The sequence below is a fragment of the Xenopus tropicalis genome, chromosome 5, assembly GCF_000004195.4.
Source record: "Xenopus tropicalis strain Nigerian chromosome 5, UCB_Xtro_10.0, whole genome shotgun sequence".
NCBI classification, from domain to species: Eukaryota; Metazoa; Chordata; class Amphibia; order Anura; family Pipidae; genus Xenopus; species Xenopus tropicalis.
In genome coordinates this window covers 86,238,190-86,526,547 of record NC_030681.2, presented here as the reverse complement: position 1 = coordinate 86,526,547, position 288,358 = coordinate 86,238,190, and the positions used below count along the sequence as shown (strand labels likewise).

At 37.5% G+C, this 288,358-nt stretch overlaps 3 protein-coding genes across 3 annotated transcripts; 1 reads left to right on the top strand and 2 right to left on the bottom strand.

The window, feature by feature from the left end:
* Positions 1-89,142: 89,142 nt before the first annotated feature.
* rngtt (RNA guanylyltransferase and 5'-phosphatase) lies at positions 89,143-237,700 on the bottom strand. Its single transcript, NM_001001222.1, is given in 16 exon segments — positions 89,143-90,732; positions 92,626-92,749; positions 107,846-107,912; positions 136,283-136,383; positions 156,504-156,572; positions 173,421-173,585; positions 179,262-179,333; positions 180,645-180,780; positions 205,912-206,013; positions 213,420-213,529; positions 223,781-224,024; positions 227,385-227,460; positions 229,259-229,347; positions 231,301-231,404; positions 235,772-235,881; positions 237,548-237,700. Coding segments are annotated over 16 exon segments (1,788 nt in total). The 5' UTR covers positions 237,612-237,700; the 3' UTR covers positions 89,143-90,577.
* A 3,452-nt stretch (positions 237,701-241,152) lies between these two features.
* On the bottom strand, positions 241,153-254,126 carry srsf12 (serine/arginine-rich splicing factor 12). The gene is made up of 5 exons (NM_001007945.2): positions 253,922-254,126; positions 251,132-251,236; positions 245,060-245,163; positions 244,660-244,801; positions 241,153-242,384 (listed from the first exon to the last, which is right to left on the bottom strand). Exons 1-5 carry the CDS (start codon positions 253,984-253,986, stop codon positions 242,039-242,041), a joined length of 762 nt encoding a protein of 253 aa, NP_001007946.1. The 5' UTR covers positions 253,987-254,126; the 3' UTR covers positions 241,153-242,038.
* Positions 254,127-268,167: 14,041 nt separating this feature from the next.
* Positions 268,168-285,497, top strand: pm20d2 (peptidase M20 domain containing 2). The gene is made up of 7 exons (NM_001032311.1): positions 268,168-268,672; positions 272,245-272,393; positions 277,077-277,219; positions 279,901-280,055; positions 280,923-281,058; positions 283,344-283,451; positions 284,366-285,497. The coding sequence occupies exons 1-7, from the start codon at positions 268,232-268,234 to the stop codon at positions 284,563-284,565; spliced, it is 1,332 nt and encodes a 443-aa protein (NP_001027482.1). The 5' UTR covers positions 268,168-268,231; the 3' UTR covers positions 284,566-285,497.
* The last annotated feature ends 2,861 nt before the right edge of the window (positions 285,498-288,358 follow it).

The window sequence follows — 288,358 nt, the reverse complement described above, 5'->3', positions numbered from 1 at the left end:
ATATCGTATTTGATTCTAACTAAGATATAATTAGTCCTTATTGGAGGTAACACAATCCTATTGGGTGTATTTAATGTTTAAATGATTTATAGTTGACTTAAAGTATGGTGTTCCAAATTACAGAAAGATTGTTGTCTGGAAAACCCCTGTCCATGAACATTCTGGATAACAGGTCCCATACCTGTCCCATATATATTAGTTATACAATAAACAGAATTGTGTCGAAGCCTTCTTAATTGGGAAACATTTAAGCATTATAAAGGATAACAGACCTTGCAACTTAAAGCAGTGTTAGTCAGTGTCAACTTCAAGAACTCTCTAGTATTAAAAAGGCCTTTGACTTAAGGGATTAATATAGAATTTTGTATTTTTAGAGATCTCTTGTAAGCCCTAACCTAAAGTATGCAGTGCAGTTTTTGGTGGCAGTCCATAGGAACATGAAGAAGAGGTATTTGGGAGGGGACATGATCACTCTACAAAATATGTTATAAGGGCATTGTCAACAATGCCCACAACAACAACAAATAAAGCACCAGAAGCCACCATTTTGCACTGGAGGAACAAAGTTTTCCCATGAAGCAACATGACAATAGTTCTTGACCATGAATGCCTTTAATAGGTGCTTGGATGTCTTAATGGAGGTACAAGATATCCATAGCTACAGTTAGTTTTGTGTATGTAGGTCACATTGTAGTGACACACTTTTTGGTCCCAAATCCATTATTACTTTTAACATATATATGTTTTTATAGCTGCTCTTGATTTACAATAAATTTATATTTGAACAAAGATGAATTTAATATCAGCTTGAGCCATGCAACAGTACTTTAACAGAAACAGTCAGTTTTCTCCAAAGTAAGATGCAGAGTGAAAACTTCATCCTGGCTAAGCACTAATTACAAAGTGAAATTGATGTTCTAAATGCATGACACCCAGCAATAGGCACTAATAGCAGCATGAATTTGATTCCACTGGTATACTGTTACTTTCTAATATCTCTCACATTTTGTGACATTTTCTTACTGTTTCTCATCTAGATTGTAGAGTACTGATAGGGCACTGCATGGCCTCATTAAATCTTGACACCTAAGAGAACATTTATTGGAACAGAAAAAATGGATATCATGTATATTACATTTAAATATTGAAAAAATTGATATAATGCAGTAGTTGAGGAAAAGAGTGATGAAGCTTTTGTAAAGCCCAGGCAATGTGTAGTAGATTTTTTTTTTATTATAAATGTTTATATATAGAGATAGACAGTGGAATGGTTACTACCTGCAGACCTGTTCCTAAAGTTCTGTAATATGTGAATTCTATTTTAAATATTATCCTGTTAAAAAAAACTGTTCTTATATGGGTACCTTTAAGTTACATTTTAGTATATTATATACTTTTGGAAACATTTCCATTATTTTCTTTCCTATGCTGCCTCTCTCCTTGCAAAACTTGCAACTGTTGTTGTGAGCCAAAAAACTGTTACTACAATTTAATGGCTATGAATTGTCTCCTGTTTATCTCCCAGTCTCTCATTCAAACCATTGTTTGGTTGCTAGAGTAAACTGAAGGCCAGCTTGAAAATTATCTCAAAATATTATATTACCAGAATATCTACATTACACTAAGGGGCACATTTACTAAGACACGAATCTGAACCGAATTGGAAAAATTCCGATTTGAAAACGAACATTTTGCGACTTTTTCGTTTTTTTTGCGATTTTTTCGGCGTCTTTACGACTTTTCGGAAATTGTCGCGACTTTTTCGTTACCAATACGATTTGCGCGAAAAAACGCGAGTTTTTCGTAGCCATTCCGAAAGTTGCGCAAAATCTGGCGATTTTTTCGTAGCGTTAAAACTTGCGCGAAAAGTTGCGCCCTTTTCGTAGCGTTAAAACTTAAAAGGTGCGACGTTTCACGCAAGTTTTAACACTACGAAAAAATCGCAACTTTTTGCGCAAGTTTTAACGCTACGAAAAATAGCCAGATTTTGCGCAACTTTCGGAATGGCTGCGAAAAACTTGCGTTTTTTCGCACAAATCGTATTAGTAACGAAAAAGTTGCGACAATTTTCCGAAAAAATCGCAAAATCGATCGATCATTACGAAAAAAACGCAATCGGACGCATTCGGCCTGTTCGTGGGTTAGTAAATGTGCCCCTAAAAGTTGAAAGTTCTGAAGTAAGTAAGAGTGGCTCCAAGCATGGGCATCTATGTATATATATATATACTGTATATATATATATATATATGGCCATCTATGGCCTAGCACTGGGGGGGGGTTAAACTATTGTTTCCTCTATTAACCGGCACCTCTGGGGTGATAGGTGCACTTTTAGAAAAAAATGTGTTCACTGCAGACAATTTTTCCTCTGGTCAAACAATTTTCCATTGCAATAATGTAACATAAGTTTTGTGAACCCTTAGCGCCTCATCTGCCAATAGAAAAAATAATGTGTTTTATAGTGTGTGCCAGTGTGCAATGTAGACAATAAAACATATTACTGAAAAACAGACGTGCTGGTTTTTTGGTGTATAAATACCAGTCTATAACAGAAAATATAACACAGCAAAATGTTAGTTTTTGTTCTTAATTTTGTGAAATTTCAGCCCCCTAGAAAATCTCCTATATCAAAAATAGGGGGTTAATATATTATATATCAGAACTGTGGAATCCAAAATGATTGTCAGTAGTTCACTCTATTTTTAAGACTCATGACAAAAAATGTTAACAGATTGACACATTTATCAAAGCTGATACCTGTGTCAATTTGGCAGAATATGTATGACTGTGTGCTTTGAGCAGCTGATTGCCATTCTGCTCAGCAGGATGGTAGTACAGCAGCAGTGCTGAGCAGTATCTGAATCTTTGCTTCCCCATGTATCGCATACAGAAAGAAAGGACTCAGATAATTATTTTGCATGCCTAAACAAATAGCTCCAACATGGAAAATAAATGGTTAAATAAATTGTTAAAATCATCATTATATTTTCTTTTTTTACAGGCAGCATGGATCAGTACACAACACAACAGTTTAGCAGTAAAACACACAAAAACATAAAATAACTAGAGATAATTACAAAAATTGGTCTCTTGCCTTTTACGCCTCCTAATAAAGTCTGGTTTATTATATTATATACACTTGATGCAATGCTATGATTTGGCCCTGTACACTGTAGACAATATAATTGAAAGGTATATAAGGAAAATGACTTGCTAATGCCACACTTCCTCTGATACAGTGTCCAATGGCACTAAATGCATAAGGATGGTGGAGCATGGGGATCATGTGGCACTGGGATGCCCCTTTAGTAGAGTATTTTTTTTAATTTGTAATTATCCGTCCCCTTTTATCAAAATGTGAGTTTAGAGCTTAATACATAAAAACTCACCCACATTCTATTCATTCCTATGGGATTTTTAGTAGCATATTAATCAAATGGTGAACTCTAACATTTACCCACTGATAAATATGCTTCTAAAAATCCCATTGAAATACATAGAATGTGGGTAAGTTTTTATATATTAAGGGCTCTGGCACACGGGGGAGATTAGTCGCCCGCGATTAACTCCCTGTTCGCGGGCGACTAATCTCCCCGAGTTGCCTACCCCTGCCATCCCACCGGCGAACATGTAAGTCGCCGGCAGGATGGCAGACGCGGCGGCACGATTTCGCGCAAATCGCCGAAAAAGACTCGCGAGCCATGCATTAGATGGCTTTTCCCTCTATAATTAAATTGTTTATAACATGGGTCAGTACCCCTAGTAAAAAATATTGATGATTAATAAATCTGTCCCTGTGTAATTATGAGCACAGCCATAAACACACATACACTCAACATCGCTGTATGTAATATCAAGGTATCTTTACAATGGCACTATGGTTTGCTTAACTCATCTACAGTATCTATCAACCCATCAATCATTCATATTAACTAGCCTCGGTTATATTTTGATTAGCATCAAGAATTTACTGATAAAAAGGAAATATCCCTCTCATAATGTTTACTGCTTTGATCTAGATTGAAGCAGATTAGCAGGGGGCTACATTTAAAGACACATGCAGAGGACGCGACAGCTGCTGTCAGTGATGGGTACAGTGATATTCACACAGGCAATTTGTCCTAGCTCTGTAACCCATAGCAACCAATCAGCAGATTTAGCTGGTTTTGAGCAATTAGAAATTATTTGATTTATTGATTGGCTTCAGTGGGCAAGAAGACTAAGGGGATTTTTCTTTTGTCTGTGTAACCTCTTTCAGCTATACACTATAACTGTTTCTATCTGGAGAACTGCTCAAGGACAGCCAGTATTTTATCTCATTACATCTGTTTAGATAAAGCTTTGCAAATGGTTATATGAATTCAAAAATAATCATAAAATTATTCCTTCCAAAGTAACACATTACCTATATCAACAAGCGGAAACCAGGGGTATATAAGGGTCTATTATATCACAGTTGGTCTTTAAAATGAGTGCTCTAAGATGAGCTTCTGCTTATCCGTGTAAAAGAATTCATAGTGATATTCAATAGCCTGCCTATAGGTTGTGGCCTGCTTTGTGTAAGAAGGAGGAATGCTAGACCCATGCAGTGAACTTCCGCTGTATACAAGTAACAGCATTGTCTTTGAAAAGTGTTTTATAATGCCTAAATAAGCTTGTCACAAAATCTCTTCTATACAATCACAAGGAGATAAGGATACTGGAGTATCAGCTACGTGGATGTCCAAGTACATTCCCTCAAGGAACATTTATGACAAAATAATTATGTTGTCTATAAAGGACTGAAGTTCTGCCCACCACACAACTCGATCACATACTGATTTAGAAATGCCCTTCAGATTGCTCTGCCTGAAGGAACTAATTACACTGAACATTCTAGGATGGAAAAATGATGGTGATAACACAGAGGGAAAAAGATAAATATGATCAGTCTTTGAGAAAATGGCCTTTAAAGGACTAATACACTAGGAAAAAAAACATCATAAACCACAAGAGTGAGACGAGCCAGAGATAATGAGTTCTGGAACCAACAAAAAGTAGACATCAGATTAGTAGTATTTCTCCTAAATAACCAAAATATTTCATCCTCTAACTGGCTAAAAAAATGTATAGGTAAACTTCTTTTGTATTCTATAAAACAAAAATGCAAGCAAATCAAGGACATGAAATAAATGAGACTATCCAGGTCACGTTTTACAGCAATCCTAAATGAAAGGAAATGCATACAGTGTAGGAAAGATAGGAAAGATACCTTTGGTCCTCGAGCCAAAGAGACTCCATGCTTCCATTATACTTACATTTCAGAGGGAGTAGACTCAGTAAGGTCAAGGAATTGTGGCAGTTCAAGCAACTGAGGTATAAACCACTAAGGGACCATTTACTAACTGTCATATTTTTTTCCGATTTGGATTTTTTTAATTCTAAAAGTCGCCAAAAAAAGTTGCAACTTTTCCAGATTTACTATCATCAAAATGGCTGAAAATCCAAATTCGACAAATTGCCAGCTAAAACTTGCCAAAATCATGTAGAAGTCAATGGCAGATGTCCCTTTTCTTCCCTCATCCTTGTTTGGCTTCAAAACTTTAGAGGTTTCAGATTTTTGCCACTGTTTTTTAATCAAGTAAAGTGGCAAGGGAAACTACTAAAAGTCAAGTTGTTTGCCAGGAAGTCAACCACTGTCAATATTCTCTCTAATTTCTTAATGGCTGTGTTTGCAAAAAGTTTAGTGTTTTAACACAAAATTCTTTGTGCCCAGCACAATTTATTGTGTGCGCTGGTCTCAAAGTTTTTGTGTATTCGCATGAGCGCCCAACTTAGATGGAACAGCGCTGTTGTCCGAATCTTACAATTCTGGGACAGGACCAGACTATGAGGAAAAAGTTTGTTGGAGCCATTCCCCATCTCTGCCGAGTATCCTAAGGCACCCATGCCATCTGATATAGCCTGATAGGCTCATTACATTTCATTCTCCAAATGGGTAGCATTTAAATTCCAGGTTAGAGTGATGCAAAGTAGAAAGAAAAAGTAAAGGAAAAATTAATGTGCAAAATGTTTAGCATTATATTTTTTCTCATTTTATCTAGTTGCTATGACCAGTGAAACCAAACAACCGCAAAGCAGATTTGTTCCAATGCCAATCTTCCAGTCTTTCTATTCAGTCCCTCTCCTGTTCGGCTTCTAGTATGTGAATCAAGCTGCTCTCTGGCTTCTATGGTAAATGGGACCTTCCCTGTAAGGCAGTTGCCCTAAAACTGAAGTTCTAACTTCCCAGGTTGGGGAATTAAGACCTCAGTATTAAGAACAATCTGGTTTAAGTTCTTGCATTAACACTTTTATCTATTTTGGATATCTCTAGAACAACAGGAGAGTGACAGCAGCAGGGCTGCTGTACTAGAAGTGGTGTGTTCATCTTAGGTGCATTTAAATATCAGTCCTTAAAAACCACCTACGCTGCTTCAAGTGAAAGTTCCATTCCTCTAATCTAAAGGGGTGGCCTCTGGTGCGCTGATTGTTTTTATGGGAAAAAAAGAACATTCCCTGTCTCCCCAATGTACTTGTACAGAGTAATCAAGTCCCCTCGCAAACACCTTTTTTCCAGTGTAAACAACCCCAACCTTGACAGTCTCACCTCATAACTTAAATCTTCCATTCCCTTTACCAGTTTAGTTGCACGTCTCTGCACTCTCTCCAGCTCATTAATATCCTTAAAGAGATACCGACACCAGAAATGAAACCTTTTTTACATCTGTCATAACATTGTCTTTGCATGCTATTTATAATTTTGCCATAAAAGTATTTGTCCAAGCTTTTACATTCCCTATCTGATCCCCCATGTTCCTCTGTAAGGGGGCTGCCATATTTGTCCAGCAGGGGGCCGTTAGCATTAGAAGCTATAACTGACAGGCTGAGAAGGGACAGTCAGGTTGGCAAAACAGTCAGGTTTTGGTATTTCAAGTAACAATTACTTACAAAAGCAGCCCTATCAGCAAAAAATGATCAACACGACCTATAGGCAACTTTTTATGTAGATTCATATTTTAAAAAGTTGTTTTTTCGTGTCAGTATCACTTTAAGGACTGGAGCCCAAAACTGCACTGCATACTCAAGGTGAGGCCTTACCAGGGACCTATAAAGAGGCCAAATTATGTTTCAATTCCTTGAGTCAATGCCCTTTTTTATACAAGACAGCACTTTATTTGCTTTAGTAGCCACAGAATGACACTGCCTGGAATTAGACAACTTGTTATCTACAAAAACACCTAGATCCTTTTCCATTAAAGACCCCCACCACCCTACCATTTAGTGTAAAACTCATGTTTATATTATTTCTACCAAAATGCATAACTTTGCACTTTTCAACATTGAACCTCATTTTCCAGTTTGCTGCCCAGTTTTCCAATTTTTTCAAATCACTCTGCAAAGCGGCAGCATCCTGCATGGAACTTATAGTTTTGCACAATTTTGTGTCATCAGCAAAAATAGAAACAGTACTCTCTATGCCCACCTCCAGGTCATTAATAAACAAGTTAAAAAGCAAAGGACCAAGGACTGACCCCTGCGGTACTCCACTAACAACACTGGTCCAATTAGAAAGTGTTCCATATACAGGTATAGGACCCATTATCCAGAATGCTCGGGACCGAGGGTATTCCGGATAAGGGGTCTTTCCGTAATTTGGATCTCCATACCTTAAGTCTAATAAAAAATCAATAAAACATTAATTAAACCCGATAGGATTGTTTTGCATCCAATAAGGATAATTTATATCTTAGTTGGGCTTAATTACAAGATGCTGTTTTATCATTACAGAGAAAAAGGAAATCCATTTTAAAATTCTGAATCATTTCATTAAAATGGAGTCTATGGGAGACAGGCTTTCCGTAATTCGGAGCTTTCTGGATAACGGGTTTCTGGATAAGGGATCCCATACCTGTACCCCCACTCTTTGTAATCTATCCTTCAGCCAGTTCTCTATCCAATTACAAATATTATGTTCTGGGACAATATCCCTTAATTTTATCATAGCAAAGTCCAAGTAGATAACATCCACTGCCATCCCATCCATTTCCTTCTCTGTTTATATGATGGGGGTGCTTTACAAGTGCACCCCCTGTGAATGTGTACAGTAAAAAGTTATACAAGAACCTGGGTGTTTCTGGATAAGGGTTTTTTTTTTGCATGAGTTGTATCACCATAGCCTACTAATAAAAAAACATTTAAAAACCCCAATAGAATTGTTTTGTAACCAATGTACTCTGTTATGATCAAGTACAGGGTATTGTTTTACTATGACAGATAAAATTAGATAATTTCTAACATTATGAATTATTTGCTTAAAATGGAGATGGTTATATTCAGCAAAATTCATTTGCTTTAACATTCCATCTTATTCTAAACAAATGAGATTGTCTTGTTTTAGAAGGTGTGAAATGTGAATGATCTACTGCAGATCTGAATAATTCACTGACCTCTAGTGATAGGCTGCTGATATTACAAGGTCTGTGTGTGTTGTTTCTTTTTCAAAGATAAAGTAAAAATAGCATTATATATGTTTGAATAGAATTAAACCTCAAGATGTATTTCTAACATATATCCTGCCCCAACTAAAAAATAGTGTATAAAAATATATAGAGACTTAAATGAATCTGAAGGATTTGCAAATTCATGGATGATTAATAAAGTTCTTAATGTACATGCAAATATTTTTTTACATATTTATTTGCAAGCTAAGATGTTGATGTGGAGTCTGCTGCTAGCCACTGCTAATCTTTGGGCTCTCAGAAGAAATAAGAAGATTTTATTATACCACAGATTTAGGCTGATGCCACATGTGGCGTTTTTCCGCTGCATATTTTCTAATTCTCTCGGCGGCTGAAAAACGCCCGATATCATCATCCATAGAAACAGCTTGAAAAGACTTGAAGCAAACCACACAATGCGGAAATACGCTAGAAAACGCCTTAGCACGGATTTTTCAAGCATAGGCCGAAATACGCCAGTATTTGCAAAACAAGCTATTCCTATGTATACGCAAAGGCAGCTGGCAGACCTAGCGGAAATATGCGGCGTTTTTTGCTATTTTGCACTATTAGCACCATGGAAACGGGATTTGCTTATGTCATCAGTACTATGCTGAAAAACCCCATGTGTGGCTTGTGCGCTGTTTTTAGGCCGAGAAAAAACGCAGCGTAAAAACGCCACGTGTGGCATCAGCCTTAGTTTAAGTTAATTTGCTGTGCTACATAATTCAAATATAAGGCTGATGCCAACGTGGTGTTTTTCCGCTGCGTTTTTTCTCGGCCTAAAAACGCTGCACAAGCCACACAGTCCCTGACTATGGCGTTTTTCAGCCTAGTACTGGTGACATAAGCAAATCCCGTTTCCATGGTGCTAACAGTACGAAATAGCAAAAAACAACCCGTATTTCTGCTAGGTCTGGCAGCTGCCTTTGCGTATACATGGGAATAGCTTGCTTTGCAAATACTGGCGTATTTCGGCCTATGCTTGAAAAATCCGTGCTAAGGCGTTTTCTAGCGTATTTCCGCATTGTGTGGTATGCTTCGCGTCTTTTCAAGTTATTTCTATGGATGATGATATCAGGTGTTTTTCAGCCGCCGAGAGAATTAGAAAATATGCAGCGGAAAAACGCCACGTTTGGCATCAGCCTTACATTTGATTTGGGTGTAAGCTGTAGTGATGTGCGGGTCAGCCCGATACCCACGGTGCATTGCAAATGTCTCTGCCAGAGGGATCTTTTACTTTTAGGGAGCAAGCAGTTTTTTGTTTTTTTTTTAAATGTATGAATGCTCTAAAGAACAGTTTGATCAGTGATGGAGAGACATGTGTCCCTGTGTTTATCTGTGAACAAAGCACCTAAGAAATGACTGTTTAAACCAAAACAGCAATATTCAGCAAACTAGATTACTCTGTGCTATATGTCACCAGGTCCTACTTGCAACAGAGCCCATGAATGTTTTTTCAGGACAGTGTGCAAAGTTAAGCCGCTACAGTTTTTGTACTTTGCACCCTGTCCTGCTGTCAGTGCCTAAGACTGATTGGAGCACAAGAACCTTTGTTTTCCAAATTAATACAGCACTGCCGACTTTCAACAGCAATGTATTTATGAGGACCCTACCTTGCACTTTATTCAGACTCATTGGAGAGTTTGAGAGCACAAATAGACACAGGGTGCAAAGAAATCCTGTCCTTATTGTTTAATTTATGGCAGGCTGCTTATTGAATGGTCACTAAAAGGGCACAATAATGTGTCTTGCATCCAATGCCTTTATTAATGAGGTGCAATGGGTATTTGCAGGTCCATTTTTTACAGAAGAGTAGCATCAGCTTAGGGTTAAAAATCCATTGAGTGTATTAAATTGACTTGGTGCCCCATTAAATTCCAAGTGAAGTGAACTATATATATTTTGTTTAAACTCTCACCTTTAGTGAAATTAAATTCCTTAACTCTATGTCAACCTACTTTCCTATTTTTAAACCAAAGCAGGCTTGCATAATAATGCATTCTTTCGCCCACTAAAGATGACCATACTTAACGAACGAAATAAAATGTTGTTATTATTACCATTATCGTGCACAGTTTCAACATTGCCAATGTTAAAGACTTTGCTGCAGCCATTTTCATCTCCCTACGTCACTTCCCCCCCAGGGTTTCTTTCCTACTGTGAATGCGCTTCATCCTGACCCTGTTTAATTAAAGGTTTTATGTTTCTAAAATGAATGTTATACTAGTATAGACTTCAGGCAGACAGACCGGAACCCTGCTTAGATTTTTGTGTAAACTGCTTCTTCACTCGCTGATACACTGCAGCAATCAAAGAAGCTTTAAAGTTTCACTTCTCTCCAGACAACATAACAGCATAAATCTTGTATGTATGTACTGTATGTATATCTTTATTTATTATTGGCTCACAAGATAAGGCAGGATGGGCCGAGAGATCAGCCTTATCTTGTGTGCCAATAAGATTTATGCTGTCCTGTTGCTATTGAGACAACCTGGAGATGAATTTCTGCACATGCCCAGGGCTCCTGGGAGATTAAATGCACATGTGTGTGCCCTAAATCAGCTCATTTCTGGTACAGAAGAAAGATGAACTTTTCACAGCATCTTTTAACTTGTTTTAAAAGCAAATGATCATAGAATCATGAATAACTCAGAAAATCCTAAAAGAAATCCTTCATAGTAAGTAGATCTACATGCCATGGCCAATAATTAGAGTTTATTTATTTTTAACCTTGTATTGTTCTTTAAGAGTTAAAGCTACATTGCAGAATAGCTTGTTGTTTTTATAGAACATAAGTAACCATCAGATTATTACCAGTGAAACCACAAACTTATGCATATAAGAAATGTTTAAATGAGCACACTGCAGAATTTATTAACGCAGTTACTCGGTAAATGTAATAAATAGGCATTACTAGAATTTGCTGAACCGAAATGCTTAATTTGTGAGTAACATAAATGATAAGACTTTAACAGGAAATGAGCAGATAATACATTTGCCAATATGCTTGGACAAAAAGCAAACACGGATATTCATGGGAAAGTTAGCTAAGCTTCTAATCTTGTTTGATTTGGAAATGCAATGGCAAATAATGTTATTTCTAACAATAGCACATGTATAAAACCCTTGCTTCTCAAAATGTATTCATTGAATGAGGCTAAAGTGCAACTGCCTATCTAGTTGTAACAAAGACTCAATACATATATCCCTTTGGTAAGTATAACATTACACAAAAAACAGCAAAATAAAGAAAACCAAAACATGAAGTGGAATTTCTCAACTATATTCATTTATGGTATAACTGTAAATATTCATCATTGTTTTTTATAATTACTGGAGTCTATGTAGAGATAAGATGCAACATTTTATTACATTTCCTTCATGCCCATAATTTAAGGGAGCTGGACTCCACATGTTTACTCTGAGCAGCTGTCAGATAGTTTGGACTAAAATGAGTTATGATAGTAACAAATAGCATTATAAAGCACATGAGCTTAGGCTCCCTATAGCATTGAACAATGGCCTGTTTTACTCATTTATTTATAAGTACTGTCTGATATATTTTGCATCACAACTGTAGTTTTTTTACATTTTTGTGTTAAACCATTTGTTCTTGAGTTTGTGTAGTCATAGAAATCATTGCAGCAGAGGCTTTATGTGTTACAGTTACTTTATACTTGCATCTCTCTCTCATCCTGTTATAGCTCTACATACAGCTCTAGGGTATGCAACTTTCCACACAAATTTATTCTTTTTTTCTTCCCCGGTAATAACTTTGGCATCAAGCTTGATTTTCTAAAGCAACTGCGACCAATTGTGACACAACCAAGCCCAATTTGACGTGTGACGGGTGAAATTTTTTCCGAGCGGCGTATTTTTCCACAGCGAATTTTTGTGGAAGTTTCACAAAACAATTCACCAATGGCGGAATGTGGACATTCGCTGCGAATCCATGCCTGGCGAAAAAATTCGCTCATCACTACTTATAAGCCAAGTCAACAGCTTTTGAGAAGAGGGTTCCAGATCATATAGGTGGATACAGGTAAAGCCAGACAGGCACAGCAGCCCAGTGGTGATTATTAGATTGATGCTTCTATGTGTTCATGGGCACACTATTTTAAAGTTAGAAAATGCTGTCCTGTTGTGTCTGTGCTTCATATATATGGAAAGGTTTAATAACTGGTGGGTAAATCCAGCAACAAAATAAAGTGAGGATCCTTTGGGAATCTTACCTAAATTTTTGAGACTGGTAAAATTTACCAAAAGGGAATTTGTGGTCCTCAACTGCAACAACATTTTTATATTTTCTAAACAATTAAATAATTTAAAATATTTAAAATAAATGATTTCAAGTGTGGTTCTGCTAACAGTCCATACAAACTCTATATAAGGAGAAGTAGGTTTGCTGTGGTGAGTTGCAGTTCATGTGTCCTGCTTTACATTAGGGGAGTTACATATATAACCTAAGTTATGTATGCCAAGTCTATCTCTTTAACTATTAGAATCAGTCTAAACAGAAAAAGATAGACAAAAAGATAGATAGATAATATTGAATTGTTCTAATGAATGCAGAAGCCTGCTGTATGAGGTGAAGACAATGTCAGCCATTAGTCTGAGGTTATAACTGCCGCAACTTGAGGGATCTAATACAGATGGGTGAGTGAAAAAAAATGAGCCCCAACATACTAATCTGGCCCTTTTCTAGGCAAAATCCAAAAGGCCTTCTGTAATTGTTATTTTTAGGAGCTGTGCATGTGTGATTTCTACCCTGTTCCATACATTGTGCTAATATGCAGTCTGATTATCCCATAGTGACTGTGATGAAGTGCCACACTCACAGCTGCCAAGCTTTTCCGCCTTCTCACTGTTTGACTTCATTTTCCAACAGTAATCTAATTAATTTTGTTTTCATTCACAACCAATAGGGAAAAATGTTTGAAAATTATTTTTATTCTCCCAAGCTCCCAAAACTGGCATAAGCTTGTGTTGCCATGGTTTTTACGAACATTAAAAATATTTTGGACACTTCGTTTTTCCCCCATAGGACATAACCTCTTCTTCTGTAAATAATGGCTTATATTTATGTGTTTCATTGCCGAATGAAATGGTTATTTGAAAGTGATGACATTTTCTCTTGTGTTTTAAAGTGATATGCTGTGTATAATGTTGGAGAGTCAAAATAAATTCAGTTATTTATTTTATAGGTCAGTTGATTATATAAGTGTCTCCTATTTGTAATTGCTTTTTGTCCTGGCTGTAAGAAAAAACTTGAATGTTTTGTGGTGTCAGTTGAAACAAATGAAGTCCTGCATTTGAAGGGACTTTAGAGTACATGCCATTTTATGTTCTGCAGGTTATTCCTTTATCTTCTTTCTTTGGCATGTTCTTTATAATACAAGTGGGCACAGAAAATAGCATTCTGATTACTTGCAGGTTTTTTGCTATATATAATTCCTAGTGTATTTTACCCTATACTGAAAGCATTGTTTTTATTCCCATGTAGGAGGCTTAGCTATAGTCTAGCATGGCAATTTAGAAATTTTTTACTCATGAAAGACACAGAAGGGCTAATTTATTGACAATGGGGCTAAACTGCATAAATACAGTTGCAAGAAACAACCAAACCAAAAGCTCTAACCCTTTTGCTTTCTGAGCACTCCTTCTCTTTCCAACTATAAGGGTCTCAATGAGGTGCCTGTTGGGCATGCTCACTGCCTCTGCTCCAATTAAAATCAATGAGGCATGCACAGTAGGCACCTCTTTGAGATCTTCATAGTCAGTGAGAGAGAAAGAGTGCTCAGAAAGCAAAAGGGGTGGAGCTTCACACTAGACAAGAAAGTAACTAAATGAACTGCTGTTCATCTGCTTGTAATAGGGAAACAGAATAAATCTGCATGCAGGAAGAAAGATATGTTATCTGGGGGCTGTACAGTGTAATTTTAATTTTTTTTTAAATTACTTGATCTTTAATCACCGATTGGTTACAACTGGCAACTGTGCTTGTGCAACAGTGTGGATAAAAAAAATGATCATTTGCACCCAACATTAAATGATAGACACTGCACATTTGGTTGTAACTGACCACTTGTGCTTCTGCTGAGATTCTCTTCATGTACTAATTGTGCAGTTTGTTTTGAAACAGTTCTGGACTCCTAACAAAATAACATGCAGTACAGCTTAAAAAATTCAAACCAATTCTGGATAACCTACAGAGAAACAAGCACCCGACTACATTGGCAAGCATGCCAGGAATCCCAGAGGTATTGGAAAAGCAAAAACACACACACTAGTAGTCCAGACGTAGCATTGTTCAGCATACTACCAAACTAGCAAAAGACAGAGTGTTACTTTACTAAGTATTATCTACAAACCCAAACCAAGTATTTTCTACACATCATTAGAAATAGAAAAACCTGAACATATCAACCAAATACTATCTGCACTTTTTAAAATAATGACTTTGGAACCAGTTTTTCTAAATTTCTCCCTATCTTTATTGACCTAAATAAATACCAACCTTATTATACACGACTTACCACTGGAGTGCAAAAAACTCCCCTTTCTACCTCTAAACAAAATTGGAAAAATATTTATAAAACAGAGCATATAATAAAAACTGAATGTATGTCTGTTCATGCAGTCTAAAAGACTGACAGTTTCACTTTCAAACCAAATTGCTGCACCTTGTCTTATTATACAGGAATACGCTGGTTATGCTGTCACAAGGTGATGAATAAGTTCTTCTGTTTAATAATGGACACTGAGATCCTCCTGAAGTCAAAGGGCGAAACAGAGTAAGTGCGTAAAACTGTGAAGTGACTGTTGAATGTGACATTTTTACTGACATTACAGGGTATCTCATATCAGCTTGTTAGAGATGTACCTGATGTCAAAACCATTTAATACTTCATCTGTGGGTAGTTCATTTGAAAAAAGTTCTGCCATAAATGTATGCATGTAAGACACAAACTAGCAGATATATTATTTGTCAGCATTGTGTTTACAAAAAAACAATCATGAAAAAAGAAATCACAGCTAAACTCAATCAAATTTTTGAAATTGCAGTTTTTCACTCAGTTGCTTCTCATGTCATATTTATTAAAACTTATGGATAAGTTAGTTGTGATCAAGTAAAGTTGCAGCAAAAACACTTGATCACAATCCAAATTAACATTTTGTTAATTTGTTTACAATGAGGCTGTCAGCATCTTCCTTAAAAATCCCAGATAAAAAAAACTTGCTTGCATGCTAAAGATACACTTCCCACTGACTTGTATAGCATCTCATCTGGTTTTAGGTGGCAGTGTTTTTCATTTGTGTCAAAAGTTAGAAGTGAATCTGAAGTGACAAGTCCTGTAAAATAGATGTTTTTCTCCTCACATCAAGTTCAACCCCTCTAAATAAACCCCAGGGCACATATGTACACACATACCGACCTCAGGAGCGCTGTTACCATGAGGCGAGGGGAGAAACTTTCCTCAGGCAGCAGTGCCGCCAAAAGTTACCAGGGGCGGCAAATAGCCACTCTCAGCAGATATCAGAGGAGCATTCAATATTAAGAAATCCAAGTCCTACTTGGGACTCCTCTAGTTACATGGGAGTAGAAGAAACAATAGGTTGCACTGGCTCCTTCTGAAAGCTCAGACTCAATGCACTGAGATGGCTGCCTACACACCAATATTACAGATAAAAATAATACATTTGTTGGTTTAAGAATAACATTTTAAATGCTAGAGTAAATTATTTGCTATGTAAACAGTGTAATTTAGAAATAAAAAGTATACCATAAAAATAATGACAGTATCCCTTTAAGATAATTTTATGCAGAACTACTACACAATCACTGTAATTATTAAACTCTTGTTTTTGCTGTATGCTTATATTCGATGTAATGTCTTCTCTGATGTATGAATAATTAGACATTGTGTAAAGCAGAGATTCTGGAAACCATTTGTGCTAATAATGTGTTAATAAGAATAGTGTTGGAACTTGCAATGGAATCAAAAACAAATAGTCTGATTGAATAGCAGCTCTAGTATGGCTGAAGTACATTCTTTTGTAGAGGAATATTGTTTGCCTCCATTTAACATAGATAGTGCATTGCTATTTCTAGCTTTTCTGCTCAGAAACTCTTTAAAGGTTAATGTATTGTTGGATAACGCAAAACATATAATAGCGGCCTTGGAAAGAATTGTGAAGATTCATAGCAGAGAACAGCTATATACCGCTTCCAAGAATTTCTGCATGTTTCAGTTATTTAAGATTACAGAAATAAACTCAGAATAAACTGACATATTTGAAAGTCAAAGCAACAAACTGAAAAAGTTTCCCAAGGGGGAATGTATATACAATATATACATAAAGGTCATGGAATACCTAGGGGACATCCTATAGATTTCTGTTTTTTATCAGGGGGGAAGCTATCTCTTATAATGCACAAGTTTTACTGAGTCATGTGGAACAAGTGGGATCACCATCACCTCTACTGTCACTACTTCTGTCGTTATGGTTATTGTTATTTGCATGCCTGTATTCTGTGTTCTTGTTGTGGAACCACTTGATTGATCTCAACTCACCAATCTTAAAGGGGAATTCCCTTTTAAATCTTGGAAGGAGAGTCTTCCATTTTACAGCAATGCCTAAAATATAGGTATTATAGTATAGACGCAGCCAGTAAGTTTTCACAGTTTGTCTCACCATGTACTGACACAATTTTTGAGTGTTAAATCCTGCCTCTAGATGGTGCTAGAGTGCAAAGACTTGCCAGCAAAACACAATCAAAAATTCCATACACCATGCCCCACCTGGTGGCAAATTTTGGAAAAGCTGGAAGAGACATAACGCAACAAGACAAGGTAAAGGAACTTGGCTGCGTCTGTATAATTGGTTCAGGATTCACAGCCCTCTTGGTAGCAAGATTTGAAACCTGATTTAAGGGATAGTTCACCATCACACTTTTTAAGTTCAATTGTTTTCAAATAAATCACCATAAATAATGCATTTTTCAATTGCTTTCTATTTTTTTTAACCATTTTTCTATTTTAAAAATTAATTTGCTGATATTTCTTCTTACTTTCCTAGTAGCAGGTCAGTGACCCAGGGCATTCTAATCTGTTTTAGATTGCTACTGTATATCAGATACATTTCTCAGCAGCATCAGATGAATGTCAGCAAATAATGCATCAGCTTTTTCAGCGGACTTTAGAAAAGCTCAGGAGACATGCCCAGATGGGGCTGAAGCTGCTCACAACACCCCCCAGCCTTTACTGATCTGCTCCTGGGAAACATGAGAGGGTGAGGGATTAAAGTTTACTTGAAAAAACATTGAAAAAGTAAAAAACAACTAAAACATATTATTTCTGGTGTAGTATTTGAAAACAATAAAACTTATTTTCGTATGTATGTATTTATAGCCTAGAACACTGCTGTGGTAAAAGTGACTGATGTGGCCCCAAATTATTTTCTCAGTAAGTGTGGCTCAAACCCAGTTATACACAGATTATGAGCTATAATTGAAAGCAAGTTGATTAACTAAATATGATCACTCCTATAAACAGGACACTTCTAAAAAATGAACAGATTTAATTACTTGACAGGCGCATAGTTGGGACTTGCTCCGCCTCTTGGCAACCTACCACACCACCCCTCCTATCCCTCCAATCCCAGAAGAATTACACGGACACCAGATTTGGATGAAAAGGGCGGCAGAACATTTATTAACAACTGAAGTTTAATTTAAAACATACCATAAACAAATAGTATAATACGAACATATGATAAACATATCAAACATAACATGAAAATAAAATAAACATATCATGAACATATGATAACTTAAACGTTTGTATAACAAACAACCGTAACAATCCAATAACTGTACAACGCCACTAGCGCTGCCAGCTGCCGTCCTAGCCCGGGACCACCTACTCCTCAACAAACTCACTTCCTGATACACCTCCTTACCCCTGAGGTGCCAGGCGTGCCAACCTCCAATAACCATACAACCATTGGTTCCCGGACTAAACCACCCCGCCAGCCAAACTATACTACCTGTTTGGGGAGGGAGGGTGGGCGTTTTCCTGTACTGCCTAAAATGGAACTGGAAGCGGGAAAGCACAGAGCCACCTTTTATACCCCTGACTCGCAGCCATTTAAACCCACCAATCCCAAACTAGCTGGGAGTAGCTTACAACCCCTACGGCGCTGTCATGCCCCTGCCTCCCTATGCCCTGCTACGGGTCACTTTCTTGCAACATCAGCAGTGAGCAATGAAGAGGTCCTGTACCAAATGCCTGAACTACATAGTTTTCGTCTCATCTTATTTTGTTTCTGTCAGTGAGCCCTAAATACTGAATTTAAAAACTGACCATGAAAGACTGATCGGCTAAAACTTTGCAAATTAAGGCAACATGAATTGCTTAGTTAGAATAAAATGACATTTTCCTACGTAAAAATCACTTAAGGATTTCTTGAAAACCCCTATTGATTGGTGAAATCTTGTTGAAAGCCTACTGCTATAATGTCAATACAGAACTGTTTTTGTTAAAAGTTTAGTTAACATGCAAGCTAAAGTACATTTCCAGTGTACAATTTCATTGCTTGGCTTCTCTTATTTGTTTATGTAGAATATGACTTACCATTCTTCTATACATATCTGATTCAGCAGAAACAGTCTGTCACAGACCTCTGAAAAATAGCCATGGATAATAATGGAAAACTGCTCTATACAAACACAACACATAAGTATATTTCTGGATCTAAGCAGTCTTCTTTGTGCTTTTATTTGTAAGACCAATTGTTATTAAAAAAAATCAGTAAATAATGAAGAATATTCTGAGTCGTCTAAATAGAATGCCCTCACTCTGTCTTCAGTACATAATATTAATAACTACCAGCTTTACTGTATTTATGACATTAATGGTTATTGCACTATTTAATTTAGTACAGGTCAAACTAGGCTTTGACAAAGTAAAGCTATTGTATAATTTTGTTGTTTCTGAAAATCCTTTTGGTGAACCAAACTCTTTTTTATAATTCTTGGTTGTTCAACCTCCAGTCGATCTTCTATCTTCTATCCTTATTTTGCCTCCCCACTCACTCTCAATCACTCCCATTCTCCCTTTAAACCAGTCTCCTCGACAACTTTTTGTCTGCTTTGGCTGCCAGTGTCACAGCCCCTGTCCCCTTTATGTCATAATCCTGCCCCCTTTGCACTACTGATCAACTCCCTCTTGTTCCTGCACCAAAGTCATCATCCACTAAGGGCCCAACCAAAAAGGTGCCAACCCTACCTCTATACTATAACTGGCTAGTTATCAACTATATTAGCCTTTGAACCCCACCCCCATTTGCTAAAAACTTAAGTGGGTGCTGCCATGTTTGTTTTATGCAGGACTAATAAAAGACTTTTAAATGGAGTGTGCATCTTTCTATGATATACACAACTTTGGTGCAGCATCCGGAAGTAAATATACACAATTCTTGTGAAGGTGTGGGCCATTTATTATTATTAAAATTTATTTATAAAGCGCCAACATATTCCGCAGCGCTGTACAATAAGTGGGTTTCATACATTGGACATACAGTGTAACATATAAAGCAATCAATAACTGATACAAGAGGTGAAGAGAGCCCTGCCCAAAAGAGCATTTGAAAACTATATATATATATATATATATACGTGTATATATATATGTGTGTGTGTGTGTGTGTGTGTGTGTGTGTGTGTGTATGTGTGTATATCAATATATATGTTTTTATAATAGATGTAAACCTCTGAAATGTTGTCCAGTATGATATTAAAAGTTTAAATCAGATTAGTAAAGGATCCAACAATATGTACAACATGATATCATATCAATTATCTAAACTGAAAAGGAAAACCAGTTGGTATAGAAAATGTTCTAGTGATACAAACATATAGTAGCATTAATCCTTCTGAACAGGAGGAATATCATTGCGTTCTACTAAAATGTATGATTTCCTGCTACTAAAATAAATATTTTCTAAGAAGTGGATGAGTTATTATACATACAGGTATGGAGGTGTTAGTACAATGTGTATTTACAAATGAAAAGAGATAAAAGGCAATTTCATTTTCTTAAGTGTTCAGATAAGGGATAATTTATTAAAATTGTATAAGAAGGTGGAAATGATATGAGCCATTCTTGATTGAGATGAATCCCACTGGATTCTATACAGCAAATACACAATACTTTTTTCCAGACACATATCTATATCCAATATTTGTTCATAAGAATCTCACAGTCCTCTAAAAAGAAAACTGAATAAATTAAAAGCACATTGTTTAGCCACCGGGAATTGTTTATTCTTATTATGTGTTTTATTGTGATGTTCCATGATCCAACTTTAAGGGAGTATGTTTCTCTATAAAATTGCTTTTGGCAAGTCATTAAATAGATATGATTGTGAGGAAAAAGAAAAAATAATGAATTTTACATTTGCTGCTAGAACAACTGCTTGCAGACTCTCTCTCTATTGGCAGTAGTTGTATCACTAAACAGCAGGGACATTATCAGGTCAAACAAGGTATGTTTTTTGAAAACAGCCGAGAATAAGCATGCAGCACCTGCCTGGGGAGATCTGAGCATTCATTTATTAAAGAGATGCTAGGTTTTACTCTTTGCAGACAGGCCATGTTGGCAAATGTACTCAGATCTACAGACTTGTACTGTTCTGTGAGCAGCATTTTGAACAAATACAGGCTTTCCCTTCTTTGTCTTTAGAGACCGCTGCTCAGCAGGAGTTTAGTAAAACAGTTAATTTGGCCAATCACTTTTGATTAAGTAACCTGATTCCAGCAAAGATACTCTGAGCTCATAAATGTATCACAGTGACAAAATGTGTGTGACTTGCACCAGACTCTATTTTTAAAAACAAGCATCTGATTGCTTGCTACGGGTTAGAAATATTTGCCCTTATTACATTACACAATAAGTCTGTTAGACCCAGAACACATTTTGCTGCTTTTTTGCAATATTGTAAGAGTTACACTACAAGAAGTGTGGGTTTCTAAGGTGTGCCTTTTAAAGTATACTTGGCTTGTTATTTTTGCTGCAGCCCAGTATGTGCACCCATATGGCTCAGTAAATGTCCTTTGAAACCCCTGTAAGGAAATCAACACTATAATGCTTACTTTAAAAGTTATGTTATTTACTCCATATTCTTTTTGCCTTCATATATACTGCATTCTGGTTATAGGCATTTCTTGGGTTGTCTAACCTTTCTTTTATCAGCATCCATGATTCAAGTATCATCTCCAGTATGGCAGGTGATACAATCTTTAGAATAACCCCTCATTTATTCAGTAGCAGTCATCTGACCACAAGTTCCCCTCACAGATTCAGAAAATTGAGATGGGATTCTAAGCCTTTTGTCATTTGTTGAGCTGGAAAACAATCCGGTGACAAAATGCCCTGATTCACCCTGTATGCCATTCTCACTATGGTAGAGAGTGAAATTTCAAACATTGTAAATTATCCCTAAAAACTAGGCTATTACAGTTGGTGAAACTGCAAAAGCTTTAAACTTTCACTTTTCCCTTTAGTATAATGTCTTCTGCTGTAAATCTTTCATATTGAGTGTATTTTGTAATATTACCTAATCAAAAAATAATTGGACTTAATTACAGATTCTAGAATATATTTTTCTTTTGAAATAAAAATGAGACATTTATGCTGTTTGTGAGTGTCTGTATAAATAGACATTGGCACCTGTATTTCAGCAGGAAATTATAATAAGCTGACAGTTAGTAAGCCTTGTTAATTGATCAGTTAGTGGGAAGCTGGCAGCAATCTAAAAAGTCTGGCGAACTGAAGGTTTTAGCTTACATAGGTTAAGACTAATGTTTTTTGTTTTTATTCTTCGTGAAATATATATTAATATCTATAATATCTATCTGTATAATAGTGCATGTATGTCACAGAATATACACAGGTATCACTCCATAATAACATTCAAATATAACAACAACATAACAACCATTGCAACAAAAGGTGTAAAAATTAGATATTGTTGTCTTTGGTTTCGGTGGTATCATTATTAATTATGTAAGGAAGGCCTATTAAACTTGTCTTAAGTCTCTGTTATGGGGTCAGTTACACATGCTCAAGATGCACAACTTTTTAGTGCAGTTGTTGCAACAATGACCAACTGATCATACAAAGGTGAACTAAACTGTTTTATTTACAGGTATCGGACCCCTTATTCGGAAACCCATTATCCAGAAAGCTCCGAATTACGGAATGCCCGTCTCCCATAGACTCCATTTTAATCAAATAATTCAGAATTTTAAAACTGATTTCCTTTTTCTATGTAGAAATAAAACAGAACCTTGTAATTGATCCCAACTAAGATATAAATAATCCTTATTGGATGCAAAACAATCCTATTGGGTTTAATCAATGTTTTATTGATTTTTTAGTAGACTTAAGGTATTGAGATCCAAATTACGGAAAGACCCCTTATCCGGAATACCCTTGGTCCCGAGCATTCTGGATAATGGGTCCTATACCTGTACTACAAAAAGTGTTTTAGGCTCACCCTTGGCCTTCTGTCGTGTCTGTCAGGGTGAGCTTAACTTGCTGTTAGATTTACCATTGAATAATGGGTTCATTAATTATTATTGATTATCATTGATAACTCCATTGCAGGACAGTTGGCTTCTTGCATGTGATTCAGACAGGTTGGTTCAGACCGACAGAAATGGGTCTACAAAGGAGAAAGGGAAGCCAAAACCATTGTCTTGCATTGTGTCATTGACAGAACATTTTGTACTTAACACTGCCTTGAGCAGGTAATAAAGGGCTACCCATGCACCTTGCCCACACGGCACTCTAGTGCACCAGTAGGTGTCTTAAATCGTGGCCACAAATTTAACAGCTTCGCTTTCAGGCAAATATACCCAGAGTGCAGAGAGCAATAATTTATATGTTAACAAAGTGGTAACAAAAACATTTTATACCCTTTTGGAAATCAGCCTATTTCTCTAACTAATTTCTTCCTGGGTACAGAACAACATAAATAAGACATTCTGTATTAACATCCATCGCACACCACATATTTTGCAAGGGAATGTCTACTTTGGTTACACTTGTTGCGCTGTTTAAGGTACAGACATTTGTCTTCATTAAAGACATTATTTGCCAAGGTTCATATTCTATAGAGCATATACATTGTTGTCCATAAAGCAGCAAATCTACCTGTATATGACTCCAATGAGCAAATCAGAACTGCCAACCTTATGGATAAAATGCCCCAAGCCTATAAAAATGTCAAAGATACTTGTAATGAGTTATACTTCCATCTTCACTTATTACAGTAGGTTTTACACTTCTAATAAACTTCTTCTAACTTCCTGGAGCAGATGTAAAAAATGTAAAAGAGTTGCTAAGAACTGCCCAGTTTATTTTGGTGACATCCCAAGTAATGTTCAACACTCACAAATATAATAATCATAGTCAATGCAGACCATTTTTATGTAAGGGTATAATACACATGTGGCAGATATTCCAGTAATAAAGCATTTTCATGTTTCATATGAAACCAGAAAATTTCTCAAGAAATGTAACTTAAAGATCAAGTCCTTTTGCTTGGGCGAATGATAGAAAATATGCCTGCAGTACACGTCTGATGGGTTTTTAAATCTTCCTGACAGATATCTGGAAGGCGTTCTGCCACATATCAGTCAGTCAGGTCAGTGGAAGGCCATTGGAAGGTCAGATTTCTATATGTTTAACTGCTATAGGAGCAACAGGCAGTTCTCTGAAATGTTGGATTAGTTGTTGGGTTAGTGCTAATAGAAGAGCCACCAGTGCAAGGTCCCCGTTTTTTAACATAAGGGGTAGAAATAATCCCCCTTAAAATTAAGGCCAGTTGTAAGGTTGCTACGAATAAGCCATTCGGTAATTAAGTAAACTTAACTCGAAGGCAAACTTTCTCAAAAAATCTGCTACTAGTTGTTGAAGAACAGGAGACACCCAATGTACACTGTTCTATTACAGTAAATTAAACCTGTTGCAGTTAAAAAAAAAAAATACAGTTTGGGAATGTTCAAGCACTAAATATGCCTATGTTGTAAACTTGGGGGGGTCAAATCCTTACTGCTCAGAAATACGGACATAAAGGTGATGAGCAGCACACCTACAGGAATATGCTTTATTTGTCCATATTATGTAGTAAAATGACAATGACCTGTTGCACCCTGTTTTCAAGGCATTTCTGTGCAATGCATATTTCCCATATTTGGCTTAGTGTTGCAAGGGAAAACTCATTTCAGCTGTACTTTGAATTCTTTGACTGAATTAGATTACAATCTAAAATTGTAAGAACAGATTCAGGCTGCCCTAGCATTGACTAAATCCAACGTTAATTCAAACGTTCACATTTCTCAGCTCATGATCTCAAGCCCAATTTAGACAAATGCAATCTGAGTTAAACTAAGCCACTGATTGGCTAATATTTTATGCATGAAGTACAACAGCTTATCCATACAAAATTAGCTAATCACTTTGCTTATGATTAGTTTTGAAATCAGCTTAGCATAAGCAGGACCCAAGACAGTTCCTATAAGCCTCTGTTGGTCTGGTCTTTATAATTCTTCTAATTTTATATTGCTTTCTTCTAGTAGTTTATACTACCACTTTTTCTTTTCAAAATGTCTTTATTTTTAAGAACAGTAATATTGGGGGCAACCATTTGGGGGTTCTAACATTGAAAGCAAGTAAGTTGCAGGTAAAACCTAGCCCCTTTGTTAAATGCATACTGAAGCAGTAGAATTCTTAATGAATCGAATAAGTAAGTGTAGGACTGGCCAGAAGGGATGACTTTGACGTAATTGGCCAGCATAAAGTACAGTATATTGCAATACATGGACAAGCAATCCTTGTTTTGCTTAAAGGGGAGGGTATTTCTTGGTAGCTGAATGCACAGAATGTCTTAATGTCCTATATATATATATATCTCACAACATGGTGTGGTAACCCTGACGAAAGTCCCTGTGTGGGACTGAAACGTTGGTGAAAATAAACCTCTAATGATTTTTTCTACATTATCTCCTTAACTGTGTGTGAAAATCCTGTGCGTGCCGTCACTCCATGCCTTTTGTAGTATCTTTTGCACAGGCTCCCAGGTACCATCACTTCTTATGGTGTGCAGCTTCTACATACTTCGTTTTCTATATGTGTGTGTGTGTGTATATATATGTGTGTGTGTGTGTGTGTATATATATATATATATATATATATATACCGTCCAACTGAGCCGCACTCCCCAATTGTAAAACGTAGCTTTTATTAAAGCATGGTTAAAAAATGCCAGCAATGTTCACAAATACAATAAAAGTCAATACTTATCAGTCCCATGAGCCACATAAACGCGAAGTTTCGGGGGCATCCCACCCCCTTTCTCAAGCGTACCTCGTGGCAATCACAAACAGTGATACGCATACATCTCAGTTCCTTGTATAACCTAGAAGCGGAAGTGACGCGGCGGGTAACTATGGAGATGGTGTACACAATCGGTGTACACCATATTCACGGAAGCCGACACGCCAATGCCGCTAACAATATTTGTATCAGCAGAATCAAAGATTTCTATTTATACAGTGGTTTCAAAACATACTTCTTAGTGAAACAGTATCTAGCAGAGTAATATTTAGCGAAACAGCATTGAAAAAACTAGAGCCAAACAAAACACAAAAACGAAGGAATCAAATTATGACAAACCAAAACCAAAAATAAAAATAAAAATAAAACATTGAGAACAAGATTACAAATACAAATAAGAGTATAAACAACAACGCCAAGCTAGATGTTAAATATCAGTACCTATGTATTTATGGACCCCATACCAATTATGTGCTACATATACTACAGGAATAAATGTAGATCAAAATCCCTATTAAGACCATTAGGGGCTAAAGTGTTTAAACGATGAATCCATTCTACTTCAGTTCTTTTAAGTATTTTAACACGATCACCGCCCCTCTTTGGGGGAGGGACGTGCTGTATAACACGATACCTTAAATCATCCGCTGTGTGCCCAACTTTCAAGCAGTGTCTGGACACAGGAAGAGTGTTATTACCTGTATTCACTGTAGATCTATGTTGTGAAAACCTATCCCTCACTTTTTGGGTAGTTTCTCCAATATATATCAGGTTACATGGACACAACAGCATGTACACCACAAAATTGGTATCACATGTGTTGTGTCTGTGAATCTTATACCTTCTGCCAGTCTGAGTATCAGTAAATTGGGGTCCCACTAACACAAAACGACATTGGGAACAACCCTTACATTTATACATCCCCTCCCTTGGCGGTCCCAGGAAGGTGAGTCTCTTAGGTGCAGAAGATATCTCTGCTTTCACCAGTCTGCCCCCTATAGTATTACCTCTACGATAAGCCATCATAGGCGATTGTTGAAAAACTGTAATAGAGGGATATGACTCCTTAAGTAGGTGCCAATGTTTATATAGGATAGATTTTAATCTACTACTGTGTGCATGATATTGTGAAACAAAGGTCATTCGTGTATCACCTTTTCGTTTATAACGTACCTTAGTATCACTCTGGTTCTTGGCCTTCAATAAGCCCTCCTGAAGTGTGCTGTTAGGATAACCCCTATCCATGAGCTTCTTTTTCATTTTATTGAGGTCCTCCCTAACTATATCTGGATCATTCGCTATTCTACAAACACGTGAAAATTGACTGGTAGGGATAGATTTTTTGACTGATGTAGGATGAAAGCTGTCAAACTTTAACAGCTGATTGCGATCCGTTGGCTTCGTATATATACGTGTGACAAAGCTATGCTCACTTTTGTTGACATCAACATCTAGGAATACTATCCTGTGAGTGTCCGCTGTCATAGTAAATTGAATATCCAAATGGGCCCTATTTATCTCATCGCGGAAGGCGGACAAGGACTCCAGGTCGCCCCACCATAAGAGGAACACGTCATCGATGTACCTCCACCATGCACAACAATGCGTGGCAAAAAGCACATTTGGATACACGTATTCCTCTTCAAACCAACTCATAAATGAATTGGCATAGGCTGGAGCGACCTTGGAGCCCATGGCCGTCCCCCGTATCTGCAGATAAAACCTGTCCCGAAACTTGAAAAAATTCTTATGTAGAATAAAACTGAGAACCTCCACAAAAAAGTTAATTTCCATGTCACTATATTGACCACATTGTATCAAAAGCCTTTTCACTGCCATAATTCCTTCATTATGAGGTATCGATGTGTACAGGCTAGCAACATCCAACGTTGCCAGCCATATTTCATCACCCAATTCACTTACACCAGACAATTTTTGCAAGAAATCTTGAGTATCACGTATATATGAACGAGTTTTTTGCACCAGGGGACTAAGTATTTTATCCAGGACCTCTGCAGCATTGCTAGTAAGTGAGCCCACTCCAGCCACTATAGGTCGACCTGGTGGATTTAAAGGGTCTTTATGTATTTTAGGGAGTACATATATCACAGGTATTATAGGAAATTCAATTTGCATATATCGAGAGGTGGACAAGGTGATAACATTGGATTGTATAGCAAGCTTCAACAGAAGGTCTAATTCTCGTTTAAAAGATTCTGTCGGGTCACCTCTCAACAAAATATAAACACCTGTATCTCCCAATTGCCGTTCAATCTCGGCAATATATTTATCGGTGTCCATGACAACTATCGCACCCCCCTTATCGGAGGACTTGATAGTTATATTGGGCATAGATTTAAGCTCATTTAATGTCTCAACTTCAACTTTAGTCATATTATATGGACCCTTAGGAACACAATATTGTATTTCAGATTCAATATCAGAGCGGACTTTTTGAATATATGTCTCTACCGCTGGATAGGTAGTAGGAGGAGTAAAATGACTACGGGATTTTAAACCTATGCTCCCAATATCAAAACCACACTCAATATTATTCCCATTATTAAATGTCACATTGTGTGAGAAATGTACTTTAAGTCTCAAAGATCGAAAAAAAACGATATAAGTCAACCTGTAATTGAAAAGAGTCAAACTGTGAGGTGGGACAAAAGTTTAAGCCGTATTCTAGTACTCGTAGTTGTAATGGCGTCAATTCAAGCGAAGAAAGATTAAATACTATTTGTTGCGAACCCTCCGTTGTGGTTGCTGCCTCCGATCTTTCCGCCTCGACTCTCCGGTTTCCCTTGGAGCGCTTCCTGCCACCTCTCCTTGGCCGTTTTCTTTGTCACTATTGCTGTATCCAGAAGCATCACGTGAGCGGTAAGGGCTCTATCTATTTCGTTCACGTCCGCGGTTCAAATATGTTCATAATCAAGTGCATCTCTGTCAAACTTCTGTTTTTTCCGTGAAGAAACATCACCTTTAAACAATTCAATGTTTTTAACCATCTTTTGCTGAAACTGCACCAATTCATCAGTTTGCATCACAGAAGACATGTATTTTGTAAAGTATCCAATTGTGTTTCGATGTTTTTAAGTTCCAATTCAATAAACTCAATATATATATATATACAGAGAGAGAGAGAGAAATGAATCTCCTGTATATTATATCTTTATAAACAATGTTTAGTGATGTCATTGTGCTTTTATATGGTCAAGGAAGTCCTCGGTGACTTTCAATATCCCTGTGACATACTCAGCAGTGCTAGCTTCCAAAGGAATAAGTCCTGGCAGCAGCAGAAGTAAATATATGCAATGACCCTCAAATGCAAATCCCTAACAGTCTGGTTTTGATGAATTTGATGAGACAGTTTTTACAAAGGGGTTCTGCAGTCATATTTAACCCATTGTGTGCCACAATAAAACATGTATAGCTTTTTTTCCTTTCCACATTCAGTGCATTCTGGTGTATTGCAGCTAAGTGCTTTATTAGCTCCTTAACGCTAAAGGGCGTGTACAAATTTATGAAAATGCAGACTGACCTGATATTTGCACTAAAAGTATATGCACACTGAAATAAAGTTGTGCTTTGATAGGGACAGTACAGTATATAGATGCAGAGTTGGCAAGTGGTGGGAAACAGTCAAAAGGTATTTATAGCACGGGTGGCACATGTAGCTTCCAGCAATAAGCAATAATCATCCATCAGATAAGCTTATTTCCTTGGCTCTCCCTGCCACAGTTTGTGCAATAATGTTCGTTTCCATATTTAGCACAATGACCATCATTGTTTTGAAACATCAGGGACAAACATATACACATTCAAAAAAGAAATATCTACCATAAACCATGAGCTAGCACATGATAACGAAGAAAATTTGACAGCTGCATATAACAAATCTAATCTAGTCATTATATGCAATCCCCAAAGCAGCACATAGTAATGGAGGTATTACGCAATATTTGTTACCCACCAGATAGTTCAGTTCTGGGACAGATTATTCAGAGACCTGCTATACAGAAAGAACAACAATATACTAATGGCATTTTAGGGCTCTGGCAGACGGGGAGATTAGTCGCTCGCGACAAATCTCCCGTGACTCGGGCGACTAATCTCCTCAAAATGCCATCCCACTGGCGAAAATGTAAATCACCGGTGGGATGGTATACGCGGCGGCGCGATTTCGCTGAACTCGCGCAAGTTTCCTCTCGAGGCAACTTGCGCGATTTCACTGAAATTGCGCCGCCGCGTATGCCATCCCACCGGCGATTTACATTTTCGCTAGTGGGATGGCAATCCGGGGAGATTAGTCGCCCGCGAACAGAGCCCTTATACTGTTGTCATATTTTTTTTACTATATGTTCTTTCAATGTATTTAAAGCACCCTGTACTTGATGTTAACTGCACTAGCATAAATCCATAATCATGGCCAACAATCCTATTTTTTTTTTAATGTTTACATATTTTTTGCAGCATCTCCAGAAAGCCCCAGGTCCCAAGTATTCTATAGCACTGGGTATTATCTCTAACCCCTAACCAGTCTGTAGGACACTGAAACGGTCAAATTATGAAGGGTCACAATCAAGGCTAAGGGCTGCAAAATCTCATAGCACAACACCTTTGATCCTAACCTTCCAGTGCTGCTCTCTGCTCTCTGTGCCTTGAGTCAGATTAAAAAACTAGCCCAAAGTAGAGAACTGACAGGAATAAGAGAGCACTATATTTATTATTAAAGTACATAGTGTTCCAAATAATACATCAGGTAGTTAGTGGTGTGCCAGGCAGCCCTGCATACAAACAAAGGTTCTCTTTCTGCAACATTTTGGGAGTGCATAGAGATGTGTTTCTGGCTGGGTACTGCACAAATTTGAAAAATACATGTCCCTTTGTATCTATTTTTTGTAATTTGCACCTTGTCCCTTTTTTCAACTGAGGTATTGAATATACAGTTCCTACCAAGCATATAGCATAGAAGATTGTTCAGAAATAGGAGTTTATTTTTCATTGATCACATGAAGAGGTACATTATCCTCACTCTACCATTCTACCACTCTACCAAAAGGGAAATCCACGAAACGTGTTTGTTGCATGACTTTGTCGCCCACATCTTTCTTACATGACCACACCTTTTTTTTATGCGACTGCAACTTTTTTTACGCATGACAAATTTTTCCGCTGCGAATTTTCAATGAAGTTTCACTAAATAATTCACCAATGCTGAAATGCGGAAATTCGCTGCAAATCCATGCCTGGTGAAAAAATTCACTCATCACTACTACCAACAGCTTGGTAAATGTCCTTAGCGATGTGAAAAGCCTGAAAGGAAGGAACTGAAACAAAAGATGCTGTTCTTGCCAGGCGAATCTGAAATACTGATGTTTTCTGCAACAGCCACATGAAGATACACATCATTTAAATCAAGAGATGCTAGGCAATCCTCCAAATGAGCTTCTGACTTTATGATGTTCAAACATTCCATCATGAACTTTTGAGGTCTAATGAAATCTAGAATGGACTGTACCAAAGAGAGGAAGAATAAAATCTTCAACTTCTTTGATCTGGAGGAACCAGCTTGACCGCAGCCTTGGCAAGAAAATGGGAGATATATACCTGTAGTACTGAAATACAATTTTGTGATGATAAAATTATCTCTTTTTTGAACTCCAAATACTATTTGTTTCTGAGAATCAAAAACATGCTTGGTTTGGGGTAAAAAGGTACTTTTGCCACATGAAAATTCAGAAATAATATTGTCAAGATCCTTTCCAAACAAACACTTTGACTGCTATAGGGCTTGCCAGGCAGCAACAGAGTACATGGCAGTACAAGGCAAAAGCTTGGATAAATTAAAAGTCGTTAGACAAAACTCTACAGCCTTCTTGAGGTCTAATAAAGCCTTAGATTTTTCTCTCTTGGTGAATCTTTAAGAACTGCCTGTTCTATATTATCTACCAAAATAGAAATCAACTTTGCAACAGAAAATATCAAGAATGTTGGCTTATAAGCTGCTTCAGCTGTCATAAATGACTTCTTAGCTCAGTCTCCATATCCATAGGATTTCTTAAACAAGTGAGCCACCGGAGCATCAACAGTAGGAGAATTCTCCCTCATCTCCAAATAATCTCAGTCTGCATTCTTCTAGTGCAGTTTTCTTAGACAAATGAGCCACCAAAGCATCAACGGTAGAAACATTTCTCACACATGTCCAAATCTTTTGAAGAAAAAGGATATAGCTGAGCAAAATTAGCTTCCACCGAGCACCTCTTAGGACCTGTAGCCCATTATCTTCTTAATCCCAAGATTAATGTATAGGAAAAATAGGCATTTTCCTTTTAGAAAAGAGAGAAAAAGAGAAAAGACTCAGGGGCATCTCAAGATTCAGGATCTTTCTAACCGCTTTAATCAAAGTATTAGCTTCATCTCAAAACATTGAGCATCATCTTCCCCATTCTCTTTGGAAAGTGAACACTCCGCTTCATTTATCAGAAGGAATATGATTTTTACCACTAAGAGGAGGTTTGGGACTCTCCGAGACTACTTCACTGACTCGTATCCTTATAGTAGTCTGATCTACTGGCATAATAGATAAGGTCTATGCAAGTAACTGTCACAAGGAATGGCACAGAGATTCTTACTTAAATCTCTAGCAGCATAATCTCTAGGCACACCTGACACAGCCACTAATCTAAGGATCTAATATTCAGCTTTTCATCCATGCCATGATGTTTGTCTCTTTTAGAGGCAGGCTCTTCCACAGAGACAGAATCATTGGGTAAAACAAGTATACATTTAGTAAAAAGGCTGCTATTTTCATAGTTAAGGGAAGTAAGCACAGAGAGACTCAGCCTGAAGCTCTAGAAGCGGAACATTAAGGGGCAGCCAGATACAAAACACAAGCAAAGCAAAACTTCTACTAAGGGCAAGGATACCGGAACAGCACACACAGCTACAGCTGATAACAACTAGGGCTTCTGGCAAGACTGCCAAAAACACTGTACCTGTCATCAGATCCACAGAGGGATCGGTGAGTGCAACCCACTTCTTGATCAGCAGACTGAAGAAAACAAAGACAAGGAAGCTGCTTTTGGGCAGGTATTAATGCTGATGATCGAGGGCATGGATGTTTTCTTCTTCTTACAGCTGGCAGGGATAGCTTAACTGTGTGTTTTTAATATGCTGCCTGGGGATGGCCAGGATATACATTGAATATTATATGTAAACCCCAGGCAGATACAGAAAGAAAATTAAACTTTTACTGTAAACCCTTGCCACCTCTGGGATTCCACAGTCAGCATGTTGTACAAGAGACGGCATGAAAGTTATCTGTAAATTCTGACCTGCAGAAAGAAGATGGACCAGTACACTTGGCATATAATAATTTCCCACAACACATCATGAATCACTAGTGTCAGGCTTTAAGTTTACATGAATTCCACAGAGATGCTGTACAAACCAACACATTGTATTAAACAAACCTACATTTTTCCCTGCTTTAGAGAGAAATAATTCAGTGGTATCTAATCAAAAATGTAATTTGAAAACCCTCTGACAATGTATAGTGAATTGTAGCAAATCTCAAGCTTGCCAATAAAAATATTCTACAATTACAGATTCAGTAAAAGCTAGGGGTTAGAAAAATTGTATTACAGTAGCTAAATCATTTTATATTAGGTCCTGCCAGCCAAGACACTGCAAGGCCCTTTACAATATCAGGAAAATAGCATGATCCACATATTATTTCAGAAAATGGCTCCGTGGTGTATAATAAATGGAAAAAGATACACGCATTCAACAATTAATACTAAAACAGTAAATGCAAAAAATACTGCACTAGCCTCCTTTCAGTTACACATGGAAGCTGTTTTAAGCTCAAAAACCATCTGCCCTTTACAAAAATTGATGTGAAAGAAATAGAAAAAAGGAGCAATGGACTGTAGCAAAGTTATAAGCTAAAAAAAACCTAAAAAGTGACTGATTTATCTGCCACAAAGAAAAGTTCATGATGTTACATTTGCAAACAAAGAAATAAAATAAAGTATGGGATCCCTTGTATGGAAATCCATTATCTAGAAAGCTGGAAATTACGGGAAACCCATCTTCCCATTTAGAATCCATTTTAAGCAAACAATTCTTTTTTTTTTTTTTTTTTTTACAAATGATTCCCACTTTCTCTGTAATACTGAAACAGTACCTTGTACTTGATCCCAACTAAGATATAATTAATCCTTATTGGGGGCAAGACAACCCTATTGGGTTTATTTAATTTTTAAATTATTTTTTGTAGACATAAGGTATGAAGACTTAGATAAAGTAAAGACCCCTTATCTGAAAAGCCTCAGATCCCAAGCATTCTGGGTAATAAATCCTATAGTGGTACATAACAAGATATATATTAAGAACAAGCTGTTGCCTTTTCATAGACTAATGCATGGAATATATGCTGTCTAGTCTGTATGATAATTTTACTATGTACTTATTATGACCCATAGTCTAAGACTGTTTTAAGTGTTGTGACTGACAACTTAGACTGGACAGACTTGCTAAGCAGAAAGAGTAGTTTATTTCTACAAAAGTGGTTGGTGGGCACAGACCACCCAGTAAAGGCCATTTTGATGATTATACAAAAAAAACGCAACTACCTAGACAAAAGGCTAATTTGCCATTGCCACAAGCAACCATGCTAGGGCACTAAGGGTTGAAAACATGTTGAACGGAGTATAGTTTATGTTTACCAATAAATCATAAATGCGACTCTTATTCACTGGGAACATGCCCTCGAATTCTGTTGGTGGGTATCACAGAAGTACAACCCTCAGGTTGATAAACTAGTAGTTCTTAAAACAAAGGCTAATTCTTTATTTACAGGAACATAGAACAGGTCTTGTGGAATAGACACAGAAGGTACAGTACAGTGTTTCACATATACTCACAAATACAAATTGAAGTCAGTGCTTTACCTATCAGGGGTCATAACTAAACAGTGAATTTAGTCAACTGGGTAGTGTCCATTCCTGGTATCAGACCCTCCAAGTGGAATGCTGATCTAAGTCCCTAAGTCTGTACACTTGTGTCCCTATCTGGAGGGTGGTACACCTGGTATTCCTGCTAATCTCCTCGGTGGAGCTTCAGGTTGCTCACTAGCTTACTTGATTCTATCTCTCACTCGTGGAGTGAACTATTACAGGACTATCCTGATGCTATCTTCACTTACTCAGACCCTATTCTGCACCTAACTTCTAAGAGGGTAGAATACAAATAAAGAGGCAGAACACACATGCTTCCCTTTTTATACTGCTGCCAGGAGAGTACCTTCAAATAAGAAAACAGCTTAGGTGTCCAAAACTCTAGGGAACTACTTAAAGATGATGTAACTACTTTAGGTCCCCTATATATGGTAAAAAAAAAAAAAAGTTCTATGCGTTTTTTCCTTTACAGTCTTTTTTCCAGAAACATAAACCTTACTGAATATGCTAGTCTTGACATGGAGACATAAATTCATGAGGATGACAATAACATTCTAAGGTTAGTCTGGTGATGTCAGCTCAACAACTTAGGTCAGAAACTACTACTACTTATACAAAGAGCATATCAAATGTGTTAAAATGTTGTAGAATGGATTGTGGATTGCAGAGATTTCTATGCCTTGTCTTTTTGTTGTGTAAAAAATAATGAAATCCATAACCTAAAGGTCTTAATTGATCCACCCTAAGTAAATTGTTTTGGGGAAAATTGAGTTCTCTAGGTTCCAGGAAATGCCTGTAATCGTGTGAAGGATCACTTTAAAACTCCTTTTTATCAATATTGTAGGAGATCAGAGTACTCTTCCTCTAGTTCTGTGTGCATTCCTTTTTAGGCCAATCAACTCCAACCTGCCTATGTCTGTAACATAATTACAGGCAGAGGACATCTAGGGTACATCTGGGATAGACAGCGGGCCTTAAGAAAGCCTGGTTCTGGCGCCCAAGCAACAGGGTGGGCCACCACTGGCTATAGAAGTCGATCTTGAAACCACTCAGGCTGAGGTCACCTCTTTTTTTATGGCTGCAACCATGACATTGTAGCTGATAGCAATGCAACTAATTAAATGCTGAGTTAAACAAAACTAGTTTGGACAGGGACTTAGTTTCATTTTGTAGATTCAAGCTCATCATGCAGAATAAGAAACAAAACAAAACCCTACATAATGTGTGTATAACCTTTGGTTGAAATAATCACAGAGAATACAATATTGTTTATTTTTCTTGCTCTCTAAAGTTCAATAGTGCCTTTGGGCATTGATGCGGAATGATGGATGGGTAATTGCTACAATATAATTAAATGGCAAACCTGAATTCTGTTTAGGTTTTGTCAAACAAACCATGTATCATGTTGTTATTACAGATAGACCATTACCTGCTTCTCTGTAATAGAATGTTCAACCTTTGCTGTATGTTTAAAGATAATGATGAGGATCTCTATCTTTACATGTGCTGATATTAAATCGCTGAGGGCCAAGGCAATGCAACATCTTTGTGTGGGTGGATTTCATTGTTAACGGATGGCTGATGGAAAGCTCAGAGACACATCTGCCATAGCTTCCCTCACACCCCCAGATATTGTGTCTGACTATATGAGGCAGAATATACAAGGGTGACACAAGAGGTGTTAGTGAATCTGACTAGATTGTGGATGAAAGTCATCCGAAAACAGCCCTTTTGATAATTATCCCATTGAGAAACATGGATAGCTGTAAATTAAAGAGTGAACACATAACGGGTGCAATTATGAATCTGTCAGCCACAACGTAACCTCTAGTTCAGTCTGTTTTATCCAGACAAATAAGGGCAGACTACTGCAGAAAGCAACCTTTGTGCAGTGGCCACATAGCTATTAATACATTTCACACACCAGTCAAAAACTAAACCTTAAATATCCTATAGATCAAATATTAAGTGTAGTTTTACAGCAGGAATGTGTGCACGAGCCGTTACTACTATTTAATAAATTGCTTGATTTAAGAGAGAATTAGCATTTTCTTTGTTATACCATACAGTATAATTACAAAATACTTGCTAAAACAGAATTTAGTTGAATAATCCTTCTATAACAAATATGGAAACTATTGGCTGTATCACGAACACAAAAAATAGGTGTACTATTAATTTCCTAAAAGCGTGCATGTCATTTTTGTAATACAGGTGCCGTGCCCTGATAAGCACGCTACAAGCATTATGTATAATGGACCAGATACTCATACATCCCTTTTGAATTAAAGATATTTATTATTTGTTTTGGTGCAGAAGTTACGCATTTTTCTCAGAAAGCCATCCGTCTGTAATGTGAGTAATGTTCATAATCGGAGACTATAAATTATACAAGGCAGGATGTTGGAAAATTGTATCTCAAACAAAATACTTGGGTTTATATCTATCCATTTATGCATGTGTCTGTCTGTCAATCTATCTTTCATCTGTTTGTCTGTCTGTCTATCGTATATATGACATTACCTTTAAGAGTACTTTATTAGTCCCAAGCTCTTTTCAATCATATAGTGCAAACAAAAACATCAAGGCATTTTGGCATTTTCTTTGGAATCATCATCAGGGCTAACCCCAGTGGATGAAAGATGTTTGTGTTTACAGATGCTTAAATAGAGCTTGGGACTAATATGTATTTTTCCTGTAAGTTATTTTATCACTTAAGTAAGTGGTAAGTAATGGCGTTTGGAATTGTGCATATATATATATATATATATAATATGCAGCAGAAGCCAGCACTCACGTGTAAAGTTGATAAGTGTGCCTGGGTGCAGTCCCAACAAAATGTTTGCAGATGCTTGGAGAAAGGTACCGCTCACGCAGGTCTTAGGATCAATTTTGAAATTTTATTGTAGAGGCAAGGGAACTGACGTTTCGGCTGCAACACCAGCCTTTGTCAAAGTTATATATATATATATATATATACAGTCCAGACCAGGGGTGTCGAACTCAATCAGAGAAGGGGCCAAAATCTAAAATCCAGCCTAAATCGCGGGCCGAAAGGTTTACTGAACAGTCATAAACTGACAACGTTAACCAGAAATGTGAATTTAAAATGAGTGAGTACCCCTCCATAGACAGTAGCCCCCACACACAGTGCCCCCAATTGCCCCCATAGAAAGTACCCCCAATTGCCCCCATAGAAAGTACCCCCAATTGCCCCCATAAACAGTGCCCCCAATTGCCCCCATAAACAGTACCCTCCATAGACAGTAGCCCCCACACAAAGTGCCCCCAATTGCCTCATACACAGTACCCCCCATAGACAGTAGCCCCCACACAAAGTGCCCCCAATTGCCTCATACACAGTACCCCCCATAGACAGTAGCCCCCACACAAAGTGCCCCCAATTGCCTCATACACAGTACCCCCATAGACAGTAGACCCCACACACAGTGCCCACATAGAAAGTACCCCCAATTGCCCCCATAAACAGTGCCCCCAATTGCCCCCATAAACAGTACCCTCCATAGACAGTAGCCCCCACACAAAGTGCCCCCAATTGCCTCATACACAGTACCCCCCATAGACAGTAGCCCCCACACAAAGTGCCCCCAATTGCCTCATACACAGTACCCCCCATAGACAGTAGCCCCCACACAAAGTGCCCCCAATTGCCTCATACACAGTACCCCCCATAGACAGTAGCCCCCACACAAAGTGCCCCCAATTGCCTCATACACAGTACCCCCCATAGACAGTAGCCCCCACACAAAGTGCCCCCAATTGCCTCATACACAGTACCCCCCATAGACAGTAGCCAGCCCGCACACACAGAGCCCCCACAGAAAGTACCCCCAACAGACCTGTGATGTCGGCGGCTCCTTCTGTCTTATGCTGCGGCAACAGGCACTACTATAAGGTTGCGCCTCGTCGCTGACGTGTGACGTCATACGCACGGGCGCAACCTTATAAAAGGGCCTGTTGCCGCAGCATAAGACAGAAGGAGCCACTGGCGAAGACTTAGGGAGCGGCGGTACTGCGCATGCGTAATAGATTGGCGCAAGATCACAAGCCTCCTATGACAGCGCAGTGCGGGCCACATTGCAAGGCCTGGCGGGCCGGATTTGGCCCGCGGGCCTTGTGTTTGACATGAGTGGTCCAGACAAAAGGTAGCACACCACTTACATAAGGTTGAATGCCTGGGTGCTATTGCAAATAGTCAATACAAAAATTGCAAAAAAAGGCCAGCACTCACAGGGCTTTTAGCCAACCAAACAAGAAAATAAAGGTTTTAAAGCAAATATTAAAGCATGGTTTTTTATTTGTCCGACGTTTCAGTTCCAAACAGGAACTTTCAACATACATACCACATACTGTATATCTGCTGCTTAAAAAGGCTTGGAATCAGGTAAATCTCAAACTGAATTCAAAATTTGTCAGAGATTCAGTATTTAGTAGTGATGAGCAAATATGTCATAAATTCGCAAATCAGCGTCAAATTTGTGAAAAGTGGATACCGCACAACTTTTTTTATTTTATGCAACCATGATTTATTTGATGCAACTGCAACTTTTTTCTTCAGGGATTGTTTTTCACTGGGAATTTTTGCTCCTGTTTCACGAAAAAATTTTGTAAGGGGGGACCCTTACAACTGTATGGGCAAAATATGTGTTGTTAAATATGGGAAAATTGACATTTAAATATTCCCAACACAGTAAATATTCCCAACATATGGTCTACGCATAATAAACTACTCACCACATTTCTCTGTGAGTAATATTTCAAAAAGGTGCTTCAGATCTGATAACTCATAGCAACCAATCAGCAGGTAGAATTTACTGTTAAGTTACTATACCTGGGCAAACTTTGCACCTTTAATTACATCACTCTTATGGTCTCGCCACATGAATTTTAGCTCTTTTATTTGTGTGTATTTATTTAGAATCACTGAACATTGTTTCATATTCTCTACTCCTGTTGTACAGCGATAAAGATAAGCTACTGCTTTATAAATATTTGATAATAACTAAAGACAATGTTATTGAAAACAGACAAATTAGGGCATAATATCTAGATGTTAATAAGCCATTTTTTTCATAATTTACAGATAAAATATTAGAAGCACATGGGGGACTACGCTTAGAGCCCACACGTGTACATTCAAGTGCTGCATGCAATGGTGTTCATTCATTGTTTACTGAAATACTGCCTTGCATAACTCCTGGAAATAGAAGAGAATATTTATGGGTACAGCGACAGGAATCAGGTCTCTTATGTAAGAGATCAACATAGCTATTTTCTTGATATTTTCCAGGTGGATGATTTCATTGGGATCTCTTTAATAAGTTTTTTATTTGCTACCCAGAGGGAAATTTCAGCTGTCTCTTTCTTTTGAAAATAGCACAGCCCTGATAGAATTGCTCTAAATCATAGTTGTGGTGGGTTTAGTAGAGTAATTGTGCTTGAAATGAATATTAAACTAATAACGGAATGATCTGATAAACTGTATTGGTGCTTGAAATACCTGAAATTGGGCAGTTCAGCATTTGGGTGTAAACTAATGCAATCAAGGTCTGGGTGCTGCATATATATACTGTATATATATATATATACATGTATTCTGGCAGATGTAGTATATATACCACCAATCCAGAGTTCAGAGAGAAGGGATAGAGCTATTCACCTTTATCAGGCAATTTGCCTATAAGCAAGTGACAAAGAACTAAAGGGCTTGTTTATGAACACGTTTATGAAGTGCAAAGTACTAGCATGGATACAAAATGTATTGCACATTCACGCTAGCCACAATGGTACTTGAGCCCCTACATGCAGCTTAAATCTTTCCCTTTTTGGGTAGAGTCATGAAACAGGTCTGGGGTACTGGCTGGAGATGCACAGGACTCTACTTTAGAACACCACCTTAGTTATACTGAAATGCATTTAAAAATGTTTAGGCTCTGCTTTGTATATAATGCACACATTCTTGAATATTCTATAACTTTTGATTACAATAATAAGAGAACATGGAGCACAGCAATGCACTTCCACATTTCATTTAAAAATCAGTGCTTCTACTATAGTACAGGTATAGGACCTGTTATCCAGAAAGCTCAGGACCTGGAGTTTTCCGCATAAGGGATCTTTACGTAATTTGAATCTCTATAACTTGGGTCTGCTAAAAATTATTTAAATATTGAATAAACCCAATAGGCTTGTTTTACCTCCAATAAGGATTCATTATATCTTAGTTGGGATCAAGTACAAGGTCCTGTTTTATTATTAGAGAGAAAAAGGACATTTTTAAAAATTAGAATTATTTGCTTATAATAGAGTCTATGGGAGATGGCCTTTTCATAATTCAGAACTTTCTGGATAATGGGTTTCTGGATAAGGGATATTGTCAAGAAGGTAAAATATTGCCATGTGTTTATACAGGAACATATTTATTGCATACATGTAAGATTATGCAAACTGATCATATTCATTGATAACAGATATTAAGTAACTCAAGAAACTGTGAGTTGTTTGCCTAAAAAGGCTGCATGCCTCATTGGATTCTTGATAGACTGCGTCCCCAGGTGATTTTTAAAATTGTGTTATATAACCTTTCTCTTTGCAGAGTTTACAGATGAATAATTAAAGCCCTTTGTATTCAGGGCTGTGATGTCTGTGCAAAAATACAGCACAACATGCAAAAGTGTAGCAGCTATTGTATTGCATTGTAAATACAGCATCTCCACAATGTCAGCTCTAAGGCTTTGTTTCTATGAAACCTGCTAATTGTTGTGACACAGTTTGTGGCTCATTTAGTTGTTAGGATACAAGAATAGCTATTACCTAATTGACCTCTGCTTGCTATGTGATTCCCATCAATTACAGTAAATGATACAGATGTAACAACATCTGTTTATATCATGTCTGCACGAGCTGTAGCACTAATTGTTTAATTGATCTACTTACTGGGTCATTTTTTCCGGGTGAATAGTTGGTGTCTTACATTATCTGTTTGTTATTCGTTAAGTAAACGTGAAATAAGGGAAACCATATTTTTAAAATAACTATATATAGTCATAATCCAATGGAGTTCCTCTTTAACAACAATTTGCGGGGATAAATAATCTTTAAAGAGAAAATATAGCCCCCTTTTGACATGAGCTCACTCATTTAGGATGTAGAAAAAGTACATAAACGCTGTCTGAACTTTCAGAAATAAATTTAGATGTTTTTTTGTTTTACACAAATGTACCTAATTCTGCAGATTGAAAGACACCAACCAACTCCAATGAGCAGTTTCACAAGATCCATTATGAGTGCACCCCACTCCTTTACTTTGTTCCAGAAAAGTGATGAATTCTGGGATGTGAAGTCTCTGGAAAGCAAAAGGATGTTAAGTCCCAGAATCCATCACTTCAAAATGGAACAAGATATAAGTGGGTTGTATTACAGCGAGACTCTAGGGTTGGTGAGGAATTAGCAAACACACTGACAGACTTTTATGTTTTCCTTAAATCTGTGGATTCAGGTATATCTGTGTAAAATGAAAATACAATTTTTTTTATACATGGCAGTTCAGATGGTGTTTACATAAGACCAAATGAATGAACAAAATGAATGAATGAACACAGGTCCATGAAGAAACTACTGGGGGAGTAGCAGGTGCGACCTCCAAGCCGGAGTCAGGGGGCTACAGTTCAGGTGCAGTTCCTTTTTTTTTTTGCAATATTTACACCATTGCATATGTCAAAGAGGGGGGTTTATTTTCTTTTAAATGGACTTGCTAAACTATACTCCTGATATTTATTTTTCTGTTAACATTACCCCCCATAGTGTTTGGTCATGTAATGAAATGTATTTAAAAGCAATGTGTTATTTCACAAGTGATGTTATGACATCATTATCCTTATTGATATAGCAACCTTTCTGGCATTTCAGTCAGTGTTTTACTCAATGAGTCACTCCATGGTGATATGGGGAGAGAGGGGGTATCTGGTACTTGATACTGCAGTGCCTGTACCTATTGGGATCCAGAAATGCACCTACAGGTAGCCCCATTAGGAACAATAACACAGACACAGCCTTCAATAAACTTAACTCTTCATGTAAAATTAAATAATTGTCTTACTAAAATGTCTCACTAAGGGGCACATTTACTAATCCACGAATCCCAAATGGGAAAAAATCGGATTGGAAACGAACATTTTGCGACTTTTTTGTATTTTTTGCGATTTTTTCGTTGCCAGTACAACTTTTTCGCGAATTGTCGCAACTTTTTCATATTGAGCGCTCGTAAACGGCGGGCAAACCTTTCCGACTTTACATGATTTTGGAAGCCTTCCATAGGAGTCAATGGCACTCTGCAGCGCCAACCTGGCCCAAGGAAAGTCATGATACTGAAGCTTGAATAAATCCGAAACTTTCGCACTCGGCACGACAGTACGTTTTTTTCGCGACTAAAAATTCGCAACAATTCGCGAAAAAGTCGTGACGGCAACGAAAAAGTTGCGACAATTCGCAAAAAAGTCGCGACGGCGACGAAAAAATCGCAAAAATATCGATCATTATGAAAAAAATTCATTCGGACGCTTTTCGGACGTTCGTGGATTAGATGTGCCTCTAAGTGTATAGTCATCTAAATCAGTCAAGAAATACTGTCTCTGTAAATCTTCTAGCGCCCCTTTAATACACTGTCACTTTAAGAGTTAATACCCACTCCAAAGTAGGATTGCCACCTGGTTGGTATTTATTGGCCCAGCCCGTAAAATACAAGCCAAAGCCAGGGCCGGTTTTACAAATTTACTGGCAAAATACTGTATAAAATACTTATGTGACTAAAACAGGAAGGAGCTTTAGCAGAATGAAAAAAAGGAAAAAAGTAAAGCAATCTGCAGAGTTTCCATGGGAGAATGCTCTGAATAATTCAGTTCTTTCCGCAATGTACACACCCCTGCTGTGTGGGAAGATCTGTACAAAATCAGTATCTATGAATTACTTATTTTAACTGGTCCTTTCATACCTGCCTTTACTAAAAGCAACCTACTGATAATACCAAGACACATGTCAAAGGAACTGACACAGGAACTGAACAAAATATCTGCCAGTCTCACCAACACCAACTTTCTTAGTTCCTTGGGAAATGTTTTGTCAAGACCTTTCCTTAGAAACTTGTCATTACTTTTGTTTAGACGTGTCACTTAACAACCGAACAAATATGCAAAGAGTTTTCATCTTGGAGATCATATTTGAAAACTAAACATGCTCAGTTTAGTGACTGCTTTGTACTGTGTACATATGAACGTTTATTTATTTTATGTATAAAACAATCACAACATATGGTTATAATGTGGGCTGTCATAATATTGTTTTTCAGAGTGAATATAAAACTATTCCCAGATTTTGGGAAACAATAATATTGCTTGTATGCTTTTGTACACAAGTATAATTGATTCTAGATTCTAATGGCCAATGCACATTAAAGGAGAAGGAAAGGCTAAGTCACTTTGGGGTGCCAAAATGTTAGGCACCCCCAAGTGACTTAAATCGCTTACCTTGTACCCCGGGCTGGTGCCCCTGTTAGGAGAGAACAGCACCAGCCCGGGGTAGCTGCGAGCAAACGCTTCCTGCTTCGTTTTCCGGGACCTGACAACTGGCGCATGCGCAGTAGAGTGAAAAGCCAACTTCTCTGTTAAAGTTCGACTTTTCACTCTACTGCGCATGCGCGCGTGAGCGATACAGGAAGGAGGAAGCGCTGCAGGTACCCCGGGCTGGTGCTGTTCTCTCCGTACAGGGGCACCAGCCCGGGGTAAAAGGTATGCGATTCAAGTCACTTGGGGGTGCCTAACATTTTGGCACCCCCAAGTGACTTTGCCTTTCCTTCTCCTTTAAGCATAAGTTTACAATACAAGTCTAAAAAAAAATATATTAGTATATTTACATGCTGTTAGTTTTTCAGGACAGTACTATATAATATTATATTTGATCAGTTATGCTATATACATAGAATAATATGGGTATAATATTTCCATATCAACCCCAACCTGCCTTCCTACCATGAATTACCTACTTGGAGTAGGCGTTACTCCAAAAACATTGCGGTTCGTGAGCATTTGTGAAGACAAGATGGAGTTTGCAGTCGTATTTTTGTTGGATTGTGAAGAAGAGGATTAAGTATGTGATCGTCCTAGAGTGATGTATCCTACAGTTTTCAGGGAAAGATCAACTCTAGAGGGATTATCAGAGGAGGAAATAGTGAGGTGCTATAGGTTAAATAGAGCAGCAATCTATGGCCTGTATGAGGTACTGGAGCCTTATCTGCAGCCACTAGCATACAGAAGCCATGCTGTTCCTGGCATAGTCAAACATCTGTGCTCCCTTCATTTTTTGGGAATGGAAGTTTTCAGAAAGTTGGAGGGGTATATGGTGGAGTATCACAGCCCGCATTTTCACGTTGACTTGGTTACGTGCGTAATAGCATGCGCTAATAATCGCGTGCTACAAAATTACGCATAAATATATTGCATGCTAAAATCGCTTCTTAATTCAGACAAGTGTCCTTTTTGTGAATCGATCGTTAATTCGGGAAATATAAGAAGTGATAATATTTTTAACGCATGCTATAAATAACACTTCTTTTTTCGGCCTTTAGTGAATCGGCCCATAAGATGCTTTAAGAGAATTAGTATGTTAGCTCGATCAGGTTGACTTTATTTGAACAACCACTTTAGAATCCTTAGGTGGAATATTCCTTTTACCTCAAGCAGGGGTGCTTCCCATTGGAATATTTATACCTTAATGTGTTTGGGCTTCCAAAACTGTGAACTGTAGAACAGTGAATTGAGTAGAGAGCTGTCGATTTGTGATTGCCAGGTCACCCGTCTCATTTCTTTCACCCTGTTTACTACATTGGTAGTTCTGAAGAATTATGGGACCTCTTGGAGCCCAGCTGTATCCATAACTTTCTATGGGGGTGGGCTGATACTGTAGCCTACACTATCCAATGCCCTGAGTATTGTGTACCAATCGATGTGCTACTATAACGTATTGAAAAAAGGAAAGCCAAGGTAACCCTCATAGTTGTCAGGCAACATTTAGTAAATGGTGAGAACAGAGATGAAATCCTAATGGCATTTATTGAGTGAGTTAAGTGTATTGTTACTTTAGGAAGGAGAAGCTTAAACTATGTAATGTACACTGCCAAGGCTGCTATCTTAACAAATACAATTCATTATTCATCTAAACTGCTTTCCAAAGTGGCAGGTAAAATTTAAGTTAAAGAAATCCCTTAGGCCACCCCTGATTTTCATTCCTAGGAACATCATTTCAAAGTATTCTATGCACTTTATATGTTCTTGCAACAATAAATATAAAGCGATCTTCTAATACATGTTTGCTAAAACTTAGTGACTAAATGGAGCATCCTGAATTACCCTTGAATTATTTCTTAACCTGAAAATAGGAAACTACTGAGTGGAACAAGCCTATTTCACATCATTTTACATCTAGCTTTCATTTTCTCCTTATTCATTAAGCCACTAATAGCTAGATGGTTCTAAATCATATATTTTGTAATACTGGCACTTCTCTCTCCATCCCAAAGCAAACAAACCTTATACTTCACATTGCAATTTCATTTTAGTTTATCAGGATTTTCGCAGCATAGTCAGCATTCATTTGTTACAGGGCTACAGAGCAAAAAACTGGTTTTGTTCTCAGAGAAGCACTAATTAATACCAAAATCTGCATTGTCCAGTCAGGCGAGTCTCAGCAGGTTGCACCCGCTTGCTGCTCTCAGCAGTCGGTTACCTTTATCGTACTTGGAACTGTGTAAAGTCTACTTTAGCTAAAACAAAATACATGTTTGACTGTAACAAAGTAGGTGCATCAGTTAATGTCTGATTCATTTATAAGTTAGGGGGCCAATTACTAATGGGTTTAATTTTACAATTTGGATTTATTAGCTTCAAAATTCGACGTCGAAACAATTCGAAAAAGTAGAGGTTTTGGTGCGACAATTCGAAAAAGTTGGAGTTTTGCAGCTTATCTGCGACCTTTTCCCGCACAGTTTTGTGCAGACTTTTTAAACAAGTTTATTTTAATGTTAAAATTAAAAAATAAGAGAAACGTTAGCACCTTAGTGTGAGCTTCCATGTATGTCAGTGTCATTACAGTAAATTACAGTATTAGATGACAAGATCAATACATGCACTTTGTATTTTATTAAAAGATGCTCAATAAATGCTATAATCTGATGTAGTCCTTAAGCAGGTAAGAAGTAATACACAACCCTGATTCCAACTTTCCTTTAAATAAATAGGAGTCAATACTATTAAAGTAACAGTTCAGTGTAAAAATAAAATTGAGTATAATGGATAAAGTTAGTTAGGCAAAAATGGAATCTATAAAGGCTGGAGTGGGCAGATGCCTAACATAATTGCCAGAACACTACTTCCTGCTTTCTGCTCTCCAACCTCTAAGTTAGTCAGTGACTTCAGGGGGGGGGGGCATTTGGGACATAACTGTTCAGTTAGTTTGTGAGCATGCAGGTCAGATTCAAATGCAAACTACCTGCAGTTATGTCCCATATGCCCCCCCCCCCCAAGTCACTGAATGGCTACCGACTGCTAACAGCTTAGAGAGCTGTAAAGGAGGAAGTATTGTTCTGGCTATTATGTTAGACATCTGCTCACTCCAGTCTTAATAGATTATATTTTCACCTAACTATATTAAAAAAATATATATTTTGTGCAGTATATATATTTTGCCCATTTTTCTTTTTACACTGAACTGTTCCTTGAAAGCTCATGCCTGTATGCTAACCTTGAGGATGGCAGTCATACATAGGCAATATTATCACATGACAGTAAAAAGCTGCAAATATCTTTTTTTTAATGGATGGGGCGAATGCATGTAAATTCTTTATTAAATCTAGGCTCTCATGGGGTAATATAGGGTTATTTAATACATTTTGCTTTTTTGACCGCTTCTCCCATGATGACACTGCTCTTCTCACTGCCCTCTTACTTTTATTGCCATAGATTATTGTCTCTGCAGAAAAAAGCTGTGGGTGACACAGGAAATTCATTTATTACTTAACACATCACCTAATAGACAATTAGAGCTATGGTCCAGCTGGGAAACTGCTTGCCCTAAACACTATGCTAAGTCATAAGTTGAGACTCTTTGAAAAGATAATGGTTTTTGAGATCCATTTTCCTGGTTGGAGACATGCATCCTTTTTGTGCAAAATATTAATTATAAGTTTATTAGCTTTTACATTACATTGTTACTAATTAGATCTACTGTGTTCATCATTTCTTGTTGATGCCCCAAGATATCTGCAAAGGTAAGAAGGATCTGATCTAGTTACATTAACACATACAGGAAAACATACAGAACAACCAACTACCAATACACAAGGTAAAGAGGGTCCTGCCCAAAAGAACTTACAATCTAATTGACATAGAATCTTGGATTGTGTTATTTTATATAAGATAGATCTCAGAGGGCTACACACCATTCAGAAAGTAAGCAGGCTGCGGAAATGCCCCTATGTAGGAGACCAAGATTCCCACATCAGTATAGTTCATCATCTGTTCAGCTACTGTTTTGATGGACAAAACATCACCCAAAAGCACTGGTCGTGACATATATTTTGCAGAACAAGAAAGTAGCCTATTTTCTGCTGTAACATCAGGCCGTGTCCAATTCTTTCACTGATGAAAGCATCTGAAAAGCTGCTTTTGCTTTCATCGTGCATTTAACTAACCAAGCAACTTCATCACTGAACTCAACCAAGTGTAAAATGTTTTCTGTTCTTAGTTTACAAAATGTAATTTCAAGATGAGAACAACTTTAAAGTCACTACTATTTTTGACAGGTCACTCATAACAAATACATGAATGCATTATTATTGCTAAACCCAAAGGCTTATTATTTTCTTAAAAAAAAAAGTTTTCATATAAAAAATGTTGGAGATAAGTTGAGTGTACTTGTTTTTTAAAATCCCCCATTCAAATTGAAGGCATAAATAAGGATCAAACTCTTGCTGATCAAATTCTGCCTTTAGTAGGAATAATAGTTGCTGTTATAATGCTCTTTGTTCTCTAATGTCAATATAAATGTGTCAGGAAAAACCCCTAGTACAGTGCTAACCTCTGAAATTACTCTGGAGAATCCTGGCAGTCAATGGCAGTAAATGCTAGCAGCTAGAAACAATATAGAAGAAATGAAACCCAAGTAGTTACCAAAAGATCCCTGGGCCTCTAATGTGGAAAACAGCAATATAAAAGGTCAAGATAAATTGCAGAACAACCTCAATCAAATATTCCTGTGTTGTTCAATAGTATAGATGGAAGTGGCTTTCATGGTCTGATACAATCAATATTACCTGCGCTGGACAAATGCAGTTTGGTTCTTGAAACTGCAGTCCTTCTAGCCTCATGATGTTGTTCTTGGCTTCTCCTTAAACAGTAAATTGGGAATGCAATGTTCATTGTTTTGTTGCTAACAATAAAATTCCTAGTTTTTAATGTAATATAACATTTTTCGTTAACAGTAGTGCTTATTGGGCTTATGCTAAACACAAGCAGGTGCCTCTAAGGCAGTGATTATTTACCAATGGGTTGGGACCACGGTACAACAAGTCAGAGGGGATATATCCTGGATGGGAGGTATAAACCCCTTTTTTTTTAGGTTTTTAGCCCTTTAAAAACCACCCCTTTAAGAACCACCACAGGGTTAACCAGCTGCCGGTGTGGGCTGGACATCCAAGGGGTGAAGGGGGGTGAGCAGATGCAGGGGTGGGGGTGGAAGCAGGAGCTGCATGTGGGAGCTGTATATTTACTATTATTTCAGAAAATGTGATATAATTTGAAAAAAAACTATGGTCAAAATACCTTTTCAATGTTGTTTCGAAAGTTAATTTTTATATTTATAGTGTGTATGTATGTATATATATATATATATATATATATATATATATATATATACAAACATTTGTGATAAGATAAAAAGCAAAGTTTACTTTTAAAGGACAATTTTACCTTTGTTGTTATTACATTTGTTGCATTATTTTTCATTCCTTATCCTTTCACATTAACCCTACAGTATACATTTACCTGAACAAGTAACTTTAAGCATATGGGGACCATTTATGGAGACCTGCATGAATTACTCTAATGTAACAAATTGCAGTATAAAGAGCACCGGAATGCTACGCCTTCATGACATTTTATGATACAGGAATTTGCTTCCAACTAAATAGTTTTAGGCAAGCGGTAATATTACTAACTAATCAAAAAGTCTATAAAACCACAAGCCTTTAATGCCATATAACTTGAGGGAACAGATCTGGGCAATGCAGGGCATCATTATTGAGTCTGTTGGAAATTTGTCATTTATTAGTAACAATTTTTAGAAGGTGGAAAGAATTAGTGCTCCAGCAGTGTGTTGATTCTGGGCCCGACACCTAGGGAGATTCTATAAATTAGTAAGCGCTAGATGCCAGCTTTTTCTAACTGCAAAGGGATTTCAGTCGTAGCAATTCAAATCCAATTAAAATGAGCGTCATACGTCTGACAGAATTAATGATAAATCTTGATAATGAATGGGTTAAGTTTATTTTGTCATCCTCTTTTGGTTCAGGCGGAGACGCAAGCTGATTGCAGTTATTTTATCCTGTATTTTGGAAACATTGTCCTCAGATTTGGGAGCTCAGACAATTGTACAGCTGCATTGAGAAAATGTACCAAAAAATGCTGGATTTTAGCACTAGGAAAAACAATATAAATCAAAGAAGATTGTATTTAACGACACAAATGAACTTGACTAATCACTGTTTTTATTTGCTGCCAAAAGGCATGAAGTAGAAGAAATCAGCACTGTCTCAACATCGTAATTAATAGAATAGTGCATGCTCTGAAGTGTTATTTCCAGACTGGCACTGCAGCATAACAAACTTAGCTCTAACTTCACTTTATGTAAAGGGATGTTATTATCACATTTTTCCCTGAGTTTAAACCCTATCTGCTAGTTACCCTAGTTTATTAGAATGTACTCATTAGGTTCTTTTTTAAAATGTTTTGATTAGAGACACTGCAGAAGCATGTCTTTGCTATTCCAGTGCAATAAACCTGAAGTTGCATTTATTGTTCATATTCCTCATGGTTTCAGTCACAGTGGTGTGGGCACTTATTTTACTTCATCTTGCCCAGCTGCTTCTCCTTTATCTCCAGCTACTGGACTTCAAAATGCCATACTGTTAGGAGCAGCAGTCATACTTACACTACAGACAACTGCATGAGAATATGGTGCCATTATATCCAACTAAACACAAAATGTACAGTAAGTTAGACTACATCCTGATCCAACAAAAAGTCATCCAGCTAACAAACTGGCTTAAATAGACATAAAAAAAACCTGGTTAGACTATACCATGACATGTACATTATGGTGCCCTCATCAATCTCTAAAATAAGACCACATTAAAGGAGAAGGAAAGCTACTGAGACAGTTTATTGCCAATAGATTAGCCACAATAGTGCAAGCAAGAACACTATATTTTTATTTATTCAGTAGAAAGCTTTATCATTCCTGAGTAAACAGCCCTAGAAGCTCTCTGTTTGTTTAGGATAGGAGCTGCCATTTTAGCTTGGTCTGATGTCACCTCCTGTATCTCTCGAAGTTAGGGGAGAGGGGAGGGAGAAGGGAGAAGAAGGGAGGAGAGGAGCAAGCTGCACAGGATAATGCCATGCACTGAAAGGTTTGAGATGGAAGTCTGAGACAGAAATCCATGTGTACAGAATAGAAGAAAGGGAATGCAGTATTTCTTTTCAAGAGCACCTCGGATAAAATAAGCTCTTTATTATGGAAAAAAGGGAGAAATAGACCAATGGATTGTACAGCAAATAAAAATAAAATAAATAATAAAACTGTGGAATATAAAAAAGGGCAAGAACACAGAGCATGAACCAAGTTTTAGAAAAATCAGGAAACTAGTTCTTATATTAGGTATGGGACCTATTATCCAGAATACTCAGTACCTGGGGCTGTCCGTAATTTGGATCTCTATACTAAATTTAATCATTTAAACATTAGATAAACCCAATAGGATAGTTTTGCCTCTAATAAGGATTCATTTTATCTAAGTTGGGATCAAGGACAAGGTACTGTTTTATTATTACAGAGAATTTTTTAAAATGAAAATTATTTGATTAAAATGGGTCTATGGGAGATTTCCGTAATATAGAGCTTTCTAGATAATGGGTCCCATACCTTTGTATATAAAACTTTTTTTGTATTTTTGTTCAGATCAATATAATAATATAGGGATATGTTTTGGAAGAGCATATGCATATGCCTAGGAATGTGTAATCTTAGGTTAGTGTGCTAAGTTATTTGCAAGGAAATCAATTTAAATTATTTGTTTATAATGGAGTCTATGGGAGAAGGCGTTTACATACAGTAATTTTGGAATTTCCAAAATGCCAGGATCACATCTGGAACATTACAAGGAATGGATGTTAAACATCCTTAAAGGAGAAGGAAAGGTAAAAACTAAGTAAGCTTTATCAGAAAGGTCTATGTAAATACAGCCATTAGCACTCACAGAAATGCTGCACTGAATCCTCTATCAAAAGAAAGACCGGATTTCTTGTTTCCTTTTTTGTAAACATGTTCTTAGAGTGTCTGACTTTCACTCTCAGAAAAGTCCTTCATTCCTTGGGCCAGAGTCTGCGCCGCTCTCTCCTCTCTCCCGTCTCCTGCTCCCCCCCCCCTCCCATAAGAATTCATAAAACTCCCCCCCCTCAGGTTTCAATATGGAAAAATGCAGGGAGTTTTTATAACATGAAATGGAACTCTATGCTTTTCAGCATATTCACCATATAAAATGATATCTAATCACATAATTAATGCAATACCTCTGTTCTCAATAAGCATCCTAAATGCACAGTTTGTGGCTAATTAATAAATGTGGGAATATAGTTTCTGCTGTCCTGGTTAATGCTGTTGGGGGTAATTTTCTCCTTAAAGGCTGTAAAGTTAATTAATAACTTGTTATATACTTTAACTCCAGGGAGTCTAATGTACATTGGTATAATCAGTATATCAAAATGTAATTTATAGTTTTTATAAGGAGTTCTCCTTAGACAACCATGAGCAAAACATATGGTAGCTTTTGTGACAGTGGCTTACGATAGTCAAAGGCCTTACCTTTTAAACAAGGACAGGGGTGAAACATTTTAATAAAGTAATTAACAGGGAATGCAGATTGATATTCATTAGCCTATGATTAAGTGCGCTTGCGCACGAAACGCGTTAGGCCTTTGCTTTTATTGGATCAATAAAGACAGAGTTTTTTATCCGAAGTCCGGAGTGTTTGGAGCTTCTTTTGGCTGAATTTTGATATTCATTAACACAAATAATTGAAGCAAGTATTTCAAGGGACTTAACAGGCTCCCTTGCCTCTACGGGAACTGTAAATAGTTGACCATGTTATGCATGCTTCACTATAACCTACTTTACGACTGCAAAGCCATGCAGCACAGCGTCACTGGTTGTCTTTGTTTTATGCTCCTAAGGACAGGATTGCCTTCCTTATAAGAATCTGTCTACCCTTTTAGCTGATGGAGGATTGTATTATCATTGTATTGTATATATCAACCTTTGTAACAATTCTTTCGTAAATCACATTGGGACTAATAATATACTAACATAAATGCTAAATGTCACCAGTGAAGTTAACTATAAACCAATCACAAGTCATCATACACAGTATCATCATACAAGTGAGAAAATTAAGTAAAGATCCAAGTGACTGCTACGGGTTACTGCTTTAAGTATTTTTGCGGATATTCATACTAATTACCCACTTATTAACTAAAAACAAAAGACTCTAAATATAAATATATACAGTCATGGCCAAAATTGTTGGCACCCCAAGTATTTCTCACAGAAAAGTATTGCAGTAACACATGTCTTGCTATACACATGTTTATTCCCTTTGTGTGTATTGGAAAAGAACAAAAAAGGGAGGAAAAAATTGGACATAATGTCACACAAAACTCCAAAAATGGGCTGGACAAAATTATTGGCACCCTTTCAAAATTGTGGATAAATAAGATTGTTTCAAACATGTGATGCTCCTTTAAACTCACCTGGGGCAAGTAACAGGTGTGGGCAATATAAAAATCACACCTGAAAGCAGATAAAAAGGAAAGAAGCGCACTTAGTCTTTGCATTGTGTGTCTGTGTGTGCCACACTAAGCATGGGCAACAGAAAGAGGAGAAGAGAACTGTCAGAGGACTTGAGAACCAAAATTGTGGAAAAATATCAATAAACTCAAGGTTACAAGTCCATCTTCAGAGATCTAGATTTGCTTTTGTCCACAGTGCGCAACATTATCAAGAAGTTTTCAACCCATGGCACTGTAGCTAATCTTCTTGGGCGTGGACGGAAGAGAAAAATTGATGAAAGGTTGCAACATAGGATGGTGGATAAGCAGCCCCCAACAAGTTCCAAAGAAATTCAAGCTTTCCTGCAGGCTCAGGGAGCATCAGTGTCAGTGCGAACTATCTGTTGACATTTAAATGAAACGCTATGGCAGGAGACCCAGGGGGACCCCACTGCTGACACAGAGATATAAAAACGCAAGACTACAGTTTGCCAAAATGTAAGCCACAATCCTTCTGGGAAAACGTCTTGTGTACAGATGAGACCAAGATAGAGCTTTTTGGTAAAGCACATCATTCTACTGTTTAACGAAAAACAGAATGATGCCTACAAAGAAAAGAACACAGTACCTACAGTAACATATGGTGGGGGTTCAATGATGTTTTGGGATTTTTTTGCCTCTGGCACTGGGTGCCTTGAATGTGTGCAAGGCATCATGAAATCTGAGAATTACCAAAGGATTTTGGGTTGCACTGTAGAGCCCAGTGTCAGAAAGCTGGGTTTGCGTCCAAGATCTTGGGTCTTCCAGCAGGACAATGACCACCAACATACGTCAAAATATATATATAGGCATGTGATATATTTCTCCCAAATAGTTATTCTCTTGACCTCTGGCTGTTAGAATTAACAGGTGCCTTACAACTTTGGCCAAACTCTAGGTCAGTGGTCCCCAACCACTCAAGAGCAAGATATTGCTTAGCAACCGCTTGGATGTTGCTCCCAGTATCCCCAATGTAGGTGCTTTTTTTTTTAATTCCTGAATTGGTGGCAAGTTTTTGCTGAATAAAAACCAGGTGTACTGCCAAAGAGGATACCAAATAGCCAATTACAGCCTTTACTTGGCACCCCCATAATGCTACTGTTCCTCCTCAAGCCTTTTTATATTTGGCTGTGGCTCACAACCTCTGCTCTAGGTTGTGCTATCTGCAGTTCTGAATGCCAGAAAAAGCAATTTTAATGCATCAAAAATCTCTAGATCTTCTCTAGTGAACAATCCCCTCCCAAGTCAGAATTTGACTTATCTGGCAAGAGGCTGTCCTGAGAAATATGCTGCCATTAGGGGCTTCCTCTAATTATACCCTCTTTCTAGTGTGGGATACTATGATCTAATCCCCTTGCTCACTTTCTTTCTGGCATCTGGAGTTTTAAGGATAAGCGCTCTTTCCTCAATTTGGATCATCATACAACATTAATTAAACAAAGTAAACATTAAATAAAACCCAATAGGACTTACTGGGTCTGATAGCTTACTTACTTAAGTACAAGGTACTGTTTCAAAAATATAAGAATTGTTTACTTAAACAAGACCCAATGAAAAGACATTCCATAATCCACAGCTTTCTGAATAATGGGTCTTTGGATCATAGTTCCTGTACCTATATAACAATCAAAGAAACATTGGGCTATTGGAATACCACCAAAAAATTGGAGCAAAAAATGTTTTTCAGTTCATGTGAAAATTGTTTAATCAGCAGAAAAAAAAACAGACGGGTACAAATGTTGCAACATTGCCTTCCATCTTTTATTCTGGAGCTTTGTACATACTCTCTTATCATAAAATTGGTCTTTGACACATTTGACATAAATTTCCAAATATAATTTTCCTCTATTAAACTGACTCTTCTCCATATACTTCAAAGAATCATGTTGTGACTGGGAAAGGGCTTCTTTAAGATGAAAGTAGCAATGTATGTACCAAAGCTGGCACCCTCAATGCTGCTATCAAGTCATTATTTTGAAAGACAGTATTGTTCATCAACAGTATCAGATATGTCCGTATTTTCTCTTCCCTTCTCTCGGCATACATATGTGGCCAATATTGTCCATGGTAAAAAAAGAAAATTGTTGGTGCTGCAGTATACCCTTCTATACACAGATGTGCCAAATAACTGTACATTATGATGACAGTATGGCATTATTCACTCTGGAAGAAAAAAAAAAAGGTACTCTAAAAAAAAAAAAAGTACTCTAAGACCATTATAATACATTGTACTTTGTACATTCTCTTGCTCTTACTGTTGTTGGCAATGCTTCCTGTGTTTAACAAAGCCACAATATTTCACCTATTTATAAATGTTTGGATATTATTTTGTGCCATAATGATGTAAGAATAATCCTAGACTATTATTATTATTATTATTATTATTATTAACCACTGGTGTTTCTTTAATATTGCCACCATTAATGGACCCTTGTCAGCATGTACTGTTTGCTTGCTGTTCCCCATTTCTTCTGAAACTCCTTTTTTCAAGTAGTAAAAAAGTAAAAATTCCATAAAGGTCTTTTTCTAAAACTTGCCAAAACAAACTGGCAGAATATGTGCTAGTTAACAAAACATTGTATTTAGGAAAGTATATGAAGCTCTTTAATTTTTTTCATGTTACTAACCATTTAAGAAAGTTGATAAAAAGGTATTTACCCAGAAGGGAGCTTAAATACAGCAAGAAGGCTGACATGTTTGGAAGGTCTTTTATGTGGCTGCACAAGTGCCATTAAAGGTACTAGAAAAAACTGCAAGCCACAAGCCTTGGTGACACTCCTTTGAGACTGGGAGGAATGCTGGGCAGTCTCCATTGCTCACCGGACTGGGCAACAGGGGAAGTGCAATTATAAGGTGCAGCCTATGGCATGGAGCTGGCTCTCTCCTCATCACACAAGTATTGAACTTCCACTGCCCTTTATAGCCTGCTCCTTTCATTATCAGGCAGCTATATCAGATATGGTAATGTTGAACACCTTAGATACTCATGTAACCTTTTCTCTTTCTAGAATGTCATTTCTATCAGTACTTTACTTCCTTTTATCTGACATGTTAGCTTCACCTGCTGTTGCTATTGACTACATACTGATTCACTTCACACTGTATAAACACTAGTAGTTAGAAACACTCTCTATAGCCAGCCTATTCAGTTATGTGCAGTTTTATATATATATATATATTTTTTTTTTTTTTTATATATATATATATATTCCACATTAGCACAAGACAATCAGAATAGTCACTTAAAATCTCAAGTAGACTGGGAAAATCAAAAATTATTCAGCATGCCTTTTTCATTTGCAGAGCTAAGTGAGCCCCATTAGAGCAGCCCCATTACAGTCATTTTGTAAAACATAATGGGCCCGATTCACTAAAGTCCGAAATAAGGAGTGCTATTTATAGCATGCGTTAAAAATCTTATCACTTCTTATTTTTCACTAAAAGGACACTTGTCATAATTAAGAAGCGATGTTCTTGGCGTTATTTATCTTGCAACGACATATTTTCAAGTAATATATTACGCAGCGCACAACATATTACGCAGCACGTTGCTTGAAAATATGTCGTCGCAAGATAAATAACGCCAAGAACATCGCTTCTTAATTATGACAAGTGTCCTTTTAGTGAATCGAGCGAAAAATAAGAAGTTATAAGATTTTTAACGCATGCTATAAATAGCACTCCTTATTTCGGACTTTAGTGAATCGGGCCCAATGGGTGCCAAGTTATCACTAGCTAATGACATAGATCAATTATTGGAAGCCAGAATGAAACTGTGCTTTTTTACTTACAGTAGGTCAAAGGCAAAAAAAAACAGACTTTTAAAGAAATGAGTGAGAAGATGAGCAGAGGACAGAGAGGAGTGATAAATTGAAGTCCAATCTCACTCATAGATAATGGGGGAGAAAAGAACAGATGCTAGTAAAGAATATGTAAGTGGAAAAGCACATTGATACAGGCAGAGAATATTAGTGCATTCGGCATCAGGAGGAGATAGTATAGGAGGGTATAGCATTAAACGGCAACTCTAATATATATAAACATATGCCCACTGCAAAGGATTATTCATAATTCTCTTTACATATGTTATTATTTTTTCTTTTAATTTTATATAGAGATATTATTGCTTTGTTAGTGTGCTTCCTCAACCTAATGTGCCATTTGTTACAAGTGCATAGCAAATTGCTAAATTGTACTGGAATCACCTAACCAGTCAGCCAGAAAATGCATTGCATGAACTGCGTGGCAAGAGAGTTTTCAACGTTTATTGGAGTTAACAATTTAACTTGAACTATTACTATTTCCAAGCACTTAGTATTAATGTATAGGTTGGACATGCACCAAATACAGTGGCTTGCAAAAGTATTCAGCCCCACTTTGCAGTTATTTATTTGTAAAAAATGTTTGGAATCATGTATGATTTTCGTTCCACTTCTCACGTGTACACCACTTTGTATTGGTCTTTCACATGGAATTCCAATAAAATTGATTCATGTTTGTGGCTGTAATGTGACAAAATGTGGAAAAGTTCAAGGGGGCCGAATACTTTTGCAAGCCACTGTAAGTCTAGTACTAAACAAAAGTACATTTTCAAGTTGGTGCTTAATTAATTAAATTAGATCCGGAAACCTGTTATCCAGAAGGTTCAAAATTGCAGGAAGGCCATCTCCTATAGACTTCATTATAAGCAAATAAATCTCATTTTTAAAAATGATTGCCTTTTTCTCTGTAATAATAAAACAGTACCTGTACTTAATCCCAACTAAGATATCACTAATCCTCATTGGAGGCAAAACAATCCTATTGGGTTTAATTCATGTTTACAAGATTTATTAGTAGACTTAAGTTATGGAGATCCAAATTACAAAAAGATAAGGGTATCCAGGAAAACCCTGGTCCCGAGCATTCTGGATAACAGGTCCCATACCTGTATCTGATTTTGCAAGAAATAGAGGACCGTGATACTAACTCTTTATAAGCAGTGGATCCCTTTGTAAAACTTAAAAGAAAGTGTCTGTGTTTAGCCCAATACATGGAATTCATAGAACCATATTTTGTAGCCCATGCTGAATAAACATGGAAGATTAGTATCAAAGGGAAAACAAAGAGCTCAAATTAAATTAAATTAATTATACAACAAACTCTAATAGCTAGAAAAAGATAGGGGCTGTGTTTATGCTCATGACAAAATAAATCATATGATATTTTACATATATTAAAACAACCAAATACAGTCGGACTGGCCCACCAGGATACCAGGAAAACTCCCAGTGGGCCCAGGTGTCAGTGATCCCTCCTGCTCCTGACTATTTGGTCTGTTTTATGGTCATTCCCTATATCTGAATGGGAACAAAGAGGAGAAATAGATGGAAGAATAGATGCTAGCATGTGAATAAAAGACTAGGAGAATAAAGAGGTTGGGCAAGGAAAGTAGGAAAAATAGTTTGGAGAGCAGGCCTATGGTGTAAGGTTTTCTGGTGGGCCCCTGGGGTCCCAGTCCTACGCTGACCAAATAGCATATCAAAACATGTTTTTTGTTTAAATAAGATTGTGAACAAATAATGCTAAAACAGTCATTTATAAATAGACCTTTTGGATTAAGTAATATGTGACATTTTTCTTAAATGTAACTTCCTATAAATCCATTGACAATAATTTAATTTGCATAATGACGATATTTCATTTAAGAAAATGACACTTGATAAAATAATGGGCAAAAAGTAGCCTTTCAGATGTGCTGTGAAACAAAATCCCTTTCTGTATTCTTTTTAAAAATAATGCAATGGCCTTGCAACTCACATACATGTTTAATTATTTCAGCTGTAGCAAGCTCTAGGAAAATATTCTTTTCTGCACACTTCATTGCAATCAAATGAATAAAAAATTAAGACTCTTGTCCTCTCACTTTACAGGGATTAAGCAAAAACAGATGTCACTCACCTTATACATAGTTACATAGGGTTGAAAAAAGACAGAATCTGCCATTACCACATCTCTAGGAAGGGCATTCCACAACCTCACTGCCCTCACCGTGAAAAACCACCTACACTGCTTCAAATGGAAGCTCCGTTCCTCTAATCTAAAGGGGTGACCTCTGGTGCGCTGATTGTTTTTATGGGGAAAAAGTACATCCCCCAACTGCCTATAATCCCCTCTAATGTACTTGTACAGAGTAATCATGTCCCCTCGCAAGCGCCTCTTTTCCAGAGAAAACAACCCCAACCTCGACAGTCTCACCTCATAGTTTAAATCTTCCATCCCCTTAACCAGTTTAGTTGCACGTCTCTGCACTCTCTCCAGCTCATTAATATCCTTCTTAAGGACTGGAGCCCAAAACTGCACTGCATACTCAAGGTGAGGCCTTACCAGAGACCTATAAAGAGGCAAAATTATGTTTCAATCCCTTTAGTCAATGCCCTTTTTATACAAGACAGCACTTTATTTGCTTTATTGGCCACAGAATGACACTGCCTGTAATTAGACAACTTTATCTACACAAATCCCCAGATCCTTCTGAATTAAGTATACCCCAAACAAACTACCATTTAGTATATAACTTGCATTTGTATTATTTCTACCAAAGTGCATAACTTTGCACTTGTCAACACTGAACCTCATTTTCCAACTTTGCCAAATCACTCTGCAAACTGGCAGCATCCTGCATGGAACTTATAGTTTTGTTAGACTAACACAATTGCACCCTCAAACCCACAAAAGCTCACTACCACAATATACAGTTACTTTAGGCTGTGTGAAACTGACACTCTGAGTCAAAGCAGTAAAAATGTTAACTTCCACTAATTCCCCAAGCACTTCAGTAGTAGGAGGGTTTAAATTTACATTCAGGGCTGAAATTAGGGGTAGGCAGAAGGGGCACCTACCTAGGGCACAACTCTGGGGTGCCAGGCAGGTACCTTTTCTGCATACCCCTTGTCCAAGCATGGAAAATTATGGAAAATGTGGAAAATTATTATTACATATATTATTATTGTTATTACTACTGCTTGTTGTTCTGTTTTTTTTATTACTTGATTTTTAATACAATGGATCAAGAGAAAAATGCTCAAAATTGTACTGAATGGTATTAAAACATTAGGATGCAATTTAGAATAAGAGCAATAAAAAATGTAAAATCACAAGGTTAATAAGTATTGTCCAATGTGTTGTGTCTGTGTTGTAAATAGAATGAAGCCAAATTACCATGTGATGTTTTAAAGGGACGGTATACACCCTTTTTTAACATAAGAACAATGAATAAGGCTTGAGCAGAGCATACTTTTTGTCTGTTGTTTTAATCACAAAATCATATTTTTTATTATTTCTTGAGCTAAACAGGACAAACAGAAAATCTGAAGTTACTCCATGTTTGGTTCTTGGGAGATATTAGATTGCCAGTAGAGAAATCCCTCTCTTAAGTATTGCACTTGATAAGCAGATATACATATTAAGTTGGGTTGAAAAAAGACATACGTCCATCACGTTCAACCATAATGCCTATATATAACCTGCCTAACTACTAGTTGATCCAGAGGAAGGCAAAAAACCCCATCTGAAGCCTCTCTAATTTGCCGCAGAGGGGAAAAAATTCCTTCCTGACTCCAAGATGGCAATCGGAACCAGTCCCTGGATCAACTTGTACTAAGAGCTTTCCCCCATAACCCTGTATTCCCTCACTTGTACTGAGAGCTATCTCCCATAACCCTGTATTCCCTCACTTGTACTGAGAGCTATCTCCCATAACCCTGTATTCCCTCACTTGTACTGAGAGCTATCTCCCATAACCCTGTATTCCCTCACTTGTACTGAGAGCTATCTCCCATAACCCTGTATTCCCTCACTTGCTAAGAATCCATCCAGCCCCTTCTTAAAGCTATATAATGTATCAGCCAGCACGACTGATTCGGGGAGGGAATTCCAGAACTTCACAGCTCTCACTGTAAAAAATCCTTTCCGAATATTTAAACGGAACCTCCCTTCTTCTAAACAGAGTGGGTGCCCTCGTGTCCGTTGGAAGGACCTACTGGTAAATAAAGCATTAGAAAGGTTATTATATGATCCCTTTATATATTTATACATAGTTATCATGTCACCCCTTAAGCGCCTCTTCTCCAGTGTAAACAGACCCAACTTGGCCAGTCTTTCTTCATAACTGAGACTTTCCATACCATTTACCAGCTTAGTTGCCCTTCTCTGGACCTTCTCTAATTCAATAATGTCCCGTTTGAGCACTGGAGACCAGAACTGAACAGCATATTCTAGATGGGGCCTTACCAGCGCTCTGTAAAGGGGAAGAATAACCCCCTCCTCCCGTGAATCTATACCCCTTGTAATACAGCTCAAAACCTTGTTTGCCCTTGCAGCTGCTGCCTGGCATTGCTTGCTACAGCCAAGTTTATTATCTACAAGGACTCCAAGGTCCATCTCCATTATGGATTTGCCTAGTGCAGTCCCATTAAGGGTATAAGTGGCTTGCATATTTTTACATCCCAGGTGCATGACCTTACATTTATCCACATTAAATCTCATCTGCCACTTAGCTGCCCAGATTGCCAGTTGGTCAAGATCCTGCTGCAAGGATGTCACATCCTGGATAGAATTGACTGGTCTGCAGAGTTTTGTGTCATCTGCAAACACTGATACATTACTTATTATACCCTCCCCTAAGTCATTTATAAACAAGTTAAACAAAAGTGGACCCAGTACAGAACCCTGAGGGACCCCACTGAGAACCTTACTCCAAGTAGTAGTAACCCTCTCCTGTTTCTAAAGCTGAACTTTCTGGCAAAAACTGCCATGTGCATTAAGAGTTCTACTTCTCCATTTGTGATGCTTGTTGGTTGAGAGACCTGGAAGTCATTGTTGAGAGGCTTTCCTTCCATTTACCATTCATATTTGGAATTGAAGTTTCTATTTGTGGACTATTTATTTTATTTATTACATTTTTTCAGATTATATACATTTTTGTGCCACTATTTGTATTAATATAACAACTATATCTCAACAACTGCACTGAATGCTCCTAGAAATGACATTGCTCTGTTCAATTACCATCTGGTTCAGGTCATTGGGTTCAGGCAGTGTAGTGTTTTAATTGGCATCAGGTATCTAAATGTTAGAATGTCCTAACATTCTGAATCTGGAACTCTCAGCCACTTTAAATGGAAAGCATAGAGTTCATTCATTCATTTTCTGCTTTTAGCATTAATAAATGCCTTGCACTGATTGAATCGGTTCAGGCTACATAAAGCCTGGTGGAGATATTAGGGTAATGAGTTGCTTGCCACTCCAGCAGAAACCAATCATGCATACGGTCTGGTTTCTCAGTAGGAAGCTTATTAAAGGATTTGCTGAGTCACGTCATAAGAAAAAGGGAAAATAACAGAAGTGAAATAGTTGTTAACTGGAATACTATATTAGTAATTATCAAGCATACCCTGGTGTGAACATTACAATATAAGAAAAAGACCCCTCCGCGGGGATAGCTTGTATAGTCTAAGCTAAGGCATGTTCCATAGCACTTGTGAAAGGCTTTCGACTTAATAACAGCATCTGGGCAATGAAGTGCCAGAACTTAACAAGCCTCAAATGGAAACACACACCTGCCAGACTGTTTGAAAGAAATCACCCTTTACAATTGATACAGCCAAATTATGGCTGCCACTTAATTATCCTGCATTGGTTTCATATTAATGTCTATGGAACGAGTTTGACTGACCTTACCTCTCTGCATAAAGAATAAAATGGATTTCTCACTATAATGCTCAATACTTTTGAAAATGCACATGTGGGCTCTGGTGTCTTCTTCATGAATGGTCTTTGAATATGTGGTTATTAAAACTGTATTTAATGCATTTCATAAGCATCAGTTTTTTCAGGGAAAGAGCTTTTCACTTTGTAGACTTTAGAATCTAAATGCATTGTATTTATTTCTATATCATTTTAGCTTGGACACATAATGGGAAAGAGTTTGGAGGATATAGAATCTAAATCTTTTACCCTATCCCTAAATCCCTTTACCTATTGTAACAGAACATTATTCCATTTTTTTTCTGGCATAGTAAGGAGACAGGTAGTAAAAAGACTAAATGGCTGCTTGAAGCAGAACAGAGGCATTGATATGAAACACTATGGGAAAGAAACCAAGACAAATATATATGAAAGAACAGAACTATAGTTGTTATTTGCAGAATGCATGCCCACCAGTGATTTGAGAGAATTCTAGGGTCCCATCCTGTTGTATTGTTCCCATGGATAGAAAAGCTAACAATGGCATCCAACAAAGAACCTAACAGAAAAGAGACACACAGGATTGGTGTGCACCATTCAGCCTTGGTTTCAGCTGTGCATGTATGACCTTCAGCAAGCAAACTAAAGCCTTCATTTGTTCCATTTCTGAAATGCTTTCCATTATTATAATCACAAAAAATACTACATCCCAAATGTTTACCCTTCAGATGAATTCATCTTACTTCAGCTTGACAGTCTATCCAGATAAGCATATGTACCCACTTTTAGAGCAAAACAAACAATTAATGCACAGAGAACTGTCTGCCAAACAAATATTTTGGGTTTCCAGAAAGGGATCCCCTTAAGAACAATAAAAACAATAAAGTCACCATTTGTAAATCCAACACTTGTAGCACATGTATACACTACGATTCACACCCAGGCAGGTTTGCAGACTTAAATAACCATTGTGAACACTTACATTCAATAAGGTCACATCAAAGGCACACAATTCCAATAGTACAATCACATTCCCCAACATTCCCTGGACCAGTCTCACCCACAGGGAATTCCGTATCATCTTCCAGTCCTAGCAGTCTGGTACTCTCCTAGTAGCCCTCTGCCCTACTCTCAATAGGCATTCCTGTTTCCTGATAAAGGCTGCTCTCTCTGGTCCCTACTCTTCCTCTCGGAACCATGGCTTCCAAGCCTCTACCTACTAGTTAGGGTGTCTGCTACCCATTCTAACTATCCTCACTATCTGAAGCCCGCCGGCGCTAGAATGAACCCTGAATTGTGTCAATCCCTTTCATACCCATTACATGCTATCCCCCTCTAGTGGCTGGGGATATAGTGCAAGATTGAAACTTACTTGGCGCTACTAGTGGCCATTCCAAAACTATTAAATACTATATTAACGTTTCTTAACGCTAACACAACCCTATATAAGGAACAAAGTATCAACTCGCCCACCCCCCTACACACTTTTAGATTGAACACATATTAATATTTAAACAATTTGCATAAAATGAAGGAACCCTCTGACTCCCTGGTATTAAATATAATGTCACAACAGTTACATGTTTTGGGTGTTTGAGTGGATCTTGGTATATCAACCGTACATTGCTCAGCAGCATATATATTCATTATGGGTACTTGAACTTTCTTGTGTATTATTCCTTTTGCTGCTGTATATTTGTAATATACATAAATAAGATATACATTCCTTTTTAGCATTTATTGTGTTACAAACACAAACATAATCTAATATTTAGATTGTGTTAATGCTAATATATATGTATAGTGAGAAGTGAATCTGCCTAGAAATTTGTTAAACAGGGAAGAATTGTGAATAGCATTGAAATCAATGGGCAGATTTTAGCGACCACTCTTTTTGCAGCAACTTTCTTTTCCTTTTCATGGGGACTTTTCTTGTCTATGGGAGTGTATGGGAGTTTTGTTTTGTTTTTTTCAACTCTTTCTGAAACAACTTTTTTTAGGTTACTTTTTATGTGTGAAAAACATTGGTCCAACAGCCCTATCTCATGGCACGTCATTAATGGTAGAAGAAGATTGGTTTGTGTGGAATGCTTATTATGCTGAATTGCAGGGCCATAAATAATAGAAACAATAGGGATACACCCAGTATCTTCATTTCCCTGGGCTGGCTCCAATATTTCTGGGAAAGGGTAACAGTAGGTAAGTCTCAAAGGAAAGCCAAAAGAAAGGCTAAGGGAAGAAGCGAAAAGGAATGAAGTATATACGACTTCTAGGAGGTAATACCACAGTGCATTTTAAATATACAAGCAACTTTGTTCCACATATCGTAACTACTTTTTTGATTTTTTTTTTTTAGATTTACCCGTTATTACTTGCATGAAGGCACAATTCCATACCTTTTATATATGCTCGGGCTTTCTGTGAGCACTATGTTTGTGTTTTGAATGTGGAAAAAAAAAATACAGAGAAAAAAACATTAGTCTATGCAGTTTTCTTGTGGCAAAAAAATTTTGCAGCAAAATTTTGAAGTGGTTTTGTGAAAATGTTCCCCACAAATCCATACATGGTAAAAAAAAAAGGTTGTTTATTGCTACTAATATAAGTCAAATGAAACCATTTTTATGGCAGAGGCATTGCATTAGCAGCAAGCCTTATTAAATGTGGGACACTTGTATATTGCATGTGGAGATGAACATCTTACATAGAGAAGTACTTTGTAATTGCAGCAATGTTATCAACTTGAATGTGAACATATTGAATTATAATTTACAGATGCAGGCTGATATACCCAAATAGGGTTATTTCTGCCTCTCTATGTCAGGAGTGGTAGTCTTCACTATCCTTACACAATATTAAGGGGCAGACTTAGCAAAGTATGAGTTTAGAACTTGCCACAGAAAAATTGACTCACTTTCTATTCATTTCATTGGGATTTTTAGAAGCATATTTATTAATGAGTGAAAGGTAATTATACTTCTAGAAATCTCATAGGGATGAATAGAACATGTGTGAATTTGTCTTTGGTGAGTTCTAATCTCACATTTAGAAAAATCTGCCCCTTAGTGTAGAAAAAAGCACTTCATCCTCAGTCTTTGCAATTCAGTAGGGAGTTATATCACTTAACACACTGTGGCCCGGAAAGGATTCTCTGTATCACACAAGAATTGCAGTGGGCAATAATTTACTAACTTTTGTAGAGCATTTAATTGCTGCACTTAATGTTATAACATTATTATGAAAGGTCATTTTATCAGAGAAACCAAAAACTCATATTTCATTCACTTTTACAAAAAGCTTCTTGACTCTTGTCAGTCAGAATGAGATAATGATCCCATCACAGCATCTCTGTGTTACATTGGCCGGACATGCTGTCAGAGCTTCCTATTATATCTCTTCTGCCAAAGAAATGTTTTCGGACAATGTTCCTAACCTAAAGGAGTATGAATACCCGTTCAAATAACAATAAAAAAGGCTTTCTTTCTCCAATATTTATGATAGGATGAGTTGTGCTCTATTGGTTATATGCCACAAATTGATAAATAAGCTTCTACTTCTCTACCGATAGTGCCAGAATATTTCATACTCTTTAGAAAATGGAGAGTCTAGTGCTTTTTCTTGTCGTAGATCGGAGAATTTTGCTAACTTTGCATTCTACTTGCCATAAATATCACAGACCAGTAGACATAATTTGGAATCCATGTGAAATCTTCTTTCTTACTGTGTCATGGAGATATCCATTATTTAACTCAATGATCCCTGACCTTTTTTTACCCATACGCCACATTTAAATGTAAAAAGAGTTGGGGAGCAACACATCTATCTATCTATCATCTATCTACAGTATCTATCTATCTATCTATCTACAGTATGTTTGGACTGAAAGATATTTCACTATCTCACATAAAGACTGCAGTGTTGGAGCACCTAGTGGAGAGAAAAGAATTTTTTACTTTCGTGTGCCTTTAAGGTTGATTTTCCTATGAACATACAGTCACTATTTAGTCAATATTTAGGTCAGTACAACACTCACATCTCCAGCTGAAAGCTTGCCTGGGTGCAGTCCATGGCTGCATACAAGTGAACACCGCTGCAGAAATATGCACTCACAGAACATATGAATATTTGTACAGGTATGGGATCCCTTATCTGGAAACCCATTATCCAGAAAGCTCTGAATTACGGAAAGCCTGTCTCCCATAGACTCCATTTTAATCAAATAATTCAGATTTTTAAGATTGATTTCCTTTCTCTGTAATTATAAAACAGTACCTTGTACTTGATCCCAACTAAGATAAATTTAATCCTTATTGGATGCAAAACAATATTGGGTTTGATTAATGGTTTATTGATTTTTTAGCAGACTTGAGGTATGGAGATCCAAATTACAGAAAGACCCCTTTTCCGGAATACCCTTGGTCCCGAGCATTCTGGATAATGGGTCCTATACCTGTATAATGACATTTAAAACGTCCATAGTGACCTGTATGTCTCTGGCCTCACTTCTATAAAAAGTTTAATTTCATTATGTAAAATAACAATTTAACAACAGAGACCTCTTTATATCTGTAACCAACAATGGCAAATGACTAAAAAATCAATGACTCTGAGGAGTCTCCCACTTGGCTTACAAACTGAAATATGGCAGCCCATTCTGTCTTTAGCAATTTAATTGTCAGAGCAAAAGGAATGCAAATTTGTCATGTATAAATACATTTAATGATGGTATATGGAACAAGTAGGGCACCAGTAAAACCTCTCTGTGATAACAGCTCATAGTATCTCTTTATAATGTCAGGCACCAGATCCTTTAAAGGAGAAGGAAAGGCTAATAAAGAGTTAATCTCAAGCTGCAGGCATAATTTTAGTTCTCTCAATAGTGCCCTTAAGTCTCCCCATATTTCTCCTCTTTTCCTATGATCAGAAGCCTCATAGGAAAAAAAAATTTTGAGCTCTGTAAAGAAAGTTCCCATAATGCCTCACTCCTGCGCCAAGACCAAGACCGGTGTACATGCTCAGTTAGTAAGACTATGAGGAAGCTTCCTGCTGATTGGCTCAGATCCACATTCCTAAGGGGGGGGGGAGTAAGTTCGTAGCATTCTTGAAAGAGGGGGGAGCAGGAGAGGGGAGAGAACAGAGAGCTGTGTGTCTCTGGCACAGGAAAACAGACACAGCAAACCTTTTGACAGAGAAGTCAGTGCAGCATTACTGTGAGTGCTTGTGGCTGTATTTACATAGACCTTTCTGATAAAGCTTACTTACGTTTTACCTTTCTTTCTCCTTTAAATTCAATATAACATTGGGGCAGCACCCACTTCCTTATGTCCTTGTTTCATATATTGACTTCATAGCAGCAGCACTGGTATATATACATTTATTTTCTGTTCCACTTCTCTAACACACCTCTGCTTCTATTGCCCACAGAATCGAATGGTGTGGGCTGTTTGAGGCAAATGTCAAAAAAGACTCCTCTGAAATAATACAGTATTTTAAAGCTAAAGCATTTTCTATGTTTTTTCTCTCATTTCTCTTTTGAACTATCCTTCCTTCCTTTCCCTCCTTCCTCCCTCCCTCTCTATTGTTGCCATTATAATGTAACAGCTAAACTGAAGAGAGGCAGTGTTCACAAAGTTTATACCTTTTCTCACTTGCTGTTTATTTTAACATATATTATCTATAACCAAGCGCTTTGAACTATATTACAGCCCATTACCTGTCTGCTGTCTATTTTTCCTATATTGTTCCTGCTGCTTGAAGATAATTTTTACAGAAAATGGTAATTCTACTGATAAAGACCTGAAGAAAGATGCTTTGTGGATGTCTTCTTATTGAGAAACTGCTATTTAATTTGTTTTATTATATCACAATCAATGTGAATTGAATTTCACTCTCAGATGAGTAGCTGCTTTATGTCATTCTGCATTACCCTCCGTTAATCGCTAAGATTGCTCCACCGATTAGCAAACACTGACGTCAAATGAGAATATTAAAATAAGGTCAACCTGCACTAATTAATTAAACGTTGCCAGAGATTGTCAAATAAATGAAAACTGTGTTGACAGTTTAACCTATTCACAACTTAAGTTTTACTTTATGATCCATCTTAACATAAACATGTCATTTTGCTTGTAGTACAGGTATGGGATCTGTTATTCAGAATGCTCGCTTGGGGGGGTAGGATAAGGGGTCTTTCCCTAATTATCCCCCGTTGAACAAAATTTCAACTGCCTTGTTTTTTTACAAAGTCATCTTTTTACTTTTTACTATGTTCACTGTGGTGTTTCCTATGGTTTTTTAATGGATTGCAATTGTTTTCTGGTATATATGGTTTATGAATGTGAGTGTTTAGATAGGTCAGTATAGGTTTGTGTGTTGTTTTGAGTTTTTTTCAACCCAACTTAACTAAGTAACTATGTAACAATGTTTTTTAATGGATTGCAATTGTTTTCTGCCCATTTCCAGCATGCAACTGAAAATATTATCTGGTTGCCAAGTTGACTGACCCTGGCAACAGGTCTGAATTGGGAATCACTAAGGGATCAGGCATTTCAAGCACAAATAATGCCAGAATGTATTGATTTTCAGTCAGGGCCTGCTGCCCATCCATCTCAGCATATACAGAATAACTAGTAAGGGGCCATTTTAACAGTAATCTTGCGATCCTGGTATAATATTATAAAACTAACAGTACAGGTAGGATTATAGGAGTGTATTAGGAAGCATGGGTATTTCCTATAAATGACAGTGGTACACAAGTGAAATATAGGTTGTAATTCAGTTTCCTTTTGGTTCTCAGGGAAATGCCAGGTAATCCTAAGGGTCAGCAATTAAACATAAACAGGCTTTTTTAAACAGGCTTTTCTTATGGATGGGTTTAGTATTCAATAGATACAGGCTTTACTATTCACTAAGCAACTGAAAAGGTGTCAGGGGTTTTTGGTCAAAATGGCATCAATATGTGCAATAATTGCACCCATTTTTGTGAAATGCTGCTTGTGGCCGTGTTTGTTACTTAACAAGATATTTTATAGTTTATGACTTCATCAGTTATCACATTAAGGAGTGATATTATCTTTTTGATTGTACATATTCAGTTGTTGGATGTCAGTTTGGATTATTAGTCCATTCTTATTTTAACTTTGGTTTTGGCAATCTTTTCTGATATTTCACCTCCATTTACTTTTTCTTCTTCCACTTGGCTCTAACCCAAACTCACGTCATCATCACTTTTTCACAACATTCATTTGTTTGGTTATTTTTGATATTTTATTTTTCATCTTAAACTTCACATTGTAACACATTCCCATGGTAACACTATACAATCCCATTCTGTGTCTGATTAATGTCATGCGTGTTCATGGTTACACTTATTGACTGATTTAGTACTCATGATGCTCATAGGTGGTGCAGCGAGTTGTTTTATAAAATACATGTTCTGCACTGTTCACAGAAATGCACAGAACACATACACATGCATTTGCAACACCCGTTTGGGGACAGTATGATGCGGAACACGTTTGTTATGAAATGACCACTAGATATGAGTGGCTGATAACAGCCCTCACCACCAAGTGATTTTTGGCAGGCTCATTATTGATGTGAGAATGTTGTCACATGCTCTCTGATACCATCTTATCCCCATAGGCTTAAAGGAGAAGGAAAGGCTAGTAAAGAGTTAATCTCAAGCTGCAGGCATACCTTTAGTTGTCTCAATAGTGCCCTTAAGTCTCCCCATATTTCTCCTGTTCAGAAGATCTGAAGCCAAACAGGAAGCAAAAAGGCTTAGCTGTGTAAAAAAAGTTCCCATAATGCCTCGCTCCTGCACAGACACCCAGACCAAGTGAACATGCTCAGTTAGTAAGACTATGGGGGAGATTTACTAATCCATGAACGGTCCGAAGGCGTCTGAATGCGTTTTTTCGTAATGATCGGTATTTTTGCAATTTTTAAGTCGCCGGCGCGACTTTTTCATATGTTCCGCGACTTTTTTGTCACCGGCGCGAAAAAATTGGATTGGTTTTTCCGCCGTTTACAATCGCTCAATACATAAAAACGCGACGGCGATCACGCAAAATACGATAAAGTCGCGATGGCGATGAAAAAGTTGCGACAAATACGAAAAATCATGACGGCGACAAAAAAGTCGCAAAAATTTCGTTTTCAATACGATTTTTTCCCTTTCGGGATTCGGATTTCATAAATCTCCCCCCTATGAGTCAGCTTCCTGCTGATTGGCTCAGATCCACATTCCTAAGGGGGGGGAGGGAGTTCTTAGCATTCTTGAGGAAGGGGGGAACAGGAAAGAGCAGAGAACAGAAAGCTGCGTGTCTCTGGCACAGGAATTACAGACACAACTAATAATTTTTCAGAGAAGTGAGAGCAGCGTTTCTGTGAGTGCTTATGGCTGTATTTACATAGAGCTTTCTGATACAGCTTACTTAGTTTTTACCTTTCTTTCTCTTTTAATTACCCCACCATGTCACCTAAACGCTCAATTTTTCTGATTAAATGCCAATGATTGGCTAATATCAGTTTGTTTTTTGGTACCAAAAATTTTGATTTGTACCATGATGGAAGTTATTTATAACATGTAGATGTTATTACCACTCATATGCCATTCTACTGGCTGCCAGTATTCATGATTTAGTCCTGGTATTTTTAAAGTTTATTTTTGTTTTGGTTTAGTACGGTACTTTTTTTTTCTTTTTTATCCACTTATTACAATAAAGGTTATGTTTCAAATATGGCACCTCATTAGGAAATCAGTCTGAGAGAAGGGGTTATACTTATCTCTTTTTCAAATTTGTGAAATCAAACTATACTATGTTTGTAAATATGTACTATGTAATAATCTAATAACATTCATAGGGATTATTGTGTTTTCTAGAAAAGTACTGGATGTCATAAGAATACAAATTGGATAAATTATCTTGTAGCTTTGTAAATAGTATAATCTGTCGGTTCACACTTTAATAAATATGCCTGCGCTTCTTTTAATAGGATTTGTGTAAATCAGTAAATGAATCCAAAAGGCAGCGTAAAACCTGCAAACACATTCTCATTTGTAGATCTTTCTGACTTTCTTGAACACAATTATTAAATGCCAGATGCAAGCTTAATGGGTAGATAGAGCACAGATGAAAACTCACAGAAGAAAAATAAAAATGCAGTCTCAGTAGTTTCCCATTTTATATCAAGTAAATGAGTTCCTGTATGATAGCAGGCAGACGCTGTCATCACTTTCTCAATAGAGATGTTGCTTATTCTAAACTTTTTATGAAAGCATAACCATGGCCCAGTTTTGACTTGCTCCAAACAATGAATTGTGCTGATTTTGCAGTAATGCCAAGTACAAAACATGCAAAAATAAAGGCAATGCCAGAGTTATATTTATTAATTAAAGGGATATGGTTTTTATGGGGAAAGACGGTTTTCCAAAATGCATCCATTAATAGTGTACCTCAAGTAAAATTGTGTGCTGAATTCCATTTTTCAAATAAGTAACAGTTTTTTTATATTTAATTGTGACACTTGACAGGAAGTTAGCCATTTCCTTACTTTCCCAAATACCCCAGCTATGTGACTCATGCTCTGATCATCTTTAATCTCTCTTTACAACGGTGCTGCTAATTGAATTGATGTCACCACTTCCCTTTCAAACTGCCATGTTTTTGCACTCTGCCCAAAGGGAAAAGTTTTTTTGCTCAGAATAAAGTGCAACTACCTGTGCTTCTCCTAGCACTACATCCAACATTGCTCTATTCAGTGGGTGGCACAAGGGTACCCTATTAGACACCCACTTGTTTGTAATGCATTCTTTTGCACATGATCTGAGGTCAACATCACTTAATATTAAGTGAATCTGTGTGTTGGCATTCCCCTCCTAGCTTCTGATATTGGGTGGCTTTAAACTTCAGAGCCCTGTGACTGCATTATATATGGGTTTTGAACATTGTGATGAATACACTGCTACAGCATGGCTCCACTATAGAAATGGAGTTCAAGCATAAATAGTCACTACATATAAGCAATTATAAAGATGTCTCTAAAAACTGAATAAAAGGACAATCACGGTAAATATGCTCAGCAGCATAAATTGTAGACATTAAAGGGGTACTTAACCTGTAAGTTTACATTTAGAATGTTATAAAGTTTCTAATATTTCGGTTTGGGGTTTTTTTTTTTTGTTATAGTTTTTTGATTATTTGCTTTCCCCTTCTGCCTCTGGTCTTCTAGGCTTTTCACTAGATGTCCGAACATTGTTGGTTGGATTTGCTGTAATTCAGCCCCGTGAGCTTTAGTGGGATTAGGCACAGATGTTGGGGGTCAGGCCTGGCTTGCAGGTGGTGTTCTAATTCATCCCACTGTTACACAGCTGGACTGAGGCCAGGGCTTTGTGCAGGTCAATTTCTTTCACTCCATTCTCGCAAATCAGCTATGTACAGAGCTCACATTGTGTGTGGGGCATTATTGTGCTGAAACGGCCCACCCTAAACTGTAGCCACCAAAAACAAGCAAATAATTGTTGTTGTATACTATTTGTATTTGCTTTCACTTAGACCAGTGCTGTCCAACTGGCGGCCTGCGACCCCCCTCTGTGTGGCCCCCCATCTGTCTGGCTGCTTTGATGGCTTACATTTGTGTAAGCTTTAAATAGTATCGGTACTGTGATTAACTGGCCCCCTGCATGGTTCTCACCTTAGATTCAAGCTGTAATCCCCCTGTATTGTTTAAACATGTAATCCCCTGTGTTTTTCACACCTTTTAGTTTCTGCATTGTTCACACCTCAGGCTCAGGCTGTAATCAACCACATTGTTCACCTGTTCACACCTCAGACATTTTATGTAGTGCCTGGACTATGCTGCCTGTGTATATGGCACACACAGACAGCATAGGGTAGGCATAGTATGGCACATAGGCAGCATAGGGCAGAGAGGGTATGGAACACCAGACAGCATAGGGCAGGCATAGTATGGCACATAGGCAGCATAGGGCAGGGAGGGTATGGAACACACAGGCAGCATAGGGTAGGCAGAGTATGGCACACACAGGCAGCATAAGGGAGGCAGAGTGCTGCCTATGTATGCCATACTCTGCCTGCCCTATGCTGCCTGTGAGAAGTGAACCTGGCAGGGGTTTGTTCTAGGAGTTTGTTAGTAGTTGGAAACAGCCATTAAATGGTCCTAAGGTGTGTAATTATGTTGCTGGGGGTTGCTGTGCTATCCACAGGGGAGGAGGTGGCATATGGATTTAAGGGTGTGTCTTAATATGACATAATATAATTCTTTCATATATGAATAACTGTTGATATCCCGCAGTGAGGACCAAGCATTTGGGTTTTTGCTGCACTACCACCATTGTGATAAAATGGGTGTGGTTTGAAGTGGGTGTGGTTCAAAAAAGGGGAGTGGCCAAAACTGACTTCCATTTGCGGCCCTCCACCATGTATGCTATAGAAATTCCGGCCCTCTGCACTGCAGAAGTTGGACAGCACTGACTTAGACCATAGGCACTTACCCAAATTTTCAAAGGCATCAGTCCATTAAACTGCACACCGCTAAAACAAAAACAATGCAGCTTTAAATTCTACTATCCTGCTTTTAGTGAATTTTCCCTCAAAAAACCCTGCTCAACGCCTGGTTGGCTGCTTTCCCAGGGTGAGCAGGAGAGTTGAAACACTCAGCAAGTTGTTCCCATCAGGTGGGTGTGCTGGGCAGTCAGGTACCTACAGTGCATCTTTCCCTGCATGAAGGCAGAGTTTGGATTGGCCTCCCACTGCATATCCAGGGAAGGAGTGTTATTACCTGTCCACTGCTCATTTGTAATGCAGACACAGACCATAAAGTGCAGTATCTGCAATAAGCTCCAATAACCAGCCTTTTAAGCCCAAAATTAAACAGGGTGCCATATATTATTTATAACTGACTACATAATGTGGAATATTTTTTACTTGACCCTTGGAAAACTTATTGATATGTAACATTTGCTTGTTATTGATCTTTAAGCCCTTCCATAGCTTATATATTATTTATGCATTAGGTGCATTTCTTTTATTCTGTTAAGGTTTTTACAGTCTGTGAGCCTTGGAGCTATAGAATGCAATGCACATAAGCATTATTTCATTCATCATTAAAGTTTTCTCCAAAAGATTCAGTTCACAGTCAGTATTTTATTAATTTATACATTATTGAATAGTTCATTATTACAGACTGACAATATTTGTTGCAAATCAGTGCATTAGAGGCACAGATGTAACCGCGGTTAATGTGTTAAAACACCATCTAGTGGAAATGGTCTGGGACAGCCTCATCAAACAGAAAGGCAAATCTATAAAGGCATCTTCTTTTACTTTCATGCCAGTCAGCTTATTGATGTCTTGAATTGCTAACAAGAGGGCATGCTTAGAGCTCTCGAAAAACGTATACTTCTTCAAAAACCGCAGCTATCACAGAGGGCCAGATTTCATGCAGACTTTGAAGAAGAAAAAAATAGAAACATAGCTGCAGTTTATTAAATGCATTGCTATCGTTCACTATTGAAAGCTAAGGTCGAGCACGCTCATTTGGAGCACAATACACCAGATCTCAACAGGAGGCCATCTAATTGTTCATCTCCCATGTGGGGTATTGGGCAGAAAGGACGGTTTTAGATGTTTTATTCAGTCTTTGCAAAGCAGCTCACAGTGGATACAGCGGGACAATCCATTTTTATCCTTAATGAGCATTAGCACCTCCAATAAAGGATTTCTCTATTGCCGCTGCGTTGTGAAACACAAGAATAGAATGTCATATTGGCAAAGTCATTTAAAACAGGTATTAGAGGCAACAAAGCCCTTTCTGGAGAGGTATGCATCAGAGACACTCTGCCTCCCGCTTTTAACTATAATTTACTTAGGCATCACATGAAATGTACTTAATATATCACAGAAAAATGATACGCTCATTAGCATTTACATAAGCTGGATATAAACATTTCACAGGCTTGTTGTTAGACACACATTTGAAGCTCTTCTAATCCCTGTATGAAACCTTTAAAGAAAATCACTCTGGCGCCATAGCACTGAGACATTAAAATACATGAAATGTAACATTTCTATTAGAAAGACCCCCTAACCCATAACTGAAGTCTTCCTGGGGTGAGTTAATGTACACAATATACCATCCAATATCTTTATTTCAGTGCTGCAACAGCATGAAGCAATGTCTGCATTTGTGCTGATTTATACCCAATCATCCTGCAACAAGGATGGCGAAATATAACAAGGGCTTTAAGTTAATGCTACTTTGAAGGGAAACTATACCTTCAGGATGAATACTGTACTTAACCAACAGATATTTTATATAATAATCAGTGATCTATTAAAGAATGTTACCACACTGGAATATATTTAAGTAAATATTGCCCTTTTACATCTTTTACCTTGAGCCACCATTTTGTGCAGGTCTGTGTGCTGCCTCAGAGATAACCTGACAGGAAGTATGCAGCTTTAACTGTAACAGGAAGAAGTGTGAATGTATAAGAACCATTAATTGGCCACGTGACCTAACATGTATGTATGTCCTTGGTTAATTTCTGTGCTCTGTGAATTATTTCCAAGGGGGCAGCTCTTATTACTTAAAATCACACTTTGTAAGTGCTTATGTACATCAGTTTTTTAACTGCTTGTGCGCATTGTGGGCATTGTTTTAATGTTTTCATTTTAACTGGCACAGAAGAGAGATACGGTAAAGTGTCCTGTACTGTGTACAATGATTCCAAGTTGGCATTTGTTGTATTAAATAAAACAGCTATAATGGTATTATGTTGCACTGGTAGAGCTAAACAGGGCACATGATTTGGTTGAATGCACACAACAAAATCCCATTGAGATGAAACATAGGCATTATACAACTGCCATGCTTTATTCCTAGTCATGATCTCAACTCTTTCATTAGCCCTTGAGAAACAAAATGTATCTGTGCCTTTAATAGCAACTGAAACGTGTGTAAAATAAAGGGGAAACCACAATATAGAAATGAAGCATGGGTTTACTTGACAATTAAAAATACATAGGGTGAAAAAAAGCCATATGGGATTTCTTCACAATGAACAGAGCACTAAAAGACTGGAAGCCTTTTGCTTTGTTCCTCTTGAGGCTTGAGACTAGGAATAAAAGACTGCAAGCATACCATAGGTATTGTGCAACTACAGGTCCCAGTGAGAGTGATTATTTACAGACCTGGAGAATATATTTTTAAAAAAGGCACAAGGTTGTGCTCTTCAGCAAAACTTTGGGACTCATTTTTCAAAGTACAATAGCTTCCAAATACAAAAAAATCATAATTTTTGCGACTTTTTCGTTAATTTGTGCAACTTTTTCGTACTTTGGGTCAAAAAGCGCGACAATTAGTGTGACAAAACCGTATTTGTTGCATCCAGTACGAAAGTTTTGGATTCATTCAAGCTTCGGTATCGTGACTTTCCTTGGGCCAGGTTGGAGCTGAGTCCTATCGGAGGCTTCCAAAAACAGAAGGATCAAAGTCAAAAAGGTTTTCCCGCCGTATCCGATTGTTCGGATATGAAAATTTTATGACTTTTGGATCGCTAATACAACATTATCGTGACTAAAACGATTTTTCATAAGCGTTTTCATATTATCGATCATCAGAAATTATCGTATCTAATCCAAATTTTACCCATTTCGGAATTCAAACTCGTATTTTGATGAATCTGCCCCATTGTGTGGTAAAGTGTGGAACCTCTTTTCCAAATAGAAAACATTTCACACCAAATAGTACTTTTTTAATGTTATGGGACAATGCCAGTAAATGATAAAGATATCATTAAATCAAAATGCCAAAATAAGACAGTAAAACTAATTTACAAAGTAAATTTAGTGTACAGTGTATTACACAGTTAAACATTATGCCACTTTATATAAAAATGGCTTACAGAGGCAGAACATAGGCTTCACAGACTACCAGTATGGTGCAGTTAACCCAGCATGGGCATGAGTAGTCATTAAACAAAAATAAATCATCATCATCATCATAGTGTACCACCATGTTTTTTTGCACTTCTCTTTATTATACCTTTGTTTATGAATGAATGTAGTGATGCTTCTGTTCAGGTGAAAGGAGGTGTGTAGGCATTCCCCCGTCTGCCCCCTACGCGTCCCTAACCTGCATGTCATACAGATGTGTTAGGGATCACTGATGAGCACAGGACACAACAGGGCCCAATGACAGGTGTTCAAGGCAGAGCTGACTAGTGTCCGCCAGTGCCACACTCTGTCTCTTGTAGATTTTTCTATCAATGTAAAGATTGTAGAAGAGATGCCCCTTAATGCTATAGAACTTGTGTCCAGTGTCAATGTAATTGACCTTTACAGTGCTGCAGCTGAAATCAGTAATACAGCTCAGCAGCAACTGTTTGCTGACAATAAGGTGGCCCTTTCCGAAATTAAAGGGCACAAGATGATGACCAGGCTTCAACTCTATCTTCAGGCCTAGATCTGTGGCAAGGCAACAAAGGCCTGGGACTAGGGCGGCACAAATTTAGGGGCAGCACGTCACCCAGCTGCTCACATCCGGAGTACTGGGGTCTGGGGCATACTGGAGATTTCTCAGCGTCCTGCCCTCAGTGCTCCGTGTGAACTAAAAGGAGGCACTTGTGCACAATCCTGGGGATTGTGGAATGGAGGTGGCCTCTGGGTGCCCAGGTTTCAAATACGGTGCTGTCTATCCTCAGTCTAGATACTTGGCTCCATGGGCTGGGGGATTTTAAAAGGATACAAATCCAGCTCATAATCTGCAATGGAGCCTTACTTAGCTCAAAGTTAGTCTCTGTTCTCTTAAAGGACCACTATTTTGCGTCTAGTGCTAGCACAAGTTATATCTTAAAAATATAAGATGGAATATGTACCATCTTTGTTCAAAATAGTCGGAAAGAAAAGTGAGCTACGGGGGTGAAAAGGGGGAAACAAGGAAATTAATATAGGTTCTTCTCTTGAACCACAATATGGGTCACATTACAAATGAGTCTCAGATACATTAGCAACTGACTGAATTCACAACTGTATAAGGTTTGATTTTATTGTGATGGAGATCTAGCGATTATGTTTTATAAGTGTTCAGAAGATAGCCACAATACCGACAATAACAGCCAGGTGTGTGTGAAGGTTTGTTTTGCCCTCACTATGTCTGTACTGAGCTCCTATGCCTCTGGTGCATAACACACACATACCCCCTTCTTTCTTCACAGAAAAACTGATCGTTTTGCAACCCATTCCTTTTACACTAATGTGGTCCCCATTTTCTAACAGGGCCGTAAAATGTATACAACAAGATACAAAGATACATCTTTATTTTAATTTTTATTAGAAAAGCACTCCAGGATCTAATTTTAAACATACAATATTTTGCAACTTTTAGAGAAATCAAGCGGGCATCCCTTAGATCCTTAAGTTAACTTGATTAATGGAAGAGTGTAATTAATTATATTCATTCAGTTGGAGAAAGATTATAATCAACATACTTTAATTAACATTTAGATAAAATTAGCAATCAAAACTTTTTTTTTTTGTCATATTACATTGGTAAATATTGCATTAAGTAATTCAAATTATTAAGTTAATTAACCTGTGTTTTTTTTTTAGATATCACTAATTGTATCAACTAATTAAGAGTTTGAAGGCATGATCATATTACAGTACTAAAAAATATTCTGAATTTTAGTGGAAATTTCACGGAAAGCCAGATATGGCAACCTACTTCAGGAGGCACACTTATACAAATATGGTGGTGCTGCAAAGTAGCTGTTAAGTTCTGGAAGATGGGAGCAAACCTAATCTCACAAGTTTCCCCTCATACTTTCTTGCTGGGCATGAAACAAACAATCACACAAGCCACTCACATTCTCACAACTGCCAGGTCCCTCTTGGCAGCAAAATGGAAAAAAAGAGGACATTTGGGAATTATAGACATTAATAACGAAAGTCAAATAGATCAGTGATAGAATCAACCAAAGATGCCTCCTAGAGAGAGGGGCTATAAAAGGGAGCTGGAGTGGTTCCTTTGGGCCTAGTACCTGGAAAAACCCTATAGGGGACACATAAACCCAACCTAATGATCTAATTCACATACACCCAATGCTTGCTCTCCCTCTGAGGAGTTAATCAATCCCTTCTTGGTCTCCACCAAGGGCACCAAAAAGTTCACCTCCCCCTCAATTTTCCCTTGCTTATTCTTCTTTTCTTTTTTACTCTAAAACAGTGTTCATTTTTACATACAATATAAACTATGTATTACGTGATCACCACTACACAAGATGTTGTAACACTGATTGTCTATAACCTTATGCTGAAACACTGCACTCATTAGTGATGTGCAGGCCCAAAGCATCCACCTACTCATTTGTATATTCTGTTCTGTCTGCCCTGCCCCCTCTGGTGACATTAGACACAGGTGAGTCAGGCACAGATATATAAATGATGGCAGAGCAGTGAGACTTGAGAGAATCTTGTTGGGAGAAGGCTGGTTAGAGTCAAGTGCAGGTCAACTTTTTGCTGACCTTAACTTCACTAGCACCCATATTCTTGTGATATAAAACTTTAAAACCAAGACCATTCCATATTTAAAAAAAAAAAAAGAAAATATTATGAGTTGCTTTCTGGTATTCTAATGTTACAGTACCTGGTGCAGCTGTTCACTTTGCTTCTGGTCTACTGACTGACAGACAGATGTCTACTATCAAACAGCAGACTATTACATGCCCTCTGGTAGCTATAGGAACTGGAGCAAACTTCGCACTTCTTATTACATTACATGTCAAAACAGCACAGTGAGAGAGAAAAAGTAAAACTGCAATTGCTCATCTACTAAGGACACTCATTTACAGTTAAACACAGGTGAAGGTAAATGTTCATGGCATCCCAAAATAATATTGCTATATATATATATATATATATATATATATATATATATATATATATATATATATATATATATATATATATATATATCAATCCAAATGGTGTCCGCACTCCAAGGCTCAATATTCTGCGGGGTGCTTAGCCAAAATTATGTATGCATAGAAAATAATCATCTGTGGCCAGCGCACCCTTCAATGTTTCATCAAAAAATTTTTTATTGCAGATATATTGTTAAAACCAACGTTTCGGTCCTTGTTAGGACCTTTCTCAAGGATAAAAAAAAGTTTTTAAGCATACTATCTACGCGTTTCAATCCACTCAGGATTGTCATCAGGATAGTGAACAGGAAGTGAGGGTTCAGGTTAAATACAAAAAGCATCCAATCAGTGCACTTAATGCATAAACACATTACATACCATATATAGTGAATACCCATATACCAAAACCCTAAAAGGCATAGCAGGCACTTAAATGTCCCTATAGAATAAGATAAAATTTTAGCAAAAGCAACCCAGTCACATAGCCCTATACAGATATAAATAGATCAAAATACCAATATATATACAATTGACAGGTCGTATGGCCAAAGCCAGACCAACTGTCATGATATGGATTGAAACGCGTAGATAGTATGCTTAAATAAATAACTGACTTATTGGGCATTAAAGCCGTGAGTGCTTTCTATGTGTGCTGGATGGATTCTTTGGGTTAGCACCCGGCCATTGCCTTTGGATTGGTGAGTGCCAACTTTTGCAAAGATATAATATATATATATATATATATATATATATATATATATATATATATATATATATATATATAAAACATGCAGACGTAGCCATTTTATTTGGTTATAAAAATAATGTGTTAACTCCCCATATAAGGGATTTGAATTTCCTTTAATGTGAAAGATGCATAATCTCTACAAGTACAGCACAATATTGGCACCATTTAACTACAGGAAAACTATAATATGAATTAACATTACTGATGTGTGTGCACTTTCTCTTCCTATCACCCAACATACAGTAATATATTGCATTGCCATGCAAGCAAATGGTGGAGGAGAAATCATTATCACAATCAGAAGCATTCAGAATAAAATACATGATGAAGTAGCAGTTGTTGACAGCCATCTGTAAATATACACACAGTCACCAAAGATTAAAAAAGAGATAACTAAAAATACAACCTCCTCCTGACCCAGACCTTTGTCCTCTAAGGCGTGTTTTCCTGCAGTGGTGGTAGTTGAAACCGCTCATCATGATGTTACTACTAGCTTTTCCTGGAGAAATTATGATATTGCATAGTACTGTGTAAAATATTGTCTGAACATTTTTATACTATTGCCAGAGAGAAAAACACATTTAACCTTTAGAAACAGCCTCCTTTACATAATGTTAGCTTTTAAAATATACTCCACGGCAGTGTTTGTCTGACTTTATTTGGGCCAATCCCATCTTTAAAGGCCAACCTTCTTTCAGGGAACCCTATTATTATTAGAAAAGTACACCCTTAACTTATAATAATTGTAGGAAAACACTGATCTATCAGCCATTCAGCCATAGTTCCAATAACATAATAACCTATGACCACAAATAAGTGTTATCATTAAATCTCACCCTAACTGACATAGCCAGGGGACATGCAAAAATGCAAATAGGAACTATCACCCTTCAGACTGAGCTCTTATGCAGGCTCAAACCAGGTAGTTATTTCTAAATTCCTGACTTGGTGGCAAGTTTTGGTTAATAAAAACAAGGTTTACTACCAAATAAAGCCTCCTGTAAGCTGATAGTGTGCATAGAGACTGCCTACTAGCCAATCTTAGCCCTTATTTGGCACCTCCATGAACTTTTATGATGCTTGTGTTGCTCTCCAAGTCTTATTACATTTGACTGTGGCTCACATGTAAAAAAGGTTAGGGACCCTTGGCTTAAAGAATATAGGTTATGAATAGCATAATATGGCAAAGTATAGCAAAAAGGCAAGACCCCCAACTAGCTCCGTTCAGAACACATCATTCTAATTCCAACAAATCTCACATTGAGCCAGTTTTTTTTAAATTTTTTTTATAAACAAGCAATTATAGGATTCCCACACCAAACTTTGATAAAATTTGCCCTGAGTCTGGGAAATAGCATGTGCAGTCATTTTTACTGATGTTGCAGATTACAGGTACAAATTGAGCACTAGGCAGAGGAAAAATTCTGTTAAATTGGATTATGCGGCATGCCTGTGACATGGTTTAGTAAGCATGGTTACATTTTACAAGAGGAAACCTCAGTACGTTATCAACACAAATTCCTATTAAACAATGTACTGAACAGACAAACAAGAACTGAACAGACATGTAATAGCTGTCTTCTAGAAAATAGAAGGCACTGACCCCAAAAAGTAGCTGTTTGTATGAATAAAATAGCTGTCAACATGCCCTACATCAAGCTGCCAGCCAGAGATCTCTTAATCTGCAATCCAAGAATTACAATTTCAGTGCTGCAGTTCTTCAAATATTCTTGCCAATGCCCTAATTTCATTAAGAATCATAATTTCTTTACACATAGCCAATAGCCGGGAGTTGGAGGCCAACCAGGTGGTTTGTCACTAGTAGCTATTCCCTGTATTATCTCTGCATCAATCTCCACTAATCTTCTATCTTTATCTTTGTAACAGTGTTTATAACTTCTTGCATCTTTCCTTTCATTCTTATGTTTGCTATTCATCTATCTCTTATCATATCAATTCTTCCTTTTTTGCCATATCCTTTGCCTATTGTTTTAATCACAAAATAATTTTTGTTAATTCTTGAGCTAAACAGGGCAAACTGGGAAACAGAAGCTACTCTATGATTGGTTCTTGAAGATCAGGGGGTCCTCAAACTTTTTAAACAGGGGGCCAGTTCACCGTCCCTCAGACTGTTGGGGGGCCAGATTATAGTAGGTGTTTTGGTGTTACTGTTCCTTTAAATCAGTACACCTGTATATAGGAGGCTGACATCTAAAGCCTGATGCACATAAACAGAGAAAGTACATTAAAGGGTAAGATTTAGGTATGCAAATAAGGTTTTTAGTTACAATCTCTGCCTTGAATAGCTTCCATTCCCCTGTTTATGTTCAGTCCTAGTCTATGTTTGAGACTTGCCAAGGTAGAAAATGATATTACCAAAGTACAGATATGGCCTCTGCATAATGCATTTAACAAAACAAAAGGAGGGGCTTGTAATTTTAGCATCTACAAGAACCAATCATAGAGTAGCTTCAATTTCTCAGTTTGACCTGTTTAGCTCAATTTTGCTGAATTAACAAAAAATATTATGTGAATAAACCAATAGGCAAAAGGTATGGCACAAGCCCTATTCATTGCAATAATGTTTAGGGCTACACTGCCTCTTCTCCAGCAAACTGTGCAAGTACTAGATGTTTTCCTTTTAAGGGAAAAATTCAGACTACATCTAGAAAAGCAAAACACAGTTAAGTAACCATTATTATAAATAATAATATATCATTTTGAGTGTTTGTACAGTACATACATGTTGTATTCATATATCATAATAATAATACTAATAATATACCCTAATCCCCATGGAACCAAATTTACCTCTGTTCTTTGCAGAGGGCAAAGGCAAACACATGCAGAAAGGCACAAGGACTCGAGGTGCACAATAAGGACCCATGATCACATAAGGAGTTTGCTTGGGAAGCTTCCAGTGGGGAAAAGCAATGTATACTGTCAAAGCTGAATAACTGGGAATAACATTACATGCTTAAAGTCACTGATAAGGGAAATTTTCACAGCAGATCTATACACTGTACTGAACCAATCTGAATTGCCCTGAAACAGTATTGTATGAAATGATTTGCATTCAATTATACTGGAAGGTGGCAAGTACACCAGAATAAAGCACCCATGTCTTGAATGCTGTGCTAGGAAACTATAATGCACCACTGCTTGATCAGCTTGCTCATTTCTTGTGAAGAAATGTTATAAACTGGTGGGGGTAAAAAAGGGCAAATTGCTCCAGATATTACAGCAGAAGGTAAAATTCTAATGTTTGTTATAGTTGTGGTGCATAGAAATTGCTAAAACACAGAAAAAAATCTTGATTCACGGGCAAAATTATGTCTTTGGTAGAGATTTAAAAAAAAATGTACAAATGTATAGTGAATAAAGTACACCCTTTTGAAAAATATAAGGATATTATAAGTCACAGAGGGGGTCCTCATGGTTGCAGCAGCCCCAATGCCACCCCCTTTACACGCTCCGTGCTTACCTCTTCTGTGTTGGAACGGATCCTGGGAGGCTATTAAAGCTACTAAAAGGGTTTTTTTGTCGCTCCTGGTAACTGGCAGCTCTCTGCCACCTAAGGCAAGGTTCTCATCTTGCCCCATGGCAGGAGAGCCCCTACCAGATACAGTAGTTGGACCTGCATATAGCTAATTCTATATAATGTTTCTAGTATAGAAAGTTCATGGTCCATAAACTGAGCTATGAAGGGGCCCATCTAAACCTCCATTGAGATTATGAGATTATATTGCAACTTTAACTTTCTTACCACAATTCATATATTATTTCCATCTCTTATGTTTTGTTTGTGCAAAATAAAAACTTAAAATGAATAATCAGTAAAAAAAAAAAAAAAAAGTATGTGAAATGGCATCGGTATAATTTTGTGGCTTTCTGCATAAAGGATTTCTGGACAATAGATCCCTTACCTGTACATATGAAGAAAGCAAATTCTGGCTAATTTGGATATCTTGTGTTCATTCTTCATTGCTTGGAGTGAATGGAATATGAATTAATTCTTATCTGCAGTACATTATAAAGAAAATAGCTATTATGCATGTCAATATTCTGCAGCAGAATGGAAAGCCTATGTTCTGTTCAATTATTAAAGCACATAAATATATACTTTAATAAAATATGATACTTGTAAACTTAAACTATACAAAACATGGTTATGAACAAAGGTGGCCTTTAAAGGAGAAGGAAAGGCAGGAGAAGGAAATAGACAGTCTCAATAGTGCAAGCCAAAACACTATATTTATTCTGTAGAAAGCTTTACCATACCTGAGCTAATAGCCCTAAAATCTCCCACAGTTTAAGACAGCAGCTGCGATTTAGTTTGGTCTCAGTAACTTCTGTGCTGCAGCTCTGGCTGCAGGTAGCTCAGATTACAGCAGAGAGGGAAGGGGGAGGAAAGAGAAGGGAGGGGGAAAGGAGCAAGCTGCTCCTGTCCTGAAGGTTTATTCTGAGAGAAGGAACTCTGATACCGAAGAACATGTGTACACAAAAGAAGAAAATAAATCCTGTGTTTCTTTTGACAGAGGACTCAATGCAGCATTTCTGTGAGTGCTTATGGCTGTATTTACATAGACCTTTCTGATAAAGCTTACTTAGTTTTTACCTTTCTTTCTCCTTTAAGAGTTCAAGGGAAAACATTTTTTACCTTTTCAATCGTTCATTATTTAAATCCACAATCGTGCATTTAAATATAAGCTTCAGGTACTAGCCAATTAAAATATCTGCATTTTTTATTTTAAATGAAGTTTTTAATACATTGTGTAAATGTTGCCCCAGACACTAATTATAGATGATAGGCTCTATGGAACAGGGACTTGTGCTTTAAAACTTCTGTATATTCCATCGCATTACTTAGTGCTATACGGTAGTAATACTATCTGTAGGATCTACGTTAATAGATAACCTAAAGGGATGCTTTCCATGCAAAGAAGTATAGTACCTGCAGTTACTGTAGCTGAAGTAATAAAAAAAAACTCCAACAGGCTTCCATCAAATGTAAACTTTCACCAGGTCCAGGCTGCTCCAGTGAGTGGTGAATAAATCCCACAATTATCTATTTTTCATGTAATGCAGAAGGGCAGACAATTTCCTACTTTACTTAAAACATAGCATTCCATTGGCTCTACCTGGAGCTTTTAATTATTAAAAGCGTGCTTGGGTTTTCTCACTAGTTAGAACTCTGTTGAAACTGCCAAAGGTATCTAGAAGTTTGCCAACTTTATTGCATTTTCTTTAAGAAAAAATTCTTCTTGTCTTTAATATATCCTACCATTGGTAAACAACTGCTTTACTACAATTTATTCACACAACTAACTATATGGCCCTTCAACATTAAGAAAAACGGACTATGACTTAACCAAGATCTGTGGGTATATTTCACCAGGTCAGGCAGGTCAGTTGTTTGAGCTTATCCTTCTGTGGTACAGTACAACATTTTAAAGGTGCAGACACTTGTTTTTTTTATTGTGTACTTAAGTAAATAAATCATTTAATTAATTTGTGGTTTTAAAGGTTTTTCAGTTTGTAAGCGCACAAAAATTAAACTTTTTTTGTTTTCCTACCCTATTTTAATACATTTGTGCTTTTATTTGTATCATTTACACCTATATTATTTTTATGGGAATCCCTGTCATGAGCAAAGGGGACCCTAAACAAAGACTGGACCTCTTTTGATTTCCTCTATCTAGTAATGAGATATACCCTCACTAATAATGTAAGGTGGCTGTCAGGTTTAAATGCTACAGGGCAGATTTATCAAAGTGTGAAATTAGAGCTACAGAAAAGTTCACTCACTCATTATTTATTTTTATGGGATTTTTAGAAGAGTATTTATCAATGGGCGAAAGTTCTCCATTTGATAAATACACTTTTAAAAAACCCACAGGAAGGAGATGAGTGGATTTTACTGTGGTGAGCTCCAATTTCACATCCCTTAATGTCAGGACCGTATGCAAGCACAAATAGTATTTTAAAAGAAAACTATACTCCCAGAATGAAGAGTTAACCAACAGATAGTTTATATCATGTTAAGTGACCTATTAAAGAATCTTGCTAAACTGGAATATATATCACTAAATATTGCCATTTTACATCCTTTCCCTTGATCCACCATTTAGTGATGGGCTGTGTGCTCCCTCAGAGATCACATGACTACAATGATGCAGCTCTAACTGTAACAGGAAGAAGTCTGGGAGTAAAAGGCTGACACGTATGTGTGCCTTGGCTTGTTTGTGTGCACTGTGAATCCTATGATCCCAGGAGGTGGCCCTTAATTCTTAAAATGGTGATTTTCTATGTAGGAGCACTCAATAGCACATACTACTAAAAAGTACATTTTTATGCAAATAGTTTATTTAGATGAAGCAGGGTTTTACATATGAGCTGGTTTATGTGATATATTTTTATAGAGACCTACATTGTTTGGAGGTATCATTTTCCTTTTAGGCCCATTAACTTGAAAGTGATACGTAAAACAAGCTCTTTCCTCAGACAAGTTTTCAATACAAATCTTTATTTTTCAGCTTGCTACCATTACTTTGTGGTGTATGAGGTGAAATAAACTGATCAGTTCAAGACTTTAAAACAAATGTGATGCATAATTAAATAAAGTATTCACCAGGTCTGAGATATTTTATTAAATTGATGGGTAAGGCAAGGGAATAGGTATCACAAGTGTTTTGATAGTTAGTAGCTGCTAATAGTTAGCTGGTTCAGGTAGGTGGTGGGTAATGTTAGGTGGCAAAATGGGTAAGGCAGAACATCAGAGCAGGAGAAGACTCAATGGCCTTTGTACTCCATAGTTGTGATGTGAGCACATGACCACGTTACTGCTTCCATAAATGTTCAGACAAACATATTTAGATACAGTAAACTTATCCAATAATACTTTAACATACAGTTGGTGAACAACCTTAATCTGAAGCATTATACAAACTGATGAAATAAACATTTTCTGGCTACAAATTATCACACTGCAGAGGTTTAATAATATTTATATGTGCTAGTAGAACCAGTTAACTGAATTCATTCCACAACTTTGCCCTTCTCACATCTTTTAAAAAGCAAGTGTTATGTTGCAAAAACAAAAAAAAAAAAACCTGCTTTACAGTCTAACAAAATAACATATGTATGGATGGAAAAAGCACTCACAATTCTGCTGGCCAAATGATAATTTTCCATCTCTGTACCATAAATTTGAAATAGATAAGGCCAGAGGCTAAGACTATGACAGTGGCAAGAAATGTTTACTTATGGTTATTAGGAGAAATAAAAGTTATTGTAAAGTAAAATGAATGGCTAGCAAGAGCAGAGACCCCGACTATTATTCATTTCAGCATTTACACATATGTCGCAGACTGTCTGTTTATATTACAATAGGTCAAGAAGATGTAAAACTCTGTTTAATGAAAACAATCCATTAACACAAAATGTGACTTTTACACACAAGGTTCATCCATCATACTAGATCAGCACAGATAATCACTGAAAATATACAAAGTACAAAAATAAAGTTTCACTTTTTTAATATGTCAAAATTTGAATTTGGATTTAAAATGAGTGAAACTTGACAAAGGTGAAACTATACAGTTCAAACAATATATATAGGAGTTATCTTGTTCAAACAATGTCTTAAGAAAAGTATTTTTAAATTAAAGCTTAACAAGGATCTATTAAATAATAAAAAAGGAGAAGACAAAATAAGAGGAAAATGTAACTTTTGTTTCAAGATCAGCATATCTGTAGGAAAAAAGAAGAAGAATTGGATGTGCTATGATTCTGTGGTGCGCACTGAAGCATCCCCTAAAGCACCTACTGGGTTCTCTAAAATTTCAGATAAATCCAAGGTCAGAAAAATATTCCTCTCTTGGGAAGAAGTCAGATTTGTATTAACAAGAGAGCTTAATAGAATTCGTCAGTGTGCAAAATGCTGTCTTTTTCTGTTATAATTCACAAATTAATAATATGGGATCATGCTTTGCAGTTTCCCCATCCTGCCAGGTTTGAGCAATTCCTCTCTGCTTAAAAGAAATGTCATTTTTCAGTTAACTAGCGTGGTATTTTCGGGGGAGGTGGCGGCATGAGCTCAGCATCTGGATCCAATGGGTTTTTTCGACTCTGCCTCTGAATCCCTGCTGTGCATCTATCAATTAATTCAAACAGGATTTCCTTAGTTACGGGATTTCGGATACTATTGCACACAGCTAAGGAGAAAAAGAAAATGGGTGAAAAAACAAATTAAACATTTATATAAAAGTGCATGTCCACAATACAGTAGAACCCCCATTTTATGTTTCTAAGGGGACCAGGAAAAAAAAAAATCATGTACAATATGGAAAAAATTTAAAATCAGACACACTTTTTAAACCAACTTATTCTTCACATGCTCAAAGTATATAAGCACCAGGGACGGGCCAAGCCGACTGAACACCATAGGCAACCCAGTCGTCCACCGGGGGATGGGGAGTCATTGCCCCCAGCGCGTAATAACAACCGACAGGGGCAATGAGAAGGGAGCGCGAGCAAGGGGTAGGCAGGAGAGATTCCACCCTGGCGCCCCCTAATCGTTGTGTTCAAGACAGGTGCCTCTTCTGCCTACCACTAGTTCTGGCCCTGATAAGCACAGAATTATGTTTTACTTTGATATACAATATTTACTGTTGATGATAAGGGTTAAAAAGTGCAGCATTAATATCACACTATGGGGGGGGGGGCAGTATGTGTAAGACTGTAAGGGCTCTGGAACACGGGGGAGATTAGTCGCCCGCGACAAAACTCCCTGTTCGCGGGCGACTAATCTCCCCGAGTTGCCTACCCCCGCCATCCCGCCGGCGAACATGTAAGTCGCCGGCGGGATGGCACACGCGGCGGGGCGATTTCAGGAAATCGCCGAAAAAGACTCGCGATTTGCGCCGTTTAACATTTGGTTTGCGCATAAACAGTGGACTACCCCATGTATGAAAATATTAAGGATGATTATTCAGTGACTGCTTAACTCCTCTCTGGGTTCTGTGGACTGGGTTTGCCCCACTTCTATTTAAAGGGGTGGTTCATCCCAAAGTTAACATTTAGTATGTTATAGAATGCCCTATTCCCATCATCTTTGTAAATGGTCTTCATTAATTATTATTATAGTTTTTGTATTATTTGATTTCCTTTTTTACATCTTCCCAGTTTTCAAATAGGAGTCACTGTCCCTGGCAGACAAAAACTATTCGTCCGTGAGCTGCCTGGTTGCTAAGGTAAACAAGACCCTGGCAACTAGATAAAAGAAATTTCAAGTTATCTTATATTGTCAATGTCTATGTTATACTTATAGTTAATTTAAAGGTAAACGGCACCTCTAAAGGGGAACTTAACATCCCTAAACAAATGTATATAAGATTACTGAGTGGTATTTTTTTTTTTTTACCATGTTAGTTGTTAGTTAGTTAGTTTACACTGCTATTCTGTCTGGCCAGCAGTCAGGAGGTAAGTTATTCCTGTTCAGCTCATTTAACCTAAAAGTTGACAGTGAGCGATAGAACTGAGCATGGAAGCATTGTTTCACCCAGTAGTAATGTAACCATTTACTTGACAGCAAAACAGAACAGCCAGGTTTCCTGCAGTTGCAAATTCATTATATTAGCAGTGTAAAACTGCTCATGTTATGAAAAACTAAAAGGAAAAGATTAAGGTAAACTGCTAAAGTGCTCAGAAGTGCAATTTTACATTTATTTGTTATGTGTTTCGTCCCCTTTAAGCAATTACTTGATATCAATTGTTAGATTTGGTGGACATTTTTTGTAACTGTTAAAAGAAAGAACCTCTAAGTAATGTTATAAACTTTAAAGACAGACTCACCATGTACTTAAGCTTTAATTCATGGCTGCACATTGTATGAGACAAATATTGTTGCGGTAAGACAGTTATTAACACTCTCTGGCACCTATGACATACTGGGGCTAGTAATTCAGAGCAGCCTTAGGCTCTTAGCAGAAGATATTGTTTATATCATAATTGTGGTTGTTTGAGGTTTTGAGAATTCCCTATGGGGGAAAAATACTTTCTAATATCTACCATTAAACATGTATGCAAAACAATAGGTCTGTACTCACCCAGAGCCGTGTCATAAGAATTTGGAAAACTTTTATCAACTCTTTGTCGCATGAAAACCCATCTGTTGTTCTCGAACTTACACTCAATGATTTTGTTCTCATATTGTTTTAGATCTTTTGTTACCTATGTAAAAACAAGTAAATAAATTAAAACCAAACAAACAAAAAAAAAAAGTGTTAGGATCACTAGGGAGTGGACAAAAGCCCAGGGTACTTCTCCTCTGAGCAAAGTGACAAACTCCTTTGAACATGTATATAGTGCGCATGTGGTCAGATGGAAGGAATGCCTAGCAAACTGGAACAATAAAGAGGAACAGTGCTTAGTGGTAATGTACGTCTGGGCTGTTGCCTTGGCCAAAAGAGCTTACAATCGAAAATTATATGAAGCTCTTGGTTATGCACCTACTATTAACAAGTCCAAAGACCCTGAAGCTACTGTTTACAGGGTTAAAATGTATGTAAAAATTTGAATATAAACAAATGCAATAAATGTCATGCAAAAGAATGCATTACTAGAATCGCCCCCTGGCCAGTAAAATATATGCTTGGGACAAGTAGGAACTTTCATCACAGAGGCTTGTCCCCAAAACTATAATTTTTATACAGTACAGTCTCAAGGAGAACTAAATAAATGCTTCTAGAAAGTTGTTGGGCAGGAATTCAATAAGATACTAGACAATCTTCTGGCTTTAAAGAATCATTTGTATCCCAGCGAAGGAAAAGCACTTGGAAGATTTTTGGAGGAAAATGGCAATTAAGCTGGCTGACATGGGAGGTGAGGCAGTGGTAAAAAACAAAGATGCCAAAAATCAGGAGATTAAATGATACACAAACCTATATGAAATTAAGTTGAACCTATGAAGACATTTTTAGGATGGTTAAAATATTTACTGTTGTCAGTAAACATGTGATATTGGTTTCTATTTAATCTACCTACTGATAGATTTATTTATCTGCCCAGAATAAATAAATGAAACAAAAACAAGCACAGTATATGCAATAATATGTATATGAAATGGGAGCTGTTGCTAAATAAATGATAGTCGATAACCCATATAGTCTTTAAAAAGAAAAAAAAAAAAAAAAGAGAGATGAGGCAATGCGTAAATGCACTCAAATAATGAACTTTGAGAAGTTTAATACTATCATGAAAATAGGGGAGAAAATGAACAGCATTTTCAAATAGTTTTTATGAAATGCAGATTACTGCTCTGAAAATTCCTCATTTAAATGTGTGATATGAGATGAATACAAAAAGGGCAAAGTACTGCAAAAGATAAAACCATCACATTAGCTTTTCCTATGCCCCCAGGCTGCAGGGTTATAAAGCCTTTATTAGTTACTGAGATAAAGACTACTGATCATACCTAATTTTCTGTTATTTAGAAAGCTAGAATCCACAGACTGTAAGAAAGTTGAATAGATCCATTTCTTTGTACAAATACAAAAAATAAATATATCTTTTCAAAAAATGTTTAATTAAATAGATTACTGTTGAAACTATTGAATTAAATGAAACAATATTTATTGTTTTGCAGTAGAAATTTCCTTTTTTTCAACATGGTCATCTTTAGGCAGTTTTTTTTCAGCTGGCAGAGTGCCCAAAACTGCCCCTGCTAACCCATACTCACTTGGATGGTAAACATCTGACAGCCCCAGTCAGGTGCTTTTCTATTGGCTGAAATATGCTAGTGGAGAAAATGCCTTGTGTGCCATCAGCCTTAAAGAACATGTAAGGCTAATGCCACACGAGGCGTAGGGCTGAAATTTTCGGCAAGCGGATAAACGCTTGCCGGAAAATCAGCCCTACGCCTGCTACTTGTGCCTGCACCCGAATGAATGGGATACGCTCGGGTGCAGGCACATGTAGCCGATATACGCAAGAAAACGCGAGACTTTGCATTCTCACGCGTTTTCGTGCGTATATCGGCTACATGTGCCTGCACCCGAGTGTATCCCATTCATTCGGGTGCAGGCACAAGTAGCAGGCGTAGGGCTGATTTTTCGGCAAGCGTTTTTCCGCTTGCCGAAAAAATCAGCCCTACGCCGCGTGTGGCATCAGCCTAAAGCCTACACTTGCCTACAATGTATATCAGTTTGGCACGTTTCCCCCACCCAAATGGCATTATTTGTACTGCATATATCCCCTCCGTTTGCCAGCACCATCACATTTTCCGACAGCAAATAGCAGCTTTCACCTGGTGGCCATTTTCCCTCTGATACATAATTGGATACATTTAAATCTGCAAACAGCACACACACACACACACTTATTCAGCATACAATTCATCAAGAATACAGGCTCACACAGGCAGAACTGTCTTTGATAAAAGTACTGCTTTGTTTGAGCTGCGCTCAGGAGAGAAAGCTAGGAGAAAACATTTGAAGCAGAAAGCTAGAGCTGAGTTTCTATGGGAACTAGCAATGCCATCTTTTCACTGGCTGCCAGACTGGGGGGCATGTTTAGTAATCTGAGCATGCCCACAAGCCAGAAACCAAAACAAATTCCTGAGGGAGAGGGCCGAGTGGGTTACAGGAGGAGAAGCAAATCTAAATGATTAAGGGGATGTTGCAGCCTTACTATTAACCTCTGGACACCCAGAGTGGCAGGTATTGAAAGATTTCAAAGACGCTGTTCACTGTTCACTAATTACATTTTTGTGTGTGGGGTTTACATGTCCTTTAAGGCAAGATATTGTCTCTTTTGTTACATTCAAAAGGGTCGACATGATGGTAGCAGGAATTCTGGACTTCTTAGTTGTACTGATTTCTATTAGAGGTCAATAATTGATTTTTCACAACAAAAATAATTATCTGGTATGAAAAATGGTCTTTGAGCACTTTGGTGTATCCAACAGCATCACTGGCCTCCATTATGTGGGGGAGGGGAAACTAACCAAACCTGCAACACAGGATTTCATCCCACTGAAATGACATGTCAAAATTTGTATGGACAACCCACACTGGGAATTTAAATTATCCTAATTTGGTTGTGGATGAGATTTTTTTCAATACTATTTATTAAAAATACTCAGCACCTTAGAATAAGTTCTAAGCAGTGTGCCTTCTACATAGACCCTCATGTAATCTTATATTGGTTGATTTCTAACTTTATAGTTTTGTGAGAGCTAAAATGGAACATTATGGGGGAATACCGTTACATCTGCCTTCTAAACAGGAGTTAAATTAAAAAGCCTGAAATAAATAATCAGGAGCAGTGAAGGCTCATAATCACACTGCAAAAAACTAGGGCTGATTTACTTAATAACACAGGTGTTAAATTGCACCAGTGCAGTTACCAATAGCAGCCAATCAGCAATTAGCTTTGATCAGACAAGTAGGAAAATGAATGCAGAGGTTCCTTAATTGTTCCTACAGGCACCTGCACTTGGGCAGTTTAGCATCAATGTTTGTAAGAGTAAAGAAACCGATACTCATATAATACTTCTAGTTCCTGATATACATTACCAATACCCTTCAGATTATTTTCATGTATACTGATACATTACTCTGATTTATTACTGCTTGAACATTATGTATTTGGAAACAAACTGAGCCAGGTTCTAGTATTTTAAGTGAATATAAACAGACAAGTTATGGGGATCCAAATTACGGAAAGATCCCTTATGCAGAAAACCCCAGGTCCCAAGCATTCTGGATAACAGGTCCCATACCTGTACCAGTTAGTAGCTTTTACCTACTCATTATTACTTACTTCACATGTAACCTAATATAAGAAATTACAGAAACGTGTTTTTAGGATTATAAATACCTAAGTATCACTTCTACAATTTGGGGATATATTATCCATAATGTCTAGGGTTTTTCTGAATAAGGAATCTTTCTAGCTAATATATTTCTAAATATGAGTGCGCCAGTCTCATAAATATTCGTCTATCAGCAGTGTACCAGTACAGGTATGGGACCTGTTATCCAGAATGCTGGGGACCCAGGGTTTTCTGGATAAGGGATCTTCCTGTGATTTGGATCTCCATAACTTATGTCAGCTAAAAATCATTTAAATATTGAATAAGCCCAATAGGCTTGTTTTGCCTCCAATAAGGATTAATTATATCGTAGCTGGTATAAGTGCAAGGTACTTATTACTTACTTTTTACTTTTGTACTTATATGTTTTATTATTATAACGGGTTTCCAGATAAGGGATCCCATTCCTGTACCAAGGTGGACTAAAATAATAATCGAAAAACAAAGCAAAACAAACAAGAAAAAAAGAAAGAAAAAAAAAAAGTAAAAAGGAGCAAACACCCTTTTTAATTTTTTGTTTTTTTTATTTATTTTTTATCACTTGTATCTCTCCATTACTACCCTAAGAATAGGTAAATGGGGTAAATCAAGTGGCCCACAACAGACCCCTCACACAAAACAAGCCTCCCAAAGTAAGATAAGTTAAGACTTTCTTCATAAACCATTTGAGGCTATAGACCTATCTCTCCAGATTCTGAAGCAGATAATCCTGCTCAACCAGATGACCTAGAAGAATCCCCATTAAAAGTAAAACAACAACAATAATTCTGGTGTATGAGATTATATACTCAGTTAACAGCCTTAATCTTTGTAAATTGCTGAACAAGCATTGATGGGGCTTCCAGTTTCAAATATAAATAAATATACTTAAGCTGACCATGCACGCAGTAATTATTGTACAAAACAAGTAAAAGGCAAGCGATTAAAGCCCTAACATTTGGCACCACCCAGTGATTTTTACATTTCCTTCTCCTTTAAGAGCTCAAGCTTTCCTTAATTTATTGGTACTATAACGTAACTTTGTGCGCAAAAAAGAAAGATAAATATATTGGATTGTTATTAGGAGAAAACAGCACCAGCCCGGGGTACCTGCAGCGCTTCCTCCTTCCTATTTGCGCTGCTGGCAAATGTCCGGGACAGGAGCATGTGCAGTAGATGTTCAAAGTTCGGCTTTTCACTCTACTGCGCATGCGAGCGCAGCGAACAAGGAAGTGATTGCTGCTACCCCGGGCTGGTGCTGTTCTCTCCCTACAGGGGCACCAGCCCGGGGTAAAAGGTAACATTTTGGCACCCCCAAGTGACTTAGAATTTCCTTCTCCTTTAACAGAAAACAGAAGCGGCCTGGGGAAAATGCAGACTTTCTTGTTTCTTTTCTGACAAAAGAAGATCGCTTGGTCACAGATATGGTGCAGTTGTCTCCTAACAGAAGCACTGGCCTGTGGTATAAGGAAAGTGATTACAATCACTGGGGTTTGCCTAACATTTTGGCACCCCTCAGTGATTATCACTTTCCTTCTCTTTTAATAGCCGAGTAGACATGTTTTTTTTACATTTGTGGGATAGAATACATGTATGCACAGTCATAAAAATTAGACTATTATGTTAATTATAAGTATGAGAAAAAACACCAACGCACAGCATAAAAACAGGGGATGAAGTTGGCTTGCACCCTAGAACTTGATCTATAGTAGTCAGCAACTGTGTAGGTAGTTAGTCATACTGCGTAAGAATTCATCACTTCACACTTCTAAAAATAACACACTTGGTTTTGGAACCATAAGATACTGTAACTAGAATGCTTATTAAGCTGCAATAATTTTTAGCCAATCACTGTCATTTTGTTTAAATGAAAGATGGGATAACTTTTTTCAACTAGTCAGAGTGGAAAGATACAGTCAGGAGCAGAACAATGCTAAAGATAGTCACATATAGGTCAGGTTGTAAATAGAGGTGGGGGCAGAGTCATCCATTGCTCATGCACTGATCTGAATCCAGTTACTACTCACACACTAGTAGAATTACAATTTATAAAAGCAAAACGAGTAACAAGTAAATCCAAGCTTCTGTAGCAGCTGTTTATGATATATACTGCCACTTATGTGAATCTGAATGTAGTGAGGGCATTCGCTATATGTAGTCTAATTAAGCACAATGATGTAAAAAGAATAATTTACTATAGCAATTCCCAGAAGAGCATAAGTGATCTCTGAGCAGATCATAAAATATGAATCTACATAAATATTAGCAGCAAAAGGGTGTTAGTGGAGAGCTAAATGAAAGCTAATTCTTGATTAAAAATGAAAATAAATGCATTATCCATTCTTTCAACAGAAAAGCAAATATACAATTATACTTAGTGGTTGCTTTTAAGAGGTGGATTTTTAGATGGGTGAAATAGGCTGAACTACACATGAGCATACCAAAGTTCCATAAGGTTAAGACGTCATCCTTAAGAAAACTGAATCTGTCCGATATTAGTTACACCTATGACATGACCACTTTTGCGGCCCAACATTTTTGTCAGGCTCCTTTTACATAAATAAAAATGTTTTTAATATTTTCTAAATATATTACATGAATGGCCACTGCACAGTTCCTTGGAGCACCCTGGCTTCTAAACAAAGGGCCTATTCAATCCCCAAGAATAAATTCAAGCTCGGCTTGCATGAACATTGTCAATGAAGTGATTCATGATAAACATACTAAAGGCTGGAGATTACTGTGCTAAACTTTGAGCACATTTTAGTAACCATGGCTAAAAATGTTGGTGACATCTGTTATTAGATTGATAGCTTGTACGCTTACAATGCAAACAAAACTTAACAAAGCATACTGAAAATACATTTCAAATTTATATAATATGGAGTAATCTATAATTACAGAATAGTTTTAGTTGCTATGGTGTCTCAATAGCCCCAGTGATCGAAAATTACAAAATAGGAAATTTCGGGGGCCATATGAGGAAACACAATGGTCTCTATGGCATACCCACAGAATGTTACAAGTTTCATAAATTAACAATTCCAGTCTCGTAAAATTGTTTATTTCAATTTTATTAATGCATCAAATGGGCTTCTGAACAAATTATGTGGAATGCCCATTACAAGCCCATTACCAAATACTGAAAGCCAGTATTAGAAACAAACAATACACCTCACTCCCTTTTGTGGTACAGGTATGGGATCCGTTATCCGGAAACCTGTTATCCAAAAAGCTCCAAATTACGGAACGACCGTCTCCCATAGACTCCATTTTAATCAAATAATTCAGAATTTTAAAAATGATTTCCTTTTTCCCTGTAGTAATAAAACAGTACCTTGTCTTTGGCTCCAGCTAAGATATAATTACCCCTTATTGGATGCTAAACAATCCTATTGGGTTTTTTAATGTTTTATTGATTTTTAGTAGACTTAAGGTATAGAGATCCAAATTACAGAAAGACCCCTTATCCGGAATACCCTTGGTCCCGAGCATTCTGGATAATGGGTCCTATACCTGTACAATGTTGCAACAAAATTAAAAACAGCACATTGGGTTGCTTTACAAGTTCATACTCTCTACATTGTAGAGCTCACGAGGAACTCAACCTATTCTGAAAGATCAAAAATATACATGTAAGGCAACCTCTTTTTTGGTTAATGTGGTCTTGGCATGGAACCATCCAGACCACCAAATAATTGTACTACAGTGTAATCTTAAATTGCCCCAACATCAAAGTATAACCAACCCACATTAAGTATTAGATCAAATATATGGTAGAAATTATCAAATTATTGTTGCTAGTAGTCATCACCACACTAAGTACCTTTATCTTTTACTGGGTGCACCTCCCCCCATGTTCACATCACAGGACTCACAAATTCTTCAAACACTTCAAACCAAAATCTTCATTTAATTAAAATGCCTTTATTTGTTAAATGGCACAGACCAGTACAGAGACATTTTCAGGTCAAGCTTGAAAAACAGTGGACCTGAAACATTGCTGTACTGGTCTGTTCCACTAGACAAATAAAGACATTTTGAATTATATAAGGATTGTGGTTTCATTTGCTATCCAGATTCCAGAGAAATTATCAAATAGTAAAGTAATTTGCCATTACTTCAGAATAAATACAAGCTGCCAAACAAAAAATAATTGCATTTTTCCGATTTAGGCATGTAATCGCTACTCCGTTTCAGGGTGTGTATCTAAACGCTTTTCCTAAGCCCAAAGAACACAAAGCCTACACTCCTTAGCTTATATTTGGGCTCTTTACCCAATGGAGGCAGGGGCATTCCATTTTAGACTGAGAAAATATAGAAAGATCATTTGATGGCTGCCAGAGATAAACTAATTCAATTTAAATATCTCAGTAGACTATATATACCATACAGTGGTAGACTCTTATATACCATACAGATTGAACAGTCTACAACTTACACAGACTTATGCCTAAAATGTCACCATTATACACATGATATAGTCATGGTCTAAAATTCCCTGAAAATTATGCATGAACATTTTTTAAATACATCTATTCAACTAAATGTTGCGGTGATGGTATTCAATTAGGTGCTAGATCAGGGCCAAACAAGAGCCTTCTAAAACTTATGCTAGCAAATGCATTACCCTGAAATGGAAATATTAATGAAAGGTTTTAATTAACCATACAATTAACCATACAGTTCCCAAAAAAGGGACTGATAAATTTTCAAAATCTAGTCACTCTGCTTTGAACACATCCAGTATTGTACCAAAACAATCACCAAGGACATGTTTTGTTACAATGCTTTTATTGTTTATGATTTACACTTTACTGTTACTCTTATAAAGTTGGTATACTATTTTATACACAAAATTACAGAGGGGCAAGTTAATTGTGTCTTTGTGATGTGTATTTGCTTTGTAACACACATGTAAAGTCTTTCCTGACTTCAGTGTTAAAATCAGTGGCATAACTACCCTATGCCAGGCCCCGTCAAAAAAATCTCCAGAGGGGCCTGGTACACACAGCCAACAGCCCCCTCCCCCCCATATCTGCCTGTCCTACTCATGTCCCCCAATCCCCACCAGCTTGTGCCGTCCACTTGCTTTTAGGTAGGAGAGTGGGGGCAGACAGCCAGGTAATATACTTTCTGCAACTATAGAGAAAACAGACACAGTGGGTCTGCTTCCTCTATAGTTACGCTATTGGTTTAAATGCTAATTAATCTGCTTTTTTAAAATTATGGACACCAGATAAAACATGAGAAAGTAACTACCGTATTTTCCGGCGTATAAGACGACCCCCGACTATACGCCGGAAAATACGGCTTGTATGATAACAGGCAGAGGCAGGAAAGAAATTGCGGGGCTTCTCCGAGGGTACCCTCAAATCAGAAAGCCTGAAGGACTGGCGGCACAGAGATACCCGGAGCTGCAGAGTATGTGTATCCCCGCCCCCCAGCGCGTCTCCCTGCGTAGCGCGTCTCCCTGTGTAGCGCGTCTCCCTGCGTAGCGCGTCTCCCAGCGTAGCGCGTCTCCCTGCGTAGCGCGTCTCCCAGCATAGCGCGTCTCCCAGCGTAGCGCGTCTCCCAGCGTAGCGCGTCTCCCGTTGCTGTGGCAACGAAAATTAGATCGTGCAGGCAGCACCAGGAAGACCAGGAAGCAAGGTTCAGGTAAGTATCCGGCGTATAAGACGACCCCCGACTTTGGCACAGATTTTTCGGGGTTAAAAAGTCGTCTTATACGCCGGAAAATACGGTATGTATAAATCTTCAATGTTATATGCAAACAAGAGAAAAATAAAACATCTCTACTGTATTTTTGGAAATGCAGTAAGCTTGGCAAACAAAATGGAAGAGCTAAAATTAACTGCATAAACAGAGAATTATTGTATGACTGGTATTGCTGAGACTTAGTTGATAAAACACATGACTAGGCTGTGAATGTAGATGAATATAACCTTTTAGGAGGAACACAGGGAGTATAAAAAGGTGGAGGCATTTGTCTTTATGTAAAGTCAGAACAAAGTTGTATGCATGTAAAGGAAGCAGTCCTGCTTACAATGACGAATGGAAAATGTGTCAAGTTTTAATTTTAGTTATACGCACACTGACTGAAGCAATCATGTAGACAAGTTGGAAAAAGCACACAGATATGTGAATAGGCTAAGTGGCACATTTCTTTGTCTCAGCCTGTTCAGCAACTAATTCCAAAAGATGCTATTTTGCCTCTTGCAATCACTAATGATGCCAAATTAATCTCAAACCCCTGTGTGGTTGAGCATTTGGGGAACAGTGATAATCCCCATGATCTCTAGCAGAATAGGGACAGCTCTATGGGCAATGTCTTAAAAGCTAATTGAACTTGTAGATGTAAAATATCCAAAACCTCCATTAACTTGTAAACTGCAAGTCAGGTGGTTTCCATAAATGTCTGACAACTAGCACATATAGCTTGGTGCAGCATTAGTTTAAGGTACTATTTAACAAATATGCATCCCTGTATATTCCCCTCAGGAGCAAAAAACCAAACCAAACCAAAAAAAAGGGAACACAAAGGAAAAAACCTAAAGCTTAAAAGAAAATGTTCCCTTTCTGGTAAGAGAAGTTGCACTTAATGTATGTATGTATTTACTTACAGAGCTCTGAGAAACATGTTAGTGTGGGGGCTTTCCTGATGCAGGAAATCATTCCATAGACGAGGTTCAATTATGGAACAATTTAGCTGTTTTTGGAGAACTGTATTGTCAAGAGATTTCCCTGAGCTGAGTGCAGGACCCAAGAAAGAGTGTATATAGAAATAGAGCAGATAGAGAGTTTCAGAAGTATGTATGAAGGTTAAGTGGATTATATGAAGTTCATTAAATATGCAGAATTTAAAAAAGCATTGGCATTGCTGAGAGAAGTAAACAAATCCCCAAATATGTTTTTTTTATTTGCTTGTTTTTCTTTTTAAATAGGCTTAAAAAAATTAAGCAGTAGGCTATGGGACCTTTGGAATCTGAATCAAGTAAATTGCCTGATGGGAACACAGAGAAGACTGATGTTTTGCTTCTTTTTTCTGTTTACACCAAAGAGGAACCAGTTATCTAAGGACACAGGTCAATAATTTAGGTATAAGGTATTGGTTAAATCAAGAGGAACTTCAAAAAAAAATAAACTATTTGAAGGTCCAGGACTTTATGGTATTACCCCAGGGTATTAAAGTAGCTTTGCTCTGTGGTTGCCTGACCAATTTACTTAATCGTCTGTGATTTAATAATGCCTCCCATTGTACTGAAAGATGAGGCTCCAATATTGGAAAAGAGTTTTCGTTTTTAGCCAGGTTATCTATAGACCTGCCATTCTGAGATCTGAGGTAAGCTTTTTGGAAAATACATCAAATCACTACATAATAAGTATTATCATGCTCAATAGATCCTGGCAGACAAATCTAATTACATTCTACAAGATATAAACCTTGACAGTGGAGTTGCAGTATAAACCTTGACAGTAAATGTAATTTAACTAGCATCTGATTCAGTACTGCACTGCAGGTCACTGTTTAAATATTGAAAAAAATATAGCAAAAAAGGTGAAGTTGTGCTCACCACTAACTTTTAAACCATAAGGTGTGGAGTGCAATGAGGCTGTGACCACAAAATTCATATAAACAGCAACAAGGTCTGCTGGTGCCCATATAAATTTTGTGATCACAGCCTCATTGGTTATGGTATATAGTTTCAAATTTAGTGGTGAGCACAACTTTCCCTTTTTAGATATGCAGTTTTTAAGACAAGAGCAGTGGCCAGCTCCATGTTGCAGCTCCCTCCCTTCACAGTCAGGTGATCCCAGTGGAGCCAATAAAAGGGCAACAATTTAGGGGTTTTAACCTTGAAAGCAAGCACATTTAATGTAAATCTCAGGCCCTTTGTTAAATGCATACTGTAGTAATAGAATTCTTAATGAATCAGATAAAAGTGAGTGTAAGACCGGGGATGACTTTGACATAGTTGACCACCTTGAAGAATATTGTAATATATGGACAAACAATCCCTGTTTCACTTAAAGGGGAAAGCATTTCTTGATAGCTTAATGCATAGAATGTCTTAATGTCCTATATACAGTGGTGTGAAAAACTATTTGCCCCCTTCCTGATTTCTTATTCTTTTGCATGTTTGTCACACAAAATGTTTCTGATCATCAAAAACCGTTAACTATTAGTCAAAGATAACATAATTGAACACAAAATGCAGTATTTAAATGAAGGTTTACGTTATTAAGGGAGAAAAAAAACTCCAAATCTACATGGCCCTGTGTGAAAAAAGTGATTGCCCCCCTTGTTAAAAAATAACTTAACTGTGGTTTATCAATTTCAATTTTCAATTTCAATATCAATTTCTGTACTCACCCCCAGGCCTGATTACTGCCACACCTGTTTCAATCAAGAAATCACTTAAATAGGAGCTACCTGACACAGAGAAGTAGACCAAAAGCACCTCAAAAGCTAGACATCATGCCAAGATCCAAAGAAATTCAGGAACAAATGAGAACAAAAGTAATTGAGATCTATCAGTCTGGTAAAGGTTATAAAGCCATTTCTAAAGCTTTGGGACTCCAGCGAACCACAGTGAGAGCCATTATCCACAAATGGCAAAAACATGGAACAGTGGTGAACCTTCCCAGGAGTGGCCGGCCGACCAAAATTACCCCAAGAGCGCAGAGACAACTCATCCGAGAGGCCACAAAAGACCCCAGGACAACATCTAAAGAACTGCAGGCCTCACTTGCCTCAATTAAGGTCAGTGTTCACGACTCCACCATAAGAAAGAGACTGGGCAAAAATGGCCTGCATGGCAGATTTCCAAGGCGCAAACCACTTTTAAGCAAAAAGAACATTAAGGCTCGTCTCAATTTTGCTAAAAAACATCTCAATGATTGCCAAGACTTTTGGGAAAATACCTTGTGGACCGACGAGACAAAAGTTGAACTTTTTGGAAGGTGCGTGTCCCGTTACATCTGGCGTAAAAGTAACACAGCATTTCAGAAAAAGAACATCATACCAACAGTAAAATATGGTGGTGGTAGTGTGATGGTCTGGGGTTGTTTTGCTGCTTCAGGACCTGGAAGGCTTGCTGTGATAGATGGAACCATGAATTCTACTGTCTACCAAAAAATGCTGAAGGAGAATGTCCGGCCATCTGTTCGTCAACTCAAGCTGAAGCGATCTTGGGTGCTGCAGCAGGACAATGACCCAAAACACACTAGCAAATCCACCTCTGAATGGCTGAAGAAAAACAAAATGAAGACTTTGGAGTGGCCTAGTCAAAGTCCTGACCTGAATCCTATTGAGATGTTGTGGCATGACCTTAAAAAGGCGGTTCATGCTAGAAAACCCTCAAATAAAGCTGAATTACAACAATTCTGCAAAGATGAGTGGGCCAAAATTCCTCCAGAGCGCTGTAAAAGACTCGTTGCAAGTTATCGCAAACGCTTGATTGCAGTTATTGCTGCTAAGGGTGGCCCAACCAGTTATTAGGTTCAGGGGGCAATTACTTTTTCACACAGGGCCAAGTAGGTTTGGATTTTTTTTCTCCCTAAATAATAAAAACCCTCATTTAAAAACTGCATTTTGTGTTTACTTGAGTTATCTTTGACTAATAGTTAAATGTGTTTGATGATCAGAAACATTTTGTGTGACAAACATGCAAAAGAATAAGAAATCAGGAAGGGGGCAAATAGTTTTTCACACCACTGTATATATTTATAATGAGTGAGTGCAGAGGATCTCATGTTGATGTAACTGTTGAGATATTCCCATGTGTGGCCAGCTTTAAGCAATAAAGCATATGTTCATTGATGAGTTTAACAGTCACTCCTACAGAATACGGTTTTCATAAGTAATTGGGTAAAATCACACCCCTATTGCTCATTTAACAAGCATATAGCTTATTTCTATAGCATATTTGAGTTCTGCACCTTATATCTAATGCTGGGTGCCAAGTGCAGAAAAAACAGGTGTAAGGCAGACCTTTACTTGTCACCTGCCATAGGGTTAATGATGAGTGACAGGTAGAGGGGGTACATCATGACCCCCCCCAGTTTGCCCATCATTACAATTGTATTGCCAAAACAGGCAACACTGTATTCATACTGGTCTGGACCATTCTGAAGTGGGACCTGTACCCATGCAGCTGACAGTGGGGCCAGATGCAAAGTGTTGGGAAAATGTTGGCTTGCACATCTTTTGGGTGCATTGCACACTACCCAACCATCTGTAAATATGCCCTTAAGTCTTTTTGTGTTGCAGTGCACATTTCCACATTACTGGAATACAATTTCACACTACAAAAGCATACTTAGGCAGAATGTTTACATGAAGAAACAATTATTATTTAATTATTTTAAAAGGTCAGTTTAAGTTTACTTTAGCTTTGACATTTTAGATTAAGCTTTCTAAATGCAAAACTGTGTGATCATGCCTAAAAGATATAACAGAAAAAAAAACACATGAAACATATTTTTTGTTATATATCTAGACCAGTAAGTGAATATGAAGATACAGCTCGGAGTCAGATACTTTCAACTTGACTCTTATACTCTGTATACTGTACATTCTACCTCGGCAAATTCCTAACAACGTGAGGTACCTGATTTCAAAGTGCATTGGATCACTTTAAACTGATGGCAAATAAATGCTAGAAAACGCAGCAGTGTATTTAGATGACAATCAACATGTTTTCACCTATTTGTGGGCCACAACAAGGACCTTACGTTATCCCTTTTTTTTTTAACACCTATTTTCTAAACTAGCATTAGCTTCCCCTGGTGTAGAGCACCTGTTACTTTCAGACTTCTCTCTCAGCTGGGCCCTCACTATGTTGAGTGGAGAAGGTAACTGGAGTAGATCGATCCTGAACAAAATAAATAGATAGGACACCGGAGGTTCTTGAACAAGAAGAAAAAAGAAAACTGCAGAAAACCTGCAGCAATAAATCAGAGGCAGAGCAATGATGTCAGTTGCAGGTTTTAAGATAAACCCTTAGGATGACCAGCTAGTGGCCTAGTCCCCTCCAGTAGACATGTTCAGGGAGTAAATACTAGGGGTTGTCCTTTTTAGGCACATTCTTTACAGGGGTCTTATTGTCTCAGGCTCCCCAGTAGACATACATGTTGGTCAGAAAATAGAAACAAAAGAGGAGGAGTAACCCACTCTAACTTCCAATATTAAAGACCATAGGAAGTGGTCATCGCCCACCCAGACCAAGGAAAACAATTCATGCAGGTACCAGGAATCCTGAACCAAAATTCCCCAAAAGCTAAGAAAGGAATTGATGTTGTAAAAGATACTGTTTGTCAACACCTCTGCAAAGTGTGAACAACTAAGCTCTGGGGAACCTGTAACTAAGGTGGTTGGGTAGGGCACCTAGGATTCTGTGCACTATGATAAAATTATCAATTCTGTTCCTATCAAAGCTTCCTCACCTTACAGAAGTTAAAGATAAGCATACCTTTATTTCAGAAAAAGGACAGTCATATTTTCCAACATACAGAAGACCAACGTTTCGTGTCAGGAGCCTAGAAGTAAAAACATATCATTTTTAGAACTTGACTAGTGTCACCAATAGCAAAATCTTACATATTCCTAAATTTAAAACTTTTATGGTCCACTGAAGGCATTTATTAAAATTTTACCTAAATGTAAACTTTTTATGACTAACCTGCATAAATTTCATGTTTTCCTCACAAAACTGATGTTCTAATATAGCACAATGTTCCATTTCCAAAAATCTTATATATATATAGATAGATGTTTAATTTTCCATTTACTTAGTTGGAATCAAACTTTTTATTCTGTGCAATATTTTAAAAAATAATTCACGGACAGCTGACAGCCTACCTTTGTAGCTGCATTAAATTACCAAACATCTTTAGAAGCCTCAAGCTGAGCAGGAAGCACTATACATATGGTACCTAAGAAAGCCTAAAGAACAGAAAATGCACACCACTTCCAGTGATGAGAACTGGAATGACAAACACAAGAGGGTCGATTCATTAAAGTGCGATAACGTTTATCGAATGCTTTTTTTGCGTTAAAATTGACGTGAAAAAATGCGCGATTTGCTAAAGTATTATCGCATGCGTATTGCATATCACATGCATTAAATAGCGCGCAACTGAATGCGTTAATTTTAACACATTGCGTTAATTAGCGCACAGAAATAACACTAACGCATGATTCACAAACACTTAGATGCGCTAAATATCGCATTAGTCTGTGTGAAAATTAACACCTACTTGGGGCAGGCGGTAATTATAGAAAAGTACAGTTCATGAGCTTTTGGCAACACAATATGGACTTTGCAGTGTGATTTATTCAAGTACGTGTTGGCCCTAGAGTGATGCAGCCTTCAGTCTGCAGGGAAATGGTCATTTTCAGAACAGTAGTTTTCTGAAAGTAATGGCGTGTATGGCTAATATGGCGTGCGTTTTTCCGTACGCACGTTGCGCCAAATACCGCACGAAAATAGTCTTCGCGACTTAAATAATGCAAACAGCATTGCATCTAAATTAACGCAAGTATCCTTTTAGTGAATTGTGCGTTAAGACGCAAAAAAAAAAAAAAAAAAAAGACGCAAAAAAACTTTTAATGAATGCTATAAATATCACTTGTTTTATCAGTGTTGTTATCTTAGAAATCTAAGCTTAACTTTTATTATTACTCCCTAACGTAAATAGCCTTCCATACAGCAGAAACTGCTGAGGGTCACCAATCCAATGGAATTTAATTTGATACAGGCAGCCAGAAGGAGATGACTCAGCTCCAAAAACAGCAATAAGACTTTAATATACTTGATTATGATTCTAATGTTACATCATACACAGGGGTATAGTGAGATTAACTACAATAGCAAATTAATAAACACATTTAGAGGGGACTTGTCACCCTAATAAATAATTCCAAATCCTTTTTTAATGTGTTGGCCAAGAAAAACAAACTTTACTTAAACTATATAAATGATGTACAGGTATGGGATCCCTTATCCGGAAACCCGATATACAGAAAGCTCCTAATTACGGAAAGCCCTTCTCCCATAGACTCCATTTTAATCTAATAATTCAGATTTTTAAAATTGATTTCCTTTTTCTCTGTAAAAATAAAACAGTGCTTTGTATTTGATCCCAACTAAGATATAATTAATCCTTACTGGATACAAAATAATGCTATTGGGTTTAATTAATGTTTTATTGATTTTTTAGTAGACTTAAGGTATGAAGATGCAAATTACGGAAAGACCCCTTATCCGGAATACCCTTGGTCCCGAGCATTCTGGATAACAGGTCCTATACCTGTATATCTTTTTTCAGTCTTTCTCTTGAAATCCACAATAAAAGCATACAGATGGGCACTATATTGTGGAAACTGTTATCAAGCTAAGCTTTGCATCCTGATAAGATATAATGTATATGCAGGAAGTGGGACCAGATGCACATAGCTATGCACAGAGTGTGAGGAGAGAGGGGGCATGAGAGGAGTACAGTAACATAAAGAAAGTGTAGAAATTAAAGTGAAAGCAGTTGCGGAGAAATCAAAATCTAATTGATTTTTTTTTTTTAACAGGTATGGATATTTTAGTTAAAAATAGAATGATTTGGATTCCATGTTAATCTAACAAGAGCTTATAGGCGCATATCCATTAAAGTAAGACAGGTCCGATTACCAAAAAGTTCACAACTTTTGCGTATTTTCTGCAATATTATCGTTAATTTGCGCAACTTTTTCATCTTTGCAACAATTTGTGTGACAAAATTGTATTTGTCGCGACGAGTACAAATGTTTCGGATTCATTCAAGCTTTGTGACTATTGGATCGTCATTCGCAAACGATCGGTTCAATACGAAAATTTAAGTACGAAATCTTTGTATTCAAACGGAATTTGTGATTTTAGCAATCATCAGAAATGATTGGATTTCGTAATTCAGATTCGTACTTTAATGAATGTGCCCCCTACTGTACAGCTTTTTTTATGTCAGGGTGACAGGTTCTCTTTTAGGGGATTGTAAACATGTAATACAACATAATTATTCTTTAACAGAGAAGAATCACTGGGGGGGGGGGGGCCTTACAAATTTCATTAATTACAGAGATGAAAACTCGTATCCAAAGCGATCTTAGCTGAATCTTAGTCACTCATACCCTGCCCTTGTTCCTCCCTGCCTCCTACTGTGCTCACTGCTCTACTAATTTGGAAGCATATCAGAGAACTTTGGGGGGGATTCTATACATTTAAATGGAGCAGGTAAGTTAAATTTAGGGTGCAAATTTCTGACAGCAGGTGAACAGGTGAGGGGGCTTAAATCAGGTTGACTCATGAAAAATATCAATGAGTTGACATGCCTTTGATAATTGCTCAAGCTGTAATTTGTAGTATGACTGTCACTAAGTAAAGGGATAATGAAAAAGACCAGCAAATTATACAGCAGACACAGAGATGGTTAGAATTTAAGATTCTATGAAATACGAACTGAAAAATACTGTTCTTACAAACATATGAACATATATGAAAAAAGAATATGGTCTTTAAAGAGATACTGACACCAGAAACAATTTTTTTTTACATTGGACATAAAATTGTCTTTGCATGCTATTTATAATTTTGCCATTAAAGTATTTGTCAGATTCTTTTACATTCCCTATCTGATCCCCCATGTTCCTCTATGAGGGGGCTGCCATATTTGTCCAGCAGGAGTCCGCTGGCATTAGAAGCTATAACTGACAGGTTGACAGTCAGGTTTAAGAACTTTTACTAACAACTAACATAAGCTGCCCTATCAGCATTAAACGATCAACATGACCTATAGGTAACTTTTTATGTAGATTCATATTTTAAAAAGTAGTTTGTCCATGTCAGTATCACTTTAACAAGAACAATTCTGTTTGGGTTTTATCATGTTAAAGTTTCTAGGAATTCACATTGTAATAACACTTATTTTCCTTTCGCAGAGAACAATACAATTCCCCGCAGAACAGAGATATGAGATGCCCTGCAGCTAGACCAGCTTCACACACTTTTGTTGGTATCAATCAAAAATACCTGCCTTCACTTTTGCACAGTGGAACAAATTGATTTGTCTATACACAACCAGATTTTCAATCTTCTTGGACAACAGGGAATATAAATAATAGATTTATTAATAATATGATTAAACCACTGAAATAGCTTTTCAATTTATACAGCTATACCAATGTTTAGAAAACTCCCCTTTTGTATATTTGGTATTCTAACAGATCTGCTTTTGTTATAGCTCAATAAGCAGAGATTTTGTTGGAAATGTTTTATCATTTCTTGTGGAGCCCCTACTTTTACCTATAAATTTTGTTTCATTGTGACCCCAATATTACAGGCAGGGTCCATTACTAAGGGGCATAGGTGACTGATAAGCCAAAAAAAAAAAGAGAAGCCTCTGGAGGGAGGGCGCTACAAACTTGGCAACCTGCCTCTTAGCCCCAAGCTTCAATACAAATACACTTAAAGGAGAAGGAAAGCCATTTTATTGCCAATAGATTCCCCACATTAGTGCTACCTAGAACACTATATTTATTCTGCAGAAAGCTTTGATACCTGAGTAAACAGCCCTAGAAGCTTTCTCTGTTTGTTTAAGATTGCAGCGGCCATTTTATCTTGGTGTTCATAGCTTGCTGCTGTAGATCTAGAAGCTGGTAGCTCAGATTACACATTCCTAAGGGTGGGCAGAGTGAGTTTTATGAATTCTTATGGGAGGGGGGGAGCAGGAGAAGGGAGAGAGGAGAGAGCTGTGCAGACTCTGGCTTGGGGAATGAAGGATTTTTCAGAGAGCGAAAGTCAGATACCCTAAGAACATGTTTACAAATAAGGAAACGAGAAATCCTGTGTTTCTTTTGATAGAGGACTCAGTGCAGCTTTTCTGTGAGTGCTTATGGTTGTACTGACATAGAACTTTCTGATAAAGCTAACTTAGTTTTTACCTTTCCTTCTCCTTTAATTCCCATTGAAACAAAATACAATTTGCTTAAAGGACAATGAAAGGTTAATATACATTAAAAGTAAGTCTAAAGGCATTCTTTTTAAGTACTTACTGCATATCTAAATTCCCAGATCCCTGCTTGCTTCTCTGAGATATGGTGCTGGCAGCCTACAGCAGTGTGAAGACTACAGTGACATCACTGAAATATCTCTGTCCTTCCTGTAGGTGCCAGCGGCAGCATTCCTATTCTCTGAGCATGTGTGTAACTTGATCCTGTCTGCTGTTCTGAGCTACACATGCCCACCAGCCAATCAGAAGCGGATCTGGCAGAGGGGAGGGGGGGGGAGGGAATGAAACACATGTGCAGTATGAAGCAAGGAGGGAAAGGAAGGGAGAATACCTTTTTGGAGATAGCTGAAAATGTGAAGTAAGTGTGACTGAGTAAATATTTGATTAGGTGAGCCAAAAGTGTGGCAATAGGAGGACTATTGGGCAGTATGCTTTTTAAATTTTGACTTGCATTCTCCTTTAAAAAAAAATTATACAGATATCTTTCTTTTTACATAGATTTGGTGACCGCCTAAAATCTAACATAAAATCAGAGAAGAACAGACAAGATCAGGTGTGAAGAAAAGGACTGGCAATATGTAAATGGTGAAATGGTTCAAAATTAATTAAGGATTATATCTGACGAGCTGCACATTGGCCAAAAGACCAGTTGCCTCACAAAAGCTGTATAGAAAAAGCATTTCAATCAATTAAAATGTAATTATAATTTGTATTAATGAGATTAACACCTATGGTCTCTAAAAATACACAACACATTCAACAAAGTTAGAAAACATAATTGTTAGAAAACAATGGAATACTCCCTCAGAATATTGATCATTGAAATCATGGGCAAGAGTTACCTTATAAAAAGTTGGCATTAAAGGAACAGTAACACCAAAAAATGAAAGAGCTTTAAAGTAATACAAATATAATGCACTGTTTGCCCTGCACTGGTAAAACTGGTGTGTTTGCTACAGTAACACTACTATAATTTATATAATAAGCTGCTGTGTAGCCACGGGGGCAGCCATTTAAGCTGGAAATAAGCAGAAAAGGCACAGGTTACATAGCAGATAACAGACAAGTTCTGTAGAATACAATAGTGTTTTATCTTTTATCTGCTATGTGCCTGTGCTTTTTCTCCTTTGAATGGCTGCCTCCATGGCTACACAGCAGCTTATTTATATAAATTAAGTAGACTTTCTGAAGTAAACACACAACTTTTACCAGTGCAGGGCAGCAGCACATTATATTTTAGTTACTTTTATACACTTTCATTTTTTGGTGTTACTGTTCCTTTAAAACAAATTGATGGAGGGCAACATTTAATTAAATTAATATCTTTGTAAAGAGACTTATCTGGCAGTAAGCAAAGGTGGTGCTGACGGAGGCTACCGTTTATTAACACTGATAGCAAGCCCCTTAAAAAGGGGAAGGGGGCAGTGTGCAAAAATGTTCAGATCCATAACAGAAATGTTGCTTAAATAGTGTTGTATGGACTGTAAAATCATCTACTTGGAGCTTTATCACTACCCTCAACCCTGCAATATTTTCCTTTTCATACCTGGGCATTTACCTGTGTGTGACCCTGAATCAAAACATATACATGGGTAAAAGAACATAATAAAAAAGCTTTATAACCAAGTCAATAAACTGGCCTTAGATCTTCAATGACCATCAGTGAAAATGGTAATGCTTAAAGTGTCACGTTTTAGCCAATTCTAAATCACCTGCTAAAAAAACACAAATTATACACATACACCAAGCATTTCTGTTTTCAAAGAAAACAAATACCTACAGCACAGTTAAAGCTTTTTTTCCTAGTTATAAAATGTATGCAGATGACATGAAAGGAAATAGCCAATGATACTTTCAAAGAACATTATCAAACAAAAGGAGCACCCTTGTGCCTTATGTGCGCTGGGTGAAAAACGCAACTAGAGGCAGAGAGAGGGGATGAGAAAAATGCTAAATGCATTTTCTCATGATGTATAGTTTGATTTGAATGTGATCTGATTTTGTATAAAAAGAAAAACAAGTTGCTGATTGCACTGCCTTCTAACTATTATCTGAGCTGACTACTTTAGATACTATGGAAAAACAATATGATGGTATGAATATGTTGACAGGGCAAACTAACTGTTGATAAAGGAAATGTTAGTGAAAGAACGCATTGGGTACCAAGAAGACCAGGAAATGAGGAAAATAAAACTAATTACTGTAAACAGGCGCAATGGCAGAACAGGACGACAGATTTATTCCTGTACAGATACAAAAGTACAATGAATGTACAGATAATGAATTTAAATGAGCATGAGATCAATTATCTGGAAAGCTTGGGACCTGGCATTTTCCAGATTTTTTCTGTAATTTGGATCTCTAAAGTTTACAAAAACAACATTTTAACATTAAATAAATCCAATAGGAGTGTTTTGCCACCAATATATCTAGCAAAGTATGCTAGTATAGTCCCAATTACGTACAAGGTACTGTTTTATTATCATAGTGAAAAGAAAAAAAAAAGTAAGATTTTTTGTTGCTTTATATGGACTCTAAGGGAGATGGCCTTCCAGTAATTTGGAGTGTTCCAGGTTTACTGGATAAAAGATTAAATGCCCTTTTTTTTTTTTTTAAGTATTATAACAGGTTAAAACGAGAACTAGTGGTCACGCCCAGGAGATATGGTAAAACAGCCCTATTTCCTAATACTAATTGAAAAAGCATAAGTTTAGGGGCTTGAGCTGCCTATTAGGAAAATCAAGCAATGATCATCATAGTATTAACTGAAATGACAAATTCTCTCTCTCTGAAAAGTTCATAATAACTTAAAAAAATTGGTCTCTTGAGTAAGTTATGGTAGTTAAAATGACCACTTGTTGGCTCACAGCTTAGTAAAAATTCAGATGTAAGCAGAGCAATTTCTATTTAAAAATCATATTATCTGCTTCCTGTTTCAGGAATCCCAAGTAATTTAATAGATGCTGTTTATAGTAGATGTAAAGGCATATTTCGGTAAAAAGAATTATATTCTGATATATACAAAATAGCAGTTAAAGCCTATTAAAAACAATAATTGCTATGCCAGACAAACCTAATGTTTTAATTCTGCTAAACTGTGTTGTTGTTTCCTTTACAGAATTACATTAGAGAGAGTTCTGAAGCTGCGGAATGTGGATTGTGCTATAACAGAATGCAGAACGTTCCAACACATGAGCACAAGAGCGGAACATAAGGAGAGATTTTCCTTTTATTAGTCAGTCAGTCAAGGACCTCTCGAGTGATATTCCTCCCCCCAACACCAGAGGAAACTGGAACACTCTGTTATCTATTATTTCCAGTTACTGGTTAACATGAAAAATAAGTGCCATAAGACCTTGAGCTGTTTGGAGTGGGGGTTCCAAACTGTCTTTGCAAAACAAAAATATTACATCCAGCTACTGATCCTATATGTATGAAAGCAGATGAGTGTCTCTAAACTGTGATTATAATAGAGAAGATTGTTTGTTTACCAAAAATTAATGAGCAGCAGCTCTGCATAATGTGCCGGTGGAGATGTTTTGCCTATTACAGTCTAAGCACACAGTTAAAATGCCTTGAGATGCAACGAAATAAAATGAGGTCTTTATCATTTCTGACTATTGGCAGAACGCTATTGTTTTTTCAACTAAAACTCTATTTTTAAGTTAGTTTAGTTTCCTTAAAGCTGATGCCTGACGGGGAGATTAGTCGGCTTCAGTTAAATATCTCCTACTGTGGGCAACAAAGTGACTTGCCGGTGGAAAGGCATACGCACAAACTTTGCGGGACTTCAGAAAACGAATCAACACACGCGCCTTTCCATCGGCGATTCATTTTATTGCTGGCAGAAAGACATTTCGGGGACATTAGTTGTCTGCGGCAGCCGAAATTAGCTGTGGCAACTAATCTCCCTGTGGGCCTAAGCCTCAATAGTTGTTCTATTCAATACCGTTTTTGATGGCTTAAGCTGGCCATACACGTAACGATCTGACGATGTTTCGTTCGACCATCGGTCGCAAGAAACATGGTAAGATCCGCCACACACCATTCAGGGCTGAATCGGCAGGAAAGGAGGTAGAAACAATAGGATTTCTACCTCCTTCTGCCGATTTAGCGCTGAAGGGAGATTTTGGTCAGGCGCCTTTTCTATGGCGCCCGATCAAAATTTTCAAACTGGTCCGATCGGCGAGTCGCCCGATATCAGCAGCTTCCTGCGATATCGTCGACTCGCCGACATACCATACACGCACCGAATATCGTACGAAACGAGGTTTCGTACGATATTATCGGTGCGTGTATGGCCATCTTTAAGCATCATATACAATCACAAGTCCATTAGTGCTCATATGGATGCAAATTAGAGCAGTATATGATGATTTTATTTAATGTACATGTGCCCTTACCAGAGCACCCACCCAGCCTGCTCGAATGAACTGTGCATTGAACTTACACTAGGGTACCCACTTCCAAAAAACTGCACTTTTTATCATGTGGTGCGACTGTAAAAGGAGACTGCATATTTTTTGTAAATACTTATAAAGATCTTCTAATAGATCTTCTAATATATAATTTGCTGTATAAGTGAGTTTTATTACGGTTTCAGAATTCAGCTCGGGTTTTAAAAGTTTGCTGAAGAATTATGATGAACAATTATTAAATAGGGCAAATCAGCATACTCATTAAAACACCAACCAGACAAGCAATTTTTTTTTTATATGAAAGCAGCTAAAAAGTAATAAGCAAATTTTCATTAAATATTAGCGGTGATTATTTTTATTTAACACTTACTGAGAAATGAAAATTAATATTTTCACTACCCCGGCTACTGGGTGTGCAAAACAATCACAAGAAAGGTCGGTTTTACAATGTCGATTTACATTTAAAAATGGCTCACAGGAAATCTGATCTAGCATTTATTATTTACAGCACTGACTATTTTACGTATCAGAAACAAAAAATATTTTTTCAAAATACAAAATCAATTAAATTCCCTTTAACAAGACTCCTAAGCTGTACTTATCAGGTCTACAGCAATAGAAGAAAAAAAAAAATAGTAGTCTAGAAAAAGCATGGGAATGGTACATCTTCTGGACTACAGCAGATTACTAAAATAGTATTGTTAAATTATGCTAATAAATAGTTATGAGCTAATTCCGTCATCTGCGTATTTTTCATGATTGTGTCAAAATGGGCGCAGTTGCAGAGAAAAAAAGTCACGCATCACTGTTAAAACAGTTTTACAGTCAGTGCCTTTTGCACCAGTGACACTTTCTTAGCTGCCTTCTCACACCCCATCACTTCGACAAGGTAAAAACAAAATCAGGCAGTTTCAGCTGCCAGCGAGATTGAAGTAATTGCAGTATCAAGGACCTGTTTACTGGAAAACACCATTTTCTCATCCCCATGGTCCTTAGGTAATGGGGGAAAGAGTGCTCAACTCACTTTTTTCTCAAGGAAAAAATTAATTACACCGGTCTGCTATTTGACTCAGATTGTAGATAACTTTAGAACAAAATGTACTAAGCAGTGGTCCATGTCCTATCTGAAACTATGGGACATGCAGCAAGCTGATAGCTGTGTGTGCCACAGCCCTTAACAGGATTAATTAATGAGTTATTAAGTACAGCAAGCTTAGTTAAACAAGGTAGCAAATCCATGGCAGATTTAAATGCTTGATTTATTAAAACTGTATATATTTAGGAACATAATACTGCTTATCGCTTACTAGAAGCTTAAAACAAAATATTAAAAAGGCACATTTTTAAGATGAAGATATCATTTAAATTTATACAGCACCTTTACTGAAGTAACATGGAAAAGTCTAGCCACATAGATAAGTCAACTTTATATAGACCTATATTTAAGAGCTAATACAAGAAAGGTGTTCTTTCCAAAGCTATGCCTTGGATTCAGTAATAGCCTTCTAAGTATCTTTCTTAAAGAGCATATTTAAGCTGTTTTGATGGCTGTATGATTTTTGTCAAGGGCATCAAAAACTAAAGAAAACTTATAGCAGTACATAATTAAAACCATAATCAAAAACCAATAATAATAGTCCCCTAAACAAATAGATCTCTATAAAAATACATTGCATAAAACAGCCAAATATTTAAAAAGCTGCTTCATCTAGATAAACTGAAAAAAATATACAGCAGTTTGTGCCATTGGCTACTTCTAAACAGATAATTGACATTTTAAGTGCTTAGAGCTGCCCTCTGGCCTTGCACAATGCACAGGGCATGCAAATGAAGCAAGGGCACACATACATGCTAGGTTATGTTAGCCAATGTATTGACATAACTTTGTCTTTTACTCTCACATCTTCCTATTACAGTTAGAGCTGCATTATATCCTGTCGGGTGATCTCTGAGGGAGCACACAGCCGTCACTAAATGGTGGCTCAAGGGAAACTATGTAAAAGGTCAGTATTTACCAATATATATTCCAATTTGAAAAAGGTCCTTTAATAGGTCACATTTTAGGATATTAATAATCTGTTTGTAGTATTTATTCTGGGGGCATAGTTTTCTTTCAAATGAATCTATTCTCATCAGAAAAGTGTCAAGTGTGCCATGTGAGAAAGCCAGGGCCACAAACACAACAGGGGACACCAGAGAACACTAAACGTATCTTCTTTTTCAGAACTAAGCCTCTGTAGAAGATACATATACAAGAAAGCACACTTGTGGTTTTACAATAGTTAACCTATAAATACTTAATGCATATCATAATTAGGAGGAGAACCCTTGAATTATACAGTATGTCAGGTCCAGGCTGGCAGTAGCTCCATGGTTCCCTAGTTTCCATTTACACATGACCTGCAAATCAAATAAGGCTGAACATGCACCATATATGCAGTAAGTGCAAGTTATTAGGAGTATGTAAGGTCACAAGAGCAATTTGAGAACAAGTACATATATAAGCCCTGAAATTCCTACCAAACTCAAATATACCACAACGTCCACTTAATTAGAAGCCAATTAACCTACCAGTTAATTTTTTATTTTGGACTGTAGGAAGAAAATTAGTATCTGGCCTAAACCCCTGAAGGAATAGTATTACAAGAGCTTCCCTGGACAAAAAAAAAACAAGCAAAAAGCTCTAAACATGCAAACAACATGTTGCTGTGATGAGCAGATTAAGTCATGTAAAAAATATCTAAAATAAAGAATATGTGAACACATACAACCTGGTCTACAAAAACAGCCATGTCACAATTTGATGACAATGGGAATGAATGGTACCACAAAGTGTACTGTTAAAGTAAGTGATGGGAAATGGCTGCCCACCTTGGAATGCACAACTTACAATTTCCATTTATACTTTGGTATTTGGCTTCCAAAACTATTTGGTCTGTGTGATGAAAGTGAAACAAAAAAAATCTGAGACAGAGAATAAATTACGCCCATCAAACTATATAAAACTTCCATGCATGACCACAAGAATATAATGAGAATTTGTCTTTTGTGTCCTTGACAGTTTTTCAACTCCGGTCTGTGTTGTTTATTAGCAATATACTGTAAGTGACAAGTTAATTTTGCTTTTAATTTCTTCTTTGTAACTTACATTTTATTAGATTTCAAGGTACACAAGTATAACATCAAAAGAGAAGTAGTATTGTTCAGTGAAAATACATAGATTAACATCATGCAGAAAGGAAAAATTGTTGCATACATAGTTAACAAACAGGCTTGTTGTTATAGTCCCTGCAGGGGGAGATTTGACAAGCGTAGGTAGGAACTTGAAAGTAAGAGGAGAGCTTCATTATAGAATGAACTGCTAGAGTTGAAGAGAAAAAGATATAAATAATAGTGCACTGTGTGGGCCTATGCTATCAAGAGGGGTATTTGGGGTTTGCTCATATTCCTTTGGATATATATCGGTCCCACCTGGACAAAACTTTCTCAAAATGTGAGAGTTTAGCAACCATGAGTTCCATTGTCCTTCATACCTTCTACTCTAGAGAGTACTTTGAATTGAATTGAAGTCTTTCCACCACTTTGTAATTTGTAAGCCTTTGTTCTGAGGAAGTATTGTGGGGGATTGGTTTCTCCACCAAAGCGTTCAAAATAACCAGCTGAACTGGGTGGAAGAGGGATGAGGACAGTAAGGGGCACATTTACTAATCCACGAATGTCCAAAAAGCGTCCGAATGCTTTTTTTTTTAGTAATGATCGGTATTTTGCGTTTTTTCGTAAATTGTCGCAACTTTTTCGTAGCCGTTATGACTTTTTTGTAGCGTTACGACTTGCGCGAATTGTCGCGACTTTTTCATAGCCATCGCGCCGAGTACGAAAGTTTCTGATTCATTCAAGCTTCAGTATCCTGACTTTCCTTGGGCCAGGTTGGAGCTGCAGAGTGCCATTGAGTCCTATGGGAGGCTTCCAAAATCATGCAAAGTCTGAAAGTTTTGCCCGCCGTTTACGAGCACTCAATACGAAAAAGTCGCGACAATATACGAGCAAATCGTAACGGCTATGAAAAAGTCATGACAATTCGCAACGGCTATGAAAAAGTTGCGACAATTTATGAAAAAGTCGTAACGGCGATGAAAAAAATTGCGAAAACTACAAAAAAGTTGCAAAATGTTCGTTTCCAATCCGAATTTTTCCCATTCGGATTCGTGGATTAGTAAATCAGCCCCTAAGTCTCCTACTGCTTTCCAAAAATCAGTTAATTTGGGGGCATTGCCACATTATATGTTCTTGTATACCCAACTCGCCACAGTTTCAGCAGCACTGTATGGAGGTGTTAGAGAAGATTTTACCTAGCTTGCTTTTTAATTTCTTGTGTGGAACATTAGGTCCAAAAAGATAAATGATACGTCATCAGTGTTTGACTATGGCCTTATTGTGAAGGCATTTTGCAGTATAAGATAAATATGTTTTGAAAGTGTATATAACTAATAAGCACATACATATTGTACACAGGAACATGAAGTATTTTTAAGGTCTGACAGATTTTTAATTACACAGGTAAATAAATCTAAAAATGTTGCCCTCCAGAAGTTGCAATAGCATCCAAGTACCAAATGCAAGAGTTTGATTTCAACTGCAATTATTATCCTTTATTTATATAGAACCCATGTAAGGCAGATTGCAGTTATATTTACCAGTTCAAAAATGCAAACTTTAATATGATGTTTGGATATTCTCTTGTGTAGAAGTTTGAAAACTGCCAATCAATAATATGCTGCAATCATGTATGTTTTTCTTTTTGTGCCACTGCTCGCTTATTTAAAAATGTTGATGTTAGTTTTATTTTCTTTGTGGAATTTTATCATTTATAGTTTTAATAGGCTGGCATTTATTTTGAGTAGGCACAAAAAATTAACATTGTGAACATGGAAAATTAATGATAAATAATAATTTCTAAAATATGGTTTGAGAATCTATGTTTATACCAGATGTATTGGGCTACACAAGGGTTAAGCTTTACTCAACTTTTTAATTTACTTAGCATCAAGGGAGAAAAAATCATACATGGATCAAAACATACTGGATTAATTAGCTCAAAACAATTTAATTATTTGCACAGCTTGGTGTAGAAAGCATTGCTAGGTGCCATAAGGCTGACCTATCCTCTCAGAGTTTTTACTCTCTACTTGGTAGTACAACTTCATTAATTAGACTTAACAAGAACCAGGGATCTGGAAGAATGATTAGATAAAGGTTTAGTGAGAGAAATAAGAAGCAAGAACACGATAAGCCAGTACATAAATGCCATCGACAGCCAAGCTAATTGTCATAATTCAGTGTGCTCAGTGAAGAGTTAATGAAGTTATTTTTTGATGTATAACAGCCTTAGGCTGATGCCACACAAGGTTGATTTCTGGCTTGTGGAAAAACACAGGCCAAGAATCAGCCCCTCAGCTGGCATCAGCCTCCTTCTTTGCCTGCACCTGGAACCATTGTGTTGGCCAGGGTGCAAGCACACAAGGCAGATATCAGCAAAGAAAAAAGAGAGTTTGCATTTCTTTGCTGATATCAGACATGTGTGCCTAACCCAAGGCCAGCACAATGGTTTCGGGTGCAGACAAAGAAGGAGGCTGATTCTTGGTCTGCGTTTTTCCACAGTCCGAGGATCAGCCCTATGTGACATCAGCTTTAGGCCTTTGGAAAAATAGGCATTTGGCATGGGGCTGTAAAGGAAAATCTCTTTGACTAAAATGCCCTTTACTATCACACTGCTTCACCTCCGAAAGGATAGGAAATATACTGCTTATGGCAGCCACTGACCATGTCAGGTGAAAATTGCTGGGAACATTTGGTTCAGTGAAAGAAGGCTGAAAATAAATATTCTGTAGTCCTTTGGAATCTATAAAATACATTTCATTACTCCCCCATATCCTGTAAATTACAATTTGAGTATGATTATTATTCAGTTATTATTTTATAGGCAGCTAACTGTATACCAGCAGCTCTCTTCTAAAAGACACCAGCATCTATACATAAAAAGAAAAGCACTGTACAATAGTTTGCATAATCCTATTTTATGGCCAGATGATTATTTTAACAAACAACAATGTATTTAATCTGTCTTGTATGTTGGAGTAATAAAAAGCAGCACACTATGGGGCTGATTTACTAACCCACGAATCCGACCCGAATTGGAAAAGTTCCGACTTGAAAACGAACATTTTGCGACTTTTTTGTATGTTTTGCGATTTTTTCGGATCCTGTACGAATTTTTCGTTACCAATACAATTTTTGCGTAAAAACGCGAGTTTTTCGTATCCATTTCGAAAGTTGCGTAAAAAGTTGCGCATTTTTCGTAGCGTTAAAACTTACGCGAAAAGTTGCGCATTTTTCGTAGCGTTAAAACTTAACTTAAAATAACAGCGCCTCAAACTAGCTGTTATTTTAAAGTCAATATTACCCTGTTATATTGTAAACACACAAACACATAGCGTATGGCACATATTTTGGGAAAGCTGAAAAACGCTTGCAGAAAATATGCTCCATACACTCCTACCTGTGCCTGCATACGAATTAATTGAAAACGCTCGGGTGCAGGCACATGTAGCTGATATCTGCCTAAAAACATGAGACTGCATTTTCTCGCGTTTTTATGCGGATATCGGCTACATGTGCCTGCACCTGAGCATATTCAATTCATTCAGGTGCAGGCACAGGTAGGGGGAGTTTCAAGCAGGGCTGTGGAGTCGGTAGATAAATTCTCCGACTCCGACTCCTCAGTTTCTGATACTTCCGACTACGACTCCACGACTCCGACTCCTCTGTTTTTAATATGCTAATGTATTTTATACATCCAGGAAGGGGAAGGGGCACTTAAAACACAACTGAACTGATAATAAACTGATAGACAATTTTATCTATACTCCTACTCCTAATGATTTCCCTAGAATCCCATAGTCATGTTTAAAGTTTAAGCTAACATTACAGCTGAATTACAGCAGTTTTTCAAATGTTTTAAAGCTTCAGTCTTAAAGGAACAGTAACACCAAAAAATAAAAGAGCTTTAAAGTAATAAAAATATAATGCACTGTTGCCCTGCACTGGTAAAACTGGTGTGTTTGCTACAGTAAAACTACTATATTTATATAATAAGCTGCTGTGTAGCCACGGGGGCAGCCATTCAAGCTGGAAAAAAGGCACAGGTTACATAGCAGATAACAGACAAGTTCTGTAGAATACAATAGTGTTTTATCTGTTATCTGCTATGTGCCTGTGCCTTTTCTCCTTTGAATGGCCGCCCCCATGGCTACACAGCAGCTTACTTATATAAACTATAGTAGGGTTTCTGTGGCAAACACCCCAGCTGTACCAGTGCAGGAACGGCTGCCCCCGGGGCTACACAGCGGGGTATTTATATAAACTATAGTAGGGTTTCGGTAGCAAACACTCCAGCTGTACCGGTGCAGGAATGGCTGCCCCTGGGGCTACACAGCAGGGTATTTATATAAACTATAGTAGGGTTTCTGTAGCAAACACCCCAGCTGTACCAGTGCAGGAATGGCTGCCCCCGGGGCTACACAGGGGGGGTATTTATATAAACTATAGTAGGGTTTCTGTAGCAAACACCCCAGCTGTACCAGAGCAGGAATGGCTGCCCCCGGGGCTACACAGCGGGGTATTTATATAAACTATAGTAGGGTTTCTGTAGCAAACACCCCAGCTGTACCAGTGCAGGAATGGCTGCCCCCATACTACACAGCAGCTTATTTATATAAATTATAGTAGACTTTCTGAAGTAAACACACAACTTTTACCAGTGCAGGGCAGCAGCACATTATATTTTAGTTACTTTTATACACTTTCATTTTTTGGTGTTACTGTTCCTTTAAACTATTGACTATCCATTCCCTTCACATATACAAGTATTTCTAGTCCTGCAAATGTTTTTTACTTAATTAGTTATCAGTGAGAGTTAGGCTAGGTTCACAGTGGGCATTGTGTTCCCAGTAACAGAGGAACACGACGCAGTGGAGCTGCCGCACCTTAACTGTGCGTTACGTCCCATTTAGTGAAGCATACAGTCAATGAAAAGCTTCATGGTCGCTCAACGTGTTCGTTTATGCACTGCGTGCATTGGGCTTTATTCTTATAGCAGAGAAGTAATTAATTATGACTGTTTGTGAATTGGGACATTTAAACTTGCTTTATTTTTTTTTTTTATTCCCATTTAAATTTAGTAGCAGTCAGAGTCGGTTCATTTTTTGCCGACTCCGACTCCAGGTAACTCCGACTCCACAGCCCTGGTTTCAAGCGTATGGTGCGTATTGTATTCAATTGTTTTTCGGCTTGCCAAAAATATGCGCCATACGCTTCATGTGGCATGAGCCTTAACTATCTGAATATAGACTTATTTCATACATCTGGGGATGCTGATTACAGGAGAAAACAATAGGAAGACGAGAACACACAAAACAGGCAAGATTCTAGCTGGAAGAACCTCTTGCATTCCCTTGGCCCCAGTTTGTGCTTAAGATTTTATAACAACGTTGCTTTAAGAATACAATCATGATTCTTCTGGACTACAGCACCTTGCATTAGTTATTCCCTAGTAATATATTGAAGGACTCAAGTATTCATACCAAAGCAGCATTTTGAGGGCTGATATGTAGTTTACTTTGCATAAGCAAAAATAACTATGCTATAGATTTCTATTATGTAATTTTACTTGGAGCTTAAAGCAGAAGGAAAGGTAAAACTAAAAGTAAGCTTTATCAGAAAGGTCATACATCCATAAACACTTACATGGGCAGATAATCTACCGAATCTGTCTAAAGGGCCAATACCGGCAGCTGAAATTGGGCCCTGTATGGCCACCTTAAAGGAACAGTAACACCAAAAAATGAAAGTGTATAAAAGTAACTCAAATATAATGTGCTGCTGCCCTGCACTGGTAAAAGTTGTTGTGTTTGCTTCAGAAAGTCTACTATAATTTATATAAATAAGCTGCAATGTAGCCATGGAGGCAGCCATTCAAAGGAGAAAAGGCACAGGCACATAGCAGATAACAGATAAAACACTATTGTATTCTACAGAGCTTATCTGTTATCTGCTATGTAACCTGTGCCTTTTCTCCTTTTTTCAAGCTTGAATGGCTGCCCCCGTGGCTACACAGCAGCTTATTATATAAATTATAGTAGTGTTACTGTAGCAAACACACCAGTTTTACCAGTGCAGGGCAACAATGCATTATATTTTTATTACTTTAAAGCTTTTTCATTTTTTGGTGTTACTGTTCCTTTAATGAAAAACAAGTAAGAAAGTATTAGACAATGTTTACTACTGCCTCATACTATACAGAGATTTTGTGTTTGTTCAGTAACAACTGATTTTATCAGGATTTATAATAATAGCCTTATTTCTTATACTAAATATGTAACATGTTTTCATATATTATTGAATTCTATGACATGGTCAAAGTATATGTTGAAAAGGAAACCACGGCAAATAATTTTGATTTGTGGAACAGAACACTAGAAGAAAAATAAAATCAGATTTGATTGATTTAATGTGTAAATCAAGACTGCTATATGAGTCCATCCACAAGTTGCCCAACAGGGCTGTTTTAATAAATGGGCAAAAGATACCATTTCCCATGGACTACCAGGACTCGGGGCCCACCATCAAACCTTTTAACCGTTTAAACTTTGAATAAAGCATCCCATAGAAATAGCAGACCCCTAATTTTAATCAGTTAATTAATTATATTCATTAATTTTCTATTAGAACAAATGTTCCTTATGGCTTTTTTTAAAATAAAATGTTGATATTTGTGATTATGGGTTATCTATTTACATTGCTGTTGGTTCAGGACTGCACGCCCGGATTTCATGTCTACTTCACTAACTATTGGCTATTCCTTTTTTTCCTGCCTTAAAAGATTCAAGTTCTCCTGCTTGAGGGTAGCCCTTTTACAAATATCTTGCGATAACTTTGGGGGCCCACTGGTACCTTAGAGCAGCCCTGTTGCCAGATTCTCCTTGCTTGCCTACAATGCAAAGCATGTATAGTTCTTTCCATTTGCAACTCCCCACCATACTCTAGCTCCCATGACCTGCATGCCATCATGTGCATCAAAATTGTTCTGCTCCTTTTGCACCCCTGCACGTTGCCATGCATCTTCTCATACACTCTTGCTCCATGATCAATTATCAGTTCCATTAAAATAGATTTGTTTGCAGAGTGCTTTTCCAGTGTCTTGACCATGACCCATTCTATGTTAAAACTGCCTTCTGATCCTGACACAGACTGTTTCTTTGATTATGAATCTGTACTGCCTCCCGTGCGACCATCTGTTTGCCTACTCCTCCTACTTCTCTTCCACAAGGCTCTCCCCTGTTTCACCCACGGTGGCTGAGAGCTCAGTGAAGACATCATTTATTTACGGAACAAGATAGTAACCAAATATAGAGGAAGGTCACCCTGGGTGTCCGAGTCCAGTGACATTCCTTCCAAAGCATAAACCTAATATGTTTAGTATGCACCAATTTATCAAGTTACATTCTCTGTATTCTATTCTAGAATAATTAAAATCTGTAGTGTTAAAGGTAAAAAAAAATAATCTGGTGTTTTGAATTAAAAGGTTCTCTTTTCCTGGGCAGATGTATGAAATAACAAGGTCATAACAGAAATCATAGAAACATAAGAGAGGCACAGCTGGGGTAAAAAACAATTATCCAATGTCAGAGAACTGCTGAAACACTGATTATCAAAAAAAAAATATGATGTTAAAAATTCAAAGCAAGTACAATATTTGTTTGTATGTTTAATTGGTGCCCTCTTCAAGACGTCATGCTTTTTATACAAAACAAGGATTTAAAAATAGTTCTGCATTTAGCACTTTAATAGTATCATGCCATGTTCACACATGCAATTGAAGATCTTTGCAGTGTTGGAGCACAAAAGCAGCAATTCAAACACGTTTAAATTTTATCAGCTTTTGTGGCTCCTGCAGGGTCATTTGCACCAGGATCAATAGAACAGATTACAATTGTACTTGCTTTTGACTATCCTGTTTATAGCTGCCAAGTCAGAATACAATTTTTGCTTTAACAAAAATAAAAATGCATACCACTACACTGTGCCTTCCGATCTAAAACACAGTCCTGAAGTAAACCTGTTAAAGTGCTTTTTTTATCTGTCATTTTTCTGACAACTATTGTTTGACATGAATCCTATCAGATAAAAGGGCGGCTTTAAAACATGCTACACATTCCCTAGAAATACGATCTACATTGTAGTAAAGCACCATAAAGAGCTAAACCTAGCTGCAGGAAAATGGCATTCAATTTTTAAAAGATGGATTGCTGGGCAGTGAATATGTCTTGTATGCAAATAATGAAAGAACTGGAATCCTTCAAAGCAGTTACAGATTTGTGACTTTTCTGATTATAACCAAGTATAAAGAGAGAAAACCACCTAACAACCTCCATGTAGGGATACTTTGTTATGTCACATGTTTAATTAGTTTAGAGTTGAAAACAAATATTTAATTATTAAACTGCATACCTGAATATATTAATTCCTTCCAGTCATACATTCTGTTTGAAAAGACATGATGAGTGGCCTTATCTTGAAAGATGAGAAGAGGTACAAGGTTTAATTCCTATCATGTGTTAACAAGCCTGTAGGCTTCAGGGTGGTGATAGAAAATTGCAAAGGGTATTCAGAACATGAGACCAAGCCAGAATCAAATCAATGTGTTAAACCAGAGTGGCCCAAATCTAAATGAAAATACATAAGCAGAAATATGTGGCTATACAGGTATGGGATTCATTATTCAGAAACCCATTATACAGAAAGCTCCGAATTACCAGAACGTCGTCTCCCACAGACTGCATTTTAATAAAAAAATTTACATTTTTAAAATGTTTTCCTTTTTTTCTGAGCAATAATAGGAAAGTACCTTGTATTTCAGGGCTGTCCAACTGGTGGCCCGCGACCCCCCTCTGTGTAGCCCCCCACCTGTCTGGCTGCTTTGATGGCTTACCTTTGTGTAAGCTTTAAATGGTATCAGTACTAAGATTAACTGGTCCCTTGCATTGCTCACACCTCAGATTCAGGCTGTAACCCCCTGTATTGTTTAATCATGTAATACCCTGTACTGTTCATACCTTTTAATGCCTTCATTGTTTCCCCCCTGCCCTGTTCACACCTCAGGCTCAGGCTGTAATCACCCACATTGTTCATCTGTTCACACCTCAGACATTTCTTCTGACACATCCAGCATTGTGTCTCTGTATGCTGCCTATGTGTGCCATAGGGCAGGCATAATGTGGCACACATAGGCAGGGGAGGGCAGGAATAGTATGGCACACATAGGCAGGGGAGGGCAGGAATAGTATGGCACACATAGGCAGGGGAGGGCAGGAATAGTATGGCACACATAGGCAGGGGAGGGCAGGAATAGTATGGCACACATACGCAGGGGAGGGTACTCTGCCTGCTCTATGCCTCCCCTATGCTGCCTGTGTGCGCCATACTCTGCCTTCCCTATGCTGCCCATGTGTGCCATACTCTGCCTTTTCGTATGTTGCCCTTGTGTGCCATACTCTGCCTGCCCTATGCTGCCCGTGTGTGCTATACTCTGCCTTTTCTTATGTTGCCTGTGTGTGCCTTACTCTCCCTGCCCTATACTGCCTGTGGGAGGTGAACCTGGCAGGGGTTTGTTCTGGGAGTTTGTTAGCATTTGGAAATAGTCATTATATGTTCCCTAAGGTGTGTAATTATATGCTGGTGGTTGCTGTGCTATCCACAGAAGAGGAGGAGGCATATGGATTTAAGTGTATGTCTTAATATGACATAATATAATTCTTTCAAATATGAATGAAGGGTGATATCCCTTCAGTGAGCACCAACCATTGGGTTTTTGCTGTGTTGCCACCATTAATGTGGGGATGGTCTTAAAAGCTCTTGTGATAATATGGGTGTAGTTTAAAGTGGGTGCGGTTTAAAAAAGGGGAGTGGTCAAAACTGGCTTCCATTATCGGCCCTCCACCATGTCGGCCAGACAAATTCTGGCCCTCGGTACCACAGAAGTTGGACAGCACTGTTTTATTTTATCCTAAAATATTAGTTATCATTATTTGATGTAAAACAATCCTATTGGGCTTATTTTATGGTTAAATGGTTTTTAGCAGACTTAAGGTATGGAGATTTAAATAACGGATAGATCCATTATCTGGAAAACCCCAGGTCCTGAGCATTGTATAATAGATCCTATAACTGCAGCTTATTTTCAGGCAAAAACAAATTCTGACTTTCTAATAGTCAGAAATAGTAACTAAAAACCCAGGATATTTTTTTAGATGGTCTGCAAGCAAAAGTCATTATAAGGACAAAGCAAAAAAAAATAAAAAAATAAGTATTTCAAGTGAATTATGCCACATAAGCTGCCATCTGAACATAGCCAAGCGATTGCCCTCTGAGCAAATAAAAATGTAATCCCATTCATGTCAGAAGATTTGATAGCAGATAAAAACTGTGTATACTGCACTCTGAGCAAATGAAAATATAATCCCAATCTTGTCTGGGTTTTAAAGGAAAGAATATAGGATAGGAATTTTAAAGCTACTAACCTAAATACTGTTGTGTGAATCAAGACAATGAATATATGGACAAATATACCCTTTTCACCTTTCAATGAACGATTAAACAATGCCATCCTTAACTGCCCCTGTTGACCAAATAAGGGCACATGTATGTCTGCAAGTGCAGTTCCGACCCTGCAGTCATTTGCAAAGGTATTTGGGTCAAAATGTGCTCCTTGCACTTCCGTATAGTTACGCTCTGTGCTGTTCAGTCCTTCCTCTTTTCCAATCAAAAATTAATGCTGCTGTGTCTGGAGCTACTGCCACCTTCTGGCCAAGCGGTAGCTCTAGGTACCCCTTTGCAGCAAGCATCAATAGGTGCAGCACACTTGCTTCTAGAGAGTTACTCATATTACTCATATGCTGAACACTGACAACAGATGAACTACCACGCAATTGCATCCAATTTGTAACGTAGATGGGTAATTTGACTCAGAAAGAGACAGAGTTAGGTGTGTAAACATACAGCACACCACCACAAATTTAGGCGTGGCCTAGTGATGTCACTAAATGTGTGTGCCTTTCCATGTCACTGAATTTGGCAGTGATAACTCCCGGGAAACCCGGCAGGGATTTCATAGAAAAGTTCCTGTGGCCGTACACATTCGTACCTAAGAAACCGGCAGTGTCTTTCTTCTATCATGTAACATTTTTATATGCAGTGGGAGACATATTTCCTGTGTGCAAAATGAGAAGTGCCCTGTCAATCATTCTCCATAGGCTAAAAATGATATACTGTATATACTCGAGTATAAGCCTAGTTTTTCAGCACTCAAAATGTGCGGAAAAAGTCACCCTCGGCTTATACTCGAGTCGGGTGCCATGGGTCCCTCCAAACTAGCACCTTCTGTCATTTGGGTGCAAATTAGGCCAACCGCAACCAGACCCTCCAGTGCCCTGGCCCACTCCCAAATTCATCTACCATCCTCACCTGTCCCATTCTGCACTATACATTGCACTTTACATTCTATATAAACCATAGTTTTGAAGGATTTTAACTCTTTGTGTTTTAGCTTGGTTGTTGATTGAGCTAAGGGAGTAGTACTATTAAGGCATCATTGTTGATACCATAGTGTTTTTGTTTGACCTTCTCCACTTACAGAGCTAGTTTACTGTTTTTCTTTGTAAAAAATATTTAGAAACATATGCCCCACTGATGCCTCATTTAATGTACTTTTATTGGTATTTATTTTGATTATTGAAACTTAGCAGTAGCTGCTGCATTTCCCACCCTAGGCTTATACTCGAGTCAATAAGTTTTTTCAGTTTTCTTAGGTAAAATTAGGTACCTCGGCTTATATTCGGATCGGCTTATACTCGAGTATATACGGTACTTACATTTGAGCTACTGTGCCAGACAAAGGACACTACCGCCCTTTAGCAGTTAGGATCCATGCATCTGAAAAAACATTTAGTAGTTGTCTAAATCTTTTTATGTCGTTTCACCAGTACTTGACCTTGTTGATATCTGTTATCTGAGTTCAGGACCCAATAGTTTACTGTATAAGTACAGGTATGGGATATGTTGTCCGGAAACCTGCTATCCAGAAAGTTCCGAATTACAGACCATCTCCCATAGACTCCATTATAAGCAAATAATTCTAATTTTTAAGAAATCTTTTTGTCTGTAATAACAAAACATTACCTTGCACTTAGTCCCAACAAGATATAATTAATCCTTTTTGGAGACAAAACAAGCCTATTGGGTTTATTCAATATTTAAATGATTTTTAGCAGACTTAAGGTATGGAGATCGAAATTATGGAAAGATTCCTTATGCGGAAAAACCCAGGTCCCGAGCATTCTGGATAACAGGTCCCATACTTGTACAATATAAAATTCAGATAAATTAATATAGAAAGCTTCTATGACAGATTAAACACCACTTTCTGCTACAAAGCACACTGAGCATGAGCAGTGCCTCTGACACTCAAAAGATGGTATTACAGGGAGATTGCCAGATGCTGCGTGTAGCTGTAAAGAATTAGGTTACATTTTTTTTCTGTAAACCTTACAGAACTGCCCTATCATGGCAAAAGCTATTTCTCATATGCCAACTGCATGATCCGAAAAATGTGATGACAAAAAGAGGGTCAAGAGGCATATTTGAAGATTTAAGAAAAAATATTAACCAAAGTGAATCCAGCTGTTTTAAAGCTGTGGTTGGTACAAGCAAAACTGTATAATTTTACAGTAATGTGCAGGAAAGAAGTCATGACCCAAAAATAAGTTCTTATGAAGCATATCACATTTTTCAGGTGAAACAGGAAGAAAGCAGGTAATTGTCTTCTAATAAACACCTTTCTATAGCTATATGTACAAACTGTTCGACTCTATTAACGTGTTTTGTTTTTTAAATTAAATCCTACTTAATTCTCATGCAGAGATGTTAAATTCACAACTGTTAATTGTTTTATATCCTCTTATAAATGTGTATGCTTTTCCTACAAAGGAATAAATAAAAGATATAAGTAGAAAGTAGCTTTCATTCTGTATGAATATGTAGGGGATCAGAGAACTCTGTCCCCTGTTTCTCAGTCTGTGACATCATCCAGCCTAGCTACAGACTGGGGAGTAACCCGATTGGCTGGATGCCCCAGTGCACTTCTGGGAGGAGGTGTGCTTAACTTTGGAACCAAAAATCAGGGGGCAGGCCCAACAGTTGATAAAGGGTGCCCCTGGTGTTTTGCCAGCTTTTGGAAGAGAGATACAGAGTGAGCAGCCAGTACCACTTTTTGTGAGTTCAGACTGAAAAGTGAAGAGTCTGCTGGGTTGCCAAGGATTACAAAGTCCTCTGTGGAATCTCCGTGTGTGTCCCCTGGTGAGAACATAGGGGAAGGTACTCTGGGGCAGGTAGCGCTACCTGGGGGGACTTAAGAGCTCTTGGCGAAGGGACTGAACTGATTAAAGGGTTGTGGTCTATCCGGATCCAAGTTGGGACTGGGCACCTACAGAGACTGTGCCAGCAGTGGATAGACTGCACAAGTTCCTCAGGGCAGATAAATCAAATATCCCTAAAGTTGTTTTACATTCTATTTCAACAGTTATATAAAGTTTGATATTGCTGCAAACTGTGTGTGATTATTTCCTAGTGGAAATCCCCTTGAGGTGTGTTCCTCAGTGTCCAATAGATGGAGGCACTGCACTAAAATCCCAGTCCCGGTACCTTTTATCTGCAAAGGGAACCCAAATCTTCTGTTCTAAGCCTATATACAGCCCAGAATAAGTGAGTGTGCCAAGAAAGGGTTACACATAGCGCACAACAATGTTTTGATTAAAATCAACTCTGCACTCTTTGGGTACATATTGACCAAAATAACATTATCGTTTATATTAAATGGTGCAAAAAAAAAAAGCAAAACCAGGGAAACAGATTCCCAAAAACAAAGTAAATGCACAACAAACATACAAAATGAAACAGTCAACAAATATATATAACAAAACAAAATGTACACCCACTCCCTAAAGATGCCCAAACCATTTAAGAAGCAACAGATTTTTCTCAGCAGTTTTTCAATGATCAAATGCTTCAATTAACAGAAAGTTTACTACACTTACATAGATAATAGGTTGAAAAAATACCAAAGTTCTTCATGCCTTTTCAAGCGAACCCTGGCGCACATAGTTAAAGGACATGGAAAGCCTATATTTTCCTACAAAATATATGCACATGTCCCCCACCCAAATGCATTGTCTGCATATATCTCATCCGTTTGCTAGAACCCTCACATTTTCCTAAAACAATTAGCAGCTTTCCCTTTCACATATCTTCAGTGACATTTCCATCTGCACATAACACATGTGCACTGTAAAGTTCATGCAAAGAAGAATGCAGGCTTAAACAGGCACAATTTACTAAGAAGTTCTGCTTGGATCAAGCATTGCATTCGTTAAGCTGAGCTCAGGAGAGTAGGTTAGTAGAAAAAAAAAATAGGAGCAGACAGTTCTCTGGAAACCAGCAACGCCATCTCCTTACTGGCTGCTAGACTGGAGAGCGTGTTTAGTAATCTGAGCTAAGAAGAACTAAGCATGCAATTTTTTGATTGCTGATATCAGGCTTTTGCGAAACCTATGGGATGAATGAATGAATACAGGAAGTGCATTACCAAAGTCAAAGCTCAGATGACTTAAAGGAAATAAATGGTGGTGCAGACCCTTTCCAAATGCTACCCTTATTCGTTAAGTCATGCAAATAATTTTATGGAAAAAAAAAAAGTATATTTCCAAGACAGTAGTATCCCTTTTAAATTGTTTAAAAGTATATATATATGCAAAAGTATATATATATATATACTGTGTATACACACACACACACATTTACATATATATTTTTTCTTTCTTTCTCTAATATTTTTAGAAAAGGTACAATGTGTATACCACATGCACTGCCATCTGGTACAGCTACATATAAAACAGACAGATTTAACCTTGCCGTATAACTTTTATTACTAATATTTCTCTTTGGGTTCTCTTCTTTTCATATCTATGCTGCCATTCATACCACTGTCTGATATTCAGCATCAGTAGCCATAACAACTAGACAGTACTTGAATTGCTTTGCTACTGTCCTATTTGACAATTAAATAAATTAAGCTAAATGTACATTTAGAATTATTAAATTGATACGGACACGAAAAAAATACTTTTCTAAATATGAATATACATAAAAAGCTACCTATACAGTAGGTCGTGCTGACGGTTTTTCGCCGACATGTTTTCTTCTGTAAGTAATTGTTACTTGAAGTTCATAAACCTGACTGTCCCTTCTCAGCCTTTCAGTTATAGCTTCCAATGCAAACAAATATGGCAGCCCCCTCTTTCAGGAACATGGGAGATCAGACAGGTAATGTAAAAGCATCAGGCAAATACTTTTATGGCAAAATTATAAAGTTCTTGCACAGACAATGTTATGATACATGTAAAAAAAAAAAAATAATTTCTGGTGTCAGTATATCTTTAATAACAAATTATTAATTGAATTATTTTAAGACCATGATAAAAGACATTCTAAAGTGATCCTCCCCTTAAAAAACTGATTATAAAATGTTATCATATTTACTATTATACTTATAATTTTGTGAGCCATATAAAAAAAATATTGTAGTGTAAAGAAAAGAGGCCAGTGTACAAACTATAACTTAGAAGGCTAATGGAAGACACCATGGAGTTCCATGTCAACCTGAGGATTTGTGAATTTATAAACATCGCGCAACTCTGTGGTGACCTTTTCAACCACATTTTCAAAAAAGACACTGTAAAAGAAATAAAAAGAGAATGCAACAATTTGGAAATCATATTAAACTACAAATAGTATAAAGTCAACTTATAAGATGTTGAAACTGAGAAATTTTTGAATTTGATACCAACAATACATTTAAAAAAAAAAAACTCCTTATATGGGCAGAGAAGAGCACAACCCTTCAAAAAATAATCAGCTGCCCCGGGTGCAGGTCATTATGAATAGAAAGGAAACTGCTCTCATAGGAACAAAAAAGAAAATCCTGAGGCTTGTGTGTGTGTTTGTGTATGTGGGTATATATATATATATATATATATATATATATCTAGAGAGAGAAAGAAAGAGCAAACATGCCCAGCAGACACCTCTTCGACCGTCTGCAGTCAGAGAGAGGAGATCTCAGCAAATAAAACAGGGATCCATGCTAGGCTAGGAAGTAGCAGAGAGACCTAAAGTTGAGCTACCTGTGGTAGCAGTCATTTTAGAGATAGAAAAAAAAAAGTTTACTTATTCTTTAATTTTTAATGCCATTTATCAGCGACCATATTTTAAATTAGGTGAATGACTTACCCTTCACCCCCAACTTTTGTTATCTTTAGCAAGAAGTCCACAGAATTCAAGTTAGGTGGTTTCCATTTCAAGATATCATCACACCTGCCAGCCTTATATTTCTGAAAAATTAAGAGAGATAATAGCAACTTTTATGCAAAACAATTACAATGCATTCTCCTAGTATGACATACACAATTGTATTTGAAATCTAGAATTGGTCTTTATTTATGAACAAGTTTACATTGTGTTCTAAAAATTTCTAGTATGAAATTCAAACTGTTCTCTAATAAATTCATTTATTCATTTTTACATTTGGTTTATTTGATGCATTTAACTGGATACTGCTCAACCTTCTTCTAAAAACTTTACAATCCATTAATAAGCTCAAACCTCCAGAGATTGAGGACTGTCCCTGGAGAAATTAGACAGTTGTAAGGCAAAGAAGAAAGTAAAAAACCATATTTATTATGCAAATTGCAATATTAAAAAACAGAACAGTCATCTACTGAAAAGATAAATGAGTGTACAAACCATTTGTATGTACCACTGTAAAGGGCAAATTTGGTTTGCATAAAGATAAACATAACAAAAATAAAGACTAAGGTAAGCAAACATATTTACATTTAATAATTTCCTTTATGCTATTCCAATTTTTACCCTTTGTCGGCTAGCCTTTTCATTTTCCAGTGCAAGCGTGGCCGTTCGCCACAAACTGTTTTTACTCTAGAAGGCTGATTTATCAGCGTTTGAATTTGAACTCCAATGTTCAATATTTTAATATGTAAAATGAATGTAAAACTCTAGCATGTAGAAGATTGCTAGCTCATGTAGAAGTCAATGGGAGTTGTCCTAAGTAAAATTTAAGCAAGTTTTTCAATTCTAGTTTTTCTAACTTTTTTGAGAGTTTGTAGATCCAATAAAAATGATAAGTAGAATATGAATTTGGTGCATTCAGGTTTTTTTTTACGGTTTTATTCATTCGAGTTTTTAAGATTCAAATGTTTTAATAAATTAACAAACATTCGAGTTTCGTAAAATAACAGTTTATTGGAATTGAAAAAGAAATCTAAAATTTACAAATTCAAATTCTGATAAATAAGCCTCCCCGTGTAAATTATGAATAAAGGCTGGGGAATTAGAACTCCTTAGTCTGACGTTACTGCAGAAAATAATTTTTTCAGAGTAGTAGTATATCAAAACTATTAGCTTTAACAACTATTGTCTGTTATATCGTAATGTATTGTTGCAAAAATTCACATTTTCTTGCTTATTATAACAGACAAAATACAAGAAACCTTATGGCAATTTAATTATAATAGGATTTGCCACTAAGGAATATACATTTATTAAACACAGGCATTAGAACGCCCCATATATTGTACACAATTGCAACTATACCACTTTACTTACTAACTGCCAGGTCACTTCTTCTGACAAACCTGCTTTATATATCAGTTTGTCACCTACTACTATTTTAGTCTGTGATTTACTTTAAGCAGACAATACCCTGCACCCATACCACCATCTTGGGTAGTCAGAGTTGTAATGGGCTGAATAAAAAACACTTACTGCATATACTCGAGTATAAGCAGAGTTTTTCAGCACCAAAAATGTGCTGAAAAATTAACCCTCGGCTTATACTGGAGTCCCTCCAACTAGCACCCTCTGCTACCCGATTCCCTGTGTGCTCTTCTGTGCTCCGCTCCTTCCTGGTTCCTTGCCCCGCCCCCCGGTGTGACATCACACGCTCCCTGCTCTCAGCTCCGGTGTCTGTGTCTAATGAAGAGGGGGGGAAAGCCTTAACAATCAGGCAGGAATGGAACTGTTTGAAGCAAACAGGCAACGGAACATCAAGCCTGCATGCTATTGAGGTGAGGAGGGAGGGAGAGGGAGCTCCTTGAAGTAAACCTCAAGCTGAATCCTCTCAGTTTATGATGTGCTCCTTTTGACAGACAGGTTGAGGCGCAAGGCATGAATGAGTGATTACTTCTCCAGGTGACCCTGCTAGAGGAGGCAGTAGTGGGGGAGCCTGGCATCTCGCATACTCATTCCCTGCACGTATTTGTTCAGTAAGATTGATAGATCCAATTTTATTGGAATTTATACAGGTATAGGACCCATTATCCAGAATGCTCGGGACCAAGGGTATTCCGGATAAGGGATCTTTCCGTAATTTGGATCTCAACACCTTAAGTCTACTAAAAAAATCAATAAAACATTAATTAAACCCAATAGGATTGTTTTGCATCCAATAAGGTTGATTTATATCTTAGTTGGGAATAATTCCAAGGTACCGTTTTATTTCTACATAGAAAAAGGAAATCAGTTTTACAATTCTGAATTATTTGATTCTAATGGAGTCTATGGGAGACGGGCTTTCCATAATTCTGAGCTTTCTGGATAATGGGTTTCCGGATAAGGGGTCCGATACCTGTACTGATTATTGAAACTTAGAAGCTGCTGCATTTCCCATCCTAGGCTTATACTCGAGTCAATAAGTTTTTCCAGTTTTCTTAGATAAAATTAGGTACGTCGGCTTATATTTGGATCGGCTTATACTTGAGTATATACAGTAACTAATATAAAAGCAGTAACATGGAACACACATATAAGAAAAGTCTAAATATAGGAATGAAAGATAAAAATAGGCTTCATGCATAACATAAATGAAAATGGCTAAAGTACAACATATTAATTCTACGCTGAAATAAAATTGTCATTTCAGTCCACAAATTGACAAAGCACATTCACTACTTAATATCTCTCGCACTCGTGCTAAGCTTCTCTGCTCTATGAAAAAATGGGTGCATTCTATTTAAAGATCCCATTAAGCCACACAATTACCAACTCAGGCTGAGTGACATGTACAAATATACTGTTAATATCAAATGTCATTTAAATAATGAGAGATTACATTGCAGTCAGATTTTTAATATCTGCAACTACATAATATAATATTACCATTTTGTCAGGTTTCATTGCTAAATTTTTATTTAAAGAAACACACCATAAGATTATTATATTTGAGCTGAAGGAGTTCCGTTGCAAATAGCTATGTTTTCTGTATCTATTTCTTCATTTACACAAGATCATTACCCAGAAATGTTTCAAGTGAGCATAGTACAACATGGAAATACTGCAACTGAAGTTCCACATTTGTTTTTTATTTAGTAGTCCGATATATTTTGATTTACACAATGTATTAGATCTAAGTACAAATTGTCTTGGTTTGAATTCAACATTTCCTAAATTATTCTCAGTTAGGTCTGCTTGATTTAAAAAAAAAAAAAAAAAAAAAAAATATGGGCGGGCGGGGGGCAAGTTCATGGCAATTCATATAAAATTTGGACACTAGGCTGATAATTTTCTGGGCATACAAAGGGTGTCCTTTACATGGAAAACAATTTAAGGTTGGACACTAGGGGTATCTAGAAGACTCCCAAAATATCACCCTAAATGTACTTCTGGTTAAGCCACAGCAACCACCACATTAGGCCCAGGTTTGGCAAGGGTTTTCTTGCTAAGTAAACACTAGTACAGAATGAGATATTTGGTTCACAGGTCTTGCTCAGTAACACCAAGCAATATTCTATACTTTCATGGTAATCTGGACAACAGCATGATGTTATCTCAGTAAAGTAATACTGGCTGTTCCCAACCTATAGCAAAATATTTTATTTGTATTTAGTAAATGAAAAGCCAAGAAAATAGGACAGTTAAATTATATAAGTAACAGCATTGCTACAAAGGTTCAAATTAAAACTAAAATTCATAGCAAAAGACAGGCAAGTTTTTAATTTACAAGGGACTAACACACATCAAACTAAAGAATTATGAGTCTAGCAAAAAGCAGACTAACACTATATTCTTTCGGAATAAATTAGGATTAAAGTATCCTTTAAAATCAGACCGTAATTACTACGTGATGAACCTAAATCACGTTCCAGCAGGTAGCACTGAAACATGCAGATTAAAATAATTACAAACGCTGTATTTACCATATATATGCATAATTCAGTTCATCTAGCATACACCTGGCTCCCCAAAATAAAATGTCAGAAAAGCAGAGCACACTGGCTCAAAGATCGTTACACATTCTCTGCCCAGTGCAAATATTAATATGTAGAACACACTCATTTTCAAACCCTAAATACTGCATGTTAGTCCCTCGCTGCTGGAACAGTATGGATACAGATATGGAATCCCTTATCCCAAAAAAAACAATATCCAGAAAGCTCTTACTTATGTGAAAGCCATCTCCCACAGTCCATTTTAAGCAAATAATTCAAGTTTTTAAAAATAATTTTCCTTTTCTTTGTAATAATAAAACAGCACCTTGTACATGATTCTAATGAAGAAACCAAAAAGCTATATTGGTGGCAAAACAATCCTAGTGGGTTTATTTAATATTCAAATATTTTAGTAGACTAGTAATATGATCCAAATAACAGAAAACCCTACTTCTTTGGGGAAACCCCAGGTACCAAGCATTCCAGAACCACATATTAAAGGAGAAGGAAAGAAGGAAAAATGAAGTAAGCTATTAGAAAGGTCTATGGAAATACAGACATAAAGTATTCACAGAAACACTGCACAGAGTCCTCTGTCAAAAGATTTGTTGTCTCTTTTCCTGTGCCAGACACGCAGCTCTCTCCTCTCTCCTGCTCCCCCCTTCCTCAAGAATGTTAAGAACTCCCTCCCCCCCTTTGGAATGTGGATCTGAGCCAATCAGCAGGAAGCTGACTCATAGTCTTACTAACTGTAGCATGTACACCAGTCGTGGTCTCTGTGCAGGAGCGAGGCATTGTGGGAACTTTCTTTACAGAGCTCAGCATTTTTTTCCCTATGAGGCTTCTGATAATCTGAATGGGAGAAATATAGGGAGACTTAAGGGCACTATTGAGAGAACTGAAGGTATGCCTGCAGCTTCAGATTAACTCTTTATAAGCCTTCTCCTTTAAAGAAGTAAAACTTTTTTTTTTCTATCTTTAAAATTACTCTAAACAACCCCCAGAATATCATATCTTGATCCCTGCATTCAGTCTGATCTGGTTTCCAATTTATAAGTTGAAATCTCCAGCTCCTTTACTCTTTTTCCTGGTGAAGCCCTGCTCCCTCTTCCTGTTCAGCCCTCCTCCTGACTACAGGGTAGTCCAAGAGGAGAGCCTTCTGTGCATGCCTCCATCTTTAATAACATATCTCCCTTTGCTTCCTTTCCTATATACCTCCCACCAGAATTCCTTTATCAATAATTTTTTAATATATATGATTTAAATAAAACTGAAGTAATCCAAAGAATTAAGAAGAATTTTACACCCTGGACAATACTTCTGCCCCTTACTACATGAATAGTTGTAAGCTATTCAAAATGGCAGTCAACCAGAAAAGAGACAAATGTTGGCTAAATAGAAAGAACCATTTTTCATTTTGAAGAAAGGTCCTGTTATATCTTATGCAGTTAAAGGAAAACTATACCCCCAAACAATGTAGGTCTCTATAAAAATATATGGCATAAACAAGCTCATAAGTGAAACCCTGCTTCATCTAAAAATACCATTTTCATAAAGATATACTTTTTTGCTATTATGTGCTATTGGGTACTCCTTAATAGAAAATTGCCATTTTAAGGATTAAGGGCTGCCACCTGGGATCATAGGATTCACAGTGCACACAAACAAGCCAAGGCACACATACATGATAGGCCACATTAGGCAATTAATGGACAGAGTTCTGCCTTTTACTCCCACACTTCTTCCTGCTACAGTTAGAGCTGCATTACTTCCAGTCATGTGATCTCTGAGGGAAAGGTAAGACAAAATGTGCTCCACTAACCTCTATAAAAGTCTGAAAGTGCTTGTTTAAGACCTTGTGAGGAAAGTCTTACATATTGCCTTTAGATTTTAGGTCTCTAAAAAAATTCCATAATGCCTAACAACCTTGAGTTTTTTTTTAAAACAGAACACCTCACCCATGCCTTGCAGCTGCATTTAACTTCTGTGTTCCAACAATATAGCCCTCCTTTTCTGTGCCAAACAAACTGCACAACCTTTGGGGTAAGCCATGTTCTGTAAAGAGAAGTAATGGCTTCACACGACATAGAGTCAATGGCTATAGGGATCTGCACATCTATATAACATTTAAAGACTTTAGGTACAGGTACCTGTTAATTATGTTATCAGGAAGCTCTGCATTAGTGCTCACATTTTAAATGAATATCCATTAAAAAACGTATCAACTTTTAACTGTCATCCTAGTCACAGTTCTTTTTTCTTTCAAAATTAAGCTCTAGTAGTACCTCTATCATTATCATATCAAATTGATTACGAAATTCAATAGGGGTCGCAGGCTTGTTGTTGAGGTGTCATTATAGAATGAGATATGATTAAGTGTTCTTTGAAATATGAAATTAAGTGTTTGAAAGAGTGTCCAATAATATGTTGACATTAATCTATTCACCGGAGTCCTACTAAAAGAAAATCTTAAAAGTGAATTCGATTTTTTTCCCAGAACAAAAAATAAAAGTATTTGCAGGCATATAGCATCCCAGTCATGTAATAAAGCCTAAGTGGCTATATCTCAGCATTCGTCTGATAAAGACAAACTAATTTCTGCAACATTCAAACATCTGCTCTGGAATACTAAATATTTCGGAGAAGGAAAAAATGGTGAATCAAATCATTTAATTGTAGGTTTGCAGATGCCTGTCCCAAGGCTAAATCTGTTCATATGGCTGCAAATTACATTATGTATTATGAACTGGAAGAATGCATTTTTTTTACCTCTACTGTAAATTCAAAAATGTATTAGACGCCACAAAATGCTTTCTCAAACCTAAAGCTACAACCCAATCCTTAATATGAAGACATGAAAACACATTTGCTACACCATAGGCATGAATTCTTAGGACATGTTAAAATGTATCCAAATACATTTATCATTTTATTAGGGATGCAACAAATCCACAATTTTTAGGTTCAGCCCCGAATCCTTTGTAAACGATTCAGCTAAATAACAAATCGAATCTGAATCCTAATTTGTCTATGCCAATTAGACCACTGAAGGGTAAAATAGAAGCTCACACAAAGCTCTTACATTTTTTTTTTACTTCTGTGTTCACCAAAACTCACATGATTTTAAGGGATCAGTTCGGCCAGGCCCTTGGATTTGGTGCATCCCTAAATTTTAAATTACACAAGTTATAGTCTTTCTATTAGTTTTAATGTGCTATAGTTAGAATCTTTTCTGGCATCAAAAACTATTTTGACAACATTTTTAGTTATGACTGATTCATGAAAAGGAATAACATGATATAAGAGATTAATTTATTTTTGGAAACAAAATATATGGGAATTCTAGCTGTACTCCAGCTGTTGCTAGCTCCCAGGATTTACTGACAGCTGTGTAATGCTAGTCATGCATTTAAACAAATAATGTAGCTTTAACAAACATTATAACAACAAAAGACATGACTATTTAACCTACAGCTGTTTCTGAACTCCAACACCCAGCTTATTAGGGCAACCAAAGACTGTTTAGGGAGGCCCTGGATATAGTTGATTAAAGGAAAAGTAACACTAAAATTTTTTAAGTAAAAAAGCTATTCTACCCTGCACCAATAACTGCCCAATCCAGCAAACCACTTAGTATTTTGAATGTTTTAATAAAAAATACCTGCTAAAACTTGGCTTCTTGTCAATTGAAATACAGCGATACAGCGAAGGAAGGAGCAGCATCCACTATGTGACAATCGATTGATTGAGCCTAGCCTTCCTTCTGTATAGGAAGGAGTCAGGCTAGGCTCAATCAATCGATTGTTGCATAGTGGATGCTGCTCCTTCCTTCGCCTTATCGCCGCATAGGATAGGGCAGTTATTGGTGCAGGGTAGAATAGCTTTTTTACTTAAAAAAATTTAGTGTTACTTTTCCTTTAACTACATATTCAGGGATGCAGTCCTGGAACTGGAACCTCCCAGGATGTGACCTTTACTTGAACACAAAACCTTATTACAAATACACATAGTTTACTTTGCCTTAAAATGCATTTAAACAGCACCAGTCTTGAGCTGTCACTAAAGTGTATGTATGAGTCATTTAATGAAAACCTTTTTTCCCCAGATACTTTATGTTTATTCATGAAAATAATTCTAAGTAAGTCTAAAACTGGAATATAGTACCACAGAGAGATAGGTAGATAGTGTATGTAGAATAAGGGCTGGGGCCTATACAGTAGCCGATTGTCTGGAAGGGAAAGGTTCAAATACAAAAACTCTACAGATGGAGTAAATATAGGTTATTGCAAAAAATGTAAAAAAATAAGCAAGAATGGGAGGTAGACAAATAGGCATAAAATGTGGGCTGTTGACTGCTAATAGTAACAAAAATAATAATTGCTGCATTTACACAACCAATAGCCCAAAAGTTAAAGAACATAATATTTATGTAAACTGCACAATCATAAGGATTCTTTAGTAAAAGACAAAATCAACTCTAAAGGGATGCTTTTGACAGTGTGTATGTGAAGCTAAGGCTAAGCCCTACCTTCTCCTGACAAGTCACAGATCTGTTATCCAGAATGTTCAGGTGGATAAGGTCTAAAAAAAATATCAACATAGTACAGATAGTATTGCTTTGCCTCCAACAAGGACTAATTATATCTTAGCTGAGATCAAGTACAAGGTAATTTGAAACTTTCTGGTTTCCAAATTATAGATCCCATACCTGTACACCAAGGCTCATACATGCATACAGCAAAAAGAAGAGAAATGCATATGCTAATTTAATATGTTTCTAGCGATAAAAGAACTGATAAATACCTTTAAATTAAGTTTTTTTAAAGGTAAAGACTCACACCATGACAGCAATTTGACAAAGCTCTGAACAGTCTGGAGTTTGCTGAGAAAGGAAATTTAATGTGGTCCATCACTTGTGCAAACAACTTCTGTTATAACTTTCTGTTCTCCTCTAATACGTAACTCTCATTTTGGGCAATAATTTATCAAAAAAATATAACCACAATCATTAGTTACCTGCAAATATATTGGCAATGTAAAAGCACTAAATATTATTATTATTTAAAAAATAAAAAAAAAAGTCATATCTTATGGTCATAGCTTAGAACTGTAAGAACCTTTTAAATTTATACAATACCTAGTTAGGCACCAAAACGGTATAAATGCAGCATAAACAACTTTAATAAGAATATGGTAATTAATCACTAACCTCATTGCTCAGGTGTTTTTTGTCTCTAGCACTGGAGGAAAACCATTTTAAAGGTCTACACTGTAGGATCTGAGCTGGATCTGAAACCTATTACAAAGCTCTAGCTTTATGAAAAATCAATTAGACGATCCTTCAAATTCTACCTTCCAAAACTTCTCTTTAAAGCTCAAAGTGTAGATCTTGTGTATTAGAGAATATGACACATCATTCAGGTAAGAGTGATTAGGGATGCTGACTTTACAATGCAATCCTCTCTCTATATGGTGCATCTCTGCATTGTGTTTCTTAAATCTAAAGGGGTGCAGAATGTAGTAATCAATAGTAAATACAAAAAATCTTTGTTTTATTGTTACATAGCATAGATGGTCGTCGACAGAAACAATTAGTGCTGTATGTCTATGAAGATTCTCATTTATCCAGGTCATGATATACAGTATCTAGTAGAATTAAGTCTAAAACAACTGGACTTCTCTGAGTTTTTGGTGCTGTAATACACAAACCTGGTCTTAAGATACCTGGCCTTGTCTACTTTTGAATAAAACCCATATTTTTAATTCTGTGATGTCAGTAAATCATTAGTTTTCTGTCATTAGGTAACACATTTTCAGTTATAGTGTAGAACTATAGTTTAGTCTTGATTCAAAAATCAACTCACTAAGGCCTTCCTGGTCTCCAATTTAAAACACGCTTAAACTATCCCAGACTTGGGGGCACATTCATTAAGTACGAAAAAATTTGTATTTTTTCTAAAGTTCAGAACTTGTGCGTATTTTCTGTATTTTTTTTTAAAAGAGACATTTTATATAAAGTTCATATTCAGTTATAATATTCATCCTCCCTCAAAATGTGAAATGATGCAGAAAGAAAGATGTTTTGAAAGCATTTTACCTCCTAAAACTGCCGTTATATGAGAGCAGCATACACAACCTTTCTAATTAGAAGCCAGAGCAAAATGAAACATGGGAGTGTCACTTCAGTCTCCCACAGGAAGTGGTCACAGCACTGACTGACTTTACTCAACAGTAGCAGGGAAAACCCTTCCCAGTTTCCTCCTTCTGTATTTCTCTGCTTGTGTTGCTGTTGGGTGGGTGGGGGGGGGGGGGGGGAGGAGCAAGTAGAGCAGGAACGGACTGCCTGTGACATTGCTAAGCCCCGCCCACTCTATCATGCACTGTAGGTTCAAAGTTAGAAAGTTTTTTGCGTCATTGTTCGGATACAAAAATTTTGTAACTTTCAGATCGTACCACAATATTTTTGTATCAACATTCGTAGCATTTCCACACATCAGAAATTATCATCAAGTATACGAATTTTCGCAAATCATACTTCAACACAATAGAAATTCGTACATTGATAAATGAACCCCTTGGGCTTGAGCCAAATCTCCAAATTGCTTTAAAAACCTTCATGCTTTTAAGACAATTCTTTCGTAAACATGCTGTTAATTACCAACTAGGTGACCAAACATCATGGTAACAAATGTATAGTTATTAAGTATCTATTCAACTACTGTATGCATTTTATATTTAAACGTGATATGTTGTATACTTCAAACCCAACGTGTCTTGATATTGTATCTATACATTATTAAAATTGTCCTTTGATGTCTTTTGACCTTAAAATTTGAACTAATCCTATAAATAAAAGATGAAATAAAATGAACTTCAGCACCCAACAAAGACTCCATGCCCACTGAAAACAAAATGCACCTATTGTATGGATTTCCCAAGGCCCCCCCAGTCCTTTGTTATATATGTTCTAACTGTATTGTCACAATTCCCAGTAGGTTTGTTTCATATTGAATAGCACAATGGAATACGTTTATGCTTTATAAAAGAAAGGGAAATTGCAATGGTTACACAACCTTTCAAAGGTAACTCTTTTAATCCATGAAGTGTTATTAAGTGATTGAGTGTAAACAGATTAGCCTAATGAAACCTGTGCTTTATGCTGCAGCTAATAGCAGCAAACAGAATATTTTGCACTCACATAATTTAAAACCATATGTGCTTAAAAATAATATATCTATTAAGGTGCCAGATTCAGGTCAATAACAAAACTATTGGGTCTCCCTTTCTCTGACTAGATTCCCGTAATGACATATTGCCAGAACACCAATCTTGTTGGAAAGACATAAAAAGCTGAAATGCAGAATCATTTGGCCTGCTTTGCCTAATATGCACTGATTTGTATTAATGGCAGGGAATATATTCCTACATGCAGTTTGATATTGACCTTACAGTCAAATCTTCTACTTCTACTTTATCTACATTCTACAGGTATGAAATCTATTTTCTAAAATCCACTAAACCAGTGGATATTTTGCATTTCTACTGATTTGGTTTCTCCCACTAATAGGTATTAATTGTCATCTCTAATAAGCAGATCCTCTTTACCTGTATTATAGTTAATTTATGTTAAAAAAAAGTCAACCCTTCCAAATCTAGCACAGTGCATTCATATACAGATACATACACATACAAACCTATATATACTCACTTAAAACTAAACATACAGATAATAAACTAAGTGTAAATCCTAATTATTAATGATATAGATATTAGTTGTTCTTGTTATTAGTACAACAGCCTTGGAGACTATTCTTAATCGCAAAATAATCCAAACTACTCTTAAAGTATTGATTGATCATTGCTATACAGAAGCAAGGCTAGGATTGATTGATTGATTGTCGCATAGTGGATTCTTCCCCTGCGTCGCCGTATCGTCCTATTTCAAATGACCGGAAGCCAAGTTTTAGCAGGTATTTTCTAATAAAGCATTCAAAATAATAAATGGTGTGCAGGATAGGGCAATTATTGGGGCAGGGTAGAATAGATTTTTTACTTAAACATTTTTTGTGTTTCTTTTCCTTTAAAAGGGGCAGTATACACTTCTTTTTAACAAGAGCTTAATGAATAGGGCTTGTGCTTTTTGCCTATTGTTTTAATTAAGAAATATCTATGGTTCCTGATATCTTTGGCACTAAACAAGAATAGGAAGCCAGTTTTACTTCCTGATCCTGAAGAACCTCAAAAGACCTGGTAAGACTAATTATCAGTCCCCTAAGAAACCCCTGATCAAAAGCAGGTCAAATGCTACTTGCTTAGAGAAGGGTGGATTATGTTTGTTCAAAAGTAGATAGGGAGCTCTGGACAAATTGCCCTATGCATAAACGAAGAGAGAAGACAGTGAAAACAGTCCATCTTTCAAATCAGTGCTTGGCAAAAAGTAGGAAAATATGGATTTTTTATTTTAAATTAAAACAATAGGTAGAATGTAATTTTAAAACAAATCATATTTATTGTGCTCATTTTTAGAAAAGGTTTTTAGGTATATGCTGTCCCTTTAAAGGCATTATTAGAATATGACTTCAAAACATTAAATGATGAGCCATTCAGTTCCTCAAGTCTGAAGGGGTGCCCTATAGTTCTTTGAACTGTTCTAGGGAGAAAAAAATCCCCTGTGTCTAAAACATCCTCTAATATTATTTATAACCAGAAATCATGCTTCTTTGAAATTATTTATATTTATAACCAGAAATCATGCTTCTTTGAAATCACCTTTTTTTCCCAGAGAAAACAACAACAGCTGTAGCCACACTCAATTTGGAACAGAAATTAGGAAGCACTGATTGGTGCTGCGGAAGTGTAAAAAGTGCATTTGCACACAAGTACAAGTTGTTTTTAGATGTACCTCACTGTGGGGAAAAAGCGCAAGTTGCCCACTGCAGCTGCATATATAAATGAGGCCACATTGTCCCTGTGGAGCAGCTCACAATATGGCAGCCCACTGTAAAAAGTAACACAGGAGATTAGAAGGAATACATGTCAGCACATTACTCTTTTCTAATGGGCAAAAGAAAATAATTTTGTTGAAAAATTATTGGTTAAAGGAGAAGGAAAGGTAAAAACTAAGTAAGCTTTATCAGAAAGGTCTATGTAAATACAGCCATAAACACTCATGGAAATGCTGCACTGACTTCTCTGTCAAAAGATTTCTTGTATCTGTAATTCCTGTGCCGGAGACATGCAGCTCTCTCCCCTCTCCTGTTCCCCCATCCCTCAAGAATGCTAAGAACTCACTCCCCCAGCTTTAAAATAACTGATTCTGTGCAGCTGACTTCACTGTTTGTCTCCTCTCCCTCTTTAAGCTGCGTACAGGATTAATTATTTGCTTATTTATCATTGAGGCTACTCTCACTGAGAAACAGCCCAGCTCTGCTTCCCTGCCCTTCAGAATGCAGAGTAGTGCTCATAGTTTTCTTACTAGTCTGGCCAGCCAGCAGGGAACGGATTCCTGTATGCAGATTCAGGAGAGAGAGGAGATGAAGAGTAAAGTCAGCAGCACAGAATTGGTTATTTTAAAGAAACAGTAAATAATTTTAATTGAAGTACATTGCAAATATGCTTCTTTTCAGGTTTGCAATCAGTCCATGCAATATTGTTTTATAAACAAACATAATAACTACTATAATAATATTCAATACTTTGTACAAAGCCTTTGCAGTCAATGACTACCTTAAGTCTGGAACCCATGGACATATTCAAATGCAGGGTTTCCTCCCTAGTGGCAATGTACCAGCCCATCACTGCAGCTGTCTTCAATAGCTGCTTGTTTGCCTGGTCTTTCTGTCTTAAAAGGGTTGTTCACCTTTACATTAACTTTTAGGATGTTGTAGAGTGCCATTCTGAAACAATTTGTAACTGGTCTTCATGTTTTATTATTTGTGGTTCTTGATTATTTAGCTTTATGTTCAGCAACCCTCCAGTTTGGAATTTTAACAGGTATATTGTTGCCAGTGTGCAAATTACCTAAGTAACCAGGCACTGGCTCAAATTAGAAACTGGTAAATGAATAGGAGTGGGTCTGAATAGAAAGCTGAATAATAAAATATAACTATAACAATGAAATTGCAGCCTCAAAAAGCAAAAGTTTTTTCTGTCAGTCTTTTGGAGTCAGTGACCCTCATTTGAAGAGGAAAGTAAATAATTCAGAAAAAAAATGAAGACCAACTGGCCATTCTATAACATACTAAAATTTACCTTAAAGGTGAACCACCCCTTTAAGTTTTGTCTTCAGTGTGTCAAATGTGTGTACCGTTGGGTTGAGGTAAGGTGACTGCCTTGGTCATTGAAGTATATTTCACTTTTTTTGCCTTCAAAAGCTCCTAGGTTGCTCTCCAAGTACTGTTAGTTGGGTAGTTCTCAATTGTTATCTTATCAGCGTTTGGCTGAATCTCAGCAGAGAGTATAGACCATATATCAGATACTCTAGTATACATGTATGTATACACTTTAGAATTCATCTAGCTACTTCGGTCATATCATAACAGTCATATCATCAACACCAGTGATACAGTTTAATTGGCAACACATGCCCATGCCATAATACTACCACCATGTATGTGGTATGCTTCAGATCAGGAGCTGTTCCTTCCCTTCTTAGCACTATTCTAGTTACATCATTCTAGTATATGGCAATCTCAGTTTCCAGAACTAGGCAGACTTTTTTTTTTTTTTTTCTGCCAAAGCCTGTATTGTATGAATTAATATAAACTTACTTAGGGTGCTTCTCTAATTCTGAGCATCCCAAAATTCTAAAGTTTCATATCAATTGCTTGCTCGGATTCTGCCTTTTTACTACAAAGATATTCTATTCCATGCTAAATCATTCACTATATTGACTATTTAACCTCTATCTATGAAGCTATATATATTAAGACTCTTTCCTGTGGTTAATGGTATGAGGCACTTTTTCCATTTCTTAAAATGGAAATTATATGCTATTTTATTTTGTTTCCAAAAATATTTTGACATAATTGTGTACCAACTAATTCTGAGGTTAAATAAGTGCTATGGCAAGAATGCCAGTTCTAGAGGTTTGTGCTTACCTTAAAGGAGAACGAAAGGCATTTTGGCATTTTAATGCCAATAGATTCGCCCCATTAGTGCCACCTAGAACACTATATTTAATCTGTAGAAAGCTTTACCATACCTGAGTAAACAAGCCCTAGAAGCTCCATCTGTTTGCTTAAGATAGCAGCTGCCATTTTAGCTTGGTCTCAGTAGCTTCTGTTCTGCAACTCTAGGGGGCACATTTACTAATCCACGAACCTCCGAAAAGCGTCCGAATGTGTTTTTTTCGTAATGATCGGTATTTTGCGACTTTTTCGAGTGCTCAATACGAAAAAGTCGAGACAATTTGCGAAAGTCGTAATGGCTATGAAAAAGTCACGACAATTCACTAAATTTGTAATGGCTATGAAAAAGTCGCGACAATTCACGCAAGTCGTAACGGCTACGAAAAAGTCGCAAAAATACGAAAAAGTCGCAAAATGTTAGTTTTCCAATCCAAATTTTTCCCATTCGGATTCGTGGATTAGTAAATCAGCCCCTAGGTGTTTGTAGCTTATATTACACATTCTGATGGGAGGGGGAGTGAATTCTTATGGGAGGGAGGAGCAGGAGAAGGGAGAGAGCTGCACAGACTCCAGCCCCTGGAATGAAGGATTTTTCTGAGAGAGGAAGTCAGATGCTGAAGAACATATTTACACAAAGGAAGACAAGAAGTCCTGTGTTTCTTTTGATAGAGGCAGCTTTTCTTTGAGTGCTTAGGCTATATTTACATAGACATTTCTGATAAAGATTACTTAGTTTTTACCTTTCCTTCTCCTTTAATACAACTTTGTCCATAACGCTGTAATTTTAATCAATAAACCACAGATAATATATGCTTCTTTGATAAACATATAAGTACCCTGTGCATTTCAGGTTTTTGATAGAAGAAGCTGAAAGACTGGCTCCCAACCTATGTTTGTTAACCTGTCGTGGTTATCACAGTTTTGTGGTTAATGTCATCTATACTGATGTAAGGCAACATGCAGCAAGTATTTTTTTTTTTTAATAGATTCACTGGATTATAAACTCTCCCAGGCAGGGCACTCGAATCACAATCTCAAAGCATGTTTGCCTGTAATGTAGCACTGTTGGCACTTCAAAAATAATCATAATAATAAAAATATTCATACAGGTATAGGATGTTTTAATCCAGAATGCTTGAGATCTGGGGTTTTCTGCATATCTGTAATTTGCATCGCTATATTTTAAGCATAATTAAAGCATTAAAGGAACAGTAACACCAAAAATGAAAGTTTTTTAAATCAATTAAAATATAATGCACTGTTGCCCTGCACTGGTAAAAGTTGTGTATTTGCTACAGTAACACTACTATAATTTATATAATAAGCTGCTGTGTAGCCACGGGGGCAGCCATTCAAGCTGGAAAAAATTGAGAAAAGGCACAGGTTACATAGCAGATAACAGTTAACCTCTCTAGAATACAATAGTGTTTTATCTGTTATCTGCTATGTGCCTGTGCCTTTTCTCCTTTGAATGGCTGCCCCCATTGCTACAGAGCAACTTTATTTATATAAGTTTCTGGGGAAAACACCCCCGTTGTATCAGTGCAGGGCAGCAGTACATTATATTCTAATTACTTTTATACACTTTCATTTTTTGGCGTTACTGTTCCTTTAAATAAACCAATTGGATTCATGCAGATTAGTTAGGACCAAGTACTAGTCACTGTAAAAAGGGGAAAAAATTTGACTTATTTGGTTGAAATTATAAGTGATGTTTTCCTCGTTATTCAGAGCTTTCTGGATAAGGGATACCGTAACTGTACTATTTTATTATTACACAGAAATTATTATTACAAATGAGAGGGATGCCATAGCTGTAAACCATTGATTGCCTTTACTTGCAAAATACAAAAATAGCAGATTACCAGAAAGCAACCACAGGTAAAAAAAACCCACATAACTGGGGTAATTATGAGTCCTGAATCTTTTTGTAAACTGTTCATTTAAATACCCTTTATGGCTTTCTCTTACCCTTTAACAAATGCGCCAAGAACTTAGTGTATTTACTTTTCCCTTAACCAATATCCCCACCATAAGTGAACATGCTGATAATACATTGAGGCATTCGTCATCAAATACACTTTTCTAATATAATATTTTAGCACATTTTGAACTTATTTTTCTACATGATCTGACTAGATTAAATTTCAGCTATAACAAAAATCTGTCTGTCTGTAAGAATAAAAAGATTATATCTGACCTGCAGTGTGCTATAATGCCTTTTGACCACTACATAGGGCTGAAATTTACTGCACTTTGTGAGTATGGTTCAGAGACATAACAGCTACAACACTGATGTGACTTGGGTTATTTGTTTATAAAAAAAAAAAATCAGTGGAACAGAAAAGCACAAAAATATACCATAATGCAGAATGTAAATATAAAGAACCATTACAGATGCCACATCATCTTGGACAAAGATTTTAGTTATGAGAAAGAGAATGAAAAATGATATGTCAGTTAAATCTACACAGAATAGATAAAATTAGAACTTCAATGGTATTAATTTAAGCCTATTGAACAAAAAGAAGTGGTTAAAACACAGGCAATAATTGTTTGCAAAAGCTGTCATTAAAATAATCTGCTATGAAACATCCAAAATTGCGAACAGCAGCAAAAATAGTAAAAAAAAAAAATCCAAACAAAAATAACAAAAACAGATGCAGGCATTGATAAGTATGTTGAAGATATTAATTAATGACATATTGTCATCAAATAGAGTTTTGTTTACTTAATTGCAAGGTTTTGTTGCACTTTCAACACTCTATTGGGAAATTTTGGTATGCAGCTGAACAGTTTCTTCACAAAGTGAAAACAAATCGAACAAGAATTTTAAAAAGGCAAAACAATTAACATCAACAAATGCACAAGTTCTAAGAATTCTAACTGATCTACAACATGTTGTAAGAATTATTGTCAGCAATTAACAAACTCACTTCAGAGGCATTTTCATATGTTAATTTAATGTTAAAGGAGAACTAAACCATAAAAATGAATATGGCTAGACATTACATATTTTATATAATGAATTTATTGAACCAGACTATACGTACAACATCTCTATAGTAGTAATAATTCAGTTTTTAAAGTTGTCACAGGGGATGACCATACTGGATTCTGTTAGAAGTGTCTGCGACACTCACATGCTCAATGGGCTCTGAGCAGCTGTTGAGAAGCTAAGATTAGGGGGTCGGAGGAAATTATCAAGCACAGAAAATTATGTTTGTCTGTCATATAAGCTGATCCTAAAGGGCTGATGATTAAAGGAGAAGGAAAGGCTAATAAAGAGTTAATCTCAAGCTGCAGGCATACCTTCAGTTGTCTCAATTGTGCCCTTAAGTCTCCCCATATTTCACCTGTTCAGAAGATCTGAAACCAAACAGGTATAAAAAACGCTGAGCTGTGTAAAGAAATTTCCCATAATGCCTCACTCCTGCACAGACACCGAGACCGAACTGAACATGCTCAGTTAGTATGACTATGAGTCAGCTTCCTGCTGATTGGCTCAGATCCACATTCCCAAGGGGGAATGTGAGTCCTTAGCATTTTTGAGGGAGGGGGGAGCAGGAAAGAGCAGAGAGCAGAAAGCTGCTTGTCTGTGGGACAGGAATTACAGACACAACTAATCTTTTTTCAGAGAAGTCAGTGCAGCATTTCTGTGAGTGCTTATGGCTGTATTTACATAGACCTTTCTGATAAAGCTTACCGTACTTAGTTTTTACCTTTCTTTCTCCTTTAAACTCTGATGCTAATTGCACTGGTTTCAGAGCTGCCATGCACTAATCATCTCTGTTAATAACTAATCAGCTTTATATTGTGACAGTTATATCCTATATATACAGTATATTGTGAGTGGGCCCCTAAACTCAGTAACTGACAGCAGCACAGAGCATGTGCAGTGAATCAGCAGAAAAGAAAATTAGGAGCTACTGGGGGCATCTTTGGGGGCACAGATCTTCTTGGCTTGGGCTGGTAGAGAAGTACAAAACATAATTTACAACATTTATAGCCTATGTCTTTAGTTAAGCTTTAGTTCTCCTTTAAGTCGAATGTAGCTGGTTTACTCATGGGTGATGCTGGAAAAAGTATGATTACACACAACTTTAGGAAAGCTTTTCTAATACACCTGCTACATAGTGCACCTCCCTTTAAATCCAGTACAGCCTTCACTTTACAACCAAAACACAGGACACCATATTGCTAAGAAGTCCATCAGCTTAGGAAACATGCTACTATTACATCATATAGCTAGGTTGCCATCTGGCCGGTAAAATGATGCCAACATTGATGCCAATGTTAATAATAGGAAACAAAGTTAAAAAAGGATATAGGAAGGCCGGTATTTTTTTTCCAGAAAAGATGTCAACCCTACATACACCTAACTGGCAACAATGAACTGACAAATGTTAGCCCAATTTAATTAGGGGCCCCAATATGTTAATGAAATCACACCAAAACTAACCTAAAAAGTTAACAGAGGACATAACACACATGTTTTTTCTCTATCTACTATTTCTCTCATTAATGTAGTTGACCTTTAAATTAATTTTAGTATCATATAGACATTTATATTTTGTATTGGCATGTGAATACACAATTGGTCTACATTTTTTTTTAGCTATGTAGCTTTTTGTTCCGCAGCTGTCCAATTTAGTATTTCAGCCGCGATCTTGCTACTACGGTTTTATTTACCTTAGAGGTTGAAAGAGAGGTTGAAAGAGAGATTGAAAGATGAATATGAAATGGCCTACATAAATAAGTAATAAAAAAAAAACAATGAAAAAATTGTAGCCTCACTATAGTGAGTTTTTGGCTGCTGAGGTCAGTTACCCACATTTAAAACTGGAAAGAGGCAGAAGAGCAATGCAAGTATTTAAAAACTATAAATAATGAAAATCGACTGCAAACTTGCCAGGAACAGGGCACAAAGTCAACATTCTTGAATCTTTTTAACTCAAAATTATTTTCCTTCTGGCTTGGCATTGTATATCTTTTGGGTGTAGGACAATGTTTCTTTACACACTTAAACCCCTGCACATACCACAATACCCCACCAAAATACACCCAAATTTATTTTGAGTCAGTGAGACTAGTACTTACTCCTATTGGCTGAAAAATTAGTCCATCGACTTCATGGCTGACTTCCCGAGCAAAACTTCCTTCAAGTAGCTGAAAGAATAAAAAGAAAGCTTTGTAAGATGCAGTTACATTCATTTTCATGCGTTCATCAGTTTAGCAAATTCTAACTTCCCTGGCAGTGTTTGCAATTTCTCAAGAATGAACAAATAAAATAGATTTACCAATTTAAAGGAGATGGAAAGGTAAAAACTAAGTAAGCATTATCAGAAAGGTCTATGTAAATACAGCCATAAACTTATAGAATTACATAGTCCTTTGTGAAAAGAAACACCACATTTCTTTCCTTCTGTTTTGTACACATGATCTTGTGTGTCAGATGTCCTTCTCTCAGAAAAATCCTCCAAGGTATGGCAGTGCAAAAGTGCAGCTTCCCCCTCTTGACCCCCTCCTATCTCCTCCTCCCATTTCTTTTGTAATCTGAGCTGAGAGCGCTGTGGTTCTCCCTAATAGGATCACATAATCAAATGCCCTTTTTAGGCAGGGCAGCCCGGATCTTAAAAGGGGCAGGCCTAACCAGAAAGGAGGAGGGATTTTAGCAGATAGAGTGGGTTGAGCTGGATTACATCTCAGGCACAGCATAAAATGATTTTTCATTTTGGAATTAATGGGTCAGAGAAAAAAATTAAATCTGCAGTTATAGGGTTTAAAGGAGAGGTTCACCTTTAAGTAATAGTCTATTCTTAGCAAAATGTCAAGACATCTTCATTTTTTTAATTTTTTTTAATTATTTGCCTTCCCCATTTTTCCAGCATTCAGTTGGGGATCATTCTTCCCAGCAACCAAAAGCTATTGCTTTGTAAACTGCAGTTTTATCGTTACTATTGCATTTTATTACTTTTCTTTTTGTTCAGGCCTTTTCCTATTTATCTTCAAGTCTTTTATTCATACCACTGCCTGGTTTCTAGGGAAGCTGGATCCTAGCAACCAAATAGCTGTTGGAATCCCAACTGGAGAGCTGTTGAACAAAAATGCTTAACCACAAAAAAAAAAAAGTAATGAATGAATACTAACTGTAAATTGTCTCAGAATATCACTACTTTATACTAAAAGTTAATTTAATGGTGAACTACCTCTTTAAGGTAAAACATTTGTGCTCCTAGTAAGCCATGTGGCTGCAAAATATGATTTAATAGCACTGTGGTCCCACATTTGCAGAGCATATAAATAAGTTGTATAGAATACAACAGTATTAGTACTTAAATGGAGATACACAGTGGTTGAATGCCATCCTGGACCCCACTGACATGTCAGACTGGCTCTGGATTAAGCCGATTAGGTGAAACACGTTGCTGAGGAAGAAGCCGGTTACATGAAATGCATCAGTGAGGATGCCAAGACGCATCTATGCAAAGATCCCTATACATTCTAGGACATGCGTAGTATTCATTAGGAAATGTTTGTACGTTCCGGGGCTAAGACTGCAGTAACATTTAATTTGAGAGAGGCATGATTTTAACAGATTTAATTATTAAAGGTTTTAACAGACAATACTTGCACATGCCAACTTTTTGTAGTTCCCAAAAGTAATATGATAAGCTGCTCCCCCTCTGTTCAGTCTGTGAGTATACTGTGATATCAAAGTTGGAGTAAAGACTTCAAGACTGGGTCCTGCCTTGATTTCTTTATTGCCTCCTCTACTTATTGCACATTACACTGAAATATGATGAATGTGTGGCACATCTGAATTGAGTCCTTCTGGTGTGAGTACACTTTGAATTTTGGTGGTGCCAATACATTTGGGATCTATAGAAAGAGGCTATTCTGTGTATTTAAAAATTTTTTTAGTGTATATTATGGGTAGAGTTGTCCCATGGGCGGTTTGCACAGTCCATGCCATCCCAAGGTACGATTACCTATTATTTCTCCATTTACTGACCAAGATCCAACTTTATTTTACTTGATTGTGGGCTTATCTATTTCAACTCACAGGGCTTATGTGAAGCAGAACTATGTTGATACAAACTTGTTACTTTCTCGGCTCACCCCTGACAGCTAGCTACAGTAGCGTGTTAATTTTGATACTTTTGTTTCTATTTAAGAACGTGATGCTGCTTAGACCTTTTGATTACTTGCTTGTACTTTCTATTATTTCTCTTGTGTTTTTTGTTTTTATTGCATGTTTTCAGTTTTTTTATTAGTTTATTTCTGATTTTCTGTCTCTGGTGACGTATGATAACGTCATCTCCAATTTTTCCTGCCACTATGTGCTTTTTTAGACATTGTGCTTGCTGTATTCACCACTTTGATAAAGGCTAGAGTGCTAGCCGAAACGTTAGTCTCCTCTTTAAGAAAAATAATTTGTTTATATAAGTCCTGTGAGTGCTGACCCTCTCTCGAGCACCTTCAACATTATTTGGACCTGCACCCAGGCAGCAGCCTGTTTTGTTAACTTGATAAAATATACTTCTTGCTTGGCTCATGATGATGGATTGTTGAGTGCCTGCTCATGTCTATATGTTTTTACATCCATCAGAGTTTTGTTTTTTCTTTGTACAATCAATTTATCTCCAATTTTAAAGAACTTAAGCCTAAAAGAATGTGCACTGGTGGGGGTTAGTGATTAAAAATTTCCTTCTCCTTTCAGTTGATAAAACAGTGGCTAATTCTCCATGGAATCATCTACTGAGTCAAACAGACTTATATTGTTCTAGCAGTAATGCACATACATGTCTATCCTCCATTGTTTCACTGGAGTAGAGCAAGAGCCCAAAGGACTGTAACTACAGAAAGTGAATAGTGGCTCATCTGGTGATGATAGTTCAAACTTTCCAGACACATTAAGGCATGTATGTCTACCTTTACAGTCAGAAACCACCCCAATTAAATATTGATATAAATATCGCATTTTGTTTTGACATGCCAGACATTGCATGCCCTAAGCAACCATATGCACAAAAGAAAACTTCTCTGCCGATTTCTGTACTGTGCGCTGCAGCACTCAAGTAAGGCACAGAACCCTGGCCCACCGCTTTGTTTTGAAGAAAAGCAACAATGGAACAGTGTAGAAAGTAAGTGACTAATAACTGCAATGTTCAAAATTCTCTCTCATGTAAATAATTTACTCCATGGCTGAATAAGCCCATAATTCAAGTATATTGTCTAACTTCGGCGAATAGGTCAAGACTTGAAACGATCAAGTCCTGTCTGTTGAAGATTAGGTGCAATCCTATGTTTTTAGTGGGTAGACCAGCAGTTATAAGGTTTTGCAAACCAGACTAGACAGGATGAGGATAAAAATGTAAAATAATGGACTTATTTTGTATCCAATAAAATGATGTCCATACACATTTTATTGAGGCTATGTCAGTGAGCCTAGGTCAGACAAAGCATTTTCTCTGCAGATGGAAAAAACATTTAGTATGCCTAATGCCTGCCATTCTGCACATGCAGCAGATTCCTCCCAGAAAACGATGAAGTGTGCCTTAATGAGCCAAAAACTATCCCCGAAAGACATCAGGTGCATTAGTGTTTTTTGTCAGTGAAGAAAATATGTCATCTGACATTAGCCTAAGCTAATCAGAATCAGTTGATTCTGTTTGGTTTGTTGTGTGTGACCTTATCATTGCTGAAACAGAATCTGTGGAAAATATAGGACTGAAAGATGTTTACATAGAGACAGAAGGATGATGATGCACTTTTTTAGTGGCCAAACAGTATCAGCAAATTTAGCCCTATAAAATTTAAAGTACCAACTCTACTTAGTTTGAAGACTAACAAAATACAATTCAGTTCTTGTAAGTCCTAAGCAGCTTTAAATTCAGATGGAAAATCTAATGAGGCCAGTGCCACCAGTGTAAATACGGTTACAATCTGAATGTCAAAAAAAAAACTGAGTAGCAAACGGGTCTGTCTCCTCAGATAAGAGTAAAAAATAATATAATAATAATTCAACTATAATTCTGCAGAGATGCATTTTCCCCCCAAGGTACATAAACGCTAATTTCTTTTTCATGACACAAGACATAATTATCTGACACGTTTAGGGGAAACTATTAATAAAACTGTGACAGATGAAAAAACACCAGTGCAAAATGGCAGCCAAGAGCCAGTAATAAAACTAAAAGAAGAACACTCATAATAAATACAGATAATAGATGTACTGCAAAGGATTTTCCACTGTGAGTGTGAAGTCTAGAAGTAGCCTCAATGAATGTGTTAGCGTATCACTATATATCCCTGGCAAATACAATGGCTTCTAAATGGAAACCAATGAAGAGTCTGGGGCGATTACCATGAAAAAACACAGCTACAGATAAAAATGTATTTTATGTGTTCTGCAACTCTTTTCCCTAATATTTTTTGTTTGTCTCTAAATATAACCTTTAAAAAGAACTCTGTTAGTAAACTTAAAATATAACTTTTTAAATGGCAGGATAGGGAAAGCCACCATGAAATTGTTTAGGCAGAGAAAAGCCATAAGCAAATTTTTATGACTGATTTAATAAATTATGTTAAAATAATTTCTTGGCAGTTACTATTATCTAAAATTCAGATGCAAAGCGGAAGCACAGTAATTGCATCTCGGTATACAGTGCTGATTGATTTTTAATATATTCACTTGCAGAGCTGAGGAGGTGAAAAAAAACAACTTAATCCGAAATATCATTATGCAAGGCAACAATGAGTGCATAATATCTGGTGCTTTCATTTAGGATTCTGGTAATCCCAATTTCTTCATCTTCAACTTCCAAATGCATTTTTATAGACAAGGCTTCTGATTCAGATTTTATGCAAAGGCTATATCATAATAAGGACTCATCATGCTATTTTCTATGCCTTGAGGTGTTTTGAATAAGCCATCACTTTATATATGCCATTGAGATGTTTAAGGGGGTTATTTAAGGAGGTCCTGACTACTGTTAATCTACTTTGTAAGCAAGCCTGTGATACAGGTATGGGATCTCTTATCTGGAAACCCCTTATCCAGAAAGTTCCGAATTACAGAAAGGCAATCTCCCATTTACTCCATTATAAGCAAATAATTCTAATTTTTAAAAATGATTTCCCTTTTCTCTGTAATAATAAAACAGTACCTGTACTTGATCCCAACTAAGATATAATTAATCCTTATTGGAGGCAAAACAGGCCTATTTGGGTTATTCAATATTTAAATGATTTTAAACAGACTTAAAGGAGAAAGAAAGATAAAAACGAAGTAAATACAGCCATAAGCACTCACAGAAACGCTGCAATGACTTCTCTGAAAAAAGATTAGTGCCAGAGACACGCAGCTTTCTGTTCTCTGCTCTTTCCTGCTCCCCCCTCCCTCAAGAATGCTAAGAACTCACTCCCCTCCCCTTAGGAATGTGGATCTGAGCCAATCAACAGGAAGCTGACTCATAGGGGCACATTTACTTATCCACGAACGCTCCGACCGTTCGCTCGATTGGTCCAATCATATTTTCTGCTAATTTTTCGTACCTTGCACAACTTTTGCGTATTTTTAGCGTGAAAAAATCAGATCGGTTTTGCCGCTTTTTACAATCATTCGGTATGAAAATTTCGTGACTTTCGGATCGCCAATACAATATTATCGTGACTAATACGATTTTTTCGGAAGCATTTTCGTGATATTTGCGATCTTCAGAAATTTTCGGTTCCAATCCGAATTTTTCCCATTCAGGGTTCGAACTCGTGTTTTGATAAATCTGCCCCATAGTCTTACTAACTGAGCATGTTCAGTTTGGTTTCGGTGTCTGTGCAGGAGTGAGGCATTATGGGAACTTTCTTTACACAGCTCAGCGTTTTTTCTTCCTGTTTGGCTTCAGATCTTCTGAACAGGTGAAATATGGGGAGACTTAAAGGACATGTAAATCCTACATTTGCCTACAATGTATATCAGTTGGGTACGTTTCCCCCACCCAAATGGCATAATTTGTACTGCATATATCCCCTCCGCTTGTCAGCACCATCACATGTTCCTACAGCAAATAGCAGCTTTCACCATTTTTCCTCTAATACATAGTTGGATACATTTAAATCTGCAAACAGCACACACACACAGACCCTTATTCAGCATACATTTCATCAATAATACAGGCTCACACAGGTGGAACTGTCTTTGATAAAAGTTCTGCTTTCTTTGAGCACTGTAATGGTAAAGCTGACCTCAGGAGAAAAAAATTGAAGCAGACAGCTAGAGTTGAGTTTCTATGGGAACCAGCAATGCCATCTCTTCACTGGCTGCCAGACTGGGGGGTGTGTTTAGTAATCTGAGCTTAGAACAACTGAGCATGCCCACAAGCCAACAGCCAAAGCAAATTCCTGAGGGAGAGGGCCGAGTGGGTTACAGGAGGAGAAGCAAATCTAAGTAATTAAGGGGATGTTGCAGCCTTACTATTAACCTCTGGACACCCAGAGTGGCAGGTATTGAAAGATTTCAAAGAGGCTGTTCACTGATTAAATTTGTGTGTGTGGGTTTATATGTCCTTTAAGGGCACTATTGAGAGAACTGAAGGTATGCCTGCAGTTTGAGATTAACTCTTTATTAGTCTTTCCTTCTCCTTTAAGTTATGGAGATCCAAATTACAGAAAGATCCCTTATCCCGAGAATTCTGGATAACAGGTCCCATACCTGTAGTAGGTTCTGCAGAGCTTATGCACCAAGTGAGGATGAATGCTCTTGTAAAGGTCAGAGAAAGCCAATTTCCCTCTTACTGATTCATGCCTTTCACTGCACTGTTAAGAAACATGTATTCTGATAGCTCGTTCTAACAGTTTTTGCTTAAAAAGCAGCAAAAGCAATAAGAAAGTTATAGAATGTTCTATTGTTAGCAAGTTTTCAACTGCTCTTTATTTTTAATATGTTATGGGTTTTTTTTTAATCATTCTCAATCTAATTTTATCTCTTTCTAACTTTTAAACACAAGTCCCTGATCCCCAAAGTGACAAAAAACTATTGCTCTGCAAGGCTACAATTTTATTGGTATTGTTTAGGTGGCCATATTACGGCAGATTTAAGCTGCCAATTTTCTCCCCTCAGGCTCAGGAGTTGGTAATTTAAATGCCTGTGTAAGGACCCTGTCAGACAGCCTATCAAATAAATAATAAATCTGGATAACAAAGATCAAATTGGTTTTTGTGGCCCTCTCCCAACAGCTCCGGCCAAGGTGGGCATTGATGACCTCAACAAATGAGTGGATCTTTACTGGCATGGTCATCTTTACTTTTTATTACTTATCCTTCTATTTAGGCCCTCTCCTATTCATCTTCCAGTCTCTTATTCAAATCACTACCTGGTTGCTAGGGTAAAAAAAATGGACAGCTAAACAAAAAATTACATAAATTAAATTACTACAAAAAGTAAACAATAAAAATCAACTGCAACTTATCTGAGTATCATTGTTTACATTATAATGAAAGTTAATTAAAAGGTGAACTTCTTCTTTAAGGCTTAGCCTAATTGAATATGTTACATGGTATAACTGAAACAGTAAGGATGATGAGAATGAGTTAGTCACCTGCAAAAGTAAAGTGATACTGACACAAAAAAACTACTTTTCAAAGTATGAATGTACATAAAAAGTTACCTATAGGTCATGTTAAGCATTTCTCACTGATAGGGCTGCTTTTGTAAGTAATTGTGTTGGGTTGAAAACCCCAACATACTGTTCTTCGGCTTTGGCTTATTCTTCCGCTTATTCTTATGATTATTCTTAGCGCCACCCATTTTCTAAACGCTACTCCTCCTACAGTATTAGGGGTACAACACCCAAACTCCCCACACTTCTTCGCCCTATAGCAGAGCAGGTTGCTTGTGCTTTTCTAAGCGATCCCGCCCCCCGTCTTTTTGTGGCGCCGCTCCGAACACCCCAATTTTCCCATTGACTTTGACAGGGAAGATTTTCAAGCTGCTGCCGCACTTACAGCTTTGAAGCTACAGCCCCCAAACTTGAATCACATAATAATGGGGTCACCCTGAATAAAACAGCGACATTTGTTGGATGACCACAAAATGGGAGGGGCCAACAACAGCCAATCAAATTTCATCCATTGACTTTAATGGGGAAATTGAATCACACAGTCATTTGAATCACAAATCCATTTCCACCCACTAGATTTCATTGGTTTATAGTTAAACTGATGCCATTATTTAAATATTAATTCCAGGGTTGTTAAAGTTTCCAGAGTTAGCCACTGGGTATTTTTCATTCAATGGTGAAGTGTAAAATGCTGTCAGTCTCACAATTTTCCCCTTTGCAAAGTCCCCAAACTTTGCAAAGTTGGTCACTGGGGGACTACAGTGCAAAACCAGGAAAAGTGGGTTGGGCCACTAACAGCCAATCAGATTTCATCCATTGAATTTTATTGGTTTAAATTTAAAATGCTGTCATTCTCACACTATTTATGCCAGGGTGCCCACTGTTTGTCACTGGGTGACTTCAACTTCAACCAATCACAATTCACCTATTGACTGCGACTGCTGCCATTCTTTAACTATTAATCCTACGCTCCCTAAACTTTGCTGAGTTAGTCACTGGGTAACTGCAGTCCCAGGTTAGAAAAAGGGGGTGGAGCCATCAACCGCCAATCAGATGTCACTCGTTGACTTTCGGTGGGGAAATTTAAATTGCTGCCATTCACACACTATTAAAACCAGGGTCCCCAAACTTTGCACAGTGGTTTTTACTATATAACTGTGGTCCAAGGTCAGAGCCCATTCAGTGACTTCATGTTTTTCAACCCAACATGAAATTTGTTCTCAAACTGCCCTTTCTAGTTGTTACTTGAAGTTCCTAAACCTGAGTGTTTTGCCAACCTGACAGTTGCTTCTCAACCTGTCAGTTATAGTTTCTAATGTTAATAGACTCCTGCTGCACAAGTATGGCAGCGCCCTCATAGAGGAACATGGTGGATCAGATAGGTAATGTAAAAGCATCAAATATTTTTATGCCAAAATTAGAAAGCTCATGCAAACACAATATTATGATATATTTAAAAAAAAGTTTAATTTCAGGTGTCAGTATCTTTAACAACTTTTAAAAACGGCATCCTTTCTGCAGCAGCACCAATTAATTCATGGGCCAAATACATTGTACACTAGCTGAATATTAGCATACGCACAATAGGGTGCTTTTCATGAAAAAGTTTTATATTGTACAGTATAAATGAAACAGAGACAACGAGCAGTATGGCAGGATAAAAAGAAGCATGCAGGTGCAGGTACAGGTATGGGACCCATTTTCCAGAATGCTCGGGACCTGGGGTTTTCTGGATAAGGGGTCTTTACGTAATTTGGATCTCCTACCTTAAGTCTGCTAATGAAATTATTTAAACAGTAAATAAACCCAACAGGATTGTTTAGGCTCCAGTAAGGATTAATTATATCTTGGTTGGGATCAAGTATAAGCTACTGTTTTATTATTACAGAGAAAAAATAAATAATTTTTAAAAATGTGAATTATTTGATTACAATGAGAGATGAGATGAGAGATGAGTCTATGAGAGATGGCCTTTCCATTATTCTGAACTTTCTGGATAATAGGTTTCCTGGATAAGGGGTCAGATACCTGTACAATAAAAAAGTTAATTCTGCAATGCAATCCATTTGTACACACATGTAGAGTTTATGGTGGTCCTTATTTTTCTATCACAGCAGACCTCTTAAAAATATTACAAGTGAAAACTACCATTTTGAAACAAAGTAGCATATGGACAGAAAACACCATATTAACAAGTTTCCCTCCTTAAACTAGATTTTTTTTGTAAAGGAACTTGAAATGGAATATATAAGTATTCCAGTGATCTTTTCACAGTAGTAACTACAGTTATATTCCTAATTTCATAAGTCAAAATGAAGGAACATGAAACAATAACGCTTTGGTATTAATAGCCACCTAATAAATGGTCTGCATATTTATAGTGAATGAAAAAAGCAAGATGTTTTTAATTGCATTTTGCAGAGGAACCAAACACCTATTGCCATACTAAATTCATAACTCTTTAAATTAATTAAAATGGCAAAAGATGGCAATATATTATTGATGCTACTTAATTGGTGCTGCCTAAAATGCTGGCAGTGGACAAACTGTACATCTTGCCTAAGGGAGTGCAGCTATTTCAGATGGTAATGAACAGAATCAGATACTTTCTATTTGGCCCTATAATGCATTTACCTGTTATAAATGATGATTTGTTCCAGTAGACAGCACACTGAATTAAAGGAGACAACATATTTCTCTGTAAAAAGGCTAATTAGACTAATCTCTGAAAGAACACCAAGTTACACTGATAGATCTACGGGAGGGGTCTACAGTATTCCTGTAATAACAGCTGATCTACCAAAAATGTTCTTTAAAATAAACCAACTCCACTAATACTAGTTCTATCCTGCTCAATGCTTATTATTTCAAATGCTTTATTAAAAATACAGTGCTAAAACTCTGCTTGTGGTCTACACAAATAAGGCGACATTCACTGTGCAATATCCAACATGTGATGCTTACCATCTACTTCTAGCCCTTCTGTCGGAACCGGAAGTCAATTGTTGCAGCTATACAGAGCATTTTTTTTTCTTGTTGCTGAGGTCATCTATAAATATAAGGACTACAGAAAACCTCATGTCAGCATGCTCTTCACTGCTCACATCTCTTAAAGACATAGATTATACAGCCGCAACAGTTGATTTCTGAATTTGCTCTAGTCTTAGGAGGACATGTTGAGCGCCGCATGTTAGATCCTGCACAGTGAATGTTGCCCTATCACCTTTCTGCATAAAGTATTCCAAAGAAAGCACTGAAAATAATAAACTTTGTGTGCAGGATAGAGCTAGTATTAAGTGCAGGGTAGAATGCATTTTTTAAAAAAAATTCTAGTGTTACAGCAAGTACCTAGCAAAGAAATGGATTCATTGCTACCTGTGTTCAGCAACAATAAGGGACAGATGGGGGAAAAATCTGTGCCCCTTATTATCACCTTAGCACTTGCATCTGGGTGATAACAACAAGAACCCTAAATAATTATGAAAGAAGAAAAACATTCAATCACTTGAGGGGAGCCAAATGCTAGACACTTACCTGGGGTACATGTGAGCAAGCAATCCTCCTCCTGCTTCTTTCTTCGCACCAGGCACGCATTTTCACTCTGTGCATGCGTGGAATTTTGAAGAAAGAAGAAGGGAAGAAGAGGATCTACCTATCTGCTCCCCCTTGATGACACAGACTACCTAAAATTCAACCCAATTTCAAAACTAAATCTATTGTGTTTAAGGCATCATCTTCCACTGTACATCATCTCATTCAATCACATGAATTCTCTGCCTGAGTTATTTCTGATCTCTCCTAGTGATCTACTTCAGCAAGAGTATAATATCTGGTTGTCATTTGGAGAGATCTTTCTCTTAATATTTAACATATGTTCCATATAAAAACCTTGCTTGAATGCTTTTGCTGCTGGTGAGAGACCCTGAAGAGTGTAACAGGAGTCTGATATTCTGTATTACTTAAAGCATCTTTGACAGTAATCCAGAAATCAAACTGTGATAATGCCATCAAGCTCCTCTCAACATGCGTAATACACTGCTATCATACGGAGTTGTACACCAGGAATTCTACTAGTAAACAAATATGGTTCATAATCATGTAAAAAGGTGTAGGCCCATGATGTGACCAAAAGCAATGAATTAATCATCTGGAGCATTTCCATGAAAAATATGCCAGGTGAAATTTAACATGTAGCAAACCTCATTAGTGCTGGTCTCCAGTTTGGCAAAGTATACTATATGCCATCTGCTCCATGCAACAGCAGTGGAAACAGGTTGACTTGATACACTTGATTGATACAATTATACAAGGGCTTACAATTACTGTACTAAACTTATAGAATGTCATCTAGTGACTTTTAAAGGTTTGTTAAACTTACAGGCCTTTGGCCGCTATCATCTCCAATTAGTGACAATTTGATGTCTGCAAATCTAACTTCTGAACTAAAGAGTAAAGTTTTTCCTTTTTCTCTGTAATAATAAAATAGTACTTGACGGTAACTAAGCTGCATGAATCCCTATTGGTGGCAAAACAATCCTATCCTATTGGGAAAAGAAACTATACTTGTGTATATGCACACAAATACAGACATGAGCAAAAATAAACAAAGAAATATATAGAGGAAATTGGGTATGGCTTTTAACCTGAAGAACACCATCCCAACTAAGAAGCATGTGAGTGGCAGCATTATGCTGCAGATTTGTTTTGCTGGGAAAAGAACTGGCGCACTGCCTACTCGTTGGCAACTTTGTCTTCCAGCATAACAATGATCCCAAGTAGACCATCAAAGTCGTAATAAAATGGCTTAAATTCAACAAACTGAAAATATTAGAGTGGCCTTTACAAAGCCCAGAACTAAATCCTATTGATAATTTGTGGACTGAATTGAAAAAGCGTGTCAGAGCAACCCTGACTGACTTGCAGCAGTTCTGTCAGGAGAAAAAGGAAACAATTCTTATAACAAATAGTGAGCTCTTGATTCAAGTTATAAAATTAAAAGGCATAATACTAAATGCTAGCAAAGTGTAACAATAGAACATTGACATTTCATTGGTCAAATGTCAGGCCTCTAATTTTGGGGTAAATGGATTGCAGACTGAAGCTCAGCTCATTTAAACACCACTAAAAGCATGTTTTGTTCTTTGCTACAATGTCCTAAAGAGCAGTTTTATGATACTATGGCACAAAGAAATCTCATTTGAGGAATGTGATTTTGGGGTAAATAAATGGCAGACTGCATCTCAGTTCATTTTAAACCCCCTAGATGAGGGTTTTGTTCTTTACCTTAATCAACTGCTTAATAGTTCTAAATTCTATGCAATATGCAATCAAATTGGTCAGAAGGGAAAATGTGTGATTTTAGGTGGTTAAACGGATGTGAAGTTCAGTTTCACTGACAACCCCAAGGTACATGTTTAGTCCTTTAACACAATGTCTTGCTGAGGTCTCTAATACTATGCAATGCCTTAATCTCAGTGGACAGAATGCAGACATGTGATTTTGGGGTAAAAAAAAAAAATGGCTGTATAGATCAGCGTCAAAAGTAACATGAAATAATACATGAGCTGGGGTCATGAGGTATAAAGTGTCATGGAATGCAGAACCCAACTCTTTTTAAAGGAGCAGTAATACTAAATATAGAATTGTTTTTATATTTTTATGAAAATATAATATACTGTTGCCCTGAACTGGTAAAAGTTGTGTGTTTGCTTTAGAAACTCGACTATAGTTTATATAAATAAGATGCTGTGTAGCCATAAGGGCAGCAATTTCATATGAAAAAGGAGAAAAGTCACAGGTTACATAGCAGATAGGATCTGTAGATTAAAATGTGTTTAGATTCTTGTGTAAGAATAAAACCATTACATTCTACAGAGCTTATCTGTTATCACTATTTAACCTGTGCCATGTCTCCCTATTTCACCTTTCACAAGGCAGCTTATTTATATAAACCATAGTAGTGTTTCTGAAGCAAACTTTAAATAGTGCAGGGCAAACGTACTTTATATTTTAATTACTTTAAGTTCCTGTACTTTCTTTAAACCAAAAGTACTTTTTGATATCTTGTGGATCAGGAGTGAATTTAACTTCTTCCCTGCTAGTGCCTTTGATCTTGCCACACAGTGTGTTGCCATGGTACAGATCAAAGAGCAATCAGAAAAAGTAAAATCTACAGCACATTCAGGCTGTGGATTTTAAGCTCTCTTCCAGCCATGGGGTTAAAAGCAATAACACAAATTGGTAAGTATTATAGGAAATTCAAAAAATTTGTAAAAAAAATCAGGGCTAGTCAGTATGGGAATGCTGAGGGTGGAGCAAAACCAGTAAACATTTAAAAATCTGACAATTATTAGGAAAACATCTGTGGTTTCACACTCCAGTGCTTGGAGTGTCTCTAGAGATAAGAATTCAGCTGAAACACCTGTGCAATATAAAAGAATAGGAGGTATAGTAAGCACAGACTTTCACATACTTGAATGAAACTTCTTGGCTGAACTAATAAAAGAAAGAACTATATGGAAAATACATTACACCTAAATACCATGATAAGCAAAACAATTATGTTATGTTTCACTGCAGACTCAGAAAAACCAACAAATGTTATTTGGTTCTTGGTGCCAAAATATTGAGGCAGTATGTTTATTGCACTGCAGCAAAATCCTTACAATCTTACTGCCATTTACAGGGGGGGGGAGTTGGAGCTGTGTAAGCCTTGGGTGGTGAGCTCCCAGGTTTAACGCTCTTTATTTGAAAAAATAACATGTATTGTTATTATTACAGGTATGGGATCCATTATGTAGAAATACTCTATTTTAACCAAATAATTAAAATTTTTGAAAGTGATTTCCTTTTTCTCTGTAATAATAAAGCTGTACCTTGTACTTGATCCCAACTAAGATATAATTAAATTAATCCTTACTGAAGGCAAAACAATCCTATTTGGTATAATTAATATTTAAATGATTGTTAAGATGGCTGAAGCTATGCTTATTTAAATTATAAAAATATCCCTTATCCAGAAAACCCCAGGTCCCAAACATCCTGAAAAACAGAATACCAATCCCCCACGTGTATAAAGTACCATTAAATCCTGCAGCTGGTAAGATTTGAGCCATACAGTTTATGGGTGTATTTATCTGTTTCCCTTCATGCAATAATTTCTGAAATATCCCAATTCTCACTTGGAAGCAGGCATGTATAAGTACAACATTTACAGGGCAACAATGAAGGCAGCTTATTTTATTAACACAGCTTTTTTCCATGACCGTGACAAACTCACAAACTAGACGTTGTCAAGGAGAACAAAATTTATTTGGAATGATTGGAAAGATTTTCTGAGTTCCTGTACTTTGTTAACACAATTAAAATTGCCAAACTTTCTCACTCCCTCGCAAAAGCTACTGATCTGTGAAATTAGTTATATTAAAACGGATTTGGCTGACAAGAGCAGATTGTTAATAGCAGCAACATGCATATGAGATGGGCTATACCTACACCGCTGCAACAGATTTCTACAGGAACGGAAAATGTTTAAAGGAGCACTGAAATAATTACATTTACCAGCACTTCCAGAAAGCCATTTTATTAAGTTGTGTTTTTTCAACTTCCCGGGTGTTAAAATAATATGTATTAGTACACTACTAGTAAAAATAATAATCATAATAATATATGTACAATTTTCATGAAACTAGTCCCTGCCACAAAAAGGCACATTAATGAGCTTATCAAGTTTGTGAATTCAAGTTTGTTTTTCAAAATAGAAAAACTTGCATATCGAATGGTCACTCCTTTATTAATAAGGAAAACTCAAAAAATCATAAAATAGAATGACAAACTAAATAAATACACCATAAGGATATTCAATATATTTCAATATACAGGTATAGGACCCGTTATCCAGAATGCTCGGGACCAAGGGTATTCCGGATAAGGGTTCTTTCCGTAATTTGGATCTCCATACCTTAAGTCTGCTAAAAAAATCAATAAAACAATAATTTACCCCAATAGGATTGTTTTGCATCCAATAAGGATTAATTATATCTTAGTTGGGATCAATTACAAGGTACTGTTTTATTACTACAGAGAAAAAGGAAATCAGTTTTAAAATTCTAAATTATTTGATTAAAATGGAGTCTATGTGAGACAGGCTTTCCGTAATTCAGAGCTTTCTGGATAACGGGTTTCCGGATAAGGGGTCCAATACCTGTATTACTTTTCAATATATTCCTTATGGTGTATTTATTTATTTTGTCATTCTATTTCATGATTTTTTTAATGTTTAGTTGTATACACGAGTGGGGGGAGTATCAATCATGGAATGTATGAAGTCATCAGCTGCGTTTGGCGCCAGAGTGGGTTTAAATGTAGGGTTGTGTGTATTGTTTGCTCACTTTTAAAAAGGCTGCGGAGACAGCCAAAACATCAGTTTTATGTTTTGAACAATAAATGTATACATACATACATACATATATACTCTGCCAATGGGGCTTAATAAGTTGAAATTAAAAGGCTTCCTTTAGAGGATTCCACTGATTAGAGGATATTTAAAAGTACTTTTTTCTCAAATCAGGATAAAATAAGACCATAATCATTAAGGTGATTGTCAGAGCTTTCTTTGAAGACAGTTTCTTCAAAGGAATTTAAAAACCTACCTTGACTGAACTTGGAAATGAAGGAAATGCTGTCTTGGCATGGCCTTGTGAGATAATTACATACAAGATATCTCAAATTCAAAATACGCTGGCAGGTATTAGAAGCTGAAAAGTGACTTCACTTTGCTCCTTCAATATATTTAACAGTTCAGAAGAAAAAAACATCAATACTTTGATACCTTAAGGCTATTTGTCACTAGAGTGATGGAAACTGTAGATCAATGAAAGCTGGAGGGCCACATTATTTTTAAATAATAAAGGCTTGCGTTTGGTGAATAATAAAACAGATGTAGAAAGTGGTATATGGCTAGGGGCTACATAATGTTCTCTAAATTGTAACCATTTTCTCTTATACAGCATGGTACACAAAAATGTTTCAGCTACACTACATTACAAACTTCAAGATCAGTTATATAAGGACCTACAAGGGAGTTCAATCATGTGAGCAACTTCTTCACTGTGACTGACATTACATTAACTGCTTCTTGTCCTTTTGCCATGGGGATAAGTAGAAAAAAACAATACAATATAAACAAAAAATATATTGTCACAGACTGTAAGTTGGTGGTTCAGTGTTTAGCAAATCTTTAGGGGTGTATTCAGTATTTATCCAAATCCAAATGTTATAGATTCTGTGCAACTTTACATGTAATGGACCATTTCTTCTTTAGTTATAGATTTGATGAAATTATAAAACAAAATTAAATAATACTTTATCATAACACTGAGGAGTTCAGCATTAATACCTTTCTTGCAGCATGGATGTCAAAAAATGGTTTGTTCCGAACACTAAAAGGCTCTTTTGCTTTGTCTATGAGACCGGTTTTCATTTTTTCATGTCTAGGAGAGATGATCTCTTTTTCAATGCAGGATAGTCGAATATTAAAGTCACAGTCTCCAACAGGTTGTCCCTGTGTAAAATAGACAGAGGATTTAAACAAAGAACAGATTGTTCTGGATCTCAATTTAGTATAGATTGTGGCAAAGCATACCCCACCACCACCAGCCAATCAGCAGAATAATGGGAAGGTAGCAAGATAGCAGCTTCCTGACACCTGTATTGCTAAAAGTGGTAGACATCAGAATAGCACTTAGTAGTAAGTGCTCCTTCTGAAAGCTCAGACTCAGGCACACTGCACTGAGATGGCTGCCTACACACCAATATTACTAATAAAAAAAATACATTTGTTGGCTCAAGAATAACATTTAAATGGTAGGGTGAATTATTTGCAATGTAAAGAGTGTAATTTAGAAATAAAAAGTATACCATAAAATCAAGACGGAATCTCTTTAAACTTTTTAACAAAATGCTTGTATTTTCCTTGCTGCAAAAGCTTTATTATACCACAAATGCCTTGGTCATATTTTAGTTTATTAAAAGTCTGCACTGGTTGGCAAATCATTCATTTAAACTCTGCAAATATACACACTGGGGAAAGTACATCAGAGCTGTAAAAAGTTTGTGCATAAACACTTTTCTTATATTTGCAATTTTAACAAAGGCGGACCTTTCCAACAGAAGACACTTGAGTGAACATAAGACACTATCAAGTAACATATGACTACTGCTGGAAAATAAGTAAATGGCAAAAACAGATATAAAATAGATAAATGGGAACTACCTGTATAAAAGTGGCCATACACATAGCAATTTCGATCTTTCGTGTGGTCACACAAAAGAACGTTCCCACCCTCCATTGACATTCAGGGCTGAATCGTCAGATATGGATATAGAAACAATAGAAATTCTACCTCCTTCTGCCGATTCAGCCCTGAAAGTAGATTTTGCTCGGGCGCCTTCAATGGTGCCCAATCAAAATCTTTTAACCTGGCCGATCGATGAGTTGACTGATATCCGCAGCCTTTTGCGATATCGGTCACCTCGTCGAGCCGCCATACATGCACCTAATATCATACGAAACATGGTTTCATACAATAATATTGTTGCATGTATGGCCAGCTTAAAGGAGAAGGAAAGTCTAAAAACAACATGAGCTCAATAACTTAGCCTTAACACAGTCCTTAACATATTTCCTGAACTCACCGTGCTGTTGCTTAATCTGGCTCTGACATGGAAAAGTCTTGTCAGTAAATACAGTACCTGCTCTAAGCCTGTGCAGCTTCCTGTCTCACTGAACACAGATTGTCCAGGACACAGACATGCTCAGTGCACAGCAGAGAGCTCCGTTTTTTTTTTTTTCCTCACAAGCAGGGGGGAGGGTGGGCTGCTGCTGTCAGGGAGATTGTTTATGGAGGGGGGATTTGTGGAGCTGCAGAAACTTTCTAACAGGAGCAGGGAGCCGGCTTGTACTTTTCAGCCCATTCAGACATGCTGGATAAGATGGTGGCGCCGTTCACTGAAACAAGCATGTAAGTTCTAGCATGTGTATCTTTGTAAATCTTTCATTAGGCAAGCCAGGAATATAGCGATTTTACACAGCAATAGTAGTACTTTTTAATAGTGTGCTTAATAGATTTTGCCTTTCCTTCTCCTTTAAGGGCTCCAACCTTAACTTCGAAACGGAACAAGATACAATTTATAGGGCCACCCTCATTACTTTGTTCTTTTGTACCTGTATAAGGGGACTTTGGATCTTAGTCTGGCTTGAATATTTTTAAAAAATGACCAACTATACAAATAAAACTATTTCACGGTTAATAAATCCAAAGAGCATGCTCTACTCCTCTAAGATATATTTATTGAAAGAGTGTGTTCAAATATTAAATTGTTTTAACACTCTTACAAGACTGTTGTTTAATTTATTGTGGCTGCAGGATAAAGCTGTGCCTGTAAGTGGAGCTACACAGAGCTGCTGATGAGAGCAGATCCGCTACTCTCCACCTGCCTACAAAATGCAGGCAGAGAGAACGGATTGGACACCAGATCTGACCATAGTGTTGCTCTTTTCTAGCAAGTGGCTGGGTATATCAGTCAGGAGGTCACACTATTCTACACAATCCAAGTATCAAAAATAATGTGATCTGAAGTTTTGCAAAAACAGCATCATATTCTAAAACCAATGCATATGAAGTGTTTGCACTGCATGAGTTAATATTAGAATATAGTTTAAGTTCCTTAGCCAAGGCCTCACTGCAAATCAAATTCAATTTTGAAAGGTTCAATATTTGCATTTCAAATGCCGGCTGAAAGCTCTTTGAAAAAAGCACTGGAAGCACCCCACAGGCACAGCAGAAAAATATTAAATTATACTGAAAAATATGCAGAAGATCCTTTCCAAATGAAGACCCCTACACAAGAAAATAGCACTTGAAAGAACAAACCAGGCTAATAGTTGTTTATAAACCAGAACGAACTTATAATTAAAGAAAAATGGCCCAATACTTGACATCTGCCTTAAATGAAAAATAATTTTGGCTTGTGTAACAAAGCATACATGTAAAATTATCTCATAATCAAGGAATTTAGCAATAATCCAAATAAATAAAAATAAAATAAATAATTCAGTAATACTCCAAATATTTTAATTTAAATAAACAAAGAAGAACTGGAGTGTTTAATAGTAATAAATCCTAAAGGATTTAATTTCTTCTACTGTTTACACTGAACTCAGAGCAGCACACTAATTCATTATAAGCATCATGGTGTTACACTTTTACACTATTTAGAACAAAAAAAAATATTCAGCTATACATACCAGCTAAGACATACTATTATCAACTTGGCTCATTCATTTACAACCCAATGGCAATACTCACTGGCAAACTGCAGGAACCTTCAATGTATATCAGGCCCAGAGAGCCACTGCCACTTATTGGCTCTATGAGTATTTTACACACTGAAGGTCCCAGCAGTTTCTCAGTAAGAATTGCCATTGGGTCAGAATTATTACAAGCCTCTATGGGACATCAGGAGGTTTGTTAACATAATCCTTACATTACTGATACGGGGGGAACCTTACTGAAGCCACAGTTGTAAAACAGAAAAAGCATGTTGTGACCATATAATTGTCTCGTATGGCATTGGTGGGGTAGGGGTGGTTTACCTTTAAAGGAGACATATCCTATAAAAATTATGAATGTGCCAGGGAATTATACTCCTCTAGATATAGAAGGATTGTGCTTAAAAAGTTGTGTTTCTGACTGATTTATTGAGAAATTCCACAAAAACCCCCACTAGCCCCGCCCATCTGTTCCACTTCCTGCTGGCTGAATTCTCTGGATGAGCTGGGGAGCCGGCGGCTCTCAGTACCCTGCACTGTAGGATAGGAACCAATCAGCAGCTAGGCTGACCTGATAGGGAACTGAAGCCTGTCTGTGCTTGTGTGACTGCAGGGCTGTGATTGGCTCTCCCCCTCCTACTGTGCTTCTGGCAGGGACCGTTAGGACACGCCCACTCTCCATTTCAAACTCTGACAGAGAAGAGATAGGATCTATAGGGAGCTCCAATAAAGGGGCCATTGTTACAGACAGGATTAATGTTTAGCCCAAAGGGAAACCAGCACCGTATATTATTCATAATTGCCTACAAAATTAGGGTTTTCCCATTTATCCAATATGTCTCCTTTAAGATAACGTTTAGTATGTTATAGAAAGGCCAGTTCTAAGCAACTTCTCAATTTGTTTTTAATACTTCATTACTTTTTTCATTATTTTATTTTTCTGACTCTTTCTGGCTTTAAAATGGGAGTCCACTGACCCTAGCAAACAAAAAACTCTGTGAGGCTACAATTTTATTGTTACTTATAGTAACTTTGTCTTACTTACTTTTCTAGTTAAGTCTTCTCCTATTCATACACCAGTCTCTCATTTAAACCACTCCCTGGTTGCTAAAGGTCCCCATACACTATAAGATCCGCTCGCTTGGGTAGCAAGTTGCTTTAAGCAAGTTGCCATGCGGCCATGGGCAGTCGGGTCGGGGACCGCATCAACGAGCCGATGCGGTCCCCGATCCGACTGGATTTTCTAACCTGGCCGATCGATATCTGGCCAATTTCAGGCCAGATATCGGTCGGCCAGGCCGCTCGTTTCTTCCCATACACGGGCCGATTAGCTGCGTGAACAACCCCTTTAACATTTTAACTGCTGAAGAAAGAGTCCTATTTTCATTGTATACATTTCTTTATATGGAGAAAGAAAACAACCTAGGTTTTAAAATAAATTTTGTTATTTAATGAAACACCCCCAGACATTTGCATAACTAACTGGAAAGCATGAAGTACTGACCCAGAAAAAGAGATATGGCAATAATGCCTTTTAGCAGCTTTAATGATACTGAACAATTACAAGTGTAATTATTATTAGCGGAGCTAACATTATTACTGATGATTCAGAGCACACAGCTGACATCTGCATTTGTGAATGTCAGGGGTTTTTTTTTTTTTAAGAAAAACAAAAAAAAAAACCAAAATCATTAAGGAGAAATATTTTTATACACACAAAATGCCCCACATACCAGCCTATGTCCTGCAGGAATCAAAATATGTATTCTAAGGTGCACCTCTTAATATCATATAAACAGATTATTTTTTTACCAAAACTACAAGCTAGAGCATTATATACACCATCTTTTTATATAACTATAGCAGCTACTCATGCTATTGTCTCTTACATTTTGGTTTCAAGAAATAATTACTTAAGGGGGAACCAAACATTGCTGCAAATGTTTGAACAGGAGCACCAGCATGGGGTAGCAAATACTGTAAATAATCACTGAGGGTGCATAAGACGATACCTATCCTCTCCTTTCCAAATCTCTATAAGGACTTAATCAACAGCAAATCTTATGATAAAAGAACAATGGAGTGTCTGCTATTTCTGTCTATAAAAATGACTTAGTGCCGTGACAGATGGGGAGATTAGTCGCCATCCCTCTGGCTAGAATGTAAATCGCTGGTGGGATGGTATATGCGGTGCCAAAATTTGCTCTCAAGGCAACTTCGGCAAATCGCAGCGCCGCGTATGCTATCCCACCGACGATTTATATTCTAGCCGGTGGGATGGCATTTCGGGGAGATTAGTTGCCTGCGACAAGGGAGATTTTTTGTGCGACGACTAATCTCTCCGTCTGCTACGACCCGTAGGGCAAGGGCACACAGGGCGGATTGTCAGCCTGCTGACTATTGAAAAAATATATGGAACATAGGTATTAATGTATATTTCCTAAAACCTTTTCTTATATTTCTAATACCGACCCTTTAAGATACCACTATTGTATTTGCTAGCTAAGAAAATATGCAACCAAATGTGGTCTAACAGCAAATGATAGATTTTCCTTACTCCTCGTTTTTGTAAGGCTGCCAAAAGCACATGTTCTTTTTACTAAATCAATAGTCCCAGAATAAACAAGGGGCATGAGGGAAGCATCCTGATGTAACCTTTCATCATTCAGCACATGTAAAAGGATTGTTTTGACTTACGGCATGGACTTTCTGACAGTCTTTTTCCTGGCATCATTTCAATATGACAATGCCCACTCACTGAAGCATAAATTCACTAGAGTGTGCTTCACCCAGAACAGCAAGTGTATAAAAATCGCATGAACAAAAAATTCCAAATGGCAAGTTACAGTTAGTCACTTCCACTCATTATCTGCTCTTCATACAGAGAAGAACTCTCTTTTTACTTACATTAAATTTGATGATGTCGTATATCAAATAACGAGGTACAACTTGTCCGTTAACTTTGTCAATGATCATTTCCTTAAAAAGAGTGAGTTAGCAGATTATGTTAAGACTTTTACTTAAAAAATTCTTGTTTTGCCCTACATTGAATAATAAGAAAAAACATTAAAAATAACACATGAAGTTCAGCTATATATGTATATGTTACAACATAAACTATTATTTGATCCATTAAATATTGTAATTCTAGTGATTTGTATACGTGTGTGTGTGTGTGTGTGTGTATATATATGATCTATTATATGAAAGTCAGCTATGTCATTACCCACATTTAACTCAACCATCCATCCCTGATCCTTTATTCCTTTACAACATTTTGCTTTAGATGTGGAAGGAATTATGACACTATTCACTCCTATATCTTGCTATTAATTAAAGATTCACAGAATACAGGATTCAGTATGGGATTTAGCCTTTTTTAGCAGGATTTGGCCGAATCAAAGTGCCTTGCCGAACCGAATCCAAATCTTTATAATCATAGAAGTTGAACATCTTTCATTTATTATACAAATTAGACTTCAGATTCAGCCTAATCTTTCATGAAGGATTCAGAGTTTGACTGAATACCAAAATAGTGCATTCAGTGCATCTATAATTTTCTGCAATCCTCCTATTTTTCTTTTGGTTTCCCCACAGTTTTCAGCTTCTCTTCTGTTTTATATGCTACTCTTACCTTCCTCTAACAGCCCTTTCTTCTTAAATGCATACATTACCCTTCGGCTCTTATGTTTTCTGTCTTCTTTCCTATGGTCTCCCTGCTCTTGCTTCATGCATCCTCTCCCTACTTCTTGCTTATACTACTGCTGTGGTTAATTAGAAATACTTAACACTGAAAATGAACTGAACTACTGCACAAGGGATTCTTCTAGTACATTCAATAACTTCTTAGGTGTCTAGCTATTCGCAGAGACCAATGAATGCACATGGCCAAATACAGCACTATTCAAATACAGGCTGGAGGGCTCGTAGGCCAATGCCCTATGTAAAGGTATCATAGTGCAAATAAAATGTCTAGTGTAAAATGAAAGATGAGCTCTGTGTGTCTTCACCCTAAGAAAGTTTGTAACCGCTTTTCTTTGGCGCATCAGACCTGAAGATACAACTCCACAATGCTTAGTGGGATGCAAGACAGCTCTTTTTACAAACAAAAGGAAGTTGATGTGGCTCTGCTCTTTATAAGAGATATTGGATTTGTAATGAAAGTTTACCTTAAAACATTCTCGATCAAAATAAAAATAGTTTTGCAAGCTCTCTTATATGAATATGTAGTTACCCTGAGCAAAATAAAACTATTCTAAAATAAGTTAACCAGGAAAATGTGAAACGTACCCCATCCAAAAGAGTGTTGGCCAAGTGATGCTGAAGATCTTTTCTGAATGGGAATTCAAGATTAGTAACATGAAATACAGAATTATCCCGATCAATCATATATACTTCATTTTTGCCATCAATTATCATCATATACCTAGAGATAGAAAACAAAACACAAGTTGTTAATCTAAATGAATTCACAGAACTAATTCCAAACATAACAGACAATTTTTCCATGTTGCTTGAAGAGGTTTGCATACATATATCTGTAATGCCAGAAATGTGATAATGGACACTGGTATATGTTATGAATGCAAAAAGAAAAAGGGATTGATCAATGCACATTCCCTGGTCCCCCGTTTCATAAGTAAATTGTCTGTTAGTTTCATGCTAGTGCATACAGTATATTGACAAAAAACAGGGGTTTTTAGTTACACCATACGGGGTTTACCTTGACGTGGTATGGTGGCTTACCAATCTTATGATCATAATTTTGTAACTAAAAACCCCTGTTTTTTGTCAATATACTGTATGCACTAGCATGAAACTAACAAACAATTTACTTATGAAACAGGGGACCAGGGAATGTGCATTGATCAATCCCTTTTTCTTTTTGTATGTTTGTAGTTAATTTGGCCAGATCAGTTGCACTTCCATTGTATTTGTATACTTTATTTAGCCTTGGAGTGCTCCCACAACCCCTTTTTGTGTATTTATGTTATGAATGCCACTGTCTCTTATATAAAGCCTCTTCCCCCTAGCTTAGATACTCATCTCTGGTTCATGGTTGTGACTCTTTTCTGTTCACCCCCTACTTTAAGTATTCTTTAATATATCTCGGCCAGATCACTTAAAAATTCAAGGGTTCTGGGGGTCATTTATCAGGTTGGCGTCCCACAAAAAGAAACAAAGAACTGAAACAATTGTTAAACTTGAAAAAGAATTGAGAGACTTGGAGGCAAAACATAAAATATCTACAGAGCCCAATATTTCCCAGAAACTGACCGAAACTAGGTCAGAACTACAAAAACTTTTAGTTAACAAAGCGGAAAAAGCAATAAGGTGGTCCAAACACAAATTATTCCGCCTTAAAGACAAACCCAACCAACTACTATCTCAAAAACTAAGAAAAGCCCAAGGCTTTAAACAAATTTCTCATATAAATAACTCTAAAGGAGTAAAACTAGTTAACCCAGAGGACATAATACAAGAATTCCACAATTTCTACTCCTCACTATATGACTCTCCATCCCTAACATCACGGGAAAAAAGAGATGCTTTCCTAGAAACCATTCCCCTGCCCAAATTGACTCAAAATGAAAGATCTCTACTTAATAACCCAATTACAGAAGAGGAAGTCATTGCAGCCATTAAGACCTTAAAATCTAGTTCTAGCCCAGGTCCAGATGGCCTTCCAGCAAGCTATTATAAAAAATTTAAAGAATTTTTAACCCCTCACTTAACCACCCTCTTTAATGATATGATGCAAGGCCATTCCCTCCCAACTGACATGCTCCAAGCAAATCTGTCCCTTCTTCCGAAACCAAATAAAGATACAACAAACATACAAAACTACCGGCCTATTTCGGTACTAAATGTAGATATTAAGCTGTTTTCCAAAATACTGGGCTCTAGACTTAACAAATTAATGCCTAAACTGATACACCCAGATCAGTCAGGCTTCATCTTGGGACGTCAAACAACTGATGCAATCAGACGACTCCTCAATATAATAGCAGACACTAATACCTCCAAGTCTCCCATTCTTGTATTGATGCTAGATGTATATAAAGCTTTTGACTCAGTAACTTGGCCCTACTTATTTAATGTTTTACCCCGCTTCAATATATCAGGAGCCTTCTTAGAAGGACTTAGAGTAATATACAATAATCCAACTGCTAACATTAGATTATTTCATAAACCATCTCCTCCTATACAGATTAAAAGGGGGACCCGCCAGGGGTGTCCATTATCACCATTACTTTTCGCACTAGCTATGGAGCCTTTGGCACAACTTATACGAACAAACACAGATATCTCGGGCTACACCAAGGGCTCCAAAGAATATAAGATCAGCTTATATGCTGATGATATATGTATGACACTAACTAAACCCCTGACAGGTCTCCCTAATCTGTTTCAAACCCTAGACCGATTTCACCGCATCTCAGGCCTGAAGGTCAATATATCTAAAACAGAAGCATTACCAATCAACATCCCCACTCCACAAAAGAAACTACTGGAACTTAACTTTCCCTTCCAGTGGAAACAAAAAACAATAGCATATCTGGGGGTCAATATAACCAAGTCTTATGAATCGTTATATGCAGCAAACTACCCTTCCATCCTCAAAAAATTACGTGAGAGACTTGCCGATTGGACTAAACTACAGATTTCACTGTTTGGGCGTATAGCAACAATCCATATGATAATCCTACCTAAACTTCTATATTTATTTAGAGCCCTCCCCACCCCAATTTATGCTAAAGAGATTCATACATTCCAAAGGGAGGTTATGAACTTTATTTGGAATAGCAAAAGACATAGAATAAACAAAGACACTCTTTTCAGAGCCTATACTCAAGGAGGACAAAATGTCCCCCACTTTCTCACATACTATAGAGCGGCAAGACTTACCCAACTCGCCCAATGGCATGCAGCACCCAATACAATCCCTTGGGTTGATTTTGAAAATACTTCTATTTCCCCTTTACAAACATCAGCCCTACTTTGGGCAACAACACGGAACACTCAACACCACCACATAGCAAATCCCATAGTCACACACCACTTAAAAATCTGGGCCCTACTGAAACCTAAAATCTTAACACACCAAAGAAATAGTAACCTACAACCACTGGTGGGTAACCCAGACTTTATACCAGGACTGAACGCAAAAGACTTCTTATGGTGGACACAAAACAATTTTCATAAACTAGCAGACCTCATCACCCCCAGGGGGCTGAAAACACTAGATTATCTGAAAGAGAACAACAACATTCCTCCCTCAGAACATTATAGATATGCACAAATTCACCACTTTTACCTCTCACAAAAATCTATACGCCCAACCATGGAAATGTCCGGTTTTGAACTTCGGTGCAAGACCCCCACACACCTATCAGGGTTAATAACTCAAATATACCGTCACTTAAGGACGGAACCTCCAGATAACATGTGCAAATATATGAGAGAATGGAATGCAGATTTACCAACTCCACTCTCCCCCCAGAAATGGGCTCAAATTTGGCAATCTGCAAAGAAAATTTCTCCAAATATAAGTGTTAGAGAAACTACATATAAACTTCTCGCTAGGTGGTATGTTACTCCAGCCCTAAAAAACAAGTTTAATCCTGAGTTCTCTTCACTATGTTTCCGAGGCTGTAAAGCACAAGGAAATTATTACCACTCATGGTGGCTTTGCCCAACAGTAGAAAAATTCTGGTACCAAACATTTCAACTTATCTCTCAAGTATTGCAAACAGAAGTAACTATAGACCAAGAACTAGCACTATTTTCACTACCCACCACAAACCTAACAAAAACCCAGAACAAACTGACCATACAATTTATAGCGGCAGCACGCTGGGTTATTGCTTTAAACTGGCTAGCCCCACACTTATCCATCTCCCAATTAAAATCTCGGATAGTATATATACAAACTATGCATTACCTTACAGCTACTTTATCGGACTCGCTGGAACAACATCTTGAACTCTGGGAACCTTGGACAACTTTCAAGACACTCTCAATAAGACAGTCCACAGAATAAAAGAGATTACCCACGAATACGGACACTAACCAACACCCGCTTAATGAAACGTACGATAACCCATGTCACTGATATTGTTACCTATTAATGTAAAATTGGTTTTTTTTTTTGGAAAATTGATAAATAAAGAGATTATAAAAAAAAAATTCAAGGGTTCTGTCTAATAAATGCATGTCGCAGGGCTGCACTAATTGCATTTACATTTATCTGCAATTAGTGCAGCCCTTCTAGCTAGATTTTCTAGACATGTCCCTAAATTTTTAAGTGTCATCCTACTTTAATACTTTAGCCAAACAAAGCCTCAAGCACCAGCCAAAGACCAGTGTGAGGTTAATTGCAGAAAGTGTCCAACATTGACCACAGGCCAATAATAGTTGCAAACTTGGTGCCTTCAGTCTGAGTAGGAAGCTTAATGACGTATGTATGGGGCCCTCAGGAAAATCAGGCAAGAACCACATGGCAAACTGAAGCTCTCTTTGACTGAAGGGTCTCCATAGGTCCAATTTGCACCCATTTATTATTCATGGTTGTTTGTCAGAGCTGTGTGAAGTAAATCATGGTATATAACTGGGCTTTCACTAAGACTTTACCAAGAAAGACAGCTTTATACACACACTTTAACTTACTTAAAATTTCTTTAATGATGATGAAGAAGTTCCAATTCCCCACTTAATGTCTATGATTAAACTACCCATTGAGCATTAACACTGCATCCTATAATTTTCAATGCTCATTTTACCCCTATTATCTATTTCTATCGCCTGTATAAATAGATGCAAGCAAATGCCAGTTAATATGTCCTTTTAAAATGTATCAACAATTCAGTATGAGTGATCAAAGCTGAAGTCATTAGTAAGATCATTGAAGCAAAATTCAAACTGCAAATGTTCATTGGATTCAAATGTATTTTTTAATTTCCATCCGAAAAGACAATTTATGCCTATTCAATTGACGTGCAGCAAGCATGAAGGTTTTTGGTGTGCAATTGAGTTAATTCATGGAGAAAAAAAAAAAGTGTAATCTACAGAATCCAGACAAGGAACTGGTAATTTATATCCTTCACCATTTTTTCCTATTATATATTCTTTATTTTTATATGAAGACGGTTTTTTAGTACATGTATAGAAACTGACAAGCGTTAACACAAAAGCAAAGAAGTTTTTTTTTTTGTTGTATCAAAAATACAACAAACAAAAAGAGCAGTCTCTGTATTATACTTCCTGACAGTAACATCATAAAATGATAGTTTACATATCCACACCAAGTGCTAATCAAGACGTATTACAAGTCATCCAAGTTATTCTTAACCAGTTATTGGTTTATTCGCAAAGATAAGACTAGCAAGGATTCAAATCAAAAATATATCCAGTGGATAGATTGGCCTCTCATCGAAACCTTTATCACTTGGAAATGTATAATGTTAGAATATTTAATAAGTATATATATACAGACATCTTAAAACTATATATACACACAGGGAAAGAAAGCACACCCACTCTGGCCTATAACATGGCAAATGTTTTCCATAAAATATTTAAATTTTTATTTTAAAGCTAAGACTTTTTTTTTTTTTTTTAAACTATGCTCCTGCCCACTTATAATGTTTTAAATATAACGCCATGCTGACCAGATCCTAATGAACACATGTAATTTATCATGTAAAGAGAATACTAATTCTCACATATGCATAGTATTTCCTATTTTTGTGGCCAATTCCATTACACTTAGCAGAGTATGGCCTTATTCAGTCTAAGCTTGCTATTGGCTCAGACAAAAGATGAAATCGCATTGTTTAAAGTATTAAAAAATGCTTTGGGGGCTCAATAGTTATAATCTGAAAAGGGTAATATATTAATTTTAATTGAGCTAATTTGGCCAAACTAAGAGCTATATCACCATTTTTGAAGGTTGTGAAACAAGAGTTATATGATTAAACTAAGAAAGTTTAATTAAATTAGATGGGATATAGAAACATTTAACACAGCAAAACATGTTAGGGGTCTGGTTCAACAGTTTATTATGAAACTGATAAACTTCTCATATTCACTAAATTCTGGCATTAACAAAGGGAGCAAAATATATGATTGAGTAACAAAGACCATTAAATCAACTGCAGGGGAGGCAATTTTACTGTGTAATTTGATGTTTTGGTTAGCCCTTATGGCATTAGCCAAATGTTACATTACCAGTGCATATGATAAGGGGACAGAGGGTGCACCACTGTCTTGTGCTGTTATCGTAACCGGTTTTATTAGTTGGCGATTAAATGTAACTTTAGCTTGAGGATGATGGTATAATGCCATAATTCTATTAACTGCTCTTGGTCTGAGGCCAATTTGAAAATGGGTTTCTTTAAAAAAAAAAAAAAAAACTTAGCTGACCCTGTCAAATACTTTTTTTAGCATCCATTGACAGGGAGAACACTTAATAAGCTGCAAAGTTTTTAAGGTATTAGATTTTGGCCTCCAGTGGATAGATTGGCCTCTCATCGAAATCTTTATCACTTGGTAATGTATAATGTTAAAATATTTAATAAATACAGACATCTTAAAACTATATATACACACAGGGAAAGAAAGCAAAAAAGAGAAAAGAGTGTTCAAGAACACTCCAAGAAATCTATTCTATAATGACCCAATTCATAAGTTGACTTTATGATATCATTCTTCCTTTCTCCAAGATCCTGGAAAAGTTTGAATAATCAAAGTCTATTTCCCTGGATTTGAGCATTATAGATTCATTCACATTGTAATATGTGTGACATAATACATATCTTGCTGTCTCGGAGTTAGCACCCCTAGGTCTGCATTCTCTATGAGCTCTGCCGATAACAATATGGTTATCGGTTTACCCAGGATATGGTTAAACAACTTAAGTAGAGTAGCTGTCAATTCTTGCTGGCCTATCAATTCAGGCCTTCTTTAGATCCATGTTGGTAATCCACATTTACAAGGTCCTCCAGCATATCCAGCAATGAACACATATGAGCAAGAGGTGAATCAGCACTAAAAAAAATATGATTTCAGCTACGGATTTTTTGAGTTTGCGATTTTCTTTTAAATGAGCAAGAGAAGCTGATATATTGGGAGAACACAACAATCAGTGCTCTTGCCACAGCATTCACAAAGGTGTGAAATGTGGTTTTTAGTGATTTAACCAATTTGAGCCATATTTCCTTAAATCATAGGTTTTGTTATTACAGTATAGAAAACACCCTCAAAAAGTCAAAGTACAGGTATAGGATCCCTTATCCGGAAACCAGTTATCCAGAAAGCTCTGATTTACGGAAAGCCTGTCTCCCATAGACTCCATTCTAATCAAATAATTCCGAATTTTAAAACTGATTTCCTCTTTCTCTGTAGAAATAAAAAACAGTACCTTGTAATTGATCCCAACAAAAATATAAATAATCCTTATTGGATGCAAAACAATCCTATCGGGTTTAATTAATGTTTTATTGTTTTTTAAGTAGATTTTTAAAGTATGGAGATCCAAATTACGAAAAGACCCCTTATCCGGAATACCCTTGGTCCCCAGCATTCTGGATAATGGGTCCTATACCTGTACTACTATACCTGTACCTGCTACTAGCAGTTGGCATAAAGGGCTAAACATGAAATAAAAATGGAATATGTATCTCAAGACCACCATGGTTAGAATAGTAAAGTGCTATCTTCCCCAAACTTATTTCAGTATATTTTATTTTAAAAGCTGTTTGCAGAATCTCAACACAGTGTAGCTGATTTATTTATTTAAGGCCAAATTTTAGATTCATGACATGCTTCTATCAATTTAAATTTGATTACATTTAGTAACATGTTCCTGACAGAACCCCATTTCCCAAAGTAAATTTTCTTCAAAAAGTGTCTGCCAGTCAGATGTTGAATTCCACTGGGCTGATCACTTTTATTGACAACGTATGAATCTGTAAAATTAGGACCAACAGTTTTGTTTGTATCAACTTGCTACTAGTTTTTTGAAAAAAAGGTTAACATTAAATGGACTGAGGAGGAAAAAGGGGTGAAGAAAATGAAGGTGAAAAAAGTGATTGCAGATAGATGTGATTACAACTGATCCTGACAGATATTATGAAACTTTTCTGCCATCTTAGGGGCATTTTGTATGCTGCCCCCCTCATACCCTGCACATCGCTAAGGCAATTGCTCTCTCTGCAAAACTGTTAGTATCTGCAGAGTAGGTCCCACAGAGCTGCTCAACTGCTACAGCCAGGAGAAAGGGAGAGCTGGATTACAGCATGCTCAGTACAAAGTATAACCACAGCTCAATTAAAAACAGCAACAGGTACTAGCTTAAAGCTGTAAAGCAGGGACCGCATCAACGAGCTGATACAGTCCCCGATCCGACATAAAAATCAAACCTGTCCGATTTCAGGCCAGATGTCAGTCAGGGAGTTCAATCGATCGTTCCCATACACGGGCAGATAAGCTGCCGAATCAGTCTAAATGGGCTCATGTATGGCCACCTTAAGCCTCACACCTGGATGAGGGGTTTAGGAAACCGATATAAAACAATGCTTTTGCATCATGGATTCCCTTATTTTGTTATAAACCTGGCCAAATCAGCCTATTTCTTTAGGGCAGCATGGCATCACTGGGCTTCCGAACTTGATTCCGACCTGGACACTGTCTGCAAAGAGTTTGTTACTAAAGAAAACTAAAGTTTAACTAAAGAAGTAGGGCATAAATGTTGTTCATTTTGTTTTGTACTTTTGTACCATCCCAAAGCAGCCACAACCTTTAGGAGGGAAGATCCATGCCTCCAAAGATGCCCCCAGTAGCTCCCCATCTTCTTTTCTGCTGAATCACTGCACATGCTCTGTGTTGCTGTCAGTTACTGAGCTTAGGGACAGACTAACAATACACTGTATATATAGAATATAAAGGTCACAATATACGGGTAATAGTAAATAATAAAGATCATTACTACATGCTCTGAAACCAGTGCAATTAGCATCAGAATAATAATCAGCCCTGTAGCATCAAATTACATTAAAGGCAAACCTCGTTTTCTGCTTGATAATTTGCAATGACCCCTAAAGCTCAGCTTCTCAACAGTTGCTTGGAGCACAATGAGTATGTGAGTGTCGCAGACTCTTACAAAATCCATATGGGGAGCTTCTGTGACAAGTCTGGATCATTGCTAAAATAGAGATGCACAACCTTTAGGCTTGTGCAATATGTTCAGTATATAAAATATATAATTTTTAGTCATATCCATTTTTAGGGAAGTTCTTCTTTAAGCTCCTGTGACAACTTAACCTGAATCGTTTCTGTTAAATAGATGCTGAAAGTCTAGGCTGGTAAAATAAGTAAAATATATAAAATACCGCATTTCTAGCCATATTTATTTTGTGTTTAGTTCTCCTTTAAAATGTTAGAATTCATTGAGCCTCCAATAGGTACAACTATAAACAGAAACTCAGTATGTGCATTCCGCTTTAGTAATCAATCAATATTTTTTCATTCTCCTGCCCACCTCTCTTCTTCTACGGTGTCTGCATTCCACTGGAATGTACTTTGCAACAAATATCATAATGCATAATAGGGTGATAAATGCTCCTTAAACTCTGCACCTCTAGTGATTATTATTGCCTGATCTTATCTGTTCGTGGGGTATCACTGATGATAAGAAAGGTGAGGAATCAGCCCAGAACTACAAGGGAGGAGCTGGTCAATGACATGAAGAGAGCTGGGACCACAGTTTCAAAGGTCACTGTCGGTAGGACACTACGCCGTCCTGGTTTCAAATCATGCATTGCACGGAATGTTCCCCTGCTCAAGTCATCACATGTCCTGGCCGTCTGAAGTTTGCCAATGACCATCTGGATGATCCAGAGGAGGCATGGGAGAAAGTCATGTGGTCAGATGAGACCAAAGTAGAACTTTTTGGTCTAAACTTCACTTGTCGTGTTTGGAGGAAAAATAAGGATGAGTTGCATCCAAAGATCACCATCCCTACTGTGAAACATGGGGGTGGTAACATCATGCTTTGGGGGTGCTTTTCTGCGAAGGGGACAGGACGACTGCACTGTATTAAGGAGAGGATGAATGGGGCCATGTATTGTGAGATTTTGAGCAACAACCTCCTTCCCTCAGTCAGAGCATTGAAGATGGGTCGTGGCTGGGTCTTCCAACATGACAATGACCCGAAGCACACAGCCAGGATAACCAAGGAGTGGCATATCAAGGTTCTGGAGTGGCCTAGCCAGTCTCCAGACCTAAATCCAATAGAAAATCTTTGGAGGGAGCTTAAAACTCCATGTTGCTCAGCAACAGCCCCGAAACCTAACAGATCTAGAGGAGATCTGTGTGGAGGAATGGGCCAAAATCCCTGTAGCAGTTTGTGCAAACCTGGTCAAGAACTACAGGAAACGTTTGACCTCTGTAATTGCAAACAAAGGCTTCTGTACCAAATATTAACACTGATTTTCTCAGGTGTTCAAATACTTATGTGCAGCAGTGCAACACAAATACATTCTTTAAAAATCATACAATGTGGTTTCCTGAATTTTTTTTTTTTTTTTTTTTTTTTTTTAAATGCTGTCTCTCACAGTGGGAATGCACCTACAATGTGAATTTCAGACCCCTCCATGATTTCTAAGTGGGAGAACTTGCAAAATCGCAGGGTGTTCAAATACTTATGTTCCTCACTGTATAATTAAAATTTGGTTTCACATTTAAATGATTTTTTTTTTTTTTACTAGACTATGGTATGGTGATCTAAATGTATTGAAGACCCCTTCTTCCATGTATTCTGGATTGCAATACTTGCACCAAAGGACCATAGCCAACACGGTTTATAATTTATGATGTTAGTTTAAAATAATTTGTGTGCCATAGCCAATAAAATGCCCTTTTTCATTCCTTTTAATACGGTGAAAATGCAGTTATAAAAAGGCTGACCATCCAATAACCAGCCTGCTGCCCTACCTAAAAATCTGTTATTTGCACCTTGTTTACGGAGATGCAAGCAAGAATGGTGAAAGGTAAAGCTTTTCATTGTATTTCTTAGCAACTATTTATAGTTGTCAGCTGCTTCTGACTTTTTTCTCCTTGTGTTGTGAATCACAAAGCAAACTGTGCTAACATGGAGTGAAACATTTCAAAATAGAGAAGTTGGAGGAGACGGTAACACTTTAGTTGCCTGCAGTTCCAAAACCTCCCAAACAAGGCTCTAATTTAGCCAAATCCTAAAACAAATCTGGTATTTGATACATCCTCAGATCCAATTTTAAAACTGTGACTAACTTATACATACTTGCAGTCTAATTTCAGGGGCTTCTTAAATGATATAAAACTAATTCACAGAAGTTGTCTAATTTTTATATCATGTTTAATCACCTCTGATAAGATTATAGTTATATAAATGTAATTTTACATTGATTCTATAAAGCTTCTATTGTGGGTTTTTCACAGCAAATGGGACACCAATAATTGTCTCTGAGAAAAGTGTGTGTAAAACTCACCACAATAAAAACATTGTTTTGAGCAGATACGGTATTCACTTGTATGTACATTAAACAAGACTTTTCTAACAGAACATTGTTTTTGGTTTTTGGTCTTGGAAAAGACATAGAAAAGAAAAATGCCTGGGAACATTCTGTGTGACATAAGCCTTTTAAAGAAGTTTTAAAATTATTGCACACTTAAAAATATTGCTGGATATATGGTTTAGAACAGTAACATCACTAAATTATATTTAGAAAGGCTACTTGTTCCTAACAATTACTTCGTCACCCACTCATTCTTGCTAATCCCACAACTGAACATCCTATAAGGGCTGTAATACTACACCATTACCTGCGAAATATATAAGTAAACATGATCCTATCCCTACATTTCTATGGCCTCAGCTCAGAAAACCCTAGTAAATTAGATTAGAACTAAAAGCATAATGTCTTATTTTGATAGTACTGAAAAATAATTACAATTAGCCTCTTTAGTACACAACTCCACAATAATTTACACTGAAATAGTGCTAACATACACATTTTAGTTTCTTAGTGACAAAAGGAAAATTACAGTATGCATCTTTTTGCTTTATTTTCATTTCAGGTCCATGTAAGACATAAAACTACTTTGCTGCCACCTAGTGTGGACAAAACACACACACAGAAAATCTGCTAATAATTAACCCATGGCTATCAATTGCATTATGCAAAACAACACAAACCTTAACTGAGTTTCCAAAAAAGTTACATACAATGGTTAGTTCTATGGTACAGGATGTATTCCCCACAAGTCTTTCACCCACCAGAGAAGTACCTGTAAAGCCTGTCATGCTCATATTATTGTTGCCCCTGAATGGAGTGTGGGTCTACTGGCCTACACCTCTGGTGGTGGAACCAATTTTGCTTTGATAGGTGCCCTTTAATTGTCATATGTCTGTCACCACCAGTAACAACTGAATTCCTTTTAACTAAATGAAAGTTTATATGGGTGCACTGGAGCAATTCTCCTTTGGCTAGAACACAGGCAAAAATATAGTACCAAATACAAAATTTGTGCTCGCTTAAAGTAAATATAAATAAAGTTGATGCTAATGTTATTTATGGTTCAGATATTCATCTGACTCAAACGATCAAAGTACAAATCCGTACCAAATATAAAGTAGAGACCCGGGTGTCCATACCCCGGGTCTATCACTCAAATAGCAGAAAAGTTTGAGAAGCGATATAAAGAAGCTCACCGTAGTCCCGTAGTGGTCCGGGTGCTCAGGGCCCCGAAACCGTAGCTAAGGCAAAATATCCAAAATAATGAAGGGTGAATCCAAGCGCACCGGACAGCAGGAGATTCTCTTAAAACTTAGTCTTTGTTCATCCATTTAAAAACAAGTCACGCCTAACGCGTTTTGTGCACAGATGCACTTAATCATAGGCAGGATGCTGCCTATGATTAAGTGCATCTGTGCACAAAACGCGTTAGGCGTGGCTTGTTTTTAAATGGATGAACAAAGACAAAGTTTTAAGAGAATCTCCTGCTGTCCGGTGCGCTTGGATTCACCCTTCATTATTTTACTCTTCTTTAGTACTCTTCTTTAGTAGACTTAAAACTTTATAATATAAATGTAACAAAAAATATTTTCTGTATATGTTACATTTAAAGTAAATTGAAAATAAAAAGCATCAGAAACTGCTTGTAAGAGTTATACAAAGAAAGTGCATAAAATACATTTTCTTATTTTAAATATGCTGAGCCTGTAATGTAAAGTGAACACCTGGAAAAGTAGGTCATACTTCTTATATTAACTGATACTATATTATATCAGATATACGAGGCTGTCTCTACTACTGGGATAGAAAGCTGTAGGTGGGTTTTCAGCCTAAAGACTAACAAAGCTGAAAGTTAAAAGTTTAGGTCATTTATAGGTTTAACCAAAATGATAACTATTACACTGATGGCACAAGAACTGAAAGTTCTTCAGGGCAAAGACCTTATCCCATCTGGGTACTGAAACTACAAGCACTTCAGTATTTATTTTCTAATTCGTAATACATACAGTGGTGTGAAAAACTATTTGCCCCCTTCCTGATTTCTTATTCTTTTGCATGTTTGTCACACAAAATGTTTCTGATCATCAAACACATTTAACTATTAGTCAAAGATAACACAAGTAAACACAAAATGCAGTTTTTAAATGAGGGTTTTTATTATTTAGGGAGAAAAAAAATCCAAACCTACATGGCCCTGTGTGAAAAAGTAATTGCCCCCTAAACCTAATAACTGGTTGGGCCACCCTTAGAAGCAATAACTGCAATCAAGCGTTTGCGATAACTTGCAACGAGTCTTTTACAGCGCTCTGGAGGAATTTTGGCAGAATTGTTGTAATTCAGCTTTATTTGAGGGTTTTCTAGCATGAACCGCCTTTTTAAGGTCATGCCACAACATCTCAATAGGATTCAGGTCAGGACTTTGACTAGGCCACTCCAAAGTCTTCATTTTGTTTTTCTTCAGCCATTCAGAGGTGGATTTGCTGGTGTGTTTTGGGTCATTGTCCTGCTGCAGCACCCAAGATCGCTTCAGCTTGAGTTGACGAACAGATGGCCGGACATTCTCCTTCAGGTTTCTTTGGTAGACAGTAGAATTCATGGTTCCATCTATCACAGCAAGCCTTCCAGGTCCTGAAGCAGCATAACAACCCCAGACCAACACACTACCACCACCATATTTTACTGTTGATATGATGTTCTTTTTCTGAAATGCTGTGTTACTTTTACGCCAGATGTAACGGGACACGCACCTTCCAAAAAGTTCAACTTTTGTCTCGTCGGTCCACCAGGTATTTTCCCAAAAGTCTTGGCAATCATTGAGATGTTTTTTAGCAAAATTGAGACGAGCCTTAATGTTCTTTTTGCTTAAAAGTGGTTTGCGCCTTGGAAATCTGCCATGCAGGCCGTTTTTGCCCAGTCTCTTTCCTATGGTGGAGTCGTGAACACTGACCTTAATTGAGGCAAGTGAGGCCTGCAGTTCTTTAGATGTTGTCCTGGGGTCTTTTGTGGCCTCTCGGATGAGTTGTCTCTGCGCTCTTGGGGTAATTTTGGTCGGCCGGCCACTCCTGGGAAGGTTCACCACTGTTCCATGTTTTTGCCATTTGTGGATAATGGCTCTCACTGTGGTTCGCTGGAGTCCCAAAGCTTTAGAAATGGCTTTATAACCTTTACCAGACTGATAGATCTCAATTACTTTTGTTCTCATTTGTTCCTGAATTTCTTTGGATCTTGGCATGATGTCTAGCTTTTGAGGTGCTTTTGGTCTACTTCTCTGTGTCAGGTAGCTCCTATTTAAGTGATTTCTTGATTGAAACAGGTGTGGAAGTAATCAGGCCTGGGGGTGACTACAGAAATTGATATTGAAATTGAAAATTGAAATTGATAAACCACAGTTAAGTTATTTTTTAACAAGGGGGGCAATCACTTTTTCACACAGGGCCATGTAGATTTGGAGTTTTTTTTCTCCCTTAATAACGTAAAACCTTCATTTAAAAACTACATTTTGTGTTCAATTATGTTATCTTTGACTAATAGTTAACGGTTTTTGATGAGCAGAAACATTTTGTGTGACAAACATGCAAAAGAATAAGAAATCAGGAAGGGGGCAAATAGTTTTTCACACCACTGTATAATATATAATTATACTTTTTATTAAAAGTGTATTTTCCTTATTTAGTTTCTTGATCTTAGGGCTGTGACACACAGGGAGATTAGTCGCCATACCGAACAAAGTTTCTTTCTGCAGGCAACTTGGTGCGACTGCGAAAAACCGAATTGATGCATAGGCTTTTCCACTGGTGATTAGCTTTGTTGCCAGTGGAGAGGCATTTTGGAGCTATTAGTCACCCGCGGTAGCAGAGATCTATCACAGGAAACTAAATTGCTCCGTGGGACATTAGCCTTAGCCTGACCCAGACAACTATTGCCTCATTCTACTCTGTACTTCGTTAAGGTTGTCTTATATCTGTATTGTTCTGGTAGCGGTTCTCTTTCTCCTCAAAAGAGTAAGCTATAACACACGAGGGTTGATTCACTAAAGGTCGATAAGCGGTATTGCATGCTTTTTTGCGTTAAAATTGACACAAAAAAACGTGCGATTCGCTACAGTATTATCGAATGCGTTAAGTCGTATATTGCGTGCGTTAAATAGCAAGCAACCGGATGCGTTAATTTTAACGCATTGCGTTAATTAGCACGCAGAAATAATACTAACGCATGATTCACAAACACTTAGACGTGCTAAATATCGAATTAGTCTGTGCGAAAATTAACACCTACTTGGGGCAGGTGGTAATTATAGAAAAGTACAGTTCATGGGCTTTTGGCAACACAATATGGACTTTGCAGTGTGATTTATTCAAGTATGTGTTGGCCCTAGAGTGATGTAGCCTCCAGTTTGCAGGGAAATGGTAGTTTTCAGAACAGTAGTTTTCCGAAAGTAATGGCATGTATGGCTAATATGGCGTGCGTTTTTTCGCACGCAGTGACAAATTGTGCGTGCTGCGTTAATTAGCGCGCGTTGCGTCAAATACGGCACAAAAATAGTCTTCGCGACTTAAATAACGCAAACAGCATCGCATCGCGTCTAAATTAACGCAAGTATCCTTTTAGTGAATCGTGCGTTAAGTCGAGAAAAATAAGACGCGCTAAAAATTTTAACGCATCCTATAAATAACACTTGTTTTAACGCACCTTAGTGAATCAACCCTAAGGTGCTACTTGTCACAACTACAAAATGCCAGAATACCCTGCCAATCACAATACTGAGAATTGTCTTTGCTAAAACACATGTAGAGACAATTATCAGTATTGTCTATTTTGAAGCCGAGACAAGGCCTAAAACCGTTATTATTGTATCTGGCATCAATAGGACTTTAACCCTGTATGCTCAGGTGGAAAACTGCATTAGTCTGCCATAAGAAAGGCATTTGCCATATACTCCTAGTGGAGGCAGTGGCGTAGGCAGGCAGATATGTTGGCTGAGGTAAGGTAGTGGTCAAAATTTTCCTCTCCCTTTATCTCTGATTTTCATAGAGATATATGGCAAACAGCAGACCACCGCTCAGGGAGCGTCTCTAAAGCTGGCCATACACGCACCGATAATATCGTATGAAACCTCGTTTCGTAGGACATTCGGAGCGTACATGGAAAGTCGGCGAGGCGACCGATATCGCAGGAGGCTGGATATCAGGTGGGTTAAAAGATTTTGATCGGGCGCCTGAGCAAAATCTGCCTTCAGAGCTGAATCGGCAGGAGGTAGAAATCCTATTGTTTCTACCTCCATATGTGCCGTTTAAGCCCTGAACGTTAGTGGCCGATTGGAACGATCTTTTGTGCGACCGATGGGCTGCCTTGGCCTGCAAATTCTTTATTTATCCCTTTAGAAAGCTGCATTAGGCACAAAGAAGAATCTTCATTGCTGTTTTTCACCTCAGCACAGCAGGTCAAAATGGCCTTGTGTGACAAACTCCACATTCACATATAACAGCACTTTCTAATTCTGAAGGCTAATTTAAAGGAATACTGCCATGGGAAAACATGTTTTTTTTTTTATATTCAATTTTGAAATTTCACATGAGGCTAGTCATATTCTGCATTTTCCAGAGACTGTGCTCTGATACACTTTACTGCTGAGCTCAAGTTAGAGTGATATCACCCCACCCCCCCAGAAGCCTATCAGCAGAACAATTGGAAGGTAGCAAGATAGCAGCTACCTGACACTTGTATTGCTAAAGTGGTAGCTATCAGAATAGCACTCAGTAGTAAGAGATCCAAGTCTGGCTTGGGACTCCTCCAGTTGCATGGGAGTAGGAGAAACAATAGGTTATCTGAAAGCAGTTCTAATGTGTAGCGCTGGCTCTTTCTGAAAGCTCAGACTGAGATGAAAAATCATGTCAGAATCCCTTTAAGTAAAAGGAAGAGAATGCACTTTAGAAATATTTAGACTTACTGAGGTGAAGAGCTAAACTCTGGTTTTTACCATCACTATTTAACATTCAGCTTACAAAAATAGGTTTGGACTAAAACATAATTAAAGGAAAAATAATCTGCTATTATATTGCATGAATACATTTTGGAAGCATAAGAGAGGGAAAATCTTTCTGCAGCCTGAAGCTAGAAATATATCATAAAGAAGGCTTGTTGCTATGACAGCACAAGTGTCAACATCCACTGCATAATGAAAGGTTAAATCAATGGACGAGCTGTTCTTTCATCAATGCAAACTATGGAATGTATTGTAAGTATGTCAACATATATCAAGGCACAAAACAGTTGTTCAGGATGACAGGCAATCGGACTAACAAAGACTGTAGAACAGAAAGTGACAGGTCTTCAGGCATGGAGAAATACACAAGGTTCTTCCCCTTGTCATAAAAGGTTTCATGGTGGCGTTTATCTAGTGCTAAAAAGCTTCACCTTCAGATTCACATGGCTGGATACATTTAACAGGACAGAATTTGACAGTTTAAAGTAAGGTTGGAAGGAATCCTGTCTGAATTGCAGTCACCCTTGCTAATATCCTCAGTCATGTCACCAGGACTTCACATAAAATGGAAATTAAACAGTTGGCACAAATGTTTGTGAACTGAATACTGAACCTTTGCTTTATACAGTAAATACAAATAAAACAACATTGTGACATTTATTTATAAAACACCTGCATATTCTAAAGCAATGCACATAAGGTTATTTAAAAACAACAAATGCATGAAGCAGATTTAAATCATGCGCTACAATAGAAGCCTCATTCTATAGCTCCTATAAAGTCCGTAAGGGTAAAGGCACCTGGTAAAATTTGTCGCTTTTTGTTAAATATGTGCTACCGTGACTGACTAATCTCCAGATAATGTCATCCACTATGAGTAATGTACTTAACTTGAGGTAATTTTAATCTTAAAGGAAGACTTTACCCCCAAACAATGTAGCATAAATAGCATAAACAAGCCCATATGTAAAACCCTGCTTCATCTAAATAAACCATTTTCATTAAAAAAAAATATACTTTTTTTATTAATATGTTCCATTGGCTACTCCTAAATAGATAACTGACATTTTAAGGATTAAGAGCAACCCCCTGGGATTATAGGATTCACAGTGACACAAACAAGCCAAGGCACATACACATGCTAGGCATGGTGCCGAGAGACTGGCGGATTGCTAATGTGGTGCCATTATTTAAAAAGGGATCTCGTTCTCAGCCTGAAAACTATAGGCCTGTTAGTCTGACATCAGTAGTAGGAAAGCTTCTGGAAGGGGTAATAAGGGATAGGATAGATGAATACATTGCAGTTCACAATACTATTAGTTTGTGCCAGCATGGTTTTATGCGTAACAGATCTTGCCAGACTAATTTAGTTGCCTTTTATGAGGAGGTGAGCAGGAACCTTGATGCTGGAATGGCAGTTGATGTCATCTACTTAGATTTTGCTAAAGCGTTTGATACAGTACCTCACAGAAGGTTAATGATCAAATTGAGGAATATTGGCCTAGAACATAATATTTGTAATTGGATAGAGAACTGGCTGAAGGATAGATTACAAAGAGTGGTGGTAAATGGAACATTTTCTAATTGGACCAGTGTGGTTAGTGGAGTACCGCAGGGGTCAGTCCTTGGTCCTTTGCTTTTTAACTTGTTTATTAATGACCTGGAGGTGGGCATAGAGAGTACTGTTTCTATTTTTGCTGATGACACTAAATTGTGCAAAACTATAAGTTCCATGCAGGATGCTGCCGCTTTGCAGAGCGATTTGACAAAATTGGAAAACTGGGCAGCAAACTGGAAAATGAGGTTCAATGTTGACAAGTGCAAAGTTATGCACTTTGGTAGAATACAGAATAGAGGGGTACAAAAGACAGAACAGTTAACATGTACATATAAACAATTCATAAAAATTGTTTGCAGTTACATTGGATGAGGATAGGAGACACTAGGGGGAAGGTCCTGCTCGCAAGAGCTTACATTCTAAAAGGGAGGGCTGAGACATAAGGTCAGGGTAACTAGTATGGCATTGGAGTTCATGTAAGTGTGTAAAGTGACAGTAAGTGCAGAGTGAGAGGTGAAACCCAGTGGCTAGTGAATGTTTGGGGGGTTTAGGTTATAGGTTGAGTGAAAAGGTGAGTTTTAAGAGACCGTTTAAAGGCTTGGAGAGTCTGGCAGTGCCTAATGGGACAGGGAAGAGCGTTCCAGAGTATGGGTGCAGCGCGTGAGAAGTCCTGGATGCAAGAGGAGGTGATGAGTGAGGAGGAGAGAGGGAGGCCAAGTACAGAGCGAAGGTTGCGTCTGGGGGTGTACTTGGGAATTAGGGTGGTTAAATAGGGTGGTGCGGCACCAATGAGTGCTTTGAAGGTGAGTACAAAAATCTTGAACTGAATCCTGTACGTGACAGGTAGACAGTGCAAGGATTGGCATAGAGGGGCGGCACTTGTGGAGCGGGAGGAGAGGTGTATGAGTCTGGCAGCACTGTTCATGATGGATTGGATTGGGGTCAGTTTAGATAGGGGAAGCCCACAGAGCAGTGAGTTGCAGTAGTCTAAGTGAGACATGACAAGGGCGTGTATGAGAATTTTGGCAGTCTCATGATTGAGGAAAGGTCGAATACGTGCAATGTTTTTGAGGTGGAACCAACAGGATTTAGGGAGTATTTGAATGTGGGGAGTGAAAAAGAGTCAAATGTGACTCCTAGACAGCGAGCTTGTGGAACTGGGGTTATATTAATATTTTCCACACAGACAATGTTGTCAGGCAGGGAAATGGAGTTGGAGGGTCAGAAGATGACCAGCTAGGTTTTGTTCAAGTTGATGTTTAGGTGGCAAGAGAAGATGAATGCAGAAATTGCAGTTAGACAGTTGGAGGTGCGAGCTAGGAGTGAGGGCAGGTTTGGGGAAGAAAGGTATATTTGGGTATCGTCTGCATATAAATAATAGCGAAATCCAAAGAGCTGATTAGTTGACCCAGACCAGTGGTATAGATTGAAAATAGAAGGGGTCCAAGAACAGAGCCTTGAGGTACCCCAACTGAGAGAGGCTGAGGAGTGGAGGTGGAGGCCGAATGGGAGACACTAAAGGAACGGTTGTAAAGATAGGAGGAGATCCAAGATAGAGCCTTATCTTGAATTCCCATCGAGGATAGAATATGGAGCAAGAGAGAATGATTGACAGTGTCAAAAGCTGCAGAAAGGTCAAGCAGGTTTAAGATTGAGTAGTGGCCCTTTGCTTTGGCAACAATTAATCATTCGCTACTTTACTGAGTGGTGGGGGCGGAAGCCAGACTGAAAAGTTAAGTAGGGAGTTAGATGTTCGATAGTGTAAGAGTTTGTTATGTACATTTATTATTGTTTTAGCCTGTTCATGGGCTGGGCATCAGATACCCCTTTCTAGAAAATAAAGTTTAAACAAAGAATATAGATTAAATAAAATTGATTTTGTTCAACTAACATGATAGGAAAGAATTCAACATTATTTCCCCCTTTAAGTGGTAAAATTATGTATTTCCTAGGCACACAGTGTAATAGTTAAACAATTAGAATCATGACAGCATACCTTTAACAGCTAAATGCACCCTTACCCATACAATAACTTTTTTTAATGTGTTAATATTAGGCATTTGTTACACAAAGGCTTTTCAGCAGGCTGAAAAGCACCAGTGAATCCCTCCCACTACTCTGTTACTTCAAGAGGAAAACTGCAAAGCAAAGTGTGAGCAAGTTTGTCCCCTTCCTTTCCAGCATTTCCCATTCAATGAATACAATCAATATCTGAAATAAACTAGGCTGACAGTAGCCTTTATCAGGATTAAATGAAACAAGATTCTGGAAACAAAAATGTTTACAAGCTTACAGTGATGAAAGCTACTAATATATTTAAGCTTTGTGTAAAGCAACATTTTTAGTGGTAGCCTCTGGAAACATATGAGATCTATTATACACTTGTCTCTGCTACAGTCACTTATTTTCCATTAAAGGAGTTCTGTTTGGCTTATGTAAAATCTGAACTTGCAAACATATATAAACTATGTTATATATACAGTGGCTTGCAAAAGTATTCGGCCCCCTTGAACTTTTCCACATTTTGTCACATTACAGCCACAAACATGAATCAATTTTATTGGAATTCCACGTGAAAGACCAATACAAAGTGGTGTACACATGAGAAGTGGAACGAAAATCATACATGATTCCAAACATTTTTTACAAATAAATAACTGCAAAGTGGGGTGTGCGTAATTATTCAGCCCCCTTTGGTCTGAGTGCAGTCAGTTGCCCATAGACATTGCCTGATGAGTGCTAATGACTAAATAGAGTGCACCTGTGTGTAATCTAATGTCAGTACAAATACAGCTGCTCTGTGACGGCCTCAGAGGTTGTCTAAGAGAATATAGGGAGCAACAACACCATGAAGTCCAAAGAACACACCAGACAAGTCAGGGATAAAGTTATTGAGAAATTTAAAGCAGGCTTAGGCTACAAAAAGATTTCCAAAGCCTTGAACATCCCACGGAGCACTGTTCAAGCGATCATTTAGAAATGGAAGGAGTATGGCACAACTGTAAACCTACCAACACAAGGCCGTCCACCTAAACTCACAGGCCGAACAAAGAGAGCGCTGATCAGAAATGCAGCCAAGAGGCCCATGGTGACTCTGGACGAGCTGCAGAGATCTACAGCTCAGGTGGGGGAATCTGTCCATAGGACAACTATTAGTCGTGCACTGCACAAAGTTGGCAAGAAGAAAGCCATTCTTAACAGAAAACCATAAGAAGTCCCGTTTGCAGTTTGCCACAAGCCATGTGGGGGACACAGCAAACATGTGGAAGAAGGTGCTCTGGTCAGATGAGACCAAAATGGAACGTTTTGGCCAAAATGCAAAATGCTATGTGTGGCGGAAAACTAACACTGCACATCACTCTGAACACACCATCCCCACTGTCAAATATGGTGGTGGCAGCATCATGCTCTGGGGGTGCTTCTCTTCAGCAGGGACAGGGAAGCTGGTCAGAGTTGATGGGAAGATGGATGGAGCCAAACAATCAAGGGCAATCTTGGAAGAAAACCTCTTGGAGTCTGCAAAAGACTTGAGACTGGGGCGGAGGTTCACCTTCCAGCAGGACAACGACCCTAAACATAAAGCCAGGGCAACAATGGAATGGTTTAAAACAAAACATATCCATGTGTTAGAATGGCCCAGTCAAAGTCCAGATCTAAATCCAATCGAGAATCTGTGGCAAGATCTGAAAACTGCTGTTCACAAACGCTGTCCATCTAATCTGACTGAGCTGGAGCTGTTTTGCAAAGAAGAATGGGCAAGGATTTCAGTCTCTAGATGTGCAAAGCTGGTAGAGACATACCCTAAAAGACTGGCAGCTGTAATTGCAGCAAAAGGTGGTTCTACAAAGTATTGACTCAGGGGGCTGAATAATTACGCACACCCCACTTTGCAGTTATTTATTTGGAATCATGTATGATTTTCGTTCCACTTCTCACGTGTACACCACTTTGTATTGGTCTTTCATGTGGAATTCCAATAAAATTGATTCATGTTTGTGGCTGTAATGTGACAAAATGTGGAAAAGTTCAAGGGGGCCGAATACTTTTGCAAGCCACTGTATTATATATATATATATATATATATATATATATATATACCCGATTAAACAGATTTAAAGGAAACCATGGTACTTGGAAGGGCTTCAAGTCTTCCTGCTTTCCAGGAAATCCGTGAAGAACTTCAAGTCTCAGAATCTATGACTACATGAGGAAGGAGTTGTCTTTTGGTCATGTGACCAAGGGGATCACTTAGATTGCAAGCTCCAAGGAGTAGGGACCTCCTCCCTTTAATGTTTTTTAGCACACAGCAATATAACCTCTTTATATTTATACTTATTTATTTATTATTCTGCTTGTCCTGCCTTTTTTTTTCTACCCTATAAAATTGTACAGCACTGCATATAAATGTGCATACATACATCCTAAATTTTTAACTCTTCCAATGCAATTTAGGGTTTGGGATATAGTTTGGGATTCAGCCAAATCCTTCAAGTATAATTTGAGATTCACCAGAATTCCAAAACAGTGGATTTGGTGCATCCCTACTTTTTGCATAAGCTCAAATGAGTGAAATCATGTCAAAAGAATTTTCCTTTTAATCCTAGATGTGTTACTTTGCCTGATCCATAAGTAGCCCATTACACACACCTATTTGCCCTAAATCTAGATCCATTACCTCACTGTTCACAAGTTTGTCAGGTGACCCTAGCCCAAAAATGTCCACATAACAAGTACTTCAACTAGAGATTGCAGTCAATGGAGAACAAGTGCCCAAAAGCATCCCTGGTACCATTACACTCATATTTGCTTTTGGAGCACATGTATACTGATGTCTTGGGAAGTATTATATGTTTTATCACAAAAGAGCAACATATAAAGGCAGAAAAAAAATCAAGAAAGAAGTATACAGTCAGATTGCTGATGGCAAGTCAGAAACAGAGACACACCAACAGAAAAAATATGTCGAAAATAGCAAGGCAGATTCACGTGCAGATTCAAGGTCATAGCCAACAAGAGCCAGTGTGACAAGCACACAGAAAGAGACATACAATAAAATACATAGTGACAACATGGTGCATTGATAGAGTTTACAAACAAGTGACATAAAAAAATGAAACACATAAAAAGTTCTAGAGGTGTATAGTGACCTTAATGTAAGATCTGGCCCAGCAAATGTAAAAGCTTTCACAAAGCTCCCTCCCATACCTCTTTTAACTGTCTGTTCAAAATACATGTTTAAGTACCATCATTTCATTCTTTATTCATTGAGCAGCTTTAGGAAACAATCTCAGCAGTGATGGTCAAAGAGCAGGTAACGATCATGTGCATAAGAGGGAAGTGTGCAGAACTGTCAAATGGATGATAACATTTCCCCCATACTGTAATTTAATAGGCTAACAAGTAATAAAGAAGATCCATGACCCATATAAAGGTCAAAACTTTGAGGTGACTTCTAAAAGTCTTTATATTTCAGTAGGGTTGTATATCATTCTTTAAAATATGCTGTGAGGGAAGTAAGGATCCATGGGAAGGTAGTGATAGTAGCGATGAAAGCCACACTGCTATAAGTATGCTTTCTGTGCTTCTCTCCCAGCAGTAATCCCAATAGCAGCGCTTTTCAGAAAGTTATCATTTATATATGGTTGTATTGTAAAATACAATGTTTCAGATCAGTGCTTAAATATTTTACATGTAATGGAGCAGTTATTTATCAAAACAATGTTTGAGGACCAGTTTATATTTAAATGATAATATCATAAGAAGTCTATGGAAGACTTGAGCAGACTGGAAGCATTACAAATCCATGGGGGGCTGTTATCAGGCCAAGGACCTCCAGATCAGTAGTTCTGATGTAGATTATAAATATAGCTGCAGAGGGTTATTTCTCATACATTTCAGACAAGTCAGAGAGAAACATGAAGCTGGTAAACAAATCTGGGGAAGGAATGCTAAAGGAGTACAGTAACATACATAGCAAAAGGTTGCAATTTATCATATTGTGCGTTTTCACTGATCTGAAGCAGAACAGATTTTAACTTGCTAGTGTTCCAGTCTGTAATATATTTCCTTAAATTCTTCTACTTTTAAATGATACTTGATAAAACAAATAAAGGCTATCATGTGAATATATCATACATTACTGTAAAATGATTAAAGCTGAAAAAGTTCCAATAATATGTGCATTTTTTCTGTTTTTGTTCTTATATATTTAAAAGTCATGCATAGGCTACATTAAAGACATTAAATAATTAAAGTATTTAACTACTGGCAGATACTCCTAATTCAGTACGTAGGAATTGTTGTCCTTTTATACACTCTAGGTTCCCAGTGGTTTAGTTGAGCATGTCAGCATAACAGTGGCATTGAAGATATTCATCTTTTACTGCTTGCCATTTAAAAAACACAAATACAATTAGTTCTAAAACACTGCCACTATTTTCTTTTAAAAGCTTAACTTACCGGGTACCATCTGCTTTCCAGCTTACTTTATACGCCTTCTGCTCCAAAAACTTCATATTGCTTCTGTCCATAGATACAGGCTGTGCTCCAGGGAACCCAGATCTAAAAGACATTTGTTTTGTTTACCCCTTAGCAATGTGTAGCAGAAAAGAACATTTCTTTAATCATGTGCATCATTTCAGTAATAAAATGTGGTACTATATTTGTGTTTGCTATAAAGACAAGAAAACATATGAACATAAGAGAATTTCTTAAAATATCTTAACCAGATCCCTTGAGTCAATACAGAATATGTTTGGTTTTATATAAATGAGTTGTAAAAATCACCAAAGTTCAATCCCTCCAAATGAACCCCAATGCACATATAAACACATTCTTATACAGACCTATATATACAGTTGCTTACATATACAGGTATGGGACCCATTATCCAGAATGCTCGGGACCTGAGTTTCCAGATAAGGGATCTTTCTGTAATTTGGATCTCCATACCTTATGTCTACTAAAAAAACATTTAAAAAATAAACCCAATAGCAGTGCTCTAAAGTAGAAGGTATTATTTTATTATTACAGAAAAAAGGAAATCCTTTTTATAAATTAGAATTATTTGCTTATAATGGAGTCTATAGGAGATGGCCTTCCCTTAATTCCACTAACACAAACACTTTGTTTTATGACAAATACAAAATAGATAAATATATTTCCTACTCGAAATGGAAAATCTTTTCTAAAATGACTGGTTTTAACAAAACCTTGGAAAATTTCCTTAAAACAGAATACCATGTATTTTTAAAAACAACACATTCTGATGAATTTAAAATGGGTAAATATTTCTATTATAACTATGAAAAATGCAAACCTTTGCTAAAATTAATGATTGTTGTAACATTTTTTGTTCCACTAATCTGCCGAATGTACCATAGTGCATTTACAATAGCATAAAATGCATGCCTTATGCTAGCAGAACACAATATGTTGAATCTGTGTGATTGTTTTTTTTATTTATTTATTTTCTGATCATACATTCTATAAAAGGTATGTTTGAATTGTTATCTTCACTACAATGAATGTTGTAGGACTGCTTTAAGGGGAACACCAGTATCTTCTTCCTATTATTTTACTAAACACTTTCAAGAAAAGGTGGGGAGAGAAGGTTTAAAAATGATGACAATATTCTATTTAGAATTATCCAATGCAACATACAGCAGAAAAAGTATATATTTCCGAAAATGGTTTATTTAGATAAAGTTGGGTTTTACATATGGGTTATTTATGCACTATATTTTTTATAGAGACCTGCAATGTTCAGGGGTATAGCTTTCAAATATGTTTTCTAATTATATAACTTTTTGCAAAAGGAATACTTAGAACGCCTACATAAGTTTGTTCCACTGACACACTGTAAGATATAATATAAACTTCTAAGAAATGTAGTCTAAGGGGCACATTTACTAATCCATGAACGTCCAAAAAGCGCCCGAATGCGTTTTTTTCGCAATGATCGGTATTGTGTGACTTTTTCGAGCGCTCAATACGAAAAAGTCGCGAAAATTCGCGAAAGTCGTAATGGCTATGAAAAAGTTGCGACAATTCACGAAAGTCATAATGGCTATGAAAAAGTCGCGACAATTCACGAAAGTCATAATGGCTATGAAAAAGTCGCGACAATTCACGAAATTTGTAATGGCTATGAAAAAGTTGCGACAATTCACGAAAGTCATAATGGCTATAAAAAAAGTCACGATAATTCACGAAATTTGTAATGGTTATGAAAAAGTTGTGACAATTCGCGCAAGTCGTAACGGCTACGAAAAAGTCGCAAAATCTTCGTTTTCCAATCCGAATTTTTCCCATTCGGATTCGTGGATTAGTAAATCAGCCGCTAAGTATTCAGCCGAACCCGAATCCTTTGCAAAAGATTTGGCAGAATAGCGAACTGAATCCTGCATTTACATATAGATATACCCACACCATAATATTCACATCAGTTTTATATTTGTGACATTGCAAGAGATCACCATCATAGGTCATAGATCAGTATAGCATAAAGTAAATATAACAATGGAAGGGCAGGGGTAGAAAAACCTTGTAGGGGGGTGGTCCTGAGGCAGTAGTTTTAGGAGAGGAAGGAAGGAATCGCACTGATTGCCACTGAAGAAGTGTGTCCAAAGTGGGGACCCGTCGAGACTGCGTGGGAGTCGGAGCAGAGAGCAACGGAGATCAAAGCATAGCAGAACAGGAGGGAGCATTGGCTGGCTGGAGGTGACTGACACAGGGGAGCGGAGAACTTTAAGAGAACAGGGTCATGATGTGGATGTAAGTAGAAACCAGAAGTGCAAGAGGCTATATTACTGGTGGTAATGCGCTATTGGCATTCTCTTTGTTTGTTTTTTCTAAGCTAAGTTATTAATGTATGGGACCTGGTGGTGATTAAATTAAAAGTAACACTAACATTTTTTAAGTAAAAAATCTATTCTACCCTGCCCCAATAACTGCCCAATCCTGCACACCATTTATTATTTTGAATGCTTTATTAGAGTATATAGAGTATTTTGAATGCTTTATTAGAAAATACCAGCTAAAACTTGGCTTCTGGTCATTTGAAATAGGGCCATACGGCGATGCAGGGCAAGAATCCACTATGCGACGGACGATTCTAGCCCGACTCCTTCCTATACTGAAGGAATGGTAGGATCGATCAATTGATCGTCGCATAGTGGATTCTTGCCCTGCATTGCTGTATCACCCTATTTCAAATGACCGGAAGCCAAGTTTTAGCAGGTATTTTCTAATAAAGCATTCAAAATAATAAATGGTGTGCAGGATAGGGCAATTATTGTGGCAGAGTAGAATAGATTTTTTACTTAAAAATTTTTAGTGTTACCTTTCCTTTAACTACTGCTGCTACAGAGAAGCCTCTAAGAGACTACTACAACAGGCTGGTATTACCTTCACTGTGACTGTGCAAGTTTAATGGACATTTTGTTTATTAACCCCTGACAAGCCAGTATATGAGGAATATTTGAGGTAGTTTTTTCCTTTGGGAGCACGGTTTATATATTTTAAGTGTCTTCTAATCTAATGAGTGGGAACCCATAATTATATATTTTTTTATCTTAATTTTATTTATAGTATTAGCATGGATAATTTCTTGGAATTAAAATCACACGTGGCTATCACTGCAGCATGGGGGTATTTTGCAATAAAGCTGAGTAGCTGTATAAAACAAGCATCTTGATCAGATTCGAATGAGATTCGACATCCCCCAACCTAAAGGGGGTGTTGCGAGTAATCAGAGTCACTACACCAGATTTTTGCCCTGGTTTCCTGGAGCAAAAATACATTGACACCAGATTTTTTGTGAAAATCAAGTACAAAGCTATGTTTAATCCTTAAGACCTCTTACATTCCAGCTAAATATTTTGATCATGGAATATGCCTCTAGGTTTTGGCAGGATAGCACTTGGGTGGGTTAGATGATGTAGGTTTGTGGAATACCTAGGTGCATATAGATGTGTAAGCATACCTGAACATTACTGTGCTAATAATGAAACCGTATGAACAAATAAACATATCCCAACAGCCCACCCCATCTGCACAGCTCCCCAACTCCTGGCAGATTTGAACCCTTAAACATTGAAGTAACTTATCACTTATCGGTGAGGCGTTAATTAGCGCTATGCCTGCCGAGGCCATGAGTCAAAGCTAGAACCTGATCATGCAAGTGAACAAGATAGGGTTATCATGGGAACAACATGTGGAGGCTCCGTCCTGGTGTTGGGAAACCTAGAGAAGGGCCAACACCAAACGGGCACTCAGATATAGGGGCAAACAGTAAAACATAGGTATAAAACTTGCGATGAGTTCTACAATTTCAGTGTCACTTGCAGCCCCTGCTATGTCAGCGTTAAGTAGCATATTCATACGACCTGGTGTACCTAGTCCCTCTTAGAATAAGTAATTAGTAATTTTGGTGCTTGGTCAACGATTCTTCCTGACATCTAAGGTCTTGCGGGGATGTAAAAAGAAAAAAAAAAAGTAGTGCCAACTGCGATTACTTGTAGGTGAGCCGGGTACAGCATGGCATAGTCACGCAACTGTCGCTTGCAGTCGGTGAACTTGGCTTCTGGATCTCTGCAGAGAAGTCACCAAAGATCGAGATCTTTGCATCTTGATGGGAGAGTTGTTCCTTCTTCCAGACGTGCAAGAGTACTGCATCCCTGCCGCGAGCGTTAAGCATCCGTGCTATTAAGAGACCTCGGGGGTGCACCAAGGACTGAAGCCTTTGTCGGGATTTGGTGGGCTCTTTCAACCGCAAATGCCGTGAAAAAGACATCCCTGCCAAATTTTTCCAGATGCCAGATTTCGATAAATTTTTTACAGTGAGTTGCCCTTTCGGGGAACCCAAGGAAGAAAGATTATTGCGGTGCAGCCTGTTCTCAAGGTCGTCTGACTTTGATGCGCATGTACCGATAGCTTAAGTTGCTGGATCCGCTCAGGGTTACAGAGATCTTCCATGGAGCTGACAGGGTGTTCCAACGAGGAGATCCCCTTTTGCAGCTTCTGTAGGTATTGTTTTACTGATAAATCTATTTTTATTTCCTCTGTCTTGGAGCATATCAGCAATGAGCAGGAGTCTTTAGATGAGCGGATCTCTGTCAGCAGATCAGATAGCGTAGGTTCGTCAGCAGTAGAGTCGTGGGGGTTTGGTTTTCCCCAAGTGAGGTGCTTGCAAGAGATGATGGCTGTGAGGAGTTTCCCCGGTGCCAATCTTGGTTAGGCCGTGTTTTGTGGGCAAATTTTTCAAGCCGGGCTGCAGCCTCAAATGCCCCTTTCTGAGCTTTGTTTTGCTCCATCAGTGATCTTGGGGGCTCCCAGTGGTGGTCACAGGGCCCTTTCTGCGTGGTGATAAAGCTGGTGTTTGCAGGATGTTATAGACTGGTGCCTCTGATCACATGCAGCGTCAAGCCACGCCCCTGCTCCATCATTTTTTACTATTGCCCATTTATCTAATGCTTTGCTATCATGACAATAAAAACCAGGTATGCAAGATTTATCATCATTTGATCTTAAATTAATTCTCCGTCATAAGTGATCAAGAAGAGAACTTGCACCTTTACTCAAGCACCCTTTGTTGTTCTTTGTAGAATTATCTTTTGTATATTCTGAAAATAGTTGAGACAGTCATTGATCATTTTCCTGCACATTGAGTAAAAATAGTGGCAGCAAAAACATGACTTTCCCTTAGAAAAATGAATACAGAAAAGTAGAAACCAAAATATCTGTCGTGAATTTAAATTTGTGGCAAATACCATCTGAGAATGTGATCACCCACAAAAATGCATAAAGAGAACTGTCGTAGAGAAAGGTGGTTGATTAAAGATTAAAGCTTCAGAAAATACTGGACTTTACATATTAAACTAGTATAAATATTGTAACTGTAAATTTGTAAAGGACCATATGTGACAGGAAATTGTTCTGAAAAGCAAGTAACATTTATTTTGAGTACACAAGAATGTGCAACGACTAAATGCAATTTTCTTTTGAATGTATACTCCTGAATAACAAAGAAGCCAATAAAATTTGCTTCTATTATCATAAAAAATTACAGTCTCAGGTTCAACACACTACTTACTTATTTATAACGCACCTTTTAAATGGATGCTAATGCAAATCAGCTACTTATGTTGTGGTCGGTGTTTTAACCAACCATGTATGTAAGACATTTCAGCATACAGTGGCTTGCAAAAGTATTTGGCCCCCTTGAACTTTTCCACATTTTGTCACATTACAGCCACAAACATGAATCAATTTTATCGGAATTCCACGTTTAAGACCAATACAAAGTGGTGTACACGTGAGAAGTGGAACAAAAATCATACATGATTCCAAACATTTTTTACAAATAAATAACTGCAAAGTGGGGTGTGCGTAATTATTCAGCCCCCTGAGTCAGCACTTTGTAGAACCACCTTTTGCTGCAATTACAGCTGCCAGTCTTTTAGGGTATGTCTCTACCAGCTTTGCACATCTAGAGACTGAAATCCTTGCCCATTCTTCTTTGCAAAACAGCTCCAGCTCAGTCAGATTAGATGGACAGCGTTTGTGAACAGCAGTTTTCAGATCTTGCCACAGATTCTCAATTGGATTTAGATCTGGACTGTGACTGGGCCATTCTAACACATGGATATGTTTTGTTTTAAACCATTCCATTGTTGCCCTGGCTTTATGTTTAGGGTCGTTGTTCTGCTGGAAGGTGAACCTCCGCCCCAGTCTCAAGTCTTTTGCAGACTCCAAGAGGTTTTCTTCCAAGATTGCCCTGTGTTTGGCTCCATCCATCTTCCCATCAACTCTGACCAGCTTCCATGTCCCTGCTGAAGAGAAGCACCCCCAGAGCATGATGCTGCCACCACCATATTTGACAGTGGGGATGGTGTGTTCAGAGTGATGTGCAGTGTTAGTTTTCCGCCACACATAGCGTTTTGCATTTTGGCCAAAAAGTTCCATTTTGGTCTCATCTGACCAGAGCACCTTCTTCCACATGTTTGCTGTGTCCCCCACATGGCTTGTGGCAAACTGCAAACGGGACTTCTTATGGTTTTCTGTTAACAATGGCTTTCTTCTTGCCACTCTTCCATAAAGGCCAACTTTGTGCAGTGCACGACTAATAGTTGTCCTATGGACAGATTCCCCCACCTGAGCTGTAGATCTCTGCAGCTCCCCCAGAGTCACCATGGGCCTCTTGGCTGCATTTCTGATCAGCGCTCTCCTTGTTCAGCCTGTGAGTTTAGGTGGACGGCCTTGTCTTGGTAGGTTTACAGTTGTGCCATACTCCTTCCATTTCTGAATGATCGCTTGAACAGTGCTCCGTGGGATGTTCAGGGCTTTGGAAATCTTTTTGTAGCCTAAGCCTGCTTTAAATTTCTCAATAACTTTATCCCTGACCTGTCTGGTGTGTTCTTTGGACTTCATGGTGTTGTTGCTCCCAATATTCTCTTAGACCGTCTGAGGCCGTCACAGAGCAGCTGTATTTGTACTGACATTAGATTACACACAGGTGCACTCTATTTAGTCATTAGCACTCATCAGGCAATGTCTACGGGCAACTGACTGCACTCAGACCAAAGGGGGCTGAATAATTACACACACCCCACTTTGCAGTTATTTAGTTGTAAAAAATGTTTGATCATGTATGATTTTCCTTCCACTTCTCACATGTACACCATTTTGTATTGGTCTTTCACGTGGAATTCCAATAAAATTGATTCATGTTTGTGGCTGTAATGTGACAAAATGTGGAAAAGTTCAAGGGGGCCGAATACTTTTGCAAGCCACTGTAGAAGCTAATTTCTGCATGTGCAAGAAAAACATGGAATTCCAAAATACATTAGCTGTTTTAGAGCAAACTGTTAGATAACACAATGCCAAAAATACAACTCTATACTAAATTTTCAGCATCTTTTTTAGAAACCTTATAAAAGCTAGGCATTTCTTGTTCATTTTCTTACCCTCTCCAAGAACAAAACTGCTGACATTTCCGCTGTATCTCACCAAGCTTTGGTTCTGTTGTTATTTGATTAACATGTTTCACTGTCACTCCCTCCAAAAATATTGCACCCTAGGGAAATAAAAACATTTATACACATGAAAAAGACTTATCTAAGGCAAACATCAGTAATATTTATTCGCAGATGCATGGTAAAATCATGACATAACATGCATACAACTGAAATTTTTAGAAGATAAACTGTGGAAGGAAGTAGATGTTAAAGAGGACCAAGGCATGGATTACAGTCATACCATTAAAAGTTTATTTTTGTATTTCTAAGTATGGGGTCTATTATCCAGAGGAAGAGCACAGATTGTGCTTGAAACGTTGGAATTTTTTCAATAAAACCACTTTTTCTTTTGTATCAAGTCCCTATGTGTGCGGCACTCTTTCTATTTATATATATATATATATATATATATATATATATATATATATATATATATATATATAAGTTTGGGAACCCCTCTTAATTCTTTGGAATTTTGTTTATCATTGGCTGAGCTTTCAAAGTAGCAACTTACTTTTAATATATAATATGCTTTATAGAAACGGTAGTATTTCAGCAGTGACATAAAATTTATTGGAAGTTTACAGAAAATATGCAATATGCATGATAACAAAGTTAGACATCCCGCTGCTTTAATCTGGGCACCCCAACAGAGATATCACATCAATACTTAGTTGAGCCTCCTTTTGCAGATGTAACAGCCTCTAGGTACCTCCTATAGCCTTTGATGAGTGTCTGGATTCTGGATGACGGTATTTTTAAGCATTTGTCCATACAAAATCTCTCCAGTTCAGTTAAATTTAATGGCCAAGCATGGACAGCCTGCTTCAAATCATCCCACAGATTTTCGATGATATTCAAGTCGGGGGCTGTGTCCAACCCCTGCGTAACTTCAACTTTGTGACTGATGCTTAAACATTATCCTGAAGAATTTGTTCAGGGCCCCAGTCCCTGAACTAGCCACACAGCCCCACAGCATGATGGAACATCCACCAAATTTGACAGTAGCTAGCAGGTGTTTTTCATGGAATGCGGCCTTCTTCTTCTGCCATGCAAAGTGCTTTTTGTTATGTCCAAATAACTCCATTTTTTTCTCATCAGTCCAAAGCACTTTGTTGCAAAATGACTCTGGCTTGTCTAAATGAGCTTTTGCATACAACAAGTGACTCTGTTGTGGAGTAAGTGCAGAAAGGGATTTTTCTCATCACCCTGCCATACAGATGTTCTTTGTGCAAGTTTCATTGAATTGTAGAACGATGTACAGATACACCATCTGCAGCAAGATGAGCAATACAGTATATGTAATAAAAATATTTCTTAACAGCAGGATCTGAGAATGATTTCATTAGGCAAAATGTGGAGATAGGGGCAGTTACCCTATGCACCTTGCTGAGCAGATCACACACAAAATGGTTGTTTAAAAAAAAGGTTTTTAAAAGCATTTAAGGACTAAACCGTGATCCCATCTGGGTATAAGATTTAACAGCGTTGGGAAGCCTCCTGATCAAAGGATGGTCTTATATGTTATTACCCTTAAACAATAAGTAAACCTTTTTTTTTTTTTCTATCAGTAAAATTAATCTAAACAGCCTCCAGAATTACCTACCTTTGTCCCAGCATTCTCTCTGACCTGGTTCCTCAGTCAGAAGTTAATAGTTTTTCTTTGCTTCCTTGTGCAGAGTGAAGCCCCTCCCCCTCTTCCTGTTCAGGTCTCTCATCAAAAAAAAAAAAAAACCCTGCTAATGCACAGACTGGCTCCTGCTGCCTCCAGGCATGCTCAGAAGGCTCTCCACTCTGACAACCCTGTCGAATTGAAGAGAGAACTGAACAGGAAGAGGGGGAGGGGCTTCACTCTGCACAAGGAAGCAAAGAAAAATGAATAACTTCTGACTGAGGAACCAGGTCAGAGAGAATGCTGGGACAAAGGTAGGTAATTCTGGAGGCTGTTTAGAGTAATTTTATGGATAGGAAAACAAAAGGTTTACTTATTCTTTAAGGGGTCAATTCTTTCAAACATACCAAGAGAACATTGAGGTATCACAGGTATAAACCCATTCTGTGCTTAGGAACCCTTTAAAAAGCCTAAATAAAAGGCTCACTAGAGATCCAGCACTCAAGCACTCACATAAAAGGGGTATAAACCTATGATAATATGGCAGGAGTCATGCGACTGACAATGTAACATTATTTATCTCTGTTTTGCAACAAAGATATATTTAAGAGACAAAAAAAGACATTTATACTGGATATCCAAATTACATGTACATAAAACATTCCACAGGCCAAATGCATAGCTGATCCACTGACATGCCATGGGAATTTAAAATGTGTTGCTATTTCCAGAGCTGTTTGGAAGCAGGATGGTTAATGTTCTGTACTGTAGTGCACAATGTACAGATGGTCTACCATCAATGCAATGCAAAATGTACAGATTAAAAGTAGTCTGATTTAAAATCATCATAGGAGTTCCAGTGGATACACGTCGCCATGTCGTGTAACCATCTGTTCTACTGACACCTTAAGGACACAAACCTACAGGGAAATAACTCAAAAAGAAACCAAATGTACAATACCTTCAGAGCCCAATTCAATTCATTCAAAACACAATTAACATTTACTATTCTTTTACAGCAATCAAGAATAAGACTGGTTTATGTAATAACCTACTGTGACATTTAAGAAATGGAAGGGCAGAAGGAAATTACTTGGTATGCTATTGGCCTCCATGAGCATTAATGATATTAAACTCAAGTTGACAGCTATTATCTCTCTCCAGGACTATTTCAGTATTTTTTTTTCTACACTGATACTATGGAAGCAGTTATTATAACTGCATAAAGAAAAGACAAAAACAAGATATTGAAAGCTCAGAAAGGCAACACTGCATAGCCTTTCTTACTTTCTTTATGACAGCACAAGGCCTCTAATAAAAGCATTTAGTTGCATTTATGTCACTCAACACCCTGTAAAGCGATTTTTATTATTTTAGAATCCACTTGTTCAGTATTTCAGATTGAGAGGCTAATGGTTATATTCTTGTAACCATTGTAACATCGTTCTACGTACCCTAAAACAAACCCTTCTTACTATGCTATTTCTAACTGGTCTACTGGCCAATAGTGAGAAAACACCCTGAATACTTATCCAGGTTGTGCCTGTAGACAAGCACTCTTCCACCATGAAGTCTCTGGCAATTCCCTTCTCACTACAAAAAGTCAAAAAGCCACAATACTTCGTAATTACGGGAAACTACAAACAAGCACAATTTTTTCTTAATGAGACACTTAATCACACAGTAGTTAGGTAACATAGAACATATAGTTTTGAAAATATAATTATGAAAATTTACCATTGGCACAAAAAAATATGCAAGGTAATAAGATAGAGTATAGCATGTGCATAACATAATTTCATGCCCCCACTTGTAATGGCAGCCAACAAAAGTGGCTCCCAGAAAAAAAAACAATGTAATAAACTTCCATACACAGGGCCTTCCCACAACTGATGAATAAACTATAAAAATCTAATTCATTTTGAGACATATGTAAATGAAAATTCTTAGTTTAGGGCAGTATTCAGTTACCAAAGTGCATGTCTGTGCTAGCATGGCAGGTTGCACACACAGTCTGCACCTCTTTTCCTGGTCACAGTTAATCATTGTTTAAGCCAACTGGACAAGCTTTACTTTCTTGGCATATCAAGGGAACCAGGCTCTAGAAGGTTCTTCACTTCTCTAGAGCTAAACAATAGTATGATGGGTAGTTAACATTGCAGAATGCACTACTTACATTCCTTCAATAATCAAAACCACAAGAAGGGAAGATCAAATTTAAAAAAAATCAAGTAAATGTTGGCAGGGATGTATAAGAAAATGCAGTTCTGCAACAAATTGTCATAAAACCCCTATGTTTGGGGCTCCACACAAACAAGGAACTACAATTTTTCTCTAAATCATTAGCATCTATAGAAACACTGTGGATTGTCACACAAATGTGAGAAGTAGCAACACCTTTTTTCATTAGAAGAGACAGTGTCACCCAATGTAATTTCAAGCAGGTATGCACTGGTGTTTTATTAAGGCACTTTTCAATTCCACATAACACATACAAACACGCAAATTAAAGTTCTTGCTTCTAAAACCAGAACACACTGGTTCCTTGATTACCAAGGAAATCTGCTCTTTAAAAGTGCCTCAGCCACTATTACAGCAACTCAATCCAGTAAATTCAATTATTTCACTCTTTTTGGTGTTTCTTTTCAGTTCTTCAAAACTTCACTCCCTGAGTGAGCAAAGCCTTAATTTCTCTGTTTGCTCTGAGATATACTCCCTTTCAGGGTTTTTCTTGTTACTGCGCCAAGAAAATATAAGTTTCCTTAATATATATGGTGCATAAAAAATATAAACATGACCTGAAAGCAAAGCAAATTTCACAACACAAACTACAGTTTGATATGGACGTGTGAAGTGGATAAGATCTAGATCCACTCGTCAGCCAACCTAGTGGATCCTTATCTTATCTCTTCACTTTGTGTCTAATTCCCACAGGAGCACTCTCTTGTTAACCCCACCCTATTCTGCCTTGGTGTGTATAAATGTTTTCTATTAGAGTGTCATATAATGTAACATCTTTAAGCCTGAAGAAGAGATGTAATACTATATAGCTACACTTGTAACACCCTCACTTGCATTTTGCAACTTGCTATGAAGTCTAATAGTTTCAGTTGTTTACCTTTTCTTTTCTTTCCAAGTGACCTTTGGTCCCACTGAGGGTCTTCAGCAAAATGTAATTATGATTTAGGATTCAAATTATACTGGGTTAGACTACAACGTTAGATGACTTTTTTTTTTATTTAAAACCTTTTTGCACCATTATTGTGCACTGCTTTTCCCATAACTTGTCTTCCTGAATTTTTGATTCGTTGGGTCCCCCGGTCACTAGTTCTTTCATCACAATATTTTATTTTCATGTTTGTCTTTCACGGGCACCTTTTCTGCTGTTTAGCTTTTCTCTATTATATGCACACTGGCTGGTTGGCCAATACATTTCCATTCTGGGGTATATTTTGCTACAAACTAGCATTCATTTACCTGAAATTTTTAAATCAACATAGAATTGAACTTTTGCCTGCTAGTTTCTTTTGTAATTGACATGGTACCTTATGTTGCTTTAAATAACACTATTATTATACTTTTCACTGTTCTTATAATGCATAGGAATGTAGTTACATTGCTTGCGATGGCCACGCAAGCTGGTTTTGGCACCAAAAGTGGAGGGGCATGGGTATTTCAATGTGTGTGTGTGATTTTCAGCTTCTTGGTCCCTGAGGAAGAACATAGCAGTGCTTGAAACATTTGATTTTTTTTCTTTGCACTAGTTCCCAAATGAGTGCAGTACCTTTTTTGATAAAAAAAAAAAAAAGATAGCAGGGTAACCTAATCCTAGATATTTAACTAGTCCTTTAGAATCACTTCTAGTCTGTTTTTTTTTTTTGTTTTTTTTTTTGTTTTTTAAACTCTCATTTATAGAACCCTCAAAGTATAATCGTTAGTCTTCTGTTCTTTGCGTATTTGTCTGGGCCATCATTACTTCCTTTGGCTTTGACAACTATTTCAGACCCTAAAATGTGTTTCTTGCTGTCTCCTACTATGTTCAGCCATGTTCAAAGTTTCCAGCTGCTACTACTACTGCTCTGCTATCTCTTCTTTAGAGAGGCCACTGAAAAGTAAAAAATGAATCTAAGGAAGGTGAGCCTGCCCCAAACCTCGGGGGCTTGAAAATCTTTTACCAATTATTTTATATACAAAAGTTGGGCATGCAGCACTAATGTCCTGACATTCACTCAAGGAACTTATTAAAATGTAAACTTTATTCCATCATTAGTAAAATTTACAATATGTTAGATCAAAACGAAAACCTTTTACTAAAGATGGAATACAGTTTGAATTTTAAAACATTACTTTTATAAACATTCCTTTAGGGACCCAGGGTGCTGAATTTGTGCAGCATTTGTATATGAAATAATCTGTATTTATTTATCTGTATATATACTCATACTAGTTATTATATCAACCCCTTAGCACCTGTTCTCCAGTGCAAACAAACATTTCTTCATAATGAGCTTTTTCAAACTCTTTAATTCAATAATATCCTGTTTGAGCACTAAAGAGTAAACCTGCACTGCCTATTCCAGATAGGGCCTTTCAGTTTTTGTAAAGGGCAAGAAGCACTGTCTCCTTCCATTAATGTTTACCCATTTTCAGCTCCAAACCTTTTTAGACCCTGCCATCAACCAAATACATTACCCACGAGTACCCTTATTTCCTTGCATGGCCTGATGCAGTCCATTAAATGAATAGGTGACTTACATATTTTACATACTAGATGAATAACCTTACATTTATTAACATTGGGAATGTTCATAGATAAATAAGACGACATGCCAAACCTCCTTGACTTTTAAAGATTTATCTATTCAATACCACATACGAAAAAACCTTTATAAAATCCTACCTGCATGTCAACTCCCCACGGCGAAGATAAATAAAACAAGGACAAAATAAGATAAAATATTGCAGAAAACTAATAATGTCCGGGAGTAAACACCTGTTTTGATTTATCAAAGGAGCAAGTAATCAATTTTGGAATTTGTTCCAGTTACTGCAGAAGATAAAAAGCAGCCCCTTTGTGATACCAGCTTAGAGTCAAACCTTACTTCCTTAAATAAATGGTGTAGAAAAAAATTAAACAAGCACTGATACATATTTGTGTGAAGATTTTGTGCTGGAATATTTGGATAGGATCACTGTTAAAGAGTTTTTACTTGTCGTTGCTGATGCAGCACTGTAACTGATGCCTATCACGCCAATCCTTGAGTGGCTCAAGGTGCAGAGAAAATTTTAAGTGATGGTCTTCCCACCTTCCAACTCCGTTTTCCAGCCTGACATCACAGTCTGCGTGGAAAATATTAATATAACCCCAGTTTCACAAGCTCGCTGTCTAAGAGACACATTTGACTCTGCTGTCTTTCATTCCCCACATTCAAACACTCTCTAAATCCTGTCAGTTTCACCTCAAAAACATTGCACGCATTCAACCTTTCCTCACTCATGAGACTGCAAAAATTCTCATCATTCTTGTCATATCTCACTTAGACTACTGCAACTCACTGCTCTGTGGGCTTCCCCTGTCTAAACTGACCCCAATCTAATCCAACATGAACAGTGCTGCCAGACTCATACACCTCTCCTCCCGCTCCACAAGTGCCGCCCCTCTATGCCAATCCTTGCACTGGGTACCTGTCACGTACAGGATTCAGTTCAAGATTCTTGTACTTACCTTCAAAGCACTCATTGGTGCCGCACCGCTCTATTTAACCACCCTAATCTCCAAGTACACCCCCAGACGCAACTACCACTCTACACATGGCCTCCCTCTCTCCTCCTCACTCATTACCTCCTCTCACTCTCGCATCCAGGACTTCTCACAAGCTGCACCCATCCTCTGGAACACTCTTCCCTGTCCCATTAGGTACTTCCAGACTCTCCAAGCCTTTAAACGGTCTCTTAAGACTCACCTTTTTATTCAAGCCTATAACCTAAACACTCAGAAATGAGATTACCCACTGAGTACCCCTAATCTTCCCTCAAACACTCACTAAACACTGGTTTTCACATTTCACTCTGCACTTATACACCAACTTTACCAACTTAGTTACCCTGACCTTATGTCTCAGCCCTCCCTTTTAGAATGTAAACTCTTGCGAGCAGTGTCCTCCCCCTAGTGTCTCCAAACCTCACCCAAATGTAACTGTAACCCATTTGTGTGAATCATTTATATGTACACGTTAACTGTTCTGTCTTTTGTACCCCTTTATTATGTAAAGCACTGTGTTAACTGATGGCGCTATATAAATAATAATAATCATGGACTCTCTTTGCTGGTGCAATCTGTGGTCTCCAAAACTAGGGGCTCATGAGATGTTGCCTCCCTAAATAACAATATTCCAAAAATAGTCCAAAAATTGTTTCTACTGCATTCCATTTTAGTAAAAAAGAAAAAAAAGCCCAACTCCCATGCTATAAATAGTTTCTTCTCAGTTTCTTGAAACTGGTTTCAGAAAGGCTTTTTTGGCAAATGACTGGGAAGTAATCTGGGAAAAGGATTATGTAGACCTTAACCTTCAAGTAAAGCTATTTGAAGCCTATTCTAGAATACAAACCACAAGCTCTCACACGATCATTATAGTGGAAGTTCTCCTAATCTTTTAGGCATGTGTGAGTAAAATATCTGGAGCCAAGACTAGTCCATAAAGCATCAAGAGCAACAAGATCAAGTGAGGCAATAAACCAATTGGTCACTAGATGGCACTACACACCAGTTAAATTACATAAAATGTACAGTAACAGCTCCAATCTTTTCTGGCACTGTAATCAGCCTGAGGGGACACATACCCTCATATGGCTAAAGTGCCCTGAACTTAAACAATTTTGGAACAAGTTAATAGAAACTATAAATGAAGTGACAACTTTCTGTCAAGATAGACAATGCCGCCACAATACAGCTATATGCTATACCAGAGAAAAACAACACCTTATCAGACCCACTCACCCTACATCTGTTGCAGGCCGCAAAGTCGCTGATTCCTAAAAAAGTCTCCTAACCCCCCCACCTACAATGAGTGGTTAGCTAAAGTGGAGGAAATAAGAAAACTGGAGGAGATATCCTTCCTAATACAAAACAACAGCCAGTTCTACAGAAACATCTGGTCACCCTGGATAGATTACCTACAGCCAATAAGGTTACGCACAATAAAGTGTTACTAGCCCAGCCACATAATGACCCCCCACCCCCCAACAAAGCACAGACAAAGGTATCATTTGATTTGCATTAAAAGAGTATACTTAAACTGTTGGATTATGCTGATTTGATAATGCGAACATGGAATGGTACTTCATAGTAACGACTTGTTGTCAGACTATGCTTTAAGCTCACTGATGAAAAAATATTTGTATACGTGATCCCATCCCCCCCCATCTTTCCTTCTGTACCCTCCTCCCATTTCATTGTTAAAAGCAAAATAAAGAATTTAAAAAACAAAAATATCTGGAGCCCTTCTAAATCAGTGATTCAATTTGATTTCAACCCTGATGCATAGGCTTTTGAGGCTTTACAGCCCTTTCACTACTGTCAGGGTTTTGTCTTCTCAAACTACAACGTTGTAGTTGCCTATAAATTAAGTCATCCAGTAAAAGACATATCATTGTCATTCCATTTGATTTGATTGTATTCATCTTTTATTGTGTTGCTGATTTTTGTTTACGTCAAACCCAAAAAGCTATTAGACGAGAGGGAGGTAGGGTGATAATATAATTTTCCATTAGGCTTTATAAATGCTCAACATAGAGGCTATCAGATAAACTTGACCATGTTAATATATAGGCCCCAGAGAATATATTCAATTAATGGATTCAAGTAATTTATGATTGAAGTCTAAGTGAGGAACTTCAATGAACTTCACAAATGGAAGTGGGAGTTAGCAAGTTAGTAACAGACACGGAACAGATACCAAAAACAAATATAAAGTAGTATAAAGCTAATATTAAAGGACAAGGAAAGGCAAAGTCACTTGGGGGTGCCAAAATGTTAGGCACCCCCAAGTGACTTGAATCGCTTACCTTTTACCCCAGGCTGGTGCGGTTCTCTCCTAACAGGGGAACCAGCCCAGGGTACAAGGTAAGCGATTTAAGTCACTTGGGGGTGCCTAACATTTTGGCATCCCCAAGTGACTTAGGCTTTCCTTCTCCTTTAATACCATTACACAAATCAAGGAGTATGGCACAGCAGTTAAAAGTGTGAAATCACTGACCAACTAAACTAGGCCACAAACCACAACCTCTATAGCAGGAACAACTCCTTACATTTTACCATAATGTATAATACTAAGGCAACATGTGGGAACTAGCTTGGAGCAATATAGCAATCTTTAGTTGGGTCTATTATTACCTACTAATATTTTTAGATAACTTTTGAACTTAACTGAATTGCTGTCTGACTTCCAAGTTCACAGCAGGAATGTGGTACAGAATCATTACTGGTCAAGCGGTTCTCTTCAAAAACCAATTGAACAATTGGGCATGTTTATTAAAAGGTGAAAATAATTCTCAAAAAAATATGTTCACATTTAATTTACATGTTTAGGATTTAAAGTGGGGTGGTCTTTTCACTTCTGTAGCCTCTAATAAATACACTGAAGTCCCCTGAAGGCAAAATTAAAAATAAATCAATGATGTAGTTTAAGAAAAACATTACCAATTTTAAACGTTCCTTTTTTCTTCTGTTATAAGCGGCTCCCGAGGACCCTGCCTCTGCTTCCTGAAATACTTTGTTCCCATCGTCATCTACATCCTCTTCCTCAAAGCACCAATCTGGGAGCTCAGGAGGCTTAGGTGCATCTTCAATGTCTCCATAACGATGGAACAGCTCCTTGAGGTAATCTGCTTTATAAATACCTGGAGGCCTGGCCTGTGCAAATGTGGCTACTGCAGCCTCAATGCTGGGAAGAAAACATAGAATCCATATGAATAGATCAATAAAAATAATTATTTCCACCAAAGGAACTTTATGTGGCAGCTCACCAAAAAATGAATAAGTACAAATTTATTATGGTGTAGACGGTGATATTCTGAGACAATTTACTGTGGTATTTGAATAATTTGCTTTCCTTAATGCTGTTCAGCTGCCAACTGACTGAAAACAGAAAAGGGCTGCTTTAAGGTTATAGTAGGGCCAAAGCAAAGATGTTATTTGTGGCTGTTCCCCAAGAAATTTGTGGCAAACTTGAGGGTACATTCTAATATAAAGACGGACAATATAGGAAGCAACCCAGAGACCCCCTTTACAACCAACCTCCATATGGAATACTACAAGAGTAAGGATACTAGATTTTTAATAAGGAAATTTGTAAGTTTTATGACATCTAATTTTACGTTAAATTTCCTATTTGAACAATGTCATAGAGCACTTCCAGCTGATTAGAACAAGGGGTCCATCACTTTTGGGGGGATGCTTATTGCAAAAAATTATAGCAGATGAATGGTCTCATAGCGGGTCCTGTGTAAATGCCCTTTAATTAAAAAGTCCTGAAACAGAGGTTAAATTTGATTACCTTTTTTAATTATTATAAATAGTTATAGTGACTTATCTTTTTATTGTCCAGAGTCAGATGACTTACAGTCAGATGACTTAACTTGAGTAAAAACAGTAGGGTTCAGTGCAACCCTAGTTTCCAAGTGGGACTAAAACAAACAAAGCAGTTTCATTTAAATTACAAATCTGAATAAATAAAAAGTAAATTGAAAACTATAAATAATAAAAGATGAAGATAAAAGAAAGTTATCTCAGAAAACAATGACCTGCATCATAAGTATGCTCATAATAAAGATAATTTAATTACAATACAATAAATTCCTCTATGTATCACTAACCGCTAGTGGTATAAATAGCAAGCAGCTAACAGCTTAATGTCACACAACAGCTCTGTCATTTCTCCTTGCTTTCCTCAAGCAACACGTAGTAGCAGCATGTGCCAGTAGCACAGAGGGAAAAGCTTTGTGATAGAAAATACCTGAGCCTCATATGTACAGATCAGTAGGGTGCTTGTAAGTGACTTCTGCCTCCTCCTTAATCTTAGATATCCCACTAAGCACAAAATGTTGTTTGGTGACAGACATCTATTTTCTTTTGTAAAAAAATCAGTCATTTTACCTCACCAAGCAAGCAAACACTCTTGTTTACACTGTATTGTCAGTTTTATTGTCTTAAAAATGTGGTTAATAATACACAAATTACTGTAGCCATCATTTGCCCTGCCTACAGTAATAACCTCTCTGTAATAAAGATCTGGTGATAAATGGTAATTGGATTTACAGAGGTTATCCAACAACTAAAAATGGTGTTTTTGCAATTAAAATTAACAAATGTCTGTGTCACAAATGATTCCATTCCAAGCATCTTAATAAAACTGCTTTTAAACGGTTTCACTTCTTTTTCACCTTGTTTCAGAAATGGTTAGCAATATCTACCAAAAGCTTCTCACATTCAGGTATTGGATGCCTTATTCTGAAACTAGTGATGTGTGGGTCAGGAAAAACTTAACCCCCATCTGACCCTAATCTGCAAAACCTTACAACTGACCCTAACCCACAAAATGTTGCCACTGTATTACCTGCGCACAACTGTACCCACATCTTTCCGCTCTGAATGCTACTTCTACGCATGCCTTAGGTTCCAAGAAAACTTAAACCCGCACCCAACCCAAACCCACATTGGTTAAACAAATTTCGGACCCCAACATGCCTGACACAAGGATAAACCTGAGGGTCCCGCAGGTTGTGGGTCAACCCACACATCACTACTGGAAACCCAAAAAGCTGATTCTAAGAAGTTATTTCTAATTTTTTTAAAATAATTCTTTTATCTCTGAAATAATAAAACAGTAGCTTGTACTTGATCCCAACTAAGCTGCACAAATCCATACGGTTGAAAAAAATTAAGCTTTTTGGATTTATTTCATGTGAAAATGTTCTGGATAATAAATTCTGTACACATACCAGTATTTTTTGCAGAAATCTGGGGGCAGTCCAGCAAATTGTTTGGGTTATTTTTTTCCTTTTGTGCTAGTACAGATCTTATAAATCAAAAACTAAAGAATAGGGGCATGAGGAATTCACAGCTCACAATGAAAGAGGACAATCTAAGTATAAAGCATAACAGCCCAAGAAATTGAACAAAATTACTAGATGAAATAATCCCTTAGTCATACTAATTCAAAATAACTCATAGAGGCAGATTTATCAAAGTCCGAATTTCGGATGTTTAGAAGTACGATTGGCAAAAATTCTGATTAAATATGATAATTTCTGATGTGCGTTAATTGTGCAAAAATCGGGATCATTAACGATCGTTCGGATACAAAAATTTCGTAACTTTTGGATTGTACCACAATATTTGCGTATCTGAACAATCGTTAACGGCGCAAAAACCTTTCTGATTTGAACCTTCAGTGCATGATTTTTGAAAACCAACCATATGACTCAATGGCACTCTGCAGCTCCAACCTGGCCCAAGGAAAGTCACAATACCAAAGCTTGAAGGAATAAAGAAACTTTCGTAGTTGTTGCGACAAATACAATTTTGTCACACAAACTGATGCAAAGCACGAAAACGTTGCATAAGTTAACGAAAATATCGTGAAAATATCCAAAGTTCTATAAATTAGAAAAAATACAATTTTTTTGTAATCGTACCCATCCGGACTTTGATAAATGTGCCCCATAATGTACAGAAATAATGCTAGATTAGTGCTGAATTTATGTCGGAAGAAATAATTGCAAAGATAATAGAGAACACTTTCAAACCAGAACCCCTATTTACATGTGGCAATTTTCCCCCAGAACTCAGAACTTAAGAGTGTTATGTTTTATTTGGTTATGCAAACTGATTATTTAAATTTCACAGTGACTTTAGGCTAATGCCAGACGAGGCGTAGGGCGGATATTTTCGGCAAGTGTTTTTAATGCGTATTTCGGCTACATGTGCCTGCACCCGAGCGTATCTCATTCATTCGGCTGCAGGCACATGTAGGAGGCGTAGGGCGGAATTTTCAACAAGCGATTCTCCGCTTGCCTAAAATATCCACCCTACGCCTCGTCTGACATCAGCCTAACTGTATTTTATCTTATTGACTATGTATGCTTGTTAAGATGACCAGGGTTGCATTGAGGCATATAACAAACATAATTTGCCCTGATTGACCACTTTGATCAGGTGCGCACAAATTGATATGTGTAAATATTCTGGACGTATATGTAAGAAGATTAGAGATGCAAAATGCTACTTCAAGCTACAAAATTACCTCCAATCCATTTTCTCAACTAAAAAGGCACAGATGAGGAAACCAGTTCGGTTAAAGCCATGAGTGCAGTGGACACCTGAGGGAAAAACACAATGTTAAAAAAAAATTGACATTTCACATATAAAGACAATAATATATTCCATGTATGTGTGTATTTATTTGTTTATATAACACCATAACATACACATCATAAACACAAAACAGCAGTAAGTTATAATTAATTAGACAGTGAGAAAGAATAAACTGTTGCTTGATGGTTAGGTGATTTTAGTACACAGTTTGGATTAGGTCCCTGCCCTGAAAAGCTTACAATCTGTTAGGAAGAGAAAAGACAGAAACAACATGAGGTATTTTACACAGAACTATACAAAGATGGAACCAAAAGCAAATATTAGACTATATAAAGATAGTCTACGTGAGCAATGTTACTGAATGCACATTAACTTAAATGATTTATCTTTAATTACTTTCTGGTGCATAGTGCCATCTAGTGGTAAACGCCTCATCTTACACAAACAAGTAATTCTGCCCAATCTTATCTGTTCAGTCAGGCTGAACAGAACTGTTCTATATAAAGTAAGTGATTTATTATTTGGAATGCTTGGGACATTGTATTTTCCAGTAATTTGGATCACTATAGCATAAGTCTTCTAAAAATCATTTCAACATAAAACACACCCAGTAGGATTGATTTGCCACCAATATGGATTTATGCAGCTTAGTTACCATCAAGTAAAAGCTACTGTTTAATTATTGCAATATATACATATAATTATTAGCTTAAATTTAACTGGGAGCATCTGTAATTTGAAACTTTGCGGATATCAGGTATGCTTAAACTATAAATTAAAGAGACACTATAATAATATAAAAAAAAAAAAGTTTGAACCTGTACATAAAAACAAAATGAAATTGTAGTACAGCAGGCTTGGTGAAATTTAATAATGATACATCTGTTTAAGAGTTAGATCAAGACATCTGTCAAAACTGACCATAATATTTGTTAATAAAGGCACGGGATATATTATGGACTACCCACAAGGATACAGTGATGACATTCCAAACAATATATTGTTTAAATAAATAATAGTTCTTTTTAAATTGATTCCCTTATGATTTGCAGTAATGTCCATACTAAATTTGATTTTACCAACTAAATTTCACAACTTTATATTCAATGTAAGCATTTTCGGTAGATTTCAGGCATAATGTTTAGGTTAAGGCCTCCATACAGAAGCTGATCCTGTAGTACCAAACTGTGCAAGTAAACTTACTTATTTTGCTTATGCAAATGCAATTTTAACAAGCTTTGCTCAAAATGACAACAGACAGTTATTAGCTCTGGAACCCCTTAGGACAAGGGTAACTAAGTGGATTGACCATTTTTCTCCGCAGACTTTTTTCTTTTTTTTTTTTAATAGAAGCAGATGATAGTGGACAGAGTGGATATTGCTGCAAAAATACATACATTCATGTTTTGTGCTAATATGCGCTCCGTGTAGCTCCACACAGGTTGACACTAGACCTGTCAAAGAAGCTTCGGGGGTGCACGCATAAGGATGTGCTTTCTATTCATTTTTTTTTTTTTTATAACAACTGCCAACAGAGGTAAGAGACCAATCCACTAAGTGTACCCTTGCCCTTAGTCCACCCCTAGTGGCTTATTTCCTCCTGCATTTTCATGCCAAAATCCACTCCATGTGGCTGCACAAAGCTTAGACCGTACCTGAGAGTGCGCTTGTAAGAAGGAGCAGAAGGTAGCACTTTGGCATATAATTAGCTCTGTGTGCCCCTAGCCTTACAGCCAAACCTAAACCCAACTTCAATTTACCGTACCTAAAAATAACCAAAATGAACCAAGAGCAAATACATACCTATGAGTTCAGTAGGATTTCGGTCAATAAAACGTTCACAAAGACGAAGAAATGTGTCTGTATTTTCCTGTGACGGACATTCACCATGTCTGTAAGATAAAGTACATACTGCTTTATAATGCCAATCAAGGCTATTCACTATTACTAGGCAAGATCACACATGCAGCAACCCACAGAAATTTGATTTTTGCTTTCATTGTTCTATCCTCAGCTGGACGACAAACTAATTACTGAATGGTTGCTACTGGTTATTGCCCTGGTGCAAATTTGAGTGATTTGACCACTAATTACACTGTTGTGTGACTTATTTTGTCGTTTCACTAATTCACACAATTTTTCTGGTTTTATAGCATTTTTATTCCTGTATTTGTATTCCTGATCTGTTTTTAACATAGCTTTGCTCTGCTTTGGTGTAGAAAAATAACTTTACCTATTTTGAATTCATCAGAATGTGTAATTTCCAAAAATGTATGGTTTTCTGGGGGTCTCTGTATAGTTAGGGGGGTTACGGCACATAATATGCTGTCAGGGGGCTCTGTGCAAAAGCGGAGTTGGCAGGCGAGAAATCCATATGGGCTATTTTCATTTTGGGGTCAGTACATACCACAGACTTTGGTATATCTATACATATTGGGAATCAAACTGTTCCTATTTGGGGTGATTTTCCTCTGTATGCAAGAAATTGTGTGAGATAAATGCGGCAAATTGCAACATTTTTAGGCAATTTTCTGAAATGTCATAAAAATCGGCAAACAGGAAAGCTTTACAGCTTGGTACTTTGGAGCATCAGGGGAATGTGTACTTTCCAAAAATATATGGCTTTCTGGGGTGAGCATATTTTTTTGTACCAATATCGCACATGAAGCATGGGTATCAAACTGTTCAGTGGACCCCTGGCGTTCAAATTTAGGATGTTTTATCTTGGTACCTAATTCTATGTGGGAGATAAGATGCTGCAAAGTGGAAGCTTTGAGGGGATTTTTGGAAATGTCATCAAAATTGCTACATTTAGAAAAGCTTTGCAGCTTGGTACTTTGGAGTAGAAAGACATGGGTACCCATTTTAGATTCAAGAGAATGTGTACTTTCCAAAAATATATGGATTTCTGGGGTGAGCGTACTTTATACTAGCTTTATCCCACATATAATGATGTAAATGTGTTGATTTTGCATGAGCTGAAATAACAGAAGTGATAGATCATTTGGGGGTTCAGTGGACCCCTGGCGTTCATATTTAGGGTGTTTTATTTGGTTCCTTTATGACCTATAGGAGATAAGATACTATAGAGTGGAAGCTTTGAATTGATTTTTTTTAAAAATTTCACAAATTTTGATAAAAACCAATAACTTTAGGAAAGCATTGTGACTTGATAGTTTGAAGTAGACAGACAGTTGTGCCAATTCTTGATTACCCAGAATCTGTTCTTTCCAGAAATGTGTAATTTTCTAGGATAAACCTTCTGTTAATGGAATTTTTGTCCTTGAATCTAAAGTATGCAGCTTTCTGAAGCAGTGCTTTGGAAATTTGGTAGTGTACTGCTGGGAGTTTTTGACCTATTCAAGTGAGAAATCTCCATAAAACTATATATATTTGGTATTGGCACGTTCAGGAGACATATCTGTTGCACATTGATTTCATAATATTTGCTAAACAAATTGCACTGGTTAGAATATTAATACCCACAAAATACCTCAGCCCTTTATCAAGGAAGAGCTGTGCCTCCAGATTAGTAAATAATACAGATAATTACTACATGGCAGTTCAGAAACCAGTGCAATAAGCATCAGAATGTAATAATCAGGCCAACTTCTTTTTCTACTTTATAATTTGTGAGGGCCCCTAAGCTTAGCTTCTTAATAGCTGCCCAGAGCCCACTGAGCATGTGAGTCACAGAGACTTTCCAAGATGTGGAGCCCCTGTGACAAGTCTATAGGCCTGAATCATATAAAATATGGCATTTTTAGCCATATTCATTTTCAGAGTTTAATTCTCCTTTAAAAATTATTATGAAATAAATTATGTGTAAAAAACATGGGACTTACCCTTTGCACTGAAGTTTGATGTACTTGATACCTTCTTTTTCAATATCATTTCGATCATAGAACCTAGTTGTGTTGGTCAGATCTACTAACAGCCCCATTTTAACCTGTGGAAATGAAGCTAGATTAGACTAATAGAATAACTTGCTTTATTTATCAGTTGTTTTACTTATCCACCACAAGAAAAATATATAAAAAGGGAACTTAGGACAAAGGGCACAGCATTTTCTTCTGCTTAAGCCACTCAATGTGCTAAGCCAAGTTTAAACAAAGTATCAACAGACGTCAAGTGCCAGAAGATAAAAAGGCTGCCACACAGATAAGTATAGGTTTAAAAACTTCTCTTAGGGCTCTGGCACACGGGGACATTAGTCGCCGCGAGAAAACTCCCTGTTTGCGGGCGACTAATCTCCCCGAGTTGCCGCCAGTTGCCATCCCACCGGCGACTTACATTGTCGCCGGTGGGATGGTAGGTGATGGCAACTCGGGGAGATTAGTCGCCCGCGAACAGGGAGTTTTGTCGCGGGCGACTAATCTCCCCGAATGCCAGAGCCCTTATGCCGCAATATGTTAAAAATGTATGTATGCGCTGTTTTTCTGCACTTTGTTCCATCACATAAAGAATCCTTATTTTTCACTCCATTACATATGTATAGTATAGGGAGTTGTGGAACGATGTATGCTATACATTCATTCTGACTAGAATAAATCTGTGTAGAGGCTCATGTATACAGAGATGGATGTATGTAAAACAAATGAATATGTCTCCATATGTAGATCATGACATGCAAGGAATCTAGTTGTGACAGATCATGCCATATATTACAAAGTTAGCTTTGCCTGTGTTTGGAAAATTTTGTGTACTTATAATAAATAAGGATAATCGTTCTTATTCCATATAGACTGTAAATACCATTATTTTTTGTGGTTGGGTGCATAATAAATATGAGGACTGGTTTATAATTTTATTTATTGTGATTATGATGAACTATATATCCCTAGAGCTTAGTTTGTTAGTCTTCCACATAAAACTGCTCTTGTAGTAACAAGTACTTTAGGGTGGTTATATTATTATCAATATTTCTGTGAGTCATTTATTCTTTTATAATACATTATTTAAAATACGTATTTAAATCATTATTCAAGAGCACTCTCAGGACTGTGTAGTAAGTGCAAGATTATTGTGATCGACGTTTCGTTCCTCATTTGGAGCTTTCTTGATATCTTGTTACCTTAATAAAAAAAAAACACTTACCTAACCACCACCTATATACTCTTGAAACCACAATAAAGCTGACATCATTACAATATAAAAGTGCTCATAATATTAGTTGCAAAACATAAAAACCATAAGAAATGAATAAAACATAATGTAGTGAACAATAGAGTAGTAACCTCAAAATGTGTACCTATAGTAATGTCAAAATGAATACAAGTAGCAACGTAAAATGGAAAATAGCAACAATCCAATGATACCAAAATGGCAGTGCAACACTTGCAGGCACATATTAACCACAGAAGAAAAGTACCATAAGAAAAGTGCTCAGAGGTATTCAGAGAAAGGAGAAAACTTACACCTTGAAGACTAATGCACACGTGGATATCAAATATTTTTTTTCATTATTTGGGGACCCTTGCTTTATTTTAGTCTGTTATTGGTTGCTACTGTATAGTAGCTACACTACACACTGGTAACAACACAACTATAGCTGCACTCTCACATATTCCCTAAAACATTTTTTGCAGTGTGACAGTATTACTGTGGTCAGTATGTATAGCTCTGTCTATAGCTAGTGCTACACTGGACTGTTTCTAGGCCTGCATATAAGCACAGGCAGAGAAACTGCCCCTCCATTCAAATCCGCTCTCTCCTGTGTCTGCACCCAAGGAAAACATTTTGGCCTGGGTGCACTCACGGAATGGATTTTGAAAATTTCCCTGTGACTTGCAATGAAACTGCAACATTGTACAGTGGAGTTTAAAGAATTATCTTTCCCTGTCTTTGGATCCTCTTCTGTTAGTTTGCCACAATAGATCTTGCGCAGTTGAATCTATGTCTGGAATCTGTCCCCTGCACAGGGGAAAATGGTGCCTTTGAACTTAGTTTTATGGCAGGTCCGCACACAGGGGAACTTTTAAATGGAATAAATGGTGCTGGGGGGAGCTTGGAGGGAGGTAACACCAAAAAATGAAAGTGTTAAAAAGCAACTATAATACAATGCACTGTTGCCCTGCACTGGTAAAATGTATATGTTTGCTACAGAAACAATTCTATAGTTTCTATAAAAAAAAGCTGTTGTGTAGCCATGGGGGCTGCCATTCAGTCAGAAAAACAGGAACAGGTTAGGGCTCTGGTACACGGGGAGCAGGCAATTTCGGCAAATCGGCGTTGCCTCGCGAGGCATTTTTGGCGATTTGCCAAAATCGCCTGCGCAGCGCGTGCCATCCCACCGGCGACTTACATTTTCGCCGGTGGGATGGTAGTTCGGGGAGATTAGTCACCCGTGACAAGGGAGATTTGTTGCGGGCGACTAATCTCCCCGTGTGCCAGAGCCCTTACATAGATAGCAGATAAGTTCTGTACAATACAATGGTGTTTTATCTGTTATCTGCTATGAAACCTGTGCCTTTTCTCCTTTGAATGGCTGCCCCAATGGCTACACATCAGCTTTGTTTACTAAACTTTAGTAATGTTTTTAAAGCAAATATTCCAGTTGTACCAGTGCAGGGTAACAGTACATTATATTTTGATTACTTTTACACACTTCCAGTTTTCAGTGTCACTGTTCCTTTAAGGCTGCTAAAAAAAACATGTATGCATTAAAAAGGTCCTCTAAACAAAAAAAAACTTTTTCCATAGTAAAGAAAATTAATTTCTAGGTAAATTTATAATTAAAATGTTTCAATGGTTTTAAAGTTATTTACAAATTATGGGATTTTATATGCAGATGAAACACGCTCTCTAATGCTGATGCCACACAGGGCTGATTCTCGGCCTGGCTTTTTACGCAGACAGAGAATCAGTCCCTATGCTGGCATGAGCCTTGTTTTTTGCCTAAGCATTCCCTGGAACTGTCATGATTGTGGAATACAAAATACATAACTTACCTTTTAGAAAACAAATTAAAGAGACACAGCGCCTAGTTCATATTCTTCTATTTCATACTTAATTCACGTATCAGACATGCTTCAGAATTCTGATATTTATGCACAAGATTTTTTTTGGTGGTGTCATTAAAATTTTTGTTGTTTCACAATTGTTTCTTTTTTGCTGACTGTTACTCCAGAAATGCAGAGTAACTATGGGGGCATCCTTTTCCCCACTCATGCCAACCTATTCATTGATTGGAGAGAGTGTCCCGTATGCATAAAATGATAACTAGTCCATCACCATATTGTTTGGTACAATTAATACATTCACAAACTGATAGTCATCAGATATTATTTTACTTAAATACCAATAATTTAAATTTAACATTTGCTATTTTCATAATTTTTGGATCTTGAGCCAGTGGTAGAAATGATTACTGGTGAAATCTGCTCAAAAGTTCTCAGTAAACTTACTGCTGGCAATACAGTACTTCTGCTCCATAGCAGCACGGCGAAAAGGTGACGGATGCTTGAATTCCTGTGTGCACTGACACGGAAGTTGTCTTCGTGTTAGAGGACCTTCGGAACTTAAACTTTTTATTTAAATTTATGATCACAACATTACCCCCAAACTGTCTGAACAAATAGAAACATAAATTTAAACTGCATACGCTGATAAAAAGCTTAAGTGACGAAGGTCCTCCAATACGAAGACAACTTCCGGGTCAGTGCACACAGGAATTCAAGCACCTGTCGCCTTTTCGTTGTGCTGCTATGGAGCAGTTTGTCACTAAAACTCTACATGAATCATTTAAAAAAGGCAAGGGGGGAAAGGTTAGACCTAATGTTAGGGATGTTTTGTGACTTATAAACTATTTAAATATTTTTATTTTACTGTTCCTTTAAGACAAAAATCATGACACGTTAACACAGTGGGTCTCAACCTTCCTAATGCCGTTTAATACAATTCCTTATGTTGTGGTGACCCCCAACCATAAAATTATTCCTAAGACCATCGGAAATATGTGTTTTCCAATGGTCTTAGGCAACCCCTGTGAAAGGGTCGTTCGACCCCCAAAGGTGTCCCGACCCACAAGTTGAGAACCGTTGCCCTAACATCAGGAGGCACCAAACAACATGATGGCTGAGAAGAAAACCAGTATCTGCTTTGTGACTTAGTTTAGAGTAGAATACAACTGGATCTGCTTTATTATAAAGAAGTACCTGCTAATATTAAATATGATATTAAATAAAATACTCTCTAAGAGTTCTTTAAAACGTGTTCTTTAAAAAGCACCCATATTAGGCAGTTTATAAAACCTTAGCCCAGTTTCTTATTTCAGAATATTTGTACTTGGTTAACAGAAGAAGATGCCCTACTAACCTTTAGGCTTTTCAAGTAGTTGGAGAGCATGCTGGGATGGAAACGATTCTCCTCAGGAACCTGATCATCATATTTTGGTCCTAACATAGTTTTCAGAGGTAAAAATTTTGCTGCGGGTGGGAGAAAAATCTAAGCTGTAACTGAAAACACACTTTCAACCACCTGCACATATTAGTGGCAAGGTATGCCAGTACAACATAGAGTAGAAAAAGTATAAAACCCATAAAGAAATGGCCAGCAAAAATGCTTTGTTCTCTGGGCTAGAATACAAAAGTGAATGCTATTACATTGAATCTAAAGATTATGCATAGACTCTACCAGAACACATTTTAACTCTTTAAAAACCACAAAACCATAGTAAGGCCATCAACAAGCATTTATGCTGGGTTAGATCATGTTTTAAAGGTATTGGGCCTCAATTACAGCCTGCAGGAAAAGTGCTAACATCAGCGCAATCCTCATTCCCAAATACATCTTCCAGGCAAAGGGAGACTTCCCTGTAACAATTTTAATAGACCTGTCAATCAAAATCTGATTCTGACTCCTGCATGAAAAGAATCTGATTGCTAAAAAGGGCATAGGGAAGATTATAAAATTACTATGTTTTTGTAATTGGTTTGGCTCGTTTTTATCACTTGCCCATTGGTATTAACCACTGTAATAGTGTCAGCCCTTCAGCGGGATAATGCAGAGTTCTGTTAATTATTATAGACACTAACACTGAGGTATAGGTTTGGGTAGTGTAAGTATCAGTTGTCCCTTACATAGTGCACATATGTATTCACATTTTTACATTTTAGCACAATTTTTTTTTTGCCTGCGGTTAATCTGCGCTACCGCATATGACGAATCTCCCAAAAATGCTTTCCCACTGGCAATAATGTAAATCTTTGATGGGAAAAAATAAGCGTTGCTTTGTTTTCCGAAGCCGCCCCAAATCTGCCTCTCGAGGAAAGAGACAAGGAAGTGAAAATTTCAGAAAGCTTGTTCTGAGGATATTACACTGTGTGATATTAAACCAATGGCCTTCTTTAAATCAGCATCCCAACAACAGCTTAGAACCACAGGTCAAACATCCCAGATGAACCCTTTTTATTTAACTCCAGTCTTGACTGTAACTGCACTTAAGCAGATATTACTTTTACTGCCTACTATACACCCAGTAGAGGCCTTGCTATACACATACCAGTTTAGATAGAGAAGTGTGAGGACTTGCAGGGGGCGTCTGGCTGAATGTGCATAAAACAGCCCAATAAAACTCTCAGTGTTTCCTTATCTCTACTGCCTGACACTCTGTCAAAATATCACTATTTACCCATTACTTACTATTCACATTCATGGGAAAGGGAGATACTATACCATGTTCCTTTTACAATGGTTTACAGATTTCACTGTATTATTAAAAGGATATACTGGATCCTTTGATATACAAGCACTTGCTATTGTACTGCTTTAGCACAGCTCTGTAGCACCAGCTTGGCTTCTGTCTGCCTTATACTAAAATCAAATGGTTTGGTGTCGAAACCGAAAACTGGGTGTTTACTACTATGAAACATGACTGACTCTTAACCAGATCTAATCTAATTGTTAATATATAAATGTGCCGCTTAGTGTTTACGCCAGAAACCTAAAGCTTACTACTGAACCAATCCTCAAAATGCATTTCTCCGGTTCTTGTTATACTACAACTCTCTGATCCCCATACCGCTTGCAGTGGCAGCAATTTAGGGTACAATTTAGGGTACACAGACAGTACATGAGTGCTGCCCTTCTTACCTGCCACAGGCTGCCCCCTCCGGGGACAGTTAAGCCACCTGGGTGGTATCTTGTTGTGTGCCATGCTAAGTCCCTGCTTATTTCACACACAAAAATGGGTTACGATTATTTTTGGTGCCTGGAGAGTCACGTGACTACCTGCGCCACTCACAGAGCAGCGGCCGCAGAATGTGACGTAGCCCCTATTTAGTTGCGGAGCTAGTCTTCCTCAACTATCCCGCGTCTCTCTACTTCCATTCAAATCGAATGCCTTGCACCCAAAATGCACTGCGCATGTATTAGCTCCGGAAACGCATCCCAGTGTGCTGGGCAAAAGAGGAATTGACAATTGGAAGGAATTCTTTTTACGTACAGAACGAAGGTTGATGCAGATATGAATTAGTACTGGAAGAAAACGATGTACAAACCTGGCCTTTTTAAGACCACATTGACAATTGTACTAGAGAATTGTTTATTTCTAACAAAATATTGCTTATCCGCCTGTCCGAACCAATATCACTTGGTCACGCTATTATATTTTTCCTGCTCACATTTTCGTGCAGTATAAATCCGTGGAATTTGTCTGCTTGCTAAGTCTAGCCTTGGCCTTTTGTTTAACCTAAATCTTCCCCCAGTCATACGACCCCCCACACAGAGCAATATTATTCTTAAACCTTTTTTTTTTTTTTTTAGCCCGTTTGTTAAAAATAAATGTAAAGCACTGCAAAACTTGCTGTCATTATCTAAATACAAAATGACAAATGCACTGGGCATTTTGAACATATTGCTTTAGGGCAAAGACACGTGGTGATTAGTAGTTGCAACTTTTAAAAAAGTTGCAGCAACTTATCAGTGCTGCACAAATGGCATGTGATTCGGCAGTGACTTGGATAGACACCTATGACGGGTAAATCGCTGAGATTAGTTACTTCTACCAACTTTTTAAACAGGTTGGAACTAAGAAATAGTCACCAGCTTAGCAGGAAGAAGGGTGAAGCAGCCACACTTAGGGGCATATTTATTATGCTCTGTTAAAAATGGCGAGAAAATTCACCACACATCGCCAGGCTTCACTGTGTAAAAATGGCGTAATTTTTTACGCGTTTTTTCTTCCACCGGAACTTATGGAAAATAGCGTAATATCCGGCGTTTAGACGGCGATCTTTTCCATTTATTTTACACAGCTTTTTACTCTGTTTTTTCGGCGAATTAGTTTTACACAGCATAATAAATACGCCCCTAAGTGTGGCTGCTTCACCCTTCTTCCTGCTAAGCTGGTGACTATTTCTTGGTTCCAACCCGTTTAAAAAGTTGGTAGAGGTAACTAATCTCAGCGACTTACCCGTCATAGGTGTCTATCCAAGTCCCTGCCGAATCACATGCCATTTGTGCTGCACTGATAAGTTGCTGCAACTTTTTTTAAAAGTTGCAACTACTAATCACCACGTGTCTTTGCCCTAAAGCAATATGTTCAGCACATGTCCTATTAACTCTGTGGTTCTCGACCTTCCTAATGGCATATACTGCAGGTTGGGCAGGGGGCATATAGCTAGTCCAGAAGGCATAATTGCAATAGAACAGCCAAGATTTTGATTTAAAAAGTAGAATTTTGGTTCTTAAAGGAGTGAAAATTTGAATTTTGCATTGAGGCTGAACTTGCTGGATAAGCTGGCAGTTTGAAATCATTTACCCTTGTAGAACATGTGGACAGTGGAATGATTAATATTCAGATATCTGGCACCTTTTTTAAATCCCTGAGGGCTCTTTTAGGGACTGTTTACCTTTAAATGCACTTTTAGTACAATGTAGACACTGAAACAAGTTGCAATTGGTATTCATTTTTTTTTTTTTATTTGAGATTTTTGAGTTATTTAGCATTTTGTTCAGCAGCTCTCCAGTTTGATATTTCACCATAGGTTGCTAGGATCTTATTTACCCTAGCCCCCAGGCAGTGGTTTAAATGAGAGACTTGAATATGAAATAGAGAGGGACTGAATAGGAAGAAGTAAAAAGTAAAATGTTGCCTCACAGAGCAATAGATTTTTGGCTGCTGGGGTCAGTGATCCCCATTTGAAAGCTGGACATAGGCAGAGGGAAATTTAAAAACAGTAAAAATGAAATAATGAAGACCAGTTGCAAAGATGCTAGGAATAGGACATTCTACAACACACTAAAACATGGTGATACTAAACACTTCAACAAGATCAAACCTAATGTTGAGGCTTAAGTAGAACAGGTTCTATCAAGATTCTCTGCTACAGTGTACAAATAATTTGCGCCCAATTCTAATATTAGGCATTTGAGTGTAGGTGTGTGCTTGCATGATGATGCACAATAATATCTGTACGCTGAAAAAGTAAGAAATTGCCACAGGGTACTTCTGTTATCACATGGCTGTATACTGATGTACCACGCTTAGGTTAATGTGTCTTGTGCTCCAGTCTCCGTAACTTGCCTTTTTGACATACTGTTTTTTTTTTTAGCTGTGACAACTATGTTTTGGTCCAAGCATGGGCAAGGAGAGATAGTATGCTTAGTAAATAGGTAATAAACCAGTGCTCATAATTTCTTACTACATAACTAATTTAATTTTTATTGCACTAGTTTTCTTGTAAATATAAATGTTTAGTAAACAGACTATAATTGGATCCTAAGACAGTCCTCAGTCTAAATCCAATAAAAGAAAACTGGCAGACATTCCAAATAAATGAAATATGATGTGTAAATTATTGGTGCTGCAATAATGCTTTGAAGAATATCACTGAATAATAAATGGGTGGTATACTCTTCTTCGGTTTATAGTTAATTTAAAAAAAACTTTAAATTTGTAATACACTGTATATGATTTTCATACATATTTAAAGTGAATGTTCACATTCAGACAATAGTTTACATTTAAAGAGTCCCTGTCAGAAAAAAAACATGTTTATACATCAGCTTTTTTATTTTAAATGTTTTTTGGAGCTACAGACCATATAAGCTGTCAATCAGCACTGCCAAATCTCTTTCTGCCCTGCTCCCTTTGTAGGGGACTTCCTGGACCAGGACTTGGCAGGCAACCAAATAAAGTTCACACTAACATGCTACTGTGTGTGACCTCCCTCTCCTGCTTCATTAGCATTATTTTGATACTATTGGCTGGCAAGATTCAGCCAATCAGATCTGTGGAATAGACATGAAGCAGGTGAGAAAAAGCATAAATAGTACCAAATCAGTGCGATTTTCCTGTTTGGACAGCCTACCAGCTGGTGTTGGCAGTTCCTTGCAAAGAGAGTTTTATCAGCCCTGAGCCACAGCTTATATGGTCTGTAGCTTTATAATTTTACATTTAAAATGATTAAGATGATTTACTACCTAGGCACTGCGCTGGCTTCTCCTCTTCATGGCCTTGGGGCCAAAAGATTAACCACGTCAGTGGCAAAATCAAGCAAAGATATTCTCATTTAGGAGCCTCACTATCTGCATAAGGGATCTAACAGTGTATGACCAGCTTTACTGGGAAGAGGTTTTTGAGTTTGCTAAATGATAACCGTTTCCTCAGTTCAACTCTCAATTTGTAGTACTTATCACTGCCTTCTGCATACCTACTATAAGAATTCACTTTAAAAAAAGAGAAAATCACACCATTTCGTTTGGAAACTTTCAGTTTATTAAAACCATTGGACAAAATACTCAACTGTCCAACATTTCAAGTGACAGCACTTGAGGCAGAATCAAAGCATTATGAAACTATTTACTGCATCTAAAAAATACTTGACTAATGCAGAAAACACTGCAGAAAGCAATAAAACAATGGTTATGCAGCACAGTAAACAAACAAAACCTGTATTTGTGCAGCTTTTTCCAGAAAATAAAAATTGTCATTTACAATCGTAAAACATACGTCTTCAACAAAAGCACATTTGTAAAACTTGGTGCCGCAACCCTTATTGCTGAAATGAATATCAATCTTTAGATTTCAGTGTTAGTTTTACACATATATGTGTATGTATCAAAATATTTTAATAAGATGGAAAGATTCTCACTATCCTTGCACTAAACGACAAAATTGTACCCTCATTCGGTTTAAGCCTAGCAAGCTTGCCAGATCTTCCCTTACACAATTACATTTATGAAAATGTTTCATTTTAACACTTTTTGATAAATATTAGGTGGTTGGTCTAGACAGTAAAACAAAGCACTGGCATATATTTCAGGAACACACTCCAGAGAATACTTTGAAACATTCAGCAGTCCAACCAAATGACAAAATTAATATGTTTTCTAAAAAGAATGCTTTACAGGTGTTTCAAACAAAAAAAAAAACACACACACAATATGCACGGAGGTCTTAGAGGGCCCAAGAAACTTTATGAGAGCTGCTTGCCCCCATTCTCACATGTAATGTTTTAACTTTTTTTTTTAGAAAGTAAGCAAGGAAGTCTAGCTGATATTGTAAACTTCTTGGCAGATGAGAAGTCTGCCAATTGTGGACAAAACTTGCAACAACCTTAAGAGGTACAAGAATATGCACTAGTCTTCGTCAGACCCAGACTGTCTACTGTTTTTGCCCCGATAACAACGTGACCGAGACCGGGAACGAGAACTAGAATGTCTGGCTGCTTCTTTTTGTGATAAAGAGTTTGAATGTCTATGACGAGGAGATTTCGAGTGGGATCTAGTGGAGCCAGATCGCCTTTGGCCTGACCTGGACTTTGACCCAGAGCTAGATTCCTTTGGAGGTGAGCCAGAAGGTGATTTCTCCATTGATCTTGAGCGTCCTCTAGAGAAGGAATGTCTCTGCGGTGTCCTGGAACGCCTTTGAGGAGATTTTGAACGTGACTTTGAATGACTGTAAGAATGCCTTCTGTGCCTTGATCTGAAGGAAATACACAGATAACCCTTGAAAATAAGCTCACATGTTCTACAATTTAGTCAAACTTTGCATTAACTTTTAAAAACAAGTGTAAATACATGTAATAACCAATTTAGAACACCATTTTTTATATTTCTATAGAATATCATATATATGCTTTATAACTTCAGTGGCTGCTGTGTTATTGCAGTTTTTGTGATAAATATAAGGTTATGTTTGCTGTAAAGGAATATTTTTAACTCCAGTTAAGCTATAACCTAAAGCTTTGCCTGTTAATGTAAATGAAGCAGAGATGAGAAAACAAATATACTTTGTTGAACACAAAGCCAGCAGCCCTATGTCAGCAATTGTGGGCACCTCCTTTCTACAGTTCATTACTGCACTACTGATAGGGGATTTTTTTATTTTTTATCACTTGACAAAGAAAGGCTATGTCCTAAAACCAGCTATTAGAGACCAGCTTAATGTCATTTCTATCATACAATGGTCCTTTCACCCTGCATTGGTACAAAAGAGATTTACTTGCTATTTCCTTAACTTCTAGATTGCACAGGAATCACTGGTAGCATGCTGACTCAAGGCGGAGCATACTTAAGGGCACCAGTATTCTGTACCATCAGTACCCTAAAAAAGTGCTGTCCAGCTGGACACCCATGAGCCAAATGTGGTTATCTGTAGAATTTGTATGACATCCTTTTTATTTAATCCAGCTCTCAAAAGCAGTGCTGTGGTGTCAGTACATAAATCATTCGACTCCTCAGTTTATAGTACCGCCCGACTCCTCTGTCCTGCACTGGTTAAAGTTGTGTGTTTGCTTCAAATACTTACAATAGTTTATATAAACAGAACTGCCGTGTAGCCATTCAAATTGGGGGGAAAAAAAATGCGCAGATTACATAGCAGAAAACAGATACGCTGTGTAAATTGCCATTGTATTCAACAGAGTCTATCTGCTATGTAACCTGTGCCTTTTCTCCATTTTTCCCAGCTTGAATGGTTGGCCCAGTGGCTACACTGCAGCTTATTTATCAACTATAGAATTCCTTCCGAAGCAAACATGAAACTTTTATAATTGCAGGGCAACAGTACATTATATTTTAATTACGTTAAAACGTTTTCATTATCAGTGTTACTGTTCCTTTAATATACTAATGTATTTTCCATTTTGATGGTATGTAAGGTATGTCATCAGTGCCAATGCTCAGCACTTTTAATTTTTTTTGTAACTTATATTTTTATTGAGTTTAACGATGTTGATTATACATTAGATAAAAGTTCAGCAATTTTAAAGCTATATGAAGATGGCATCTGCTTTTGGGAACAAATTGAAGAACTACTGGCTAGGAAGCACACACAATACACTATTAGCCAGCCAAGCCTGTCACTGACAACATGAATGAGGATACTGTTCAAATTTGGGTCTATACCTATATCTTATCCTATGTTGTTAACTTTATTAAAGACTATAAGCATTCCTTAAACCTAAAGTTTAAACAAAAGACAAAAAAAATGAAAGCTATAATAAATTAATTTTGTATTAGTGAAACAACTAAGCACTAGGCACAGTGGGAGTAAATTCAGAGGCATAGATCTTCACTGCTAAAGGGCTGTGGATGTGCTGGACTGGTATAGAAGCTCAAATGTAAAATGTGCAACATTTCTACCATACTTTTTTGTTCAGCTTTAGTTCTTCAGAATTCAGTGATTGGATGCCATATCAGAGAGATGCTATTCTTAAGTTGGACGTCCCTACTTTATATATCTTTTGCTTGCGAATGGCAGTCAATTGTCAAATCATGCTGAGAACTATAGTTAGCAATGTCAAGGAGGGCAGATTCCTTGTTTAAAAGACCCCATTCAGAAAGATATAGCACACTGCTATGTTAAAAAGCAGAACATCTGGGATAGAATCTTGTTAAGGTGGCCATACACAATAAGATCTTCTACGGGTGGGCAATATCAGGCTAATTACAACTAGAACAGCGAGTATAAGCGCCCATCGGTTTGGGGACCACATCAACAATCAGACGAAAAATCAAACCTGCCTAATCGAGATCTGGGCAAGCCCATCGTAAGTGTCCATATGCGGGCAATAAGCTGCCGATATCCGTAGCTTATCGGCCTGTGTATGGCCACCTTTACACCCAAGGCCTTTCAATAGGCAGACGCTCACCTAAGGTAACACTTTGTTACCTTAGGTGACAAATTATTTCACTAATTAATTTTATTCATGATGTTAAAGGTCTGTTGGTCTGACATTTCATAAGTTATAACTTACGATTTTAAGCTGCCAGACCTCCTCCTACCACGGTCCCAAGAGGAGCTCCGACTACGTGTTCTCCTTCTGCTGTGGCTTCGGGATCTCCTGCGATCAACTGGTGAACAGGCATGGCGCTCTTTGGATTTCATTTGTCCAGGAGCTACAGTTAATAAGGAGACAACTCAGTAGAATATTTATACAATAAATTGTATTAACATTATGAATAACTTGTCCTTTGTTTAATGCCAAGCAAATTTTCCTTTTTAAGAAATGTATTTTTATATACAAAAAGGCTCATTAGTTAAAGAATTGTGTTATGTACCATTTACATAAAACAATGCCCAACAGATGCAGATCACTTCAATTAAAAATATTCCAATGTAGTGAAGTAGTAACAAAAGCCTTATTCGTTACTTACTTTTCCGATCACCTTGAGCAAATTGTATCTCAATTTGTCGACCACAAACCCATTTCCTGTTAAGATTATACAGGGCATCTTCAGCATCACGAACATCCTCAAACCTGACTTTTCGTTAAGGAGATCTGGATTATAGTGCACACTACATTATATAAACCACAAGAGGTAACAATTCTGAGTATATAAAGTTTTTTTGTTTTAACTTCCATTGGTTTGGATAGATATGTTATGTATTTCTACAGAAATTAGTTTAGACGTGTCTGCGTCACTCTACAAACATATCAGCTACTGATTACTATAAAAGCTTCTGACTCTCTTCTGTATTGCCTCCAGGGGAGCTAAGCTCTGATAGACGAAGGATTACTACAATCAAACAACAGTGCCTCTAGTCAGCCAACACACAATGAACGAAAAACCTCCATTATCTGCAAATGTTTCTTATTTTCAGATAAACAAGCTATTCATTCCCCTCAAAATTTTATGCAGAAATAATTTTACATCAAGAATATAACGCTTGCATTTGTTGAAACTATGAATGCATCAAATCCATAATGTTTGCATTTTACTCAATACAAAATTCTCTACAAATGAATTGGCCAAATTCAAATTTAGTTATTCAAGATATGTACACAAACTAAAATTATTTCCTTTAATTGTTTAGCACTAAGATTATATGATAAATAGGCAGTATACCCCTTATTCCACAAGAGTTCAATAATCAATAGGCCTTGCACTGAACATAATTTTGCCTATTGCTTTAATGACAAAACATATTGCAAAATACAGGAGGTACAATTTGGCCCTCCTCCGATACATATACATGTGTACTGGCAGGACTGTGCACATCAAGGAGACTGTGGCCAGAAAATACTTAAGTGTGCATTCCCTGGCCAACATCCACTCTGCAGAGAAAACATACCATATGACAGTAGCCTAAATAATTACATTTTATACCAGTTACATTTAGATACCAAGGTTTCAGCCAAATCAATCCCTAATTTAGAAACATATCTCCTCAGAGCAACAAAAAAAATCTCAAACTTCATATACCCAGTGGGGGAAAAAAACACCTTTTTGAAGTATCTAACTTCCTCTTAATTTTAGGGAATCTGTCTGTCTGTTGGCCCACAACACAGACTAAGATAATATAACACTGATGTAGAATATGCTTCTTTGCACATTAGCATTTTGGGAGCAGGAACCCCATCCATGACTACTACTACATTTATACTAGTACTATATGCTTTTTGAATCGTTACAGCATGTTGAGTTAAACAGTAGCTATGTACACCATTTGAGTGTGATAAAAAAAAAAAAACACCAGCAGAGCTGAATCATGAATCACACACAGGCTCCCTCAGATCACACTGTGACCTAAAGATATCTATATGCTCAGTTAAACTAGTTTATGTAGAGGGGAGTGATAAGAAAGCTGAACAGGATGGTTTCATTGATTCCTGAAATCTTTGCAGCTATATAATTTATTAAGGATTTTAGCAAAAAGGTTTTTTTGTTTTGATTGCATGCTTCACTTAGGGTATAATGCGGAGTCTTTTAATTGAGAAGCATATAAAAAAAAAATATTACTCCCAATGACCAAAGCTATATATATATATCTATCTATCTATATATATCTATATCTATCTATATCTATATCTATACACACACACACTTACTGAAAGACATTCTGCACATGTACCCAGCTAAAGCTGTTGCAAAGGACTCTTGCAAATACTAAGGGGTTGATTCTCTAAAGTGCATTAAAACGAGCGCTATTTATAGCATGCGTTAAAAATTTTATTGCTTCTAATTTTTTTCGACTTAACGCACGATTCACTAAAAGGACAGGCATCATAATTAAGACGCAATGTTCTTTGCGTTATTTAACTCGCAATGAGCATTTTTCTTGCGCACTCAAGAGCTGCCTCCTTAAAACTGCCACCCTAGGCAGGGGGCCTTCAAATGCCTAATTATAAATACAGCCCTGGATAATTATGGTCCATGGTTTACTTGCCAATAACTGATGATACAGGCTTTCTACCTTACCTGCATTCTACGTGAACTAAATGAACTAACTCTCTAGGGCAGGGGTGCTCAGAATTTGTCATTCTGTGATCTACTCTTGCCACCTGGCTCTACCACAGTTAAATATTGCAAAGTCTATCATTTTGTGCAATAAGCAAGCAAGCAAAAGTATCAATCGATGTTTAAGAAATACACATAGCAATATAAAAAAGCAGTGCCAAATTCACATTTAATGCCCACATAACATGCCCACATATTCAAGTGCCAACTTCAAGTTTAATTTGAAAGAATAGTAGTAGTTTTTACTTCCCTTCATGACCCACTTTGTAGTCTGCACACAGAGAAGTGGAAACAAATATATACAGCGGCCGGGAAAGCACAATCTTCTATACTAGGATGAAACTACAAAGACTGGCTAGAGCAGGCGAACTCAAAAGCTCCAGTATGCTGGGGGAAAAAGAAGTGGCGGGATGTCATCCCCCCTGCATTCCACCTCGAGGTCTACCAGAAACTTTAAAGTGATCTACTGGAAGACAGCGATCTACCTTTTGGGCACCCCTGCTCTAGGGTAACTATTATTTCCTGAAATACAGTGGTGTGAAAAACTATTTGCCCCCTTCCTGATTTCTTATTCTTTTGCATGTTTGTCACACAAAATGTTTCTGATCATCAAACACATTTAACTATTAGTCAAAGATAACACAAGTAAACACAAAATGCAGTTTTTAAATGAGGGTTTTTTATTATTTAGGGAGAAAAAAAATCCAAACCTACATGGCCCTGTGTGAAAAAGTAATTGCCCCCTGAACCTAATAATAACTGCAATCAAGCGTTTGCGATAACTTGCAACGAGTCTTTTACAGCGCTCTGGAGGAATTTTGGCCCACTCATCTTTGCAGAATTGTTGTAATTCAGCTTTATTTGAGGGTTTTCTAGCATGAACCGCCTTTTTAAGGTCATGCCACAACATCTCAATAGGATTCAGGTCAGGACTTTGACTAGGCCACTCCAAAGTCTTCATTTTGTTTTTCTTCAGCCATTCAGAGGTGGATTTGCTGGTGTGTTTTGGGTCATTGTCCTGCTGCAGCACCCAAGATCGCTTCAGCTTGAGTTGACGGACAGATGGCCGGACATTCTCCTTCAGGATTTTTTGGTAGACAGTAGAATTCATGGTTCCATCTATCACAGCAAGCCTTCCAGGTCCTGAAGCAGCAAAAAAACCCCAGACCATCACACTACCGCCACCATATTTTACTGTTGGTATGATGTTCTTTTTCTGAAATGCTGTGTTACTTTTACGCCAGATGTAACGGGACACGCACCTTCCAAAAAGTTCAACTTTTGTCTCGTCGGTCCACAAGGTATTTTCCCAAAAGTCTTGGCAATCATTGAGATGTTTTTTAGCAAAATTGAGACGAGCCATAATGTTCTTTTTGCTTAAAAGTGGTTTGCGCCTTGGAAATCTGCCATGAAGGCCGTTTTTGCCCAGTCTCTTTCTTATGGTGGAGTCGTGAACACTGACCTTAATTGAGGCAAGTGAGGCCTGCAGTTCTTTAGATGTTGTCCTGGGGTCTTTTGTGGCCTCTCGGATGAGTTGTCTCTGCGCTCTTGGGGTAATTTTGGTCGGCCGGCCACTCCTGGGAAGGTTCACCACTGTTCCATGTTTTTGCCATTTGTGGATAATGGCTCTCACTGTGGTTCGCTGGAGTCCCAAAGCTTTAGAAATGGCTTTATAACCTTTACCAGACTGATAGATCTCAATTACTTTTGTTCTCATTTGTTCCTGAATTTCTTTGGATCTTGGCATGATGTCTAGCTTTTGAGGTGCTTTTGGTCTACTTCTCTGTGTCAGGTAGCTCCTATTTAAGTGATTTCTTGATTGAAACAGGTGTGGCAGTAATCAGGCCTGGGGGTGACTACAGAAATTGATATTGAAATTGAAAATTGAAATTGATAAACCACAGTTAAGTTATTTTTAACAAGGGGGGCAATCACTTTTTCACACAGGGCCATGTAGATTTGGAGTTTTTTTTTCTCCCTTAATAACGTAAACCTTCATTTAAAAACTGCATTTTGTGTTCAATTATGTTATCTTTGACTAATAGTTAACGGTTTTTGATGAGCAGAAACATTTAAGTGTGACAAACATGCAAAAGAATAAGAAATCAGGGAGGGGGCAAATAGTTTTTCACACCACTGTATATAATAATGACAGTCTTAAGGGGGAGCTTTTTCTAGGGACATCCTAAACTGACAGTATTCTGCATAGAGCATGCATTCCATAAAATACATCAACTTAGTCTCTATAATATAATAAATTAAAGGGGAGGGGGGATTTATCATGCATCACGTGGTAGCACTTAAGGAGATGGACACATGGGGCATTTTGCACAAACAAAACTGATGAAACTGTCCAATATCATATATCACACCATCCATTATGAAAGTTCGAGGACAAATATGGAAGATATAGGCTTTTCTCTGCTAAACTATGGTCAAAAAACTCTTTGCTTGAACACAGCTGGTCACAATACACTATGTACCAGTGGCCTAAAAGAGAAGCTTTTTATGTATTTTTAAGTTAGGGTTTCTCAGCAGTTTGAGCAAATCATATACATTATTCTGCTGTGCAATCCTTTGTTTACTTAATTCTGGAGTGAAAGCTGGAACATTCTCAAACACACACAAAACAAAAAGGGATATTTACCTTTAATTAACATTTTAGAACAACTACTATATCACTCTAAAAAATTATTTTAATACGAGCTTCCCTATTTTATGCACTATTTTATACACTTCCCTTAGCCAGCCTATTTGAAATAGGACACAGTGCTTGCTTTAACAATATCTTACCTTTGAACACATTAGCTCTCAAACATTTTACTCGGCAAGAAAAGCAAAATTAACTTTAGATTTAAAAGAAGACTGGGAGCTTCACTTCTTATACCTGATCATTTCAACCCCATGTTAAATATCATTTCTGTACATAAAATACACAAAGCCATGAATATAAAAATATAACCTTAAATATAGTGCTTAGCACTTTAAATTGTGTATTATCCAAAATAATGTTCCCCCAATTTTAATATATAAGGATATAAGACCACTCCTTTGCCTATAGTCTTGAGCCTTTACAAAGCCATGGAATATATATATTTAAATATATGTTTTTTTTATTATTTTTTTTAAAAAAAAAGGCATATTATTCACTAACTTTAAAAACAGCTGAACTGCTGAGTAAAAAAAAAATCTATACAAAAGCAAAGCTTAACTGAAGCATCTGTCACCCACATGTCATACTCATTCTCTAAAATGAGGAATCATTGAATAATGCACCTAGTATACACAAAGTATCAATTATTATTAATTGTAGGGAAATCATGAGTGAAATGCTTCTGTTGAGCCTGCTCGACCCATAAAGACGGTCTTCCAGAAATTTTTAAACAAGCACAATCTAACTTAGTCTATTCACCATCATACTGCACTTATGATGGGAAAACCAGTAAAAATACAACAAAAAACAAACACAATCTACTGTTTAAACAACTCTTTTTAGAATTTTGCTTAAACGTAACATTTTTGCTTGCAGTGCAGATTGGTAAGAAAAATTTTTTTGAGTAGTAGGATACAAATAGACTTTTGCGGTTACCTCATTTGACTTGATCTTGAACCTTGACCTTTACTCTTTAAAACTTGCAAGGTGAACTTGGACACCGATCAACCAAATCAGACTTGGCTTTGGGTTAAAAGGTAGGAAATGTGAACCCTCTGCTTGGTGCACGCTGTGTCTTTAGTGCTTGGCAAGAACTTCCCCTCTTCCAGCTTTCTTATCTCTTTCCACCCTCCCTCTTTATTCCTTGAAGCTGCAACTTCAAAGGTGTCTTTGGGCTTTACGCTTGGCTCTATCTAACCAGGCTCATTCAAACCTTGGGGTGCTTGCCAGCTACTGTGGAATACTTTACATTTTCTGAGACAGAGAAATAAACACATTTAGTTAGGGTGCAGGCACCTTGACACACTTGCATAACACAAGCAAATAAAGGATATTGTATATAAGCAAATCCTCGTGGGCGGCGAGTGTAGAAGTCAAGTGGAACGTAAACGTCTACTATTGGGCCGTACCGACCAAATTCACGACGCAAATCCTCCGGCCTGAAGTGTGCAAGGTAGAGAGACAAAGTTGACAGTGCGGACGCACAGTTTAGAGAATGAACAAAGTTTAGATTTAATCAACACCACTGTAAAATAAAAAAGCTATTAAGTGGAATCTGGACAACCTGCAGAGTTTTACATCTAAACAGCCTGATACTTAGAAGCTTCTTTTTAGAGTCAGGTCAGTGCAAATGTAAAGAAAAGCCAGGCAGACATTCTGAAGGCAATACACGACCATATACAACAAAGCTTCTGGCTAAAAAAGGTGTATAACTAATTGTGTGCAAAAAACATTCCCTCTCTATATACTATCTAAATTAGCATTTATGGATTGATTATCATTTTATTTATTCACTTGCATTGGCTGAGGATTTCTCAATAGCTTCAATATGCTGAATTGCCATGGGCAAACCTACGTTACCTCTCAATGAAACTGTGCCACTTGGCAAGGTGTAGGTTTTCCCACTCAATTCACATTATTGCTGGTGGGAAGGAACTAGGGAAATGTGTTGCCTGCAGTAACAGAGATTTACCATGGGCAACAAAACATCATTTTTAACCTTGTGTAATGTTTCATTCTTCAGTGGTTCTTTGGACACAACATTATCACCTCCCTAAAGTTTCCTGTGGGGTCACAATCCCCTTACATTTACTAAAAGGGTTACAGTCAAGTAACCAAGAGGCATGCAGGGCATGAACAGTTAAAAAGAGATGAAATTGCACTTTGCAGCAATAATCGTTGCAGAAACCCTATAGGTTCGCTTAAAGCCTGTAAATAGAGGTGTTATTATATTTAAAGCAAAAAAAAATAGCTGATTAACAGGAAGAAGTAGTGTTTTAGCTATTATGTTACACTTCAGTTCATTCCAGCCTTTATAGATCACATTTTTGATTAACTATAAGGAAAACATTTTTATTTGCACAAGCCTATATTTGTACCCAGTTTCATTTTTAAACTGAGCTGTTTCTTTAAGGCTACTAAAAACATTAAAACATGAAAAAATAACTACAAAAGATTTGTATTGCAAATGTGGATTTATGCTTTAATATAAAACAGGTAAAAATAATGTTTGTTAGACATTTATAGAAAATGTCACTGCTGTATTTCAGAACTTTCCATATAATGAATTTCCAGATAAAAGACCACATACCTGTACATTAATCTACCAGAGGATTTTAACAAAGCCTAAGAAGGGCCAATACATTACAAAATGTGGCTCCTTTGCAACACCTTGCACACCCAAGGGTGACGGCACATGGAGCAACTTAGTAGCAGCTACTTGTCACAGCTACTAAATGCTAGAAGATACCCTTTCATATACAATACTGAGAATTGCCTCTGCCATGACAAGTAGCTGCTACTAGTAGCTCCATGTGTCTTTAACCTAAAGCTAATATCACATGTAGCAGTTCTATGCCTGGGTATTTCAGCCAGCAGAGAAATGCCAGATACCCAAGGTGCCTTCTGTTGCTGCTTATAAATTTGTCAGAAAATGCTCAAGTGCACGATTTAAATACACCTGAGAAGAAATTGTCTACCTTAGTATAAATGTATGTAAAGTCTAATGATTTTTTTTTTTTTTATTTCTTTATCTAAACAGTGGGAATTTAAGTTACTCCATGTTTAGTCCTAGCAAGGTAGATAATTACAGGCGAATGATCTGTGTCGTGGTAATCCTGGTAATCTACCTCCCAAGGATCAAACATGGAGTAACTTTAATTAGTCTGTTTCACCTGTTTTAATCACAAAAAAATATTTTTTTGTTTTTATTCATCTAAACAGAAATTTAAGATACTCCGTCTTTGGTCATTGTCTGGTAGATAAATGCAAAACTATCTGAGCCCTGGTAATCCAGTTACCTACCTTCCACGGATAAAACTTTGTGCAGCTTCAATTTCTTGTTTAGTAATAAAAAAAATAGTTTTTGCCTATTTTAATCTATGTTCAGCACAATCCCTATATGATTAACTCTGTTGAATAAGGTGTATACTCCTTTGGACCCAAAGCAAAAGATGTGTATAGCAGCAATTACAATCTGGGATTTGATATGGGCCAAATGTCAACTACTAGTACTCTAATCCTCAAATACAGTTACCACCTGGCCAGTAAGTTATTCTTGATGTAAAAAAAAAAAAAAAAAATATAGAAAGGCCTTTTTTTCTTTTGTTTATTTTCAAATGAAATTCTATGGTGGGCTGGGCAGCTCAAATCAAGTGCCCGGGTAATTGTACGGCCATAGCCGACTCCTTTGTTTCCAACAACAAAACTGGGACGTTATAGCAGCTAGCTAAGCTGTATTAATTCATTTCTCTCACAGTACAAATGGAGTTTGAATGTAAAAAGCGGCCTCAGTCAGGCGCATTATTATCACTCTGGGCCCCTATAAGCGCCGCACGTAACAGAAGCAGCGTCGGAATTCGGGCCCATCGCACATCCAGCATGCGACTAAATAGCACATGCCAAAAACATACACATTCTCACGGAAAAAACAATTCCAGTCACTGCGGAACTCCCCAGCCAGCAATTCGGCTCTACATACTGTAATAAAGGCAAGAGACGGAACTAGGCCATACAGGTGGCATTTCTCTTTCTAGTGCGCCTCAGCGTTTTACGAACTGACGCCGAATTTAAGAACTACCTCCAGCCTTTGCCCCAACACCCAAACCTGCAAACTGGGCTCGTACCTGGTGGCATCAGCCACGTTTCGGACGAAGAGGGATGTGTTGGGCGGCCTTGAGTAGCGAGACATCCTGCGACTCTAAACCCCAGTCAGACAAACGCCAAAGCCCTACAATAACAGAAAGCCGAGCTTTTCGATTTAAAAAAAAAAATAGCGTTATAATCAGGCTCCGAACAGTATTTTCTCAAGACGATAGCCTTAAGGGGTGCGACGGGGCGGCCCACTACAACGCAGATAATCTAGGAAGTTAGTAGGAGGGCTCTGTGGGAGACAGGGGCCATCTTTGATTCTGGCTGGGTAACACTGCGCTCTTCGCAGCTAGTTTTGCCTTATTTACAATGTTCAGTGTTCTGACACACACGTAATTTACTAACATGCTTCATTGTATCAGTGCAGTTGACAGCAATAAGTTGTGATGAGTTAAGGTCCCCATACACAGGCCGATAGTAGGGGCCTGCCCAACCGATATCTGGCCTAAAATTTGCCAGATATGGATCGGCCAGGTTAAGGCCCCCATACACGTCAAGATCGCCAAACGAGCAGATCTTTACCCGATATCCCCACCTATATTGTTTAATTTTAAATACCTGGTCCATTTATAAAGATAAAGGGTCTGATTTTCAGTCAGTTAAATCCTTCCTTTCATTATGTAACTTGTAGTAGCCTATTAAGGCCCCCATACACGTTGAGATCCGCATACACGTTGGCCCTGGGGCCAAACGATCAAATTATATTGGCGTCAATGGGGCAGTCGGTTCCGAACCGACTGAATTTTCTTACCTGGCCGATCGATATCTGGCCAATTTTAGGGGCCAAACGGTCGAATTATTTTTTTTTTAATGCAAAGGATGTATCTGGATCTGACTTCTGATGCATTGCTGTAACAAGGCATGTGACTGAGTGATACATGCTTTTATAAATACTAATAATACTGAGAAATACTGTTTACATTTTTAATTTTCATAGAGCGTTTCAAATAAGACATTCTGTCATTGCTATGAGTTACATATCTAGTACGGAAGAAAAGAGAGATTGGTTAGCAAGATAATGGGTTAGCATTAAAGGACGAGTAAACCCAGTATATAATTTTTTTCCTAATAAAAGAAAACATAATCTTAAGCAACTTTGCAATTAGGGATGCACCGAACCCAATTTTTTGGGTTTGGCCGAACCTCCAAACCCACCCAGCGGGATTCGGCCGAACCCGGAACCGAATCCTTATTAGCATATGCTGATTCGGATTGGAAGGGGTTAAAAAAATTTCACTGCCCATTTAACCCTTTACGTTTTTAATTAGCATATGCTAATTTATGCTGATTAGGGTTCAGGTCGGCCAAACACGAATCCTTATCGTATTTGCAATATACAGTGGATATAAAAAGTCTGGTAAAATGTCAGGTTCCTGTGCTGTACAAAAATGAGACAAAGATAAATAATTTCAGAACCTTTTCCACCTTTAATGTGACCTATAAACTGTACCACTCAATTGAAAAACAAACTGAAATCTTTTAGGTGGAGGGAAGAAAACCAAAAAAAACTAAAATAATGTGGTTGCATAAGTGTGAACACCCTTAAACTAATACTTTGTTGAGGCACCTTTTGATTTTATTACAGCACTCTTTTTGGGTCTGAGTCTATCAGCATGGCACATTTTGACTTTGCAAGATTTGCCCACTCTTCTTTGCAGAAACACTCCAAATCTGTCAGATTGCGAGGGCATCTCCTGTGCACAGCCCTCTTCAGATCACCCCACAGATTTTCAATCGAATTCAGGTCTGGGCTCTGCCTGGGCCATTCCAAAACTTTAATCTTCTTCCCGTGAAGCCATTCCTTTGTTGATTTGGATGTATGCTTTGGGTTGTTGTCATGCTGAAAGATGAAGTTCCTCCTCATGTTCAGCTTTCTAGCAGAAGCCTGAAGGTTTTGTGCCAATATTGACTGGTATTTGGAACTGTTCATAATTCCCTCTATCTTAACTAAGGCCCCAGTTCCAGCTGAAGAAAAACAGCCCCAAAGCATGATGCTGCCACCACCATGCTTCACTGTGGGTATGGTGTTCTTTTGGTGATGTGCAGTATTGTTTTGCGCCAAACATATTTTTTGGAATTATGGCCAAAAAGTTCAATCTTGGTTTCATCAGACCATAACACCTTTTCCCACATGCTTTTGGGAGACTTCAGATGTGTTTTTGCAAAATGTCACCTGGCTTGGATGTTTATCTTCGTAAAAAAAGGCTTTCGTCTTGCCACTCTACCCCATAGCCCAGACATATGAAGAATACGGGAGATTGTTGTCACATGTACCACACAGCCAGTACTTGCCAGATATTCCTGCAGCTTCTTGGTAGCCTCTTGGTAGCCTCCCTGACCAGTTTTCTTCTCGTCTTTTCATCAATTTTGGAGGGACGTCCAGTTCTTGGTAATGTCACTGTTGCGCCATATTTTCTCCACTTGATGATGACTGTCTTCACTGTGTTCCATGGTATATCTAATGCCTTGGAAATTCTTTTGTACCCTTCTCCTGACTGATATCTTTTAACAATGAGATCCCTCTGATGCTTTGGAAGCTCTCTGTGGACCATGGCTTTTGCTGTTGGATGCGACTAAAAAATGTCAGGAAAGACCAACTAGAGCAGCTGAACTTTATTTGGGGTTAATCAGAGGCACATTAAATGATGGCAGGTGTATGCTGACTCCTATATAACATGATTTTGAATGTGATTGCTTAATTCTGAACACAGCTACATCCCCAGTTAGAAGAGGGTGTGCACACTTATGCAACCACATTATTTTCATTTTTTTTGTTTTCTTCCCTCCACCTAAAAGATTTCAGTTTGTTTTTCAATTGAGTGGTACAGTTTATAGATCACAAAGGTGGAAAAAGTTCTGAAAAGATTTATCTTTGTCTCATTTTTGTACAGCACAGAAACCTGACATTTTACCAGGGGTGTGTAGACTTTTAATATCCACTGTACAATGATTACAAATTTGCAATGGTTTCTGATTTACCTGTATATACAATTGCTATTAGAAGCAGTGTCCTTTTCTATTCTCTGCCCTGGTGGCTCTGGCGTTTGAAACAATGTAACACAAGGCGGCAGACTGACAGACCTGACTTGCTGGGGGAGACTGACCTTCAAAAAGTAACAACCAGGAATTAACAAATGCTACTTTCAGTAGCAATTATATTTACAAATAACTTTTAAAGCACTAAAACATTCTAATAAATTCATATTGAAAAGTTGTTTGGAATTATGTTTTCTTTTATTGGGCAAAAACTTGTTTTTTGGGTTGACACGTCCTTTAAAATTTACAAATAGTAACAGGCATGCATCAATCACAGCATGTCTGATAGGTTGGATAATGTAATAATAATTAAAGGCATACTTACTAGTCCAGCTCTAATCAAACAGAATCATCCTTTGTCATATAAGAGGAGAATTTCTGCAGGCAGTTCCAGATTTAATAATATTTATTCATGAGAGCCACCATTCATTCATCGTATTCAGCTAATAATAGAAGGTTTTTTACATTTACAAATAATTGCAGCTCATGTAGCTATTAATATGTGATGTATCATTACTTTAAGCTGTGGAATGTTGTATTTTATATCCAGAGCCATAATGGGAAGTATTCATTATATGGATAGCAAAAATCTCAATTTGAGTAAGTAAAAAATGTAGGCTGATCCATTCTTGCCATTGACAGCTATGCAAAGACATGCAACCACCAATATTCCGCTATGCCCACCCATCTTGGGGTCAGCAGTTTGCCACTGTATTACTGTATGAATTGGGACTGGACCTTTTGGATGTATGCATTACATGGGGTACTACACAGTAAAGGGGATGTAAAGACAAATAACAATATTGCATATACTGCTCGTAAACTTAAAAAGAAGCATATTTGCAATGTACTTCAATCAGAAATTTTGTACAATTTCTTTAATAAAGACACACAGAGGTACTTAATAGCATCTACTTGTCATGGCTACTAAATGCCAGAAAATACCCTGCCATAGACAATACTGAGAATTCCCTCTGCTAAAACACACATAGAGGCAATTATCGGTAAATGATCAGCATTGTCTATTTCTGTAGCCACTATACGTAGCTGATACTAGTAGCTCCGTGTGTCTTTGCCCTAAAGTAACCGATTCTGTGCAGCTGAATCACTGTTTGTCTCCTCCCCTCCCTGAAGTTGTGTACAGGAATCCTTTCATGGCTGCCAGAAAATGATCAGCGCTGCTCTGAATTCTAAAGGGCTGGGAAGCAGAGCTGGGTTGTTTTTTGCTGTGATTAGCTTTAGCAATAAATAAACAAATGAAACAACCCCGCTCTGCTTCCCTGCCCTTTGGAATGCAGAGGAGCGCTGATCATTTTCTTACTACTCTGTCTGGCACTATTCCTTCCTGCTTCTTGTACTTAATTGTGGCAAGCATTCATAAAAATCCTGATTCTGACATGGTGCTCCTACAGAAGTATCGCAGGCCAGTGCAGTTTGTTAACAGGCTTACTGGCCTAGGGTCTCAAATAAAGTGATCATGAGGGTACCTAACTTTAGGGGGCTGATTTACTAATCCACGAATCCGAATCCCGAATGGGAAAAAATCGAATTGGAAACGAACATTTTGCGACTTTTTCGTATTTTTTGCGACTTTTTCGTAGCCATTATGACTTTCGTGAATTGTCGCAACTTTTGCATAGCCATTACGACTTTCGCGAATTGTCTAGATTTTTTCGTATTGAGCGCTCGAAAAATTTGCGACAATTAGCGAAAAAGTCGCAAAATACCGATCATTACGAAAAAACGCATTTGGACGCTTTTCAGACGTTCGTGGATTAGTAAATGTGCCCCTAAGGTACCTAATGTTAAATGACTTAATTTCTTAAAGGAACACTTCAGTGTAAAAATAAACTGGGTAATATAGATAGGCTGTGCAAAATAAAAAATGTTTTCAACATAGTTAGCAAAAAATGTCATTTATAAAGGCTACAGTGCACAGATGTCTACCATAATAGCCCAAACACTACTTTTCCTTTATTTTTTCTGTTCCATAATCAATAAATAGCCATGTTGTTTTAGAAACTTGTTTCTTGCTACAACATTTGGCTATTTTTGTTGATTGGTATTTGTACCCAGTCTTGATGTCAGTGTTTATTTTGGGAGTTTACTTTGTTCTACAAATATACAGAAAGAATTTAGCAAGCACATCTCTGGGGGGAAGCCAAATCTTATGACTACACTTGATGAAAGTACATTGGTAATTACACTACTGAACATCTTTTAATGCCCTCTGAATTCTGGGAACTTGCTTACTATTCATATGAAATGCCTGTATTATTTACATTGTATGCTTACTGATATTTAGCTGTTAGGAGTGAATGCAAGAAGAGATACCAAACATGGGCAAAGGATGGTATTATTAATATTTCACCACAAACTGGCTTTAATAAATCTTATTAAATATTAACAATGGTTGTGATAAATCCTTCATTAACTGCTGAACGATGGTTAAAGCAATCTATTAACCTGTTCCTGCAGTTGAACAAATTTACACTATCCCACCGACAATGGACTGCTAACAGCAAGTTCAGTACATAAATAAATACCAGCACAATCGCTATCGTGTCTGGTTATTGCAAAACAAAGAGTGACTTGTAGTTGAACACTTAAAATGGGATAAACTGGAGGCCCACATAGTCATGCAGATAAACACAGTAACAGCTTTATTTACATTCACTAGCAGAGTTTCTCCAGTTTCGCGATAATGATAATATTAATATTAACCCTTTTACTGCCAACGGCATACGGCATTGCAGTAAAAGGCTTTATCTGCCAACAACGTACGCCATACGTTATTTGGCACATAAAGATACTCTCTGTAGAAGCGGCATGTGCCGCTTCTGCAGAGAGCTTTTAGCAATGACAGCCCCCTGAGCAACGAGCCAGGGGGGCTGTCATGTCGGCCCTGCAACGCGATCGTCGCAGGGTCGACCCCCAAGCACCAGACGCGATCGCATTGCGTCTGCTGCTTGGCACCACTTCCTGCTTCCCCACCAGTGCCGGTCCACTGAGTTCCTGCGACATGGAGGACAGGACTGCAGCACCAGGCAAGCTTCAAGACAGGTAAGGGTGATTTTTTTTTGCATTTATACACAATTCTACACAATTTTGCAGTTTTTTTTTTGTTTTTCATTTTTTACACTTATATACACCTATATACCCTCATATACACACTTACATGCTGTCACACAACTTTTACACATGTACACACATGTATACACAACCACTTTTTTTTTAACCACTTTGTTTTAAGTTTCTTTTCCCTAAAAACTGTTTATTATGACAGCGTGACTATTGGATCAGATATTCTGACCATTAATTACGCTGTTGTGTGACTTATTTTGTTGTTTCACTAATTTGCACATTTTTTGTGGTTTTATTGCATTTTTATCGCTGTATAAGTGTTCCTGATCTGTTTTTAGCATAGCTTTGCCATGTGTAACTTTGGTGTAGAAAAATAACTTTACCTATTTTGAATTCATCAGAATGTGTACTTTCCAAAAATATATGGTTTTATGGGGGTTTCTGTATAGTTGGGGGGTTACGGCACATAATACACTGTCGGGGGGCTCTGTGCAAAAGCTGAGTTGGCAGGCCAGAAATCTATATGCGCTATTTTCATTTTGCGGTCAGTACATACCACAGACTTTGGTATATCTATGCATATTGGGCATCAAACTGTTCAGTAGACCTTAGGTGTTTCTATTTGGGGTGATTTGCCTTTGTACGCAAGAAATTGTGTGAGATAAATGTGGCAAACTGCAACATTTTTAGGCAATTTTCTGAAATGTCATAAAAACCAATAACTTTAGGAAAGTTTTGCAGATTGGTACTTTGGTGTAGAAAGGACTCTTTACTGATGTTGTATTTGTCAGAATGTGTACTTTCCAAAACTATATGGTTTTCTGAGGGTCTCTGTATAGTTAGGGGGTGTTCCGGCACATAATACACTGACAGGGGGCTCTGTATGTAAAAGCTGAGTTGGCAGGCGAGAAATCCTTATGCGCTATTTTCATTTTGGGGTCAGTGCATACCACAGACTTTGGTATATCTACATATTGGGCATCAAACTGTTCAGTAGACCATAGGTGTTTCTATTTGGGGTGATTTTCCTCTGTATGCAAGAAATTGTGTGAGATAAATGCGGCAAATTGCAACATATTTAGGTGATTTTCTGAAATGTCATAAAAATCGGCAAACAGGAAAGCTTTGGGGCTTGGTACTTTGGAGTAAAAAGAAATGTTTACCCATTATAGATTCGGGGGAATGTGTACTTTCCAAAAATATATGACTTTCTGGGGTGAGTGTACTTTTTTGTAGCATTATCCCACATAAAGGATGTAAATGTGTTGATTTTGCAAGAGCTGAAATGACAGATCATATGGGGGTATGTTCCCATTGGGGCCCCTACATGCCACATATTTGGGTAAACCTATACATATATATTGGGTATCAAAGTGTTCAGTGGCCCCCTGGTGTTCAAATTTAGGGTGTTTTATCTTGGTACCTAATGCTATATGGGAGATAAGATGCTGCAAAATGGAAGCTTTGAGGGGATTTTTGGAGATGTCATCAAAATTGTATGTATGTATGTATATCTTTATACATACAACTTTAGACAAACTTTGTGGCTTGGTACTTTGGAATAGAAAGACATGGGTGCCCATTTAGATTCAGGGGAATGTGTACGTTCCAAAATATATGACTTTCTGGGGTGAGCATACTTTTTACTAGCTTTATCCCACATATAATGATGTAAATGTGTTGATTTTGCTGGAGCTGAAATTACAAAAATGATAGATCATATGGGGGTATGTTCACTTTGGGGGCCTTACATGCCACATACTTAGGTAAACCTATACATATTGGGCATTAAACTGTTCAGTGGCCCCCTGGCATTCAAATTTAGGGTGTTTTATCTTGGTACCTAATGCTATGTGGGAGATAAGATGCTGCAATATGGAAGCTTTGAGGGAATTTTTGGAAATGTCATCAAAATTGCTACATTTAGAAAAGTTTTGCGGGTTGGTACTTTGGAGTTGAAAGACATGGGTACCCATTTTAGATTCTGGAGAATGTGTACTTTCCAAAAATATATGGCTTTCTGGGGTGAGCATACTTTATACTAGTTTTATTCCACATATAATGATGTAAATGTGTTGATTTTGCTGGAGCTGAAATTACAGAAATGATAGATCATATGGGGGTATGTTCACATTGGGGCCCCTACATGCCACATACTTAGGTAAACCTATACATATTGGGCATCAAACTGTTCAGTGGACCCCTGGCATTCATATTTAGGGTGTTTTATTTGGTTACTTTATGACCTATAGGAGATAAGATACTATAGACTGGAATCTCACAAATTTTGATATAAACCAATAACTTTAGGAAAGCATTGCGACTTGATAGTTTGGAGTTGACAGACAATTGTGCCCCAGAATCTGTTCTTTCCAGGAATGTGTAATTTTCTGGGATAAACCTTCTGTTAGTGGAATTTTTGGCCTTGAAATCTAAAGTATGCAGCTTTCTGAAGCAGTGCTTTGGAAATTTGGTAGTGTACTGCTGGGAGTTTTTGACCTATACAAGTGAGAAATCTCCATAAAACTATATATATTTGGTATTGGCACGTTCAGGAGACATGGGAATTTCCAAACCAGTTGTATTTTTGTGCATAAAATAATTTTTGTTTCTGGTATGTGTGTTTATATTATGGAAAATATAATTTTGTTTTTAAATTTTTTAGACATTTAGAAGCCTATATCTTGTTACAGAATTGGAATTACACCAAAATTCTACCATATTTTGAAAGCTTAGGTTGTCCTGAAAAAAAACAATATATTGTTTTCCTGGGTAAACTAAAAGTCCCCCCGAGGAAAGGCCCCTAAAATGAAACAGTGCAAAATGTTCAAAAACTGTCTGGCAGTAGAAGTTCCGCTTTGTCCAAAACAGCTGGCAGTGAAAGGGTTAAAACAGTACAAGGATTCCCAGGCCACTTGACTGTCCTTCTACCCTCCTTCCTGATACCTCATCCTTTATATCAGGTTCCTATACAGCTTCCAATATTCTGGTACAGGACCAAGGTAGCATTAGTGGAGCGCTGAGGAGCATTTTCTCCTACACTTGCGATCTCCTGAGTTCCACTCCACTGGATCCAGTGGATTGCAATATGCTGTGTTGCCACCTGCATTTGGAGCTTATATGTGCACTTAGTACATCCCTATACGCATTTTTTAACTGCAGTCCCCCAGTGACCAACTTCTGCAAAGTTTGGGGACTCAGGCATAAAAATTGTGGGACTGACAGCATTTTACACTTCACCATTGAAAGGAAATAGGTGAAATGTGATTGGCTGTTGGTGGCGCCACCCACTTTTACTAACTTTGAACTGCAAGTACCCAGTGACTAACTCTGGAAAGTTTAACAACCCTGGAATTAATACTTAAATAATGGCATCATTTTAAATATAAACCAATGAAATTTAATGGGTGCAGATGGATTGGCTGCTGGTGGCTCTTCCCACTTTTCCAACCAGTGACAACCAGTCAACCCTGGTATAAATAGTGTGAGAAAGGCAGCAGTATAAATATAAACCAATTACATTCAATTGGTGAAATGTTGGTGGCTCAGTCAACTTTTTCAAAGCTTTAACCTTAATCCCTCAGTGGCCAACTGTGAAAAGTTTGGGGACATTGGCGTTAAACGTGTGAGAATAGCAGCACTTTGACTTTCCCCATTAAAATCAATTAAATAAATTTGATTGGCTGTCTGTGACTCCACCCACTTATTCAAACCTTGAATTATTGTCACCCAGTGACTAACCCTGCGAAGTTTGGGGACCCTGGCGTAAATAGTATAAGAATAGCAGAATTTTAAATTGAAACCAAAAAAATTCAATAGATGAAATCTGATTGGCTGTTGGTGGCTCCACCCACTTTTTTAAACCTAAAAATGCAGTCCCCTAGTGAGCAACTGTGAAGAGTTTGGGGACCCTGGGGTTAGTACTGTGAATAATAAATAATAAATAGGTTTCAGAAAGGGAATCTATCAGTAATATCCCACTGATAAGTCCTGAATCAAATATAAGAATAAATTGCAAAAGTTTTCAGTGGAATAAAAACAACAACATTTATTGGCTCAAATAAATATAAACATAAACAGAACTCATAACAAAAGCATACTATACCAAAACATGACCAGGTGCATCCTAATCTCCTAACGCGTTTCGCACCATGTGGCGCTTCATCAGAGGAGGTCCTCCTCTGATGAAGCGCCACATGATGCGAAACGGGTTAGTACTGTGAGACTGGCAGCAGGTTGAATTTCCCAATTGAAAGTCAACAGGTAAAATCTGTTTGGCTGTTAGTGGCTCCGCCCACTTTTTTAAACCTAAAAATGCAGTCTCCTAGTGACCAACTGTGAAGAGTTTGGGGACCCTTGGGTTAATACTGTGAGAATGGCAGCAGGGTATATTTCCCCATTGAAAGTCAACAGGTAAAATCTGATTGGCTGTTGGTGGCTCCGCCACTTTTTCTAACCCTGAACCGCAGTTACCTGGTGACTAACTCTGCAGTTTGGGGACCTTAGTATTAATATTTAAAGAATGGCAGCAGTTTAAATTTAAATGAATGAAAGTCTACAGGTGAAATCTGATTGGATGTTGTTGGCTCCACCCACTTTTCCAAACTTGGAACGTAGTCACCCAGTGACAAACTGTGCAAAGTTTGGGAACCCTGGCATCAAACCAATAAAATTTAATAGGTGAAATCTGATTGGCTGTTGGTGGCTCCACCCACTTTTCCTAACCCTAAACCGCAGTTACCTGGTGCCTAACTCTGCAAAGTTTGGGGACCCCGGCATTATTACTGTGAGAATGGCAGCAGGTTGGATTTCCTCCATTAAAAGTCAATAGGTAAAATCTGATTGGCTGTTCGTAGCTTTTGGGCATCCAACAAATATCATATTTTCATTCAGGCTGACCCCATGACTGTGTGATTTAAGTTTGGGGAGTGTAGTGTCTAAGAAAAAATATAAATTGAGCGGAAAAACTTAAGTTAATTTCACCAAAAGGTCCTGAATATTAAATAATTTAAATCAACGCAAAAGTTTTTTAGTGAAAAAAAACAGACATTTATTGGCTCAGAAGATTTAACACAAATTCAAAAAAAGTGGAGTGTAGTGTCAAAGCTGGGAGATTGGCAGAAATTTAAAATTCCCCATTAAAGTCAGTGGGTGAAATTTGATTGGCTGTTGTTGGCTAACCGCACATTGAGTCATCCAACAAATGTCACTGTTTCATTAGGGGTGACCCCATGATTATGTTATTCAAGTTTGGGGGGTGTAGCTTCAAAGCTGTAAGAGTGGTAGCAGTTTGAAAATCTTCCCTGTCAAAATCAATGGAAAAATTGGGGTGTTCACAGATCCCCTAGAAAAGCACAAGCAACCTGCTCCACTATAGGTCAAAGAAGTGTGGAGAGTTTGGGCATTGTACCCCTAAAATTGTAGGAGGAGTATTGTTTAGAAAATGGGGGGCGCTAAGAATAAGAAGAAAAAGCAGAAGAATAAGCTGAAGTTCAAGAACATAATAAGGACATTTTGCTAATGTATAAAATGCAACTTTTCAGGAACAGGTTTATGTTTATTGCTATATTTACTAGTCTATAGTTCCAGTGTCAAAGTGTTGAAATCTACTCTAGTGTTGTTGCAAGTCTAAACTTCTTGTGCACCTCTCCAGAATAAATGGTCTCTTCCAGGAATCAGACTCCTTTTAGCTGGGTGTTGTGCAATACAGCTGAGCTAGTAGCTCAAACCCTGTGCATAAACAAGCTTGAATCTTACAGTAAACTAGCTGCTGGTGTTGTTAGAGTCTTGAACCTGGTTTAAGCCTATGAGCGGCGATGTTATTTTCAAGACATTCAGTATAAGGTGACTGTAAACATATCTGAAAGTGATATTCAAATAGTAAGGAATCATTTGTTTACATAAAAATGTTTAATAATAAACTCAATGTAATTCTATATTTCTACACCAACATTAATATAATTTACAAGGTCAATTTGTCTAAAAACAGTGCATGAACCTACCAAATATGCCATGCCAAATGGGAATGGGTATTGAAATACTGTGTTTTAAACTCCCTTCTCAAAAACTATGGCAGACAGAATATTAGTATAGGTATGGGACCTCTTATCCAGAATGCTCGGGACCTGGGGTTTTCTGGATAAGGGACCTTTCCGTAATTTGAATCTCCATAACTTAAGTCTGCCAAAAATCATTTAAATATTGAATAAGGATTGTTTTGGCTCCAATAAGGATTCATTATATCTTAGTTGGGATCAAGTACAAGGTACTGTTTTATAATTAATGAGAAAAAGGAAATCATTTCAATTCAGAACTTTCTGGATAACGGGTTTCCGGATAAGGGATCCTATACCTGTAAATAGTTACAATAAAAGGGTTCCTCCTCCTAAAACTTTTTTTTGCATTACAAAACAATCATTCTAGGCTTCTATAAAATACATTACACGTTTTAGTGGTTTTAAACTTATGTGCAAATGCAATTGCAGTGTTTGTTTATCACTTTCAAACAGTGTTGAAACCTCACACCATTTTAAATTCATGTGGCAGGTCGCCTCCAGGTCTTATATCAAGCTTTAACGATCCTGCAGTAAGGATTTAGAGCCAGGGAAAAAGAAAATGTACGCAGCCAGATACTGTGTAATGAATCCCAATAATACTGGCAATGTTTCTTAGAATAACATTTTCTTTTACTATGCAAAAAATTTTTTGGAGTGGGGACCCCTTTAATTCCTGGCTGTATAAACATCACAACATTGCTGTGATAACTTTAAATAACCTTTTACATCTTTGAAAGTTTAAATAATACATTCTTCAAAAGTTTACAAATATTTGCTTTAGTAGGACAAAATATACCATGCTACTGGTATTAATATTAACTGCCCTTTAAAATCAGAAATTGGAAAACTATGACAAAATGCTACAATATCTGAGATTGAAACTGAGGTCATTTATAATAAATAAATAACAGTAGAGATAGGGTTACATTTACTAAAATCCGATATTTTGGGGGCTTTAAACACGATATGGTAAAATTTGGAGTAACCACGATAATTTCTGATGTTCTAAAATGTCACGAAAATGCTTTTATCGGTTGTATGCAAATGCTGTAATTGCCTTCCATGTCTGGCTTTGGAAGCCTTCCATAGGACTCAATGGTACTCGGCAGATCAAACCTGACGAAAAGATAGTCCCGAGGAAAGTTTAACCAAAGCATTAATGGATTCCGAAATGTTCGTATTCTTTGTGCAAAGTACGATTTTTTTGTGGAAATTTAACGAACACCACGAAAAACTCTGGGAATTTTAACAAACTTATGGCATACATTCCGAAATGTTCATAAGTTAGAAAAATACTAAATTATCTCAACATTGTTTAGTAAATGGGCCCCATACTGTTTAAAGGAATATCCTCTCATATAAAAAGGACTGGATATAGATATAAGCAATTTCCGTATAGAACTGCCTTCACATTGCTGCTCCTGTCACACTGTTGCTCCCCTGCTGCAGGAACCTAGGATGGGTGAATCTACACAAACAGGCACATTCTTGAGCCAATACCTACAGGGTTACCAAGGTCTTAAACTGGGGCCTGGCCCTGGGAAATGGAGAATGATTGGAACCCTACATTATATTTATCCTTCATCTTACCACATCCAACATCTTACCACTATGTTCAGAAGAAGCCCCGCAACAATTTGAACCCCCAAAGCTAAAAAAAATAATGCAGAGAAAATAAAGTGTATAAATGAGCACCCAACACACCCCCACATACAAAGTTACGTTATGTGAAATTGTTACTTAGTGACTCCTTGTGCCAAATGTGCGCCCGGCCTAACATGACCTCAGATAGATTTATAACCCCTGCCAGTTTCGGCCTCTTGCGTAACTGTATCTGCTATGGGTTGTATAAATATAGCGCACAAACAGAAGCCAACCTTTATGAGCAGGGGACAAACCCCTCAGCTGACTGTGTGGGGGTAAGGCGAACAGTAGGACTACATTTCCCAGAGGCGCCTTGCACTTACCCAGAGATGTTGCGCACTTGCCGCACAGAGGTTTAAGAGGCTGTGTCTGTGCTGGTGCTTAAAGTTCCCGGAACCGAAGCGAGTGCCGTTATATAATCGCTACTGAAGCCTCACTCTGTATTTGTCTCTTTCTGGTTTTGCTATGGGACCTGAGCTGCAGGGCGCTGGGGGCAAGTGTAGCGCGGAGCTTTCTGCGTTGGAAGCATGCAAGCAGCGAGCGGCTGAGCGAATCCAAGAGGAGGCTGAGAGTCTGTGCGAGCTGAGCCGGGACATCTGGAGCCGGCCGGAGCTGGCCTACCAGGAGCAGCAGGCACACGAAACTCTCACCCGCTTCTTCTCCTCTAGGGCTGGGTGGCTGCTGGAACCCCACTACAAGCTTGACACGGCGTTCCGAGCGGAATGGAGTACCCCCCTTACTGACAACCTGTCCCAGCCGCTACATGTGGGCTTCCTGTGTGAATACGATGCTCTGCCCAGTCTGGGCCATGCCTGTGGGCACAACCTGATAGCTGAGGTTGGAGCTGCAGCCGCTCTCGGACTTCAAGGGGCCCTGCAGTGCTCGCAGCCCCCCAGACCTGTCAAGGTGTTACTGCCACTGCAACATTTGTCTCTTACTGGCTGCCAGTTGGCCAGAGTTTATAGGAGCAGGCTAAGTACAAAGTGCATGACATACGGCAGCAGCAGCACAGATTTATGAAGTTCATACATATTTATCAATGTTTGTAGCTATACACAATCTGTGTGCTCTGTACCATGTCTTTTGTATATTACTCCCACATGTATGTCTAGTGTACCACAGGTCTCTAAAGGGGTGGTGTATTATGTATTCTAAGGCAAATTGCACTTAGCCTTCACTTTTTATTGTTATGGTTTGGCTTTTTTTTCCCTTAAAATATTACCGTGTTTTTCTCCTGCAGCAACCAGACTAATATTATATTAGAATTGAAGCTGTACACAGTTAATTCTTATCCATTTCTTATAAGTTTAATCACAGTGTTTAGGCAGCCATTAAGTCTGATCCTGTGCTTTCAGAAACAGCCAGCACAGCACAATGCAACTACTTGCAGGCACCACTTGGAAAGGGAGGCTGTATGGGAAGTTAGGCAGTTTCCCTACTCACTAAACAAAAACTGTAGTACCGTGTTAGCCAGTGTCAAAAATAATAATAACAACAAAACACAAATACAAGAGTATTGTAGAAATGATACCTATATTGGCTAACAATAAAAATACATTGTAAACTTTCGGAGCTCTAAGGCCCCTTCATCAGGCATCAAGCTTGCAATGTATTTTTATTGTTAGCCAATATAGGTATCATTCCTACTCACTAACATACAGGATGGCTTCCTTACTACCCTGTTTTCCCGAAAATAGGACATCCTCCAAAAGTAAGGCACCCCCCCGATTTTTCACCCCCTCGGAAAATAAGGCACCCCCCGAAAATAAGACACCCACCCAAACGATGGAATAAATGTGTACTGTATTCTTCTTCATGGAAAAATAAGACATCCCCTGAAAGTAAGTCCTAGTGCATATTTTGGAGCTTAAAAAAATATAAGACAGTGTCTTATTTTCGGGGAAACCCGGTAGCAGTGCAATGATCCCAAATCAAAGCAGTGACAGAAGCACAGTTGCCCGCCCATTGTTTTGTTGATGGACTGCTTGGGGGGAGAGGGATGGGTGACATCATTTCAATTTGTAGTGCAGTACTAAAGAGAGACTGAACCACAATTCACAATATGTAGATGATCTTGACCGGGAGTTGTTCCCAACCTTTTTTTTCCCCTTAAACCACATTCAAATGTAAAGAAAAGTTGGAGAGCAACACAAGCATGCAAAAAGAACCTGGGGGTGCCAGATATGAGCTGTGATTTACTATTGGTAGCCCCTATGTACTGGCAGCCTACAGAAGGTTCTGTTTGGCATTGCAACTGGTTTTTATGCAACATCCAAGGGGCTGGGAGCAACAGGTTGACTGCAAGCCACTGGTTGGGAATCACTGCTATAGAGAGTCACTACTTATTGGGCCTGAGGGGGAAATGTATGGCTTGCCTCATGTCAAATTTTAAAATTAAATATCAATAAACCAATTTACTCTCTTGCAAAAAAAACAAAACAGATTTCATTACAGGATCCTTCTCGAGGAGCCTTGTTAAAGAGGTGGTTCACCTTTAAATTAACTTTTAATATGATGTAGACTTTGGGGCACATTTACAAAAGCACGAACGCTCGAGTGTTAATGCGAACACTCCGAGCGTATTTTCACCGATTTTTTTAGGGTGTCCGCACAACTTTTTCGTACGCCGCACAACTTTTTCGGACGTTTGCACGAAAAAATCAGAAAGGTTTTACCGCTGTTTACAGGTTCGGTACGAAAATTTCGTGACTTTCGGATCGCCAATACGATATTATCGTGACTAATACGATTTTTTCGTAAGCATTTTCATGATATTTGCGATCTTCCGAAATTTTCGTTTCCAAGGCGATTTTTTCGTGATTCAGATTCGTGGATTAGTAAATGTGCCCCTTTGATATGCTGAGACAGTTTGCAGTTGGCCACCAGACAGTGGTTTAAAAGCAAGATTCTGGCAGGGACATTTTTTAAAGATAATGATAATTTTTAGCCCAGAGTGAAACCACACCATACCATACAATGTTCATTATTGCCTACAACAGTGCTGTCCAACTTCTGTGGTAGAGAGGGCCGGAATTTTTCCGACCTACGTGGTGGAGGGCCGATAATGGAAGCCAGTTTTGACCACTCCCCTTTTTGAAACCGCACCCACTTGAAACCACACTCGTGTTATCACATGACCATACCCATATTAATGGTTGTAGTACAACAAATACCTGCCATACTCTGCCTTCCCTACCCTGCCTGTGTGTTCCATACTCTGCCTGTGTGCTCCATACTCTGCCTTTCCTACCCTGCCTGTGTGCGCCATACTCTGCCTGCCCTACCCTGCCTGTGTGTGCCATACTCTGCCTGCCCTACCCTGCCTGTGTGTGCCATACTCTGCCTGCCCTACCCTGCCTGTGTGTGCCATACTCTGCCTTCCCTACCCTGCCTGTGTGTGCCATACTCTGCCTTCCCTACCCTGCCTGTGTGTGCCATACTCTGCCTTCCCTACCCTGCCTGTGTGTGCCATACTCTGCCTGCCCTACCCTGCCTGTGTGTGCCATACTCTGCCTGCCCTACCCTGCCTGTGTGTGCCATACTCTGCCTGCCCTACCCTGCCTGTGTGTGCCATACTCTGCCTGCCCTACCCTGCCTGTGTGTGCCATACTCTGCCTGCCCTACCCTGCCTGTGTGTGCCATACTCTGCCTGCCCTACCCTGCCTGTGTGTGCCATACTCTGCCTTCCCTACCCTGCCTGTGTGTGCCATACTCTGCCTTCCCTACCCTGCCTGTGTGTGCCATACTCTGCCTGCCCTACCCTGCCTGTGTGTGCCATACTCTCTCTGCCCTATGCTGCCTGTGTGTGCCATACTCTGCCTTCCCTACCCTGCTTGCGTGTGCCATACTCTCTCTGCCCTATGCTGCCTGTGTGTGCCATACTCTGCCTTCCCTACCCTGCCTGCATGTGCCATACTCTCTCTGCCCTATGCTGCCTGTGTGTATGGCACACACAGGCAGCATACAGTGACACAATGTTGTCACATTTTAATTGCAGTACCACCTCAGTATATGTTCTTTTTGTAGTGTGCAGGGTTTATTTGTGGGTTTCTACTGCTGTCTGAGGTGTGAACAGGGGAACAATGTGGGTTATTACAGTCTGAGCCTGAGGTGTGAACAGTGCAGGGGGTGAACAATGCAGGGATTAAAAGGTGTGAACAACACAGGGGATTACATTTTTAAACAATACAGGGGAATTACAGCCTGAATCTGAGGTGTGAACCATGCAGGGGGGGCAGTTAATCACAGTACTGATACCATTTAAAGATTACACAAGAGTAAGCCATTAAAGCGGTTGGACAGCACTGGCCTACAAGATGGGGATTTGATTTTCACTTATGCTGTATGTCTCCTTTAAAGTAGCTAAGTCATTTTGTGTTCTTCTATACTCGGATTAAATGCTTTTTAGAATGTTTTGTTTATCATTTGCAGTAATTGTTACATTTATATACAAGGAATATGTTTATCTTTGTGTTTAGATAACTGTTTTAGGAACTCCTGCAGAGGAAGATGGAGGTGGCAAAATTGATCTGATTGAGGCTGGTGCCTTTGTAGACATGCATGTTGTCTTTATGGCCCATCCAGCACAGGAGGATGCAGCATACTTGCCAGATGTTGCTGAACATGAGTGAGTACAAAAATGATGTGAAAACAGTTAGTGGGAGGGAAACATGTAGATTTTGAAATGTCCAAAATGGTCAATTTGGGCCTTTAAAGAGGTTCTGTTACTCATGCATAAGTCTGCATTTCATAGTTTTTTCTCCAAAACCGCAGTTCTGTCCTCATGTATGGCAGAACTTGTAGCTATCATTATAATAGAGTGGCTTGTTACCATGTTGCAGTTTCTATATGATTTGTATATTTTTATGTAAGCATGTGAGGGTAAGTCACAAATTGTAATTATATAAGCCTATAATATGGTACTAATGTGAATGTAGAAAGGTATATTCTTCAGTTCTACTTCTGTTAGCTAGGTTTGCCTAAAATACTGTCACTGCTATAATAACATTGACATGAAGCATCATTTTTATTGACTAGGTGGCAACCTTACTTATATGCCACATAGTTTGGCTATCTCATGCATGTGGTATCAAATTATTCAAAAGAGCAGTATAATGTGTATTTATTAAGTTTTGTCAATATGTTTCGTTGAATGTTGAAAAGAAGATGCTGCAAAGTTTTATTGTTTGATGTTTTTTGTTCAAAACAGTATTTGTAATCTTTTTTTATTAACAATATTCTTTGTAATTTCGCTATATACTTTTTCATTAAATAAATCAAATTAATACTAGGCAGTATTGTTTTGTTTTTTTACCAGAGTGCATAAAAATGCATGGTCTTGTTGGCCTACCTTGCTAAGGGCTTGGTAACAACTGAAAAACAAATTGTGATTTTGTTTGCAGGGGCTGAGGTTTTGGCTGTAAAAATGTATTAATTAATTAATATTTTTTGGTATATACATGCCACAAAGCTTATTACAGGTATATGATCCTTATCTGGAAAACTGATATCCAGAAAGCTCCAAGTAATAGGAAGGCCATCTGCCATAGTCCATTTTAAGTAAACATAATTTTTAAAAATGATTTCCTTGTACTTAGTACCTTGTACTTGAGGGTAACTAAGCTGCCTGAATCCATATTGGTGGCTAAAAAATCCTAATGGGTTTATTTAACCTTTTAATTGTTTTTTTAGTAAGCATAAGGCGTGGTGAAACGAATTACAGAAAGATCCCTTATCCAGAAAACCCCAGATTTCAAGCATTCTGTATTTTCATACAGTAGAACCCCAATTTTATGTTTCCCAGAGGACATGTCAAAACTGTTTAAATTCTGGGAAAAGTAACATCTGGGAAAAAAAAACAATACACCACTTGCCTGTTTGAGACCGTAAAAAAACTGTCAATTTCAGGAAAACATTAAATCCAGGTATGTAACATCGATAGCTACTGTATCAAACTGTTTAGAAGACATGTTTGTCTTTGTACCAAAGAAAATGCTACAGTCAGTCCCCATCAGTTTTCAGAACCATGACAAAAAATAGCATTTTGGTTTATTTTTGTACACATTTACCCATTTATAGCCCTTTAGGCCAATGGCCCACGGAGCGAGTTTGATATGCCTTTCCACCGGCAAGAATAGACGTAGCAATTTGCGTAACTCTATGTACATAGTGTGTTTTGCAGTGAAAATTGTAATTATACTGTTGTATTTTCCTCTCTTTAAAAGACACATTTTTGGTACTCAATATGTGGTATTCTTTTATTCTGGATTTATGAAATAGTTACAGGTATGGGATCCCTTATCAGGAAACCCGTTATCCAGAAAGCTCTGAATTACGGAAAGCCTGTCTCCCATAGACTCCATTTTAATAAAATAATTCTAATTTTTAAAATCAATTTCCTTTTTCTCTGTAGTAATAAAACAGTACCTTGTAATTGATCTCAACTAAGAAATAAATAATCCTTATTGATGCAAAACAATCCTATTGGGTTAAATTTATGTTTTATTGATTTTTTAGTAGACTTAAGGTATGGAGATCCAAATTACGGAAAGACCCCCTTATCCAGAATAGCCTTGGTCCCGAGCATTCTGGATAACGGGTCCTATACCTGTACTAGGAATGCACCGAATCCACTATTTTAGGATTCATCCAAACCCCAAATCCTTCATAAAGTATTTGGGAAAACACTGAACCGAATCCAAATCCTAATTTGCATTTGTAAGTGAGGCTCCAAAAGGGTTAAATAGAACTGTGCGCACAACGCATGGTTAAAATTTTTCAACTTTTGTGTTTATATGACAAAAAAACACTTAATTTTAAAGGGGAGGCGAGTTGCATACACAACAGGAGCACACGAGCGGGGTGGTGACGAGGCGAATGGACGCAGCTGCTGGGGGGGGGGAGACACGGAAGGACACGGGGGGCCGCAGGGGGGCTGTTGGGGGCGCATGCGCAGTACAGACAGTGAGGGAAGGGGAGTGGGCATCCCTTGTTAAAGATGGCGGCGCCGTTTACTGAAACAAGTATATAGGTTCTAGTATGTGTATCTCTGTAAATCTTTCATTAGGCAAGCCAGAAATATAGCGTTTTTACACAGCAATAGTAGTACTATTTAATAGTGTGCTTAATAGATTTTGACTTTCCTTCTCCTTTAAGGATTCAAATTTGGTTTGTCCAGCCATGTGAATTCTACCTGCTGAGAAAGGCAGAATTGAGGCTAAATCCCAAACCGAATCCTAGATTTAGTGCATCCCTAATAGTTACATAGTTCACTAACTTTAACCCATATCGAGCAGCACGGTGGCTCAGTGGGTAGTACTCGAATTCTGAGTTTAATCCCAGCCCGGGCATTATCTGCAAGGTGTTTGTATGTTCTTCTTGTGCCTGTGTGGGCTTCCTCTGTGTTCTCCTGCTACTTCCCACAGTGCACAGAAAATACAGGCAGGTTTACTGGCATCTAACTAAATTGAGCATTGTGTGTGTGTGTGTGTGTGTGTGTGAATGTGATAGGGACCCTAGATTGTAAGCTCACCTGGGCTAGGGACTGATGTAAATGATGTATAATCTCTGTAAAGTGCTCTGAAATGTGTCCATGCTCTATATGTAACAGGAAGTAAATAAATAAAGCAGGTTGCCTGCAGATTTCCAGACATTTGAACAATGGAATTAAATTAACACAAGAACTTGTGGGAGATGCAGCTTTTGAGTATATGGCTGTTTATGTTTAGATTCAAGTGAAGTTATTTTACAGACTAGTTCTGAAAGTTTATTTTCTCTATCCTTTTTTTTTTTTTTTTTGGCTCCAATCTGAATTAAATAACTCTGTAAAATGTAACTGAATGTCCCTATTTGTTAACAGGTAGGTGTCTGGAGGATTGTTTTCTTGAAAGTATTGGTCTTTAGTCACAAGGTCCAACGCTATGTTCACATCTTACGTGTTGACTTTTTGCCCTCTACCCGCTCATGACCCACCAAAAAAATTATTGGACCATTCAACCAGTCCGGCCTGATAAACCTACGGGTCCCACAGTTTATTTATTTGTTAGCAACATACTTGAGGGTATGGAGCTTTCAAACTTAGGGGCTGATTTACATACCCACGAACGGGTCGGAGTCCGATTGCGTTTTTTTCGTAATGATCGGTACTTTGCGATTTTTTCGTATGTTTTGCGATTTTTTCAGATTCTTTACGAATTTTTCGGATCCAATACGATTTTTGCGTAAAAACGCGAGTTTTCCTATCCATTACGAAAGTTGCGTAAAAAGTTGCGCATTTTGCGTAGCGTTAAAACTTACGCGAAAAGTTGCGCATCGCTACGAAAAATGCGCAACTTTTCGCGTAAGTTTTAACGCTACGAAAAATGCGCAACTTTTTACGCAACTTTCGTAATGGATACGAAAAACTCGCGTTTTTACGCAAAAATCGTATTGGTAACGAAAAATTCGTACAGAATCCGAAAAAATCGCAAAACATACGAAAAAGTCGCAAAATGTTCGTTTTCAAGTCGGAACTTTTCCAATTCGGGTCGGATTCGTGGGTTAGTAAATCAGCCCCTTAGTGTTTTTGTGTATGTAACAGAATATGTTTGCATTACATTTTCTGTTATTATTAAACTATTTTAAATAGAGCCATATTACAGGGATTACCCTCATTGGCAGAAAATTGTGGATATTTTATATGGTGCCAGAATCACTTTCAGATATCCCACTGTAGTCACATTCTACAAGTTTTTACAAACCCAAACAAGCTGTTCAATTAGCCTGTGTTTATATTGCTTATCTGAAAGCCTAAATAAGACCGCATTTTTAGGGAAGGGATGGGTTTGCTGAATCAGAAGCTACTCAGTGGTATGCTTATTTGTTTTAGTTGTGCTCGTAAGAACCTAAAATAAAAATGTAACTTTACTTTTAGTTTAATTATCTCCTCTTTAATGCAAGAAATCTTAGTAACCATATACTATGTGCCTATTGTATTCTGCCCTTATCAAAGGCATGGGTGTGCAGCTACTGTGAGCAAAAAATCACAATAATCCCAATCACAAAAAACTATTATGGAATGCTTAGTTATTCCAGTTATCTATAGCTGACATGAGTTTGACATCCCCAGCCTTAAACTAATAACCATGCCATATAGTAGTGCCTGCCCCTCTGTGCATCTGGCATGCTGTAATTCACTGGAGGTAAAGGCAGCAGTAAAGTAGTGTTTGTGTGCTTAACTATATTACAAATGATGATAAAGCACTTTTTTGCAACTCATTTTAAGGATCTTTCAAATAGAAAGTAAATACAAAGTGATGGTTTTATTTCCTAGTGTGACAGTGAAATATTATGGAAAAGCTTCTCATGCAGCTGCATATCCATGGGAAGGAGTAAATGCTCTTGATGCTGCAATTCTTGCCTACAACAATCTGTCTGTCTTAAGACAGCAAATGAAACCTACATGGAGAGCTCATGGTGAGAATATTTTATTTAAACACTGTTTTATTACAAAAAAAAAAATATCCAGAATTGCTGATGTTCATTGTATAAACATGTAAATTATTTTAAAGGGACGCGGTCAGTGAGAGACATATATAAAAAGCCTGATCATAAATAGTCCCACATGTGGCAGACTACATTGTTTTGTCCCTGGCTACTCAACAACATTACCAAAACTGCCAAAAATTTTCCCTGCTCTTGTTTTCTGCTGTGATGAGCTCTCAAAAACCTTAATTCTGGCTGGGACATTAAGCATGGCAACTCAATGGGGTACATGGTAAATTACTGGTTGTAAGACTTTGGAACTGCATTCTTGTAGTATGTACCTAAATAAATCCTTTGGCAACAAAATATAAATTTTTAATTCATACGTGATTCTATTTTTATTACTAAGAGATTGTTGAAAAAATATAGATGAAAATTAGAAGTCAAATAGCAACTAGTGATGTGTAGTGCTAAATGAGAGTTTGAGATGATCAGATCCTAAGTCATGATCCACAGATGCCATAGTATTTTGCATGCATCACCTTGGGGCAGGGTGGGAATCATGTAAGTACCAGGTAAGGGATCTATTATTAAGAAGCCGTTATACAGAAAGCTCTGAAGTACAGCAATGCCATGTCTCAAGCTGGCCTATTCAAATAACCAATTTCTATTTTCTTTTACTGATTATGTTTTTAAAAAGAATATATTTTTAATAATATAAAAGAGTACCTTGTACTTGATGACAATAAGTTGGCATGCTACAAAGAATGTGGCTCTATTTTCAGAAAAGCCCAGTTACCAAGTACTCCTGATAATAGATCCCATACCTGTACAGTATTCTCAGCTATAGTGTGCAGTGGTCCTTTGAGAATTGTGTTGTTTTTTCCTTTGGAGGGGTAGCTAGACTGGTGTTCTTGCAGTGATAATCACTGTCTTTAAAAGTGGCAGAATTGTTGCTTGGCTTTACTAGTTAGTTTAAGGGGTGGTTCACCTTTAACTTTTATGTTATAGAATGGGTGATTCTACGCAACTTTTCAATTGGTGTTCCGTATTTATGTTTTATAGTTTTTGAATTATTTGCCTTCTTCTTCCAATTCTTAGAAGTTTTTAAATGGGGGCCGCTGACCACAGCAGCAAAAAACTATAGTTCTGTGAGGCTAAAATTTAACTGTTGTTGTTACTTTTTGTAACTTTCTTTTCTAGTCAGGCCCTTTCCTATTCACATAAGTCTCTCATCCACATCACTCTCTAAGGAGTGGTGCTAAGGTAACTTGGACCCTAGCAACCAAATACCTGCTGAAACTCCAAACCAGAGAGCTCCTAAACTGAAAATGAAATAACTAAAACTACAAATAATGAAAAATATAGATGCAAATTATCTCAGAATATCACTCTCTACATCATACAAAACATTAACTCAAAGGTGAATAACCCCTTTTAATTGAACTAAGCATCTTTACTGCTTCAATGAACTTTAAACACGCTTAAAATGTCAAATTTACTAAGAAAACTACTAGGTATTTTCACATACTTTTGTGTACCCATTGTTTTCCTGAGAACTGAGGTTTGAATTTATTCTGAGTAAATAATACAACATTTGTAAACTATATGTTTAATGTGTGATGTCTAAGGTGCAGGGATATAAAGGGATCAGTGCAGATTCCTGACACTAGACAGGAGGGAGCCTTTGAAGAAATGCAGGGAACACAGGGGGGCAGAACTGGTACTGTTAGGATTGCTGTAAATGGGAAAGTGGACAGCAGCACCGGAATAATGTTTTCATTATTTTGTTTTGGTTGCAAAAAATACATTTCTATACATGTATATTTATTTTAAATTTGTTATTGAGACTTGATTTTGTATGTAGGCTTTCTTACAATAGATATTGTTATCATGCTCTCCTGTGCTTATGTTTATGTAAAAAAGTAAACTAGTTACTGTACATATAGCAAAGTATTGCTTGGTTAAAATAAAGTTATGATTTGGTTAATGTGAATCTTATCTTGTGTTTCTTTCTGTCCTTTGTACAGATGAATACCCTGATCCATTTTCATTTGTTACTGTAGCTTGCTTGTTATGTTGTCTGGTGCTTTAAAATATACTCCCCTAAACTAATGAAAGCCAACAAGTCTGCCCAGGAGCAGGAATCTATTGGAAACCAATATTTGGATAAGTGACCTGTTAATGCTGCCTGCTGATTGGCTGTTATAAATAACTAGACTTATAGCAAACTTTCCCTCTATTACATAACCTCATATGAATCTAAGGGTAATCCGCATGGCATGAGTTTGACATTTTGCAATGCAAGTGCTTAATAGTTCCAGTGGGGGGTCACAAAATGCCTAAATTTGCTACCTGTTATTTTCAGTGTTCGTTGCCATGTGAATTCACCCGTGGGTTCAAGTGATTTCCACTGAAGTCAACCTGCAGAGTTGTGCCATTGCCTTGCAAGAATCTATTGCCATGTGCATTGCCTTAAAATAATCTATTACCCCTTAATCAACCCTAGATGCTCTAAATATGGCTTCTCATACCTGAACATGAAAAGGCAACTTTATATTGGAGTGTTTTATTTGCAAGTCATACAAGCTGCATCATTCTCTGTTTAGGTTATTTGATGGTTTTATTAATGAGAAATAGTAGAGTGAACTTTTTTTCCTCTCTTTTTCCAGGTATAATCAAAAATGGAGGCGTTAAGCCTAACATCATTCCTTCCTACTCAGAATTAGAATTTTATCTGCGTGCACCATCACTCAAAGAACTTACTAAACTACAAGAAAAAGCAGATGCTTGTTTTAAAGCAGCAGCGGCAGCAACTGGATGTCGGGTAAGTGTGTTCAGACTGAAATTCTAAACGTGCTTAACGAAACCAAGACCCAAACAGCCCCCCACAGGCCAAATAAATATTGTTGTCTACGGAATCTTATAGCAACCCAGTTGGTATTTGTCAGCATCTGCAGATTGCCACTCTGGGTTGAGTTTAAGCACTATCACAATTTTAATTAATCATCTTTTCACTATAACCCAAAGCTAACTAACTGAATGGAAGACAAAATGTTTACTTAAAGGAGAAAAACACTGAGGTTCAAACACTTAAAAATTTGGAGATCTATTCATACTTGTTATTATGTGCTTAATAGTCTAAAAGGTGTCGGTCTATGTCTTTCATTTGTATGCCCACTGTTTAATTCAGTTGGCAACTTCACAGTGACTAAAATGGCTGACCTGGGTTGCTTTCTTAGAGTGCTGTGCTGCCAAGCCCTGGGTATCCCTTGCACCATCCTTGGTTGGCAGATGTACTCAACAGTACTTCATATAGTATTTTATGGCATTTTACTATGCTGAATCAGCACAAGGGAAACCTGGAAGAAGTTTAAACATCAGAGTTGATCACCCCAGGCCTGGGTGTGCCTAAGCAATTGCTACTCCAATATTTTGTATTTTCATTAATTTTTAAATAGTGTGTAGGGCTTTCATCATATATAATCAGTGTTTAGTGATGTCATTTATGTAACATGGATTTTTGTATTATTAAAATGATACTAAACTCAAATCATATCTTTCTCATAATTTAACCTTTTACTGCTACCTTCAAACCTGCAAAATAATATACAGCTTAGGCCTCCAACATTTCACCTGTAGAAATCTAGGTTGTGTTTCATATTGACCATTGCATGTCCCTCTGTGCAAACAGGTGGAGCTTAGCAGCAGTGGCCATGACTACTATAATGTTCTACAAAACAAGACCTTAGCAAAAACCTATGTGGAGAACGGCAAAAAATTGGGAATGCAGTTTGCAGCAGATAATTTGGCTTTAAATAGCCTTTCAGGTACAGCAGTTACTGTTTTCTTGCATGGGTAGGGGGAGAGCAAGATAGTTAACTATTGCACTTTTAAACGTAAAAAAAAAAAAAAAAAAAAAAGAGGGGGGTGTTGTTTGGCTCCGAGTCAAAAATCTTAAATTGCCTCATGGCAGCAGCTCGTCATTGGATCCCAGCCTTTAAACATGGAATATTTTTGTAAATTATAAAGGGCAGCTTGGTAGCTCAGTTGTTAATATTGCTGCCTTGTACATTGGACTTCTTTGTTTGATTTCAGCTAGGATACTGTCTGCTTAGTTTGTATGCTCTCTCTCCTTTTACTTTTCCCTGTTTCCCTTACACTCCTGACTCCCTTTTTAGAACGTCCACAAAGTGCATGTGGTCGTAATAGGGACTTTTAGATTGCAAGCTTCACTGCGACAGAGACTAATGTATAATGTTTGTAAAATGCTGCAGAATTATGTAATACACTTTGCAAACAGTTAAAGGACATGTAAAGCCTACATTTGCCTACAATGTATATCAGTTGGGCACGTCTCCCCCACCCAAATGGCATCATTTGTACTGAATATATCTCCTCCGCTTGCCAGCACCATCACATGTTCCTAAAGCAAATAGCAGCTTTCACCTGGTGGCCATTTTCCCTCTGATACATAATTGGATACATTTAAATCTGCAAACAGCATACACACACACACAGACTCTTATTCAGCATACATTTCATCAAAAATACAGGCTCACAAAGGTGGAATTGTCTTTGATAAAAGTACTGCTTTGGTTGAGCTGAGCTCAGGAGAGGAGGTTAGGAGAAAAAAATTGAAGCAGACAGCTAGAGCTGAGTTTCTATGGGAACCAGCAATGCCATCTCTTCACTGGCTGCTAGACTGGGGGGCGTGTTTAGTAATCTGAGCTTAGAACAACTGAGCATGCCCACAAGCCAGAAGTCAAAGCAAGTTCCTGAGGGGGAAGGGGCCGAGTGGGTTACAGGAGGAGAAGGAAATCTAAGTGATTAAGGAGATGTTGCAACCTTACTATTAACCTCTGGAAACCAGTGTTGCAGGTATAAGATTTCAAAGAGGCTGTTCGCTGATTACATTTTTGTTTGGGGTGTTTAAATGTTCTTTAAGCGTTTGGTGGGATCTATTATGTTTTTGGGAAGTGTTGCAGCCATTGAAAAATTGTTCAAAAGATTTAAGTTTTGGAATGATCTCAGTCCCCAGACTCAAGGCTGCCATCAGTAAATAGTAAGGGTCCCATTAGTTAGCTAAGCCCTTCTAACCAGGGAAGCCAGTTATTAGGCCTTTAAACATTATTAGCTTAGGTGATGGATCTTACCAACAAATAGAATAAGCCCAATGAGATGTTTGGTGAACTTATGTCCACACTAATATTCACCCAAGCTCACAATCTACGCGAGCACTGTTACCTTAGTAACCCACTAATCTAACCTGATCGTCTATTGGGGCCCCCTCAGCTATTTGGTAACTTCTGTCCCTCTCATTGCGCATACTTAAATATTATTGAAAATCTGTTGGTAAAGCATTGCATGCAAGCTAATGTAAGATTTTTCTGAACTGAGAGGATGGGTCAAAAATTAACATTAACATGTCTAGTATAAATAAATTTGAAGCAACTGGACTTGTTTAGTAATCATTGAAGACGTTTCACTACTCATCCGAGCAGCTTCTTCAGTTCAACTGAAGAAGCTGCTCGGATAAGTAGTGAAACGTCTTCAATGATTACTAAACAAGTCCAGTTGCTTCAAATTTATTTATACTAGATATACCATGACCTGGATGAATGAAAATCTTCATAGACATAACATTAACATGCTATACAACATTTTTGAAGGCTGTGATTTCTGCTAAATGGGGTGTTACTGATTGGTAAACTGGCCTAAGTTTTGCACCTTACACATTTTTGTCTTTATTTTTCCCAAGTGGAATGCACCTTCCTCCTTATAGGCCATAATAAGTTATATTGGTGTCTTAACTGGAGGAGAGTTGACCCCTGCAATATTGTTACATGTAGTCTGAACCAACCTCCAAAACATTTACTAGTATTAAAATCATTCAAATTTATATTGAAAGTAATTATTAATTATGTGCAATTTATATTTTAATTTGCTGTACCTTTTTTCTTTTTTTTATTGAAGTTAAACATCAACATATTACATGAAGAATGAGCTCCTAATATATTGCAATCCTCCTTTTTGACTTTAGGATTCAGTATGAGGCGAGAGTAGTGCATTAGAAACTCCTGTTACATTGTGGTTTGTTTCTTGATCTTTTTAGGTTCCACAGATTTTGGCAATGTTAGTTTTGTGGTTCCTGGGATCCATCCTTATTTTTATATTGGATCAGATGCCCTAAATCACACAGAGGAGTACACAGAAGCTGCAGGTAACTATAGACAACTGAAAGTACCACATTATTAATTGTTAAATGGGTAATCAAATAAATAAGTTATATTTTAAGTTAATAAATCCAATTGTATATTATCTATAGGTATGGCACCTATTATACAGAATGCTCGGGACCTGGGGTTTTCTGGATAAGGGGTCTTTATGTAATTCGGATCTCCTACCTTAAGGGGCTGATTTATCAAAGTCCAAATTTCGGACTCTGAAAAGTAAGAAGAAAAAATTGAATCAAATATAAAAATTTGGGATTGCATCGTGGTCAAATGAAAATATTGTGGTACGATCCGAAAATTCCGAAATTTTCGTATCCGAACGATTGTAAAAGGCACAAAAATCTTTCTGACTTTAAACCTTCTGTGCATGTTTCTGGAAGCTTCCCATAGAACTCAATGGCACTCTGCTGCTCCAACCTGGCCCAGGGAAAGTCACGATACCGAAGCTTGAATGAATCCGAAACGTTCACACTCAATGCGACAAATACAATTTTGTCACACAAATTTACGCAAAGTACGAAAAAGTTGTGGAAATTAACGCAAATTTGATAGAAAATACGCACCGTTCTACAAGTCAGAAAAAATACGATTTTTTTTCCATTCTAAATCGTGATGAATAGGCCCCCTCTGTCTACAAAAAAAATTATTTAAACATTTTAAAAATGTCGATTATATGATTAAAATGGAGTCTATGGGAGATGGCCTTTCCATAATTCTGAACTTTCTAGATAATGAGTTCCAGATCACGGGCCCGATACCTGTACATAAATTGTAATAAACAGAACAGGGACCAATGTAAAATATAAACAAGTTCTATAAAGTGTCAAACTTTTTTTCCAAACAATTTTTAAATTTGATTTTCTTGTTTTGATTGGATTTCTCTTTTTTGTTTAACATTTAGGATCAAAAGAAGCTCAATTTTATGCACTTCGCACAGCTAAAGCATTGGCAATGACTGCATTAGATGTTCTCTTTAATCCAGATTTGCTGGCAAATGTCTGTGAAGATTTTAAATTGATAAAACTAATTGAAGAAGGCAACATGCACGTAACAGAGAAATCCAGAGAGTCAAGTGGTGGGGCGGGCTGCGCCTCCCGCTGAGAGACCATCAGAGAACAGACTGAAGGAGAAACGTGTTTGATTTTGTCTTATATGTCTGTTTTGATGGAAAATCATACACAAATGTATAGTGTATGTATATGAATGTGTTGGTCTTTGCTTTTACTACTGATTTCTCTTCTAAAAACATGTAAAATATTTCTTTGGTGAATGTGACTCTATAAAGGTCCTTCTAATCCTTTGTATGATTTCCTTGAACAGATTGAAGCTAATGATTAATTATTATAAACAGGGTTATTAGCTGAGGATGGTAATGGATCGCTGGGGGTACAATCCAGCTGCTAAAGTTGATTTGCTTTTATTGGTATTTCATGGCCCTGTAGTGTAAATAACTTTATTCCTATTGGCAGTGCTGAATACCAGCAAATGGAGTTTTATGCTACAGTTATCCAATAAAATGCAACAACCTCTTCTAGCAGGTCTTTAGCATTGCTGGCTCCCATGCCTTATATTCCATTAGTCTCACTAATTCCGCATGCTTTGCAGACATATTATATACATATTTGCAGTATGCACTGTTTACTTTATACTCGGTCAGTAACTGACCTTCTGCTATCCTCAGTTAGGGAGTTAGGGCGTCACAACCCTTACCTATGCTAGGTGCAATATCCAGTAGGTCAGAAGTGCTTTTGCCCTTAAACTCCTTCTTTAATTTGCATGCAGTTCATGTAAATGGATTTAACTGTAAATAATCATAATAATATGTTCAATATTTTGGGTGAGCAGATGTGGTTTTATACAGGTATGGGTACAAAGGTAAATATACCCTTCCTATATATATATAAATCACTGTTTCAGTGTCATCTTGGGCTCACCTTTTCATCTGCAATTCATTTTTATGCATATTTGTAATTAATTTGCTGCTTGACTCTTGTCTATTTACAATTAAATAAAAAATAACACTTCAGCATTAAGTATATGAGGAATATTTTCTTGCGCTGATTGTGGTCAGACAGAATTTGGAGCCAAACATAATAGGGATTATGAACATAGAAAGAAAAGCAGCACACTAAACAAATGTGGTAATAGATAAAGGGGCTGTTAAGAAGAAATTATTTTCTCTAAACATTTAAAACATTTTGTTATCATCATGTAGGCAATAATAATATATGGTACCCGATTGATTGCTTTTTTTTTTTTAGTTACAACTTTGTTGGAGCTATCAGGTATCTTTCTGGCATTTTGACTATTTAAAATGAGTGGGGGCATATCCCAATGGTCCTTCCCTTCATACAGGAAGACTCCTGTTACATCCCAAGTTTGCCTTGTAGCTACCCTACAGTGTGAAGTGCTGAGCTTCACTTCTGCACAGCCTGGAAAAGCAGTAAGCTGGAAGTTGAACTCATGGGCAGTACTAATAGTTTTTTTTTTTTTTTAAATTTAGAGGTACACAATGCAATGGGAAAACTTGTTCTTGACACAGTGTGCCCTTTAGTTATAGATGGAAGAGAATTCACTAATGAAAATACTGCTTACCAGCACCATAATTTCAGTAACAACACTGTTAAATGAGAATGAAAATGCTTACCTGAGTTAACAGCCCTAGAAGCTCTCTCTGTTTAAGAAAGCAGCTGCCGTATTATGGCTCTGGCACACAAGGCAACTTTGGCGATTTCCGCAAATCGCGCCGCTGCATATGCCATCCCACCGGCGATTTACATTTTCGCTGGTGGGAGATCATATCAGGGAGATTAGGTGCCCGCAACAAGGGAGATTTGTCGTGGGCGACTAATCTCCCTCGTGTGCCAGAGCCCTTAGTTTGGTATGTTGTCACTTCCCTTTCTTTGTATCTCTTGCTGGCTCATAGCTCTGAGCTCATATTACAGAAGTGAGGGGAGAGAGGAGAAAGCTGCGCAGGCTCATGCCGCGCACCCTGAAGGTTTGAGTTGAGAGAAGGAAGTCTGATACCGAAGCCCATTTGTACAGAATAGAAGCAAGATGCAGTGTTTCTTTTCACAGAGCAGCTGTGTATTTAGACCTTAATGAAAACATCTACTTGTAACCTTTCTTCTCCTTTACAGAAAGGAGCACCTCCACACCTTGCACTGGATTTTTAATTAAGCACAAAGGGGCAAATTTTTGTGTCTGTTATTTCTCTAGTACTTTTGTAATGTACCTCTTTTGTGTGCATTTGAAAAAAACAAACTGATTAAAAGCATGATTTCATTTTTTTAGTAAAAACATCAAGGGGGTAATTTATTAATGTTTGAATTTGATTTTTTTTTCACGATTTGAGTTTTTTAGCACTAAAACTTGCATTTGAATTATGGTATAAAAAATAGAATGTCTGGTATTAAGTGCAAAAAACCTAAAAACTCAAATGTAAATCTTTGCCTTTGACAACCCCCATTGACCTCTATAGAAACTCCATAGATTTTAGATGGCAAAGTCAAGCCATATTTTCAAACTCACTTTTTTCGAGTTTATTCAAGTTTTTTTTATTCAAGCAAATTTTCCGAAATAATAAATACGCAAGTTTATTCAATTTAGGAAAACAAATTCAAATTGACAAACCTGAAAATTGATAAATAAGCCCATTATTATTTATTGTTCAGTTGTTTGATTATTTATCATTGAATAGAAATCAAACATTATGGGGCAGATTTATCAAAATGTGAGTTTAGAGCTAAATACATAAAAACTCACCCACATTCTCTTCATTCCTATGGGATTTTTAGAAGCATATTTTTCAAATGGTGAACTCTCCATTTTCACCTATTGATAAATGAGCTTCTAAAAATCCGATAGGAATAAAGAGAAGGTGGGTGAGGTTTATATATTTAGCTCTAAACTCACATTTTGATAAATCTGCCTCTATATGTCTGAAATCACTGGAAAAATATTTCACCCCAGGGCTGTTGAAAAGTTTTTTTTTACCCTCCAACTGATTCTGGCACATGTGACTGACCATAAAATAATGTCTTTTCATTGATATGAATCTGGCCCATGGTGTGATAATACAACTATGAAATATATATGTTAAGACCTTGAAGGGGTTAGTCTAAAGAAGGGATTAGTGTTATTGTTCAAAAAGTAGATTAAAAACTGATTAAGATCAGTAATAATCCTCTTGCAAAAAATACCCCAAATCTAGCTTTCTTTATAGCCGTCAGTTCTGTTTCTCCCTGTCACCTCCTTGTACACTGATTATTTGTTATCTTTAAGAAGAGAATATCCACCATTTAATTGTTTCATCTTGGTCAAAATATGTTTCTAGAAGCACTAAACCCTTTTTTTATTTTTAATCTTTGTATTTGTGAAATGTAAATTTAGGTAAAAAGAAGTATTATTAACATTTATTTATAAAGCGCCAACATATTCCGCAGTGCTGTACAATAAGTGGGTTTCATACATTGGACATACAGAGTAACATATAAAGCAATCAATAACCGATACAAGAGGTGAAGAGAACCCTGCCCAAAAGAGCTTACAATCTACAAGGAGAAAGGGTTGAGACACAAGGTGTGGGAATGGGTGTGAGAGGTGTGGCACAGGTTATTGCTTTTAGCAGCACACTGAGGTTAGGTTAAACTAGATTAGGGTAAGATTCTCTAAATAAATGTGTTTTTAGAGATCTCTTGAAGGCAGAGAGATTGGAAGAAAGTCTGATAGTTTGTGGGAGTGAATTCCAGAGAAGGGGGGCAGCCCTTGCAAAATCTTGAATGCGAGTGTGTGAAGAGGGAATGAGAGAGGAGTTAAGGAGCAGGTCAGTAGAGCAGCGTAACAAGCGGGTTGGATGGTACCTAGAGATAAGTTCAGAGATGTAGGGTGGGGC

Coding starts and splice junctions, on each gene's coding strand:
- srsf12 (NM_001007945.2), bottom strand. CDS start 253,986: ATGTCTCGCTACTCAAGGCCGCCCAACACATCCCTCTTCGTCCGAAAC. Junction 245,164..251,131: donor CGAGGATTTGCTTATATACA/ATATCCTTTATT, acceptor ACGAAAAGTCAG/GTTTGAGGATGTTCGTGATG. Junction 244,802..245,059: donor TGCTCAAGGTGATCGGAAAA/GTAAGTAACGAA, acceptor TATTAACTGTAG/CTCCTGGACAAATGAAATCC.
- pm20d2 (NM_001032311.1), top strand. CDS start 268,232: ATGGGACCTGAGCTGCAGGGCGCTGGGGGCAAGTGTAGCGCGGAGCTT. Junction 268,673..272,244: donor AGCCCCCCAGACCTGTCAAG/GTGTTACTGCCA, acceptor CTTTGTGTTTAG/ATAACTGTTTTAGGAACTCC. Junction 283,452..284,365: donor GGAGTACACAGAAGCTGCAG/GTAACTATAGAC, acceptor TTTAACATTTAG/GATCAAAAGAAGCTCAATTT.